This window comes from Rhinolophus sinicus, linkage group LG07 (assembly GCF_036562045.2).
Source record: "Rhinolophus sinicus isolate RSC01 linkage group LG07, ASM3656204v1, whole genome shotgun sequence".
Classification (NCBI taxonomy): Eukaryota; Metazoa; Chordata; class Mammalia; order Chiroptera; family Rhinolophidae; genus Rhinolophus; species Rhinolophus sinicus.
Window position 1 is genome coordinate 47,143,042 of NC_133757.1, and position 286,427 is coordinate 47,429,468.

Here is a 286,427-nt window from a genome sequence, read left to right on the forward strand (position 1 = left end):
GATCTCTCCCTTTGCCATCCGTCTGGAGAGATGGTCTCTCTGGCCCAGAGATTCAGGTAACGGCGCCGCCATGTTCTCCCACAACCTGGTCTCTCAGCACGTTTGGCAGGATGAGGACGTCGCCCAGCCAACTTGCCTTCCAGTTTTGGTCTCTTACAAGAGAAAGAAGCCCCCAGGTATCCAGGCAACCTTGTACATTCTGACGAATGATAGCATCATAGAAGCCTTGAACCACGACGGAACTGCAGAGAGGGCAGACATCCATCTTGCTGTCTTTGGACAGGTCAGTCCCTGAAACACCTGGGATGATGGAGAACTAATTTCTCAGTTTGCTAAGCAGGCTCAGCAACCACAAAGGTAAACATTCCCCATGAACGGGCCCCACAGACGTTTTCTCTTGGGAAGAGCATCTTCATCTACATCCAGTCCTATGGTTACTTTCTCCCTGTAACTTTCTGGCTAGAGAGAGCTAATGAGCATAGATTTTAGAACTACATTTTCCCCATTACCCTAACTCTACAGAACAAGTGACCTCCTTCCCATTTGTCTGTCTTCAGAAATCTTGTTTTCTCGTCTTCCCATCAGCTAAATGGGTGCCCTTGAGAAGAAAGACTCATTTTTGTTGCTGTTTGCAGATCCTACCACAGTGGCTGGCATTGAGTAGCTATTGGACAGTTCTATAATTGAATGATTGAATCCTCAAACCAACAAGGGAATGAATTATTGCTCTCTTTTGAATCTCTCCATTCTAGAGCCTTACCCAATGGGACTTGAGACTTACACACGGTACTCTATAAATGATGGTTCAATGAATGCTAAGTTCTGTTCTAGGCACTGAGGACCCAAAGAAATATAAGACACCATTCTTGCTTTGTAAGAACTCAGAGGCTAGCAAGGAAGGAAAGACATGTAAGTATCTGCAATACACTATGGTAAACAGAAACAAGATGAACATACAGTTTCTAACCATGTCCTGCATCCTTTAGATTGGAAGGATGCACCATAAACCCCTTTGGCAATCCTTCTCACAGAATAATGTTTTAAAATGCATAAGTAAAATGCCTAGGGTTACCAAGGAAGCCAACGGTATTGAATTACAGTTATTAGAATAATAAAAAGGTGATACAGTAATATATGTGCTCATTTGTTAATGCATTCTGTACCAAGAGTCAGCAGGAACCAAATAATAACCATCATTTTGAAGTCCTGGTGATATAAACAGTGTTTTGAGACATTCACAACAACAGCGCAGGTGTGAAAGTGTCCGTGATTCCTCCCAGAAAGTCACAGTTGCTGCTGGCACTATTGTTGCCCACATTCATAATAGAAGGAAATGCCAAATTTCAAGTAGAGGTGATTGAAAGTGAAGTAACTTTTTCACAGAAAAGTTTATAGACTCTGGAGGGCTTAACCAAGGTGGCCCAGGTTAATAATTGCTGACTGAAATGTGCGCATGGACCTGGCACTTATTCAGAGATAGCATCTTAGATGGTGGAGAGACAGTGGTTTGAAGAGTTGGGCATGCTTCCCGAGCTTTGATTTCCTCCTGAGAGAAAGGAGAATAATATAACAGCCTAACAAGTTGGTGTGAACTGCACAAGCTACATATGTAGCAAGTGGATAAGCTGGGAGCCACTTGTACATGTGTAAGGTAGTCGTGTACGGTTGTTGCTGTGGTTAGGGGCCCATCCTATTATTGGTGTGAGCAACCTGAGCATCAACATGACTTGTGGTGTTGCCCAGACATGTGGATGGCTAATGACAACTGGGGGAGACGAGTTTCTCACACCCGCTTCCCTCCACCCCCACTGTCTTGATATTCCCTTTCTTGCTGTTTCAGTTGAAATTCCTGGTGAATCGGATTTTCTTAGAGGAAGGAAGGGACTTGGGAGAAGTTGACTAAGTAGGGATTTAGTAGCTCATATTTGGGGTGAACTAGGAGGGCAGTTAGAGGAGAAGAGTTGAATTCTTTTCTGGTCCAGCCAGGAAGAGAAGAGGGGAGAAAGTGAAAATCTTCGTGGGTTTTTTGTTTTGTTTTTAATATGAGAAGGAAAGAGAGATGGGAAGAAAGGTAGGTCATTGACAGTGGTTTCAGGCATTGGCCTGAAGAGCAGGGGTGCACTAATACCACAAGGGGCGATTCCAGGGGGTGTCATTCCCATCATAGGCTATATGTGAGTCTCAGTTTCTCTTGAGTCCCCTTTGTGGTAGCTAGCATGGACGAGAGTGGCTTTTCCCAAAGTATGTTCAAAGAGTAACTGGATGTTCCCAAGTTTAATTCTCAAATAAAAAGGCTCACTGCTCCATCCCACACACGACAGCTTGGCCTATCTCCCACCATAATATTTCAACAATTCCTGAAGGGAATGCTTATATCCTCCAGTTCCTCTAATTCTTGCTCCAGCTCTCTTCTCACTCATCTCAACTGCTCTCAAAATTCCTGCAGCTGCCGCCTCTCTCTCTGTTTTGGCTGATGTATGGAACTGTTCCTTCCTCTTTGATTCCCTAAAACACCATTAACTCAAGTCCAATGTCTGGAACAGACTTAACTAAAGGTTTGAGGATTGTGGAGGGAGACTACTTCACAGAATAAGAAACAATTTAAACATGAATATCAGATAACAAATTTCCATGACTATCCCCACCCCAGAGAATTTCTCACTGGTCATCTTTCTCCATAGGCTCTGCTGGCTACCACCTTGTATGAGTTCTTCCATTTTCTCTGGAGACTTCTTTCTCATATTCGCCTCTTCTCTGAATTCTGGACAACTTCCATAAAATAAAAAGTTCCTCTTGCTTTGTGTTACAGAGCAAGTGACTCTCCTGTGGTATCAACACACCCCTAGGCCAGCCCAAGGGCCCTTGCCTTTCCCAACCAAAAAGAACCATTGAGGTATTTTGACTTAAAAAAAAAGGGATTTTTCTCTCTAAAAGGAATTATTCTGTTCTCTTAGAATCAAGAAACAGCAAACATGATTCCCTGACCTATAGTAAACTGTACATATTTAAAGTTTATAATTTGATACGTCTTGATGACATCATCATCACAATCAAGGTAAAGAACATATCTATCACCATCAAAAATTTCCTTGTGACCCTTTGCAATCTCTCTTTCCCACCTCTTACTTCCTCCTCCATACTCAGGTAACTATAGATTTGCTTTCTGTTTCTATATAATTTACTTGATACATTTTTTTTAAACTTTTTTTTTTAAAGATTTTTTTTTGTGGGGGAAGGGGAACAGGAATTTATTGGGAAACAGTGTGTACTTCCAGGACTTTTTTCCAAGTCAAGTTGTTGTCCTTTCAATCTTAGTTGTGGAGGGCACAGCTCAGCTCCAGGTCCAGTTGCCATTGCTAGTTGCAGGGGGTGCTTCCCACCATCCCTTGCGGGACTCGAAGATTCGAACTGGCAACCTTTTGGTTGAGAGCCCGCACTCCAACCAACTGAGCCATCCGGGAGGCAGCTCAGCTCAAGGTGCCGTGTTCAATCTTAGTTGCAGGGGGCACTGCCCACCATCCCTTGTGGAAGCTGAGGAATCAAACTGGCATCCTTGTGGGTGAGAGCCCACTGGCCCATGTGGGAATCGAACCTGCAGCCTTCGACATTAGGAGCACGGAGCTCCAACCGCCTGAGCCACTGGGCCGACCCCATTACTTGATACGTTTTGATGACATCGTCATCACAATCAAGATAAAGAACAGATCCATCACCATCAAAAATTTTTGATCTGGCTTCTTTCACTCAGTGTATTTATTCTGTGACACATGTCATTGCAAGTTCATTTTTTTATTGCTGAGTATTCCAATGTGTGAATATACCACAGTTTGTTTATCCATTCACCTATTCATGAGTATTTGGGCTGTTTCCTGTTTTGGGTTATGACAAATAAAGCACCTATGAATGTTCTATACAAGTCTTTCTATGGACATATGCTTTCATTTATCCTGGGTAAATGCCTAGGAGTGAAATAGCTAGGTCATTTGGTTAAATTTTTAGACAAAACTATTTTCCAAAAGAGTTAAACCATTTTATAGTCCCATTAGCAGTATATGAGAGTTCGAGTTTCTCCACATCTTTGTCAACACTTGGATTGGTCGGTCATTTTAATTTTAGACAATCTAATAGGTGGGTAGTGATTTATAATTGTGGTTTTAATTTGTATTTTTCTGAGATTCAACATCTTATCATATGTTTACTGACCAAATGTTTTCCTTCTTCTGTGAAATGCTTAATTATGGCTTTAGTCTATTTTTAAGTGTGCTCTTTGTTTCTTTTTTATTGATTTTAGGAGTTCCTTATATATTATGGATCTAGTCCTTTGTTGATTTTAGGCACATCCAATATCTTCTCATTTACTTTGTCTTTTTATTTTCTTTTAGGTTTTGATTAACACAGTTCTTAATGTAATATTATCAAGATTTTCAACCTTCTTTAAAAAGTAAGCATTTTTGTGTCTTGTTTAACCAATCTTTCCTTCCCCTCAAAGTCAGAAAGATTTTAACAGTTTTGTCTTCTAAAACATTTTAGTTTTGTTTTTGACATTTAGTTCTCAGTCTAAGTGGAGATGATATTTTTATCTGTGGTGTGATTAGAAATAAATTTCATTTTTTCCCCATACAGATAGTTTTGCAAGCTCTGTTTTTTTTAAAAATAGTCCCTGCTTTTTCTACTGATGACATACTGGCATAAATGATTAAATTCCACAAAAAACAAAAACAAAAATAAATCTCTATTGGTAATTGCACTGATGTTGCATTGCATCTATAGATCAATTTGGGGAGAATGGTCTCTTTAAGGCAGGGGTGTCCAAACTTTTTTCAATGTTTTTTACCAAGGGCCATATGCGGTAAAATACACAAACAGCCAGGCCACTCACTCGAGGTGAAGTATGTATTGCCTCACCTGGTTTATTTAAGTAAACTAAATATATTTTTGGAATTTGCTGCAGGCCAATTAAAAATGGATTGCGGGCAGCAGTTGGCCCGTGGGCCGCAGTTTGGACACCCCAGCTTTAAGGTGTTGTTTCTTCCCAGCCATTAACATGGGATGATTCTGCATTGATTTAGGTCTTCTCTAATGTTTTCCAAAAAGCTTTGTAATTTCCTACATAGGTCTTGCACTATTTTTTTTCATAGACTTATTCCTAATTTAGTTCCTAATTGTTTGGTTGCTGATGCAAAGAAATGCAATTGACTTTTATTATTGATCTTATATACAGTCACTTTATTAGACTTTTCCATTACTTTTGTTAAGCTTTTAAACTTCCCTACCCTCCCCGTCTCTGGTAACCACTAATCTGTTCTCTGTATCTAAGATTCAGTTTTGTTTTTTTTTAGAGTTCACATATAATTGAGATCATACGGTGTTTGTCTTTCTCTGTCTGACTTGTTTAGCTTAGCATAATGCCCTCAAGTTCCATCCACGTTGTTGCAAGTGGCAGGATTTCCATCTTTTTTATGAATAATATTCCGTTGTATGTAGATGACACATTTTTTAAAATTAAAGTTTATTGGGGTCACAATTGTTAGTAAAGTTACATAGATTTCAGGTATACAATTCAGTAGTACATCATCTATATCTCACATTATGTGTTCACCACCCAGAGTCAGTTCTCCTTTCATCACCATATATTTGACCCCATTTACCCTCTTCACATTTTCTTTAATGGACACATAGGTTGTTTCCATATCTTGGCTGTTGTAAATGATGTTCCAGTGAACAGGGAAGTGTAGGTATCTTTTCGAGCTAATGATTTTATTTCCCTTAGATAAATACCCAGAAGGGCTATAGGACTATTTCTATCGTCTATTTTTTCTCTTGCTTATGAGTCACATTTTTCTACTACTTTGTGTGATATATGTATCTAATATGTATCTATGTACCTGTCTAGTAATTGTGTATAGTAACTGTAGAGTCTGAAGTAGATAAGAACCCTTCCTTCTTGAGGCAGCTAAGATGATGGACTCATTTCTTCAATCCAGTCTGATATTGAGCTGTGTCAGTTTACCTTTAGTTTCAGATATTGTAAGAGTGATGCCTATCTTGTGTTTATTGCAGGCTCTCCCTTCAAGCAGACTTCTCTTTCCCAAACATAGTAATATTTCAGGAAACATTTCTCTGAATTTCTAAATTAGCTCCCAGTCTCCTCTACTGCCCAGCAAATAGCAAAACTCCTGTTGGGGACTCCTGGCAAGTGAGAAAATCCAATTATGCATTTGAGGCTTCTCCAGATTCTACTTTGTCAAGCTGTGAAAAGATGGCCGGTTTCTCATTCTCTCTCAGAGCGGGATTGCCTCTGCTCTGAAAGTCCAATCTCTACTAACCCAAGCGCAGACCTAGAAAATGCCCTCAGAGAGGAATACTATCACCAATCTCCAGTCACCTTGAAAAATTTCTTTCTGCTTTGGAAATTAGTTCTATTACACTTCCTTGTAATCATACCTTTCCAGTGCCTCTAAAAAGAAATATAATTTCTTCAGCTTATTTTTTTTCTAATTGTTACAGTGAGTACAGTGGTCTGCTTCTACCTTCTGTGTCCTAACCACCAGTTCTAAATACTTAAAATTCCCATTATGACTTCTTATTTCACTCATTAGTTATTTAAAAGAGTCTTAAGTTTGTACTTTTATAATTTCCAAAACTAGGAAGTTTTAAAATGCATCATTTTGTTATTAACTTCTAACACAATTGTGTCTTGTTCATAGAATATGGTCTGTATTAGGGGTTGGCAAACTTTTTCTGTAAAGGGCCCTTGGGAGTCACACAGTCTGTTACTCTATAACATAAATGTAGCCATAGAAAATGTGTAAATGAGTGTGGATGGTGGTGCTCTAGTAAAACACTAGTTACAAAAACAGGTGGAAGGCTGGATTTGTCTTGTAGGCAATAGTTTGCTAGCTCCTGGTCTATACTTTATTATTTAGAAACCTGTAGGCTTGTTTTGTAAATATTTTATGGGTGCTTGAAATAAATATGTGTTTTCTATTAGATAAGTCTTCTATATATGTCTATTAGATTAAACTTGCTGATTTTATTGTTTAAATCTTCCATATCTTTGTTGATTTTGTTTGACCTAACGACAGAAATATGTTCACATCTCCTCTTAAAATGTTGAATTGTCACATTTTTTCCTATAGATCTAACAATTTTTGCTTTAAATATTTAGAGGCCAATTTATTAGAATTTTAACAAACTTCTTTATGAATGGAATTTTTATCATTCTTATAGTGACCCCATGTGTAACGATGCCTTTCATTTTACAGTCTGTATTGTCTGATAATAATTCACCAGCTTTCTTTGGGTAAGTGTTCACCTGATATATCTTTTTTCATCCTTTTACATTCAACTCAGATGTTCTTAGGCATTAGACATGCCTCTTATAAATAGCATTTGGCAGTATCTTTGTTGTTCAGTACATTTTCATTTCTGTAACTGCTAATATATTTGAACTTTTTTCTATTATTTTAGTTTTATGTCTATTTAGTCTATTTTTTACCTATGAATCTTTTTATATACATTTCCTTTTTTTCCTTCCTTCCCTTTTTTGGATGGGGGTGGGAGGTTAATACATATATCTTCTCCCAAAAAAGACAAGTATTTTATTTTATTGTATTTTTATTTTATGTTAAGATTTTTATTAAAATATAGCTAGCATACAATATTATGTTAGTTTCAGGTGTACACCATAGTTATTCAACATTTACAGACCTAAAGAAGTGATCACCATGATAAGTCCAGCAACCATCTAACACTGTACCACGCCATCACAATGTTATTACTATATCCCCTATGCTGTACATTACATCCCCATGACTTATTTGTTTTATACCTGAAAATTTGGACCTCTTGTTCCCCTTCACTTTTTAAAATTTTCAATTATAGTTGACATTCAGTATTACTTTATGTCAATTTCAGGTGTACAACATAGTGGTTAGACATTTATACAATTTAAGAAGTGATCCCCCGACTAGTCTAGGACCCACCTGGCACTATACATAGTTATTACCATATTATTGACCATATTCCCTATGCTTTACTTTACATCCCCATGACTGTAACAACCAATTTGTACTTCTTAATCCCTTCACCTTTTACACTCACCCACAACCCCTCTCCTATCTGGAAACAATCAAAATGTTTTCTGACCGCCGAATAGTATTCCATTGTGTATATATACCACAACTTCGTAAGAAAAGATGATATAGGAACATTTGTGACAACATGGATGGATCTTGAGAGTGTAATGCTGAGCGAAATAAGTCAGACAGAAAAAGCAGAGAACCATGTGATTTCACTGATATGTGGTATATAAACCAAAAACAACAAAAGAACAAGACAAACAAATGAGAAACAGAAACTCATAGACACAGACAATAGTTTAGTGGTTACCAGAGGGTAAGGGGGTTGGGGGGTGGGAGATGAGGGTAAGGGGGATCAAATATATGGTGATGGAAAGAGAACTGACTCTGGGTGGTGAACACACAATGGGATTTATAGATGATGTAATACAGAATTGTACACCTGAAATCTATGTAATTTTACTAACAATTGTCACCTCAATAAATTTAAAAAAAAATGTTTTCTGTATCTATGAGTTTGTTGTTGTTGGTTTTTTTTTGGTTTATTTTGTTCTTTAGATTTCATGTATAAACAAAATCACATTACATCTGTCTTTCTCTGACATACTCCACTCAGCACAATTCCCTCCAGGTCCATCCATGCTGCCACAGATGGCAAGAACCCATTCTCTTCCACGGCTGAGCAATATTCCATTGTATATATGTACCACCTCCTCTTTATCCATTCTTCTATCGATGGACACCCAAGCTCCCTCCACATCTTGGCCATTGTAAACAATGCTGCAGTGAACATATGGACGCACAGGTCCCCTTGAAGTAGTGTTTGGGTTTCTTCAGATAAATACCCTGAAGTGGGATTACTGGGTTCTTCTTTGCCTCTTGTTATAACCTTTGTTTTAAAGTCCATTTGTCTGGTGTAAGTTGTGCTACCCCAGCTTTTTGTTTGTTTGTTTGTTTGTTTCCATTTTCATGAAATATCTTTTCCCATCTCTTTACTTTCTATCTGTGTTTGTCTTTCAATCTGAAGTGATTCTCTTGTAGGCAGCGTATGTAAGGGTTTTGTTTTCTTGTCCATTCAGCCACCCTATGTCTTTTGAGTGGAGCACTTAATCCATTTACATTGAAAGTAATTGTTAATAGACATGTAGCTATTGCCACTTTATTATTCATAATTTTGATCTCTCTCTTTTTTTCCATCTTAGGGAATTTCCTCTAACATTCTGTGTAATACTGGTTTGGTGGTGATAACTCCTTTAGCTTTTTCTTATCTGGGCAGTTCTTTATTTGTCTTTCAATTCTAAATAATAAGTTTGTTGGATAGAATAATCTTGGTTGTAGGTCCTTGCTCTTCATCACATTGAATATTTTATGCCAATCCCTTCTGGCCTGCAAAGTTTCTGTTGAGAAACCAACTGACAATCTATTGGGAGTTCCCTTGTAGGTAACTAACTGCTTTTTTCTTGCTGCTTTTAGGATTCTCTCTTTGTCTTTTAACCTTTGGCATTTTAATTATAATGTGTCTTGGTGCGGGCTTGTTTGGGATGCTTTGTGCTTCCTGGGCTTGTATGTGTTTCCTTTCCAGATCAGGGAAGTTTTCAGTCATTATTTCTTCAAATAGCTTCTCAATCCCTTGCTTTCTCTCTTCTTCTGGTACCCCTATGATGCGAATATTGTTATGCTTCATGTTTCCAGAGGTCTCTTAAACTATCCTCATTTTGGGGGGTTCTTTTTTCATTTTGCTGTTCTGATTGGGTGTTTTCTGCTACCTTTTCTTCCAAATTGCTGATTCGATCATTTGCTTCATCTAGTCTGTTGGTGATTCCTTCTAGTGCATTCTTCACTTCAATTACAGTATTCTTCACTTCTGACTGGTTCTTTTTGATGATTTATATTTATATGTCCTTTTTAATGCTTGCCATCTCTTTGTTGAAGTTCTCACTAAATTCCCTGAGCATCTTTATAACCATTGTTTTGAACTCTGTATCTAGGAGGTTGCTTGCCTCCATTTTGATTAGTTCTTTTTCAGGAGTTTTCTCCTGTTCTTTCATTTGGGACGTATTTCTTTGTTCCTCATTTTAGCTGCCTCTCTTTGTTTCTATGTATTGGGTAGATCTGTTATGTCCCCCAGTCTTGGCCGGGTGGACTAATGTAGGTGTCCTGTGGGGCCCTGGCACAGTCTTCCTTGTCACCTGCACTAGGTGCTCCATGAGCGTCCCTTGTGTGGGTTGTATGTGCCCTCTTGTTATAGTTGAGTCTTGATTGCTATTGGCACGTCAGTGAGTAGGACTGACCCCCAGGCTGATTGGCTGTGGGGTTTGGCCACATCCACAGCTTACGGGCTGCTGTGTGTGGGGCTCACTCCACTGGGGGATTTGCTCCAGCAGGCTCTGGTGCCTATTGAGACTGTCCTTTGTGTGTGCCACTTGTGGGGCTAATTGGGTGGTGCTCTGCTGTGACCTGTAGCCAACCTCCAAGTATGTTGGTTCTGGAGCCTCTTGCGAGGGGCTCCAGTGGGCGGCCCAGGTCTCCTCCTACCTGTGAATGGCCAGAGACTACCTAGCAGGAGCTATAAAGCAATTGTACTTGTTCACTATCTGTGCTAATCCTGGAGGCATGTGGGAAAGACCATGCTGTGAACTCAGGACAGGTGCCACCAATACCAGGCCTGGGGTAGCTCTGCAAAAAGCCAGCACACACCATGGCCTGCTGCCACCTGCCGACTCTGTTAAGGTTCAGCCCCTGATAAAGCTTTGTGCAGTACATGAATTAGGTGAAGTGGAGTCTCAGTGAGTCACCAGAGTGGGAAGAATTGTGGTCACAAGTTTAATGTAAACTCTGGTTTGGTACCAGTGCTGAGCCTGGAGCTACTCAGCAAAAGTCTCAGAGCACACCAAGGCCAGTTTCTCGCCCACCTGGGTTTGCATACTTCGATAGTTTTTCAAGAAAGAGCGCAATGTGGGTGGGGCTAGCTGCTCATGGAGATAGTGCCTCTGGTTTGGGGTGAGTTGGGTGGGATGGGGGCCCAGGGTGTCAGCCGGGTGGAGCAGCAGAGCTCACCAGGTGAATCAGATACAGATTTGGCCTGTGGGGGTGGGCTCAACTCAGAAATGATGGCACCTGGCTGCATGGGAGAGGATCTCACACAGGAAACATGGTGATTGTCCTCCAGCCCTTGCTTTCCAGCACTTCAGTCTGTCCCCTAATGCCTCCAATACCCTCTGAGTTACTGTCCCTCCACCAGAGCCCAAGGTGAGCATCTACGAGGAGAGGGTAAGTGCTCGGGCCTTTTAAGAAGACATCTGGGTTTCCCATTGCCTTACGTCCCACCCAGATGGTTGGAATTCCCACTGTTTTTCATAGCCAGACATGGAAGCTCCTCTCCTCGGCACCAGTACTCCAGGCTGGGGAGACTGGTTTGCAGCTGGGGTCTCTCACTCCTCCGGGGGGAACCTCCATGGCCGAGATATCCCTCCTGATTCTCAGCTGCCACATGGAGGTTTGGGGCCCAGCCCGTTTCGCATCTCCACCCCTTTTACCAGTCTTGATGGGGCTTCTTCTTTATATCCTTAGTTATAAAACTTCTGTTCAGCCAGACTTCAGATGGTTCTCTGGGTTGATTGTTCTGTAATTTAGTTGTAATTTTAATGTATTCACAGAAGGAAGCAGGCACAGTGTTTATCTACTCTACTATTTTGGATCTCTCTAAAGAAGACAAGTATTTTAACACGCTTTCATGTACTTTGGTCTCTCCAAGCCCTATAGCCCACCATGTTGACATTGTCTAGAATTTCACTTCTGTGTTATTATTTATAAACATTCATTTGTTTGACTACTTTCTCCAAAAGTCTTTTCAAGGAGAGCCTTTATGTAGTAAACCGAGTATTTATGTGCCTGGAAATATTACTGTGCCCTTATAGTTGAGTGATACTACAAAATTCTAGATTCAAGAATCCTTCCCTTTAACTCATTAAATATTTAACGCCATTGATTTCTTACTTCATTGTTGCTGTTTAGAAGCCTAATGTCAATCTGGTTCTTGTTCCTTTTTGGGTGATATACTCTGTCTTTCCAGAGGCCTTTAGAATTTTCTATGACATTTTCTATGATATTCTATAGTACAGGGTAGATTTTCCTGTGTATATTTTGTTTAGTACTCTATGGTCCTTTCCATCTGAGGTCATTTGTTTTCACTTAATTGTAGAAAATGTATCTGTTTTTTCTTCAAATATTTTCTATTTGTCTTATTATTTTCCTCTTTTTTTCTGGGACTCTTGTTATCCAGATATTAACACTTCTATCCTCCATATGGTTTAACTTTTCTTTTTCTTTCTCTATTGCTCACTGGGAGAGTTCCTCAATCTGATCTTCCAATTTAGAAATTCATTCTTCAGCTGTATCCATCTGTTACGTTTTGTATTTTATTTTCTTAACAGTGTATTTCAAAGAGTAAAAGTTTTAAATTTTAATAAAGTCTAATTTATTATTTGTTTTCTTTTATGGCATGTGTTTTTTGTGTCCTACCTAAAAGAGAGATATTTGCCTAATTTTCTTTCTTTTTGGCCTAATTTTCTGTTATGTTGTTTTTTTAACTATCTATATTATGTTTTCCATATGTAATAGTTCTAGTTTTTTAAATAATGTTTTATCTTATTTCATGTGACTCTCCTTTATCTGATTAAGGATATCTATCATACTTATTTTGTATTCTCAATCTGCCTGTTATACTATTTCTGCTTCAAATAGTATATGTTGTCTGGTTCATTGATGTTCTTTTCAGATAGTTTTGTTCCTCAAATGTCTACTTTGTTTTGCCTGGTGAAGTTATATTCACCCAGGGATTACCCACTACTTTCTCTTGGAATGTGTATTGAGTCAGAACCTAAGGCTAGACTTTAGCCTGAGTCAGTCCCAGTGAGTTCCTTGAGAGGGAGAAGAAGACCTCTAGGATGGAGAGTCCTGCGCCCCCCGCCCCACCCCCCCATTCAACAGTGAAATACTCCTGTTAGCCTCAGGTGTCTGCCTTCATCAGGGTTTTAGGGATTGGCCTTTAGCCTCTTAGGGAGAAGTAGTGTCTAGAGGAAACTCTCACTGGATTATCATCTACCAGCCCTTGGGATGGGTGAGTGATGCGGGAGGCTAGTCAAGCCTCACCTGTTTTCCCAGCTTTTCACCCAGGCAGGACTTATGGAACCCTGTACTGGGGTCTGAAATATTCCTGCCCCTAATGACGGAGCAGGAAGGATTGTCTCAGGTTATATGCTGGGAAAGGCAGGAGCAGATTTTAAATTCCTCTTTTGTTAACTACAAAAGTCATTTTTCATCTATAAAAAACAGACATTTCATATGGTGCGATTAACATATATGAATGTAGTTTGTTTGTAGCAGTGGTAAAAAAAATGGAATTCTACTCTACACATTATTCTGTATCTAGCTTTTTTGGTTTAACAATATTGTCGTAAGAAACATCCAAACCTGTAAAGAATTTTTATAAGAGATTATCTGAGCCGAACTGACAACATATGCTGGGGAGCAAGATCTCAAATGCTCCCGAGAATAAGTTTTGCAGCTTCCTCTATGTATTTAAAATTAAGGAGGGAAGTAAGGAAGATTACGTGGAGGTGGGGGAGAGCAAAACAGAGTTGGATTACAGGATAGTTAACAAGGTTATGTGCTGTCTTGAGGGCTAACACCACCTTGGAGGGGTGTTACTTCTGGTATTTCAAAGGTGTGTTAACCTAGATGCACAAGAACAATGGACAGGGCTTGATTTAAAAGCTTTCATTAAAGACTTTCCAGACATGGGGCCAAACCACCATGCCTGCCCAGTTAGGGACTTAACGATCAGATCACCCTGTGAGGTTGCTTTCCATGGAACCCTATTTTTTTTGTCCACAACAATACTTCATGGATAATGGTTATGATTTATGTCATATTTTCTTTTTTTATGGCTCTTTATAAGCCTAAGTGAAATGTGATTCATAATGTATCACAGTGCTGATAAAAAATTTGTTTTATAGTGAACTGTGGAGGGACAGAGGGCAGGGCTGGACACAAAAATAAATATGACGGTGGGATTAGGGCTGAGGGGACAGAAGACAGGAGATTGACATTTTCCAGGGAAACTGACGCGTTAGCCAGCATCCACTTTGGAAGCACCCCGCATTTCCTCTGACACCTAAAGCACCTACTAGAAAGCACGTACTGCTCACCTTACGGCTGCCTGGCTTGCTCATGGTGGGTATATACGTATGTGCTTAATCTGTGTTTTGTCTATCAGCTCTTGGAGGGATTCATAATTCTACTCTGCCCCCCAATCTCCACCCCTCACCCCTTCCCCCCACTCACCCACACCCTTTCCCTCCTGTGCCTGGTACACAGAAGGCAGCACTCACTGGAGCATCTGGAAATCCCTCTCTCCTCTCAAAGAGAACTAGAGCTGTGTGGTCGGTCTCTGAGCCTCAGATCCCAGTCCGTCTAGATTTCTGTGTCTGTCTGTGAGGTCAGGGAAAGCTTCAGGGTCAAGGACAGGCTGGACTGTCCTGGGATGGAAGCTTGGATCAGAACTGTTGCACAGTGTCTGGACTTTTGCACAAAAGAGACTTGAATTGTAGATCAGCTGAGAGGTTATTGTGATAGCTCTGGTGCCCTGTGCCACCAGGGCACTGGAACCCTGTGGGAGCACATAGCTGACATTTTTGTGCTTGAGATTAGGAAGTCTTTTGCTTCCTCTGTGAAGAGGCTGGAATTCAATGGACTGTTGTGGTAGGATGCAGTCTTTTTGTTTTGTTTTTTTGAAAAATGAAACAGAGTTGACTCCAGTTGTTACAAGGTGGTGGGCAGATGAGTGCTCTCTCTGCTGGTGAAAAGCCAGTTTAAGAGCATGTAGTCACATTTTGGTCCCACATCATCAAGAGCACAGAGAAACTGTGATTCCAGCCTTAGAAGAGTGAGCTTTTATCTTGATGTGACTCTCCAAAGACCATCTTTACAACAAGAAGTGTCACAGCCCCCTTTCATAGTAAGTTTCTTTTGACATTTTGCTTTGGTTGGTAAGTTCCCTGTTGTCACTCAAGGGCTGATGTCATTTCCAGATAGTGTTGTCTCCAGGCCTGGGGTCACTGACGGGTGGTGAGATGACTAGGTTGAGAGGCACGTCCCTGTGTTGTATTTCTTCTGGGGCTTCAGTCTGGCTGTCTCTGAAATGGGCTAATCGTCTCTGCCCTCGTCCTCATGTTACAAAGGATGCTGGGAGAGCATGACAGTACCAGTGCAAAAGAGAATTTAAGCTGCCATTTTATACTCTGCCACATTTTGTTTTCTCTGAGTTGGGTCTTTTGTTAGCATGTTTCTTTGGAGTAGAACTTGTCTAGGGTTGACTTTGGTTTCTTGATTGAAGAAGAAATTGGATAATGCCCAATTGCAGGTAGACTAAGGAGGGTGGACATTCGCTAGGCAGATTGGTTAAATGAAGGTGTGCATGAACATACAGTTGCTTGGATGTGATGAAGAACCTCAGAATGACACAGGAAACATGTTCTGAAGGCTGTTTCCTCCAGAAACTAAGTAAATCCTGGTCTGTGAGGTAGTTAATACCCGTGAAAAGCATTGACAGTTTCAATGCACAGTCCCACAAAATTTCTTCCTCATCAGCTAAATCATGATGGCAGGGCTTAGTAGAAACCACATAGGAGATGTGGTACTGAGCTAGAGAGGCTTGGGTCAGAATTAGGATCAAATTCCTGTGATCTTGACTTAACTTTCTCCAAAATGTAGACTAATCTGCCAAGATACCCTCACATCAGCAGGCCCAGCGGAAGGGCACGTGTGCTTGAAGTTTCTATTGTGTTCACCTTGCTTTAATAAAAGCATTTATAAGTCTAGGGTCTTCTCTTATACTTTGATTGGTCAGTGATTGAATCCAGAGAACTAAGGCCAATGGAAGGAAGATTTCATTTTGGACATAACCAGCTGGCAATGGAAAGGGCTGCTTTGAAGGGTGAGATACCACTTACTGGATCTTGTCTTCGATGGGGGAGGAGTGGGATATGATGTGCTAGGTTCTTTTCAGGTCTGAAAGAATAGGCTTTTAGCGCCTGGAGTCTCATCTCCTGGGCTATTAATCTCTGAATTGATAAAATCCTTGTGTAGATTCTTGGCACAAAGCCCTTGTGTTTTATCCCCTATCGAATAACTCGTCCCGGTTCTCTCTGCCTGATAGTGGCAGACCCCTGTCAGGCTTTCCCTCAGAATATCATTTATGAATTTCTCTTCCATGTGGAGAACAGGAGAGAGTGGGAGAGAACCAAAGTCTATTATACTTTTAATGAGTGAATCCACTTGACTATAGGCATCTAGAACATGGCTCTCAGTTAGCAGGTCACAGTATGTCCAGGAGAGCTTGTTAAGCACAGATTGTTGGCTCTGTCCCCAAAGTTTTCCATTTGGTAGGTCTGGGATGGGGCCCGAGAATGTACATGGATAACAAGTTCCCAGGTAATGCTGCTGTATGGACCACACTTGGAGAATGACTCCCCTCGAGGATAGAGACCCAAGCCATCCTTCGCAGGAAGGCCCAAATCTAGAGGGGGCAGGTTAATAAGTCTTAGGGCACATCCTCCTCCTTTTCCACTGCTTTCTCCTCTATTACCAAGGCTCACTTGTCCCTGCCTTAGGAACCTCCAAAGAAAACTCTGACCCGGAGCAATGGATCTGGATCCAAAGTCACTTCCTCTAGGAAGCCTTCCACGAACCTTCGGGATTAGATGTCATGGCTCCTTTGTGAAAATGACCACACATAGCTCCGTTTGTAGTTGTTAATTCATGTGATTTCTTAATTCATATCTCTCCCCTAGAGACTATAGGCTCCACGAGGGCAGGATTTAAGAACAGTAGGAAAGAGGCGAGGTGGTTGGGTTGGGGAATGGTGATGGTCACCCCCAGGATTGTGGAAGATAGTAGAAGAACAGGGGTTTTTGTCTCCAGAGAAGCACCTCAGGAAGGAGGTGGCCTGAGACATTCACGGGGACCTTTCGCTCAGCTCTACCCCAGCTATCTCTAGCATCAACCAGAGTTTTGCCTTCTCTCTTTTTTCTACCAACTTGGGCTTTTCATTTCTCCACAGATTTTAAAACCTGAGTTGTTACTAGCTCTGAGCTACTTGTTAGCTCTCAGCCCCAGCTACTGCACCTATAAAATAAAGAGCTAAAGCTGTAGGATGGGGCAGCACTGACTTCAAAACCCAGCTCTGCTACTGTTGCGTTTCCATGAGCATGTGATGTAGCCTCTCGAAGCTGAGCTTCCGGGGGCATGTGGAAATGGTTCCCACTTCCTGACATTGGAAGCTTCTGGGGTCCATGCATAGGAAATTTTTAGCACGGTGCCTGGCATACAGGAGGACTCAATTCACATGAGCTACCATTGTCATCGTTACCTTTATTATCCTCTTCACCATCGTCACCATTCCTGTCCTTCCCTCAACCCAACGGTTCTGTGAGGTCTCAGTGGGACAAAGAACTTAATAACCATAAAGCACTGTCTGAATGTCAAGGGCATCCAAGTGCCCCACCCTCACCAACAAGGCTGCAGCAACATACTCTTAACTAGGAACCTAAGGCCTGTGCCCTTCCTGCTATAGGATGTCAATGCAGGATCTCCCCCTTTAGTCCTTTTGTGGCTCTTGATATTATGACAAATGCATCTTTTGTCCCTTTCTGTTCTTATGACTCCAACTAACCAACTAAATAATTGTTATTCAGAGCATCGTTCCTGAGGAAGAAAAGACCCAAGATACCCACCCACACCTGCTTTGTGCCAAGAATCTACAGTTGGATTGCAAGGACATCATATGTTGGCCTTTTGGAAAAATGAGAGCGAGACCAAGTGACAAGGCAGCAGAGGTGTCTCAAATCATCCCAAGGCAAGTGAGTGGGTTGCTGAATCACGCTGGTGTCACCTCCCTGAGCCAGACCTTCCCTGGCCTTTTGCGTTAGGTGGCTTCTTGTCCTTCTCTGTAAAAGATGATGAATAAGGAGATTGCCAAGTCTCGTGATCTCAAACGGAAGGTCCTGGAGTTCAGACTCACTCACTTTACTGATGAGGCCCAGATCGGGACAGACATTTCCCCAGGGTCACACAGTGGTTTGTTACTGGACCCAAACTCACTCCAGTTAGTTTGGTCTTTAGAAAAGGGCAAATGCTATGCCGGTGTACATCATAGCTTGATAACCTGTAAAAGGCCTCTTTCCCCCGAGTACTCATTAGCCCTTCTCCATTAACTTCTGTGTCTGAATGGATGCTGTGCTATTGAGGGAGAGTGATACAGTGATTGAGTACAGGAGCTGCAGCCAGCCTGATTTCAAATCTCAGCTTTGCTACTTACCAGCAACAGTATGACCTTGGAAAGTTACTCGACTTCTTTGAGTGTCAGATTCCTTACCTGCAAAATGGGATGATATTACTTATAAGGGATTCTTGTGAGTTAATGCCTTGAGTTGTAGTAGTACCCGGCAAATAATAAGCACTCAATAAATGCTAGTTATAATTACTTCCAAGTAAGTGGCTTAAGAGAGAGATGGGAAGTCAGTTGGTTAGGGATTGCATGCTCCCTGAAAAAGATGCTGAACCGATAGATACAAAGAAAGCATCATTGGAAACGGATAAGGAGTCCAGCCATTAGCAGATGCAAATGAATGGCGGATATTTCTGTTATTAAAATGCTGGGATATCAGGATCCCTACATTTAGGTAAATAACACAGGAAATGAAGCATCTACTTTGAAATTGTATTATAATGGTGCCTGTGCCAGCTTTTTGGGGAAGGAGAACACTTGGTTTATACAGATGCTTTAGATTCTGAAGAGGGAGTTCTAGAGATCTGTGTGAGTCCCCCAGAGAACACCAATGGGCTTCCCGGGTAGTGGAGTAACGGGGATGCCAGCGCCCAGCGTGAAGTAGGGTGTGTACGCAGAATGGGACCATGGTGGGCCAGTGGAGATGCCGCCAATTTCTATATGAATTCTAGACCAAACAGTCTTTTTGACGGAAAGCAAAGCTGCTTTGAATGACCTTCAGAGTGCTCTGGGCCAGTCCTGAGGGCTCCATTCTCTCCTCTAGTCCTGTCTCCTCTTCGGTAGCAGCAGGTAGTGTGAGCTACGGAACAAGGGGATGATAGCATAATCTTCCCTTGTCACACAACAGATCTATGGGGACTTGAAGAAATAAAGGCCAGTGGGAAACATGTAGCCTTTATTCTCTGTAAGGTTGCTTGGGTGATCCAGAACAGCGTTTGAACTAGACTTGGGAAGCTGCCTGGGTATCAGAAAGGAAGGCAAGAATGCATGTGGGTTTTGTTGATAACCTGCTTTGAATGCTACTGGGCAGCTGGGCTTCTGCAGGCTCTCCTTGCAGAGAGCCCAGAGCTGGGGAGAGCAGAGTTTACCCCACTCCAGATGAGGCTCTAGGAGTGGAAGACATGACACAGACTCTGGAGGGGAGGCAGCATATGCAGTGGAAAGAAAACGGAGCCTGGAGTCTGTAAGATCTGAGCCCATGCTTGTCTCCTCATGTCCTGCTGTATGTATGACCTTGGGCAAGTTCCAATACCCCTCAGAATGTCAGCGTCCTCATCTATAATAGGATCGTATCATCCCCCTCATAATAGTGTTACCAGGATCAAATGAGAAAATGTGTAAGAAATTCGATGCACAGTTAGTACTCTGTGAATGTAACTCTTTCTTCTTATGGCATTTTTAATGATAATTGGGCAACAAAGTTTTTCACTGCCAGCTTCCGTTCAGGCCATGCTAATAACTCCCTTGAGGGATCCAAGTAGCTGTGTATGCCTTTCAAAATGACCCTGTGAGGTAGACAGGAGAGTGCTTGTCGCAGGTGACACTGAGGCTTGGAGAGCTAAGCATCTTCCCTGAGAACATCTGGGTAATGTGTGGTGACCCGGGCCGAGAGCCAGTTCTTTCACTCCTAGCTCACGGCTCTTCCACTCTGGCCTGGGCTCACTTATCCGCAGCCGCATTGGGCTCAGCTGGTGGTTGTAAAGGAAGAAACAGTCCACCAGGTGTCTCCTTCTCACTACTCGCTCTGACCCTTCTGATCACCAAATATGTGGCGTTTCTTTCCCACACCGAGCAATTCTATGGTAACTTATAATCTAACTCCGTTCTGACACTGTCTGCCTGGAGATAGTAGCGTCAGAATCAGGTTAAGGGCTCAGTCCTGCAAGCCCACCCCCCCTCCCACTTCACATGCCAATCACAAGTTCAGGTTGTCACCTGTGCTTTTGACCAACTGGCTATAGATTGGAGGTTCCTACGACCCCTTCCTCACATTTGATTAATTTGCAACCCAATTAAAAAATGGACAAAGGATCTAAGTAGACATTTTCCCAAGGAAGACACATGAAAAGATGTTCACTATCACTAATAATGATGGGAATGCAAATCAAAACCACAATGAGATATCCCTCATACCTGTTAGCATGGCTAGTATCAAAAATACAAGAAATAACAAGTGTTGGAGAGGATGTGGAGAAAAGGGAACCCTCATACATTATTGGTGGGAATGTATTCATAAATCGGTGCAGACACTATGCAAAACAGTTTGGATTTCCCCCCAAAATGAAGAACTACCATATAATCCAGCTATGCCACTTCTGAGTATTTATCAGAAGAATACAAAGACACTAATTCAAAAAGATATATGTATCCCTATGTTCATTGCAGCATTATTTATAATAGCCAAGATATGGAAACAGCCTAATATATATACAAGTATATACTACTCAGCCATAAAAAAGAAGGAAATCTTGCCATTTGCAACAACGTGGATGGAACTTCAGGGTATTATGATAAGTGAAATAAGTCAGATGGAGAAAGACAAATAATGTATGATTTTACTCATGTGGAATCTGAAAAACAAGGAAAATAAAACAAAACTCAGATAACATATTGGTGGTTGACCAGAAGAAAAATGGGGTGGGGAACCAAATGGGTGAAGGGGATCAATTGTGTGGTGATGGGTGGTATTTAGACTTTTGGGAGTGATCACTTTGTAGTGGGTACAGATGTCAAATTATAATGTTGTCCACCTGAAGCCCATGTAATGTTTCATATCAATTTTACCTAAGCAAAAAAAAGAAAGAAAGAAAGAAAGAAAAAGAAAAGGGCTTGTCATGAATAACAAGACACTTCTTTCACCTTTGTCACTCTGGAGTTATTTTAGGAGCTGGAGCTATTTGAGGACAAAGTAATATTATAATATAATATATAAATAATATATTATAATATAATAATATATATAATATAATACAATACAATATGTAACAATGATAATGTAATAATATTTATTATAACAAAAGATTTGCCCATTGCTCTTATCGCTTAGAAAATCACGAGGGTTTTAGGAGCTGTGTGCCGAGAACAGGAACAAAGACCATACATATCTTTCTATAAATCACAGTATCACAGTGGTTCTGTAGATCTGAGCCAGGCATGGCTGGTCTCAGTTGGGCTCACTGCTGCATCTCAGCCACAGGCCACACTTGGCCCCAGTCTGCCTACCAGGCTCTAAGGCAGGAACCACAGACTGGCAACAGGGCGATGTCAAGTGCGCCTTTTCTGAGCGAGTTGGTGCAGCAGTCCACACGCAAAGCAGCTCAGATGGGAGGAGACAGATCTCACGGGTCAGGAGCAGGATTCCTTCTGCTTAAAAGCTTCCTGCCCCACAGGAGCCAACTTTTCCTGTAACAACTCCACAGGGACCTCTTTCGGGGTCCATGTAGGAGACAAGACAACAGTCACCTCAGTCAGGGAAGCCTAAAGCTATGGCATCCCATTTAATATTTACAGTTCTTCTGACACAGAAGTAATCCATTAACCAAGGATCATTTTTATCATAAGCAATATTGCTCAGTAATATATTTGACGTGGGACCCTTTATCAGGTAACCAGGGAAACAGAGCTAGAGAGTTAACCTAAGGCCAAATTCTAATGTAAAAGGGGAAAACGTTATTAATTCTCGCCTATTATGACCTCCCATTTTATAGACAAGGAAACTTAGGCTCAGAGACATTCCGTAAATGCAGAGCAAGGATTAGAACCCAGATCCCAGGCTGCATTGCTATTTTAACTGTTAGCCTATCTGGCATAATTAGAACATCCTTTTTTTTTTCTGTTATTTTTTCCCTTCCCCCCAGCTTTATTGAACTATAATTGACAAATTAAAAATATATGTATTTAAGGTATACATTTTACCTTAAATATGTACAATTGTATACATGACGTTTTGACATAATATACACTGTGAAATGATTATCAAAATCCAGCTGATGGACATATCCATCACCTCACAGTTATCACTTTTGTAGAGCATCATTTTATAAAAACAAAGTTAAATCATAAATTACAAAGCAAAATACATATTATGTTTCTATCACATTCTGCTTTGGACGGTGCCCGCTATTGGCATTTCATTAGCACAGGTTGATGGAGCCAGTGACCCCCTGTCAATGCCTGGAGAACAAGCTAATAGAGGAACCAGGGATAAAACTAGGAAGGCTTTCCCCTCTCAGCCAAGGCTCGTTACACCGTTTTGGTCATGCGCTGTATCAGTAAAGTATTTCTGCAGACACATTTGTATATGTATAAAATACAATACATGTATTTTAATTATTTTGAGATTACATATATACATTTATGATTCCACATATGTGAAATATCCAGAACAGGCAAATCCATAGAGGAAAAGAAAGTAGATGACAGGTTGGAAGGAGGAGCCAGAGGGGAGTGACTGCTGATAAGGACAGGGCTTCTTTTGGGGGTGATGAAAACGTTCTGGAATTAGATAGTAGTGGTGGTTGTACAACCTCATGAATATACCAGAAACCACTGAATTGTATCCATACTTTAAAAGGTGACTCTTTCAGTATGTGGATTATATCTCAATTTAAAAATATATACATTTAATAATGTACTAAAATAATGTATACATGATAAAGAATAGCCTGAAAAAGTTATAGGGCAAGAATTTAAAAAGTCATAAATAAAATTTCTAACATTGTCTTCCCTCACTCCAACAAATTGTCCTGCCTGCTTTCTGTGGACCCACTGTTTTAAACCACCTCTGAATACGCTGTGCTTCCAATTATAAGCTATTTATGACACTTAGTAAGAGCCCATTTTTACTTTCACAATATTGTGAATTTCAGTAAAATTGCTAATCAATCAACAATAATAATTGTTAAGTGACATATATCGAGTACTTACTAGGTGCCAAACACTATTCTAAGTGTTCTGTTTATGTACACACACCTCACATTTCTATGTGGCTCTACTAGTACTATTATTAACCCATTTTACAGCTGAGGAAACTAAAGTTCAGTTAGTTTATGTAACTCTTCCAGAGAAAAAGCTGTTCCGTGGCTGAGTAGGGCTTCTAACAAAGCAGCTGGAGGCTGTGTTCAATACCTATGTCCCTGCCTCCTGGAAGCTCTTCCTCTAACTGGGGAGGGTGTGCAATTGGAAGTAAATAAAAGACTAGTACTGATACTTGTAAGTTCTTTGAGGAATACGAGGTCTGACAATTAAGTTCATGAACTTGTTGCAATGACGTTGCTAACCTTTTTTGGTATCAGAAGGATTATTCATTATGCGTTTGTACCAACTGACAAACAGTTAACCAAGTTTACTATTTGGAAGTACTAAAAACGCTGCAGGAAAAAGTTAGACGACTTGAACTTTTCGCCAACAATTCATGGCCCTTGCGTCATGACAATGCACCAGCTCACAGGGCACTGTCTATGAGGGAGGTTTTAGCCAGGAAACAAATAACTGTATTGGAACACCCTCCCTACTCACCTGATCTAGCCCCCAATGACTTTACCCAAAGATAAAGGAAATATTGAAAGACATTTTGATGACATTCAGGACATCAAGTATAATACAGGGACAGCTGTGATGGCCATTCCAGGGAAAGAGTTCCTAAATTGTTTTGAAGGGTGGACTAGGCGCTGGCATCGGTGCATAGCTTCCCAAGGGGAGTACTTCGAAGGTGACTGTAGTGATATTCAGCAATGAGGGATGTAGCACTTTTTCTAGGATGCGTTCACGAACTGAATTGTCCGACCTCGTATATAACAACTAAGTTCTGTGTCTCCTCTCTTCCAGAACCCCTCAGATGAAGGAATTAAGTATGAGCTTTAAATTAAACTTTGTTTATGTAAACAAATAACAAAACTCCCCACAAATTTTGTTTATGCCTTTGAGCTGGGCCAGGGGGGTGGGTGGAGTGGGAATTGGGATATTAGGGGTGACAGGTATCCTGCCAAGACCAACTCTGGCAGAATTCACCAAGCCTGAGCTGCTGGGATTCAGTGGCTGGGTGCCCAGTGTTACGCTAGTGTTAGACGGCTGGACTCTTGGCTTCCTCTCTTAGGGCTGAAAAGGCCTTAAATAGTAGGGAGGTTTTGGATTTGCTGCAACATGGTAATTGTTAGGCAAATCACATAACATCTGTAAGCTGCTCAGGATATGGCAGAGACTTAATAATGTAATGAATTTTAACTTAGGATATCTGACATTTATTGACTAGGGACTCTTGAGTTAGCCTTTCAATATATGAATTATAAAATCTCTACCCAGTGTAACCATAAAATAGTCGGGATCTATATTTATTGACATGAAAAGATTTTCATAATGTATTATTCCATGGAAAAACAATAGATTTAAAAAGAGATTTTTAAAAAGTAGATTCAAAAAGAGCACAATTCCAGTTGTTTCACGTTGTTATTGTTGTGTGGTTCTCTGGAGAAAAAGATCAGGAAGGATATATATACCAAAATGTTAATAAAACTTATTTCTCTAGGAATAAAGGTGATTTTAATTGTTAAACTACTTGCTTATATTTTCTGACTTTCTTGGGGATGAGTTAGCATTGCTATTATAAATAGAAGAGTAACTTTTACCCAGAAATCCTCCCTATCCTGTTTCAATTAAATGGGGAAAGGAGGACACTGTGATAAAGATCACACTTGCGAAATTTTGGCCTTTTGAAGCTATCTTGGCTAATTTCCAATTTTTTTAAAAAAATTTTTATGAGAGTTTACTTGACCCAAACTGGTGATACATGCCTCGGAGCAAGATCTTAAATACTCCAGAGGATAACTGTTTTGCTGATTGTTTTATGTATTTGAAATTAAGGAGGGGATATATAGAAAATTGGAGAAAACAAGGCAGGGATTGGATACAGGATAGTTTACTAGATTACTGCTGTCTTGAGGGTTAACACCCCCTTGGAGGGGTGTTACTTCTGGTATTTCAAAGGTGTGTTAACCTAGATGCACAAGAACAATGGACAGGGCTTGATTTAAAAGCTTTCACTAAAGAAGTTACAGGTGTGACTACCCACTGTGTCCCTCCCAGTTAGGAATTTATGATCAGATCACCTAATTTCCATTTCCATTTGACTTCCTCCCCAAAGCACTGCTCCTTTTTAGACCTCATCTTAACTGCATTAATTGATTTCAAGTTTGTTCTCCAAAATGTGTCAAAACTCCACAGAAAATCATTACAGTATTTATATTTTTAAGCAAATACAGTTAAGGTGTTACATTTTATTAAAATAAATTGATTAAAGTATAAAATTTTCCTATTTGTATTCATTCTTGAAAAGCACAAGAATATAGGAAAAGGTACATCTGTTTTCCTAAACTTCCTTAGAACACTGAGCTCGTGGGGTTAAGTCGAACGCTGCCGTCAGCGGCATGGAAATATCATTCAACTACAGTCGAACATCGCAGCAAAAATGTTAAGCAGAGCAGGCTGCAGATGGTGGTGAGGTGCTACCTGCAGACAGGCTCCAGGGAATTTCTTCTAGAATAACATCCTGCCAGCATCCTTATATCATTTTCCTTGGGATTATGGATCTTTCTGGAAACAGCGATCTCCTCTCTGCCCAGGGTCCTCAGTATCCGGTGTTTAGGCTCCCAATTGGTGAAGACATAAACAAGAACCCCTAATATCGCCTCCTTTGGGCTTTTGCTTTTCTCCAGGAGTCCCAGGCCCTGCTGCTGAAAGCAAAAGAGAAGAAAGGACCCAGACACAGGAGGTATCCTTCCACCATGGGGCAGAGCTGCCAGCGAGCATTGGTAAGATCTCCTCCAGCGTTTCCCTGACTTCACATGGTCACAGGCGCCATGGCGCGCTCGGCCCATTCTTTCTGTCAGTGTGTTAAGTTGGGGTCCATTTTATAGGAGGGAAACCCCAGACCAAGAGCACAGCAGGGACATGTTATGGGACAAGGCAGGAACCCCTCAGACTGGGCCTCTAACTCTCTGTGCAGGTTAATTCTCACCTGGGCCAGGTAGGTCCTGACCAAGGGGAACCCAGGGGACCACTCACGTAACCCATCTGGTTCATCACTTCTTAGCCCATTACGCTGTGAAGTCATGAACGTGTGCTGAACACAGGAGAGTGGCTTTTTCTCTCTTGGCTGGATTTTACATTGCCATGTAAAAGCAGAGCTCATTCTTGCCTTTTAGAGAGAGCTTTGCTTCTCCCCTGGATGTTGAACAAACCCTGGAGAAGATTTATAGGACAAATTATTAGGTTGGTGCAAAAGTAATTGCGGTTGAAAAGGTTAAAAATAATTGCAAAAATCGCAATGACTTTTGCACCAACCTAATATGTTCTCCTGAGTAGCTGGCTCAATTTAAATTACCTGTGTGTCCAAAGGCCTGTCTGGAGCAAGAACTATAGTTGCTCCCTTTTTACAGTTTGGGAAATTGAGGCACAGTGTGGTTTAAGCCCCACGACAAACAGGGCCAGGATTTGTGGAGTGCCCTGGGGACAGAACTGAGAGCAACATCTCCATCACTGCTGTGGCCTGGCCTGCTGGTCTGGTGAAGACTTTTCCCTGGTCAGCCCATGACAAATTAGCTCTCCATTAGCATCTGAGAGTGGGAAGGGGAAGTGCAAGCTCCAGAAGCTGCTGTGCAGCTGAGGAACCTGGGCACTCCCCAGGCAGCAGGCAATTTCGCCTCAGCCCGGCAGGACTGGTTTAAACACTCCCCTTCCTCATCTCTGAGGGCGGCTCTGCAAAGTCTTGCCCAGAGGCACGCGGCTGTGTCAGAACTGGATTTGATCCTGTTTCTAACACCCAAACCGGAGCTCAGTCTCAGTCTCTTTTGCACACTCCAAGGCAACTGTTTGGGTTCCAGTGGCAAGTGGAGGCCACTAAATATATAAACCTGAAGACTCCTTTGGCCCCTGGGCCTCCTATGTCTCTCGCCTCTTGTCCTCTTTTACTCACCAGGAAAAAAAGTTTTGCCTGCGCTGGGAAATGCAGAGCACCTTCAAACCGGGAGGTTTGTCAGAGATGGCATTGCCACGGCTCATGGTCTCCACTGCCTCTACCTGCCCCTGCCTGCCTCGCTTTGCCAGCTCCAGGCAGAATGCCACCAAGAGTTTAAAACAGGCCAGGCCAGCCTTGGGGAGGTGGCACAAAGCAGCCAGTGTCACAGGCACCACGTGGCAGCCAGCAGGCTTGGGTTGGTACTTGGGCCGAACATGGGCTCTCGGGCCTCAGACACAAGATGGAAACCCAGGAGTTGGAAATTGGTTTGACCCCCAAGTAGCCCTTGGGTTATTGCAGTTACTGTGCCTCTCTGCAACCATGATCTTTACTGTAGCTACTGCCATTTAATGAGCAATTACTCTGCGCCAGCCACTCCACTTTACAGGATCTCTTTTCATTTTCACAAAGGCAGCAAAAAGTAGGGATCATTCCCATTTTACAGACGGGGAAACTGAGGCTTAGAGAAGTTAAAGTACTTGCCCAAGTTTGCCCGGCTGGTCAGTGGCAGATCCAGGGCATTAACTCAGGTCTCCCTGGTCCTAATCCTGTACTTTTTCTACCTCCTCAATAAACTGAAGGCTGAAGGTGAGGTGTGCTACTCCACCCACAAATTCCTAAGGACAGTTATTTTTCGAGTTGTTTCAAGCTTAGAAACGTTGTGCTCTGGATATTGAATCCCCATTCTTAACCTACAGCAGAGCCCAAAATTGTACGGTCCATTCAGTTTCCTTCTCCTTGGCTCCCTGGCTATTCCAAGCCCCAGATAATGTTTTTCATGTTGCCTTACTTTCAGTTCTCACACAGGCTGGTAAGTATCTGCAAGGCTTCATTAGAACCCTTTCAGTAGGAAGTTTGCTTTCATGGAGATTAATTTTGGTGTACGGCCTACACTGTTTGGGCCTTGGTTGAAAACTTGCCTAGATTGTCCTGGTCACTCGTGCTCTCTGTGGGATGCCTTTTCTTGCTTCCCTAGAACCATGATTTCTACGGAGCTGCTTTGATTTGGGGCCTGCTTAGAAGAGGGCATGGCTTTTCAGTTCATGAACAGCAAACATTTATTGAGCAGCTCTCCTATGCGAGGAAGGACAAGAAGTGCTGAAAGGATGGTACCTGCCCTTCAGGGAGGATACATGGTTTACCTCTGATTTTTACAGGGACTGCTGGCTGTCCATCTGTGGGCCGCTATGCAACCTTTTAGAAACCTCAGTCTCTTTCTTTATAAAGTAGGATTGCCTCTTGTGCTCTGTGGCTCTGGGTTCCATCCTTTCCCACCCACTGGGGGTGGTGGTTGCAAGAATCCCAAAAGCAGTAAGAGAGGGCAAACACAGTGTCTTTCCAGCCTCTGCCAAAGCGAGTCACACGGCCAACCCCCAGATCACTGTGGTTGGAGACTACAGGGGCGCGTGGGTACAGGGAAGAGAATTGTGTGGCTGCATTTTTTTTTTCTTTTACAAAAAATTTACTGCACGCTTCTTATCCCTCCCAGCTGCCATCATGAAGAAATCCGCATGGGCCCCTCTCTTGATTAGCAGGCAGCAGCTTCCAAAATCTGTGAGACATGGGAAGTGATGAAAGGGCAGGCAGGGTGATGATTCAGCCGTTCCCAGGCCCCAGCAAGAGTTGGTCGCTGCTAGATGGCCATGTTCCGTCCACGCTCATCTGGGAAGCATTGCATTCTGCAATTGTGGGGACCTATGGGGCCAATGGTTCAGCAGGGACAGACCCCCATAGTTCCCCTACACTCCTCTAACAGCTCAGCCAGTGCTGTGCTTTCTTTATTGACATAGCCATATTCTCTAGTGGATTGTGGGCTCCCTGTGAGAAGAGTCACTGTTGTTTTTCATCTTTGAATCTCCCCCTCCTAACACGGTGCCTGGCACCTATGTGAACACCTAATAAATGTTTATGTGAATCAATTCATGAATTGGACATGTCTGAGCTCAGCTGCGTTTCATCCAGAGAATCTTTAATTGTGTTACAATTTGCTTAGTTATTTCAAGGTTACTTGTAATTATGTTTGCTTTTTGAGCATAATTGATTAGCTATAAGCATTAATATGTAGTGAATGGAACTTGCTAAGATGCGTTTGTAACACCGTATCTTGTCCTGTCTTCCTTTAAGGGTCAAACATGTCAAAGTACAATCCAACCCCCGCTTACTCAAAATAAGGTAAGAAACCTAACAGTTTTTTGCATTTCCCTCTGTAACATTTTCTGTAAAAGAGAGACATGGTACGGCAATGTCCCGTGGGAATTCTGATTACGGTTTTAGTAAGACAAGCGCCCTGCAGTGCAGTCCCAGGGTAAGGAAGAATGCTGACCTATAACGGGCTCGCTGTTGGGCCCGGCCCACCCCAGGGCAAGTGCTTTCGGAGGGGGCCTTGGTTACTAATCTCCATTCTTAGCAAAATGCTAAGTATCATAGCTAAATACAGGGCCCTCCTGCCCTGGAGCTGTATGGCATACTCCAAGAGACTCTGGGAGAGGGAATGAAATAGTCTCTGCCCTCTTTTCCAGTGTGTAGAATCAGGTATGCCAGGAAATTGGCATCCCTCCCTCTGCACCTTAAAATGGACAAGTTTCAGATGTTTCGTATTGAAATATATCCCATATGGTCCAAATTAGAGAGTCTTCTTTGCTATTTATGATGGTCTCCTATCCTCCCTCCCATCCCCAAGCTGGTACCTTACCAGGCCTTTGATTTTACAACAAAGTGGATCTGAGGGAGGTTGCTTCATGCGAAGATGGTAAGGTAGAGTCTCTAAGAGCCAACTTGCTGGGGAAAGTACAGTAACTCAATTTCTCCTGTATTTGGGTCTATTACCTGGTACCAAGCCTGGGTCTTAATTCATAGCTGCCTCTCCCCTGTTCCTCATTGCACTGACTGAGAAGCTGTATTCTTCTTCTTTCGAGAATGAATTAGACGCAGTCTCTAGCCTCCGAGGACTTATAGCTGAGAAGTGAAACACAACATACCAAGAAAAAACGAGTTACAACGTAGGGTGACATGTGCCTTAAGAGCCAGGTGAGGGAAGGATCAACCCTGTCTTGTGGAGATAAGGAAGGTTGGACGGATGGTGAGATTTGTAGAGGGTCTTGAAGTGGCAGCAGAAATTGGCAAGGCCAGGAAGGACATTCCAAGCAGAGAGAACAGCAAGTGCAAAAGCAGAGCCTTGAAGGATAAAAAGAATCTTGCAGAGGCTGAGTGGTGTGTTGCTGGTGGGGAATGGGTTGGGGGTTATGATGAAGCTGGGTGGAGCAGGCACTGGGTGTCTGGGTAAGGAACTCTCTTGGTGGGCCCAAAGCCTCTTTTAGACTGAAGCGTCACGTGATTAAGTTTTCTGTCTGGCAGTGACAGGGAGCATGAGCCGCGGGCATTCAGGAAACCAGACAGGGGGCAGCAGGGATAAATATAGAGAGATCTCCAGAGCAGGTGTGTGTGCAAGGTGATCCACCTCAGAGTGGGAGGAAAGTATTACAAGTTCCATTGTTACCAGTTTTTGAAAGACCAATCAACACTGGTGGCCTTGCTTAGTCAGCCTTTCAGATGGTTACTTGTGTTACCCTACACCCAGGGTCTCACACAAGGGGCGGGCCTAATAGTGGCTCCCTCCTTTGTTTCCTGGCCATTTTTAGCATTGTTTTAAAGGCATTACCATTTTATAACTGTCTGGTTGAAGTAGTTTTATGTGTCATGTTATCTGGCTTTAACTGAACTGACTCACAAAATAAGCAAGTGGCTTAGAAAGATTGCTGCATAGAAACTGTGTGTTGAAGCTAATGGACAATGAGCAAATAAGAGCCCTGACAATTTTCTTAGCCCTGGTACAAGCTACTCATCAGCCACATCCTGGGGTTAAGAGAAAATAAAGATATGATCAAATATACTAAGTAATCAGCCAATAAAATAAAATAAAATAAAATAAAATAAAATAAAATAAAATAAAATAAAATAAAATAAAATAGTAAGGCTGCTTAATTTCTGTCTTTGCTTTGTGTATTGCTAGTGATGAGCTAATCCCTGTGTATACAGAGGGCCTTGAGATAATTAGCTAATGATAATATTAGCCCACCACATTTTTTTTAGAGTTTTTTTAACTTTATTTTATTGGGGAACAGTGTGTTTTTCCAGGACCCATCAGCTCCAAGTCAAGTCGTTGTTTTCAATCTAGTTGTGGAGGGTGCAGCTCACAGGCCCATGTGGGGATCGAACTGACGACCTTGGTGTTATGAGCACTACACTCTAACCAACTGAGCTAACCGGCCGCCCTAGCCCCCCATATTTTAAAAGTTTATTTCATTGTTATCTCTTTATTTTTTAATTAAAGTATAATTTACTAGCAGTCAAATGCATCAATTCTAAGTGTCAGCTCAATCAGTTTGAACTCATGTACACTCAGGCACCACTTAATGACAGGATACAATCTGAAAAATGCGTCGTGAGGAGATTTTGACATATGAGCATCACAGTGAGCATTTACACACACCCGGATGGCATCGCCCACTACTGTAATCATGTGAGCTCTACTTTATACGATTGGCAGCGCAGTAGGTTTGTTTACACCAGCATCACCACAAACACGAGTAAGGGCTGTGCTATGATGTTACGATGGCTTCAACGTCACTAGGTGATAGAAAATTTTTAGGTCCATTATAATCTTATGGGACCACGGTCTTGTATGTGGTCCATCGTTAACTGAAATGTCATCACACAGTGTATGACTGTATACACGTAACCATCACCTAGTTACATAGAACATTTCCATCACTCGCAACAATCTACTTTTTTAGTCACTGCTTCCCCACCCCCTGTTGTGAGGTTAAAACTGTTCTGACTTCTATCAGCATAGTTTACTTTTCCTGTTCTTGAACCTCATGTAAATATAATCATACACATGTGCTCTTTTGACCTGGCTTCAATGTTTTTATATTGTTGCATGTATCAAGAGTTTATTCCTACATGATCTTGTACATAGAAAATCCTAAGGTATCCACACCCTCCCTCCCCCCTCCAGCAATTATTAGAACTAACAAACACATTCAGCAAAGTTGCAGGATACAAAATCAATATACAAAAATTAATCGTACTTCTATACATTTAATGAGCAACCCTAAGATAAAATTAAGAAAGCAATTTCATTTACAATAGCACCAGAAAGAACAAAAGCCTTAGGAATAAACTTTTCAGAAGTACAAGACTTACACTCTGAAAACTTGAAAGGAAATAAAGAAGATCTAAATAAATGGAAAGACATGTATGTTATGGATTAGAAGATTTACTATTATTAAGATGGCAAAACTTTCCAAGTTGATCTACAGATTCAACACAATCCCTGTCAAAATCCTAGCTGGCTTCCTCGAAGGAATTGATAAATTAATCCTAAAATTCATATGGAAATGGAAGGGACTCAGAATAGTTAAAACACCTTGAATAAGAAGAAGAAAGTTGAAGAACTCACATTTCTTGTTTTCAAAACGTGCAAAGCTATAGTAATCAAGACTCTGTGGTCCTGGCATAAGGACCCACATACAGATCAATGGACCAGAACTGAGAGTCCAGAATTATAGTCATTTGATTTTTGGTAAGGGCGTGAAAACAAGTCAATGGAGGTAAGAATACACCTTTAACACATGGTTCTGGGACAATTCGATATCCACATGCAAAAGAATGAAGTTGAACCATTTACAAAAATTAATTTAAAATGGATTAAAGACCTAAATACAATAGCTAAAATTGTAAAACTCTTAGAAGAAAACATAGGTATAAATCTTTGTGAGCCTTGGATTTGGCAATGGCTTTTTTTTTTTTTTTTAAATGGTAGGTAAATACAATGACTTCTTTTTAAAAAATTTTTATTGGGCAACAGTGTGTTTTTTCCAGGACCCATCAGCTCCAAGTCAAGTAGTTGTCCTTCAATCTATTTGATGAGAGCGCAGCTCAGCTTCAAGTCTAGTTGCTGTTTTCAATCTTAGTTGCAAGGGCGCAGTACACCATCCCATGTGGGAATCGAACCAGCAACCTTGTTAAGAGCTCACGCTCTAACCAACTGAGCCATCCACCACCCCAGCAATGGCTTTTTAATATGAAACCTGTTAGGGGCTGAATTGTGTCCCCACCTCCCAATTCATGTCTTAAAGTCTTAACCCTTATTACCTCAGAATGTAATCATATTTGGAGATTAGGTCTTTAAAAATGTAATTAAGTTAAAATGAGGTCTTTAGGGTGGACCCGAATTCAGTCTGACGGGTGTCTTTCTAAGGAGAGGAAATTTGGACCTACAAAGCGACGTCAGGGATGTGCGCACACAGAAAGCAGACCGCGTGCAGGAGGCAGGCTTCTGCAAGCCGGGGAAAGCGGCCTCGGAGGAAACCAAACCTGCTGACACCTTGGTCTTGGACTTCCAGCCTCCAGAACTGTGAAAAAATAAATTTCTGTTGTGTAAGCCACCCAGTCTGTGGTATTTTGTTATGGCAAGGGTGACCCTAGTAAATAAGTAGAACCCCAAAAGAACCCCAAAGTGGAAACAACCAAATGTCCACCAACTGATAAATGGATAAACAAACTGCGGTATATCCACACAATGGAATATTATTCAGAAATAAAAAAGAATGAATTCAGATATATACTACACCATGGATGAACCTTAAAACCATTATGCTAAATGAAAGAAGCCAGCCCTACATACTGTATGATTCCATTTATATGAAATGTCCAGAATAGGCAAATCTGTAGCAACAAAAAATAAATTACTCCTTGCCTAGGGCTGGGCAGCTGGGGGTTTAGGAAGTGACAGCTAATAAGTACGAGGTTTCTTTTGGGGGTGATGAAAATGTCCTAACATTGTAAACTTTTCATACAATCCTGGATGATCTCACAACTCCGGGATTGTATTAAAAATTATTGAATTGTACACTTTAAATTGGTGAATTATATGGTATGTGAACCATATCTCAATGAAGCTTACCCCAAAAAAGCATTCCTTTTTTTATAGCTGAAAAGTACGAATCATGTGTGAATATACTACAATTTCTTTATTAACTCATGTGCTTATGGACATCCGGTTGTTTCTAATTTGGACTATTATTAACAAAGCGTTATGAACATTTTTGAACAAATCTTTGTATGGATGGACATATGCTTTCCTTTCTCCTGAGTAAATAGCCAGGAATGGAATTGCTGGGTCATGGGATAGGTATGTATTGAACTTCATAGAAATAGCCAAACGGTTCCAAAGTAACTATCATTTTACAGTCTCATTGATCTCATCCATTTTCATGCCTATGTTTTAGGTATGCGTTACAACATGTATAGTATATTAGTACTGTAGTATGTGTTAATAGTTGTAAATAAATATACATATTATTGAGATACATGATCGAAACATTTTTCCTACAGGGGTTTCTGCACAAACAAGGTCCATAGTTTGGTGCTAGGAGACAGCTGATATTGCTAAGGAATTTGTATTAGTTTCCTAGGGCTGCAATAACAAATTACCACTAACCTGGTGGTTTGAAATGTTAGGCATTTATTGTCTCACAGTTCTGTAGACGGAAGTCCAAAATCAAACTGTCAGCAGGGTCTGCTCTCTCCACAGACTCTTCTACTTCGGGTGGCTCCAGGTGTTCCTTGGTTTGTGACTGTAAAACTCTCTAATCTCTGCCTCCCTCTTCACGTAGCATTCTCCTTTTTCTCCCTATGTCTGCTGCTCTGCCATTTCTCAGGACAGTCATTGGATTTGGGGCTCACTGGTAATCCAGGATCATTTTGAGATCCTGGACTGAGATCCTTACCTTAATTATATACACAGAGACCTTTCCAAATAAAGTCACATTCACAGGTTGTAGGGGTTAGAATATATCTCTTGGGGGTGGGGGCACCATTCAACCCACTACAGGCCTGTTCCAGCAGAGTGAATGGGGAGGAAAGGATGGATTCAAAAGAATTCTTAACTGTGATTTGTTTGTTCCTGAGACACATTTATAGGTAAATCCGATAGGGTTTGGTGACAGATTAGATGTGGGCACTTGGGAGGGGGAAAAACTCAAGAATGCTGTCCAGGTTTCCAGCTTGGGTAACAGAGAGATGGGGCTGCCTAGAACACTCTTTTCCCAGACGCTGGCATGGCATGCTCCCTCATTTTAGTCTGGTTTCTGCTCAGATGTCACGTCCTCAGAGAGGCCTTCCTGTCCATCCTAACTGGTACTCCTGCCCTCTACCTGTTCAGCCTGGGTATTAGTTAGGATTAGATTTGGCTGGTGGTTACAGAAAACTCCCAGATAGCACTTGGGTTAACACACTGGAATTTTATTTTTCTCTCAAGTTCTAGAAATTTGGAGGTAGTCAATCAGAGGCTGCTATGGGGCTCCTTGGTGACAGAAATGCAAGTTCCTTCTCTTTTATTTTGTTGCTTTGTTTTGCATGGCTGCCATTTCCAAGGTTATCTCATAATCCCAGAGGGTTTCGGTATCTCTAGCTAGTCTGTCTGTCTGTATTTCAGCCAACAGGAAGGAGGAAGGAGGGCTGACAAAGAGGGAAACCTGCACCATTGATGCATCTCAAGGAAGGGCCTGGAAGCTACCATGAGACCCTCACTCTCGTCTTGTTAGCCAGAAATTTGTCACACAGCCACATCTAATTGCAGGGGAAGCTAAACATATAGTCTTTATTTGAGGGAGAGGGTCTGAATTCAGCTGAAAATTGGACTGTTCATTAGTTAGGACAAAAGGGAAATGGAAATCGTAGGATGCAGCTGGATTGGCTACCCTCTGCTATGTTTTTCCTCCTAGTACCTGATCTATTGTATATTTAATTTGTGATTTATTTACTGTCTGTATCTGCCCACCATGACGTGGGCAGGGACTCCATCTTGCTCACCAGCACATTTCTAGTGACTAGGAAGTGCACGACACCTCAGGTACTTCACAGACATCTGTTGAGTGACTAAACGACAAGGCGGGGAATTGAGAAGAAAGAGTAAGTTTAAGATAAAGAAAATGACTGTGATGGGAGACATACTGGGTTTCGGGTATCTATGGGTTATCTAGGAGTTGATACTCACAGGCAGTTGGAAATATGGGTCTGGAGCTTGGGAAAGACGTAGGGGCTGGAGCGTTTGACAAGTGTGATTCTTTGGGTAGGGCACACTGGGGTGGACCCACAGAGGACAGTGAGAGAGGAAGGCACACTCAGCTGGGTCAGCGGAAGTGACCAAGCCTGATGCACACCCACCCCCCAGAAGCAGCTGCTTCCATAGCTGCCTTACAGCCCCCTTTGGTCATGTGGGTCTGCCTCATCACTTGGTTTGAGAATGCCCTTTACAGGAGGACTCTGCAGAGCCAGGGGCCAGTGTCACGCTTTACAAATCTAACCAAATACACCTTGGTACCCTAGGCTCCATAACACAGGTCCTTGAACCCATCTGTGACTGAGCTGTCATTGGGCCTGGGTGGAATAAGAGAAATAAGGACAATATGATAAAGTCAGTATTTCACCTTGTTGGAGGGGCAGAGTGGCCTGGAGCCTAGCTCTTCCACGCAGTAGCCATGTGGCCTTGGAGAAGTCATTTAACCTCCCTGGGACTCAGTATTCTCATCTACAAGATAGAGATATAACTAGTATCTACCTCACTGGGTTGTTCTGAGGGTCAAACCAGTTTTTAATATAAGTAAAGAGTTCAGGACCTGGTACATAGTACGTTCTACCTAAGCACTAGCTATTATTATTATAAGGCCAAACGTATTTAGTTTAAAAAGCAGCCCTTATTTTCACTTCTCTGGGTTAGAACATCTTTTCCTTTAGGCACTTATGGTGGTAAGAAATGGAAACTATAAACTTTAAAAAATATCCTTTCCTAGCAAAATAAAAGGTCAAGACCAGGTTTTTGCATGTTTGTATGTTTAATTTGCTGGCCTGAAACCCCACAGCCAAGAACCCTGCTAGGTGTTGGCATGAACATTTGCCTGTATATTTTGGTATTAACTCTAAGGGGCAGGAGTGAGCACCCTTTATTGGTTCCATGATGGCAGTTGTGTGTGGGCGCTGGGAAGAACTATCCCAGGAAACTCAGGGTAACCAGCAGGGTGATTTGAGATTACTCTGTTCCAACAAGATATGGGCTTTCTTTGGGGAGGGAGTCGGCCTGAGATAAGAAGCAGGGCTGAAGCCAGGCAGGCCTCAGCAGTCTGATTAACCCTTCTTCCTCCAGTCCATTCTTCTTTTTGCACAGGCGGCTTGTTCAGAGGCAGTTGCTCAGGTTCAGAGGCAATGGAATGAAGATGAGATGTCCAGGAAGTGACAGGGCCAGACTGGCGGAGGGACTGTCATCCCCAAAGGGGAGCAGAAACCTTCTTGGGACAGAAGCTGAGAAAGGCATCAGGACCTTTCTGAGCCAGGTAAACAGGTCAGGGTTGAGCAAGGAGCAGGCAGGCAGGGGCTTTAATGCTACCTGAGAGGGTTGAGACTTGGGTGAAGCAAGCGAAGTGCCTGGGGTGCAAGATTTGGGTGCAAGATTTAAATCTCACACACCACCCCCCTCTCTTGCCTCATACCTGTCTTGCCTCATCTTAATCCTAGGCCTAATACCTGAGGCCTTCTGCCTGAACATTCTAGTTATCAGTGGAAAACTTAAATGCCTACAGGGACCAGTCGGCAATGTGGATCAGTGAAGTGGATGGGCTGGGTGGGGCCTGGGGCAAGCTGCAGCACCCCTGCCCTGTCTGAAGGGGGCAGTGGGACCCCATTCCAGCTAATGGTTGCCTCTAACATGGGCCTTGCTTGTGCAGTTAGACCTTAGATGCCAGAAACCAGGATTTTAAAGTCAAATTTCTTAATTTTCAAGTATTTATAAAACATTAGTTGGGTCAAAGAAGATATGTTGTAGGCCAGGTTTTATTGTGGTGGTTGCCAATTTATAAATTCCGTTACGACGTTTTCAGAGGACAGAACTTTGGGCAAATGAAAGAAAGGAGACAGGCTGAGAACGCGATTTTACAAACCCAGTTATTCAAGGGGCTGGGCACCTGGGCCTTCTCACCAGCCTTCTCACGCAGGAAGCAGAACTGTCTGCAAAGTTGATGAGAAAGGCATAACAAACTCTTATCTCAGTGTGCTCTGGGTCTGCAGAGCCACTAAAACCCTGCATCAAGTGCCTTCAGCACCATACCAAAGAGACTGCGAAAAATAGTGTGGGTTGATTGCATTTCACAAATTTCCTCCAAATGTTCCCCTGGAAAGTTAGGATCTAAATCAGTCATTCTTATTCCTGGCAGCACCTGAGACTCACGTGGGGAACTGTTAAAAGGTGATGTTTGGACTGTACCCCAGGTTAATTCAGCCATCATCGCTGGGGCGGGAGCCTGGGTATCAGCATTGTAAACGCTTTCCAGATGATTCTTTTATGCAGCCAGGTTGAAAACCACGGATCTAAGGAACACAAATGCTGGGTCAGGCTCCCTTCCAGGTGCTTCTTTCCAGAATGAGTTGTGCATGACAGCGCCCCACGACCAACAACTGTGTCAGGATTCCAAGAGGCTGCTGTGGTTTGGGCACTGGTCTTCATTTTTCTTTTTTCACTTTCTCTCTCTCTTTGAGACTTTAAACAAGCTCTAGAACTTCCATAACCCTCAATGACTGATTGAGGATAATGATATTTACCCTTCTAACCTCACCAGCCTGTTATCAGGAGAAATGAGGCAATAAATGAGAAACTGCTCTGTAAACTGTCAACATTATGCAAACATTGCTCTTCCAAGTGTTTCCCAGGTGTTGGGGTACGGCTCTGATCCACTGGAAAGAATTTCTGGAGTAACGTTCCTAGTGCCATGGGTCAGATGTGAATGGCTGCCCTGTGACTTAGCTGCAGCCCGTGTTCTCTTACTGGCAGGTGTGTTTTGTGGGGTGGCAGGCTAGCACTGTCTGACCCTTACCCGCTCCACCCCGACTCATACAAGAGGAAGCACAGGAAATGAACAGAGAAACCCAGGGCAATTCAGGGAGATGGGAGGGTAAAGGAAAGAGACTTCCTGTGCCCAAGATCTTCGCTGCTGTTGCTGAGAGCCCAGAATGTCATCAGCAAGGGGCTCAGTGTGGGTCTAAGAGCTATGTGACAGCAGAAAGAGGCGGAATAATAAAGAAATGCATGAGGTGATACCTGGCATGATAGAGGGGACATGGCAGCGCATGGGCTCTGGCTTCAGGAAGCTGTCTGATTGGGGCAGATAAGGCCAGCCCCCAAGAGGACAGTCAACAGCATCAGGCAGTTTGTCATGACTCAGTGTTACTTATCTGAGCCCCAGGCTGCAGCGAGGTGGTGGGAAGGATGATGGGAAGAGCACGGGCTGGGCATCAGCACTGAGCCTGAGTCCCAGCTCCTCACAACCTGACACTGGGCAAGATGGCCCACTGGCTGTATCTCAGCTTCCTCACGTGTAACAGAGAGCCTTGGTCTAAATCTAGATGGACTCTGAGTGCAGTCTGAGTTTGCCCTGTGGAGGTGCTGAGGCCTGGGAGACTGGGGTGAGTAGTCATGTTCAGTGGAGGCTTTATGGGGAGGGAGGGTGAGCTAGACAGACACTTAGTCAGATGGAGGCAGAAGGCAGGGTAAGCAAGGAAATATGAGCAGGGGCTCAAATGGAATGGACATGGTGGTAAGTGGCCTTGCTGTGGCCAAGGGTGGAGGAAGAGATAAGTGGGGAGGAGTCAAGTCAGATTACAAAAGGTCTCAGACACCAGGCAGAGATGTTTAAATTGGCTCCATCAGGAAGGAAGGGGCCATAGAGGGATTTGGGACAGAGTTATGATGTGATTAGTTGCTTTTTAGCAGGAATAATGCGGCCTGGACTTCAGAATGACGTGGATGGCGGGAAGCCAGGAACCAGGAAGGGCTGCTAGAAGATGCTTGTAATATTTCTGGCATATGAGGACTGGGTATTGGGAGGAGGCAGTGCATCAGGCCTAGGTATTTCTCAGGTGACACTGTCAAGCTTGGGGGCCTGGCTGCATTCAACAGGTGGGGAGAAGTGAGTCACCTCAAGCAGTTTCTCTCAAAGGCCAGGGAAGAAAAAGCATTGGCAGCCTCCCTGCCTGCAAACAGAACATCGTCGGGTGGCGTGGCAATTGGGAAGGCCCCTTCATCCCGGCTCTGCTCAGAGAGCTCAGCTGTTATGGGGGAATGGTGGTGGTGCTGGCTGGAGGCTGGGTTACTGTATGTATGCTCCAGATAACCCATCAGGCTCACTCCATGTTGAGTGCCCAGCCCTGCGCTAGGTGTGGGAGCAGAACAATCAGCAAAGCAGTTCACCATCCTCCAGGAGCTCCTAGCTTTGTGAGTCTGGCAGAAGCACAGGATTCAAATGACACTTGAGAATAGCCAAATTGTTCTCATTCACCCAATTGTGCTTTATGGCCATGTAGGTAAAATGTTTGATGAATGCCAGAAAACCTGTTTCTGGCTTGTGAAGGGGGTAGATCCAGGTTTTGTGGGGCTTGAAGCTTAAATAATTTTGGGGAGCCTCTTTGGAAAATTAATTTGAAATTACAAATATAAAATGGCTAGGCCCTCACAAGGTCTAGAAAGGGGGGAATGCAAGTGAGAAGGCCTGGAAGTTTAAACCTCATCAGCTCCACAATCTTATGATAATACCTACCATTTATTAAGTGTGTATTATAAGCAGGTATTTTATTTGTGGTATTCCACACCAACTGCAGGGGTGGCATTAGCATCTCCATCGTATGGAGGAGGATGAGGCTCAGAGAAGTGACGCAGGTGGCCACAGCCATCAAGTCAGGGCTTGGGGACTGCGCTCTGGACTGCGGGATCTGCCTCAAGGCCACGTCTAAGGTCCTCTTCAGTTGGTTAAAGCAGTGTCAGGCTCCTGAGGTTCTGGAGGAAGCTGTCCTGAACCTAAGCCTCCCCCAATTCTACTGGGTCTTCCCCAGGCTGGGGTAGAGGTGCTGGGGAGAGGACGCTAGCTATCTCAAGTTTTCCTGGTCCCAGGATCATGGCCTGTTTAGGCAGAGGAGCTACATACAACTGGGAGGACAACACCCAAGGTCTAATCCTGGATCTACAACTTCCTGGTTGTACAAAGTCCCACAACATACATGGCCTCCCTGAGCCTCAAATTCCTTTCAGGATAGTAACCACTTCTTTGTATTCTTAATTCATTACATGTCATCTTGTAAAGCAGCTGAGCTCCTGGGGGTGTCAGGCACACAGAAGCAATTAATCTAAGAATCCTACAATTGCTATCAGCCCTAACAGCAGCATAAACACTTCTAATTCCGCACCTCCTCTCCCCCATTTGAAGCTGAATGGCTTTCCAGGGATCCCTCCCAACCCTGCTAACTTCCTCTGGGGAAGTAAAAAAGGCAGCACCTAGGAGACGTGCCTAAACTGTCCGCTCACCCCAGCAAGCCTGGGTGCCCAAAAGCAAGTGGAGGCCCGGAGGATGGGGACAGGCCGGGCCGACGGCCAAATCCCGCCTACCAAGCGTGAGCTCCTGGGGGACAGCCGTAAGAACCGCTGACAGAGGGCGGGGGTGTGGAGCGTCGTTCTTGGTTTAACAAATCCGCCAGCCGGAGATTAGGCCGGGCTGGCCCGAAGCGCCGCAGCACGGGTGGCAGGGGTGATGCACTGCGCAGGAGGTCCCAGTGGGGCTCCGCCCTTGGCCCCTTGGACCCACGACAGCCGGATGGCGCGGGGGCCTGGTGCGAGGATGGCGAAGCCTCCGGGCTCCCGCTTCCGCCTGAATAGGCCCCGCTCGCTTTCCACGCCCACTTCTGCCAGTCCCCTCCCGGCGTCTCCCCAATCACGGAACTCCCGGGGCTAGCCCTAATTTCGAGGAAGGGGACCGTCTCCCCGGGTTGCCCGGCTCGCAGCAAGTCGTTTGCAACCGCTCGTCCTAGCCAAGCCGGACGGTGACTCCCTCACGTTCCGCGCTTCTTCGCTGCGCCCCGCCCGGGCGCGGCGCCGCCACGCGTGACTGTGCGCGCCTGGAGATAGCCTCCCACCCTCGCACAGGCTCCCTACGTGGGAGACGTGCAGGGAGATGCCCGGCCGTGGGGGATTTCTCAGCGTCGCCCGCCCCTTTCCGGCGCGGGAGGGTGCGGCCGCCGCGCCCCCCCTCCCAGGTCCGGACGCCACCACCCGGCGCTGCAGATGCGCACGGCAGCCAATGGGCGCCGAGGAGGTGGGCCTGCTGGCGGCTGTCACCCTCCCGGGGACGGGAGCGCGGAGACTGGGAGCGCGCGAGCTGCCGCCGCGCCACAAACCGTGGGGGAGGAGCCGCGGGTGAAGGAGGAGGAGCCGCAGAACAGCAACCCGAGGACCACTGCTCCCCAAGGCTGCGGAGGACCGACGCCGGCCCCACGCCTGCCACCCCGCGTCCCCGACCGCCAGCATGATCGCCGCGCAGCTCCTAGCCTATTACTTCACTGAGCTGAAGGATGACCAAATCAAAAAGGTGAGCCTCGCCAGCTCCGCCGCCCCGCGCTCTGGCCTCGGCGTTGCATTCCGGCATCCGCTCGCCGCCGCCGCCGCCGCCGCCTCCATCCTCTATCCTCCTGCGTCTGGCCTTCCCCAGGCCAACATTGGTTGGACTGCAGAGCGGTTGGGAAAGGCTTCGCCCTTACTAGATTCTTTCTGGGATTGTTTGTGGGTGTGTATGAGTGTGTTTGGGGGGTGGGGAAGACCCCTGAGACTGGGTTGCTTGCTGCAGTGTCCTTGAAATCGGCTGCGGATGTCAGATGGGCCCCCGGCTATGCGGGAAGGTGGCTGTGTGGGGACCGGTGGGCCTGACCGTAGGGCCTATTTGGAAGGGTCTGAGTGTTTGCGGAGTGATCCCAGAGATGCTGGGGAGGTGAGCGCGCAGTAGGCGGGGGTGCTGGCGGGAGGCCAGGCATTCCATATTTGGGGTTCTCAGCGGAGGGCGTCCGGTGCCTGGGAGAAGCTGACACCCCGGCTGTCCCAGCTGTTGCAGCTGCTCCTTAATCTGAGGACTGGGTAACTGGTCCGGCTTACGGGAACCGGGAGGCGCCCAGAGGCCACCGGAAACTTCGTTCATAGGCCTCGGGACTGGAGCGGCATGTCTGAATGGAATTTTTTATTTCTCTACGTGACCGCTCTCTTAAAGCTATTTCCAGACAGCCCAGCGAGCTGAAATAAGAGACTGGTCTTGTGAGGTGAATGGAGGTTTTGCCATGTGTGCTGAAGCATGTGTGTACTTGAGTGTGAATGCATCTCCCTACCCTGAGGTGTTGCTGCCTTGGGTATTTGTTTAACATAATACTGTTTGCTGGCAGGTCTTAAAGGTGTATTTCTCCCTTATGTCAGCTTTGCCATCATGTTTTTAAGAATCAGCCTGGACTGTAGGGAAATCCTCATTTTATCACTGCCAGGCCTGGCACAGCCTCCTGACCCACCCAAGTCCCGCATTGGTGACATTATTGCTGGGAAAGCTGGGATGGACGAGTAAAGTCAATCTCACTTTGGAGTTCAAACAAGGGAGTGCTACCTACAGGTGAGAGGCAGGAGCAACAGGCCTGGAGTTTTTGCCCTACAAGCCACAGGATGTTCATTAGTTCTCTTCCTGTCCACCTCAGACAACCCCCTGGCACAATAGGAAATAGACTTGATGAGGGTGACCTCATCAAGGTCACCGGACAAGTTAGCAGCAGAGGCCAGGGTGTGACCCAGGTCTCCACCTCTCTCCACTGGGAACTTGACCAGCCTCCTCCTGGAAGTCAGCCGAGGGGGAGGTGCTGAGACAAAGGCCCTGGGGTTGCTGCTGGCATCCTGGATCCTGAACTGAGTGGGGACCAGAATGAGTGAGTTAGGAGACGGGCCTGGGAATCTGCCATGGTCCCTCATGGCTATAAGTGACAGTGACCCTGAAGTAGTCAAACTGTAGCACTCATGCTCACTCCCGTGGAGCACCCTGGAGCTTCCTGTTGGCCACTGAGCTCAGGGAGCTGTGCATGCCGGCATGTGCATTTCCCGAGTTTTCCTCAGTGGTGTTGTGCAGCACTGATGTTCTTCCCATTTCACAGTGGGAATTTAAGGCCTGGAAGAGTTCACTGCCCTCTCCCTGCGCGAGGTGGCTTTTGTAGCTCAAGACAGCAGATTCCTGGGGTGGGGACTCAGGTGACCTTGTGAGCTGACAGCATCCACACTCTCCACCACCTGTGTGCCCTCCAGGGCTGAGCTGGGTTGAGGTTTGGACTGCATTCAGGGGGACCTGTTTTATCAGGCACACAGTGTCCCATGTGGCCCCAGAACCCTCCACTCCTCGTGGTGGCCTGACTCACATTCTATCCACCAGGCTTCTGTAGGCATCTGAGGGTGTGATTTCTGAATCAGTTGATCTTCAAATCCCTCCTCCTCTGAGATTGAGATTCTTACATTCCCTCCCGCCCACCTCTGGCCTCATAACCTTGTTGGAGGAGGGTCTTGAGGCCAAAGCTTCCACCAGATAATATTATTGGTCAAGGAGGTTCTTAAAAACAAAATATACTTTCTTCCCCCCACCTCTTTTTCCGCCTCCCCGCCACTCTGGTTGAAGCCGTTGTTTCTCAGTCTAGTTGTGTAGGACACAGCTTCCTGGCCCATGCTGGTATTAGGAGCCTTGCGCTCCCCCCTGGCTGAGGCAGTCGGTCACCAGTTGTTGCCATGGGGCCGGCCCAGGATGTACTTTCTTGTACTGAGGACTTCTTATGTTGCTTTCTATGGGGAGGTGGGGGTATGGATATCTGCCAGGAGATCGATCACGTTGGCCTGCCTGATGGGCTGTGTGGTACTGCCATCCATGTGTTGCCTCCCAGGAAGTTTCCTGGGCCTCCTAAGCATGTAGCAGGCACTTGTTCTGATGGCCTAGTCAGCTTTCACCACCTCCACCTGTGCAGATGCTGGGAAGACTGCATCTGCTCACTTGGGACTCAGGACTTATTGGAGACCAGCCCTTCCTACCCACCACTTGCCATGGGAAAGTCGGTGGGGGTGCAGGACTCCAAGTCCTGATCTTCCTGGGGAGGCCGGGCTCTACCAAAGACCTGGCAGGGACCCAGTCCCTCTGCACCCCCCAAACCTGCCAGCGTGGGCAGCCATGATGATTCAGCCCTTCAGCCCTAGGCAGACTCTGGGGCTTTAGAGACAGCCCTGGCATCCCCTCATCCACTAACCCTCATCCATCCTCTTGTTCTCTGGCCTGGAGGTAGGAGGAGGAAAGATGGGGATGATGCAAGGAAAGGTTTTCCCGGATTGCTCAGGATATAAAAGTAATCATGAAAAGGGTGTCGTTTCTCTCCCTATTGCCTATGAGACATGTCAGTAATTCAACTTCATAAATATATCCTGGGTTGAAACAGGCCAAGTGTCTGGCTTCCCAGTGTAGCGCCCCATTTTCCTTTTTATGTCTGAATAATATTGATTAATGGGGTCCTGTGAAAAGGGTGTCCTGGCATTAGGCTGAACTAAGCACCAACATAGTTTCCTTTCACTCGTTCAGTGCTTTTAGGAGGAAAAGGAGGCACATGTTTGCTTGTGAAAGATTTCCATTCATCAGAATCCCAGACATCCGCTAATTCTGCTGTGAGAGACTGGCTCCTTTGACCTCCGAGTAACTTTTAACATGCCTCTCATCTCGCCAGCTTCTTCCACTCGGTTTAGCCATTAGGAGCCTGCAGGAGAGTGAAGTATTGTATGAGTCCTCTGTTTGTTTAGGTAAGGAAGATGAGTCCAGCAAGGTCAGAACTTGGCCTCTAAAGAAAGACTAGATTTCTTTCCTCCAGGGTTGTCAGAATGATGAGCAAACGCCAGTGGATTTTCTTTGGGTGGGATCCCCCTGACCCTGAGTGATCCCCGTTGGCGTGTGATTAGTCCCGTGGGCCAGAACCCAGGAGTCTTCAGTGTACTTAGCCAAAGAAGGTGGGGGAGAGTATGCGTAGCAGTCAAAGGATTACCCAAGGTCTAGTTTCTCAGAGCCCATGTGTCCCAGCTGCAAAAGCAAGCATTTAAAAAATGCACTTTCCTTGTTGGTCGGGGGGGAGAGAGATGAGCATTAGAAAATTATGAAAAATGTCTCAGGTACCTTTTGCTCTGGTGTCATACAAGTATCCATGAGTCTCACTTGTGGGTGAACCTTTATTTCAGAATCCCTGTCCCCGCTACTTGGATGTTCCTAGGAGCCCCAACACTTCATTTGGTTTGATAATTTGGGGCTGTCGTGAGGGAATAAACTGGGAAAGTGGGTGGGCATGAAGGACTTTCACATCTGGCCATGTTGCGCTGTCCTCCCACACTCCCGCTGGTTTCTGGAGAAGGCATGGGCAGCTTTCTCCTAAAAGACTGATTTGGCATAAGTAGTACCATCTCTGTGTGCATCCGCAGTCAGGGACTCCTGCCTGATAGAATTAGCCACTGGAGTCAGCTCTGAGCATGCCTGACGAGGCCCCGGGGGAGATACTGCATGAGGAGGCAGCCATCCACCTCTGCGTCCAGGAAGCAGTCGTGGCTGGACTGCTGGCACCTGCTTATTGATTTGGGGACCTTTACAATCAAATCCGATCATGGGAAGTTAATGGTTTCTTTAGAAAACATTTGAGTCCTTAATTATTTGTAGAGTACTGTGCTCAGCTGGGGGAACAGCTATAAACCCGGTAGAAATGGTCCCTATTCTTGTGGAGTGTAAATAATTACTCGCTGTCTTATAAGTGGAAAGCCACGGACTAGGGTGCCACGAGAGCAGATAGGGGCTAGTGGTCAGATCTTGGCTGGGAAATCACTACCTTCGGAACTGCTTAAAGCCAGGCTCTAGATGCACAAAGGGAGTATTGTATTAGAAATTTTGTAAGGGAGAGTCAAATGGATAGTTACCAATATGTAGTTTTGCTTCCTCTCTTTTTAATGGTTTATCTCTAAGCATCTTGAAACACTTTATGAGTGTCATATCAGATACCAATAATGTGTGTGTGTGTGTGTGTGTGTGTGTCTATATATCTATCAATTTGCCTATCTACCTAACAGTATACACAAATATACGTGTGTCTATGTCTATCTATTTGTCCGTCTATCTATCTATCTATCTATCTATCTATCTATCTATCTATCTAACAGTATACACAAATGTGTGTGTGTGTGTGTGTGTGTGTGTGTGTGTGTGTGTATGCATGCTTTCATTTAATCTTTCAAAACCCTCAGCAAGGTTGTCAGGACCAGAAGTATTATCTTTGTGTGTCCCAGGGCAGTTTTCTCGCCCTTGCAGCTCCTTCCCTGGTCGTCCTGCTGCCTGTCTTGTGTGCTGCAGACGGAAAGCAGAGATTTTATTCCCCATTTAGAAACAGGGACTGGAGTTCCAGAGGAGATAGGTGACTTTCTCAAGGTCTTAAAGAAAATCTGGAATGGGACCCAGCGAGCTATTCCTGCTCCCTCTGCTTCTTTCCTCTAGGAGAAAAAGCCATCTTTGTTGATTTTAATGATTAGAATGTGTATTTTAATTCTCTCCCCCACAAATCAATAAATATGGGTTAATTTTTTATTATGAAATAGTTGAGGTGCTTAAAAAATATTGAAGTTAACGTAACACACACCTGTGTATTCACTCTTCATTTGAAAAATAACAGACACAAGTACAATGACAGTACAGGCATGACTGAAACCCCTTCTGTGTCCGTCTTTGGTCCCATTCCTTTCTCCATCCAGAGGTGACCTCTGTCCTGAATTTGGTGTTTATCATTTCCGTGCATGTATTATACTTTCATTGCATATCATGTAAACAGTATAGAGTGTTACTTGATACGATTTTCACCTTTTGTTGAGGGTGCTATACTGGATGTATCCTTCTGCAGCTTGCTTTCGCTAGCTCAGCATTCCATATGGGGGATTTTTCCATGCTGATCCATCTAGCTCTATTTCATCAGTTTAAGCTGCTGTACGGTCTTACGTTGTGTGACTACAGCACAATTAGTTTATCTATTCTTTTGATGGGCATTTGGCTTTCTAATTTTTCACGTTATAAACAGTCTGGTGCATAGTTCCTTCAGTCCTCACGCAAGATTCCCTAGGCTGCGTCTCTAGGGCTGGAATTTCCAGGTGGAGGTGTGTGGACATCTTCCCGTTTTCAAGATTTTGCCAAACTGCCATCCTCTGTGGTCATGCCAGTTCCCGCTCCCATCAGCACGTTGTACACGTTCCTGTTGTTCCACACCAACCCTTGGTACAGGCAAACCTTTAAAACTTTTTGATAATTTTTAAAGAGTCTGCTTCTTCTCAGTTCTTTTCATTCACATTACAGCATTCAAGCTTAGTTTAAAATTAGCCATTTCTTAGTTTGCCTTATCAAGCAGAGCCCTTGTTGCAAAGTATTACTGAATGAAGTTGACAACTTTCATTGTGAGCAGTGCCAGCCCGGGCTGCTGCTAAAATGTTTGCCCAGTACCGAGGAGGGGGAGTAGATGCAGGCAAAGGCTTATGAGCACTCGCTGTGGCCCCTTGCGCTCAAGCGTGAATCCGTTAAACTTTTCTGAGAATTAAAACACACATGTGTACTTTTCCCCACACATCCTCTCTTCCTGGGTGGATCTCACCCCAGCAGGGCTGGCTTATCAGTTCCCTAAGTGTGCCCAGCTCTGTTAGAGAAAACTCAACCCAGAAGCCTCTTTCAGCTTCCTTTCTGTAAAAGGAGAGGGTGGCAGCACGGAAAACTGAAATGTGAAGTCTGCAGCTCAGCCCTTTGCAAATAGAAGCCGAGCGAGAGGTCCATTTCTGTGCGAGGCAGACAATGTTGGATCATGTTTGTCTGGTTCCAAGCTTGATTGCAGGCTCGCAGATACCGAGATCTGGAGGGTACCTCAGAGGGAAGGGCACACTGAGTGACTGTGAGAGGCCTGTCTTTTCCCCATCATAGGTCTCATTTAATCATTACTAGTCATAACACTAATAATCCAAGCCAATGGGTAATGCCTGTCACAGTTACGGCCAGGTCCTGCCGTGTTTCCCCGAAAATAAGACCGGATCTTATATTAAGTTTTGCTCCGGTAGGGCTTGTTTACAGGGGATGTCTTATTTTTTCATGTATAACGATCTACATTTATTCAAATACAGTCATGTCGTCGTCTTCTGGAACATCGTCATAATGTACTAAATGCGTCCATCTGGCTGAGATCTTAACAGGGGCTTCTTTTTGGGGAAACACGGTATGCTAAAGGCATAATAACATCCCCAAAACGCCCCTGAGAGGTAGGTACTATTATAACCACTTGTGGATGAGGACTCAAGACAGTAAATGGAAAAGCCAGACAGCATGCAGACCCGTCTGATGGCAGAGTCCCTGCTTTTGTTTTTAAATTGGTTTATCATTCACATACCATAAAATTCACTATTTTAAGGAGTACAATCCAGTGGTTTCTACTACATTCAAAGGTTGTGCAACCATCACCACTATCTAATTCCAGAACATTTTAATCACCCCCAAAAGAAACCCCATAACCATTAGCAGTCACTCCCCATTTCTTCCTCCAGCCAGCCCATGACCATCTACTAATCTACTTTTTTTTTTTTTTAATGGATTTGCCTCTTCTGGACAAATGGAATCATACAATATGTGGCCTTTGTACCTGATTCCTTTCACTTAGCATTATAGTTTCAAGGTTCATCCTTGCTGTCTCATGTATCATTACTTCATTTTTTATTGCAGAATAATATTCAGTTGTACCAATATACACCAAATTTTGCTCATGTGTTTGTCAGTTGATGAACATTTGTGTTGTTTTCACTTTGGTGCTGTTATAAATAAAGCTGCTGTGAATGTATGTATACACATATTTCCTGTGTGGACGTATGCTTTCGTGTCTCTTGAGTATATGCATGGGAGTGGAATTGCTGGGAGAGCCCCTGTTTTTATCCACCGTGAGGAAGGCATTGTCTCCATTTAGAAATGAGGAAACTGAGCCCTCCAAGTGGTGAAGTGACTTGTCGATGATCACGCAGCTCACAATGACAGGGACTGGAACATTACCAAGTTCCCTGACTCAGAACTCCGTTCTCTCATTTTGCTGTTTAGGGAAATAGATCTAAGGAGGGAAAGAGCTGGGGGAGGGGCAGAGCTGGGCTCAGGACGCTCCGGGTACCCCAACCCCCATTTTCTTCCTCCCCATCTTCACCAACACCAGCACACTGGTTTGTGAGTCTCCATCCTTACCTCCCCACCCTCCACCCCAGCTGCTCAGTGTTGACCAACTCCCTCCACGTGGGAAGGAAATTGACCCAATAAAGTCATTTACAGTGACATATTAGGAACTTTTCCTGGTTTTCATATTTTTCCCATACCCTTTCCCTTTGTCTACCTCCCCCATCCTTGTTTGTATTTCAAAGAGCAGCCCCAGAGAAGGCACTGCTAACCTGCAAGAAGAGCCCCTAATTCTCCCTGTGGTGCCCACGCGTAGAGATTGTTCTAGGGTTCTCTCCCAGGCCCTGCCTGGCCATATTGTAAGCAGCTTATTTCCTTGATTGACTGACACATGGAGTTTGTCTTCAGCTATTATTCAGTCTCGCTCATTTTTCCGATGTCTCGTGCCTTCTGGTACCCTCTCTGGATGGGTGGGGTGAGTGGAGTAGGAGACCCTGGCTGCTATTGTGATAAAGACACCACCTCATCTTTGCAAAGTTCTTTTCCATTTACAGAACACTCTCACATGCTTGATTTAGTTGAGTCCTTCCAGCAAGCTTGAATACAGGTTACTTCTATCTGCGTCTTACTGCACATGGGGCAGGTGAGCCTCAGGAAGTGGAATTGACGGGATCTCGGTGGCCAGAAAACAGTAGGGCTGGGACGGGGACACAGGTCTGTCTGACACTAGTGGGAGCTCTCACCGTGCATGCAGAGCCAGGGCCGTTGTGCAGGGCTCCCCTTCCAGAGAAGTGCATTGCAGTGATCTCCCCCGTAGCAGCCGTCACTAACGGCTTCCATGATGGTCATGTGACTGGAAGCTGCACTATCCAGAACAGTAGCCCCCAGCCACGTGTGGCTGTTGAGCACTTGAAATGTGGCAACTCTGGTTTGAAATGTGCCATTAAGTATAAAATACACACAGGATTTCGAAGACTTTGTAATGACAGAAAGATATATAAAATAGGTCAGTAATGATTTTAAAAACATTGATTACATGTGGGAATATTTTGGCTATATAGGGTTAAATAAAATGTTATTAAAATTAATTTTACCTGTTTTTTAGGAACGTGGCTATTAGAAAACTTAAAATTAAACGTGCGGTTTGCATAATATCCCTGTTAGACAGCGTTCTGCTAGACAGTGAACTTTGTGGCTCCCAGATTTGGACAGGGGCACTCTGCATTTAAAACAGTGGGTTCCTGGGGTCCTTGGGCCTCGGTTTCCTCCTAAGACCAGGGCCTGGAATCCATGATCTCTAAAGGATCCCTCTAGCTTGAGCAGTGCTGTTCGGTGGACATCAAGTTCTCTGTGCCTCAGTTTCCTTATCTGTCAGATGGGGTAAATGTGTCCTGCCTGACTATCTGCCCATTTATCAAATTAGAGCATGGGTGGGGAAACACTTGGAAAGTGTACAGAACTGTGCAAATGTTATCATGGTTATTCAGCCATGGTTGTTCACACACCTGTAGGCACCGTGACAGACATGGTTGGGGAATGCAGCTTTCTGGATGACAGGGTAGGTGGCCAGAGCCCTGAGCGGGGCACCGATGCTGGGTACCATTCTGCCTCTGCCACCATGGATTTCTGAAAAGCCAATGTCCTAAGGAGTACAGTGTCACCGAGTTCCTGTGCCGCCGTAGGTGAGGGCGAGAGGGCAGTTTTTATGATTGCTGTTTACTGATGGAAAAACACAGAGATGGAGTGACTTGCTCAAGGTTAGAGAGGGAGTCAGTGTAGCTGGAAAAGGCCTGAGGTCTTTTGATTTCTAGTTCCTACCCTGCAGTATTTGCAACTCATGGCTTTAGGGTCTGGTTGTCTCATAGTGAAAGCAAAACTGCATTTCAGATCATTCTTTCCCTCTTGTGTGGAGGCACCTGGGACATTGGGAACTGTGAGTCTGGAGCCTGGCCCCTGCCCAGCCTCGGAGGCCCAGAGTGAAGCCTGTTGTTCTTGCCCAGCCACATTCCAGGGTTGTTCTGCTCCCCTTTAGGTACCAGGTGCTTCCTTTATTTTTAGCTAGTTCAGTATGACAGCTTTGTTGTCGTCCTGGGCAACGGCTTGGTCTTTCTCACCAGCCAGGAAGTACCTCTTAGGGGGTACCAAGGTCACCAGGAGGACCTTGGGTATGACCTCAAGGCCTCCCGCAGTCTTCCTGGCAAGAGGAGTCTGGGGTCAGGGACGGAGCACCAACGTTGGAGTTCACGCTGGAGCCGCCCTGGTTGCTGGATGCTCAGGGCCTGTTGCTTAACTTTGCGACCCCAGGTTCCTCCTGTGTGAAGCGAGGTTGATAACGCCCACCCTGCAAGTGTGCAGATTGGATCAGGGTCTGGGCCCCGTCCACGCTTCCTGTTTCATCTCAGCTCCTGGAACCTTAGTTTCTGCATCAAGAAGGGGGACCCCATTTTCCTCCTGATTTGTTGGGAGTAAACAGAAGTGTCGTATGAACAATCCTGCTGCTTAATAGGTGCTCTGCCCACGCTCAGGGAGACAGAACAGTTCCGAAGCACAAATAAAACGGTAGAGACGGCACTGAGAGCGGTGTCTGAACCTCGAAACAGAGAGTGGGCAGAGGGAACCCCCCCCTTGCAGTGTTTAACATGCCGAAAGGACCCTGTGTGCTTTGCTGATGTTCGCACACACAGTTTTGACTCAGGAGCCTCTGACGTGGAATTTTTTTTCCCAAGCACGTTTCCCCCGGTGACTTCGGGTATTCAGCAGCCTCTGGGAGGCTTGAGTAGCGGAGTGAGAGCCTGATTATCTATAGGGCTCCGGGTCCGGGGCCTCAGCCTTGAGATGCAGATGTTATGAGAGGAAGGCGGGGTGGGGTTAGAGAACCCCTGGAACACTCTGTCCTCAAGGAGAGGCCCCACACAGGTCACCATGAGGCCAAAGTGAGGGGCTGGTGCTGGAGGGCTGGGCCATTCAGGGAAGAGGAGTCTCGGGCCTTATCTGAGCCAGCAAACCCTGCTGAGACTGCGAGCTAGGCGTCACCGGAGGCCTTCCCGCCCAGCAGAACAACACCCAGCCCAGCTAAGAAGCCACGCTGAGGGCTTTAGGGGGACACAAAGGGCCGGGAAAGTATGGCCTCTGCACCCCTGGCCCTCATGCTCTAGCTGGAGGCACAGACCATGCACGTGTTGCTGCAGCGCCTGGGAAAGACTCTCACACTGCGACGTGTTCATCGGGGCAAATTAATTCCTACATGGTGACACCGACGGCCGAGGGGATGCCGAGGAGGGGAGCAGCCGATGTTGGGTGGGGCAGATCATGGCATGTCCTTCAGAGGAGGTGAGTGTGGAGATAGGCTTTGGGAGACAGACGGCGTGGGGCACGGAGAGGCCATGTGCAGGCCAAGAGGCAGAACAGAGGTGGAGCTGTGAGGAAGGACCTTTGGGGGCGAAGAACCACTATCAGGGCCCCAGGCTGCCTGAGGGAAGGCAGGAGTGTGCTGGAAGTCGATGGTTCCTGTAGGGCACCCCCAAGGTCAAAATGTCTCCCGTTATGGCCAACTTCCTCTCTGTGACCAGCTGCTCAGAGTGGGACAGAAATGTGGGTTCCTCGGCCGGCCACCGCCTGCAGCTGTGAGGGGTTGCTGGGCAGCCCCACGAGCCACCGGCAGGCAGAAGGAGGGGTTGGGCCGGCACACACCACAGCAGACGGTCTGTTGGGCTTGGACCTTTGGGCTTCCTATGGCTTTTGAACTCCCTTCCCAAGATTGTGTGAGACTGGAATTGAGCAGAGCAGGCAACTTGGAGCTGGTGGGAGGTGAACAAGGCCTCCTACAAATCATACTCGAGTGGTGTGCCTTCTGCCAGGCAGGGAGCTGTGTGGCATTGATGCCACCTGTATTCCCACATCTCCCTGCTCCAGGGAGAATCCGGCCTGGGTTCTCCTTGAGTGGAGCAAGAAAAGTACAGAGGATGGAGCACAGGGTCAGGAATCAGGGAACTGGTATCTATCCCGGTTCTCTTGCTGAGCAGTTAGAGAGCCTCTCTGGCCGCTTATATTTCCTTGGGCTGTTGCAAGTGAGGACATCATTGCAAGTGGTGCCTTATGTCTTCGGACGGGATAGTTTAAAGAGCAGGCGAAAGTGCTGTGCAAAGCAGAGAGGCTTTTATCCATCAAAGTCGTTGAACACACCCATGTATGGATGGAAGACGGAGGTGCCTACAGGATGGCCAAGCCAGAGTCTACATTGCCTTGTCCATGCCACGTCCTGGGTCCTGAGGACCCAGTATGGCTGTCAGTACGAGTCTTAGAAGCAGTTCCCAGAGGAAATAGGAAGGTAGAGTTAAGGGTTCAAAAGAGAAAGTGTTTGTGATGTGATTCCATTCTTGTAAAATGAAATGAAAAAACCCAAGTTTTGTATGTATGAATCAATATGAGTCTTAGAGGCAGTTCCCAGAGGAAATAGGAAGGTAGAGTTAAGTAGGACACCTGCTGAGTTTGTTTAAGTAGGAAAACCGTCCTCCGACATAAAGCTTTATTAGCAAGGGTATCTCTGGGGAGATTGGGGGGAGAGTCATACTTCTCACTTTTATGCATTTGTGTGTTGTTCACATGTCTTTTAATAATAAGTATTACTATTGTTACCATAACTTAATATTAGTTGTTTTTATAAACTAATAAAAGAGGGCAAATGTTTCAGAGGAATTTGGCCAGAATCTTTCCTTTGCCATGGTTTCAGGTGTAGTGCCACCGACCTTTAGTTTTCTACAGATGGGTCAATAACATTTGGTAATCAATGCATTTTTCTAGGTATTTGGGTAAAAAGAGTTGGGGAGATGTAATTATGTCAGTTAGACAGGGGAAGGAGGGAGCTGGTCTCCCTTTTGATCATTTAGATGAGAGGATGGGAAATGACATTTGGTGCTTACTTTGTTCTTGGCACATTACTAAAATTTTCCCGAAAGCTGTCTGAGGTGAAAGTATTATTATCCTCATCTTAAAAGTGAAGAAAGCAAGACTCAGAGAGTCTTGTCCAAGGTCACGCAGCTAATAAACGGCAGATCTTGGATTTGAACCTATCTCTTTCTGTCTGTGGCTCTGTGTTCTTCCTGCCACGTGAGAAAGAATGGACGTGTGTAAGGAGAAGCCCAAAACGAAAGGTTAGAAAGCTGCCACTTACAGGCCATGCGACTTTGCATGAGTCATGGGTCTCAGTTTCCTCTGCTATAAGATGGAGGTTATGATATCTTTCCTGCCCACTTCCCTGGGCCTCTGTGCCTGGAGAAAAGGAACTAACATATTAGCACCCGCTCCATGCCCGGCGCCTGGCATCCATGAGCTCATCTCTCCTCTTTCTCTGACATCCAAATGGGCTCATTTATGTGAGAGCCCTGTGTGTAAAGGGGAAAGCCCTTTGCAAATGGGAGTTGTTACTAAAATAATATTAATCGCTCAGGACTCGTCCTCTTCTGAGTCAGTCTAGAAAAGAGAAGCGAATCTGATGTTGAAATCTGCCTGCTCTTACGCAAGAGACCTTCTTAACCTTTCACGGTCAGCTCCCCAATTTCCTTTGCAAGTAAAGTGTCTCACTTGCAAAGTTCATTTTAAAGGCCTGTACCCAACACCTTCAGTCACACCTATTGCTCTGCCCTGTTCTTGATCCTCATGGGAGAGGACAAGAAAGGGAGTGAAAATTTTCCATGGCCATGTCCCCTTGGATGGGGTCAAAATGCCTGGGTCACCAGTGGTTACGCCTCCTGCCACGACTGGCCTGTTCACTTGGGCATGTCCAGTCTTGAATTGTTTTTTTGTGTATGTTCTCTTGGGAGCAGGCGGGGGGCTGGGGTCGGGCACAGAAATGTTTGAGTTTAGCCCAGTGCGGGGGGCCCATGGGTTTGTCCATTAGCTGGATGGCTCTGGGCCAGGAGACTTGGCGAGGCTGTGTTCTCTCTTCTGATGTTTCCGGAGCTGTCTCTGCTGCATTCCAGCCTCTGGAGATGCTGAGATCCTTCAGGTCCTCATGGTCCGAAAGTACCATCTAGACAAGTATTTGCACAGTATTTGGACACGAGTGCCCGCCCTGTGCAGCCAGCCTGACTCCAGCCCTCAAGAGAAGGGTGTCCCATCTCCCTTCCAGAGAATGAGGTCCTGGAGGCTGGACCAGGGTCCTTGTCAGTCTTGGCAAACCATCTGCAGGACCCCACATGACTTGTTGTGTTGGGGTCCCAGCACCTCCCTGTTTCCTTCCCAGCCTGACCAGAGTCCTACATGCTTACATCAGACAACCCTGTGTGAGAGGGAGACCTCGGGGCTCTGGGGGTTCCTATCATGACTCCTGGGAGCCTCCGTTTTATGATAGACAGCTTACGATAGACATTCCAAAGGCGGGGGCTCGCAGCTTGAAGCTGCCAGAAGAGGTGCTGCGTTGTGCCCTCCTGTCATCAAAATGTAGAGCTGGGGGTTTGAGGCACAAGAGGGATTCTTTGGGTACCAGCGTTTGGCCAGAGCAGTAAAGCAGCTACAGGTTGGAGGGAGCATCCTACGAGGAAGGATTGTGGCCGTGTGAGTGTGAGAGAGGAGGAGGAGAGGAAAAGATCTGGAGACGCAGGGGACAGAAATAGAAAAGTTGAAAAGGCCACAAACTCTGTCAGACTTCCAAAGACCGGAAGTTGGCCTTTTCCAGGTAGCATCCTTGCTGTCTCACCCCTCCCGGGCTTCAGGCCCCATGTTAGGTAAGAAATAGTAGCTGTCTCACTGGGTTTCTTGTAGAGGTCAGCCACACCAAGATCTGGAACAAACGGGCAGGAGTGGTTTTCCTGACACCCTTCTTTCCTACCTTCTTCTGCCACCACCCATTCTCAGCCTCTTTCCCCGGTGGACTGTGGCAGCCCAGCCAGCTGCCAGGCAGGGAGGCCTTTGTTCAGTGAGGTGCTGGGTAGGGTGGGGGAGTCCTGGGTCAGCCCCAACCTCAGGACCTCTGATAGTTCAGAGGCCCCTCCTGGCTCCCAAGGAAAGTGCTCCCCTCAGCTTATCCTCCTTGACATGAGCTCCAGGAGTCCTCAAGTTCAGGGCCAGCTTTGCTCCAAGTGGGACCCTCTTTTTGGCTCCAGTTTCCACATCTCTTTGGAGAGGGGTTGTACTGCATGATGATTCGTGAACCTGACCCAGAGGAGGAAGGCCCTCCTTGTATAGACACTTGGGGGCCAGGTTCTCCCCTGTCCCCAGCCCGCTTGCTTACTTGGGCTTCTGGACTCTATTTGGCTTTGGCTTGGCTGTCCTAAAAGGTTGGGATTCTCGGATCAGTGTCCTGTGCTGGGCTGCACCGTGAGTTAGGAGGCAGGATGGCTACAGAGACACGGAGAGGGCCCTGCCTTTTCTAGAAGCTGCTTCTTGTCCAGCTGGAAAACCTCAGCAACTTTGCTTGGGCCTGCCCTCCACAGTATAGGGGGACCAGCCTTCCCCCAGGGATGAGAACGATTGTAGGGAGAGTGTTAGTCTTGCAGGTAGGAGACCTGACTCCTGGCTGTGTGTTTTGAACTAATCACTTAGCTTCTTGGAACCTCAGTCTCCTTATCCGTAAAATGGGGATTAAGAATGTCTCTTTGAACAGGGTCGCTTTGAAGGTTAAATGACATACTAGATGTGAAAGCACTTGAAAACCACAATATAACAATAAAGTATTCCAGCATTCAATGTTCATTGAATTCCTCTTTTGTGCCAAGCGACTGGGTGAGTTCCAAAGGTCTGTTCAACATGTTGCCTTTCTTTGGGGAACTCCCCCGTTATCAGAGGAGATGGAAATGTCAACAAACAGATCACGATGATGTAAGGTGAGGCGTGTGGCAGTCGGAGCATGTCCAAAACGCGAGAGTAGCAGGGTGACTATTACTGTACGGCCTCGCTCCTGCTCACCCGCTTCTACCCAGCGCACAGCCTGATCTTTCGGAAACACACGTCTCATTGCTGAATACTCATCAGCGTCATCCCAAGGCTCTCTGTGCTTTGGGGTCAAGTCGAAATATGTTTAATGGCTGATACCGCCCTGCACGATTTAGCTCTTGACGGTCTTTCCAGTGGCCTCCCTTATACTGTGTGCTTGATCCACCTGGAGTTTATATTTCTGTTCATTGCACAAACCACCCTCTTTTGTCTTGGGCCTTCACACATGTTCTTGCTTGTGCCCAGGTGGACTCTGACATCACCCCTCCATGAAGCCTTTTCTGGCTCCAGCTCAGTAGACCCCCAGTGCTCCTGTGGCCTCTAATGCACACTCGTGTCGTGACTGCCTTCCCCTCAGCAGACTGTGGGTGCCATGGCAGCAAGGACTGCTGAGCCGGTGCTGCTGGCCTTGGCAGTAGAGCAGAGCATGTCTGCTTCGAGGGCTGTGATTCTGGCAATTTCTAGTTCAGCTCTCAGTGGTTTTTTTTTTAAAGATTTTATTGGGGAAGGGGAATAGGACTTTATTGGGGAACAATGTGTACTTACAGGACCTATTTTCAAGTCAAGTTGTTGTCCTTTCAATCTTAGTTGTGGAGGGTGCCGTTTAGCTTCAAATTGTTGTCCTTTCAGTCTTAGTTGTGGAGGGCGCAGCTCAGCTCCAGGTCCAGTTGCCGTTGCTAGTTGCAGGGGGCGCAGCCCACCATCCATTGCGGGAGTCGAACCGGCAACCTTGTGGTTGAGAAGACGCACTCCAACCAACTGAGCCATCTGGGAGCTCAGCGGCAGCTCAGCTCAAGGTGCCGTGTTCAATCTTAGTTGCAGGGGGCGCTGCCCACCATCCCTTACGGGACTCGAGGAATCAAACTGGCAACCTTGTGGTTGAGAGCCCGCACTCCAACCAACAACTGAGCCATCCGGGAGGCAGCTCAGCTCAAGATGTCATGCTCAATCTTAGTTGCAGGGGGTGGAGCCCACCATCCCTTGTGGGACTCGAGGAATTGAACCAGCAACCTTGTGGTTGAGAGCCCACTGGCCCATGTTAAGAGCCCACTGGCCCATGTGAGAATCGAACCGGCAGCCTTTGGAGTTAGGAGCATGGAGCTCTAACCACCTGAGCCACTGGGCTGGTCCTCTCAGGGTTTTTGATTGCTCTTCTTTGCATTGTTTTGTCACGAAGGGGAAAGGAAAAGGTGGTTGCAATAGAGGAGATTGGCGGTGGGGGCAGGATTGTCTCTGGCCACAGAAGATGCTGGGGGACTTTGGCCAGTGCCTTGATTGTCCGTGAGGCAGGAGCAGGCAGGGCCTGGGGGAGCTGAGCCATGGAGACCAAAGTGAGAAGGCTGCCCAGGACCAAAATACGCAGACGTGACCTAGGACTGGAGACTCTGTGTCCTTGAGTCAGGACATTTCCAGCCACCCTGAAATGTGAGCATGAGATGCCATTCTCAGAAGCAAATCAGCGTCAAGGTCTTTTCAGCTCCATTGGGTCATAAATCTGTCTCTTTATCCACGAGGAGCCTTCTGTGTGCAAGGCCGCTTGCAAGGCACTGGGAGGTCGAGGTGACAGGTGCAGAGAGCTGTGGTCCCGGTAGACTGTGTGGAAACATCAGTGCTGAGGGGTCACCTCCCGCCCATCTGTAGGAGGAAGTGACATTTGATCTGAACTGGAGGGGTAGGTGAGATTTGGATAGCTGGGAAGAGAAGGAGGTGCATTTCAGTAGGAAAGCCCAGCACCTACCAGGAATGGTAGAGGTGGGTTGGCCAGAGTTCAGGGAGCCTGGAGTGATACCTGCAGAGCACAGGTGCCTTGGACATGGGGAAGCATTGCAAGGCTTTGAGCAGAGGAGTGAATTGACCAGGGTTGCAGTTTAAGAAGGCAAATGTGGCAGTGGTGGAGAGGATGAGTTGGAAGGCAGGGGGTTGCAGGTGGAAAAGCATTACAGTGAATGACCGAGGAGTCAGGAATCCACGCATGTGGTTCTCAGGGCTTCCTAAGCCAATGAGTGGCAGAAAGAATGAATGGTGAGACAGAGTGACTTCTGGCGAACTCCACAAGGACAGGCGCCATGAGGACAGGTGCCCAGAGCCAGGCGCACAGTATGTGCCCAATAAATTATTTTTAAGAGAATAAATGAGAAGATACTCTGACGGAATAACAACCTGGGGGGCCTGAGGTTAGGAGCCTGGGAACCTTGAGGAGAAGGGGGAACCCAGGAAGAGGAGCAGCTTGGGTCAATATGTTGTGTGACTTGGAAGCATGGTCATATCAGCTGCGGCACTCGGGCATAGGAGCCTGTAGGGCTGGCTGTCTCCATACCTTCTGGGGATGGTGGGGTTGAGGTCTCTCTGCTCTGGGCCTGCCACCCCATGTTCTGAAGGCTTCCAACCCTCTGGCCACCATTTCTACCTACCTAGAAATCATGCCCAAGGAAACCCTCCACCAGCACTGTCTCCTGTTAGTAATAATAGCCAATGTTTATTGAACACTCTCTGTGTTCTTAGTACTTTGCCATCTCATTTGATCTTACAACAGTCTGTGAGTTTATCATCTCAGGTTTTTAGTTAAGGAAATTGAAATTCATACACCTGGTAAGTGACAGCGCTGGGATTGGAACCCCAGGTGGCTGGCCCTGGAACTCTCATTCTTAACCTCTGTGGCTCTGCCATCCATGCGAGGATGAGCCAGCTACTTTTCACAGAGGGAAGGAGTTGTGTGGAGGCTTAAGGTGCTTCTGGCATATACTTGGGGGTCGAAGGGCAACTGGCATGTAACGTCTGAGGATTGAAAGGGACCTCGGAGATATCTGGTTCATTTTACAGGGGAGGAATTGGGGCTCAGAGCATTTATAAGTGTGCTCTGAGTGGCATGGTTGATGGCATTTTAATGACTTCCCATTGTGTGGTGTGCCAGCATGGGGGGTCAAGTGCCCAGGGGAGCTGGACTATCTTAGGCAGGTGGCACCTCACCGTCCCTGTCGTCCCCCAGCCAAACTGAGCTGAAATGACCTTCCTCAGACTTGGCTTCACTCTCCGTCCTTCTCATCCTTCCCCCAGATTGACAAGTATCTCTATGCCATGCGGCTCTCCGATGAAACTCTGATCGATATCATGATCCGTTTCAAGAAGGAGATGAAGAATGGTCTTTCCCGGGATTTTAATCCGACAGCCACAGTCAAGATGTTGCCAACGTTTGTAAGGTCCATTCCTGATGGTTCAGGTGAGTCTCTCATCCAGAGATTGTCTCCAAGGGCTGAATACTCGGTGAAAACATCCTTCTAACTTTCCTTCATTTGTTCATCCATTCACTCACTCATCTGCTCACGCATTCATTCATTTACCATTTCATCCATCTGTTCTCTCATCCATCCTCCATTCATCATCCACCCATCCTCCATTCATCATCCATCCATCCATCCAACATAGGTCTACTGAGCATCTACCCTAGTGTGTCAGGCACTAGGGATACCGAGGTTGGACAACACTGACTGTCTAGTGGCTTGTGATAAGAAAGGGTAATATTTATGGACCTTCCAGATGCTGTGTAAGATCTTAACCGATGCTTATGTCTCTGGAACATGAAAGGCTGCAGAACAAACTGAAGAGTTCATTTTAGGAGAAGCTCTTCATCAGGGTATCAAGGCCTCCCTTCAGATAAGTAGCAATCCTCGTGACCCTGTGGGTCGCAGACACGGAGGGCAGGTTCAAGGCCCCATCTGAACAAATGTCACAGATGCTAAATCAAGGTAGCCCCCAACACAGAGAAATCGCCAGGGGAAGTAGAATTAAAGAAAAACATTATCCTGTGTATCTCATGCCCCATGGTGGGGAGTTGGGGGGCTCCGCCCCCGCACTTGGCAGAGTGGATGCTGAGAAGGGCACAGCCCAGGCTGCTCCATGGACCCACAGTTAGTAGTTTGCAGGGGTGGGTGTGCCTGTTTGGGCAGGAATTCTACTCTGTGTTGTGTTCTGAGCTCTACGCGGGGGTTCACCTGCTACATGCGAGAGAGGGAGAGAAGAAGGTCAAGTTTCTCTGGGGGTTGTGAGTACATGCCCTGAGAGTCTGGTCCTCACATACTCCAGCTATTTCCTCCCTGCTCTGGAGGCTTGTTTCAAGCCGTGACTTGGGGATCTGGGAGGCCGCCTGCAGAATGGATGTCAGGAAAACTGCAGCTGTTGCAGCTGATGTGCATGAAAGATGGGCGAGTGCATGCCGTGTGGGAGCAGACTGACCTCAGTGGGGTGGCCCTGCTGTGCCTGCAACTGATTTTTTGTTTGTTTGTTAAAGATTTTATTGTGGAAGGGGAATAGGACTTTATTGGAGAACACTGTGTACTTCCAGGACTTTTTTCCAAGTCAAGTTGTTGTCCTTTCAATCTTAGTTGTGGAGGGCACAGCTCAGCTCCAGGTCTAGTTGCCGTTGCTAGTTGTGGGGGGCGCAGCCCACCATCCCTTGCCAGAGTCAAACCGCCAACCTTGTGGTAGAGAGCCCGTGCTCCAACCAACTGAGCCATCCGGGAGCTCAGCGGCAGCTCAGCTCAAGGTGCCGTGTTCAATCTTAGTTGCAGGGGGCAGAGCCCACCATCCCTTGTGGGAGTCGAGGAATCAAACCGGCATCCTTGTGGTTGAGAGCCCACTGGCCCATGTGGGAATCGAACCGGCAGCCTTCGACATTAGGAGCACGGAGCTCCAACTGCCTGAGCCACCAGGCTGGCCCTGCAGCTGGTCTTTACAAGTCCTGAATGAGATCCAGACACGTGTGCTGTTTGCTCCGTGGCCACTGATGGGCTTTGCTTCATGCATACAAACTGGCATTTGTATCTCTGATGGTTCTTGACTATTTAAAATCTACTCCACCTCCATCCTTTTGTTTTCCTTGAGGTCTTGGTTACCAGCAGTTTCATTTTTTATGAACTACCAAAGAGATTCTGGCCCTCAGAGTGTGGTGTGCCCCGAGTTTTTGTTGTGATGTTCCTGGTTTTATAGTTTACTCCTGCTTTGTTCCAGCCCTGGATGACTCCCACATCAAGGAGCACTTGAGCCTTTCCAGAATTAGTGGGGTTCTGTAGGGGAGGTGTGGCTGTGCCTGGTGCCAGCTGAGAGAAGAGGAAGGGGAGGGGAGGTGGGTGTGGGCCGCTCCCAGGGCCCCTGCTCTGGCTTTGCTTGGGAGAGCTCACAAGGATACCTGATGTCTGCAGGGCACCTGATCCTGTGTGACTGGCCCAGGGCTAACACTTCCAAAAAGATGTTTCTAGCCTGACCCTGCCCTCCAGCTAGCATCCCTGCCCAGGACCGGATGTCAGCAGGGGGTGCTCTCCTCACGCTTTCCCTAACCATTTCCAGGTTGAGGGTCTCAAAGTGTGATCCAACTATACTAGTAATCTAGGAATTTGCCCCCATCAGCTACTCTTCAAAACAAGGCTCAGGACTTAAGACTTATCTGGGAAAAACAACATTTTAGAGCCCTCTTGTAGAAATTCGTAGCAGACACCAAGTACTGTAGGCCTGACAGAACTGCAGGAGAGAAACCTGCTTAACCCAGCTCACCTGCCTTTTCCCCAGACCTGTTTGATCTTTCCCCCCACATTTCATCTATTCTGAGATACTTTTTTATTTGACTGTCTCTGAGATCAGCAGGGCATTGTACAATAATCACATCTTTATTATTGGCAGCATTTTCTCTTTCTTCACATTCCATAAAATAATGATGTGTCTCACATTCAGTGATGCCTTAGTGGGGTGACAGATGTGGGAATAGGCCACGCTGGGGATCCCTGTCCTAGGGTTTGTGGAATGGGGGCCCGTAGCCTGGGCCTCATGCCTCCTTTTGAGCCTCTCTCTTCTCCAGTGTGGATGGGACCAGATGTTTAGGGCCTCTCAGGAACACAGCGTGGTGTTGAGAACAGGACGAGGAGGAGGAGGTGAAATGAAGCCTGCAGTACAGGGACCACCTTCCTGTGCAGAGGGCCCGGGTCTGCCCGCCTGCACTCAGCGCCCTTCCTTGCCCCCGCCACCCTCTTCAGCCCTCTCCCAAACCCCCTCACTGTTTCTTCCACCCTGTGTTAGTTTCCAAGGCTGCTGTAACAAGTACCACAAACTGGCTGCCTTGAAAGAACAAGAATGTACTGTGTCACAATTTTGGGAGCTACAAGGCCAAAATCAAGGTGTCAGTAGCTCCCTCGAGACTCTGGGTAGAGCCCTTCCTTGCCTCTTCCAGCTTCTGCTGGTGGCTGTCAGTCCTTGGCGTTTCTTGATTTGCAGCTGCGTTACTCCAATCTCAAGGCTTTGTTGTCACGTGGTGGTGGTCTCCTTGTGTGTGTCTGTTTCCACATGACATTTTCCTCTTATAAGGGTACCGATCAGATTAGGACCCAGAGTAATGACCTCATCTCAACCTGATTACATCTACAAAGACCTGTTTCCAAATAAGGTCACATTTACAGATACCAAGGGGTTAGGACTTCAACATATCTCTTTTGGGGACACAATGCAACCGTACACACCCTATAGCCTTTCTTCCGATGGCTGTTCCTGGTATTCATGTGTGGGTTCAGCTCAGGTGCCCTGGGGCCCACACCTCCTCTTGGAATGGCTTCTGCTGCCCCATCCTGACACATTGATGCCAAGGCCTCGGACTCTTGACCCCAGTCCAGTCCCTGCCACTTGGTGACAGAAGTGCCTCCGCCTTCACCTCCTCTTCATTACTTACCAACCCAAACCAGGTCCGCTGGAGTAGTCAGAATGCTGGTGTCCTTCATGGTACACCATGGTGCTGTCCCCTTTTTGAAATGTTAATTACAGCTTCAACTGTATAATTAGTCAGCGACAGAATTAGCGCTAATCCCAAACCACTGAGGGATAATTGGACTCACCTCGGTGGAGAGATGCCCCTTAACTGGTGATGGGACTTCCAAGTCAAAGGGAGAAATAAACCTTTCCTTTCCTGCTGACCTTGGCCCTGATGGACTGGACTCAAGAATTTTCAAACTCTGCCGATTTTTCATCAATGTATTTGCCCATTTTTATTAATTTTTTCCCCTTTGGACATTTTTCTTATGCGCAGTGGTTTTTCTTTAATTGTTCCTCGGTAATCTATATATTATTATTTTTTAAACCCTAAAGTGGCTTTTAGCTGCTTCATATCTTTTTTGGAGTAGGAAAGGTATGAATAATAAATAAAAGAAGGAAGATATTGAAGCCTTTTTACTCTGGTGACGTGGCTGAACAGAAGTCTCTCTTCAAAGCCGACCCGTCTCTGGAAGAGCTTCTGTGCTGGGTCCAGCTCCCTCAGAAGACCCAGATTGCTCTGTGTCTCATTTGTAAAAACTCCCCTTTTTTATCCTCTTCTCATTTATCACTAAGAAAATTGTAAATACCAATTAGATTATAAGCTTTTGAGGACAAATTGAGTTGAATATTTCCTTGTTTCTGCTTCATGGTTGCTAGCACGCTCTTTACCCAGAGGGTAAGTTAAAGAATATTCGATTTGTGGTGTGGTCACAGTTAATTTTTGGGGACTCAAATATACACAGTACTACTTTCCAGCCAAACGCAGGAAAACATTTTATTTCTTTTCCCACAACATTTGGGCTGGTCATTCTCTGTCTCGGTTTCCTTATGTGGGGAGATGGTGGAATTATCTCAAAATTCTATCTTTGAAATCTCCTGAATGTCTAGCGTTCTAGTTGGGTTTTGATGAAGGTGTAGAACTCTCATCAAGTAGCTGGATTGCAGACAGGAGGGAAAGCCTTTGGATCTCATGTGCAGAATTAATCATTGAGAAGGGCAAACGTAGGCATTTCATGAAAGTGGTTTTTGTTTGTCCTGTATTCCAGCGCAGGCCTGGACTCAAGAGAGACATCTGTCCCCGTGTTTGTTTTTCATTATTTGCTGGTAATAATGGCTGTCATTAGAAAGTGGAGAATTGCCAGGGCCCCTTCAGATGCTTTGTTTAATGAGCCTTCTCCAGCAGAGTGGTTCTCCTGGCTTCAGTGGAAATGGGAAACGTGGGAAGAAGTCACAAGTAGGAGGCACCAGCAGCAAAAAGGAAGGTTAAGGCCAAAGATTTAAAGAGGAAGATGGAGGGAAGCCCTCCGCTGCAAACAGAGGCTGAACTTGAAATTAAAAGGAAAAAAGAAAATAAAAGCCCAGGACACTGGATTCATCTCTGGCTCTGCTGCTCGTTATCTGTGTGACCTTGGAAAAGTCACATAACTTCTCTAATCCTCCATTTCCTCATCTAGGTACAAGAGTAATTGCAGTTTAAAAGGTTTGAAAATTGCAAAAACCGTAATTACTTTTGCACCCACCTAATATAAATGGGCATGATAATCCTTGCCCTCCCTGCCTCAGGCGGTCAAGAGGATCAAATGAAAGTGTTCTGGAAACAGAAGCGTTTCTGTAGGTCATTATGCTCTTCCTCACTGCTGTAGTTTAATAACTGATTTTGTAAGACATTTTTGGGAAGGCCCTTCCCAACTGATGGGCCAGTCAGAAGACACCCCTCCCATCCGGCTTCAGTGTGTAGGTCTAACCCTGGAGGAAAGATGTAGTTTTCTAGAATTCACTGTCACCCTTGTGATGTTACAGGGGGAGGAGGAAGAAGAAAAGGCAAGCTGTCTCACCCCACCCCAGGCCCCCCCAAAATGCGGATGATGTGCAGACAGCAGCCCTGGCGCCTCTGCAGTGGGCTGACTGGACACCACAGCCCCGCGTCAGGGAACAAGCCTTAGGTAGAAGGGTCGATAGACCCTCCTTGTTATGAGGGCAAGTAGGTATTTGGGAAACTCATTCCCTAATAAAGGATATTGAACTTGGGAACCTTCTGCTTGTCGCTGAAAGAACTCTTAACTCCAATTTGTATATGTAAAAGAGGGAAAATTCTAGGTTCATATAACTAGGAAATCTAGTTGTAAGTTGGCTTCTATATCCAGGGACTCACCTGTCTGTTATTCTTTCAGTCTTTGTGTTGGTGTCTTCCGTAGGCCTCCTCTCCCTTACAGTGGCAGAGACAGCCCTGGTAGCCCTAGCAGACACCTCACCTCAGCACTGGTGATGCTAGTGATGGTCTTGGAGAGGGCGATGATTGGCTGACTTGGGTCATGTGCCCATCCTGAACCAATCACAGTGGCCAAGTGGGTGACTGGATACTCCAGGAGTACACATTGGTCCCCTGGAGCTAGAGCAGGGGGTTAGCTCCACCCCCAACCTCAGCTATAAAGCCAACAAAGTTTACCAGATATCTTGTTGCCCTTAGCAGAAGTCATTCCTTGGTGTCCTTTGCGTGGCGGAGAGTAGGACCAAACCAACCGTGTATCTGGCCCAGGTAGTTCTTATTGAATCAGCAGCAGACACTTAATGGTTACCTGCTGTGTGCACCTCAATACTAGAGGGGGGAGGGAAGCATGTTAGATTGCCTTTACTTTCAAGTTGCCTGTCATCCAACTGAGGAAAATGAGACATAGACCCATAAAAAATAATGAGCATCACAGTAGTTGCAAGAAAAGGTAGGGTCACAAGTGTGGCCATGAGCAAGTCACTCAGCTGGTTTCGTTGGAGCTTCCTAATCCATCAACCGAGAAAGTGAGTTAATGTTTCTCCCATGTTTCTTGAGCTGCAAATGTGACTTATAGAAGAGGTGCCAACTGCCATTTCTTTGAGTGATTACAAGCACACCCTGCAACCAGGGTCACTGCTCAGGGACGGGTCAGGAGCTGCACAGGGCTTGACAAGGGCCCCTTGTAACTGCCTTCAGGGAAGAAGAGCCCCTCTTACGCCATCAATTCCCACTCGTAGGTGTATGACGTGTCCGGGATTTAGCGTTGTCCTGACAGCTCAAAGCCATGTTTCCTAGTCACCTTCTCTGACCCTAACTTTCTGGGACTCCGTTGACCTGTGCTTATTTTTTAAAAAAAGGAGCAGTGGAGAGCTGGGCTGGACAGATCCGAGCAGGAGGCTGGGCTGGGACAGGGTCTTCGCGGAGCTGTAGCCGTGTCGGCCAGCCCCACGTGTCGGCCAGTCCCACGTGTCGGCCAGCCCCACGTGTCGGCCAGCCCCACGTGTCGGCCAGCCCCACGCACCCGAAGGCCAGACCGCTCCCACATCATAAGCAGCTGAGGTCATTTTCACTGATGCTGCTTGAAACACTCCCGGCCTGGGTCCTGCAAAGGTGCTGCCTGAAACCTGAACCCTTCCAGCAAGAGGGGCTGAAAGCTCTTACCTGCTCTGTGTAGACATTTGACACCAATAAGCAGAAATTCCCCCTGCCCCCCCCCCCCTCCCCCAGCCGCCATCACCTGGAACTTGAGCACAAGAACCAGCTTTCACTTAGATCTTGGATTCAACTGAAAATGAGACTTTTCAGCAGGTTGGCAACTGAAAAGTTTCCTGTGCTACTTTTTAAAAAGTTATGAGGAAAGCCAGTGTAAAACATGAAATGAATAAATGTATATTTAAACATTGAAACAGCAAATCAAAATGTTGAAACAAAAAGGACTCATCGTTTTATCCTAGCATAGTGTTCACTTTTGTGCCTCTTACTTCCCCATGCATAAGCGGTTTCTAGTTGTTTAACAGACTGAGCTTTCATTATCTTCACTGAAGAACACAGCAAAACCAAAAGCTGCAGGGAGTCATGGATATTGAAGATGCCCCCAAAAGGACTGTAGCCAGGCCAGGTGTGCTGAAGTCTCACTCTGAGGCCATCCTGGAGACTGTCCTCAAGGTCTGTCCAGGAGACAGCTTTAGCCAATGGTTGTGAATTTAGGGTTTGGATTCGAATTCTGCCTCTGCTGCTTACTGGTTGTATGCTTGGCTAAGTTACCTAACCTTCCCGGCCTTTATTTGTATGTCTGTAGAATGGGGATCATAATAGTACCTATTTCATAGGGATGAGTGGGTTAAGAGGAAAGTGAAGCATATGAAGCACTTAGCGACTGGAATATAGAAAGGTTCCGCGAGCGTTAGCTGGTGGTAAAACAATGTGCTTTTGATAGTCTAGTAATTCACCCTCCTGCGAGAAGCCACCTCATGTGGAATTCAGTGTTTTAACCTGGGTTAGTGTTTCCCACAAATCTGTAACACCCGCTTCCTAGCTTTCTCCCTTGGTCTCTTTCCTTTAGACCACAGAAGCGATTTAAAACCAGTGGCTTCATGTGGTGTAGCCATACAATGGAATACAATTCAGTCGTAACTGAATTGTAGGAGCCTATTGACATGAAATGCCCCGAATAGGGAAATCTATAGAGACAGACAGTAGATTAGTGGTTGTTGTTGGATAACAAGGGTTGGGAGGAAATGGGGGAGTAGCTGCAGATAGGTACGTACAGGGTTTCTTTTAGGGGTGACAGAAATTTGCTGAAATTAGTGGTGATGGTTGCACAACTCTGTAAATATACTAAAATGTACTAAACTGTGGGTGAATTGTATGGTAAGCGAATTGTTTCTCAGTAAAGCTGTTATTTAAAAATCAAACCAACCAACCAACCAACCAACCAGTGGCATAACTGCTTCAGGATTAATGAACAGCAAGCAGAGGTGCCATAATTGAATGAATGAATGAATGAATGGGCCCCCAACACCTGTGACCAAGCAGCTACCAGGCATTTATTGAGCTGTTCTGGGAGTCAAAGGCAGATGCAAAGAACCCTAAGTTGTGGTCCTTCCCTCAAGGAACTTGAGAGAGGAGAAGAACAGTGATAGCCAGTGTAAGAATTCTTTGCTTTGTGTATTCATTCCTTTACACCCTTGTTAGTTCAAGTATTTGCTGAGCTCTTACTGTATGCCAAACACCATTTAAAGTTCCAGAAACAGCAGTGTCAGAGCTTACAGCTTAGTGGAATCAAATACAAAGATGCATTAGCTTTATAAAAGAGAATGCTTTAAAAAACAAAAACAAAAACAAAAAAACAGCCATTACTTTAAAAAGTAAAAAAAGCTCAAGAGACCCCGAAGTTCCAAAACAATTTTGTAAAAGAAGAACAAACTTGTAGGACTTTCATTTCCCAGTTTCAAACTGTACTACAAAGCAACCGTAGTCAGGGCAGTGTGGTGCTGGCGTAAGGAGAAACATAGATCAGTGGGTCAGAACTGAGAGTGCAGCATGTCAGTTATATTTCAGTAAAACTGAGGGAAGAGAAGAGGTCAGAGTTCAGAAGTAAATCCACACATTTATGGTCACTGGGTCTTTGAAAAGGGTGCCAAACTATTCATTGACGGAAAAAATAGCCTTTTCAACAAATGATGCTGGCATAAATAGATATCCACATGCAAAAGAATGAAGTTGGACCTTTACCTCAGATGATAAAAATTAAAATGAATCAGATACCTAAATGTAAGAGCTGAAACTGTAAAACTCTTAGAAGGAAACATAGGAGTGAATCTTTGTGGACTTGGCAATGGAGCTTGTAATAGATAATGACACCAAAAACGCAAACAACAAAAGAGATAAATTGTACTTCAGCAAAATAAAAACTCTTATGCTTTAAAAGTCATCATCAAGAAAGTGAAAAGACAACCTACAGACTGAGAGAGAATATTGGCAAGTCATCTCTCTGATAGAGAGTTGTATTTAGAACATAAAAAACTCTTACAACTCAACACTAAAGAGACTACTCAATTTTTAAAATGAGCGGGGGGGTCTGAATAGTAGATACTTCTCCAAAGAATGTAAACAGATGGCCAAGAAGCACATGACTAATGCTCATTGTCATTAGTCATCAGAGAAATACAAATCAAAATTTAAAAATGGGTACTAACGGGCTGGCCCGGTGGCTCAGGTGGTTGGAGCGCTGTGCTCCTAACACTGAGGTCGCTGGTTTGATTCCCACATGGGCCAGTGAGCTGTGCCCTCTACAGCTAAGATTGTGAACAACAGCTCTCCCTGGGGCTGGGCTGCCTTGAGCAGCTGGAGGTCAGCCTGAGCTGCTGTGGAAAATGGTGGCAGTTCCTCAGAAAGTTGAACATGGGTTACCATTTCACATGCAATTCTACTTCTAGTTGTATACCCAAGGGAAACAAAAACAGATGTCCACACAAAAACTTGGGCACAAATATTCAAGAGCATTGATCGTAATAGCCAAAAGTTGGAAACAACTCAAATGTCATCCACAGACGAGGCATCAACAGACGAGCAGGTAAATGAAATGCGGTATATCCGTACAGTGGAACACTATTGGCCACGCAAAAGAATAAAGTGCTGATCCATGCTGCGACGTGATGAACCTTAAAAATACTTTGCTAAGTATGAGAAGCTGGTCATAAAAGGCCATGTACTGTATGATTCCGTTTATATGAAATGTTCAGAAATAGGCAAATCAATGGAGACAGAGTCGATTAATGGTTGCTTAGCGGTGTGGGGGATGAGGGACTTGAGAGGTGATAGTTAAAGAGTACAGGATTTCTGTCTGAGGGGATGAGAATGTTCTAAAACTGGTTTGTGGTGATGGTGGCATAACTGAATATACTAAAACCCATTGCATTGTACACGTTAAGCAGTTTGTGGATTATATCTCAATGATGCTGTTACCAACAAATATATAATAAAGAAGATACTTTCCTAGGAAAAGGAGCTGTCCCAAGCAGACTTGTATTTATTATTACAGGATTGGGGCCTTAGTGGACCACTGGTGCTCAGGATGGGAGGGGTGGCTGTCACCCCTGGTGTGATACGCATTGGGACAGTGGGAATGTCACCCTAGCATCAGAAATAAAATGAACGGATTTTAACTGATTTTCTGGGAGCGCGTGTGAGGGTAACTAATGAGAAATAGGGTACTGTTTGACGGTCGCTTACTGGTTTGGTGCCCATGTCCTCCACCGTTGGTGCTCTGTGTTGGTCTTGGCATACAGTGCCATCATCTGGCCTGCTGGGGCCCACCTCAGGTACTGCACACATTGGTCCTGAGGGATGTTATCACATCAGGCCTGTTTACTCTTATGTGACCAAGAGAGACTTCTGTTGAAAATGTCCTCTGGGCAGAAACAACCCAAGTGTCCGTCAGTGGATGAACGGATAAACAAAAGGTGACATGTACATACAACGGAATATTATTCAGCCTCAACAGGGGGTGGAATACTGACAACTGCTACAACATGGATGACCTTTGAGACTTTATACACAGTGAAATAAGCTAGACGCCAAAGGACAGATATTGTATAATTCCCCTTGTAGGACATATCTGGAATAGGCAAGTTCCTAGAGACGGACTGGAGGGAGGGGAAATGGGGAGTTATTGCTTCATGATTATAGAGTTTCTGTGGGGGGTGATGGAAAGTTTTAGAAATAGACAGTGGTGATAATTGGAGAATAGTGGGAGTGTGCTTAGTGCCACTGAATTGTACACTTAAAAATGGTTACAGTAGTAAATTTTATGTATATTTTACCACGATTAAAAGAAATATATCCCCTGGAGAATAATTGCCGCTCTGGCCTAGCCATAATTGGTGTCTGAGATGACATGGAAGGAACTCAAGTTATGGGATAACCTCAAAGGCAAGGTTTCTCTGAGTTGAAAAGCTGTTTGTATTTGTAACGTATTGAAAGCAGTGCTGTTTTCGACAAAAGGTAAGGCAGTAGAGAAAGATGGGGCGGGATGTGGTGCTTAAGTCAGTACTTCATCTCCCTGTTGTCAGGAGTGAGAGAGCAGGACCACTTTAGGTGTTTGCCTCAGGGTGCTGGGCTGGGAGCATGTGTGGGTGTTCCAGACCGGGAGGGCAGTAGTCAGATAAGGTTGGCAAGACTCCTGCTTTCTGGCCGGAAGTGCCATGTGTGTGGTAGGGGGAGGCCGATGGCAGGACCCTGCCGAGAAGTGGCAAAGTGTGGAGCCTTCTTGTAACACTTGAATCTGATGCCGTACCTGTTGTCTCCCCAAACAGAAAAGGGAGATTTCATTGCCCTGGATCTTGGTGGGTCTTCCTTTCGAATTTTGCGGGTCCAAGTGAATCAAGAGAAAAACCAGAATGTTCACATGGAATCTGAGATGTATGACACCCCGGAGAACATCATGCACGGCAGTGGAAGCCAGGTGGGTCCCTGCTCCCTCCAGGAACCAGACCCCAAAACCCCTGTCCATCATAGATGCACGTGGAAGGACTCCTAGGAGGAAGGGTGTGACCGCCTGAGGACACCCCGCTGCCTGGGTAAACTGGTGGCTGGGAGGGGGCTGCGGGGACTTTCACAGGGGGTAGGTTGTGAAGAGGGAAGCCCAGTAGCTCTGTTGGGTAAATGCATTTATTTCTCAAGGACCCTGGGATTCATTCCTCAGCGTAGTTTAGCAGAGCCCTTGGCTGCAAACGTTCCTTCCGAGGCATTGGCCTCCTGACTCACTTCACCAAAGGTACAGGCCGGCAGGGTGTGGCTGTCACCTGTGGGGCAGCAGCAATTTGAGTGTGTAGCCCCAAGGCTATTTAAGGGCTCCTGGCCACCTGATTTAATTAGCCTCCTATGAGTCCTTGCCACAGAAAGCAAAGAGAGCAAGGCCTTGACTGGGAAACCACCGTCCCCTCCTCTCTCACTAGGTATTCAAGCTCCACCCACTTCATGGCGCCCCCCGCCCCCCAAGGGCTGCCTGCCATTGCTGGCTGACTGGCTATTGGTCCTGCTCAGAAGGGCCTGTCCACCCCTCTCCTGCCTTCTGGTTGTGGTACGCGGTGGGTCCCTAGTTCCCTGAGGACCCTGTGGGCAGGGTTCAGGCAGCCCCCAGACAGGTGTCCAGTCATTTCTGTGTCCTGTAAGTTCCAACCCCTCAGCCGCTCCTGTGGATGTTCTGGCTCCTCCAGTTTGTAGCTCGCCTCCTGAGTCACGGCTGCTGTGCCTACTGTCCGGATACATATTCAGGGATCACCAAATATTTGCTTTAGGGAGGGTGTGTTCACGCCAAGGCTCATGACTAAGTTCTCCAGGAAACCCATTCGTCCTGGGCTAGACCTTGAGATGAGGCCCCACAGCCTTCTCCTCTTGACTCCGCTTTGTTCCTGTATAAATTTGGGTGGGACCTGGAGGAAGTGCTCTGCCTTTTCAAGAAAAGGGCTAATCCTGGCCTTTAACCTGCTGCTGAGGGTTTGATTCAGAGCTTTTCAAACCATGCCACAGTGAGCATTGAAGGTGGCACTGTCATTAGAACAGTTGAACCACTGTTCAGGCAGCCACAAAAATGGGTTGTGTCTCTCATTGGATGTCGCTGCGTGGAGGTTCCCCTGCTTATCCCTCCATTACTGGGCTGCAGAAAGTGGCCCGTTCATCCAGTGCGTGCATGGAGGCTGCCAGCTGGTTAGGCTCCTAGTCCTGCCCAGCGTTTGCTGCGTTGTTCTTCCATACAGGTGGCCAGCAGCCTGGGGCTGGCATCCTGCTCTTCCCATTGGCAGCAAGTACTGACCTGTCACACTCTATTCTCCATGGTCCTTGGATTGAGCCACCTCTGCCTGCTGCCTTCACCACTGGGACGTCCCCCTGTGCTGCAGACATGCCTGTGTGCTTTGGCAGGGTTTGTAAATTAAGGGTGTGCCTCTCCCTCCCATAGCCAGGTGCATACTGGCTACAGTCACTTCCACAGTGACGTCCTCCTTACTGCTGCCTCTGGGTCCTCGTCTCTCTTAGCATGTGTCCCCATGTTCTCAGCCCCAGGATCACTATTTCCTGCTGTCTGTTTTTCACCTCTGCCCTTTTCAACCAGTCTGCAGAGAAAAGATGATGATGATGTAGTAGTATAGCAAATATATAGTGCTTGTTGTATGGAAGTCACTGGTCTAAGCACTTTATATGGGTTAACTCATTTAATCATCACACAACCCACTTGGGTAGGTGTTGTTATTCCCATTTCACAGATGAGAAAATTGAGGCTTAGACATTAGGTAACCAGCCCCTTGGGTCTCACAACTCATAAGTGATAGAGCTGAGATTTGAGCTCAGGCAGTCTGGCTTCAGATGTTGCAGCTTTAGCAACATGGAAAGAACACTCTTAGCCTGAGTTTTGTCTTTGTCTTTATTGTTTTTATTTATTTAAAAATTTTTTGGTCGTGAGGAAATGTGTGGGCTGTGAACAAGGAGGAAGTTCCAAGGAATGAGGGAGAGGGCTGGCAGTTGAAAAATAGGGATAAAACAGGAATTTCTGTTCCAGAAGTTTGGTGTGAAGTTAGAAATATGTATTGGGTGGTCCATTTTTCTGAGGTGTCTTATCGACCTGAGGAGTATTCTGCTAAACCAATGGCCCCATTTTGCCCATGAAGCAACTGAGACTCACAGACCATGAACAGCGCTGAATTCTTGGAGTTGTGATCTCATCTTCTGTAATGTGTGGGAATTCTTAATAAATTTTTAAACTTTTGTTTGACATAATATTAAACTTACAGAAAAGTTTTAAGATAAGCACACAGAACTCCCATATAAACCCTTCATCCAGACTTGCCAATTGTTAACCATTTGCTGTGTCCTTCCCTCTCTCTCTCTCTACACACACACACACACACACACACACACACCTCAAATTTCAATGCAATTTTAAGCTTTAATAACTTTAGAAGCATAAATGCAGTCTTTTTACAAACATCACATATTTAATTTTCAGAATTTTGAATAAGAAGTGTTTAGGTTTTTGTTTTAGTCAATGTTTGCCATCTTCAATCAGAGGAATTGGATCTGTGTGTGTGTATTTTTAAAATAATTATTATGTTGTCAGGAAAGAAAAAAACTAATGTTTTTCAGACCTTAAAATTTTGAGTCCGGAGAGGCTGGGTAACGTCCCTCCCTGGTTGGTCACAGGCATAGGTTTGCCCCTGGGGTAGCGTCCTGTCTCCTTGAGCCCCTGGATTGTGGGCGTTCTAAAAACATGGCATTTCCATGTTAACAGAGCACTTCGGGGTGGTTGTGTCTGGCTCAGATCCGGGAGCTGGTTACAGCGCCCCATCCGTGTGAATCTACTTCTGCAGCCTGTGTCTCCCTGCCACTTCCTGCTGGCTCCTTCCTTCCGCCTGGACTGCTCTTCCGGGGGCCTCAGGGGAGTCTGGAGCTTCCGAGTGCTGATGATGTGGGGTGTGTTGATGGACTCAGTAGTGGGTTATATCGCTCAGAAATATAGGTCACAGGAAGCTTAGCTGGACGCCTCCAGGGAAGGTGGTCATGTGTTTCCTGAGTCAGGGTTGCCAGCTCCAGCCATAGCCTGAGTGACAGTGACTCAGGCACAAAGGTTCCTACTGCACAATGAACAGGTTTTCCTTTACCCTGGCAGGAAAGTCAGACTTTAGAGCTGGGTCAGGGACATCGGTGGGAAGATAGACATGGGAATAATGATTTCTGGTCCTGTCTTTAGGATACCCCCTGTGAGATGGCCTTGTCTGAGAGCACGGGCTGGGGCTGCTTCCTGTGACTCTGGGGCTTGGCCTTGCCAGCACTGCCTTCTTCTGGGCTTCAGGAAGCTCCGTCGTTGTGTCAACCCCACACATAAGGGCAATCTAATGCAGTGACGGTCATGTGAAAAAGACGGGGGTTTACCACGATGATGGCCTGGTGGCCATAAAAGGATATATATGCTTTGGTTACATTAATAGAGGTATAGAGCTGAGGAAAAGGGAAGTTTTTAGTTCAACTTAGCTCTCCTCTGATCGGAACACATACAAAATGTTATATTCAGTTCTGGGTACATTTTAGAGGTGAGAGGAGGTATTAGATCCAAAAAGATTGCCTTAGAGGTGGTGAGCCTCCCATCATTGACAGTATTTGTGCAGAGGCGAGGGAAACAGTGTTCCGTGCTCTTTCTAGTGGATCTCAAGACGTATAGGTATATCTTAGGCAATGTGTTGCACAGCAGGCAAGTTTAAATTACAGTCAACTAAATAAACGGTGGTGTATTCACACCATAGGATACTATACAGCAATGAGAATGAACAGCCTACAAAGACACAGCAATGTGGATGACTCACACACATGCCGAGTGAAAGAAGACGTGCATCAAAGAGTGCACAACACCATTCCGTTTATCGACAGTAATGGAGAGTGTTAGAAGTCAGGGTGGCGGGCAATTCCCCTCGTGGGGTTGGGTGGCAGTAGTTGTGACTGTAGGGGACAAGAAAGGGATGTCTGGGAGCTGATAACGTGTTTCTTGATCTGGGTGCTGGTGACTCAGCTGGGTGTTTCTTGTGAGAATCCAGTGGACTTTGCACTTAGGATGTGTGTACTTTTTTTGGTATTCATATTATATCCAATAAAAAGTAAAAACACGATAGTCTGAAGTAAATCACTCAAGTGGGTCAGAAGCTACAGAATTGCACATGGAGCTTCTGGAATTTACAGAGACAGGTGCATAGACATAGAGACATCTGGGGGAAAATGGTGATAGGAATAGTGACTTCTGGGAAGGGGCCAGACAGCCCCTCCCCCTGGGTCGCTGATGACACTGTGATATTGGGCGGATGAGCTGGTTTTCTGTTATACCTAAAATATTAAATTTAATATTTTTAAATGTTCTCAGTACCCAGATAATACATAGTGGGACCACTGAGAAGCCAGTTCTGTATGAAGGTTTGAAATGCTTCGTCAGCTGTGCTGGCCCACAGGGTAGGCTCTCATAATGGACTTCTCTACCATTCATACTCCCTGTACCATTCACACAAGGCTGCAGGGTGCCGTGCTAGTTACATTTTTCCTGAAATGCTTTTCTCCCTCTCACTGTTGTCTCGTGCTTCCTCCAGCTTTTTGATCATGTTGCTGAGTGCCTGGGAGACTTCATGGAGAAAAAGAAAATCAAAGACAAGAAATTACCTGTGGGACTTACATTTTCTTTCCCTTGTCGACAATCCAAAATCGATGAGGTAAGGACCTTGGGTATATTGGGTTCCAGAGAAGCCCCAGAGTAAAAAAGCTAATGAACCCTTTTCCCCTTTTGCTTACAGGATGGACCGTGTGTCTTAAATTTTTCAGAAACATTTGTATAAATTAATGTGAGGTGAGCCATCAGGTAGAGAGAACTGTTTATTAAACTCAAGCAAGTGAAGGAAGAAAAAATAGGCTTAGGGACGATGGAGAGAGGATGGAAAGCCCTTTGTCAGAGTTGTGTGGCGTGGTGTTTGTTTACTTGGAAGCCGTGCCGTTAGAGTGGATTTGGTCAGGGCCCCCCTCAGGTGCCAGGACCCCACCTCTCCGATGCCAGGACTGCCTCTCCATAACGTCTGCTGGTCAGTGGCTCTAGCCCCAGAGAGGCCCTAGGTTCTCTTTTTGACCTCCAGGTGATTTGTTGCACCCATCTTCTTGTTTGTCATTTGGTCATTCACCCGTTCAGCAAGGAGGGACTCAGGCATACCATGTGATAGCATCGTACCGAAGAGCACTGCAGGAATACAAAATAAGTAGATGCCACCTCTTCCTTTTATACATAGAGAGACAGAGGAACCCCCCCCCCAATGGCAATCTATGAATAGACTCCTCATAACAGGAACTCTGATGGTTAACCTTATTGAGGGTCCATCAGGTGCCAGGCTCTGTTCTAATACACCCTTCACAGTTAAAACACAATCTCTAAACACCCCCAAGAGTGAAGGCTTATGATCCCCACTTTATAGGTGAGGAAACCGAGGCTCCGAGGGAATAGGAACCTGTCCAAGGGCACCCAGCCAGGAAGCAGCAGAGCCCATGCTGGTAACCAGTCTGCTGTCCTGCAGGGAACATGGCACCCGCCACACTGCTGGGCAGTATCCCTGTACCTCTTTTTCAGGAGAGTAAGCATTTTCTCCTGGGCATGGCTTCATGCTGCTGGGGTCCTTACATCTGTACAATTTGTGTAATCACTTAGTGTCAGAGCAAGAAGGAGCTTGAGAACTCAGCAGGCCCAGCCCTTCATTTTACAGATGGAAAAATGAGGTCTCCCAAGGTCATAGGACTTATTAATGGCAGATCTAGGACCAGAATCCCAGGCCCCACGTCCCACCCAGCGGGCGCCCACAACACACACACACACCCATACACACACACACACCCGTAAAGGCCTCTGAGATGTTGCCATCTCCACTTTTCTTCACTCAGGACTGCTGTGACCAATCCAAATTCTCTCTCTGGTATCTGCCATTACTAAACTTCCAAGGTATTCAGCTGGCCTCCAGGGAGTCTTCCCAAACCTTTCGCAAAGCCTGTTGGTACTACATTCCCTTGGCTTTTGAGAACTGAGACATGATAGTCGCACTCCCTGGGCAGAGACAGTGAAGGACACCCCCTTCCCACTCGGACAGGTGGGAATGAAGTGAGGACGCTCACCGTTGCTGCTTCATCGGCAGCTGTTGATCAAGTGCTGTCCCTGTGCGGGCCAGGCTAGGCCGTAGGATAGCATGGCGAGCAGGCATGGCCTGCCCCCCAGAAGGCACAGTCTTCCAGGGACGAAAGCATTGCAGGGGTGGGAAGGGAACATCCTCCGGGGCATGAGATCCCCACTGGGTGGAGCAAATGGGCCTGGTAGAGGGGCATTGTGGGCAGAGAAGGAGCCAAAGGTGGGGTTGCCACCTGTAGGCCTTGACCCCCATCCAGGAGGGCTTCCTAGGCTGGGCTGGGCTCCCTGCCAGGACATGAGTGGATCACAGGCTCTAATGACCTACCTAGGTGGCTTGTGCCCATTCCTCAAGGCTGCCTGGAACCTTCAAACTTGTCCAAATCTAGACCAGCTGCCTTATTCCACAGATGTGCAAAGTGACCCTCACAGGAGTTAGGAGAACTGCCTACAAGGAAATGAGCAGAGGTGTGGGAATAGGACCAGGTCTTCTGATTTCCAGCCCCATGTTCTTTCTACAACACCATGTATTTGGAGTCCGTTTTTGGGGGGGTAGGGGGTTGAGGGGAAGAAAAGTGTCCTGGGGCTTTTGGAATGCCTGGTTTAGCTGTGGACTGCTGCTGAGCAAAGAACCACACATTCTCCCAAGCCCTCGCCTTTCCCAGTGTATCCTACAGGCTTTACCCGTGTGGGCAAGCTCCCCATATCTGTGTTACCCGCAGAGGCCAACAGGGCTGAGCAGTAGCTCTTCCCAACCCTGCCTCATTTATAACGACTTTCTCCATTCAGAGAAAAACAGTCACATCTAACAGTTATTTTTCTTTTCTAGTGTCTTTGATTTTTTAAAAAATATATAAAAGCTATATGTAAAACTATTGAAATAATATAAAGATGTAAAGCAAAAAGTAAAATTCCTACCCTTCCTCATTCCCAAGTGAATCACCATTGGGTGTCTATCCTTTTTGATGTTTCTCCATTAATATATACACAGAAATGGGTCATATTGTAGAAATAGTGGAGTTGCTGCTTACAAGTGGGGGATATGTTCCAAAGCTGGGGAAGAGGCATAAATCATATGGAGTTGATATTTTCCTTAAATCTCCAGGACCTGGCTCTTAGAAGCTCCGTAGCCAAGAGTTGTCTTAGCATTTTGTTTCTCTTCCCAATTTGGCCCTGATTTTCTTTCCTTGGGGCTGTGGAAGCCGAGGTCTGTTGTCAAAGTAGGGAAGGGTGATCAGGTAATTCTGGGGTTTCTCTGGTTTTTAAATGAAGTCTGGCTTTGCAGTTGGCGTGCAGTTAGATTTGCATGCCGTGTAACACCTACTATACTGGCCAGCCACTTGCTGGATTCAGGGTGATCCCCATGGCAGCCCCCAGAGAAATCCATCCTGTAGATGGGTGAACAGGAGACAGGGCAGAGTCTGGCTGTGTTACAGGTGGAGCAAGCCACCTGGCCCCTCTGGGCCTCTGCTTTGTCACTGTCCTTGAGTAGCCTCTCCAAGGACCTGGGGGTTCTGGAGGCTCTCCAGCCTTCATCAAAGCCCATCTGCTGTCTTTCGCAGGGTATCCTCATTACCTGGACAAAGCGATTTAAAGTGAGCGGAGTGGAGGGATCGGATGTGGTGAAGCTGCTCAACAAAGCCATCAAAAAGCGCGGGGTAACGTCTCTCTAGGCCATCTGCCTTGGTCACATGGGAGGTGTGGGGAGAAGGCTTTGTTCTAAATGGGGGGCGGCAGTAGTACATGGGAGGCATCACATGGGAGGTCGTGAAGGCCCAGGCAGGTGTGTGAGCGGTGAGGGTACTCAGTCCAGAAGGTAGACGGTGCTTGGAAACAGAGCTCTTTGAGCTGCTGTCCATAGGAGCCAGGCCTTCGGGCAGGAGGGCTGGGCTGTGCAGGGAGCGTGGTCAGGTGCAGCCGCTGTGGTTGGAGCCAGGGCACTCAGCACATAGGTGTAGAGGGGTGGTTTGCAGAGCGCTGTGGCTCTCAGTAAAATCCAGACTGAGAAGAATGTTAAGCCGGATGAGTAGGGGGACTGTGCAGTTCCTTAATTGAATCGCTGCACTCTGACCCGAGTAATGTGAGTACCAGCTGTGATGAAAGCAGCACCACCACCAGGAGAAGCGGGGGGGGGGGGGGGGGTTATGGAAACCACGTCTCTTTAAGGCATGTGCTCTGCTCCCACATGTGAGTGGACAGTGACACCCTGTAATCTGTCCCCAGGATTACGACGCCAACATTGTGGCTGTGGTGAATGACACGGTGGGGACCATGATGACCTGTGGCTATGACGACCAGCAGTGTGAAGTCGGCCTCATCATTGGTACGTTCTACGCCTTTCCTCGCCCCTTCCTTCCGCCCGTGTCTCCTCTCCGGGGCTGTGTGCTCACAGCGTCCGGTCTCGTCTCCCTCCCCCAGGCACCGGCACCAACGCGTGTTACATGGAGGAGCTGAGGCACATTGACCTGGTGGAAGGCGACGAGGGCAGGATGTGCATCAACACCGAGTGGGGGGCGTTTGGGGACGATGGCGCCCTGGAGGACATCCGCACCGAGTTTGACCGGGAGATAGACCGGGGATCTCTCAACCCTGGAAAGCAGCTGTGAGTCCCACCTTTCCATACTAGCCATAGACATGACTAAGGGGACCCCTTCACACAAGATTTGGGGTGGGAGATGAAAGGGGCAGAAAGCCAGGTGATTACAAAGGGAAGAGCCCATCAGACTCGCATTATCCATCACGGCCTTGGAGCCACACACAGCTGTGGAATTTGTAGTCTGGCTCCTGCCTACTCTGAGGTTCCGGCTTGGGGTTGCACAGAGGCTGTTCCAGTAGGTACTTAGGGTAGCTTCTGGGCAGGTAGGACAGAGAAAAGCTCTTTCCTGCCAGGGATCCATGACCCAGCAGTGGCTGGACCGGTCCAGCCTGGCCCTTCAGGAGCAGGAACAATGAGAACTGTGTTTCTCTGTGCCCGTGTTGACAGGTGAGGGAGGGCGGGTGCTCAGGTCCCAGCAGCATCCTTGGCTCCCGGGCCTGGCTCTGAATGGAACAGATTGTTTTGCTGTGTCACAGCCAGCTCTGGGTGTGCCAGCTGGGCTCCCTCAGAGGACAGGCTGGCTACCGGATATGGACCTGCCTCTTTGATCTGTTCTGTTCAGGGCTTTCTCCTGGCCCCTGGTCAACCAGAACTCAGGCCTGAATCTGGCTCAGATATGGCATCGAGTCCCAGGTTGTGGCAGCCTCTCCCCTGTAGCAGTGGGCTCAAAATGGCTGCTTCAGTCACAGAGTCCACTGCTCACACACTGCCCCGCCCAGGGGAGACGAGAGGGTGGGTCCCCTCTGTCATTGGCCAGAGCAGTGGATGAACTGATTGGTTTTAAGCTACCCAGAGCCCTCCCCTGGAGATTAGGGTGAGGTCAGTGGGGGAGGAGTGGGTTCCCCAAAGCAAATACTTCTTGGTCCTTTCGGCCGGAGGAGAACATGGATGCCAGAGATGTGATCAGTGACGAGGTCCCATGGAGAATGGCGGCATTTCAGTCCCATCATCTACTCCCTGTCATTTACCCTTCTGACCTGGGAAATGGAGAGAATGCTTCTTGGCTACTTCCTTCCCACAGGACTTAGAGATCTCCCTGAGAGAGTGATAGGGACGAAAGCCCTTTAAAAACTACAGCGTAGAGTTTTATAGGAGATTATTATATTCTTCTCATTTTAAAATCCTAACTTTTCCCCTGACTGCAGGCAGCCTTCCCTGACTGCTCCTGGGGTGTTCTCCTCCTGTTGCCCACCCTGGGGAGAGGCGTGGGGTCTGGTTGACCCTCCCTTGTTGTACAATCACACATGTGTGCATTCTTGCCTGCAGTGAGGCTGTGAGCTTGTGAGCGATGAGGCCTCCTCTCCTTCTGTGTCTGTCCCACTCCTCACGAGTTGCCCCTGTGGTGGGTACGTAGGACAGACCTGACAAGTGCCTGGGTGCTTTTCTCCTGCAGGTTTGAGAAGATGGTCAGCGGCATGTACCTGGGGGAGCTGGTTCGACTGATCCTAGTCAAGATGGCCAAGGAGGGCCTTTTATTTGAAGGGCGGATCACCCCAGAGCTGCTCACCAGAGGGAAGTTTAACACTAATGACGTCTCGGCCATCGAAAAGTAGGTGCCACCTCTTGAGGCTTTCGGGGAGGTGGGGTGGGGGGTGGAGGGGAGGTGGGGAATTGGGGCAGAAGAGCGACAGGTCCCTTCTTACCACTTGAGTTGTGGTCTGTTGGGCTTCTCCCTCAAGAGTGTCAGGGCTTTCTGGGTCCATCTCCCTCTCTTAGCTGACCCATCCTGGGCTGGTCTCCCTGCAGGCACCTAGTGTCCGCTCGTTAAAGAATGTTAGTTAGCAGCATATGCTTCGCGGATGACTTAGTTACAAAAGCAGCCTCTCATCCTTCCCTCCGCCCCCTGTACTTCTGCCCTCCCTCCCCAACAGGGTGAGATTAGAGATGATTCTAGTGGTGAACGAGGAGCTGACTGAGCCTGGGGCCTGGGCTTGGAATTCCTCCTTGGGATAGCAGGACTTGCTCCAGACTATGTTCCAGGGAACCCTAGTGACGCAATTAGGTGTTCCCCGAAGAGTGTTCTGTGGCCAATAGGGTTGGGAAATACTGCATATTTATCCTCCGTTTAGAGATTTACAGTATCATTAGCACATTAAAGAAAACCCAGTGCACTTTGGTTAATAGCCAGAAGAAGTGTTCCCTGGCACAAGTTTGAGAAACATTGGTTAACAGATGAGACAGAGCAGATAGACACAAAAGGACAGAGTGCAGCCAGCATCCTGACTGCTCCGTTTTGGCCTCAACACAAGAAAACCAGGCTTCTCTGCTGCAACTGTAATTTGCAGGCTGCCAGACCCCATGGCAGTCTGATACGGTCAGGCGCCTCCACGTCTAAAGGACTCCTGTCTTGTGGCCAGCTTCTGTGAGCCACCAGGTTCTGTTCCTGAGTCAGAAGACTCCCGGTAGCGATGGAGGGCTACCTGCTTAAAGTAAGGGCTAGCTGGGTGCTAGAAATGCCCTTGTGTGCCTGCACAAACCGGTCATTCCCTCTTCCCCTGCCGTGGTCCTGGAAATTCAGAGAGAGCCAGTAGCTTCATAGCGCTGGCTCCTGGGAGAAGACGCGCATCTTTGGGGTGAGAGGAGGAAGCCGATGGAAGTGGAAAGTTTCTCGGGACCTGCCCTTCTGCCACATCATGTATTGGTGTCTGTCCTAGGATCACTCTCCTCTGGGAGCGATTGGTACAGAGCTACAATAAAGCAGGGAGCATGTGACTGAGTTTCCAACCATCTTTCTTCTCACGTCTCCTGGGGAGGGGAGCAGGAGGAGGCTCATGGCTTGTCTTCAGTCACTGACAAAGTCAGGAAATGCCTGCCTGCCATTTGGCTGCATCTGGTGTTGGCTCTTTGGTGACCAAGAAACAAAACCCCACTTGAATTAGCTCAAAAACACCACATATATTGTAATAAAGGCTATCTCAGAAAAACTTATTAAACACATCCTGCCACGGCAGGTGTCATAAGCATTGTCTTTAAAATCAGGAGCACGACTGTATCACCTGTTTCTGTTCAGCATTGTCCTGGAGTCCTGGCTAATGTTGAATAGAATAAGGAAAAAAGAAAAAGAAATTGCAGCCATCAGAGTAAAAAAAGAGGAGGTAAAACTGTCCTTATTTGCAGATGGTAATTGTCTGTATGAAACACCAAAACACATCTAGACAAGTAAATGGGATGATAACAGGAGAGGTTAGGAAGATGTCTGGAAACACGATACAAAAGTCAATTACATTTCTATATATTGGCAATAATTAAGTACGTATATATGTTTAAAATAAACCTTTTAGACTATTTTTAGATTTACAGAAAAGTTGCCAGGAGAGTGCAGAGTGGTCTCACAATCCCTCACTTAGTTTTCCCCATGGTTAACATCTTTCATTATTATGGTACTTTAAAGAAAAAAACGGAGAATGTAATATATTTTGAAAAGACACCATCTATAATAATAACAAAACTATAAAGTACCTTGGAATGAATCCAACAATAGATATACAAAGTATGGATGCAAAAATTAAATTTTGACTGGAAAACATCAAGGAAGAATGCGTAAGCATCCAGGGGCAACTCACAGACTCAAAGAGCAGTGATTCCCGCGGGCCCCCTGACACCGAGCCCTGGGGTGGACGCAGCTGGCTTTCTCCCTGTTCAGAGGCCATGTGGTCTCACCTCTACTTCTCTTCCAGGTGCATGTCATAACCTGGCATAGTACAATTTTTTTCTTGTACTACCTGGTATTTCTTATGGAGGAAAACCCTTCTCACGTTTTTTTTCAGGCATTTGACTGTCTTAATACCATCATGCACACAGTGAAAGGAGTTCGCCTTTCCAGGACCTTTGAACCTCAGTGCTTTGCACTGTCTCGTGAGGTCCTTAACTCACACGTATTGGCCTCTCACCTCACAGGAATAAAGAAGGCCTCCACAATGCCAAAGAGATCCTGACCCGCCTGGGCGTGGAGCCGTCTGACGACGACTGTGTTGCCGTCCAGCACGTGTGCACCATTGTGTCGTTTCGCTCTGCCAACCTGGTGGCAGCCACGCTGGGCACCATCCTGAATCGCCTTCGAAATAACAAGGGCACCCCCAGGCTGCGGACCACGGTTGGTGTCGACGGGTCTCTTTACAAGACACACCCACAGTGAGTCTGCCCTTTGCTCTAATCGGCACTCGGTCCCGTCAGGGTTAAGGACCTTCTCCAGAGGTCAGACGTTTGCACCCAGTGAAAGGCTTTTTTTTTTTTTCTTTTCTTTTTTTTTGGCCGACAAGACGATGCCTAGTTCTGGGCAGAAAGGTCAGATTTGCCCACTCGGGAGGTATCCGGCCCTCAGCCATTTCTCGCTGGTATTGTTTCTATGCTTCACTGTCATCTCTCCTCATTTCAAAGGTCTTGTTAGAGATTTCTCTAGCTGTCAGGAGCGCTGGGTGGAATGTGTCTGTAGCTTTAGTTCTCTCACTTGTCTGCATTTCTTCAAGGGCCTTCATTCTCACTGTAGTTTGAGTCACAGGGGCAGTGCCCACATTCCCGATTTAGACGCTCCTGTGCAAGTCCCCCAAACCTTCCGACATTACCTTTTTAAACGGGCAACTTGTCGACACTTTGCCCTTGAGAGCCACACCGAGCTATACGTTGTAAGTCGTCCCCATTGATGATGAGGCCTTCATCGTCACGCTGCCTTCCTGTCTACTGGGTGCTTGTTGGGCGCCTTAGCTTCAAAAGCCTTCTGTGGCCACTGTGAACATGCTTGTGCCCTGTGAAAAGGCTAGAGATGAATGCTCAGACTTCATATGCTACGTTTGAACAATAACTGCCTGTGACATGACTTTTGTACAGGACTCTGATACTTTCTCCACTGGATATATGATGTGCATACACACACTGTACCTCCACACCCAGTTCTAGTGACAGTTAAACGAACATTGACTTAAATTGAGATAGTTCTGTGTTGCTGAGGGGATAGGCTTTGAGCTAGTTAGATGTTATTATCTGCCAGGGCCATATTTTATTTTCTTATATACTGAAAGTGAAAGTAGCAATTCTTGAAGTGAAAGTAGCAATCTTTTGGTGGGGGTGGGGGCGGGGATTTCTTGGCAATTTTTTTTTTTTGACAAGAAAACTTAGAGATTCGCAATATCACATTAAAATTTTTTTTAAATTGTGGTAAAATACAGATACATACAATTTATTATCTTAACCATTTTTGAGCGTACAGTTCAGTAGTGTTCAGTACATTCACGCTGTTGAGCGGCCGTCACCATCAGCCATCTCCAGAACTCCTCATCTCCAACATCACCTTTAAAAAATTACTTTGGTTAAATGTTTCTTATTTCAGAAGTAGCATCTATTTGGTATAGCAACTTAAATAATTCAAAAAGTTACGAAGAGAATGGAAGCCATTTTTAATCCCACCCCCTGGAGTTGACCCCTGATAATGGGCTCTGGTTTCTTCGTTTCCTTTGGTCGTTTCCTTTGGCAGGCAGCCTTCCATACTTACAACAAACCACAAACTTGGAAGAAGTTCTGTGTCTCCCTGAGTCCTGTCCTAAAGTCCTCTTCTAGCCACTGAAAAAATGGCCAGACTCTTGAGGGAGGGCGAAGGGCCAAATGGAAAAAAAAAAAGAGTGATTATTTATTGAGCCCTCTTTCCTCAGTACCAGTTACTAATCTCAGCATTTAATGAATTCACTTAGTTTCTATCACATCACTGTCAGCCAAATACTGGCATCCTCATTGACTCCAAGGTTAAGTAACGGGCCCAAGGTCACCTGATGTGGAAGTGGTGGATTCACTCACCATTGTCACCTGATCTGACTTTCAAGCACTGGGCCATTGACCACTATCTCCTTGTCATGGTGGAGGTCAAAATCCTTTTTGGACCCTGAATTTCTGTATTCCATACTCATATATTAACAAGGATCCTTTCTATGTGTGACTGTGGACGATCTTATTTTTGCTTTTCACTTGTCTGCATTTGTTAACTCTTCTCAGTGGATGTGTATGACTTGTATAATGAGAAAAGCAATTGTAGAAAATGGAATTAAAATGTGAGCAAAGAAAGAAAGCGGTACCAGAGTTTCCTGAGAGATGGCTCAGTGCAGCTGTTGTGCTCCCCCCTTCTCCCCGCCCCCCAGGTATGCCCGGCGTTTCCACAAGACTCTGAGGCGCTTGGTGCCTGACTCTGATGTACGTTTCCTCCTCTCGGAGAGTGGCAGCGGCAAGGGGGCTGCCATGGTGACGGCCGTGGCCTACCGCCTGGCTGAGCAGCACCGGCAAATAGAAGAGACCCTGGCCCACTTCCGCCTCACCAAGGAAATGCTGCTGGAGGTGAAGAGGAGGATGAGGACTGAGATGGACCTGGGGCTGCAGAAGCAGACAAACGATAAGGCTGTAGTCAAGATGCTGCCCTCCTTCGTCCGGAGTACTCCAGACGGGACTGGTGAGGGCCTCTCCTCTGTTGGGGGCCAACATGCCTTTCCCGTTTCTCATACCAATGACCCAGTCACAGTGGGGCAGCAGGGAGGCTGGCTTCTCCAGTGGATGCATTTACACTTGGGTTGCATGATTTGGGGAAGAGCTAGCAACTCACCAAACTCTCTTTTCCATGTTTACCACTGACTTGCCTCGTGTGTGACTCAGAGCAGTTGCCTTCCCCTGGGCGGGCCTCTCGGGCAAGCGCCATCTCTCAAACCACAGAATTAGAGAGTGATCTTAAAAGAAGGAAGCTGGGCAAATCCCGCAGCACTGAGATGATAGAGGTTCTCTCACAAACTTTAACCAGCAGAAGGATAAACACCCATGCACCCTTCCTAGGCCTAACAGGGTGGCGTTAGGTGGTCAGGGGCCTGGGGATTTTGACCCCCAGGCAGATTGGAGAACAAAGTTCAGTCCTTAATGCTGACCTTGCTGGTCCTCACTGGAGCTGACCACTATGGGGACTCGGAAGGGCTTCTCAGGTGGGTGTAATGAATGTTTGTGATACGATACGAGTATGTCCTATGTGTTAAGTTACCTTAGATTATTGCATTATAAGCCACCCTGAAACTTAGTGGCTTAAAGCAGCAGCCATTCATTACTGCTCATGGGTCTGTGGGTTAGCAATTTGTTACTGCTCACCTGGCTAGGCTCGCCCGACCTCTGCTGGGCTCATTCATGTGTCTGCAGGCACATGGGTCAGCTGGGGGGCTGCCTTGACATGTCCAGCAGTTGGCTAGCTCTCAGCTGGGGTGCAGGAAGGCCTAGTCATGTGTCTCATCCTCCAGCCACTGGACTTGTTCATGTGGTAGCAACAGGGTCCATGAGGGAGAGGGAAGAACTTCAAAGCCTCTTGGAAGCCGAGGCTGGGCATGGCTCAGCTTTGCTCTTGTTACACTCTGCTGGCCAAAGCAAGTCTCATAGACTGGGCCAAATTCAGGGGGAGGCGAAATAGACTCCATCTTTCGATGGGAAGAACTGCAAAGTCACTTTGCAAAGATGCATGGGGAGTAATTGTGGCCATTTTTGCAAACACTCTACACACTGACATATAGTATTAATTTTTATATGAGGTTCCCTAAAATCAGGTCATTGTTGCCAAGCTTTTTAGTAACCCTGGTGAAGTTTGTTTGTTTACTGTGACAAGTGGTTCATCCTTGGGGCCTTTTGTTCTTCTAGTGTGGCGCAAAGGTTGTGGTGGTCAGTGAGTTAGTATCTGCCCCTCTCAGCCTGAGCTACGTGCTGGAGGAAAAACTTATAGCTTCTCCCCGTTATTTAATATGGGGGTTTCGCCCTTGAAAGTCTGGAGTCTTGGGGTCCCTGGCTGCCAAGAGTCACTTAGGTGTTTTTGATATTCTTTATGTTCTTGACTACAACAGAGCATGGTGACTTCTTGGCCTTGGATCTTGGAGGAACAAATTTCCGTGTCCTGCTGGTGAAAATCCGTAGTGGGAAAAAGAGGACGGTGGAAATGCACAATAAGATCTATGCCATTCCTGTTGAAATCATGCAGGGCACTGGGGAAGAGGTGAGACAGCTTTGCTTTTCCACCACTGTGGCATGTATGTGTCACACACACAGCCAGTGGCATTGGTCTTCCCCAAAACCTGCCATGTGATGTCCGCAGCCGAGCAGTTGTGTCCTTATGGCCTGAAAGCATGGTACTTTTAGCCATGCTGAGCTTATGATGCTTGGGGCTGTGAAGATCCTGGAGAGGGGCACTCGATCTGCGTGTGTCAGGGTGTGTGTCTGTGTGGGTGTGCACGTGTGTATTTGTACGTGTGCACTGAACATGTGAAACCAGAGAACTCACGGGAAATCCCTTCTGTTTTCCTAAAGCTATTTGACCACATCGTCTCCTGCATCTCTGATTTCCTGGACTACATGGGGATCAAAGGCCCCAGAATGCCTCTGGGCTTCACGTTCTCCTTCCCCTGCAAGCAGACAAGTTTGGATGCGGTGAGTGTCTTTCCTCCAGGAGTCAGACACTGGGCAGCGCCGACTGTCCCATGGCCAGCATGGGCTGGCTCTGAGGCCTCCTCCAGCCTCATGTCAGCCCTTGGCATCAGGGACGGCTCAGATGTCACAGTGGGTTGACCCAAGCTTCATGCCACACCCTCCAATACAGCTTAAGACTCTTATCATATAAAGCATTTACCTCTTCTGGGAAGCCTTCCTGTTCTCTAGACAAAAAGAATCCCACCCTTCTCTGTGTTCCCTGTTCTTTCTAATGTTGCCCTATGATAGCCCTTTTTAGTTATTAGTGATTGTGTCGCATGCACCTGAGCAAAGACCTGTGTTTCCTACATGCTGTAGTACAGAGTTCTATCAGAGGACATACGTCATAAATGTTTGTTCAATAAATGGGATGAAACGGTCCCAGGTCAGGGCTTGAGCATCTGCTGAGTACTAAGAGCTGGGTCCAGAGCTAAAGGTTCCAGTTCCTGTCCTCAGGGAGCCCCCAGTCTGGAGGACCGCAGCCCCACACCAGCAGCGCCAGCACAGCACTGAGGGCTGTCGGTGGGGGCCAGGGCATATTCTTTGCAGAGGGAACGTATTCTGCAGAGTCATGGAGGCAAGACCAAGCCTGTCCTGCTGGAAGAGCCACAGGTGCCTCTGTATGTCACAGGGAGGAGGCCCCGCAGGTGACATCACACAGGACCTGAGGCCAGCGTTTGAGGCATATGACTGGCAGAACTAGGGAATCTAGGTAGGGCCACCCGCCTCTGCAAGCCAGTCACAGTGCTGACTGGGGGCTTTTTTCCTTTTAAGGCCTTTTAGCTCTCAGCAGGGGGTTCCATATAAACTTGTTTGCACTTCACTTAATACTGTCATCATAGTGAGTACACACCCAACTCGCGTGTAAAGCTGTAGTCCAGTCAAACCTAAAGTTTACTTTAGGTAGTAACAGTGTTATTAAAAATTGGCTTTTCTCCACTTATATAATTGGCAGATTGTTCTTCAGGGGAACTCGTTGGTTACACCAGGGGCAGCACCTTTAACCTTCTATGCCTCAGTTTCTCCACCCATGATGTGGGGATTATAAACCAGACTGCTGTGAGGGCAGTGAGGAGGCGCCAGGCCTGTGGAGGACTATTTGTTTTATGGGTTTGTGCCTCAGTTATTCCAGGATAGTCTCGCTGTAAATTCTCAGCCGAGCTTTACTCAGGAAGGAGGGAATGTTGTGTTCTTCTCAACATGGCTAATTACACAGGACTTCCTGGCACCTTTCCTGTTTCAGGGAATCTTGATCACCTGGACGAAGGGATTTAAGGCCACGGATTGCGTGGGACACGATGTAGCCACCTTACTAAGGGATGCGATCAAAAGGAGAGAGGTAACGGTTCAAAGGATGTTTTTAACAGGCTTTACTGGGCTTTTGGGTTATAAAAATCCTACTCGCTGGTCATAAACAATTCAAACACTACAGAAGCCTGTGCCCTGGATAAAACGTTTCCCCAACGATCAGCAAGAAAACACAGGTGAACAATTTCGTTAAATAATAGTTTGTTTAAAAAGGTAAAATCATGACTCTTCCCGACAGATTGAAAAAGAGAAAAGCAAACCCTCCCTCAGTCAGGCTTTGGTGTTCTCCTGTTGGACACAAACAGTGTCACAAACATCACAGCTGCTCCGTGACTGTGACGGAACTGGCCAAGGCTGAGCGTGCTTCATAATCACTGCAGAGCTCAGCACACAGAGCATTGCCCCGCTTCCTAGCAGACCCAACCCATAGCAAAGCCCCGTTTCTCTGAACCCGGCCTGAAACCATCAGCCCAGGCTCAACTCCTCTAACCAGGGCTCTCTCACACTTTCTGAGACGCCCCACGGGATGTGTTCTCCCCGGTCGCAACCCGTCTGTAGCCCGGCTTTGTTCCACTACAGGTGTCTTTCCATTTGTGTTTGGCTGGAGAGCACTGACCAAATATAAAATGCACAATTCTGAGATTTTATTTAACTCACGCACTATTAGGGAATCAGGAAGAAGTTAAAAAAAAAATTTTTCAAACATCTCCAATTCAAAAGAGCAGACAAATGCAGAGGCAATCTGGAAGGCTGAAATGAATGCGTTTAAAAGGGGTTGAAAACACCTGGAAGAGTATGCTGGACGGCAGCTAATGTTTCATTGAAAAGAAACCTGATGATCTGTTTTGGCCCATTCACAACTCTTTTTTTTATTTCATTTTTTTATTATTTTTAAAATTCCTTCTCAGAACACTTAACGCTAGGGTTCTTCCAACTTCCCATGAACATACCAACAGACATACACACAATTTTTTTTTTAATGGGAATCATACCGTGTATGCTGTAGGACACCTTGCTTTTCTTTCCCATTTACTTTGAAAAAGGCATCTTTTCATGTCACTACGTACAGACCAACCCCATTCTTTTTCTCAGCCATATAGGATTCCCATGTTTGCTCGACCTGTGCTTCACACAGCCCCTTTGGATCTACATGTGGGTTGTTTCTGGCTCATGCAAGTCATGCAGTAAATATCTTTATACATGGATGTCTGTACCTGCGAGGCTATTTCTGAAGGACAGATTCTGAGAACTGGCTTTGGTATTTTCATTTTGCCCTCTGAAAGGCTGTAACACCTGAAGCGCACAAGAGACAGAGCTATTGCCAATGTCCCTTGTCTTTTCTCCAGGCTGTGTCTAATATTCAATACCATCTATGCAATGGAATACTTCTTTTCTTTAGATCTCAACCTTCACATACATTAATAGATGTTTAGTGAGTGAAGGAGCATTTAATTGCCTTTTATACGCTGGTAAGAAAACGATTTCACTGCTGTGAGCGGCCAACCAACGACTGGTGACCGACAGCCTCAGCCTGGGACGGGGCGAAGGGTGGTGCAAGGCTCACAATACCAGCCTGGGCCAGGGAGCTGTGTCCTACACAACTAGACTGAGAAACCGCGGCTTGAACTGGGGGTGGGGGTGGGGGGGTTGGGAAGAAAGGGAGTAAAAAAAAAAACGATTTCAGATGATGCCCAGTGGCTTTCTGCCTGTAGTACAGCCAGGCAAACCTGCAGAGTTCAAGCCAGGCAGCGCTGTCCCTGCCCTGAAGCTAAAGCTGTGACCCTTTCTTTCTGAAGGAGTTTGACCTGGACGTGGTGGCTGTCGTCAATGACACGGTGGGCACCATGATGACCTGCGCCTATGAGGAGCCCACCTGTGAGGTCGGACTCATCGTAGGTGGGTGTTCTGGAAGGTGTCTCCCCTCGGGGCAAGGAAGGCTGGGTTTTCCTGGTTTGTGGGGCCTTCAAGCCTCAGCCCTCTGTGTGTGACACTATATCTGTCAGTACTGTCCCCTTACCACCTCCCTCCAGAGTTGCATCCTGGACTAAGGCTACAGAGCCCTCCTGGGCTCTCCCCTCCCCAACACCCACCACGTTGACTGTGACCAGACTGTCAAGAATGGAGCTTTCCAGTGTCCATGAAAAACCATCCAGCCTAAGAGAACGCATATAAGAGTTTATTTGAGCCAAACTGACAGTTGCCAGGAAGCAAAATCTCAATGGATTGAGAAAATGCTTCGCAAAATGGCGGTTTGCAGCTTATTATATATGTAGAATCAAAGGAGGAGGGTTACATGAAATCCATTGGTGGTAGATTAGGAGGGTGGGAGAAAGCAAAGCTGGGGTGGGGGAGGAATCTCTGGGATTGGATACAAGTAAATTGGAGAGACAGGTACTTCTTCTACATAGGCGGGTACAGGATAGTTAATAGTTCACTTTTTACAGCACGTAGAGATGTAATCAGGAGACAAGAATAAGAATGTGGGATTCTGTAGTTTCCTGCTCTGGTCTGGAAAAAGGGATTACTGACATTCCAGGGATGTTATCTGAGGCGCAGACAGATAATAGGCAGGCTCACTTAAGGTAGAGATCGACCTTATCAAGGAAGCTTCGGGCTAAAGATATGACTTGCCGCCATGGCCCACCTTAGTTAGGCATTTTTATGTACACACCATCCTCTGTGGTTATTTTCAGTCTCCTGAGCGTGTCAGGTTGAATATGGGGCCCCTTTTTTGTCCACACCAGGAATGAGGACCCAAGTGGCTCCCAGGGCTTGGGTGGATGGGGTGGGAGTACCTGGAACCGGCCTGACCTACAGGGCAACTCTATTGGGCTTGTGTGGAGAAGCTGCAGGCAGGTATTGCAAGCCTGCAGCTGGGAAGGAAGAGGAGCCCTGCTCCCCTCCTGACTGGGGCAAAGGGCCAGAGAGGAGTCAGGAGGGCCATTTTGCCTTTCGCAGCCACTGTTCAGGTCCCAGGCACGGAAGGGCTTGCAGAAGGGTTATGTGTTGGCTGTGCAGGTTGTTCCCTCACAGTCCAAGCATATTAGGTGCTTGGGCCTTGAGAGCACGTCATTCCAGAAGCATATTGATTTGGACTACTATGAATAAAACCATTTGCATAATTGAGCCTCGTGTCGGGATGCTGGGAAAAGGCCCCCTTTCTTAGCCAACGTCTGCAGACCCTACCTGGATGGGAAGGAGTGGCTCCCTGCTGCATGGACCTTTTACTGAGAGTCCGGGAGATGGGATCAGGCCTCAGTAGGCTGCCTTCCTGGTGCCAGGAAGACCTTTTCATTTGTTACACCACTTTTGGCTCCTGTAGGAATTCAAAAAAATAGGGAGCAGCTCCAGGTGAAAGGTTTTGGGGTGCCTGGCTTTGGGGCTTCTTTGTTGTTTCTTCCTTTTTTTTTTTTGCAAAGCTTTGTTTCTCTATCCAACCCCTCCCTTTCTTCTTATGAATGGGCTTAGGTGTGAAATGCAAAGCAAGAATGACACAGCACATTCTCTACTTCCAGACCAGGCCTCGCCATCCTGCCTGGGAGGTCAGGCCCCGGCAGTTCAGGGCAGCCCAATGAGCTGTTCCTGGCACTGGGTGGCTGTGGGAGGGCGGGGTCCTGCACAGCTCTAGCTGCGTGCGAAGCCACTTGTTCCTTCCCTATCCATTGATCTCTTTGCTCAGAACGCCCATGGGCAAGAGGAGGGTTTTACATATTTTGGCTTTCTTTGTACCCCCTTCAATTTCTGGGTCTCTTCTTTTCTCAGTTTTACACTTTAGGAGAAAGGGAGTCGAGACAACAAATAACAAAAAGAATCCAGTTGCACAGCCAGAAGCATCTGCACATTCTGCTGAAGTTTCTTTAAAGGCTATGAAAATGACCAAAGCCCTTTTGGTCCAGCAGCTAAGGATGTCCTGGTGTCTCCTTAATGATGTTGAAAGACATTGACATCTCACCTAGGATGGATTGATGGTGCTCTAGGGCCTTGCTAGTAAAAGTGTGGTCCATGGGCCAGCAGCCTCAGCACCACCTGTGTCTTGGTTTAGAAGTAACCTCAGGTCTTTTGCAGAATGGGAAGGATTTCATGGGACTCTATAAAGTAGGAGAGCAAGAAAAGGTTTATTGAAAGATAGGCAGAGAGAGAGAGAGTTCTGTTTGGAACAGAAATACTGGCAAAAGGAGTTTTGCCAGGGCAGAGTCTAATGGAGACAGCGACAGAAGGTTTCTGTTTAGCTGCAGTTTTATATTTTTCCATGCAGTATGTAGTGTGCTTCTCAGCTTGCAGGGGGGCTGCTATTACAATGGTCTTCTGGGAACTGTCCCCACCTATGCTGGATGTCAGTTTGCAGGTGCAGTGCTAGCCAGGGGATTCAGAGCCAATGGTTAATTTTTAAGTTCATTCCTGCTAGCTCACAAGCTTGCTCCTGTTAATTCTTTGCTTGTCTCATCGACCCATGTGCTTGTTAGAAATGCAGAATCTCAGGCCCCACCCCAGACCGCCTGAGTCAATATCTGCATCTTACCTTAATAGGCTCCCAGGTGATTCAGGAGCATATTTAAAATATCCGTGTGAAGGACTCCTTGGTTAGTGGGTTGGCTTTTAAATTTCCAATCCGTTCACTGAGACAAGGCCAGTAACCACAAGCGTGGATGTCGTGGCAATTAAAACTGCTGTGAAAGTTTTAGACCACTTTCTCTCCATTTCTATACTTAACTCCTCGTAGATGTGAACAGCAAACAGTTTGTGGTCCCATCTGGTCCTTGGGGGGCCACAGTCTGAGTAGCTGTGCTCTGGGGAGTTCACGGATGGAAATCAACTTCTGAGCCCCTGGAATTCATTTGTCAGATTGTGTGGGTGTACCCAGGGAAATGGTCCTTTTCTCAGAATCATCACATTTTCAAAAAGGTCTGTGATACCAAAATAGTGAGGAATCATCCCTTTAGAAAGGTTCCCTTGAAATGCTCAGGACACTGTCCTAAAGTGTCTAACTGTGGGCTTCATTCTGGAACACTTAGGAGAGTTGATTGAGCAGGCAGAGCCCGTGACCATCTTTTATAAGAAAAGCGGACATTTGTGGTATGGTAGTAGACAACCTCCCAATATAATATTATACATATACATGTATACACACACACGTATTAGTATGTATATGTATATATGTGTAGCTAGAAAGAGGAAGAGGGAGAGAGAGAGAGATGATGTCTTCATATAAAGTAAGTAATCACGCTCTCTGGATGGTTTAACTCTGACTTCCCTTTTGTATTTTGAGGTTTTCCTGGAAAACATTGGGAAAAGGAAAGCTATTACTTTGTTCATCTCAAAAATGTACCCCTATCTGTGGAATCGCAGGCCACAGACCTAGTTGCATTCATTTTCCCCCTGCTGTATTCCAGGGACTGGCAGCAATGCCTGCTACATGGAAGAAATGAAGAACGTGGAGATGCTGGAGGGGAACCAGGGGCGAATGTGTATCAATATGGAGTGGGGTGCCTTTGGGGACAACGGGTGTCTGGATGATATCAGAACCAACTATGACCGACTGGTGGATGAATATTCTTTAAACGCTGGGAAACAAAGGTAATTCTGCCTATTGGAGGAGACACGTAAGGCGGTCAGTTTGGGCAGGGCATGTGGCTGCATTCTGCCTGTTACAATTAAAGAAGTTTCTAGTAGGAAGAGTCTGGACATAGGCTTAGAGACTGGTCCCTCCTTCGGTTCCCTCCTGACCTTGGCTTTTGGCCCAAGGAGAGCAGAGAATGGGGGATGGGACCCTGCCATCTAGTAAGTGGGTACTAGAGGGCCCAGGTTGATGTCCTGTCCAGGTGCCTACTCTGGGGACAGAGTGGGTATGGCCACACTACTTACCTCAGTGACCCAGTTCATTCTGGAGCCTTTTGGCCTTCCTCTTGGTCTTTTTCTTCCCCATCAGTCTAATACAAACCGCTTGGTCAGTAGGTTTTTGTCGTGTTTAGTGAGAATAGAACACACTTGACCTGCAGTTGTCAAAGGGCAAGGGAAGTTCGGACATGGTCAGTTGGGGTAGGGATGGGGTGAGGCAGAGGCTCGGCTCAATTCATCTTCCCACAGTGGGCCTCCCACTCCACCTAGTGGCTGTTTGGAGCTTTGCAGCTTGGATCTCAGGGACCCTCCCTGAGACAGCAGTGTCCCCTCCTTCCCAGCATAAAGACAGATGACCTCTTGTCTCAAGCTCCCAGGATTCAGGCCACCCTCTGACATCACGAGGACGAGTAGGTCTCAGCCATGTTCCCAGGAGCAGAAAGAGGGGCTAAGTAGTACCTCCCAAATATAAGTTGTTCTCCAACCACCCGCAAGATTTTTGCCTTTTCCAAATACTACCTGTGCTGCTATTTAATGTTTTTCTCTAAATCAGCTTATGTTCTTTACTTACACTTAAGGAGGGAGAAAAAAAACCTGGGAAAATCAGTATTACCATAAATAGATGACCTGCAGTTATCAAAGGGCAAAGGGAACGGCCAGTTGGGGTGGAGGTGGAGTGGGGGCTTCCAGCCCGGGGGTGAGGCAGAGGCTCAGCCCCAGTCATCTTCCCACGGTGGACCTCCCGCACCCCCTAGCTATTTGGAGCTTTGACCAGCGAAAAACAGCGTTATTCAATTCTACCAAAGGCTCTAAACGAAGACCACTTTGTTAAAAAGGGAGATCAGCAAATGTTGGAAGGGGTTAAAGCCATATCAGCACCAAACTGAGATGGTCTCCTTGATGGAATGAGAAGGACTGGATGGGAATTGATAAGAATAGCACTATTTCATGTTTTATATTTTTTCCCTGTGGACCACCTGAAATCTGGAGTATCCAAATTCCAGTGGACTCTTCCCAGCTTGGGGACTGGGATTGGGTGTGTGTCATGGAAACATTTAAGTCCTTTGTCATTTCTGGAGGCCCTTGAGCAGGAATTAAAAACCCCAAGAACAGGTTACCCTCAGGAGTGCTGTGGTCGCTTGAATCCTCACCCTGCCTGGCTTTATCAGCTCTGCCAGGTTTTTGCACAACCTTCCAAAACTCCAGCGGGAACTTTTCCCTGTTGTCTTCTTGTCCCTTTAAGACTCAGCCCGGTCATTTGCTTCTTCTGCAGACATTTATCGAGCACTTGACAGAGAGCCTAGAGCAGTGCTGTGCTAGGCTCTGGCACTCAAAGCTGAACAAGGCACACGTGTGTGTCCTCTCGAGACTTTCACGAAAGGCAGGAGTGATGACAGGCAGTGGGCCTCCATCTGCAGTGTTGGGAAGGAGAAAGGAGGGTATATGGGGACCTGAGCCGGGCAGATAAAACCTGGTCTGGGGAGAGAACAGGCCTCTTTGAGACCTGACGTTGGAGCTGAGAGCTGGAGTGGGATCTCCCAGACAAAGGCAGGAAGTTAGTTAAGGAGGGAGATAATCCGGCCGTGAGACAGGAATGCTGCTGGTTTCGGTTCTGATGCTGGGGAGGGGAGAGGATTCCTCAGTCCTTCCTGGCCTCACTTTCTGCCTCTGCTGGGAGCACAGGGCCTGGGACGTGGATGGGTGATGCCCTCGAGGGGCAGTAAGATGCCCAGGGTTACTGTGCATCCAGAGGCTTCATGTGGCCCTGAGCCCCTGCCTCCTGTTCCAGGTATGAGAAGATGATCAGCGGCATGTACCTGGGCGAGATTGTTCGCAATATCCTCATCGACTTCACCAAGAAGGGGTTCCTCTTCCGAGGGCAGATCTCTGAGCCACTGAAGACACGGGGCATCTTTCAGACCAAGTATCTCTCTCAGATCGAGAGGTGAGTGGGGAGGGGCTTCCCTGCAGAGGCCTGGTAGAGGTCAGCCCGGCCAGGGCATTGTGATGGGAGTGGTAGGTACCCGAGGGGACATTTTGGCAATTTGTAAGGGTTTTGGGTTTTTCTTTTCTTCCTCTGGGGCAGTAGGCCCTGAACAGTTGCATACTGAAATCACAGAATTGTATTATAAAGTATGTTCCTTTTATTTGTCCTTTACGTTGCGGCATGATATTGGTTTATTTGAGATTATGTAGCTACATAGATTGTATGGATTCCATTTGAGGATACTGAAGATGCATTACAAATATTTGTGTGGAAGGGGCATAGAGTACCGCAGAGCCAAGAAGCACTGGTCAAGCCCTCCCTCCTTTCATCGGAAGGGCAGGTGGGATGGCATAGCGTGGCCACACAGTGTGTATGCCCCACAGCGAGCTGCCTCTGCAAAAGCAAAAGCAGTTGCGCCAAAGCCCCCTTGTTTTCACAGACATCATAATAGCAACACTAACATTGTTTCTGCTGGAGCCTGCTCATTGCTGGGGGAGAAAGAAACGTGACCCTGCTGGCTTCTTTCAGCGGGCCTAATTAAATCTACATGAGACAGATTAACAAGAGAAAATAACCAAATTTCACTGCATATATGTACATGTCGGAACCCCACATACATGAAAGGGGCAGAGACAGAAAGTTAAAATGAGATATATAAGAAATCATAGGGAAAAAATTGTCAAATTTTGCTAATAGTTTCTGTAAGTTTTTTAAAAAATTAAGTAATCCCACTTATGAGGCAAACAGGAAACTAAGGAAAACATCTGCATTGTATATGACAAAACACAGACCATGGCCCGACTGGCAAGATCTTGGTCAGGTTTGGTCTTGAGACCTGCTGTGCCCCACTGGCTGTGTGCTTTGAGGGAGTTACTCAATTTCTCCCAGCCTCAGTTTCCTCATCTTTAAAATGGGAATAATCATACATGTTGGTTAGTTGTTATGAGGAGGAAGTGTGGTAATGTGCGTAAAGCAACTGTCACATAGTCAGTCCTCAAACAAGGCTGGCTGCTTTTATCACCGTCATTGTCATCTACAACTCTTTCAATTGATAAGAATGAGACAAATATTCCAGGAGAATGAAAGTCTTGACATAATAGGTAGTTCATATGGCCAATAAACAAATGGAAAAAAAAGTTCATCCTTATTAATAGAGAAGAATACAGATTAAACCACAGTGTGATGCCATTTTTACCAAATTGTCACATGTTTTAAAAAGTGATCCAATCAACTAGGGACAAGTACGGCCAAATACTGTGCTGGAGAGAAAATTGATACAACTTTCTGAAAGGCAGTTGGCAAAATGTAGCAAAAACCCTTTGACCCTGAAATGTGTCCTAAGGGAAAAATTAGAGTTGTGCACAAAGATTTACAAACAGGAGACTTGACATCATGAGAATGTTACTTTATAATAGCAGAAAATGACAAACACCTTAAATTGCTTTAAACTGGCTAAATAAATGATGGTGCATCCCCTGAATCTGATACCATGACAGCCATTTTCAAGCCTGTTCTCAGATAAGGAGATGGGAAATTGCTCAGATGTGTCAAGTAGGACAAAAGCAGGAAAGAACACCACCTATAAAGGACAAACTCATTTTGCATATCATGAGAACAAAGACATTGTTTAATGATATCCAGGAAAAATAGAGAGGAAATATGTTAAAATGTTAACAGCGTTATCCCCAGTATTGGGATTGTGAAAAGTTTTAATTTTCCCATATTTATTTTTCTAGATTTCCTAAAATTTCTATAATTTAATGTGTATATAATACTTTTGGAATCATTAAAAAAATTAACAAATAAATGTTATTTTGAAGGGGGGGGAAACAAACAATGACCCCCTTCATGGGTAAGTACAGTGATTTGGGGCCAGTCCTTTGGAGTTAGCTCCCAGGCTGCTCTCGTGGGTCCTGCTTCATCCCGTCTCCTGGCTTTTTCCCCCGCAGTGACCGATTAGCGCTGCTCCAGGTCCGGGCCATCCTCCAGCAGCTGGGCCTGAATAGCACCTGTGATGACAGTATCCTCGTCAAGACCGTGTGCGGGGTGGTGTCCAAGAGGGCCGCGCAGCTGTGTGGCGCAGGCATGGCTGCCGTGGTGGATAAGATCCGAGAGAACAGAGGGCTGGACCATCTCAACGTGACAGTGGGAGTGGATGGAACGCTCTACAAGCTTCATCCACAGTGAGTGGGGCTTCCAGTTGGGAAGGGCAGAGCTTCTGGGGCTGGCGAGTTCCCTTGAAGGATATGGGACACCAGGATGTGACTCCCATCAGGAAAATTCCTCACCAGGACACAGCCAACCTGAAGGCTGTGTGGTCAGGAACGGGGGCTGGTCTGGGATGAGGTAATGAGCCGCTCTGAACTTTAAGTAGGATCCTCGGGGAGGCAGAAAAGTGGCTTCACTTGGCCAGCTCACACCAATGGCATGCCGTATCCTCTCCCCGCTCCTCTCGGGCCCCACTTAGGTCAGGCAGAGTCCAGGTGGGGAGCAGGAAACGAGGTACAAATGGGCGTGGGCTTACCCACCAGCCTGGTTAGCTGCAGCCTGGCTAGAAGGCTGTGCTTGGTAAGTGGGGAGAGGGAGTGAAAGGAGGAGAGGAGGGTCCATTGTCTTGTTCGCCTGCTAAATCATAGCTTGTCAAGAGACATGGGAAGCAGGAGCAGTTTTGGCCCCGGGTTTGTAGCAGGGAGTGCGGTGGGGCGTGATCTCCCTTTGGTTATGGTGGGGATGTGTGGCCCCATCTGCTCTTTGATCCACCGCATGCCCCAAAAGCTTGGCTCTTAGGAATAGAATGACCATATTATATATTGTCTAAACTCGGGGGTACTTTTGCCAGTGAAGAGAATGCTATTGATAATTACACGGGGACCATGCCAGTAAACTAGGCCGTAATGTCATCCTACTGAAAAGCAACCTCACGCAACTCAGTGTAGGCATTACCTGCTGACCTCATGGCCAGAGCCTGGGATGGACCCATCTGTCTTGCTCCATCCCCACCTCTGTCTCTCCACATTAATAGCTGTCCCCTTCCTCACCTAAGGCAGCTCACAGGCGTGGTTTAGAGCTAGGCTTTGGAACCATACACACTTGGCTTTCATCCTGGGATGACCATTGAGAAGCTGTCCTCCATGGCTTAACCTTTGCCGCATCTCCTCGTCCTCCTGGGATAGTAGCCACTGACAGGACTGGAAGTTACGTCTATAAAGTGTGGGGCACCTGGGGCGTGTCCCACAAAAGGCAGTCGTATGACCTCTAAGAGCCTCATTGCCCCGTGAACCCTCAGCCCAGCCCTGTCTCATTTTTAGTACAAAATGCAAGAACCTAGAGTCACCTCTCATATAAAGATTATCCTTCACTGGGGGGGGGGGGGCTCCCATTCTTGGCGTCAGGTGGAGTAGATGGTGATGGGCTGGGGGGGTCTCAGAGGACTGCAGCTGTGGCTAGATGACATTCGTGCCCATGCAGTCTGGTGAACTGACCCAGTGCTGGACCAGCTCGGGCCTGCCTCAGTGGTCCACGCTCAGGCCCTTGTAACCCCCGTGGTTTGCGGTCCCCTAGGGGCCTCAGGCTTTGAGGATGGGTGTGTCTGAGTGTGTTAGTCATGTCTTGGCCCTTATAAGCTGCACAGAGTAGTTTCTGGATTCTCAGCTGAAAATGGTGATAATAAGATTGGCTCAAAATCTACCTTCCTGCCCACCATTCTAAGCAGCCCCCTCACATCTTGTTTACCCGCTCATTGTTAGGGTCCTTTCGTGTTTTCAGGTATGTCCAGTGTCTCTTCTCATCTCCCCCTACCTACCCTTCTCTTCTTTTGTCTTTTTTAGCTTCTCCAGAATCATGCACCAAACCGTGAAGGAACTGTCACCAAAGTGTAATGTGTCCTTTCTGCTGTCGGAAGACGGTAGTGGCAAGGGGGCTGCCCTCATCACGGCAGTGGGCGTACGGCTCCGAGAAGAATCGAGCAGCTAAGAGCCCTGGCCCCCCAGCCTGCTGCCCTTCTAGTACTTACTTCTTTCTTTAAGCGGTGACCCCACCCCATTCTTCCAGCGAGAGCTGTGCTGGGAGAGGCCAGCACCAGCCCGCCACTGCCACAGCGGGGGAGGAAAACAAAAGCCAACTCATGGCACATAACTTAGGGTACAAAATAGTGTGTGCTGTTGATAATATCTCTCACCTCCACATCCCTCTGCACCTGCCCTGCCACTCTGCATGATTTGATTTCAACCTGGCCGTACCTTCCCCACACGTGAAGTTTAGTGGCATCCATTTCTGACTTACGCATTCGTCCAACAGTTATTTATTGGCCTGAGATGAAAAGTCACACCATCTGACAGGCCTCAGGGGCCTCCGCAGCCCATCGTTGGGGACGCACTCCCTGTGTGAAATGTATTATCACCAGCAGACACTGCCGGGTCTCCTCCCAGGGGTGCGTCCGCCACTTCCCCCCATCCCAGCAGTCACTGCTGTCTGGTGTCCTAAGGTTCCCATCTCGGCGTGTCATTGCCACTGGATTGTGTGTCTGTGGACCTGGTCATAGCCACATTGTGACTGTCCTGAATTCTGTCTCTCTCGGCGGGGAGGGGGCAGTCCTGTGGCAGTCCTGTCTCCATTCGCGTAAAAGGAACCCACCCACAAACAGTGCCCTCATTGGAAATCCCCATCGCTTCTGTGAGCCATGTTGTATGACCTAGTAAACTTTGTACCAATTCAAAGACCTGAGTGATGCTTACTGGCTGGGGAGGATGTGTCCTCAAATGAAGATTGTGTCCTTCAACCCCAGCCTTTGGCATGGGGACTTCTGATCTCTCCCTGCAGAGTGTCACCGAAGTAGCTTCGCCCCTTGTCTTCCAGCACCTGCCCTGCAGGTTCCCTGCTCTAGCCACAGGGTCCTACCTCGGGGAGAGGCTCCTGCAGCCCCCACCCCAGCACCTTTAAGGCAAAGGGGTGTCCTCTGCCCTCCAACAGCCTGAGCTCCTCACTTGGAGTTGGAACAAAGAAAAGGTCAGCTTGGCTGCCAGGGGCTGTTTGGGTGTAACAAGAGGACACAGCGACATTGGCCTCCCCTGCCATCCCCAGGTAGACCCTGTCCTTCATCCTCATCCTGTCAACTCCAAGACAATGGATGAAATAGACCCCCTGCCCTAACACAAATGAAGTCTTGCAGCAGCCCCAGGTAGCAGGGTTGTTGCATCCCCCCCACACACTCCCCCATCTTAAATTGACCCCCTTCTATAGGAAACAGGCCCTTATCGGAGCCTTGCGTCCCTACCCCACCTAAACGTTGCTGTTCCACCATTTTGGATTCACCCTCAGTCCATTGGTGGATCCCACATCAGTCCATATTCCAGTCCTTTGTGATTGAGGTGCCATGTAAGTCTCCCAAGCCGTGACTACAGCTCTAGGTGGCTTCCCCCAGGACTGACTGCATGCTCACTTGGTTTGGCGAGACCAGAGTCCCTTTATTTGGCACTGCTGGTGCCCATGGCACAGTGATCTTTGTGGAGAATACAGGTAACATTAAACTCTATGGATGTGCAATTATCGTGTAACATGGTTCTGGAGGGACCCTGGGGCATGGAGGGTGAGTGGGCAAATGGAATGATTAGACTGGAGCTTTCTGGGAGTCACGACAGTTGGTATTGTCTGCCTGCCCCCTTCTTGCTGTGGAAATGAGGGTGAGAGTTGTGTTGCTGCCTTGCGGAGGCTTTCGTGTAAAACAGCTGGCATGGTAGTAAAAATCATGGCTGCTGACTATTGAGCACTTAATCCGTGTTTGGCCTGGTAGTTCATAGGCATCACTTCTGTCATTCTCACAGCATCTCTGTGAGGTAGAGGCAGAGGGTCAGGATGACTTGTCTGAGGCAACACACAGCTGAGGTTCCTTTTGACTCCTTTTTTTTCAATTCTTCAATCCCTTTGACCCTTAACCAGCATCTACACTGGGCTGGAGCTTGAGTTCTTAGGTGCTGAGGCAGAGAAGCCCTGGATTGACTCACAGGCTTTGCCAAATAAGAAGCTTCTTCCCTTGTGTCCTTTAACCGGATAATGAATCAGTGTCATCACTGGGTGCTGCCCACAGGTGTGTTTGGTTTGGTTTGCCCAACACCGATATAAATGTGAACAAAATTTTTTAAGTCTAGAAATCTCACAAATTTGGACTTCTGGCTTCTCTTGATTTAGAAGATGCGGCAACAATGGGCTCCCATTACCACATGGCAACATTTGTACAGAGCTGATCAGCGACTGTCCCTTTGGAAGCCTATACCCTTGAGTTTGCCACAGTCTCCACCATTCCGTATTACCCCAACATTGGAAGCCAGTTGCCTTTTATCATCATAGTTGCAGTTTTTCTTTTATACTGGATCCTATTTACTGATTACATTGTTGCCCCAATAAGGCGTCTGAACTTGCCCCTCCTGGATTAGATAAGTGTTAGCGCACAGTGTCTTCTTTGAGTCTCATTTCTTGTAAAGCACTATCTGAGAGGGAAGGCTGGGTCCTTTTAGAGTCAGCATCCACGGTAGCATTCCTGGCCCCATCTTGTTTTTCCTTCGATGTATCGAAGGGTGACACATGGGCCAAACTTTCAGATCTGGTCCTCCTGAGCGGCTACCGCTCAAAGGGTGCTAAGCCTCACCCTGCAGCCAAGCATGAGGCTTCAAAGTTCAGTAGATGCTCCATCTGGGGGACCCCCAGTCTGCCCGCTGGTAGCCTCCGAGGGGGCCACATCCCCATTCATGAATAAAGTCTCTTTAGTGTGACACCTGTTGACTCTCCTGGAGAGGGACGGAGTGTGAGTCAGCTCAATCTTATCCTCCTCGGTCGGTGTGACCCAAGGGCAGCAGCGGAAAGCTACCCGGAATCCAGAGCGAAACCTGGGGGCGGGAGGACCACGGAGCAGGCAGTGAGGGGGACAGTTACAGGAGCTGTCCTGTGGCTGCCCCCACCTCCACGAGCCCATCTCCCCTTCAGAGGAACGTCAGTGCCTCACTCCTAAGAGCCTACAATTGCTCAGAGTCCCTGGAGAGACACGTTCTTAAGTGGATTTGATTTTTGGAAAGAGCCAGAAGTAATCTGGAGCTAAGTCTAGTGACTGAAGTGCGTGATGAAGCGGAATTAGACCATTTGTTATTACAGACAGACAAACAGAAAGAAACCAAGTACAATTATACAGAAACAACAGCTTTTCTTGTTTCACTTGTTAATTGGCTTCTAAAGGAATATTCAGAGAGGAGACTTAAAAAATTGGGGCTGTGGCCATGTTGGGTGGAATAGGGGCGCTCTCCCTAGGGGACTTTGAAAGAAAATATACCCGTGGAACCACTAAGTTTTGGTACATGTGCTTAAAAAGTAAATAACTCTCCCCATAGCAGCACTGTGATATAATTAGAGATACAAATGCAAATTAGAGATGAGAGGAAGCAGACAGGGAGTGGAGGAAATGGGCTGGCAGAAAGCAAACACTGGCCTGTCAGAGAGAAGCGGAAAGAAATGAGTTCCTGTGACAGCTGAAGGGAAGGACTGTATTGTCTGTCCCCAGGAGCTGCCTGATTTTGTTCCCTGCCTTGTTGCTCTGTAAGATTCCACCGTGTGGTCCAGCAAATGCCCTTATTCCAGGAGCTTAATGGCCTCTGCCCCTTACCCTCCCCACTCTCCTCCCCTCCCCTCCCCTCCCATGCCCCTCCCTCACATCCCCGTCTCAGTTCCTGACAGCTGACAAGTTTGTCCTTCCAGTTGTTCAGACCAAGGACCTGGGAGTCCTCCTTGACTTCCTTTCTCATGTCACCTCCTCCTCCATCCAATTCTGTTGGCTTTCCCTGAGCACTATCCAGACTCGGACCGCTTCTTCCCCCAGCCTAAAACACCGTCTCGCTCCTGGATTACTGCAATCGCCTGCCCGTCTGCCTGCTTCTCCCCTTGCCTCACCGGTCCAGTTCCAACACAGCTGCCTGACTGATTCTTTCAAAAGGGACATCAGAGCAAGTGTCTCCGTGGTTCAGAGCTCCACAAGGTTTCCCTCCCATGTCAGAGTCCCTGCCCGAGTCCTTTCCTTGACTCCAAAGCCCTTGCCTTGGGTGATCCCCCCACCAGGAGCTCTTCCCCAGATAGGGCCCACTCAATCCTCACGTCTCTGCTCAAAAGACTCCTCAATCAGGCCCACCCTGACCATCGTGTAAAACTGCACCCCTATGTCCACTACTCCCATCCTTCCTGTCCTCTCTCACCCTGGGCTCATTTTTTCTTGTTTCCATAGGACGTAACCCTGACACACTATGTGACTCACGTACTCACTATGCGTATTGTCTGTCCCCCTCACTAGAATGTCAGCTCCTCGAGATAAGGAGCCTTGTCCCTGGTCCCTGGTATCTCCCAAATGCCTGGACCAGTGCCAGGCACACATAGCCCGTAGATGAACGTTTTCCCAATGAAGATTCCTGCCAGAAGTATCTGTCCCCCTTTCGAGCTAGTGTCATCCAATACTGAATGATTCAGAAGTTATTTCAGGAACTTGTATGTCTCCCAGGGACTGTCCTTGGGTTGTACGGGAGTGACCAACACACAGACACCGAGGGCTGGGGGCCCCTCCATCACATGTCAGTCCCTGTTTCCCAAGTGCTCACTTTCATTATCTTGGTGCAAAAGTAATGGCAGTTTTTGCAATTGTTTAACCCTTAAAACTGCAGTTACTTTTGCACCAACCTAATACAAGCTGCATGCAAGAGAAATGGGTGACGTGGGGCGAAGATAACAAGCCTTGGAGACACTGAATGCTGGCTCCATTGCTTGCTGAATGAGTTTGGGAGAGACCTCCTTTCTGAGGGTCAGTTTCCTCCTTTGTAAAATGGAGTTAACACCTTCCTCCCTCTATTACCTAATTACCTCACAGGAGACGGGGGAGGGTTCTGGCACCCATTAAACACTCAAAAAAAAAAAAAAAAATCACGTTTTTCATTTCCTTCTGGCCTGCCCCAGATAGGTGGGATGTCTGAACAACAAAGCCCCTACTGGCGTCATGAGTGGCCTGGACAGGTGGGCAGAGAGGTGACAAAAGGCATGGACAAAGAGGCCCAGGGCCAACCTCACCCCTCTCACGCTCTCATTGAGGCCAGGACTTAGTGTCCACCTCCCACCTCTGACTGGCCCCACCTTCAGGGTTTTCTGAGGCTGCATGGCCTGTTCAAGCAGGATTCCTGGGTGCCGGGGTTCCTGCCTGGCCCAGCACCTCTCACCTTTCCGAGTGCCCCAGAACCAATACCAGCCCCTCTCTGGGACTCCGCTTACCCAGAAGTACAAAAGTGGGGAGAACAGATGGTGTCTGAGGGAAGAGTGAGGTCTTCACTCCTTCCTCCCTGGCTGTCTCTGCCAAGATCACTTCCCAGCTGTCCTGAAAGCCCCTTGAGGGCAGGAAATGTACTGTGATTGTCCCGGAGGCAGCCTGCGCCCCCTCCAGGCTTGGCCCTGGGGCTCTGATTGAGTGCTTCATATTGCTGGGCTTGGCGCTGTTCACCTCACCCAAGGAAAGTCCTTGGCTTTTCCTCGTTCATTGCAGAAAACTCTGAAAAATTCAGGACAGAGGAAGTCCTTCCCTCCTTAATCTGGCTCCTTCCTTCCTTCCTCTCTTTCTGTCTTCTTTCTGCCTCTCTCTGATTCTGCCCCTTCCTCCCCCTTTCTGTCTCTCCCTTCTTTCTTCTCCTTGTCCCAGATGTAGCCCCCAGAAGAGAGAGCAGGAGCGGACAGATGGTGAGAGCCATGGCCTGGGCAGCTGGACAAGGCTTTGGGGAGGAGGTGGGGCTCAAGCTAGACCAGGACCAGGGGGAGCATTGTGCTGTGGGCTTACTGTGAGGATGGCAATCCCATGTAGGGATGGGTGGGCACGAGGGCCAGGCTCCAGCTGCACAGGGCAGCCCAGGTGGGATCAGGCCTTGGGGCCCTGCGGGCTGAGGAGGGGCCAGGATGAGGGCTCACCTGCGGTTGAGGCAGCAGTAGATGATGGGATTGTACATGGTGGAGCTCATGGCCAGCCAGAAGATCGCCAGGTAGACATGCTGGATGAACCTGTGGCAGTAGATGTCCTCCTGAAAGTTGCCCAGGATGAAGTAGAGGTGGTAGGGCAGCCAGCAGATGGCAAATGTCACCACAACCAGCACCATGGTCTTCACAAACTGGTCCGGGAGAAGCTCAGGTCACTGCTTAGCCTGGAAGCCCCAAGCCCCAATCCTCCCAAGGATGGGGGTGGGGTGCCCCTCTTGCCAGCCTGGGAAGCCCTACGGTCTCAGTCCCCTGGAGCTTCTGTTGCCCAGACACTCCTGGGCCCTCCACCTCGGGGCTCTTGCTCAGCCTGGTCCCTCTGCCCACACGGCTGTCCTTCCTTTGAAGTCCTCACTCTTCAAAGCCCAAGTCAGTGGCCACCTCCTCTAAAAGGTATCCTGGATCCCTTCACTCACTCAGAGCGGCTCCTTTCCCTGGAGAGTGGATGAGCTCTTGTTCCTAATCCATCCTTTAGGGAGACCCTATGCCAATTACGGCTTCCCAGGCCCTCCTCTTCCTGGGATCTGTGTCTGCCACCACCCTTCTATCCATAGGTAGTGAGGCTCCAACCTGGGACCCCAACCTCTGCTCAGGGCCCAGCAACCTGACCTTTCCCACCTCATGGTTGGTTTCTGCAGGTGCCCTTGAGCATGGCCCAGTACCCCATGAGGGATGGCAAATGGAAACCAGCTCTCCATGAGGAGGGACACCCAGATTGTGTCTTATATCCAACTACCTCCCGGAACTGCCCTGTGAAAAATGTCAAATAATAGAGCCCAGACTTTGAGCTGATACATCGTGATGTGATTACCCCATCACCTCCCCTGCTCGCTTACAGGAAGCAGGCACAGCAAAGATAAGCTTTGGCTGGGAGAGAGTGGAGGAGGTCTGGAGCATTGCTGTATGAGGACCCTTGGGGGCCCTGAATGGCAGGGAGGAGGGGGGACACCGGCACTTCCTGTTGGCAATTGAAGACAGACGATGTAGCTGGACTGCAATCCATTCTCCATGATTTCTAAGTTCTGCAGTCCCAGCATTTGAGAATTCTGCTGTTACTCTACCAAGGAGCCTCCTGTACTTCCATGGGACTTCTTAAATTCAACATTCTGATTACTCAAAAAGCCTAACATTTTCAGATTCTATCATGCTAAGGTTCTTGGAAGTATCTGAAATTCTGTAGGGATTTAGGATTCCCCGGTTTTCCTAACATTCTGGGAGGTTCCTTTAACTTCGTATTCGGCCAAAGACCAAAAGGCAAATTGGCCTGCTGGGGAAGAACGAATTCAGGCTGTGGCCAAGAACCAGACCTGTCAAGCTACCGGTGCACTCTGTGCACTGCGGCGCCCCCTTGAGGGCGGGCCTTGAGCCCGGAAAAGCGGCTCCGGAGGCGGGGCCAGGCCTCGGGCCCCGCCCCGCCCGGCCCGGCCCCATCGGGTCCCCGGTGCCCACCTTTTTCTTGGCTTGCAGGTAATGCGTGTTGGCACCGTGCGCATGGTACCCGGGGATCGTGCGTCTCCAGAGCGTGTGGCCGATGACGCTGTAGGCGACGAACAGCACCGCGAGAGGTAGGAAATAGATGAGGGCGATCAATGTAAGGTGGTACCTGGAAGGAGAGCCAGGGGCCTGGATTCGGGCGGTCCGGGGGCGACTCCGGCATTCACCAGCGCTCAGTCCCCGGGATCCCGCGGGTGTCCCTGAGTTGCCCCCGGCGGCCACCCTGGGCCGCCTCCCGAGGCCTTGGTTTGATTTAAAGAAAATAAAGGCAACATTAGTTAGCACATATGCCCAAAAAGAGCTATCCCCGCAGCATTTGCCCTGCGTCTTTCCAGGTGATAGACAAGTACCAAACAAGGAAATAAATAGGAACGAAAAGTTAACCAAGAAACACATTTGTTTAAAATTTAAAATGTCATAAAGCACAAAGGAAGAAGTAAAATTCCTTATCCACCCCCACCACTACGAACAATTAGGAATATTTTATTCCAGAATCATATGTGTGCATATGTGTTGCCGGAATCAGAGTTGGAACTCACCATCCCCAGAGAGAGGGTGCTCGATACCCTAAATTCATTTTTTTTTTTTTTCCAGAATGTATTCCAGTTTATTGAAAATCAATTAAGTCCCGGTACCCTAAGTTCTTACTGGTTCCTCTCGCTGAGAGAAGAGGCCTGTGTTAAAGTGGAGAAACACCGCCCCCCAGTGGCCAGTCACGAAATAGTCGGCTCTCTGCCCCTCCCTGAGCCGGAAACGCGAGCGCTTACCTATACGATATCTCCCTGGAGCAGTGAGCCCTTCTGAGAAGATGGGGTGCGGGGTAGAGTTATAGACCCCGGACAGGGCCTGCCCTCGAAACTCAATCCCCAAGAACAAACTTCTCAGAGGGAATGGCGCTTTCCCCAGCACTGCCCTCTTCTGGCCAATGCTCAAGACCGATGGAGACCAGGTAGGGGCAGGCTTTGGGGGAGGGGTGTTAGAGGAGGCGGGGTGGGAGTTGTGTTGCCATGGTGAGCTGGCAGACCTCAGCTCAGAGCAGGCACATCCTCATGCTTGGGGCAGCTGGGTCTTTGTTGGATTAAATCTGCCAGTTTTGGTTTTGCTTGTTTAAAACAAATTTAAACTTCCGCCTATTTAAACTACCACATACAGGGTTGCCGGTTATGTGACAGGCCTGGTCCTGGGGGCTTAGGTACTTTTTCTCATGTATGTGCACAACAACCCTTGAGCAAGATTCTTTTACCAATAATCCCTATTTGAGAGAGAAGTAGGCAATGGGTCAGACCGGTTAAGTGACTACGAAGGGTCTTCCAGCCAGCAGTGGCCAGAGCAGGGTTCCACTCCTGCTACTGACTCTAAAACCTCAACCAATTCTTTATCCTCTACTAACCAACCATGCCATGCTTGGGAATCAGAAAGCCACGCCTTGAGAACTAGGCAAACTGAGGCCCAGAAAGGGAAAGGACGTACCCAGGGTCACAGTGGCTGGACCATGTCTGAGCTCTTCTACCTGCTCCCCCATCACCCAGCTGGTGAGGGGCACCTCAGCGCCAGGCTGGCACCAGGTAGCTTCCTAAAACATCCAGGCTTCGTCACCTGCGCTTTCCTTCTGTCTCACTACCCTGAATTGTCAGTGCCCTCTCCAAAACACACCTATACAACGTTCCCAAACACGTACCTGTGTGCACACACATCCACAAACATACCCACATACTTGCGTGCCCACGCACGTGCACAGACATAATGGGTGCAGCATGCTTGTCCAGGTAGCCGCACATGCACACACGCTGCTTTAAGGATACACACATCCTGACTTTAGGAGCGGAGTAGGGAGGAGGTTGGGCTCTAAAGCAGCGCTGTCTGCATTTAACTCCTCACTTCACATTTAACTCCTTGCTCACCACCTACGAGCTGTGTGGGTTTGGGCGCATTACTTAGTTTTTAAGTGCCTCAGTTTCCTCATCCGAAAAATGGGAAGAATATTAATATATACCCCAAATTCTTAGGAGAATTAAATGGGTTCATATATGTAATGTGCTTAGAACAAGCCTGACACCTAGTAAATGCTGTTACTTTTAGTATATACGTGTACTCACATAATCCCAAGTACACTCACAGACACATGTGCACACCCATGTGCAACCACTACATGTGTACATGTATGTATGTGTAAGTATGCACACACAGACACTCTCAGTTGTATGTGTGTACACCTGCACACACACACACACACACACACACACACACACACACCATGCTCCCCTCCAGGCCTTACAAAAGGAGTATCTTGCCACCATTGTCTTCGGGCCAGGCCACCACACACTTGGTGGCTCCCTGGTCCATGATGATGGTAGAGTAGAAGCACTGGGGGAAGGCGAGGGCCAGGGCCACCAGCCAGATGCCAGCAATGACTGCCCTGGTGCCGGGGGCTGAGAGCCGTGGCTGGAAGGGGTGTACGATGGCCATGTACCTGCAAACAGAGGGCAGTGTGAGAAGTGAGTGCCCTCCCCATCAGATCAGCCCCAATCCCCTTCTCCTCCACTACAAGACCACTCCCTCTAGCTCCATTTTCCACAATGCTGCTGTGACCTCCAGAGAGCCAGCTGGACCGGTGACTCTCCCACAGCTACACGGCACACGAGTGCCCTAAACCCCAGCCCAGGCCCCACCTCATGGCTTCCCGCTGAGCATGGCTGTGCTCTCAGACGGCCACAAGAGGGCGCTGTGGCTACACTGGGAGTCCATCTCTGGACATTTGTCTGCAGCTCAGCGCGGCTGAACCCTTCATCCTATGGCCAGTCCCTCTTCTGTTCAGAAACCTTAGCAGAGCCCCACAGTCTCCTGGATGATGCCCAAAGCAGCGCTGCCCACCCGCTTTCTGCCACAGGGTGGAAATGCTCTAAATATGCACTGTCCTGTTCAGTAGCCACTAACCACTTGTGGCCAATATGACTGAGGAACTGAAATTTAAATTTAAATTAATTAGAATTTAAATAGGCACATATGGCTATGGCTACATTATTGGACCATAGTGCAGGCCCAAACCTTTAAGCGCGGCATTCAGTGCCCTGTGGACATGCACAGTGCACTTTCCAATGTCCTGTGTCACTGCTTCCCGCACCTTCCCTGGCTCACTCTGGTCATGGAACAGCCCTATGTGTGAGACCCTCTGTGGGCACAATACACAGGATCACAAAGACAATCAGTTATACTGAAATACTGTTATTAAAATATAAAATAAATTTGGGACGTAATAATGTATTCACTTCTTTATCAACCCACTGAACCACAAGATCTAGCAGCAGATCTGGAAACTATGGTAATTTTGTCGCGCTGTGTTTAGGTGATACTCTGAGATTTCTGCACAACAGAGGTATCTGTGATTTCTATTGATGACAGTCCCAGGCACTGCTGGAGTCCCAGCAAACTGGTGTGCTGCCCCCTGCATTTGTAATTGTGATTTCCTTCCCCTCCAAGTTCATGACCCCTCATGTTTCTGCCACAGTCTGTGGTCACAGGTTGTGCACGTCTGGGCTAGATGATTGTTGACCCTCTCTCTCCCCACCCTGTGACACTGACCTTCTCCCATGGTGATGGCTGGGCCCTGGGCCAGCTCTACCCGTCAGCAACCTGGACAAGAGGAATGGGCCATTTTCCTCAAGGTTCTTGAGCACCCCACACCCCCATAGATGATGCAGGCGATCAGAGGGCTGACTTGGGGGCTTAGGTACCCTTGCTGTTTCAGGAGCTGGGGTGGGAAAGGAGAGCTTTGCTTCTCATGCTGTTGGTAGAGGGGCAGGCTGGGACTTTGGCTTCAGACTCTGGATTTGAATCTTGACTCTACCATTTTCCAGCCGTAGAGTCTTGAGCAAACCACCTAAGCTCTCTAGGTTCCGTTTCCTCCTCAGGGAAGTAGGGTGATAGTAATTTGTGTCATCGGGGTTGTGTGAAGGAAATGAGATGCTTTAGAAGTGCCTGCAGGCAGCAGGGGCTTGGGACTTGAGAGCCTCACTACTCCTATTGATTTATTTCCTTGAAATTGACCAGAAATGGCTTTGGTCCTAAATGACCCCTGGGTCTTCCTCCCTGGGACAAGGCCAGGACAGTAGGACGTGTTCTCCCATTTTTATTTAGCACTTGCCCTGAGCAGAGACGTTCATATCTTGAGGTCTTGGGCATTATGTGAGGGGCACCTGTGGGAGCATTTCCACCCTGTCTCGGTGACTCGAGCTCACCAGGCATTCTCCTGCCATAGGTCTTTGCTGCCGCTGCGCCTTCTGCCTGGAACCTTCTTTCCCCAGAGCCCAAGGAACTCACTCTCTCACCTCCTTCCTATCTTTGCTCAAACCCCACCCTCACAATAAGGCCCATCCTGACACCCTATCTAACGCTACAACCTACCCCCACCCCAACACATGCACCTAGCACCCCATATCTCCTTTCCCCTTCCTAGTGTTTTCCCATAGCACTCATAACCTCAAAATACAATATATAATTTATTTCTGCACATGTTTGTTATTCACCAGGGCAGGCGTCTTTATCTGTTTTTCCCTCAATGTCCAGAACAGTATCTGTACAGAGTAGGCACTGCACATATGAATGAAGGAAGAAATGACCATATCTCCACTATTCCCACCCTGACCTGAGCCACTATCCTCCCTAACCTGGATTACCATTCAGCAGCCTCCTGCCTGGTCCCCTGGCTCCCACCCGGCCCTCTACAGTCCATTCCCCCATCTCCCACCCCTTTTAAAAAGGAAGTTTTTATGAGGCTCTGATTTCAGGACTATTCTATTCATGCGTATTCCTCAGTGTCTGAAACAGAGGAAGCCATCAAATATTTGCTGAATGAAGGAAAGGAAATCTGGACTTTCAGAAATATCCAGGGGGTATGAAGGTGCTTTTGGTTGTGGGGTGTATGTGTGTGTCTGGGTTCTGGGCACCTGGCCCTGCCTCTCACTTGCTCAAGGCAATCTTACCCATCTCTCAAGCCTCAGTTTCCCTAGGTACAAAATTAGAACATTAACCTAGATGAATGTTTTTCAAGCTTTCTTTTCATTTTTAATCAGTAGAAATAAATTTTTCAAATAAAATCTTTGGGGGGAAACTCCAGAGTAAAATAGCCAAGAGCAGAGAAGTGAGCTGCTGTGGATGAGAGGTTGCTGGGGCAATTGGGTTGGGATGGAGACTGTGGCGGGACCTCTCCTGACACGGAGTCTGTGTCTCCGTGGGTTCCAGGCCCCTGCCCCACCTCCCACACACGCCTGGTGTCTTCAGTGTCCCTTTTTGTCCCGCGGGGACACACAGTTGCCTTCCACACCCACACCAGGCCCTGCCTGCCTTAACTAGTTTTAAAAGGACTCCATATCTGCTCACCAATCATTCCCCGCCCCAGGCCTCCTCAGCAGAGGTCACAGCCTGCAGCCCCTGAGAGCAGCATTGGGAAAATAACTGGCCCTTTCATAATTATATGATAACTGTGTGTAATATTAAATGTTCCCCTCAGATAGTCTGTCTAGGAATAGGAATATCATATAAGCAATTTCCTTGTAGTAAAAGCAAAACACCACCACAGAGTTCAACTGCAGAAAAGAGCATTCCAGAAGGGCTCTAAAACACTGTCACTCTTTCCCTACCGCCTTGAACAACCTTCTGGAGCAAAGTTCTCCCCGTGTATACCCTTAACCATACCTGCTTCGGTTGCCTTCCAAATGCATAGTTTTGGATTGTGATCAAGTTGGGAGGAAATGCCCTGGGTTCTCCCCTCAACTTCCTGTGTGACTGTGAGTCAGTCACCGGCCCTGTCTGAGCCCCAGCAAAGCGAGCCAGCTCCCCCCAGCTTCTCCCTGTCCCCTCTTGCCTGTCGGCGGCGATGGCAGTCATGGAGTAGATGCTGACGAACATGGCTGTGACAGGGAAGAGGTTCTGGAAGTAGCAGAAGGCACGGCCGAAGTACCAGATGTTGTGGCTGGCGTAGATGAAGTTGAAGACGGCGTTGAAGGCAGCCATGCAGAGGTCGGCCAGGGCCAGGTTGACGATGAAGTAGTTGGTGACCGTGCGCATCCTTGGATGAGCCAGGATGATCCAGATGACGGTGGCGTTGCCTGTCACAGCTACCAGCACGAGGGCCAGGTATGCGGCAGCCCATAGTGCCAGCTGCCAGCCAGCCATGGAGAAGGTCGTGAGGCCCGTGGTATTGCTCTCAAGGCCAGAGGAGATGTTGGCATCAGTCACAATGGCACAGGCCCCCATGGCTGCCTCTGGGTCTGGGACGGGGGGTCTGGCTCCTTTGCTCCTGCTGGGCCCTGGTGCCCTGCCCGGGTAGGCGATGGAAGAGACGTCCTCTGGAGCGTGAGTATGTGGGGGAGAGAGGAGTAGGTGCAAAGCCAGGTGCGTAGGGGAGCTGGGGGTCATTCCCAAGTCTCAAGCAGAGATGAGTCAGGCTGAGCAGAGAGCGGGGCCCAGGGCCTTTGGCCTTTCAGATTCCCATGCCCTGGCCAGACTTCTCCAATGTCACGTGAAAGTCTAGAATCCAAGACACCATTTCAGAACAGGAGACATCCTTGTACACCATCAGGCAACCCCTTCACTGCTGAAATGGAGAAACAAATTCCAAGAGGGGATGTGATGAGCCCAGGTCACTCAGTCAGGTGGTGACAAGTCAGGACGCAAACCCAGGTCCCTCCTAATTCTATTCAGGAAACATCCTGGATCAGATGAGCGCACAGCAGTAGTTTTTGGATTTAATGGGTCAGCTGCACGGCCGGCTGTCTCTCCAGGCTTTGGGGTGCCCGCCGGGCTACCAGCCTTCAGAGCACTGCCTTCCCCGCTGCTCTCTCTTGTGGGGAGGGCGAGGGCCTTGGCAGAGGTGCTGCCTGCTCACTAGATGGGACTTTGGCTCCCGCCCCTCGTCCCACCCCTGCTTGGATGGCCCAGCCTTGTCTCTTGAGGAAAGATTTAGGACTGGCTGCCAGGCTGGGAGAGACCCAGGGGAAGTAGGGATGGCAGGGGTGGGGGCTGGGGTGGAGAGCACAGTCCTTGGTGGGGTGTTTACATTCAACCCGGGCCAGAAGTTACATCTAGAGAGTGATTCGGAACACACACTTGGGAGCCAGACTAGGTGTGCGTCAGTCTCAGTGACTCCAGGCAAGTCCTTACCCTTTCTGACCTTCGGCTTCCCTGTCTGAAAAACATAGGAAAACTGAGGTGTACATCTCAGTGGTATTTTGGGCAGGTTCTTGAATAATGTCGTTTCATTCAACGTTGTTTTGTTACAATGATGATGAGGTCCCGTAGGAACTTAACGCTTGTTTATATCAGTTACCTTACGGTAAGGTTGGTCTTGTTACACATCATTTTGCTTCAAGTTGCAGAACCTATTGATGATGTTGAGTGAAAAGTTACTGTATTTGTGAGTTAATGAGATAATGAGATAAGGTACATACCGTCTATTTAGCACAGGGGTTGTTGGCCCGCAGAAGTCCCCAGACTGCTCAGGGCTCTGCAGGAGGGAGAAAACAGAACTCGCAGTATTTCCAACTAGTTCTCAGGTGATGCTTTGAGGACCCCTCTCACAGGACCAGGACAGGGCTCACTGCCTCTTCCGTGAGCCCCAGAAAGGCTGCAGGGGTGCTCCGGGTTTGCCCACAGGAATCTGCTCTTGGTCATTGATGGTGTGCATGTGTGCCAGGCACTGAGTGACGCTGCAGTGCTTTTTCTGAGTGACTGTATGTGTGTGGCTGACGTTTGTAAGCTGGCACAGTCATGTACCTGTGCACACCTGTGGGTGTGTGGAACCTGACGGCCCGGCAGAGTGTGTCCCTCGTTAAAGCAGCGGAGAGCTCTCATTCGTCAGCATTGGTGGTCTTTCTGTGCTAAGTGTCTCGTTGGTCTCCTGGGAATCCAGCCCTGCGCCTTGGGGAGCGTCTGCTTCCTGGGCCCCTACTCCTCCCGTGAGTGTGTGTACTGTGGGGCTCTTGGGCCTCCTGCCCCCCCAGAGTCAGCTCCGGACACAACTGGCTCCAGTCCTGGCCAGGCCGTGCGGCAGAGGCCTGTTCTTTCTCTGGAGCAAGCCACCAGCCTCTGTTTGGACGTCTGTCCCTTGCTGAAGAGCCTCTGCCTTTGATCTCTTTTGGCGGTGGCGGCAGCAGCAGCCACTCAGCTTGTTTCTGTCTCCTACTCCACTGGCTCAAGTTCAGAGGTAGATTGTGTAGAAATAAGGATGTAAGCAAGGCACAACCTTCTCTCTGCTGTTCTGCCTCCTGCTCCCAGGCAGCCGGAATTCACTGAGCTTCAGGTGCGAGCACAGTGCAAGGCTGGGACATCTGAGAGGGTGTCACCAGTCATACAAGCCCAGAATAGTACAAATTCCCCATCTCCCCCATCATCCCGCCACCTCCGCTGTATATGTTATGGGGATTCTATTTTGGAACTATGAAACCTAAGAGTTTTTATTTCTCCCTTAAATCATGTGTCCTTGTAGCTTTCCAACTACGCACTTGTAGCTTCATGGAAGGAGAAGGCAGGGGGCCCCCTGCACAAAGGGGTTACTGATCAGCCTTGCTGCTCAGGGTGGACCTGCTGAGTTCATCACCAGGCAGTGGTCTTGAAGGCTAGTCTTTGTTAAAAGAGAAAAAATATCTAAATTCCTTTACCTCCTATGGACGTGCAAAGACTCAGGTGCGCTCATCGAGGTTGTGTATGGGAAGCCCCCCACCAGGAAGTGGAGGGGAAAGGCTGGCCGTCGGTTCTGGCTGGGATTGGCTGAGCTGATGGCCCGCAGGTTGGGTAACTCTAGGAAACGACTCTGACATAGAGTTGAGTGCAGGATGTTTGTTAGGGATCGATACCTGGGGAAGGGAGGAGGAAGCAAGCGTGGGTGGAGGAGGAAGCTGAGCTGCGGTAGACAGCAGCCTTGGACAAACCCCGTGGGTCACTGGACCAGAATGGCCCTTTGGCGTTGCCCTTGTTGGGTAAAGACGGCCCGGCCTTTACACTTCCACGTCCATCACTGGGTGTAGGCTGCCTTACGAAGGCGTGTAAGCTTGTCTGCAGCTGAGACAATGGCTGAAGGGGTGACAGCTGAACACTGTCTGCCGAGAGCACCCCCAGCATCTTGTAGGGGGACTGCGTCACTGGACAGCACCCACCGTGGCTGAACAGCAGCCTCCGCGTGAGATGGGGCGTGAGCGCGGAGTGCTCCTCGTGATTTGTGCTTTCATGGGCCCGAGGCTGGAGGCCTGAAGACTAGAGTTGGGAGAGGAATTGTTTTTTCAGGGCATTTGGAGGGGGAGAAGGTGAGAGCAGCTGCAGGGATGAGGGAAGTGGATGGAGAGATAAGGAGGGCTCCAGGAAGCGTTGTGGGCTGGGTGCCCCTTCAACAGTGTGTGAGAGATGCTTTTAGAAGTTGCCTTCATGTGACTCTGGCCTGGAGAGGGTGCTGCGGGGCTTGGGCCACTTGGTCGTGGCTTCAGCGGATCACACATAGCATGGTGGGACATTAGTGCTGGAAAGTGCTGCTGGCCATCCAGTCCCCACCCAGTTCGCCTGGACTGGGCCCGATGAGGATGAGGGCAACACAGTGAGCTTTTTATTCAACTACATGAATCTGGTGGGAAGGGTCCGTCTTCATTTGGAGACTATGCCCTTTCTGCTTTTGGGGTTAAAATGTCCTTTCTTTCATGAAATTGTGGTGATGGCAGATGGTAGTTAGCTCATTTTCCTTTCTAAAATTGCTTACTCGATGGAATAAAAAGTTGGTGACCCATATGGTTCCCTCAGTTAGGTTTTTGATATTTTATTGGTCCATGAAATTCAAGGATTCAGGAGCCCCCGTCTGTTCCTCCTTTGGAGAAGAGGAGGGAGAGCCCCAGAGGGGGGAAACCTTGCCACAGGTCCCGTTGCCCATGAGCTGGTGGCACATCCCCTGATCGCGTCCCCTGTCCTGCCACAGCCTTCACTGGTTTGTCTGCCTCCTCTCTCGTGAGGCCCATCAAAGCCGCCTCCCTGTAAATGGATGGGGAGCGCCTCAGGGCCTGGATTGTGTCTTGTTTCTGTCCAGGGTCTAGGAAAGCAGCCAGCACATCATAGAGGCCCCATAAATGTCGGTTGAATGAAAAAGATGAATAGTTAAATTGTGACTCAGGTGAGGAATGGGGAATCTTATAAATATAATATATGGTATGTATCCATCTACATCTAACACACATGGACATGAAAGTCTTAAACCAATGGGGCTAGCCCTAATGATGGGATTTTAGGCAACTTTGAGTGGACAGGGCAGTGTCATGCCTGGCACACTGGCACATCGTAGATGCTCAATAAATGTCAGTGAGTGAGTGAATAACAAATGATGAATAAAGTTTAAAATATCACTGTCACGGGTGAAGGGAGGAGCAGTCTTATTTTCACAGGATCTAAAGCTTAAACTGAAAGAATATGTGTGCATAGGTTGGGCAGGGCTATTGGAGGCCATCGGGGTCTCTGTAACATTCCAGAATTTATTCCTCATGCTCTGCCCCCCAGGCTGGCCCCCTTTCGGATATGAGCTCTGTGTGCTGCCTGCCCCTGGCCTGAGCATCAGTGGCCCAGAATCTGGGACTTCAGCTGGGGGAGAAAGAGCTGACCTGTGCCAAGAGCCAGGGCTGCAGCTGACACTTTTTTAAACACTGTGAGTGTGCTGGGGCAGTGCCTTGCCCTGAAAGCACGCAGTTTATCCAATTGGAGAAGAGAGGCATTGACTGTTTATATCTGCTGTGGTCCTGGAGTACACAGAGCTCAGAAGCTCTTCACACAAAATAAGTTCATTTCTCAACATTGAGCTGCAGCAAAATCTGCCCATCTATGGCAGGCGGAGGAGGAAGCAGGCAAGGCTTGTCCTAGGAGGGGCCACCCCAACACGCGCTTGCTGGTTGGATAACTGGGGGTCATCCCAGAGGCAGCCTAGCCTGGGTGTTGCAGACAGAGAGGACTAGGAGTCTGCCCAGGGTGTTGGCAGATGTGGCAGCAAGCGCTGTGGTGTGGATGAGATGAGGAAAGCGGATGACAGGGTCAGCCGAGCCCTGGGCCCCGCAGTGCATCTTTCGAGTGGGCAGGTGCTCTAATGATGGGCCCAGAGTTAGGAGAAAAGGTCACATCTCTCTCTTCATGAAGTTCCTGGCCAAGTCGGGGAGCCAAGTCCCAGCATAGCAGAGAGAATTCACCATACGCATCTGTCAAATAGGTGATACCATGAACTTTAAGCTTCAGAGGAGGGAGAGAGAGGCTTTTAGGGGTGTGGTGAGGGAGGGGGGGCTGCCACTGGAGTGGCTCCTGGAAGTAATGGAAGTGGGGACATGGGAATAAGCCTGATCCTGACAGAAAGATCAGACGCCCCTGGCTGGTGCCTGGGTTCCTGCAGGAAGGGAACAGGAGATGCAGCAAATATAACTCTCAGTTCACAAACCCAGAGGTGCAAGGAAGGTCTCGTTTCATTATTCTCTAAACATCAACTTCGTCTTGACTCCAAGTCCCCATCTTGTTGAGCGGGCAGGGAAATCCAATCTTACTGCTCCTGGGGTCCCACCGCCCACCCCCTGGCAGGCATCTGAGGCAGGGCCCTCATTGGTCATTAATCCACCCAAGTCACTGTGGCAGTGCCTCTTCTTCCTGCTTTTGCAGGGTCCTGGAGTCAGGGGACTGTTGTTTCTGAGACGTGCCTGGGACCTGGGCATTGTGAGCCTAGCTGGGGGTTGGGTCCCAGAGCTCCATCTTTCCTCTCGTATCACGGTCACTGCTCCCAGGGCCCTGCTACCGATATGCACTTACTTCTCCTGGCCCCACAGCCCTCTCTCCTCCCCACCCTCTCCAGGAAGTCCTGCTCCTATAAAACCTCAACCTCCCCCTCCAAACCCCACCGTCCTTCATGGTTTTTCACAGTACCTTTGATAAGGCCCAGAACGCAAGCAACCAAAGACACCACTCTGTTTTCCTCAGGGGCACAGAGACATTGATCGGCAGATCTTCCTCGGAAGTGAAAAAAAAAATTGGCGTCCCATCCTTCAAGTGTGGCAAAGCAAGGCAGGAAAGACTAAATCTAAGTTTCCATTTAAAATGATCGGAATATCCATCTCCTGCTCCAGAGATAAGGCTGGAAAGGGAGAGTGGAGGGTGATGGGAGAGCCTGGAATGTCCCCTCCAATGCCAGTTCCTTGAGGACACACTGAAATGTGCTCTTTGGGCCACATGGCTTTCTTGAACGTGGACCTTGACCCTGGGGTGGTCCACCTGAAATCATTTGCAAAGTGTGTTTCCCCCACCCACTTCATAGTAGGGGAGCACAGCCTCACCTGTTGCAGGTTTGGTTCTACTGGAAATTACAAGGAACTGGCCCTCACGATATGAACTCAGTTTACTCAAGTTTAGTTCCATTAAAATGACATCATGAAGCTGGGAGATTCTGAAGACCCCCTGACCGATGGAAAATGGGGATGAATAAAGGTGTTATATGCCTTCAAATCATGTTGGAATCCTACCTAGTCCTCATCATACCTTGTTATAAAAAATGTTTCACTCAGCCAAAAATGTGCCTGGATCCATAATCCCTTTTGTCTATTTCCACCGAGTTCAGGTCACGATTATTGTTAGATTTCCTGTAACAGCTTCCATACAAGCCCCTGTATAATATGGGTCTCCTCTGCCCCAACCTCCGCCTCTGCCACAGTGACCTTTTCAAAGCACAAATCTGACCATGCACTTCCTGCTTCAAACCCTTTAATGACTCCCCACTGCTCTCAGGGTTAAGAGGGAAGTAGCCTACTCCTTTACCAGGTGTGACTGCTATCTGACTCTCAGGACCACTTTACCCTTTTTCCTTTTAGCAATAGAACCTCCAGTGTTTAGCTGTCACCTGGCTGCCCCACTAACGACTGTATTTCCAAGCCTGCCTTCCAAGCTAGATGTGGTCACACGATTAAGATCTGGCCAAAGGGATGTGGGCAGGAATATATCTATAATATACAGAGGGTGCCAAAAAATGTATATGCATTTTAAGAAAGGAAAAAACTGTATTAAAGTTACACTTTGAGCATCTCTTGTAATTGCAGAAGTCAAACGTGATTTGTATTCAGCTTTTGTTATTGGTATATATTGCGTATTACAATTTTAATACAGTTTTCCTTTCTTAAAATGTGTATATATATTTTGGCACCCTCTGTATATAATATCTATATCTATCTATCATATCTATCTATCTATCTATCTATCTATCTATCTATCTATCTATCTTCAAAGTCTGTCTTTAAAGAGGAAGCTGATTGCACCTCACTTCTACTCCCTTCTTCCTACTGGCTGGGAAGGGAGAGTTCCCATCCTGAATCCAGAGAGGGAAGCTACGTGTTATGGATGGCAGAGCCCAGGGCTGTTCCATGAAAAGGAAAAACAACAACAAAAAGCCAAACTGCTCTCTTGTCTTTTGAGGTCTCTCTAGTAATGCTAAATGATATACTAGCCCTCAAGAATTCCTCGATGCTTACCCAGGTTAATTATCTTGGTTCCATACTCCAGTAGCATTCATGCACTTTCCTTCTTGTTAACACCCAGATCTGTTCAAAGTGTGTTTTCCCTACCAAGCTAAGAAATCCACAAGGCCAGGAATTATGTATGTCTTGGTTATGGCCATATTCTCCCTTCCCTCCACCATGATTGACACATAGTATATGCTCAGTGATATTTGCTGATTAATAAATGAATGATTGGGTAAGTGAATGAACACACTGAAACAACTTGGGGTATAATATTAGGAATACTTTTTGCTGTAAGTCACAGTGACTTAAATAGGTGCTTATTTTTCTCACGTGACCAGAAGTCTGGAAGTAGGTGATTCCATGCTAAACAGCTCAACGATACTGAAATTTCTGTGAGAATTTTTATTTTTTCATGGCCTTCCCCCTCATGGCTCTCACAGCTCCAAATATCATATACTTACATGATAACATTCCCATCCCAGGAAGGGAGCAGGAAGGAAAAGAACTCTCCTTCCAGGCCTGTCTCTTTCGTCAGGGAGGAAAGTCTTTCCCAGGACCCCCCAGCAGATGTCCCTTACATCTTATTGGCCAGATGATGACACAAGATCACCGTTAGCTGCATGGGAAGTTGAGAGAGGAAATGTCTTCCTTCTTCAAAACTGAGCTGCGTTTTGTTACTGTGGCACTCACTGAGGCTGGTGGGAACAGCCAGTTCTAAGAGTCCTTGCCCCTCCTTGCACACATGGTCCCATTTGGGAAGCCAGTGACCATAGGACATCATGATGTGGTCACCAACCAACGATCATGGAGTGTGCTCGATGCTGGCTGGAAAATGTCACTTTCCTGAAATTCTCTCTTTGACTCTGGCCCTCCCAGGAGACTGAGCTCTGCCAGTGAGCTCACCTGTTTCAGTACAACCCAGGGACTGTCATTTCTGTGGTCACAACAGTAGTTACTATTTACTGAGCGCCGGCCGTGTGCCTGCTGATTGAACAAGTTACATAACCTCTTTGTGCCTCATTTTCCTTGTCTGTAAAGTGGGGTGAGTTGTATTACCTCACAGGATTGTTGTGAGGATGAAATTAGTTATACATGCAAACTGTTTAGAACAGTATCTGGCACAGAGCACTAATTGTTTGCTGTTGTTAATTTATTATCGCCCCGTTTCTCAGATGGGAATATAAGCTCAGAAAGGTTAAATAACTTGTCCAAGGTCACACAGTTGGGGAAGCCAACAGTTGAAGCTTAGTCTGACTCCACACCCCCACACCCTTTCCCTCTTACCACAGGGCTTCTCTGTGATGACAAGTTTCCCCTGAATGACCCAAAGGTGAGGTGTCTTGCCACAGCCACTATTTATTAATCCTTCTAGGGCCAGATAGAATGCCATCTCTGCCCAGAAGCCTCCCAGGGCACTCGGCAGGCCCTTCTGGAAACATGAGAGCTGCCCCTTGTCTCTTTTCTGGAGGGCAGAGAATGTCAGTCTTGCCCGCTCTTGCGGCCATTATCACAGACACAGTCTTAGCCCTCCAGAGATACCTCGTCTTGACACTGATGCCCAGGTGAGGCACTCACTACAAGTCAGCCAGCCAGGACTCATAGAGCTGTGCCTGGAGTTTGGGCCTCCAGACTCCCCATCCAGCGCCCTTTCCTCTGCTCAGGCTTCCTCCGTGATGTAAGCACTTTTCAGAGACAGCAGCTCATCCAAAGGAGACCCTTACAGTTGGGCTGAGAATGGGGTTCAACTGGGAGATCCTGGCCCGAGCATTAGTAGGAGACCATGTCTTACTCATCTCTCATCTCCCACCTCCATCTCCTGTTCTTACCTGGGCCCCTCCCCATCGGCCTCTGGTGTCACACTGCCCTCTGAGTGCATGTAATGCACACATAATAACAGTAGAGGGCGATCTCACTGCTTTAATCCTGTGACCACAAGAGCTTAAGTAGCCTCTCAATTAGATGATGCTGATGACACAGCCAGGGCTACTACTTATTGAGCCAACCTTCCTTGTAATCAGCATGCATCGTCTCTAATCAACAGGTCTTGCCATGCACACTCCTTTCTCCTGCTGTGCTCAGCATCTCAGAAAATAGACCACATCCACCCAGTTTCCCAAGCTTGAAACCTGGGTATCCATCAGCATTTTCCTCACTCCCTCCCCACTGTCACCTACGTCTATCCATTCTACATTCTAAATATTAACTTCTATTTCTCTCCATTCCCACTGTTTGTCCTCCTCCAATCCTCAATTCAATTTATGGAGCCACAGGCTCTTGCCTGCAGCGCTGGTGGAGGCTGGTGTTTCCTGCACTGGGCTACCCATCCTCATCCCCTGGGGAGCTTTGAAAACTCCTGATGCCACGTCACACCCCAGACCAATTAGTCAGAATGTGTAGGGGTGGGAACCAGGCCTTTTTAAAGATCCCAGGTGGTTCCAGCTTGCTGCCAAGTTTAGGAACTACTCTCCCCTTGTTCTGGGACCCGCGTCCACACCCTTTCACCTGGGCAACTTCCACTTCACCTGGCAGGCCTCTGACCTTGCTGCCTGCTTCCTGGAACAGGCAGAGCCAAGCAACGGCTCCTCCCCCTCTCCACACTTACCCCCTCTATAGTTCTTGCTTTTTTAAACGTCTGCCTTCCCCCCTTACGCCACCCCTTTCCCACTGAGAGAAAAGACTGTGCTCTATGTTGTGTGGAAACATGAATGGAACTTACCTTTTACAACAAGATGAGAGGTAAATTTTATTCTTCTTACGGTTTTGAATTTTGCCCCGGGTTTTTATTTTTGCAATTTGTCTGTTTACAGTGATCAAAGCCTAAGAAATACATTTTCTCTTCAAATGTGACTGTAGATGTAAGACATCTGTTCTAAAAGATGTCATTTTATTTTACCTGTTTGTGCTTGAAATTCCCGAGCTGGGGCTAACATCTGCCCAAGGACCTTGAGACTATGGAAAATACCCCAAATGCTTATGGTTTATGGAAAAATGAAACTCAGACCATTTTAACTAGGAAGTGACACCAGGGAGTAGGTGGGCCGAGTTAATCTGCAAGTGTCTGTGGCTGGGGTCCTGCCTGTGCCAGGGAAGGGGGTGGGAGTGGAGACTGGTCTGTGTCAGGAGGCTGGAGCCCAGCCTTGTCCCTCCTTTACTGGTCGTACAAGTCAATGCCCCATTTTACAAAGGAAGAAACACAGACCTAAAGGGTAAATGCATCACCCAAAATCCTATTACAAATAAGCAGTAGAGGCAAAATTCAAACTCAGCCCTAACTGACTATACATATTCTTTTCACTTTATCAGGATGGGTCAAAGTGCCCAGATCCACTTTCCTTTTACTCTTAAAAATTTTTTAAACTTAATTTCATCAAAGTAATACATTTATATAGTTTAAGAAGCCAACTAATACCATAAAACTTAAAACAATAAAAAGTGGTCCCCTGTAATACTTCCCTCACCAAATTCCTGTCTCCCAGAGGCAACTGATTTCAATGCTTTTAGCTGTTTGTCTGGAATTTATGTTCATATGTCTTAACATGATAACATTACTATTTCTTGATTTGTAAGTTCAAGTTATTATCCTCTCACTTTTTTTGAATGAGGTGATATATTTGGCTGATTTTTTTCCTAATTTCTTCAATTGAAGGGAGTCATACATTTTCAGTCTCCCATTTTAAATAAAAAACAAATTTAAAACTATAAAGTTTTCTTTGAGTACAGCTTCACTATAACTCATAGGTTTAGATGTATTCTTTACTTCATTACTTTCTAGAAAATCTGTTATTTTAATTGCAGTTCTCTCATTGATCTTGCAGTTATCTTAGAAGAGTGTTTCATAATTTTCAAAGAGTTGAAGGAATTTTTGGGGGTGGTCAGTTTTTTTCTTGTTGATTTCTGGTTTATTCAGCTGTGATCAGCATATGTTGCTTATGAAATCTCTGCTTTTTATTAGTTTCCACTGGGGCCAAGTATCTGACTAATTTTGCCAAACTTTCCAGGGACATATGAAAAGAATGTATATTCTGTATTTATGATACCAAAAATTCTAAGCATATCTATTAAATTGAAGTTATTGATTATATTACTAAATTATTATATGTCATATTATTAGCTCACTTGATCTACCAAGTTTTGAAAAAGTATTTTGAAACGTCCAACTATATCATTTTACTAAATTTGTAGGTTTAAGAATTTTTATTTTATGTACTCTGCTGCTATGGTGTTTGGTGCATAAAGGTTTGTCACTTTTCCACAGATGTTAAAGTTCCATAATATACTACTTCATGCTGTTTCATGCTTGGGGGCCTGTATGTCACATTGCTTTCAATGCTCTGACTCTTGATTTCTTTTTGTTTGTTTTTGCCTGGTATCTCCTAACCCATTTCTTTATTTTCAGTTTTTCCTTTTCTTTTTTTTTTTTGGTATGTTTCACATTAACAATATATACAGTAGCTAGATGTTTTTAAAATGCAAGTGACAAACTGTTTTTTGGATGGGAGTGTGAACCCACTCACCTCTGACATTGTAACTGAAATACTTTTATTCCTTCCATCACATTTTATACTTACACTTTGTTTTGTGTAGTATAGTTCTTTTCTCTTTCTTTTTTTTCTTTCTTTTTGCTTCTTGGTCAAATTCTAGCATACTTGTTATGGTATGTCTAATAGCCATAATTAAACCTTTAGTTCTGTATCAATACATAAAGATTAAATATCTACATCCCCTCTAATAAGACGTTTTACTTATCCTCTCTTTTATAGGATAAGTAAAACTTCTAGCAAGCTTTGTCTTCTCCATTCTCTTCTTCTAGCTACCCAAGCTCTTGGGTTTTGCTGAGATCATTTAACTTTTTGAGTCCTGAGCTATTTTTAAGTGTGGATCTTCTATTCCAAAAGTTCTCACTTAAAAATTTATTTAAAAAAAATCACCCAGTCATGTTACCATCGTCTGTTTACATTTAACTATATCTGTCGCTCACCACTATGTTCTTTCTCCCTCATCTTAAGATTTCTGTTTTGATTTAAATTGCCATTTGGTTAGAGTACTTGCTGGAATATTCTACTCAAGTATGATAGGTTCCTGGATAAGTACATGTATTCTCTTTGAGAACTTGCAAGTCCAAAAATATTTTTCTTTTGTCTTTCAAGTGAATGATATCTTGGCTTGATACAGATTCTTAGATTATGGTTATTTTCTCTCAATAATCTATTGATGTTATTACCCTGTCTTCCATATGCAAGAGCTAAAAGTGAAAAATCTAATCTTTGTCTAAAATTCTTTTAAGTAACCTGCTCTTTCTGCTGGAAGACCATAGCTTTTTCTCTTTGAAATTCAGGATTTTACCAATTTCCACCATGTGTAGAAAAGAGCATGAGTTTTAAATATGGTACTCGGTGAGTCCTTCCAATTTGAAAACACAAGTTTTTCTTCACAGGGAACTTTTTGTCCATCATTTCTTTAATCATTCTTTTTCATATTACTTAGAAATGTCTTCAGGTGTTAAGAAGCAGAAAATTTGAGTCAAGAATGACTTAAATTAATAGGGGCTTGGTTTTCTCACTTAACAACATGGCCATGGGTAGGCAAGTTGTTGGCTTTGGTTCAGTTGTTCAACAACGCCGGGAGCTGTGTTGGCAGCTCTTGGATTGTCTTGGCCTCTCCCTTGTGGTCGCAGGACGCTGCTGCAGCTCCAGGCACCGTAGTTGCATCCAGGGCAGGAAGAATGGAGAGAAAAGCACTGTATCAATTGCATATGTATACTCTATATCAGAAAAAAGTAATCTTTCTGGATGCTTATGTCATGGTGCAGAACCATGTCATATAGCAAGGGAAGCTGGTAATACGTATATTTTATGTGTCTAGTCTCCATAGTGGAGTCAGAGAAGGAAGAAGGAGGTTGGGAATGGGGGTGAGATAGTCAGCCAGCGGACTTGGCCACATTTCCCCATTTTGGATCTGACTCCCACATCTCTTACCTTTTGCTTTTGCTTTGCATCTCTTTGTGTTTTGTTCTGTATTGTGAGCTATGTCTCTCACTTTATTTTCCAGACTACTGATTGAATCCTCAGCATTGATCTCTATTGCACGGTTATTATTTGGAAGTCGTACTCTTTAGTCTGCAGGAATCTTTTTTTGCATGTGCTCCAACTACATCTTCTTTGGGGTTCCCATAACCATTTTTTCTTTATTTGACATCCTCGCCTGTCTTTCCTGCTAGTTACTTTGTGTGTTCAACTAGGACTTCCTCCCTTGTGATGCAGAGTCCTTTGAATCAGGTCTGATTATTCTTGTGCACGGTTTTTTCCCTTTGGTCCTCAGGCTGTCTGTATTTCTAGAGCAAGGCCATACCCCTAAATGGCAGAAGACACAGCAACCTCTGCTCTCCTGAGCCTTTGGCAAGGAAAGGATCTGGCAAATAGTCACTCCTTCACCTCTCTCTATCCTAGGTGTCCCCAGATGCTCACTGGCCAGCTGTATCCATCAGTCTACCAGTGCAGGTCCACAATTGTCAGCTGGGTGGGGCAGGCTCCTCAAAGACCACCCACAGCCTGTAGGAAGAAGCAGCCCATCCTTGAGAAGAGTTAGGGTTCCACGGGTAGGGTCACTTCTGGGAACCAGCAATTCCCTTCTACCTGATCTCAAAAGGAGGATGTGTCTTCTCTCCCATCACTGGTCCTTCAGCTGTAGCTCATGAGAGAGGAGCCCCAAAACTGCCTTTTCCCTTGGAGTTGGAGAGGCTCTCTGCAGCCTCAGGTACTCCCTCCAAGCTCCCTGGTTATGTTACCCAGAAGGTGAGTCAACTGGCAGGGGAGGGAGTAAGGAATGTGCAATGCTCAATCAAGGAAATTTCAGGATTCACTTGAGCCAAATTTATAAAGCTTTTGCTTTTGCTTAAAACCTGGGTATTGTACAAACAAGTGTCAGAAATCCAGGTGTGACTTACCTGTTGGGTAAAACAGGTCTAGTAGAGCTTCTCTGAGGTATTTTATCAGTAGTTTGAATTAGATTAGTGATTTCAGACAATGGGTTATGACTAGTGTTAAATCAAAAGGGATAGTATAGAAAATGTAAGAATGCACCATGTGGTAAGGGTGAGTTTATTTCATGGAACTTTTGCTCAGTTGTGTGTTTTGTATGTACATTGGGCTATAATGTAGAACACATTTCTGGGTAATATTAAAAAGTGTATGAGCGGGGCAGCCAGTTAGCTCAGTAGGTTAGAACACGGTGCTCTTAACAACAAGGTTGCGGGTTCTATCCCCACATGGACCACTGTGAGCTGTGCCCTCCACAACTAGATTGAAACAACTACTTGACTTGGAGCTGATGGGTCCTGGAAAAACACACTTAAAATAAATAAAAAGTTTAAAAAAAAGTGTATGAGCAATGCTGAATTAGAGGATGTACTGGGGGTAACTGCTTTGGCTTCAGAAGAGAGTAAAATTAGAGACTTAGATTCTTTACTAAAAGAATACCTACTGGGGCTGGCCCGGTGGCTCAGGCGGTTGGAACTCCATGCTCCTAACTCCGAAGGCGGCCGGTTCGATTCCCACATGGGCCAGTGGGCTCTCAACCACAAGGTTGCCAGTTCAACTCCTCGAGTCCCACAAGGGATGGTGGGCAGTGCCCCCTGCAACTAAGATTGAACACAGCACCTTGAGCTGAGCTGCTGCTGAGCTCCCGGATGGCTCAGTTGGTTGGAGCGTGTCTTCTCAACCACAGGGTTGCCGGTTTGACTCCCGCAAGGGATGGTGGGCTGCGCCCCCTGCAACTAGAAAACGGCAACTGGACCTGGAGCTGAGCTGCGCCCTCCACAACTAAGACTGAAAGGACAACAACTTGAAGCTGAATGGCACCCTCCACAACTAAGATTGAAAGGACAACAACTTGACTTGGAAAAAAGGCCTGGAAGTACACACTGTTCCCCAATAAAGTCCTGTTCCCGTTCCCCAATAAAATCTTAAAAAAAAAAAAAGAAAGAATACCTTCTATGATGTCCTCCATCCCCAGTTGACTTTAATTATCAGATAGCCCTAGATTAACTACTTAATAGTAGCCTAAACTCACAGTGCTCTTTCCCCAGCCCCCTACTTGACCCTCAGAAGTTCAGACTAGCCTGATTTCTCTGCAGTCATTGTAAAATTAATACTCACGGCTATTTCCTGGGATGCTAAGAAAGCATTGCTCTAGTGTTTGGAGGGAAGCTTAATGAGGCAGAGTGGGAAGTGGAAACTAGCCTCAGGTTCCAGTACCTACATGGATCCTGAAGGGCTGTATGACTCTGGGCACGCACTCTGAGCCTAAGTTTCCTCATAAGTAAACCAGAAGAAGCCTTCCTGTGTTGTTTCCCACACAAAGCTGTTCTGATGACTCATGGGAGAGAAAAAAACACACTTCACTCAACACGTTTGTAACAAAATGGAAGTATTTTGTATTTTGCTAATGGAAGGCCTGTTGTTGGCTTTGCAAGACAGAAAGTAGGTGCTGCTGCAGAGCTGAATTGCTCAGTAAACAGGAAAGAGGAAGTTGAAATGCCTGAGGGAGAATATAGGAAGTAGGAGAAAGGAGTCCGAAAGTCGAGAGAAAAGAACTGACCCACCTTCTGACCCCACAAGTTTTTCTTCACGTGCCCCAGGGGACTGGACTTCTGGTGGGAGCCTGAGGAAGGCCAGAACTCTGCAGTCTGAAACAGGCTGCGTCAGTCCACATGGCCAAGGGGACAGCTGACTTGTGGCGTCCATGTTTCATGGGCAGATACATGTACCCGGCACCCCACCAGGCATGTACCCGGCACCCCACCAGGCACCGAGATATCATGTGGTAAGGTGGTCTGTGCCTCATGGTGCCCACAAGCCAGTGGGGACCATATCCAAGTAAATCTAGGACTGGTGAGTGCTCCAATATGTGGGTGAATGTGGTTTGTAAACTGTGAAGTCCACCTTTAAGGGCTGCTGGGTTGTCCCTTAGCAGTTAGCACATGGCAGGACTCTGTGGCTGGTAAACTTTCCTGGCATAAACTATGGGTGTTTTCTGAGTGTTAAAAACCTTCCATCCCTTCCTCAATAGCGATAGGATCAAGTCCAGCGCCGACTTGTGTTCCTCAGCCCCCATTCTTGGCACCCTCAGACTGCCCTGAGGCTCCCCTCCCCCAGCGGCACCCACCCTGCTGGAAGCAGCTGCCCTACCCTCCGGAGTGACAGGTGGAGCTACTGCTAGCAGGTGATACCTGGGCACCCGGCCACTCCCAGGGAGTCACACACAGGTCCGGCCCAACACCCCATCAGTCAGTATTCCCAGGCTGCTTTCCCAGGATGCCCGGCTGAACCCCAATAAAGCCAACCCCTGCTGGCGGCTGGTCCATGACCCTTCTTCTGTCAAAGCTCTGTGGAAACAGCCTGGCATCTCCCCGGCTAGAAGGGCCTCTTCCCTATGGGAGAAGAGGTGGGGATGGCATTTTCTCAGCCTGTCAGCTTTTGGCGTTGCCCACTTAAGCTGTAACTTACTGGAAAATGTGCAAAGGGTAAAAACAGGACATGTATAGAATGGCAAATGGATAATCAGCCTATAAAAATATACTTGATCTCACTAATCATCAGAAAAATGCAAATTAAAATAAGAGAACGTTTTTCTTTAAAAAAACCAAACACCTTTTTGTTGTGCAATATAGTACCCATGTCGACGAAGGCACGAAATGTAAATATACAACTGTAGGAAGAGGTCCGTTCATGAGGGTGGACATAATGATGTCCAAGGGTCCTCCCAGTCCTGGTACTCCTTAAGTCACACTGTCAGTCCTGGCTCACTGCTAATGCTCTGGGTAGCCGGGGGCAAAGACCCTAACCTCTCTCTCTTCTTGTTCATAACTGGGCATACAAACCCCTCCCAACCTGCCCCACAGCACGGATAGGTGGCTGCAAAAAGTTTTGAAGGAGAAAGTCAGCTGGAGGACAAATGTCTTAGGAGGGTGGATGCCAGGCGCAGGGCCAGAGCTGGGCTGTGAGCAGAGGGAAGTGGTCCTGGTAGTTTCCAGGCTGTTGCCTTACTCCCTGCATCCCCCGCTGGGCTGGACAGAGGTGTGTCCGCTCTTGGCAGATTTAACTCACAGTGTTTTAGTACCTGCTTTGTTCTAGATACAGTGCTTGATAATTTCATTTGGTTCCCTTGAAGGGTCCCGTTTCACAGGTGGCACTGGTGTCCTGGGAGGGTAAGTAGTGTTCCCAGTGTCCTCATTCGGAGTTGGCTTGCATGTGGTAGGGCTGGCATGTGACCCTCCCTCCCGTATCATGACAAAATCAAGTGTTTTTCACAACCCAGTGCTGCCTCAGGGAGCTCACCTCGCCCTCAACATGTCCCCTTGGCCCCACTTGTATCGCAAGGGAACCTGTTGGCATGTTTCTTCCTCTCCCCCTTGACAGTCTTCAGAGAGCTGAAGACACCGGTTCTATCCCCTGAGTCCTCCCTTCCCACTTCTCTCACTTCTCCTCGGACAGCACAGGCCTGAGGCCCTCTCACTACTGGCTGCTCCCCTCTAAATATCAGTGAGATGGTAAAAAGGCTGGAGAGAAGTAGGGTGACCAAGGTGTCCTGGTTTTGTATGGGACTTTTCTGGTTTCAGCACCAAATGTCCTGCATCCCAGGAAACCTCAAACTTATAGTTTCTAGGGACTGTCCCAGTTTTAAAACTGAACGTACCATATGACACCAACCACCCTCACTTGTGGGCAAACCAGGATGGTGGATCATCCTAGAAAGAATGGACAAGAGAAAGGAAACACTTCTTGCAGTGGCATCTGTTTTTTCCCCCTAAGAGATGCGGAGGTGAGAGATTGGGAAGGGAGAAGGCCCACGCACCGTCAGTGTCCTAGGGGAGGATAATGGTGAGGATTCTCTCCCAGTTAGTGTGAGGCAAGGGCCTGGCTGGAGCCAAGGCTCACCTTTGCGGTCAGTGTTTCTGGGAATGCTGCAGGTGATGTGCTGAATGGGCCAAGCCGCATACCATCTTCAGGAGCTTGTAGCCACAGGAGCCTGTCACTTGCTGAGGAATGAAAGTGTCCCAAAGGCTGTGAAGACACACCTCAGTCTCAGGCTGGGAAACCAAGTTGTCAGGAAAGGACTGCACATCTGCTGGTTTCCCATTTCAGGAGAACCGCCTCCTACCTTCTTCTCAAACAGAGCCCCTGTTTCATAGAGGTGAGACCTCACACCCTACACATAGATTTTGGGGAAAATCTATGATCATGTTGAACTTACCATTGGGTGTCCTGCTCCATTCATCCCAACCATGTCATGAAATAGGCCTTCTGGTTCACATAGCCCCTCCTCACTTGGATCCCAGTACCCCAATACCGAATGACCCCCCTGGGCTGCCCCTAACTCATGCGTCCATTCATCACCCAGAGGCAGTGTGCATTCATAGCCTGCCCCTCCCCCAAAGGCTCATGAGCACAGTAGATAGAACCCTAGTGGGCTCTGCCAGCTCCTCACCTCACTCCCAGCCCTGAGACCCCAGGCTGGACTGACCATTCCCTGTAGGACGCACCCCCTTGCCAGGTCTGGGACCTTCCAGCCTGGTCCTCTGGGCTCTGGTGGGGGCCAGTCTCCCCAGGACTCCACAGATGCCCCCTTCTGAAGAACAACAACAGTTCCTTCATAGGTTTTACGCTCCTATGACACCATTCCTCTGTTCCCCCACCCATCACTGGGGATGAAGGCCCAGAAAGCCTTATTGAAGTCTCAGAACTAGAAGAACATGATATAGGCCCCGCCCCCATCCCCAAATAGACAGAACCTCAGTATATAAAGATTAGTCTCCACGATACTTAATGCCTTTCCACGTCACTTTCAATGGCTGCACAGGGTACCATGGCATGGCTGTGCCATCATTTAGTAATAGTTTCCTATGACTGGTCAGTTAGGTTATTAACATATCTCTTCCCCAACTCCCTACCCTGTACATACCCACAGCGCCTCCTAAGGACGTCTGCTCCATCAGCTGGTCAGGAGCAACCTTGCAGCAGGGGACAGTAGGAAGGAAGGCCTAGGATGACCTCGGTGGGAGGAAATATTTGCCCAGCTGGTCCAGGATCATGTCTCAAGAAGGAGGGGGTGGGGAGGGCAGAGCACTGTGGGCCTCTAGGACAGGTGATTTGGTCCCGTTTGTCTGGAAGGAGTCAGGAAGTCCCCTGAGGCTTTGAAGGCCCCGGAAACAGTCCGGGTGGGTGGTGGTGTAAGGAGGAGTGTCCAGCTGACAAGGGTAGGAGAGAGACCATGGGATGCAAGGAGAGGGGTCTGGGGCAGTTCGCCTTTCTGGAGGCAGTGATGGGGGGTGGGGAGAGGGGTCAGAAGGCTTGAGCCTTTTAATGGAGGCTCTTCAGGGGATTTGCAAAATGAAAAACCGCTGCAGTGACCCAGGCTGCTCTGAGCAATGAGCATTTGGCTTTCTTTGGGGGCTGTTGTTCAGAATCCTTTTGGACCCCAAAGTCACCAGTGTGTATCCCTCACCCCCTGCAGGGGGCCCTAAGACGTGTGATCACAGACAGAGCTGGTTATCTGACAATCATAGCAGAGAAAATTCTGTAATGTTGCAAAGTCAAGCACAAAGCAGAAATAATCTCTGTTGTTTTTTATTTTCCTTTTAAGTACACAGCACATAACTTTGAGGAGGTCACTTTTAACTCCACAAGAATTAGGAACCAGTCCCATGGGTTTCCCAAAGAACATTCTGACAGATACTAGTTCTTTGATTTGTTAATAGCTAGTGTCTGGGGAGAATAGAGTTGTGTGGTCAAATATAGCTGAGAAGGGCTGAGTATCCTTCCCCCTACCCCCCAGAGATACACAGTCTCCATTCTCACATTAAAGGCTATGAAGAAGTCCTGTAGCTTTTCCAGGCTTGATAGATCCTGTTCTACAAAACACTTAAAATCTGATGGAACTATTATCTTGCCGTAACCTACAACAACTCCATGTAAAATTTCAACTCTAACCAGTATTGAAATCAATATCTGAGCTGCACGTATTGTTCCTAGTTGCTTTTTAAATCACATAGTGAAGTCATTTCATTCTGGGTGTGGCTGGAATCCCAAGTGCACGAGAGTAGAAGGCACATTGTTTGCTGGGTCCCAGAGCACTTGAACTTCCTGATGGAGAAAAGTCAGGTACCATTCGGAACTCCAATTTCCTCATTTGCAAAGTGGGATTCATCACATCAAATTGCACGGGTTGTGAGGAATTAAGAGGTAATGATGTGAAAGTCCACAGCTCAGTGCCTGATGCTGTATGAATAACTGGCAGAGAATAAATGGAGATCATTGAGACTTAAAACGAGAAGGGACCAAGGAGAAGTGGTCTAAAATCTGAGCCAGGAGATGGCACCGGAAAGGAGTCACGGAAAACCTGAAGGACAACTTAAGTCTCTTCTTAAGGATAAATACAGAGGGTGCCAAAAACATGTATACACATTTTAAGAAAGGAAAACTGTATTGAAAATTGTGATATTCAATATATACCGATAAAAGATGAATACAAGTCATGTTTGACTTCCGCAATTACAAGAGGTGCTCAAAGTGGTTACCATCAGCGTCCAGACACTTCTGATTACGGCGAACTACTGCTGGAGCAACGCTGACCAAAGTGTCCACCTGTGTACATTTTTTTGGCACCCCTGGTGTATAGACTCTAAAGTGCAGCACTTTGGGAGAAGAACTGGAGGAAGGTGAGAAAAGAAGGGGATAGATATTTGAGTTCATTCCGCCCCCTAAGAATGCACCACCCCAGAATTTAGTGCCTTAAAACAATGATCCTGTATTAGTTCATGATTCTTTAGGTTGGCACGTTTGGGCTGGGCTCAGCTAGTCGTGCCTGGACTCATTCATGTAGATACAGTCAGCTGTGGGGGTGATGCGTTGGATGTTCTAAGATGGTTTCACTCATGTCTGGTAGTCAGTGGCTGTCAGCCAGGAACCTTAGTTCTACATGGTGTGGTCTGTCCAGCAGACTAGCTCAGATTTGTTCTCATGGCTGCAGCGTTCTAAGAGGGCACAAAGCAGGAGCTGCAAGGCCGCTTGATTCCTGGACTTAGGACTCAAACAACCTCACTTCTGTCACATTCTATTGGTGAAAGCAAGTCAGAGGGCCCGCCTAGATTCAAGAGGTGCGGAAATACATTCTACCTCTTGGGGTGGAATTTTAAACCAATCAATCTGAAATTCCCCGAGCCAGACTAGTGAGATAATCTAATTAATTGATTAAGACCCCTTGCTTTCCCTTCAGGGAAGTTGTCCTTGCCAGAAGTAATCCGCTCTTTTACCTTCTCAGTCCCACCCTCTTTTCATGCAACTTCATTTTCTGCAACTCCTTAAAGCTCCCTTCTAGTCGGTAGATTGGATGCTACCCCATTCGTGAATTGCTTAATAAAGCCAATTTGATCTTCAAATTTACTTGGTTGAATTTTGTTCTTTAACAATGGAGAAGCTGCAAAGAATTCCTGGCCATTTAAATTCTCCCACATAGAGGCTAACTCTTGCATATTTGGCCTGAGAGGCTGTTTGGTGGGTTGGGAAGAATTCCACACATGCACTCCCTGCTGTGTGAATGGTTTTCTATACCTGCCTGGGAGTGTATACTTCCTGTGTTATCTGTGCCTTCCTCCTCCATTTCTTCCCCGTCCTTTCTCGCCTCCATCCATTCCAATTGGCTTTGTCTCCGTTGCATCATTGAAAGAACTCTTATCAAAGTTACCAATGACCCACATCTTGCAAAGCTGATAGTTCTCTGTTCTGCTCCCACTTGACTTCTCAGGACATAGTTGAAACCTTGGAGTATTAAGGGGAGTTCCCAGGGCACTAAATCCTGTTGCACGTGTCTTTTAACTTCTTGAAGCCCTTTCTTTTCCTTGCATTCCCGACACCTCACTGACCTCATTTTCCTTCCACCTCACTAGCTGTACCTTCTCTGTTTTCTTTGCCAGTCCCTCTTCCTCTCAATGTTGGAGGGCCCCAGGGTCTGTCTTTGTCTCTCTTCTCTTCCTACATTTTCTCCCTATATGATCTCACATAGGCTCATGGTTTAAATTGATCTGATGCCTCTCAAACGTATATCATTCAACCTAAACCTCCCCTCTGAGTTCCCTGGTCGACTCCACTTGGAATTTGAAAAGATCTCTCCAAAACTCAAATGGCCAAACAAAGTAACTGATTTTAGACCCAGCCTCCTCTCACCCCCCCTCTTCCTGACCTTCCTCACCTTTGTAAATGACGGCAACATCTACCCAGTTGCTCAAGGTGAAAACATGTGGGGTCATCCTTGATTTCTCTTTTCCTCACATTCCACACCCAATTTATCAGTAAGCCCTGTTGGCTCTATCTCCAAAATACATCCCCAGTGCAACCTCTTGTCACCATTCACAGTGCTGTGTCCCTAGTCCAAGCCATAGCCTCCTTGCTCTGGGACTGCCGCAATGGCTTCCTAACCACTGTCCATCTTCCATGCAGCAGTACTCTGAAGCGTAAGTTAGATTCTGTATCTGCTTAAAAACTACCAGTGATCTTTACTGACACTGGAAGTACATAAATCTACACTGTTTGCCAAAGCTACGAGGCTTCTTCCATTTATGTCACTGACCTCACCCCCTTCTACTCTCCCCCAATCCCTTGCATGAGTCCCACGGACCTCTCCAAGCGTTTTCCTCTCTAATGGCCTTTGCACTTCCTGTTTCTTCCACTTGGAAGCCCTTCTCCCAGATCTTTAGCACGTGTCAGTACCCGAAAGTACCCTTGTCATGTATTTGTGTTCATACATGTTGCATGTTCCCACATTCCTCCACTCCTGAACAGAAGAGAATACGAGCTCATGTCTATCTTGTTTATAGCTGTGTGCAGTCTGGGGCAGGGCCTGACTCACAGGAGAAGCTCAGTGTACGTACATTTGCTGACCTGACTGTGAGGACTATAGCTAAGATTGTTAGAGCTGGAAGAGAAATAGTCCAACCTTATGGTTTCACAGATGGGGAAACAGAAGCACAGACAGAGTCACTTGTCCAGCGGCACGAACGCAAACTTATGCAAGTCCAGTTGGTCATGCACAATCCTGAGGTTTTTTCCCGTAAACAGTAGTAGCCACTAAAAGTGAGAGTTATTTCCCCCTACAAGCTCCATGCCAGGTTATCATGACAACAAATCTCAGAACAAATTCTGTCACGCATACAAATATCTCATAAACATTTAATAGCAAGTAGCCCCAAAACCAGTTCATACCATCTGTTCTGTAGGCAGTGAAGGCCCAGCTCTCTGTCCTTGTAGATGTTCTACCAGCTTGCCTGAAGGGTCCACACAGGGAAGATATGACATTCTAGAGGCAGGATTCATGTAGACTGGTGGACATATCAGGCAACCAGAATAGCTCGGGACAGGGCCCCCTCAAGGATCCAGCCTGAGACATCATCCCTAAGTGGGATAAACCGTTTTAGCCAATGTACATACCTTGAATACTACTAATTTCACCACAGGAAAGCTCATTTCTAATACCTGTTATGTTAATTAATAAGCCATGAATTTTACTGATGCATTCACTATGGCATTCTGTATGCCAATCAGTAAAACTTCCAGGGTAGATTGAGACTTGGAGCGCTGCAGAGGCTGCTGAGTTGATTGTGTGTGATTGTATAGTTTCTGCTTAACTTCCAGGTTCTTCGACTTCGAATTGGTAACTTGAAATCTGATATAGTGGACTATTACACTATGGAAATTGGTAACAGGGTCCCCCTCCATTTATCGACATACCCCCAGGGATCCCTGCAGTGTGGCCATTCTGATAAAATGCCAGATGACCACCTCACGCTCATGACTACCTCTAGACCAGTGATGCTCCGTCTTGGCTACACGGTAGAAAGTACCTGGGACCTTTAAGACAATGCTGATTGCTAGGTCCCTGTAGGTGGAGATTCTGACTTGACTGGGTTGGGGCTTGGCTGTCAGGACACATTTAAAGCTCACCAGGTGGTTCTAATCTGCAGCGAGGGTCGCACTCACACTTGGATGTCACACTGTCTATGCCATATATTCTAAGTCTCACAAAAAGGTAACAGCAAAACCAGGCTTAGCACCAGACCTGCTGCCCCCCAGCCCAGAGCTCCTGGCAAAAGGATGGAAGAGTTGAAAAGTTCTGAGTGTTTGCAAATGTGGCTGAGGGTCAGCCCTCAGCACTTGGGGGTCAGTGTGGGGGTGGGGAGGGACAATGAAGGAGCCCAGGAGCCCAGGGAAGGCTGTGCCAACCCCAAAGAGCTCCAGGCTCCCTCTTCAGGGTTATCTCAGCCTCATCCCCCAGAGCATCTTACAGGGGGTGTGTGTGTGTGTGTGTGTGTGTGTGTGTGTGTGTATGTGTGTTTGGGTGCAAGCTAGAAGGCTAACCCCCAGGGACAGGGAGACAGACTAACCCTTCAGAGGGCAAGGTGCTGGACTAGCCCTCTGAGGGGGTGAAGACCAGCACCTCAGAAAGTGGGTGTACGACTAGATCTGCAGAGCTGGGTGAGAGAAGCTAGTCCCCCCAAAAAGGGGTAAGGAGTTAGTTTCCTCCTCCTCGAAGGGCAGGAGAGACAACTTTTACCACTGTGATAGGATGTCTTCTACGACCTTAGTTACTTATATAAAGGTAACCTGCAGCAGTCCCTGGCTCCATGTCCCTACCCAACGTGACAGCCTTTGCAGGACCTGCTCCTTTTGTACCAGGAAACAGACTTCCTTGTAACTCCTCTGGCTAGGACATTGCTCCCTCCCCAGTCCCAACCTTACTCGTTTCCTTCTAGGGCAGAGCCCTGGGGGCTGGGCCGGCAGTGTGCCTGTCCCTCTCCAGGCGTCTGTGTGTACAGGAGGCTTGTCCTGCGTCCACAACAGGGGACTTGGACAAGGGTGCCATCCCTGCAGTCACCACCAGGGACCCCACCCAGCACTGCCTTGAGCTCATGACCTCTGGGCCACACATTTAATTACTGAAAGCCGCAAACAGATTGGTTCCCAAAACCCAGCTGAGCTAGGCCTGGGAGGCAAGGAAACCGCATGAGTCAAGCTGGGGCCATGTAGCTATGGGAGACGACTCACAGCCATGTCTGGCACCAAGCAGAGGAAAGCCTGGTGGGAAGAGGCCAGGTCAGGTCAGACCTGGGCTCAGTGTGTGCAAGGAAGGGGGCTGCCAACCTGGCCTGACGATGGGCAGGGAGAAGGGCTTCCCAGACGAGGATGCTGCTGGGGCCGCGCTGGGATCTCACCTGGCCGCTGAGAAGGGGATTTCCAGAGACTGACTGGGGAAAGGGGATTTGTTACAAATGGAAACTCGGTCCATGGGGCCCCTTCACCCCACCCTGGTCTGCTGCACCTTCTCAAATGTGGCACTCCGCCTCTTTCAGGCTGAGCAACTCCACTTCCTTATTTCATTCACGTCTTGCACACTTTAAACACCTTAGCTGTTAGTTTCTGCCCTTCTCCTATAGTTTTACTTCTTGACAACAGTGGAAAGTATGCATTTCTATGTACCCCGGATTAGCACGCTCGCTCTCTCCCTAACGCTCCTCTCTACACACTCTATCAGGCCCCGTTAGTACAGGCATTTCCAGAGTTGCACGCGACGTCCTAGGCGAATCCCTTGCCCCCTCTCCTCGCTAATCCTCCTTTGGGTCCTGGGTCATAGCCCCGCCCTCATCCCGCCCCCTCCCAGAGGCTGGGCCGCTGCCTGGCGCCCATTGGCCACTGGGGCTGGCTGGTCCGGGCCTTGGCTGTGATTGCGGCTCACCAGTGTCAGTCCCCGAGCGAGCGCTGGTGGCGGGGCGGGCAGCCCGGCAGGCAGCCGCAGGTGGGGCTACTCGCAGTCAGGGACCTAGCCCGGGAGCCCGGGAGCCCTGCACCGGGTGTGCACAGGATGCCCCGCGGGGACTCGGAGCAGGTGCGCTACTGCGCGCGCTTTTCCTACCTCTGGCTCAAGTTCTCGCTCGTCATTTACTCCACAGTGTTCTGGGTAAGTGACCAGTAGGGCCCAGGGATGGGGGCAGGGGACACTCCCTCGACCACCCCCACGTCGATCACGGGGTTGGGTCCAGACTTGGCTGCTCCTGGGAGGGCGTGCGGAGTGGGGGGCACGCCTGGCTCCTCGTCCCATTGTCCCTGGGAGCCGGGAAATTCTGGCGGCCGAGCTCAGCTTGAATTTCAGCCGCGGGGTCGGGATTGTTAGCATTGGTTCGCTACCACCGAGGAGCACCACCTCGCTCACCTGCGTGCACTAGCGGTCCGATCCTCCGCCGCCGCAGCGCGTCGGCTGGTTCTGTAGACGGTGGTTCCCGCATCCGCCGTGCCCACTCCGCCTGTCAAGTATCACTGAGTTTGCTTCCCTGTCAACCTGTGGAGCAGACGTGATCTGGCTTTGGGGCCCTGGACTCCCAGTCCGGTCCCCACTATTTACTTGCTGATGCCCCTGAGCAAGATGCCCCCCCGCTGCTCTCGGTTTTCTCTTGGTGGGAAGGAGGATGTACCAGGAGGATGCACGTGCCTTGTTGGGGGGTGGGTGGGAGGATTCTGCCAGACGACATCTAGAGAGGTCTCCGGCTGCTCCTAGGTGCTCAGGAACTATTTCCGTGCGCACGAGGCTTTACCGCCTCTTCTGTCTTGTCACCGGACAGGATGGTAGTAGTTAGACGCGAACCAGCCTTCGAATCCTGCCGCTGCCACTTTCTAGCTGAGTGATCTCGGGGAAGTTACTTCCGTTCTCTCAGGCATCATTTTCCCGTATGCAAATAGAGACAGGAATTATAGTCAGCTTTCAGGATGGTTGTGGAGAGTAAATGAAATAGGCCAAGTACAGTGCTTAGCACAGGGACCAGTGAAGAAGAGCTCACGTGTGAGCCGTGTTTATTACTATGGGCAGGGAAGTTGGGCCTTCTTTATACACTCTCCCAAGAGACTGAATTTCCTTTTTTTTTTAAAATATTTTTTCAGTTACAGTTGACATTCAATATTATTTTATATTAGTTTCAGGTGCACAGCATAGTGGTTAGACATTTGGATAATTTATGCAGTGATTCCCCCGATTAGTGTAGTACCCACCTGACACTATACATAGTTGTTACAACATTATTGACAATGTTCTCTGTGCTATACTTCACAGCCCCGTGAGAGACTGGATTTCTTTATGGAGATTTCGGACTAGGCTAGCCCCCACCTAGAAATGAAGACATCATTCTACAGTCTAACTCCAGCCCTGGCACTGTGGAATAGCCCCCTGCCCCCCGTGTGCCACAGGGCAGACTTGCCCAGGGATAGGAGAAGGAGCAATTGACATCCATCCCCCAAAACACATACCCTCCAGCTCTCCTCCTTGGGTCTGTTCTGCTTGCAGGAACTGCTAAATCTGCCAACAGGCCTGACTTTCCTGTGACCCTTCTGTAGATGTGATCTTGACTAGTGGTCAAGCGATCCAGATTCCAGTTTTGTTCTGTTACTTACCGGGAGGTCTTAGGCAAGTCACTTCCCTGTTTGGGGTCTCAGAACTGTTAAATGACTTGCCCTTCTAGGAAACTAGGTGAGCCCCATTCCCGATCTGGTTCTCTGACTCTAGGTAAGGTGGAAGAGAGATGAGCAGTATGTTTGGGGGCCAGAGGATGGAGCATGGACCCATTGGTGGAAGCTTGAGGGAGACAGAATGTTGTATGTGGGATTGGGTGGGGGTGACTTGGGCTCTCATTCCACATTGGGTTCTCTCCCACTGTTGCATCAGAATCCACTAGAAAGTTTTCAAAACACTACAGATGCCTGGGCATAGGTATTTATTTAAACTCATTGAAGCTCTCCAGGTAATTCTAGTGTGTAGTCAGGGTTGAAAACTGCTGGATCAGATGGCCTCATAGGTTCCTCGATTCTGATTCTGGGATTTTTTTGCCTGCCCCTTGCTTGTCTTGTCTCAGGAGCTCTTCTGTCTGTCAGGCAGAGTTGAAACAGGCAAGGCGAAGTTTGATGGGTGGGGAGGTAGGAAAATAAGGGAAGACCAGGAGTCAGAAGGTGGGGGTTATGTTTCTGGCTTCACCCCTTCTCTCCATATGTAATCACTTCTCTCCATATGTATCCTCTTTACCTCCTTGCACCTCCATTTCCCAATCTGTAAAATGGATAACCAATATTGTTTTCCATTCCTCATTGGACTCTTTTTAGGATTAGTGATGTGGGGAGATAGTGACCTGTGGGCAAGCCAAGCGCCTATAAAAGAAAGTGATACCGTTAAAACTACACTTGAATAGTCAAGACTTTGTTCTGTCATTGTCCCCTGTTTCCCAGAGAGAAAACCACTTTATGGCCCTTGGTTTGCTTCTTCTTTTGGGGACAGAGTGGGACTCAGAACTTGGAATCCTTTCTCTCCAGCCAACTGAGATTGCCTTACCAAATCCTTGACTTTTTATCGCTGGAAGTTTTTCTGCTTAAAAATGTTCCCACCCATGCCAAGAACTCAGCCACCTGGCAGCTCTGCCAGGGCACTTCCAGGTGCCAGAGTTTCACTGCAGGGTGGAGGCCCAGCGTAAGTAATTTTTCCGAGACTAGGTTTGCTGTTAATTGGAAATCATTACAGGAAAGCCCATTATCTCTGGTACCATCACTCAGGAGGAGGAGTGGTGCCAAGGGTTACTTGCTTTATAAGCCCAAAGTGTTAACACTTTCATCTCAGTTTTTAGGTCTGGAAGGGGCCATTAGTTTTACCACAGCCATGCACCTGCTGTAAGACTTTTTGCTTTAAAACTTAGTATGAAATAATGACATTGTACAAAATTTAAAAGTACAAAAGAGTAGTCATCAGTGATGAGCTTCCCTCCTACCCCTCCGCTGGCCTGTCCTGTCCACATCTATTACCAGTTTCTTGTGATTCTTCTCTGAGCTAATATCCTGGCCATAGGAGGCCCTGGGCACACACATGTGCATGTATTACATACGCTTTTTTCCCCTACACAAGGTAGCACACTATACACAGTTCTGCCCTCACATTTTCACTTAAAGATAAATCCGTGTAAGTTTTGGAGCTCTGCTGGCAGATGCCTCATTCTGTTTGATAGCTGCATAGAATTCACTCTAGGCTATGCCAACATTTATTTAATCAGTCCCCAGCTGGGGAACGCAGGTTATTTTCAATTTCTAGTTACTATAAACAGTGCTGCAGTGAGTATCTTTGAATGAGTTGCTTTGCACATATGTGTGTATGTCTACAGGGTAATTTTTAGAAGTAGAATTGCTGGGTTAAAGGGTATGTAAATGTATAATATACATACAGACGTGCACCGATCATAATTGTAGACAGCTTGATGAATTTTTACAAAGTGAACACACGTGTATAATGAGCCCCCAGGATCAACCAACAGAATGGACAGCAGAAGTTAGAGGCCCCTTGTGCCTGTTTCCAGTCCCTACCGCTTCCCTCCAGTGGTAATAACTATCGAAGTGTCTAACAGCCTAGGACCTGGTTTCATATGTGCGTTTACAATGTTCATAGATGGTTTTTTAAATTTGTATTTATTGGGGAACAGTGTGTTTCTCCAGGGCCCATCAGCTCCAAGTCGTTGTCCTTCAATCTAGTTGTGGAGGGAGCAGCTAAACTCCAAGTCCAGTCGCCGTTTAGTTGCAGGGGCGCAGCCCATCAACCCATGTGGCAATTGAACCGGCAACTTCATTGTCAAGAGCTTGAACTCTAACCAACTGAGCCATCGGCTGCCCCTCCCGAAGCTCAGTGGCAGCTCGTTTTCATCAAACTAGTTGTGGAGGGTGCAGCTGACTGGCCCATGTGGGAACAGAACCGGCAACCCTGTTGTTCAGGCTTGCGCTCTAACTAATTGAGCCATCAGCCGCCCCTTGATAGATGTTTTGAAATTGCCCTACATGGAGGTTTTATCAATTGTACCATTATTATATTTGTTTAAACTGACTCTTTAAACTTAAGTTTGTTTTTAGAAGGAGAGCTTATGTCATGACTGCCAATGAGGAACCAATATGCCCTCATTAAAAATACCAGGTAACAGTTACAATAGATATAGTTCAGGGAAAACAAAATGTTATTAAATCGTAGCTAGATATTGTGGGTGCTGTAGGCTGTGAACCCGTGGCTGCCTTCTTTGTTCAAAAAGCAGATTGGCAAGTATTTGAGAGGCTTAAAGACAAACTGGCACCCAAACTGGTTTGCTCCTTGATGTAATTGGGAGGATTGGAAGGGAATTGAGCAATGAAAACTTTTCTCCGTCTATGAGTCAATATGAGTATGAGCGTGAACAACTTACAGTGAGCTCCTGTTGCCCTCTGTTTTCAGAGGGGAGCCTCAAGGCCCAGAGAGGATGTGTTTCAGGCCACTCAGCAGGGTTGGCATGAACCCCCAGGTATCCTGTCCCCAGGTCATTGCTTCTTTCCCGCAGTAGGTTACTGAGGATGTCTCCATGAGCAGTGAGCTCACCCACAGGCCCTGGGAGCCTCCTCTTCCCACCACGCCGGATGAATCATTCTGACACATGTGCCCTCAGCCCACTGGGGACATACCTCTAATTTTAGCACTGACCACAGGGTATTCTAGAGATCCGTTTACACAACTGTTTTTCCTTGTTGGACTGTGGGTTCCTGGAGGTCAGGAGTGTCGCTCATTCATATCTTCTTCCAAATGCTGGTCGTGGGGCCTGGCACACAGTAGGTACTCAGGGGAGGCTTGCTCTCTTGGGATGCTCGAGTCCCAAACTACATATTGTAAGCAAGGATCTGAGATGGCGGTGTCTGGATTAGAGGCTGAGCTGGGTGTGTGGTTTGATTTTGCCAGCAGTGGTTAGATTTTGCTGAGGCCTTCAATTTGCAAAGTGGACTGGGCTCCTCATGGAGACACTGGCTCTTTAGAAAGCACCAAGCCTGTTGCCTTGACAAGCGAGGTGTTGACTAATCATTATTATTAGCATTATTAGTAGTAGTACGTATATATGGGGAATATTAGTAGTAATATTAGGGATAAAAGAACTTAGGGGGTAAGTGGGAAGGGAGTGGATGTGGGTAAATAGTGGAGGTAATAAGTGTCAAAGGCAACATTAATTCTTCTTTGCCTTCTCCAAGGATGGACCCTGTTATCATAGCTTGGCCTGTGACTCTTTATATTATGGTTAAGAGTGTGGACTCTGGACCAGGCTGCCTGGGTTCAAATCCCAACTCAGGCGCAGTCTGAGTGATTTAACCACTAACTTCCATGTGCCTCACTTGCCCACCCGCCTGTAAAATGAGTGATATTAGAACCTTCCTGAGAGTTGCTGAGACCATTAAATGCTTAGCAATGCTTGGTACACGATAAACACCGCATCAGCTAAGTACCGGTTAGCCAGTCTTCTCCTACCTTCCTCTCTATTCTAGGTGCCCAAGATCCATAGCTGAGAATGCAAAGGGTCCTTATGGACCCCTCTAGTGTGACCTTTTTCATTTTACTGAGGAGAAAACAGGCCTGGAGAGAGGAAGCGCATCTCTTGAGACCCCACAGCAAGTTAGTGACAGACCAAGATCAGGACCCAGGTTGCCTGACTCCAGTTTCTTCACTGGGTCACTATGACCTTTACCAGCCACCCCCCTTCTCCTGAAAGAAGTGGACCCTCTCTGGTATCAAGGCTCAGGATGTGGGTGGAAGACGGCATTTCTGGAAGAAGCCAGGTCTGTGGCCTCCCAGTGAAGCACTAGAACTAGAGAAAGCCAGATGAAAAAGAAAATAGATTTAGTTTCCAGTAGGAATGTCTAACTTCTGAAAAGAGCTTTATTGTTTTGGTGAAAATAATATGTGTGCATAGTTTTAAAAATTTCAAGCCATTCAGGTAAGTGCAGCAAAGGCAGTAATAGTCACGTTCGATTCTACCCCTGGGGAAGAACCGCTGTTACATGTCGGCAAACCCCCATCAGGATATCTCCTTGTGTGAACATGTATATATTTTATTTCCTTAATTTTCTAAAAACTGTGCTCGACTCTTCAGGCAGGTCCATTTTCCTCTTGTTGTAGGTAAGCATTTCAAAGAGAAAACAGTGACGCTCAAGCAGAAAGTGAGGCAGCCTTCATACTGGAGTCATCGCCACTGTCCCCGTGACTAATAGGCTGTCAGAGAAGGTCTGGCAGCCAAAGGCCTGGGCTCCGGCCTTGGGCAGAGAAGTCCTTCCCTCCCCAGCCCAGCCATGGGGTCTCTAGAGTCCAGAGAATCAGGAAGGCAGCCCTGGAAGGGGATTGGAGAATCTTCCAATGCACACATTTTCCAGATGAGCAAACTGAAGCCCCAAGAAAGTTTCTTTGTTCTGAGTCTAGGCTTCCGTGCCTGATCCTTCTCTACCTATAAGGCACGGATTGTTTTAAGTTGTAGGACTGGATTGGGACCTCACTGCCTTTCGTTGTTTGTTGCTGAGAAGCAGGAGTAGTGACCTGCCTCCTTCCTCCCCCTGCCCAGTGCCACTTCTCTCCGGGTGACTCACAATGCCAATCTGGGGTGGGGCTCAGTAAACAGATAAGGGACTGATAATGAAATTTCTGTACCAGCTGGCTCCACACACAGGGAAAGATGTCTTCTGGGTAAGCCCAGAACACGGGATTGAAAAGAGAAGCCTTTTCCAGAAAGAACCTTTGGATCTGAGTGGGTTTAAATCAATATGTTAGTGAAAGACAAGGGAGTCCAGTCTTGACCTGCCATTATTTCCAAGGTGGGGACTGTTCGTTTGCTTATTCAGTCAACAAGTAGTTATTTGATGCCTACTGTACATGCCAGGCATTGTGATAGTTACTGGGAAGCAACAATGAACAAGAAAGGCTTAGTCCAGGCCTTGGAAGATAGACAGACCAGTAAATAAACATAGCGTGTGATACCGTGTTTCCCCGAAAATAAGACCTAGCTGGACCATCAGCTCTAATGTGTCTTTTGGAGCAAAAATTAATATAAGATATATAATATAATATGGTATTATATTATATTATATTATATTATATTATATTATATTATATTATATTATATTATATTATACCAGGTCTTATAGTAAAATAAGACCAGGTCTTATATTAATTTTTGCTCCAAAAGACGCATTAGAGTTGATGGTCTGGTTAGGTCTTATTTTCAGAGAAACACCGTAGGTACTAAACAGAAAATTAGGGAACAAGTGGGGCGAGATGGGAGTTCCTACATTAGATGTGTGGTCCTGGAAGGCCTTTAGGAGGAGCTGACATTTCAGCTGAAGCTCATAGAGTAAGAAAGAGCCAGCCATAAAAAGGCATCTCAGACAGATGGAATAGGAGGGTGAGGAGCCGGTTTGATTGGCTGCGTGACTATGGACAAGTTACGGATAGCTCCCTGTGCCTCAGTTTCCTTGTCTGTGGGAGGGGGAACCGTTGTACCTCCCACAGGGGCCAGGCTTGCATGGGGTGTTGCCTCCAGGGCTGTTAGTATAAGAGCCTTGTGCTTGATACACATTAGCACAGATGCCAGGAGGACTGGCATCACTGGGCAGGAGCCCAAGCTCACTGGGTGTGGTGAGGGGCGGGCGGGGCACGGGAGGAGCCACCATCTTGTGCTTGCCCCACTGTACTTTGCTTCATCTCTTTGGATCCTCAGAACAGCCCTGTGGGCTGGGTAGACAGGGGCACATGTTATAGCTGAGGAGACTGAGGCCTTGAGAGGGAATGTGACTGGCATAACCAACCATTTGCATCCAATCCACGAGACAAGAGCTGTTTCACTGTGGAAACTGTACCTGCTGTGTTTTGTTTAATTTTTCCAAAGGAGACTTTCCCACCAATGGAGATGTTTGCATCTTGGCCTACGTGGAAGTAAATATTTGCCCAGAAGGTAGAGGGAAAACAACCTTGGCCTGGTCAGGGCTCAGAGCCCTCCAGCTTCCTGCAGGAGAGCTCCTCCCAGGATGCAGCATGTGGCCTTGGACCAGTCACACAGCCTCCCCAAGCTGTTTCCCGTCGTCTGGTAGGGGATGGGCGGTGCTGGGTGCAGTGTGGGGGGGCTGCGGGGGTGCTTGGGGCCAGGCGGTCAGTTTCTGAGCACCCATTGCGTGCCAGGCAGTGCACCCAGAGATGGGAGCAGCGTGCTTGGCGGTGGGGTGAGGCCAACCCCCAGCCCATCCTATCACAGGTTGGGGTGAAGTCTCCTGGCTGGAGTAGAATGGGGTGCCAACTTCCAAAGCTGGCACCGAATTCTGAGACTAGGTTACTTTTTCGTGGGCCTTGACTGTGGCCTGAGGCCCCCCCACTGAGAGAATTAGACAAGTATACATGTCCAGGCCCCATGCTCAGAGCTGATTCCGTGTGTCTGGGGTGGGGCCCCAGCACCTATAATTTTTAAACTTCCCCCTGTGATTCTAATGTGCAGCTGGAGTGGAAACTGCAGCTCATGACGTGTCTGTGAGGGAATTCTGACAGGGCTGGCCCGGTTTCCAAGATGACTTCCTTTGCATTTGAATCCTGAGTGATGTGCTGAATCTTTTCCCAACCCTGCCAACAATCTGGACAGCCTCTGTGGGCTGGGGAAGTTAGTGTGTATGTTCGAGAGAGGCACACTGCCAAGGGAGTGGGCCCAGAAAGGGAAAGAGCATGCTAGCCGGGGGAGGAGGAGAGGTGTGGGGGTGGGGCGGACGCTGGTGGGCCCGTCTGCAGAGGTGTGTGGAGACCCCCCCAGCCTGGGGCTATGGGAGGCTGTGTGGGAGGCTGGGCTTCTGTCTCTGAGGGTGGGCGTCCACGATTCTAGAAGTTTGTTTTCCTTTTGATTATCTTTACAACGGATTTTACCTGCCCTAAAGGCAACACTTCTCTGTAGTTAACTTTATAACTTGAAGAAGTCTCTATAGACTTGAGTTTCTTGAGTCCGGGAATCATATACTTGGGGAATGAGCTGTGACAATTCCTTCCCCTCCCCCCTTCATTATGTCTCCAGTTTGAGAACTGCTGAGGTGTAGACATCAGATTGGGAAGCTGGTTGTGAACTCTCGAGTCTCAGTTCTGGCCCCCGTAGGAGAGGTGCAATAGGTGGTAGGGAAACAGACCCCACATAGGTGTGATTAGTTTACTTGGGGTTGTGGTGATGAGCTAACGGCCAGGTAGTGGAAGGTAGTGGAAGGACGGGGACTTGACTTCTGACTCTGACCAGTGAGAACTCTGTAGTGAGTTGAATGGTGTTCCTCCCTCAACTCACCCCCAAACATGATATGTTCATGTCCCAGCACCTGTGAATGTGACCTTATTTGGAAAAAGGGTCTTTTGCAGATGTACTTAGGTTCAGAATCTTGAAATGAAACCATGTTGGATCACCTAAGAGTACCTTCAACCTGTCCTTCTAAGAGAAAGACCAGGGAAGCTTTGAGACAGACAGAAAAAGACAAACAGAGGTGAGGGCTATGTGAACACATTGACTCACAAGGCAAGGAATGCTAGAGCCACCAGAAGCTGGAAGAGTCAAGGGAGGATCTTCCCCTAGAGCCGCTGGAGGGAGCATGGCCCTGTGACATCTTGATTTCTGACTTCTGGCCTCCAGAATTGTGAGAGAATACATTTCTGTTGTTTTAAGGCACGTCGTTTCTAGTAGTTTGTTATGGCAGCCCCAGGAAACTAATGCAAGCCCTTTGCTTCATCAGGTTGCCTCCCTAGGGAGGGGCCCAATTGAGCAGGGCCCTGAAAGTACCTTTCCTACCGTGGGTTGTGCTGAAGACTGAGGAAGAGATGGAGGTGGGACTCGGGGAGGAGCAAGGCTGGCAGGGGGTGAGGCCTCTAGTCCCACCCCTCCCATGACCCACCCCTCCAGTGGCCCCACCCACTCCTAGCTCCGTGTCTATCCATACAAGTCAAAGGCTGTTTCTTCTGGACTTCTCCTCTGGAAGGGAAGCTTGATGAAAAGGGGTTAAAACAGGGGAAGGACTTCCTGCTTCTGCGAGTAGTTAAATTGAAACTGCTTGCCACGTGGGGCTGTAAAGCATCTGAAATTCATTTACAACCTTTATCAGAACAGGAGTGTCACCTTTCATTTGGGGCAGTTAAGATGTGACTTGTAATTCCAGTTGGGCCGCACTTCAAACTTTGCAGGGACCTGGAGGTCATCTGGTCCAGCCAGCCCTGTCCTTTCCGAGGGGAGGACGCTGAGACCAGATAGCACAGCAAGTGCCACTGGTTCTAAAAGTCTGCGGCCAGTGGGACAAACTCCATCATTCAGAGGGGACAACGGACACTGCTCAGTGATTTCACCCCAGTATCATTCTCTCCAGATGGGATGTGAGTGTCTCCACTGTAAATGGACCTGTTGCTGTGCCTGGGGACAGAGGCCTGATGTGTGACTTATCACAGACTGACCTCTGCAGCGCCTGAAAGAACTCAGGCAGCAGGAACCCTGTGCCACTGGCTTGGTTCTATTCAGCCTCTGACCCATGACTGCTGTTTGCCTGGCTCTATGCTGGGCCGAGGATACAAATATGCCAACCCTGCCCTTATCCCTTGAGAAGCTGGCACTCACTGAGTTCTGGCAGCGTGGTCAGGACAGCTGCAGACATTCTGTGATCGGGGTGGGGCTCGCCGGTGGGTCCCAGGAGGCTCTTGCAGAGACACTGAGTCAGCACTGGACAGTTGGGCTGTAGGCACCCATAGAGCAGCAGCCACTCGACCCTTCCCATGCTCAAGCCGAGTAAGACTCATGATCAGAGCAGAAATGAGAGGAGGACGAGTAGTTCAGGGACCACAGTCCCTGAGACAGAAGTGGGGCCCGTTTGTTTCTGTCTTCCTTCTCCACTGCGGCCTCCTCTGCTGGGGCCTCACTTAGCATTAAACGCTTCCCTTTGCAGTGAGAAAGCCCTCCTGTCTGCCCTCTGGTACTTTCTGCTTCCTCCTCCTTTGTCATTTTAAAGCTAACAGTTAACCCGCACTCCTTATGTGCTGGCTGCTGGGCTGAGTTGTTTTCTAGACATTCTCTCATTAATTCTCCAGCAACCCTGAGAGGCAGCACTTTTTTTTTTTTAATTTTTTTTGGGGAGGAATATTGGGGAACAGTGTGTTTCTCCAGGGCCCATCAGCTCCAAGTCAAGTCATTGTCCTTCAATCTAGTTGTGGAGGGTGCAGCTCAGCCCCAAGTCCAGTTGCCATTTTCAATCTTAGTTGCAGGGGGCGCAGCCCACCATCCCATGCGGGAATTGAACCGGCAACCTCGTTGTTGAGAGCTCCCGCTCTAACCAGCTAAGCCATCTGGCTGCCCCAAGGCAGCACTTTTATGGGCCCATTCTATGCTGAAGTAAAGAGTGGCACAGAGAGGCTAGGGAACTTGAAAGTAGATGCAAAGCATCACTCTTTCTCTTCTGCCAGACTTCTGGGTAACTTCCTATCCCAGGGGTTTATCCTTGGTAGGATGTCTTTAAGAGAGGTCGGCCATTTGGGGGTGGGTTATTTGCTCACTTAGTCACTCATCTAACATTTCCTACGCACATGGGGGTCCTTTGATTCTTCCCAAGGGTCTGCTAGAGGAGTAAGTGCCCTGGAGTGGGGACCAGCTTCCAGGGCAGGGGCCCTGGGCTCCCCCAGTGAGGTGGGCTGACTGCTACCCTCGTGGGAAAGGAGGGAACAGACCTCAAATGGCACAAGTCACCTGGGCCAGGGCCTCGTCAGGCTCTCCTGAACTGTAGGAAGGCAGAAATGGAGTCAGCGTGACTGTCCTTCAGAAACGGGCTTTTAGTTTTTCCTTTAGGAGAGGATATGCCAGGGCGTGAGAACTCTTGTTCCTGATGAGGGAGGGCAGCTTGCAGTAGAGAGAGCATTGGCCTGGGAGCCTGGAGACCTGGCTCACAGCTGCTGACCCATGGCTGATATGCTCTGTGACCTGTGGGAGTGACAGCCTGTCTCTCAGCCTCAGATTCCCATCTGCAGAATAAGGGGGTTGGGCCAGAACAGCATCCATCTGCTTTGTGTTGACGGTCCACACGATGATTTTAGCTGTAATGTATATTAACGAAAATAATCAGTGCCTGAAGTCTATGATTTCATAGATAGATGTTGATTAGGTTAGGTCATGACCATATGTATTTTAGTAAGAAAAGTCAGTCGATTTAAAGAAAGAGTGGCGCCTCCTGGTCAGGTATAGCCTTTAACACGTTCTTTGTATCTACAGACAGTAAAGAAAGAATGGGGATTCTTGTGTGTTATAGCACCTTTCAGTTTACAAAGGAGTTTCCCAATCTTTTGGGGCCCCCTGAATGACCATGAATGACCACTGGGCTGCTGTTGTCATTCCTGTTTAACAGTAGAGGCAACGGATGCTCAGAGAGGGAAGCGTCCGGTCCAAAGTCACACAGCTCCCAAGTGGCAGAGTGCTTCACCCAGCCTGTGGTCTTTATCGGTCACCCCAGTGCAGCCTCAGGGAGGGGTGGGTCACAGCACCTCCTCTCACAGCTGGTGATGTCGGTGTGTTGTGCACATCTCCTGTCCTGAGTGTCTTAAAGCAGAGGAGGGGTTTGAAGGTGGCAAGTGAACCTTTCTCTCCTTTCCTCCAAGCCTCTCCCCCAAGCACAGGGAGGAATTCATCCTAAAGCCCTCAGGCCCTGTTTTCTAGGCTCTCTTGGATGTATAATAGAAAGGTTTCTGTCACAGCCTATATTTAGCCCCAGTCAGCAGTGAAACATCTGGTTAGGGCATTAATTCCCGGCCAGAGGAGGCTGCCTGCCCCAGGCCTCTGGTGAGCCGGCTCTGGCGGTGGCCACAGACTTCCCAGGCCAAAGGGAGACTCAGACCTGGAAATGGACCTCCTCTTGGAAGAGATGGAACTTGTATCTTGCTTGCTTTCTCAATTTTTTTATTGTAAAAAAAATTTTAAACATAGAAAAGGTGAAAGAATAATAGAGTGAACTCCCATATGCCCAGCAACTAGAATCAATAATTTTAACATTTGGGCATGTCAGTGTAAGTTGCAGACATCATGACAATTCACCTCAAATATCCCAGGGTGCATCTCCAAAAAAAAACACCACCAAAAAAAAAGAACATTCTTGGATATGACCACACCACCATTATCATGCCTAAGAAAATACCAAATCCATATTAAAACTTCTTCAGTTGTCCCTAAGATTCTTCTCATAGTGCATTAAAAAAAGAAAAATCAGGATCCAGCATCACAGCTCATGCATTGCATTGGATCTCATTTTAACAATAACATGAGGGGTTACCTCTGAGGCTCTGAATGTTCTGGAGTCCTAGGGAAGATGGCCATGTGTTTCTTGCTTGATCTACCAAGATCTCCTGGGGGACCCTTGCCCTCTTCTTGCCAGGGAAATTCAGAAAGTGGGAGGGAAAGGCCTTGCTGGGCCTGGAAAGCGGTGTTGACCTGCGGGGTTCCCTGCTCAAGCCCTCTTCCCATTGGAAGGAGAGCTACTTCGTGGCTGGGTGCCAGACCCGGAACTCTCTGAGTGCCCACCCTTAATCACCAGCTGCACATGCTGGGCCCTGTGCCAGGCACTGGGGGGAGGTGCTCTAAAGAGCTAGGAGACCCAGGGCCGGCTGCCCGCAGCCTGCCTGGGCACACCCAACATGCCCTGATCATAGATACTGTGTTTGCAAACAACCAGTGTGCAGGAGGCTTTGGGGAAGTCACTGTTTCCAGCCATATGTGGGGCAGAGCTTCTTTGTCCCTTGGTTCCCACGTTTGGGGGCAGGGGGAGGGGACGGGAGAGACCCCTTCTTTCATGCAAGATGGAGAGCACGAAAACAGTAGTTTCTAGTCAAGCTGCATTAGTGGAAATGAACTATTTTGTTTGTTTGTTTCAAACTCATAGAAAAGTTGAAAGAATTCAAAGAACCCCTGCAGGCCTTTGACTTACCAATTGTCAACATCTTGTCTTAATCTCTCTCTCTCTCTTTTCTCCCCACCCCCCCTCAATAAATACATTTCTTTTTGGCCAACCCAGCTGAAAGGAAGCTGCAGCCATTGTGAGCTTACCTGTAAATACCCCAGCATTCAGCTTTCCAAAAAGGGCATTCTCCCACATACTGCCATTGTCCTGAAAAAATCACCACCGTTAAATAAAGCGTCATCTATGCAGTCCATATCCAAATTTCCCCAGTTGTTTTCCAAATGTTGTTTGTGGAATATTTTACCCAATCCAGGATGCTCTCAAGGTTCACACATTGTTCTGGCCATGACGTGTCTCCTTAATCTCTCTCAGTATATGCGTAGACTATCCTCACTGCTTTTGATTGGCTTGAAGCCTCCAGGCCCGTTAATCAGCCAAACATCAGCGTTCTGAATTTGCTTCTGGGTCTCCTTGCAATTACATTCAGGTCACACATTTTCTGCACAGGGGAGTGCTGCACAGGGGACGCTGCGGGAGGTACAAGGTACCACGTTAGGAGACACATGATGTCCGGCCACCCCACTGCCAGCCAAGTCAAGCTCGACCGCCAGCCTTCTCCATTATAAATGTGCATTTCCCCATGATAACAAATGTGTACGCTGTGGGGTAACACTGGGGCTGTGGGAAGACTCTGGTGAAAGAACGTTGGAAAGCAAATCTGAATGTGTGGCTCCTCTGCTTACGTTATTTCAGTGATTTCCCTATTCCAGCTTCAAAATATATTGAGTCTGCCCACATCTCCCTACCTTCCCATGCCCGTCCTGGCCCAGGCCATTGTCACCTCGCATCTGGGCCACTGCAGTAGATTCCTGACTGCTCTCCCTCTGGCCTCCATGCCTTAGTCTGTTCCTTCTCAGCATAGCAGTCCGAGTAACTCGTTTAAAAATCAAAGTGAGATTAGATCACTGCTCTGTAAACTTGTGCCTCCTACCCACTCAGAGCAAAAGTCAGATTCCTTGTAAAGGCTTAAAAGACTCCAGTACATCTGCCCTGCCCTGCCCCTGCCCTCTCACCTCACTCACTCCTCCATCGTGCTGAAGCTTTCCTTGAACTCATGGGCATGTTGCAAGGTCATGTGACTGCTTGGACATTTGTCCACATGTCCACACAGATGGTAGAGAGCCCTCCCCTGCCTCACGTCTGTGATTAAAAATGACTGCTTCATCCCCCAGCCTCCCTGGCTTCCTTTCCTGTTTTGTTTTGTTTTTCTCCGTAACACTTATACCCGTGACTTACGGTATGTTTTTCTTGTTTGTCTCTGCCTAACTAGAATGTGAACTCCACCAAAGCTGGAACTCTTGTGTTTGGTTTGAGGCTCTGGCTATGTTCCCCACCCCCTTTCTCAGAGTGTGCTTCAGGGATCCTTTGCTGGGGGCATCCATGAGGTCAAAACCATTTTCATAATAGTACTAAGATGTTACCTGCCTTTCCCACTCTCGTTCTCTCAGGGGTGTACAGTGGAGGATTTTAGGGGCACATGATGCTCCTGTGGCAGCAGACTGAGAAGCAGCTATGGGAATCCAGCAGTCCTCTCATCAGCCAGACATTAGCTTTTGCAAAAATAGAAAGCCCATGCCACTCTTCTCACTCAAGTTGTTGTTTTTCTTTGTTTTTGGAATTTTTCAAGTAAAAAAATATGCTATTTATGTTAATGTGTAAATTTATTGTTATTTCTAAATGAGTTAAATATTTAAAATGTCTGTTTTAATTTCTTGTATAGTAAATAATGGATAGCAATAATCCATAACAACAAAAGTTCTATTGTCCTCAAAATTTTTTAAGAGTGAAAAGGAGTCCTGAGACTAAAAACTTTGAGCACAACTGCCTTAAATAACCTCTCAGCAAAGGGATGTTAAATGAATGCATGAAGTTTTTGGTTTAACCTGAGAGACCTGGCGTTGGTGGTCTGGTTTCTGTAAGCTTCCCTGGCCGTCTCCCCTCCCCCATTCACCATCCTTGGCTCCAGGTATGTTGACCTGCTATCACTGAGCCTCCTTCATGGGCACCTGAAACTCTTGTCCACTTTAGAAATTTTTGCTTGTCCATTACATGCATTAAATGGACTCAGTTCAAACATCACCTCCTCCAGGAAGCCTCCTTGGTCTTACTGGCCTTGCCCATGATTTAGCATCTCCTCTTCTCTGGCCCCTGTGTACACGCAGTTACCTCCACCCCAGTGTTCTCCCATCTCTGCTCCATCCGTTGGTGTGCAGGTATGTCTCACCAGACGGAGTTCCTTGAGGGGAGGAACTAGGTCTTATCTTTTTATTCCCAGTGCCTGGTACATAATAGACACTTAATAAGTGTATGTGGGATCAGTGAGTGCGCCCCTGGAATTCAGAATAGGGACTCCCCTTTCCCTGAATTATCCTTGGACCAAAGTGCCTCTAAAGGGGAAATGGTTTGTGGCATCTGATCTAAGTCAGTGTGACATGAGTACTACATCTTTACTGGGGAAAAAGAATTAACATTTATTGGGCACCTGCGGGGTTGCCAGGAACTTTTTCATGGCGTCTCGCTTCGGGGGCACTGTGGTTCATTAGGCTACTGTGAACTGGCATGGGCCCTAACCGCTTTCCATGTGGCTTCTGTTGGGAGAGTGTCTGGGAGCTGAGCCACCAAACTTCCTGTGAACTTCTGGGATTAATGCATTTGGCATGTGCAGACTGAAGTTGTTGAGGTCAAAGATGGTTTGTGTGTTGCTGGGTCCTGCCACCATGCCCTGCAGGCAGTAAGTAATAAATACCTGGAATTATTTGTTCAATGGGTGTAGTTAGTGCTATAAATATCAGTATCAGCGAGGGCTTCCCATTGTTGATTTCATGCGTGATCAGACATGGAGCGAGATCCTTATAGCTGAGGTGATCCAGGAAGGCTTCCTGGGGGAGGACAGCTTTGAGCTAAGCTTTGGAGGATGGTTATTAGTCCCTTTTGGCTTTAGTATTTAAAAAAAAAAAACTGTTGGTTTCCTTTCCACGGCTGCTATGGGAGGCAGTGCTGGAGGTGTGTGCTGGGAAGGACATCTCTTCTCCTGTGGGGTCTTTCTCATGTAGAAGTGCGATATCCCTAGACCAGGTGGGAGAGCAGGGTGGACCCATGGAGAATGGAGGAGAGGAGGAGACATTGGAACACCCACAGTCTGCTGATGGCTGGGGTTCTAGGAAGGGCTGTCTAGAGGGGCATGATTTTCTGTGAAGCAGTGAAGGGACTCTAGGCATTGTCACGGCCACCTGCCTCCCTTTTGGAGTAGGGAAACTGAGGTCCAGAGAGGGGAAGGGACTTGCCCAAGGTCACATGGGACCTAGTGACAGAGCTGGGATTAAAATCCAGGGCTCCCACGCCCCTATTCAGTGCTCCTTCCAATATATGATGCAGCCTACTTTTTCCCTTTTCCCTTTGACCTCTGTGGAGTCGTGAGCCCTCGGAGTGGGCCAGTTTATATTCTTTAAGGCCCTGCACATGCCAGCCACTGTCACTTGTAATCCGATTGCCTCCTCTGCCTTCCAACCCTGGTTTAGGGGCAAAGAGCTCAGATGTGGGATTCTGTGCAAAGGGGGCAGAATGAACCAAGGGTCATATGCCAGTATATATATATATATAGATAAAGAGATATGCATCTATCTATCTGTCTGTCTGTCTGTCTGTCTATCTAAAGTAATTTGATTCATTTTTTTCTTAGACATAAAACTACATCTAGCATTAAAAACAAGCAGCATGAGACAGTAAGCCCTATCATTGCCAACATTGTATAGAGACAGCCCTTAATTGATCTATGCCCGACTCAGCCAGGTGTCCCCTGAGCAATGGCAGTCCTGGCTGGGAGGCCTCACTGCCTTCGGTAACTGCTGCTGGAATTGCCTTCATCTCTTCCTTTCCTCCCCCTGTGCCCACTCCCCCACTGCCCGCTCCCTTTCTGGTGGCTCCTTCCTTTATTGTGGCTTTCCCTCTCAAAGCCCCAAGGGCCAGGGAGAGGTTAGATCACTGGGACCCCACCTGCCTCCCCCCTTCCCTGAAATTCCTCTTCTCCTCACTTTGGGTCTTGTGGAGTAGCTCCCACGCTATCCCTGGGAAAGACCCCAGGTCAGGCGGGGACTGGGGGTACCTGGTCTCATTCCTGGTGTGGGCTTGGAAAGGCTGATGGGACCTGAAACGGAAGCCGTTGTCTAGGACAAAGCCCCTTTGTCACCTCTGTGAGCCTGTGTCTCCTTTTAAAAGGTCTGAGTAGGGGAAACCTGGGCCATCTTACCCACTCCTGCCAGTGGCCTGCACCCATGAGTGGTGGAGCCTTAGCCAGCTGGGCCAGAGGAAGAAGGGAGAGGGGTGACCAGCAGTGGTTTGGCACAGGGTGTTCTCCTGAGTGTACCGCAGCAGGTAGTACCCGCACCCCCTCCCTGAACAGCTCTTCATCCCTAGGGTCCCCATGCCCGTATCCCAGAATCCTCATCTGCAATTCCCTCTTCCCAGCCTCTCAGCTAGAGCTCCAACCCTGACCCTAGAGCACTGCCTGCAGTGGCCTGAGCAGGAGGTCCCCACAGCCAAAGACACATCCTGGGTACATTCTGGGGAGCACTGTTCTGATTGGCCTCTAGCTAATAAGTCAGCCTGGTCTGAGGGGTGGCTTGGGTCCCACCTAGGGCTGAGATCTGGGAAAATAATCATCCTGACACCATGGGAACACAGTCCTGAGAGGCAGATTCTGACTCTTGGTTTGGATATATGGAAGGTGGATAGAGAGAGGGAGAGAGGGAAAGAGAGAGAGAGAGAGAGAGAGAGAGAGAGAGAGAGATCCAGAAAGGGAGACAGAGGTGATTTGCTTTTGATTCTCCCTTTTCCCTTGGCTATTTTCGTGGGTTTTAGATTAACCATGAGTCACTCTTATCCTTCAACCTTGGAAGGCTCTGTTGTGGGATGGGAGCACCAGAGTTTCTTCTTTGGGCTTATAGGCACCTGAAGCAGTATCATGTCTCAGATTCGTTTCTCCAGCAGATGTACTGGGCCGTCCCTCTGCGGATGGGGGGTCCAGTGGTTGAAGACTAACTGTGCCTCCGGCAAGGCTCAGCTCCAATGGGCTGTCTCTGAGTTTCCAGGAGGAAGTGACTGCTCTGCCTCTTGTCTCAGAATATCCTTATCAGTTATTTATTACACCACTTCCCATCTGCCTGCCCCCAAACTTCCCAAGGAGAGTCCAGGCTTGGTCAGCTTTTTCCCCCACGGCTTTGTATGTTTGTCGTAGTTCTCGATTAGAAAGTCCACCATGCCCTGGCTGAGTTGAATAGCTGGGGCTTGCAGAGCTCCCAGCTTAGCTCTTTCACAGCCTGGAATGTGCTGTGTGTGGGGGCGTCTTTATTTTTTATTTTGCCATAGGAATGTGGAAGAGCGTTTAGGATGACAGAGAAAGTGACAAGATAGACCTCTAAGAAACTTCACAGTGTAGAGAACAGACAACATGTGGGAGTCTTGTACGTCAAGTTTCTTCACCATTGGTGAGAAGGGTAACAAAATAGACTGGTGTGCCCACTTTGCTTCTTAGATTTGTTTTCCGAGGCCGTGTTTTCCACCCCTGGAGGACCTGCTCAGGCCGGCCTGGGAAATTCTTTCAGCCCCAGCTCTGCCTAGACAGCCATGGAAAAGCTTGTGGGAAGTGGAGAGAGCACTGTTATCAGAGAAGTTGTAATAATGAAGACATGAATAAAGAAGGAATAAACCCTACTCATGGGCAGGAAAACCTGATGTAGACGTTAGTTCTGCCCCAGGGGATCTGTGGATTCCTTGTGGTTCCTGTCCGGCACCAGCAGGTTTTTTTCATGGACCTTGAGGAGATGGTTCTAAAATGAATATGGAAGAGCCAAGGTCCAAGGTTATCCAGGACACTTCCGAAGAAGACAGGAAGGAGGGACTTGGCCTACCAGCTGCCAGATGTGTTCTAAAGCTATTGACGCTATGGAAGGGAGGTTTGTTTAGGGGTAGATTGATCCATGGAAGAGAAAAGGAGCCAGAAACAGACCTGGAACCTTATGTGGAACCTTAGTGTATGACAGTGGCGTCACAGCAGATCAGTGGGGACAGGAGGACTGGTTAGCAAATGGTGTCTATTACCTTACAAACTGAAGCAGGCTGGCTCAGAGAACGTCATGGGCCACGGATTGCAATGCACCAAGTTCTCTGCACTGGATCTTCAGTTTTTAAAAAAGAAGTCCAGGGTCAAGGCAGAGTTGAAAGCCAAGTACCAGTGACAAAGACCAGGGACCAGTTCCTTTGCTGTCAGTAGGAGGCAGCCTCTGCTGCTTTCCCAAGGGCTGGCTTTGATTCAGGGTTGGAAGGAGCCCCGTTCCTCAAGCACAGGCTGCCTGGAGTTAGGAAGGGGGCCAGGTTGACAGCACCGGGCTCTAGGGCCCCACGGCTTAGAACACTGCCCTGTAGGTGGGTCTGGAGTTGTCAAGGGGAGACAGATGGGCCCTGTATCAGTTTGGGGTGGGAGCAGTGCCAGGGACTTCTGGAGCTGGGCTTTTGTTAGGGGCAAGAGGGGTGGGACAACAGGAACTGAGTTTTCGTGGGGGAAGTAGGAGAAGAGACTACTTTCTCCTGAATGAAGTCAGTTAATATTAATTATACCTTCTCTACCTAGTGGCAAATGATGAGGGCACATGATTTGTTAACAAGGGTGGTGTCTACTTTCAGAAAGGAACCATGAGAGCGTGGTAAGGGACAGCATCAGTGCGAGGGATCCTAGAGCTGTGCTGTCCAGTGTGGTGGGCACTAGCTACATGTGGTCACATTTAAATTAATTAAAAGAAGATAAAAAATTCAGTTCCTTGGGGACACGAGGCGCATTTTAGGGGCTTGCTCATCACACGTGGCTAGTTGTTACCATATTGGACGTTACTGAACAGTCATAGAGTGTTGTGTTGGCGATGCTGCTCTGCTGTTGGCACCTTGCATTTTGCAGACATTCCAGACCAGTCCTCTCCCAGGTCTTCGTGAAAAGCCTGTCTGGAAGCCTCAGTGGCAGGCCAGACAGACAGGTTTTGGTCATGCATCCTGATGCTGCCTCTCCTGTGTTCTGTGTCACTTAGCCTCGTTGAGCCTGGTCTGTGACATGAGACTGATGTGTGAGGGAGTGAAGGTTCAGGGAGATGACGCAGGTCTAGCTCTTTGCAGGATGCTAGTGCCACATTATCACTCTATAAATGGCAGCAGCCTTTACTGTATAACAGGTGAAAATGAGGTTCAGAGAGGGAAAGTGGCATGGCCAAGGGCACTGAGCTAATAAAGGGAGGCCGAGAATGCCAACTCCTAACTCTTCTCTCACCTCTACTGCTCCTTCCAGCCGTGATCTGGACAGAAGAGAAGCTGGTACAGAGCAGGCTGAATAGGACTCAAGTCTGCAGGGTAGGCTCAGCGCAGAGCCAGGCAGGAGTGTCCTGGGGCAGAAGGGCTGATGGATGTGAAGTCCAGGGGTTTTCAGCCAGGGTCCTGCTAGCTCCCATCTTTTTCAAAATTTCTCAGGCCTTGCAGTTTAGCTACTTCCCACATCCCTTCAAACTAGAAACTCAGAAAAGTGCTTTGTTTGGCCCAACACAGAGCCCAGGAGCCTCATGAGATAGTTCCAGAACGAAACAGTTCTTGGGGCCTACCAGGAAACACGGGCTCCTCCAGGAAGCCCATCCTGATTTTCTGACAGCTCCTTTCTCCCCCTCACTTTCCCTCAAATTCCCAGAGCCCTCTGTACCTCTCCATGGTAGGAATTGCAGCTTGCTTCCCATAGACCATATGCTCTTCACCTTTTTGCGCCAGGAACACTTCAGTTGGAGGTTAACCAAAGTAAAGATGACTTTTTTCTCCATTCCCCCTGGAAAGACCCCCTGAATTCCATCCATAGGACTGTAGAGGTCATTTCCAGCCTCTTTCAATTTCCCCTCCCCCAGTCTTACCCCATATCTACTTTTGTGACTTCAGGGCCTGGAACACAGTAGTTGCCTGGTTTGTACCTTTTGGAGTGAAAATGAGCCTTGCATTTCCCCTCTAAGTGCAGACTTGCCCCAACCAGGGGTGAGCCAGTCTGGGGAGGGGACCAGTGACCAGATGCTTCCTGAAGGAGGAGACACAGGTACTAGAATGTCTCACGGGGCCTCTTGCTTCCCAGCTGCTACATGTAACTGGGCCTCTCCCTGCAGAGGAGGAAGCTGAGTCCCAGGCTGCAGGGCTCAGAGGGGACTTTCAGGCCCCTTTCACACTGGGTGACAGGACTCTTGTTGAAGATGCCACGTGGCTTGCAAAGCCTGGGACATTGGGCCTGGCCTGTGGACTGCCAGCAGCATGTTCTTTCGCAATTTGGCCCCAGATGGGCATGGCTGTGTCCCCTGTGCCCCCAGCCTTGTTTAGCTGAAGCTGTCCTGCTTGACAAATAGGCCATTTGCTTCCTGCACTGGAGCTGGAATGAAAGGCTATAATTAGCAAAGAAGAGTGGGTGGGATTGCATGCTGGCATTGACAATTAATTTTATATTCAAATGGAAACATAAACTGATGTCATTGGAGATGTAAATATCATTTGGAAATCTTGAAGTTCCGGGAAAGGGTTATGCTGGCCTCTCCCCTTGCCCACCGCCCCTGAAACAGTTGAATAAGGAGCCCAGATCAGCCTGCGCTGTGTGGGGAGTGACCTCGGGGACTCTGCCAGGCTACTCAAAGGGTGAGGGGTGGGGGGCAGCACTTCTGGCTGGACCAGGAGAAATGGGCCTGTGACAGCTGGGTACACGGAGTTGGGGGGGGGGGCAGGAGGCTTGGGTTTGCATTTGGGTTTGCATTTGCTATGGTAGCTTTTCCTATGGCTTTAGTGGTCTGGAAATGTCACAAGCCTGGCTAGCAAGGAAAATGTGATGCTTTGCAACAGGAGGGAGATCAGACCAAAGGAAGTTTTGTTTCCTGCTGGCAAGGCTGTTCTGGAGTGGGCCCTGGGGCTCTGGGAAGCTTGTAAAAATAGAAGAAGCTCCTGACGACCTTTATGGAGAGGGCTGGGGTCAATTCTGCTCAGCATTGGGGCTAGTGACAGCTCTGGTGTTTTGGAGATGATCTCCAAAGCAGGGTACCTTTACCCGGAAGAACAACCTCATAGGGAATGAGGGAAGGGGACAGGCTAGGGCCCATGTCCATCTTACTCGAGAGAACTTTTTTACAACAGGAAACATAGAACTCGCAAAAGTACATGAATCCATTCTGCAACTATTAAGATGTTCTCTTGTTAGTTCAGTGACAGCATGAGAATTACACTTTTCATCAGGATGGAAGATGAACCCCCACCTCTGTAGCTCTCAGGTACACTGTGTCCTTGCATATTGAATTCATGCTCTTCCTGGGCTCTGAAGATGTCACTTCTCTGTGGGGTTCCTCTTTAACCATTATCCTCAGCTTTGGGGTGGAGGAATCTCTGGGCTCTGGGTCTGGCTCAGGGTTAGGGATGAGTGAGTGATTCCTTACAAGTGCAGTCATTCAGAAGGGGTGGATTTTGCTTTTCAAATCTGCTTGCCCTTTTTCCCATGGGGCTTTGGCCAGCCTTGAACAATGATTTCACCGTGTTCTGGGTTTTGGAGCGTGAACTGACCAGACAGCCTCTGGTTTATCTATCAAAGGTAGATTTTATTTACTGTGATCACCATTTTCCTGTAGAGGGATCCGTGTGTGTGTGTGTGTGTGTGTGTGTGTGTGTATGTGTGTGTGTGTCCTGCCTTATAAATTTTAAAATTTACCCATGTGGGTAATTTTAATGACATCATTTCACTCATGGGTTTGCTGATATGGCCAACTTATTAACAAGTAGCTCACGGTTGCATTTCTCAATACCTTTAGGACCTCCTGGCCCAGTGTGTTGGAAAGGCATCCATTTGAGACTGGGAGAAGTGGTTCTCAGTAAACCTTTATTATCTTTGCAAACCAAGGGACTGGCACTTAGCTGGGAAATACAGAGGACTGCTGGACCTGAGGATGAGAGCGATGGCTTCCCAGTAATCCTCTGTTATCCGGTGTTTCTAAGTAAGCTCGGTCGGTTTGTCTTTGGGCATTTTCGCCATTTGTCAAAGCTCGGACAGCAAGCCCTTCCCTTTACCTGGGACAGTCTTGATGCCCTTGAGAAGGAAGTCAAGGGGCTCTGACTGGGGGACACCATCAGCCCATTTAAGGTAGGCCTGTGAGTAACTGCAGGAGCAGCCTCCTCACTGTTCCGGATGTTAATTCAAAGGGAGCTGTTCTCATGCTCATGACATACCTTGCCAGCATGTTCTCTGCATTGCCCCTCACTTCCTTTAGTCGGGCCTTAGCTGACAGCAGCATGGCTTTGGTTCCTCTCCCACATTGTCCTACGCTCAATGGGGAAGGCCAGCACAGCTAATGATTTGTCCCTGCCCTTGGGAATGTGTGCCCCAGAAAGTCAGAATCCTTGCACAGGCAGGAGACTGGGTGGACAGCATTGAACCCAAACCCACGTGGGTCTGTTAGGAAGCCCGGCTCGCATCCATTTAACAGACATTGATTGTAAAGGCCGATTGTACTCCCTAAACGTCAGGACTGGTCTGGGTCGTGGGGATGCCTGAAACAGTGGAAAAATCCCTCCTGGCGTGGAGCTTAGATTCTTGGGGAGAAGACAAAAAAATTTAAAAAATTAAAGGAAAAAAAGTCGTGTGTTAAATGCTGTTAAGTGCAAAGAAGGAAAATAAAACGGGGAAATGGGATCAGGAGTGTTCCGGGGGAGGGACTTTCTACTTTTAAGTAAGATGGTCCTGAAAGGCCACACTGTGCAAGTGACAATGAAGGAAAGGCAGGAAGGTGAGGGAGTGAGCAGTGAGGTTGTCAGGGGAATAGCATCGCAGGCAGCGGGAACAGCCTGTGCAAAGGCTCGGGTGCTCTGACCCTCTCGCCAGTCACATGTCCCCTGGCTCACCAGTATTTGTCTCTAAAACAGCATTTCCAAATAGGGTCTGTATCCGTTTGCTAGGGCTGCCATAACAATGTGTCACAGACTGGGTGGCTTAAACAACAGAAGTTTATTGTCACAGTTGTGGAGGCTGGAAGCCGAAGATGAAGATATTAGCAGAGTTGGTTTGTTCTGAGGCCTCTCCCTCTTTGGTTTCTAGATGGCCATCTTCTCCCTGTGTCTTCACATGGTCTTCCCTTTGCGTGTGCCTGTGTCCTAACCTCCTCTTCTTATAAGGACAGCAGTCGTATTGGATTACGGCCCACCCATAAGACTTCATTGTCACTTAGTGACCTCTTTAAAGGCTCTATCTCCAAATGTAGTCACATTCTGAAGTACTAGGGGTTAGGACTTGAGCATGTGAATTTTAGGGACTACAGTTCATCCCCTAACAGGTTCCCTCATGTACAGTCCTCTGGGGTGAGCGCCCGCAATGGGAGGTACCACAGCCCCATAGGAAACTCAAGTGCCTGCCAGTCCTTCTCCTCTCTCACTCGCTGCTTTCTTGCTGCAGCTGATCGGAGCCCTGGTCCTGTCGGTGGGGATCTATGCAGAAGTGGAGCGGCAGAAATACAAAACTCTGGAAAGTGCCTTTCTGGCCCCAGCCATCATCCTTATCCTCCTGGGGGTCATCATGTTCATTGTCTCCTTCGTCGGCGTGCTGGCTTCCCTCCGGGACAACCTGTGCCTTCTGCAAGTGGTGAGTCGGCCCCATGCTCCCTTCAGCTGCTGGCTGGGTCCTGGGCGTTCCCAAGAGAGCTGAGGAGACCACCCCATGGCCCTTGGGCAGCCCAGGTTTTTCAGTCCTTGCCTCAAACCAGCTCTTCTAGAGGGTTTCCTGGATCAGCCTTTCTGTCCACAGTGGCCCAAGACTGCCCAGGCCACCTCCACTTCTGCTATAAAGGCGTATTTGAATATTCTTCTTACTTACTTAAACCCTGTATTGGCCCAGACTCACTGGAAGTGGGAGAAACCACACTCAAAGGAGAGCAGGTCAAACCCAAAACAACTTGTTGATGGCGAGTCCTTAGCTCATGTAAGCAGCAAACCCATGTGGGGTCCAGGGTTGGAACCGTGCCCTTGGGCTCTGTCTCCTGCCACCAACCAGCTGGACGACCAGTGATGTCCTCAGTCTCTCTTTGCTGTGGCCGCCAGCAGCCTTAGGCTAACAGAGTCCTTGTAGCTCTTGGTCCCTGCGAATCTTTCCTAGTAACTCTAGTCAAAGTCCCAGGACTCTGAAGGGCCTGCTTGGGCCAAATGCCAGCCCTGACATCGGGGGTGGGGTCAGCCCCACTGGCCTCCCTTACTCGGGGGTTAGGAATGGCTCTCCAAAGCGGAGAGTACTGGGTAGGCAGATCCATTTGCTCTGTAGCCACATGTGTGTTTGACCTCGTTGTCTCCCTAACATGGGAAGCCCCTAAAAGCCCCTGTAAGCAGGGCCTTGGTGTTGCCTGAGGCCGGAAGTGGCTGGCATCAGTTTGGACAATTCCTGTTCTGTGCTAAAGGGCAGCAGTAGGTTGTGATCCTGTAAGATATCCCCTCACCCACTTGGGGGTCTGGGAAACCACTTCTGAGGGGCTCTGCCCACACAGCTGGAAATGCTGCCCCACCCTGCCCATTAAGCCACCTCTGTCCCCCTGTGTCAGCGGGAGCAAGGCCCAGCTCTCCTTGTGGGGGTTCGGAGAGGGGTGTGTGTTTCTCCGCCTAGACTCCGCTGAGGAGCCCTGGGACAAACCTTGATAATAATCTGATTTAGACAATTGAATCATTCTTCCTGACCACTGGCTCCAGAGACGGGCTTTCCCATGGAATGTCTGTCCACATCCTGTGTCCTCACAGGAGGAAGGGGTGAGAGGCCCAGGAGTAGTAAGAGCTCCAGCAGAGATGATTTTCCTGATTGCACTTGACCTTGGAGCAGACCATGCTTACTCTGCCCCTTTAGGTGAATATCTGAATTTTGTTTTTCAGTTTATGTACATCCTTGGAATTTGTCTCATAATCGAGCTCATTGGTGGCGTGGTGGCCTTGATCTTCCGGAACCAGGTGGGCCTGGGGTGCATTTATCAGCCACAAGTACACTGAGCACCCACTGTGTGTGGGCCCTGGGCTGTAAACTGGGAGAGCACAGAGAGCAGGCTAGGCAATTCCATTCTGCTGGAGAGACAGGCACTGAAAAAGGAAGCCAGAGAACAAGAAACAAGACAGGGTGATGGGAGAGAGGCTGGAGTGGAGGTGGGGAGGACAGTAATGGAATAAGGAAAAGGAGAATACCAGCTGAGACGCAGAGGGAGCAGAGGTCCAGGCAGAGGGAACCACAGGTGTGTGAACCAGCGGAGGCTGCTTGGCTGAAGGGGTGGGTGATGGGGAGTTTGGGAGGTGGAGGAGGAGGGCCATCAGCACAGGTCACGTGGGTTCTCAGTTCCTGGTTTTGGAGCTCGGATTCTTTTCTAAAGGCAGAGTAAGTTTTGCAGAGTTTTATGGGAAAGTGATGTTATCTGATTTCTATTTTACTTGCTGCTGAGTGGAGAATGGAGAGTAAGGGGGAACGCTGGGAGACCACCTGGGAGGCTGTGGCTGTCCAGGAAGGAAGGGGATGATGGCTTGGAATGAGGTAGAGGCAGCAGGACTGGGTGGAAATGGCAGAATTTGGTGTATGTTCTGGAGGCAGTGCCAAGAGGACTTTGTTGTACTGGATACAGGGCGAGGGCAAGAGAAAGGCTGAGAGGGCAATGCCTGGCATCTTGGCCCTGGGAGGGTTTGCAGAATCAGGGCTCCTTTGATCTGGAAAGGTTCTCAGCGCCCCTGGTCTCCCACTCCTCCCATTGCAGGCCCTGTGTGCCTCATATTAGCTGTGTGACCTTGGGCAAGTACTTAACTTCTCTGACTCTCAGGCTCCTTAGAGGATCACAGTTCCTTACCTCCTGGAGTTTGGGGTGAGGACTTGATGGAAGAATGCATGTGAAGAGCTTGCACTGGTTCTGGCCCCTAGTGGACCCTCATTACACACCGTGTTTCCCCCAAAATTAGACCTAGCCAGACAATCAGCTCTAATGCATCTTTTGGAGCAAAAATTAAGACCTGGTGTTATATTATATTATACTATACTATATTGTATTATATTATAAAGATCCAGTCTTATATTACAGTAAAACAAGACAGGGTCTTATATTAATTTTTTATCCAAAAGACGCATTAGAGCTGATTGTCTGGCTAGGTCTTATTTTCGGGGAAACACGGTATTAATTCCTCTGCCCTGAAGACTAGAGAAGGGACTTGCCCATGTTCCCACAAGAAGCTAGTGGCTGAGCAGGGCTGACCGCCAACCCAGAGCTTCATCGTTTCTCCATAATCCTGTGCCTTTGCTTTCCTCCCAGCTTCAGTGTTGGAGCTGGGGCTTGAGGAGCAGGGCTTGTTCGCAGCAGCTCAGTTCTCTCTGTCATTCCCCTGCCTGCACCCTCCCCACCCCGATAGCGTGGTTCCTGGTGCTCCCAAGCCTCCCGGTCAGACAGGTGCATCAGGGCTACGGCCAAATTCTCTCCTGTCAGATGCTGAGCCCAAGGTTGCACGACGCCAGACACCGGCTTGTACAGAGCCCTCAAATGATCCGGTGTCTGACTCCTGCCAAACCCGTCATGGGTGCAGCTGGTATCCCGGCCCAGGTGGGAGCAGGGAACAACCTGTGGGTGGGCCTTAACCACAGGCCTGTTTATAGCCCTGGAATCCAGGGGTTTTCTCCCTGTTTGATGAGCCTGAGAAGAGAGGAGGGAAGATTCCCATCATATTGATGGCATCCTCGAGATAAGAGAGGTTAAGAAGGCCGCCCGTGGGCACACAGTAAAACAGGGACAGCTCAGTCTTTTCCCCTCGCTTTATTGAAATATAATAGACAAATAACATTGAAGTATATTTAAGTTGTAAAGTGTGATGCTTTGATAGATGTACACATTGTGAAATGATGACCACATCCATCACCTCACATACCTTTTTTTAAATGTGAGAATGCTTAAGATCGATTCTCTTAGCAAATTTCAAGTATACAATTCAGTGTTATGAACTGTAGCTACCACGCTGTATAAAGATCCTCAGGACTTGTTCATCTTATGACTGGAAGTTTGTACTCTGACAATCTCCCTATTTCCCACACACCCAGACCCTGGCAGCCATTTTTCTACTCTCTGGTTCAATGGGTTTGACTTTCTTTTTTTTTTTTTTTTAAGATTCCACATAGAAATTATACCATACAATATTTATCTTTCTCCCTCTGGCTTATTTCACTCAGCATAATACCCTCCAGGACTACCCATGTTGTCACAAATGGCAGGATTTTCTTCTTTGTTTTAATGGCTGAATAATAGTCCATTGTATATATAAAATATATACACTAATATATGTATAATTATTATATTATATTCATATTATAGTATACTATAAAATAGTATTCTATTGTGCATATATATGCAATGGCTATATATACAAACTACAATATAAATATATATATGTATATGTTTATTCACATTTTCTTTGTTCATCTGTCGATGGATACTTAGAATGTTTCCATATCTTTTGTTTTTCTTTTGAAAAAGCCAGCCTAAAGCACTTTTATTGCAATACTAAAACTTGAAACTCATATGTAGTGTGTGTGTGTTGGGTGGGGGTAGGCAGTAATAATTTCTCTTACCCAATCACCACACAGGACAGCAAAGCAGTGAGAGGGGCGAAGGAAAAGCCAGGAAACTTTGAGATGAGCAGGGGGAGCTGAGCGTAAAAAACCAGGCGACACTGAAGCTGTGATGACCACATCATTTTCTTAAGACAGCGCTCAAGGCTTTGTCGTGAGGCCTGGGCTTTCGTTGGGCGTTAACAAACAGCAGCTTCAATTTAAACTTTTCATTAAAGTTCTTAAAATTCAGAAAGCGGAGCCTGGATAGCTATGAGATTATCAAATCCTGAATATCCTTTAGAAAAACCACAGGATGGGGGTTGGGGAAAAAAGCCAGGCCACAAAGGAGGCTTCCGAGGTCCTGCTGGCCTGAGGACAGATACCTGTACTATCCAGCACTGCAGTGAAAATGATTTGCTTTTAAAAGGCAGAGGGTTTAGGGGAGAGTGGGATGGGGCAGTGGAGACAAGGGCTGTCCCCCATCCCACTTCAGTTTTGGGTAGGGCTCTTAATTCAACCCCAGGACGTCTCTCATCTCTCAACTGGAGAATAATTCGGCCCTCAACAAGCACCTTAAATCTGCTATGGCTTTGCAGCACTGCAGCAAGAATGTTTAATATATAATAATCGAAATTTCACCCAAAGTAAAATATTCTTGCATCCCCCTGCACCAATTCCTGGTCTAAAGTTAACCCAGTACTTGTGCTATTAATACTTGACTAATACCTAGTTGGAAACCTGGATCCAGAAGACTGGGTGAAACTAAATTTTCACCCTGAAACAAAACCAAAATGAGTTCCTTGAGGTTTATGGCATATAGTGGAGGTCAACACACATGCATGGAGAAAGGGGAAGTCAAAGCTGGGTGACAGAACACATTCAGTCAGGGTAGATATTTATACAAAGAGTGTGGGGGGATCATCAGGAAAATCTATGTACGGATTCGTGTGTGTGCGTCTGGGAGCACAGATTCGTCCATAGCACATACAAGAAAAGGGTCCAGGGAAGAGGCCGTTCCTGTCATTCCAGCTTTAGAAGCTCCACGTCAAAGATGAGAGTGGCATTTGGTGGGATGATACCTGAGTGCCCCGTGGCAACATACGCATAGTTGGGGAGATGGTCAGTTTGGCTCCTGACCTACACTTATCTGGGCGACCCCTTCTTCCCAGCCTCAGATCACCTCCTGCTTGCCTAGCATAAACTTGAAGGGCTTGTTTCTGTCCCGGGAGAAATCAAATTTCTTTCCATCTTCAAGCATCCTTTGGATAGATACCCAGAAGTGGGATTACTGGATCATATGGTAGTTCTAGTTTTAATTTTTTTAAGGAACCTTTATACTGTTTTCCATAATGGTTGTACCAATTTACATTCCCACCAACAGTGCACCAAGGTTCCCTTTTTTCCTCACCAATGTTGCTATCTCTTGTCTTTTTGATAATAGCCATTCTAACAGGTGTGAGGTGATAGTTCATTATGGTTTTGATTTGCATTTTCCTGATGATTAGTGATGTTGAGCATTTCTTCATATACCTGTTGGCCTTCTGCATGTCTTCTTGGGAAAAATATCTATTCAGGTCCTCAGATAATTACTGTTATTATTATTTTGCTACTGAGTTGCAAGGGTTTCTTATATAGTTTGAATATTAACCTCTTATTGGATATATGGTTTACAAATATTTTCTCCTATTCCACAGGTTGCCTTCTCAGTGCTTTAATTGTTCCCTTGCTGTGTAGAAACTTCCTAGTTTGATGTAGTCCCACTTGTTTATTTTTGCTTTTGTTGCCTGTGCATTTGGTGTCAGACCCAAAAAATCATTGCCAAGATCAATGTCGAGGAGTTTTTTCCCCTATGTTTTCAGGTCTTAGGTTTAAGTCTTTTATCTATTTTGAGTTGATTTTTTTGTGTATGGTTGTAAGATAAGGATCTAATTTTATTCTTTTACATGTGGATATCCAGTTTTCCCAGAACCATTTATTGATGAGACTATCCTTTCCCTATTGTGTATTCTTGGAGACTTTGTTGAAAATTGGTTGACCATATATGCTTGGGTTTATTTCTAGGCTCTTTGTCCTGTTTCATTGACCTGTGTTTATTTTTATGCCAATACCATACTATTTTGATAACTATAGCTTTGTAATATAGTTTGAAGTCAGGAAGTGTGAGGCCTCCAGCTTTGCTCTTCTTCCTCAAGATTACTTTAGCTATTTTGGTTCTGCTATGGTTCCGTACAAATTTTAGGATTTTTTGTTTTCTATTTCTTGAAAAATGCCATTGGAATTTTGATAGGGATTGCATTGAATCTCTAGATTGCTTTGCATAGTATGGACATTTTAACAGTATTAATTCTTTCAATCCATGAACGAGGGACACCATTTCATTTATTTGTGTCATCTTTAATTTTTTTCATCAATGTTTTATAGTTTTAAGTGTACAGACCTTTCACTTCCTTGGTTAAATTTATTCTTAAGTATTTTATTCTTTTTAATGCTATTGTAAATAGGATTTTTTTATTAATTTCGTTTTTGGATAGTTCATTGCTAGTGTATAGAAATGCAACTGGTTTTTGCAAGTTTTATATCTTGCAACTTTACTGAATTTGTTTATTCTAACAGTTTTTTGCTGGAGTCTTTAGGATTTTCTATATATATAAAATCATATCATCTGCAAATAGACAATTTTGCTTCTTTCTTTCTGATTTGAATGCCTTTTATTTCTTTTTCTTGCCTAATTTTCTTGCTCTGGCTAGGATTTCTAGTACTATGTTAAATAGAAATGGTGTGAGACTTTTCTATTTAACATAGAGGAGGAGCTTTTAGCTTTTCACCATTGAGTATGATGTTAGCTGTGGGCTGGTCATGTATGGCCTTTATTATGTTGAGGTATACTCTTTCCATACCTAATTTGTTAGGTGTTTTTATCAGGAGAGGATGTTGAATTTTGTCAAATGCTTTTTCTACATCTATTGAGTGATCATATTTTGATTCTTCATTTTGTTTATGTATCACATGTATTGATTGCATATGTTGAACCATCCTTCCATCCCAGGGATAAAGCCTACTTGATCGTGGTGTATCATTCTTTTAATGTGCTGTTGGATTCAATGTGCTAATATTTTGTTGAGGATTTTTGCATCTAGGTTCATCAAGGATATTAGCCTGTCGTTTTCTTTTCTTGTCACGTCCTTCTTTGGCTTTGGTATTAGAGTAATGCTGGCCTCATAAAGTGAGTTTGGAAGCATTCCCTCCTCTTCAATTTCTTGGAAGAATTTTAGAAGAATTAGTATTAATTTAAATGTTTGATAGAATTCACCAGTGAAGACGTCTGGCCCTGGACTTTTCTTTATTGGGAGAGTTTTGATTACTGATTCAAGCTCCTTTTTATTGGTCTGTTCAGCTTTTCTATTTCTTCATGATTCAATCTTGGTAAATTGTTTGTTTCTACAAATTTATCCATTTCTTCTAGGTTAACCAGTTTGTTGGTATATAATTGTTCATAATAGACTCTCTTTTTTTTAAAATTAAAGTTTATTTGGGTGACAATTATTAATAAACAATTGTCAGGTGTACAATTCTGTATTACATCGTCTATAAATCACACTGTGTGTTCAGCACTCAGTCAGTTCTCCTTCTATCACCATATATTTCGTAATAGTCTCTTATGAACCTTTGCATTTTTGTGATATCAGTTGTAATATCTCCTTTTTCATTTCTGATTTTATTTTAATCTTCCCTGTTTTTTCTTAGTCTAGCTACGCGTTTGTCAATTTTGTTTATCTTTTTCAAAAACTCAGCTCTTGGTTTTGTTGACCTTTTCTGTTGTCTTTCTAGTCTCTATTTCATTTGTTTCTGCCCTGATCTTTGTTATTTCCTTCCTTTTACTTACTTTGGGCTTATTTTGTTCTTCTTTTTCCAGTTCTTTGAGGTGTAAAGCTAGATTGATTATTTGAGATTTTTTTCCTTAATGTAGATGTTTATTACTATAAACTTCCCTCTTAGAACTGCTTTTGCTGCATAAGTTCTGGTATGTTGTGTTTCCATTTTCACTTGTCTCAAGATATTTTTTGATTTCCCTTTTGATTTCTACTTTGCCCCATTGGTTGTCTTGGTACCTGCTTCTTCTTTATCCTTTTTTCTACTTTTCAGACCATCTGCTCTGAGCTGGCAGATCCAGGGTAATGGTTAATTTTTCAGCAGCCCTGAGGGGAGAGAGACGTTTATTCTATTTGTCTAGGGAGATGCTTTTCTGTGCAGCCAGCAGGGCTTCTGGCTGGCCCATGGCTTTTCAGAGATTATGGGTTGGTTAGTGCTTTCCTGGCTGGTGCCCAGGTCGAGGTCATGGTCAGCAGAATCAGTGGTTTTAATAAACAATCCCCTAAGTGAACAGCAGTCTGGTTTCCAGTGTGTTTTCACAAAGGTGGGCTGATTTGTCATTTTCCAGTGCCCTGTAGATCAACAGGGGCTGTGACCCCACTCCTTTTTTCCAGACAAGGAGCTGAGCCAAGTTAAAACCTCCAGAGACCCTTTAGTCCTCACGCTAAGGATGCTTCAGGGCTGGTGTCAGGGGTGAGAGTTTCCAGTTACCCTCCACCCCTGAAGGCACCACGGGGTGAAGTGTGTCCCTTCTACTTGGATAGGGTGTTCCCTCATTGGGCCCTGTCAGGGGAGGGTCTTGGCCTGTAGCCTCGGAAGGACCTTCACCAGTGGTCAGGGATCTCAGCTGTTTGGGGGCTCCCAGTAGGCCATGCTATTATATGCCTGGGACACATAATTCACAATATTTAAAAATGAGATATAAAACTATAAGTTCAGTAAGATTTCCACAAGAAAAAAAATAAGCCTGGAAAACTCTAGAAGGAAATAGAAATATTAGCATATTAACTCTCATTTCCTCTAAGGGATAGGACTAGGATGATTTTTATTTTCTCCTTTATATTTTTCCCTAGCTTCAAAATTTTCTTTTTTTTATAATCAAGGGGAAAATACGATATAAAGAAAAATAGCGTCCTTTCCAACTCTGATGCAATCCAATTTTATAAAACAGGAGACTGGCCAATGAGGATAGGGAAGGAGCAGCCTGGCCATTGATGGTGGCAGGAAGGGGCAGTGTAAGGGAGAGAAAAAGGTGAGGAGCAATCAAGGTCGGCTTCTGGGAGGAGGTGAGTTCCCAGTTTCATTTTTTCCTCACCAAGAGAAGACAGATTACCTTGAGCCACATGGTAACAAGTCCAGCCCCGTAGGCTACCTCTTAACTCTAAGAATCCATTTGTGGTGAGGAATGAAGCCAAATGATCAGGCTAATGACTTCACACTGGGTTCTCAGGAAGGTGCATAGGTCATGGCCACAGCCAGGCTGCAAAAGATAAACAGACTCCTGGGTGTAAGGAAGAAACTCCCCCTCAACCCCTGACCCTGGATAAGGTTTTTCCTGTCAGCAGTGACCTGACGGTCAGACTACAGTGGCTTCTCTGCTTGTTGAGGGTCTAGTGGCTGTGCATGGAGGAGCTGGGCACAGAGCAGATTGCCCCGAGGACCTGAGCATGAGGAGCAGAAGTACAGCGTCCTGACCCCAGGCAGTAAGAGGAGAACGTGAATGACCTCCATGATTTGTCTGGGTCTTCCCCTTCTTGACCTCCCGTTTACCCCAGCTTGTTCTGGGTCCTCTCTTGAGGGTGTCAGGAGAGTTGGAGGAGGGCAGCTCCTACCCATAGAGTCCCAGTCAGGCAGAGCTGAGCAGGGACACCCAGAGGTCGCTGGGCTGTAATTGGTGTATCTGTGCCCCCATGCCAGGCCTACTTCTCTCTACCTTCCCTCTACCACCAGGGTGGTGGCGGAGTGGCCTCTTTCCTGGCCTTGATCAGAAGGTGCTGTGGTCACACCCAACACCAGGCCAGGGCAACAGTGGGCAGCAACCAGCCTTTTTATTTTATCATGGCACTCGTCCTAGCTTTCTCTGGGCATGACCTTGAGGTCAGGGGTTGGGAGAAAGGAGACAGCACCAAGGCCCGCTTGGGCAAGCACCTGAACAGGTATATCTCCCAGAGTAAAGGAGAGAAAGTCCTGCACTGATCTAGCCAGACTACCACAGCTGGTGTGCCCCGCTGTGGACAACCAATTGGGATTGAGAGCTGGAGCCACAGATACCTGGGAAGCTGAAGCATAACTTTCCCTATCGTAGGGACCTGTGAACTCAGCCAGGTATGAGGAAGGGTCTGGCAACTATTCCAGAGAAACTGGCAGCTTTGTCTCCTCTTTTTTTTCCGGCTCCCTGGGTTCTCTTTGGCCCTTTGTTATCAGATTGGGCTCATCTCAGGGATGGAGCAGAGGCTGGTGTCTGGGGACAAGAGAATGAGTCCCCACCTTCTAGGGGGACTGAGGGAAGCCCAGAGCTGCTATCTCAGTGTTATAAGATGCTGGCTTCATGTTATGAGAACCAGGCTGGCATTGGTTCCATCTGGGTTGCCAGTAGCGGGCCTCCCCAGCCTTGGGCCTCAGCAGCTGATATGGAAGCAATGGAAGCTGGCACCTGCAGGAAACCAGGACATCTCCATCCTAGAGGCCTAATGGGAGGTTCCAGCTGCTGCCCCTTCCCCCCTCCCTCCTCTTCCTGCTCCTCCGGGCTCCCTTCCTGTGGAAGCTGCTGCTACATGCCCACCCCCCTTTGACTCCCGCATTCATTTATAAGCTCTCTAAATGCCTCTGCTGAGAGGGGTGATATGGAGGCTTCCCGTATCTTTAAAACTAGATTTAAAAGAAAGAACTAGATAGGACTGTTCTTTGTAGCTTGAATCTGGTGGCTTAAACAACATGCTTTGAAAATCCTGTGGCCTTTGATGTTTGCTTACTCTTTGCTTAATTTAGCTCGGGCCACGTGGCCTCTGAGGCCTTGCCAGGCATTTGTGAAAGGTGGTTTTCTAGTCCTTGTTGGAGCTGCCCCTGGCTGGCATGACCTGGTTTAGAGCAGGGCGGGGGTGGCCCTGGGAGCAGCGGAGGAAGCCAGAATTCTCTCTTCCCAGCCGCGCTCCACAAGGCTCATGCCCTGAGTGGCTCCCGGTCCTTCAGATGTAAGAACACAGCAGAGCGTGTCACAGTCATTCATGAGCCACACAACCTGCCTGCCTACGGAGTTTCTCTCACAGACACACGCACACCCCACCCCCTGCAGCACAGCTTAGGGACCACTCAACTGTCCTACACGACTCTCTAGTACACACACACGCACAATGCAAGAGGCAGTGCACACACATACACAGTGCCAGGGGCAGTGCACACACACACACACACACACACACAATGCCAGAGGCAGTGCACACACACACACACACACACAATGCCAGAGGCAGTGCACACACACACACACACACACACACACACACACAGTGCCAGGGGCAGTGCACACACACACACACACACACACACAATGCCAGAGGCAGTGCACACACACACACACACACACACACACAGAATGCCAGGGGCAGTGCGCACACACACACACAATGCCAGAGGCAGTGCACACACAGACACACACACAGTGCCAGAGGCCGTGCACACACACACACACACACACACAATGCCAGGGCAGTGCACACACACACACAATGCCAGGGGCAGTGCACACACACACACACACAATGTCAGAGGCAGTGCGCACACACACACACACACATAATGCCAGAGGCAGTGCACACACACACACACAATGTCAGAGGCAGTGCACACACACACACAATGCCAGGGGCAGTGTGCACACACACGCACACACACAATGCCAGGGGCAGTGCACACACACAGACACACACACAGTGCCAGAGGCCGTACACACACACACACACACACACACACACACACAATGCCAGGGCAGTGCACACACACACACAATGCCAGGGGCAGTGCACACACACACACACACACACAATGTCAGAGGCAGTGCGCGCACACACACACACACACACACACATAATGCCAGAGGCAGTGCACACACACACACACACAATGTCAGAGGCAGTGCACACACACACACAATGCCAGGGGCAGTGTGCACACACACACACACACAATGCCAGAGGCCGTGCACACATACACACAATGCAAGGGGCAGTGCACACACACACACACACACACACACACAATGCCAGAGGCAGTGCACACACAGACAGTGCCAGAGGCCGTGCACACACACACACAATGTCAGAGGCAGTGCACCCCCCACACACACACACACAATGTCAGAGGCAGTGCACACACACATGCACACACAATGCCAGAGGCAGTACACACACACACACACACACATAGACACAATGCCGGGGCAGTGCACACACACACACAATGCTGGGGCAGTGCACACACACACACAATGCCAGAGGCTGTGCACACACATAAGAGCCAGCATGACCCAAAGAGGTCCCTGATGGGAACGGGGGCAGCTGCCACGCACGGAGCCTGGGATCATCTGTTCTTCCTGCCCATTTCAAGAGGCCTCCAGCGAGGCCTCCCGTCCCCACAGGGGCCCAGCTCAGCTTACAGATGGACGGTCTGATGTTCACAGAGGCCTCTTGGAGTTAGTGGCTTTGGAAAGTACTGAGACTGAGATGGTTTGGGGAGAGAGGTCAGGGCTGCTCGCCAAAGAGGGAGGGAGACTTTCCTCACTGGACCACTCGGCGTGCCCTCTGCTGACCCTGCCCGGGGCCTCCTGCCCTCATCCTTCCCATCCCACCATCTCCAAATAGCACATGACCCAGCGGAGGGCTGGGGGGGGGGCGTCAGTGGGCTGATGTAGGTGCAAAGGGCCTTGGTAGCTCAGAACTGTGTCTGCAGTGCCCCGAGAGTGGAAGGAAACCAGCCGGCACACAGCCTTAGACATGTCCCTGCACCTGGCATCACCTGCCTGCACCACAGCTCAGCCAAGGGCCCCCTGCAGCAGGCCATCCAATGCCATGAGCTCATTCCCTGCCCTACCTTGGGTGGCAGACTGGCCCCACTCCAGTGTCCTGTTTCTTAGACACCCCAACCATGTCCCAGCTGGATGGCCTGTGCCTTCATCACCCAGAGGAGCAGGCACCCGAGGTTGGAAAGGTTTCGTGACCTGGGGGCCTCTGGGAAAGGTGGGCCTGAGCTCAGGCAGTCCCTGCTCTGCCCAGGCTGCATGGCCAGCGAACAGCTATTCTACCAGCCCCTGGCCCGGAATCCAGCGCCAGACCTGGGCAGGGCTAAGGGCAGGTGAGTACTGAGGCTTTCGCGTGGGAGAGGGCCTGGCCCAGGCCTCCTGAGGTGGCCGTGCCGCCTTCCTCAGCTCCCAGCTCTGCTCCAGAGCGGCTGTTTATCATGAGCAGAGGTTTTCCTTCTGGCCAGAGCCAGTCCCCTCATTACCTTGGCCTTGAGCAGTGTGTCCGGAAGGACTTGGCCAGTGTGTCCTTTGTACCTGTCTTTCTGGTCCTGGAGATGGATTGGGAGATGGCCTCAAACAACCTTGGCTTCTTATCTCGGCTTCTTAAAGTATATCAGGCTGAGAGCTTGACACCTGGATTCTAGTATCTCTCTGCCAGTGACCAGCAGGGTGACCTTGGACAAGTCATATAGCCTCTCGGGCTGCAGGGTGTTTGTGAGGGGTCCCAGCCCAGGGGCCGGCTCTTGCTCCGGATGCTGCCCCCACTGCAGTATGTCTTTTGGGCAAGACGTGGGGCTTTGGCTTCCCCTGGGATTAGCCATTTTCAGCTCATGACATGATGGGTATGAAGTGATACCATAGGGTTTGTGTCTCCCAGAAAAAGAGAAAAAGATCTGCACTACTAAGACAAGACCTACTCTGTCATCCTGCTAGGCATCTTTGTAGCTTTATTTAAATCTCAAAGCCCTATGAGGCAGCGAGTTGCCCTCCCCACTTTGCAGGTAAGGAAATGGAGGCTTGGATCTTAAATGAAGTGCCTGAGGCCTGGTTGGTATGTGGGCTGTTCTTGACCATGAGGTTTGACAACCCCACTCCGCCCAGTCTTTGATCCCTGGAAGGTGTCTTAAAGATAGGCCTTCAGGGTCAATTCACAAGTGGGAAACTGAGGCCCAGAATGGAGAAGTAGCTGTACCAGGGCCTGCAGTGGCAGGACTGGGCCTGGAACCCAGGGCCGGGTTGTCCCAGTGTAGCCGCGGGCGCCTCCCCCAGGGATTGTCTGGCTCCAGAGCCGAGAATGCCCGCTTTGTGCCAGCACAATCTCTGATGATACGCGGCCTCCTGCTCTGAAAGCCCCGATTGTCACCGTGAGCGTGGAGCTGGGCTGCCCACATTCTCGCCCCCGTCCTTCCCGTTGTGGAGGCTTTTGTGCTCCTGGAGCTCAGCACAACAGCCAGGCTGTTGATCCAGAAGGCCCAGCATGACTGGGAGAGGGCAGCATGCCAGAGCTCTCCGCGGTGGGGGTTGTCCCAGCCCGAGCTGGGTTGGGGGCCTGTTCGTCTGGCCCATGCGGGAAGTCAGAACATCTGATTGCCAGTCCTGGCTGGGCCCCTAAGCAGTCTGCTCTGTGACCTGGGGACAGTCAGGCCCCCTCTCTGGCCTCAGTTTCCAAGGGAAGAGGGGAGAAGAGGCCTAGAGGGCAAGGGCCTGTCTTTGGGTGGCAGAAGGAACACCAGGCCGGGAACAGGACAGCTTAGTGCCATCCTGGCATGGCTGCTTTGGAGCTTTGCTGCTCCCCCACAAGACAGGGCCTCACTATCTTGGGGCCTGAGTTCTCTGATCTGTAAAGGAAATGGGGGTGAATCACTCCTGCTTGGACATGGCAGAGGGCCTCAGGCATTAGATGGACATTGGGGCAGGGAGGTCGTGGATATTCAGGCTGGGAAAGGAGGGGGTGCTCCGTGCAGGCAGGGGTGGGGGCTACCTGGGCACTGGGCACTCTGTCCCAATCGGGACTTCTAGCAAATCTCGGGGTGGACTCTGGGGGGGCGGGGAGAAGGTCGTGGTCCTCTTCTATTGTAATTTTTCTCTGTCGAAACAGACCATCGACTTTCTGAATGATAACATCCGCCGAGGCATCGAGAACTACTACGATGATCTGGATTTCAAGAACATCATGGACTTTGTCCAGAAGAAGGTGAGTCGGGCTCTGGGCTCGGAGACATGCTTCCCATACCCTTTGTCCGCCACTCGGAGCTCTGCTCAAGAGGGTGAGGGTGAGGGCTCACATGGCTCCTCCATTCCCAGAGCAGGTGGCTGGCCAAGTGGGGAGGCAAGGGTGGGCCATGCACGTCCGCCAAGGAGGTGCCTGACCTTCTCAAGCAGCCCTCTGCCCACACACCTGGCCCAGAATGTCCTTGCCCTTTGTCCCTCTCCAGTTACATGGACCCTCCCCTCCTCAAACAAAAGAACAAGGTCACCTAACAGGGCCCCAGGGTGCCCTGGCCAATGGGCAAGGATCCTCCTCCCTTGAGATGGGAGTGACCTCTAAGCTTCCCCGTTCACGACGCCCCTTCTGCCAAGTCCCTTCAGTGGTGGAGAGCTCACTCCCTGCCCGTCACGGGCAGCCCTGCTGAGGACAGTCTTCTCCCCGATTCCATTTCCCTGCATGGGGCGGGGGGGAACAGAACACGATTGCTCCTTGTCTTCCATGACCCATGTGATGATGGCACTATGTGGTGCCGACCTTCTTCCCCAAGGGCGACCCTCGTCTGTTAGTGCAATGGTAGCAGTTGCAGGGCCAGCCACTGCCCTCGGTGGCTTCTACACATCAGTCTCATTTAGTCCTGAGCCTCAGGTTCCTCATCTGCGTTGGGGGGATGTCAATGGTGCCTCCTTGGCGTCATGGTGAGGTTGCCTTGACCTAATTCGGAATGCTTGGAGCAGTGCCAGATGTGCGGTACGACCCCAGCTGTAAGTGTCAGCTACGGTGATGATTGTCCTCGTGTCCTCCTAGGTGAGGGCAAGCAGAGCTTGAGGGCTGCGGCCCCACTTAGCCCTGGCAGCCCTTCCGGGGACATGACCTTGGGGGGCATCAGCTGGCCTGGTCCCCCATGCTAACCCTCAGTGGGGACCAATATCTCACCGCACCCAGGGCCACCCAGGGCCACCCGCAGTGGCCACTCCCTTGGCTCAGGCCTTTGCTTTAGTCACAACAGGTGCAGCCTCTGGGAGGCTCTTCTCTGCCAGGGAGGTGCCTGCCAGCTCTGGCTGTTGGGTGGAGCACCATGTTTTTACTGGAACCAGCCCTCAGCTGGCTTGGAGATGTCATTTCTCCCAGGGTGGGATGGGGTTGTGGTGATTCAAGCTTGTTGCCAGGCCCTGTGCTGGGTGCATGATGCACGGTCTCTCTGTCATCCTCAGCTCAGCTGTGCAAAGCTGGCATTCTCCTTCCTGCTTTCCAGATGAGGATCTGAGGCTCAGAGAGGCTGATCGACTTGCCCAGTCACACAGCTAGGGGTGGTAGTGTGAAGATTTAAACTCGGGTCTGTCTGATTGCTAGGCAAATGACCTTTGCACTGTACCACAGAGAACCACTCCCAGGTCCTCAAACCTAATAGCCTAAAGGGCGCTGTAGGGACAGTGGAAGGGTGTCTGATTTGTGTTTCTACCAGGACTCCCAACCGTATCACTCCCCTGCACCCCCTTAACTCACCCCCTCTACTCTCCTCATTCTGCTCTAGACACGCTGGCCTCCGCACCTGCTGCTGAGGTACAACCTGCTCGTTTCTGCACGGCACCTGTGCACATGTTGCCCTTCCTGTTGTTTGTGTTTCAGATTCAATGCCGTCTCCTCAGCAGCCTTTCCTGACCTCCTCTCCTAAAGCTGCCCCTCCCCTCTCCCTTCCCCTGTGTCTCTGTATTCCTGGCACACAGCACTACCTCACCGACCTTTTCATGTCGTGCTTACACCTGTTTCCCGCCACTGGAACGTGCCCCATGTGGGCAGGGCCCGTGTTGCTCTGCTCACCCTCTCTCTCTAGTACCCAGAACAGTACCTGGCACACACCGCACCCTACTAGACTACTACTGTCCCCAGGCGTTGGCACCACTACAAGGGGAGCTGCAGGGAGCTGCTACGCTAAGGGGAAAATGACTCCAGCCTTACCATTGCTCAGTCCTGAGCCCAGGGCAGGAAAGGAGGGGGTGTGTGCCCCTTTGCTGAGGGCAGCACTGTGGCCGGGGAGGAGCAGGTCAGTGTGGTGCAGGGGCCACTGGGTTGTGGGGCTTCCATAGAAGCCTCGTCTCCGGGACCTTAAAGACCAGCTTCTCTGGTCCAACACCTGCACTGGGGACGTGAAGGTGGAATCCACTTGTCCAGGAGGGACTTTGCCTTACAGTGTTTAGTCACCACCCCAATGGTCCACCAAGAGGCTTCCCAGCCTAGGCTTGTATGCCTTTCCAGGGGCGGGTTGCTCACTACTTCATGCTTCTTGTGGAGAGCTCCGACCAGACCTGTGTGGCCTCGTGTGCTCCCTGTGGCTCCCCCCACCAGGGTGAGCCACGTCATACATTACATGAGCATATCTCCTGCCAGGGCCCCCTCCCGCTGTCCCGGGGCCTCGGCAGTGACAGAAGCTCCCTTTCCTGCTTGCTTCCTCTCTCAGTTTAAGTGCTGTGGCGGAGAAGACTACAAAGACTGGAGCAAAAACCAGTATCACGACTGCAACGCCCCCGGACCTCTGGCTTGCGGGGTGCCCTACACCTGCTGCATCAGAAACACGGTACCCACTGCTCCTGGGGCCACCCCAGCTGGTCATGAGCCTTTCTCGTCTTTCAGGACACGGGTGGGGTGGGTGGGTGGAGTAGGTAGCAGGTGATGGTCGTTGCCAAGGCTTCCTGGGCCTCAAGGGCTACCGGAAGGGGTAAACTTGGGGGTGGGGGTAGGGAGCCTTCTCTTTATTAGGAGTAGTAGTTAACACCTATTGAGCACTCACCATGAGCAGGCCTGTTCTAGGTTCCTTAGGTGTGGTAACTCATTTAGTCCTTTCAACAAGCCTGTGAGGTAGGTATTATTATTTTACCCACTGTACAGATGAAGAAACTGAGGCATCAAAAGGTTAGATGCCTTGCTCCAGGATGATAGGGCTGGGAGGAAATGCAGGCAGCCATCATCAGAGCTGTGCTCTGAACTACCGGACAGAACAGGCGAGGAGCAGGAGAGGGTTCCAGGCCGGGGGCTTAGCAGGGCAGCTGGCTCTGCAGGCTTTGCTGGGGGGTCAGAGCAGGGCCTACGCTCGGGGCCTTGCCAGTACACACTGGAGCTGAGGGCCTGGTGGTCATCAGTAACAAGGCATGTGGAAGGGGTCTGATGATACAAATGCCAGCCTCCCCCTCTCCCTAGCAGGGCCCTGTCAGCTCTGTCACCCACTTCGCCACTTGGGAGGCTGTCCTGTGCAGTCACTACTTACGAATAAGAAGCTCCGTCCATCCTCTGTGTTTGACTAATGCATCCCAAACCTGCCTAGTTTCTGGACTGGAATGAGGCAGAGAGCTTTGCAATTACTCATACTCTGAATAGTCATGGAAAATTTCTCTTCTGACGTCTCCACCATTCTGTGCCCACGGCAGGATTCTGTAAACTGAGTAGCTGCTGGGGGTGGGGAGAGGGGAGTCTTGCCCATGAGTCAGAGGCCAGTGCCAAGTGTACTAGCCCTAAAAAGGCTGGGCCAGGAGGAGAGATTTGTTTGGAAATTTCAGCTGCCATTTTAGGTAGCTCTCTGGGCAGGGGGAGTGCTGGGGAAGAGCCCAGGGCTTTCAGAGAGGCCTGTGAGGGACAATCCTGAACCTTGTCACCCAAGGCAGTGGTACCTGAATGCCCAAGCTGAGATGCGGAAGCCTGGCTTGTATTCATTCATTCAACAAATATTTATTGAAGACCTACCATGTGCCAGACATGTTTCTAGATTCTGGGGGTACAGCAAACACACAAGAGAACTCTCTGCCTGCATGGAGCTTATGTTTTAGTGAGGGAAAACTGAGAAAATAAATAAGTGAAAGAGAGAGTATGTTAGAAGGTGATAAATGCTAAGGATAAAAATAAAGCAGGAGCATGGAGGATTGCAATTTTAGATATTGAGAAGGTGGGTTCTTAGTAAAACCCTGAAGGAAATGAGGGAGTAAGCCATGCATGTATCTGGGGGAGGGGCATTCCTGGCAGAAAGAATAGCAAGTGCAAAGTCCCTGAAGTGGGAATTGCCCTGATGTGTTTGAGAAGCAGCACAGAGAACAGTGTGGCTGGAGCAGCGTGACTGGAGTGGAGGGTAGAATAGCAGCAGATAAAGTCAGAGAAGTCATGGGTGCCCCGAAGGTCATAATCCAGACTTTGCTGTTCCCTTGAGTGACAGGGAGTTACAGGGCTTCGGTGGCAGTGGCAGATATGACTTAGGTTTTACTAGGATCACCTTGGCTGCTGTGGGAGCAGAGGTGGCCCCAGGAAGTCGGTTAGGGGCTAGTGCAGCAGTGTAGGTGTCACAGGTCAGGCTGGGGAGCGGGCTCTGAGATGCGGATCAGTGAGCAGGAGGTTTAGTGGGAGGTAAGGGAGGGGATGGAAGCAGGGGTGGGCAGAGGGAGAAGCTGAGCTATGATGCAGGCTCAGCTGAACCTATGGGAGGATCTGTCAGAGTTGTCCCATAATGGGGCGAGGAGGCCAAGCCGTCATACCTCACACTGACAGGCATTGCGTGAGTCCAGTGTCCCCCAGGAAGGGACCAGCTGGCTCTGTTCAGCATAGAAACAGAACCAGTAGGATGCATGCATGTGTGTGTGTGTGTGTGTGTGTGTGTGTGTGTGTGTGTGAGAAAAGATTTATTATAAGGAATCGGCTCACAGAATTATGCAGGCAGCCAAGTCTGAAGAACTGCAGGGTGAGTCAGCAGGCTGGAGACCCAGGCAGAGCTGATGTTTCAGTCCAGATCTGAAGACGGTCTGACAGGAAGAGTTCTCCATTACTCAGGGGAAGGCAAGCTTTTTGTTCTATTCAGGCCTTTCACTGACTGGATGAGGCCCCCGCATCTTAGGGCGTGCAGTCTGCTTTACTCAGACTGCTGATTTAACCGTCAATACTGAAAACCACCCTCACAGAAACCCCGACGATAACGTTTGGCTAAATATCTGGGGAGCCCAAAGCGTGGTCAAGTTGACACATAACATTAAGTACGCGTGACAATCACTCAGGGGGCTGACCCCTAAGGGCTCCTGCGGCAGCAGCTGCAGGGGTTCTGGGCAGCTCCTCACCACCTCAGGCAGGAGAAGACAGAGGCTTAGAGCCAGCGGGTAGTCATGGGCGGGGCAAAACGTGGTCCGATTCTGGCTGCGTTTGGCACGTGAGCCAGCAGGATTGGCTGACATATCAGGTGTGGGAGGTAGTAGGTGAAAGTGTAAATTGAGGAGGATTCCCAGAGTTTGCCCTGCGCCGCAAGAAAGGCGGGGCTACCCTTGCTTGAGAGGGGGGACTGCAGGGACAAAGGTTGGGGGTGTCAGCAGCTCAGCGTGGACACACAGAGTTTGAGAGACCGTGATGTTCCAGTTAGATATGGGGGTCTGGTGTATGGGGGAGAGGTCCAGATTGGGAGGATAAACATGGATGCCACCAGTAGAGAAATGGGATTTAAAGCCGGCATCTGGATGGGAACACTGAGGTGGGGATGCAACTGTCACCTGGCTGGGTCATCTCTGGTTCTGTAAGACAAAGCTGTTTTGTTCGCCCTGTGTCTCCCACACCTGGATCATTTTCTCTAAAGCTAAAACAGGTATTTCCTTCCTCAGTAGAATCTGTTCCATTTGTATATGAACCTATTTATTTTACACTATCTCATCCACCCAAGGATCTGAATGAGCATACAGGAAACACATAGAATAAAAAACTAAAATTAACAATAAAATTAGGATCATGGAAAAACAAAAAACAAAAAACAAAAACAAAACAAAACAAAACAAAACAACAACAACAAAAAATATATATATATATTTATATATACACACATATATTTATTTTTTTAAATTTTTATTGGGGAACTGTGTTTTTCCAAGACCCATCAGCTCCATGTCAAGTCATTCTTTTCAGTCTAGTTGTGGAGGGCGCAGCTCACTGGCCCATTTGAGAATCGAACTGGCCACCTTGGTGTTATGAGCACCTCGCTCTAACCACTGAGCCAACTGGCCACCCGGAAAATATATTTTAAAATAGGAGCACCAGATGATGGAGAAAAATATAAACTACTGATATGTAGGCCTAAAAGGCTCACTGGAAATGAGCCTCGTGGTTGGTGGCTTAGGGCTTCCTGGCAGCCAAAGGAAAAAGGGAGATATAGTCTGTTACTGTTCAACAGAAGAAAACACACCAGTTCTTTAGGGAAAGTTATTTTTTTCCTCTTGCTCTTGGTTTTAAAAGAAATATCTTATACCAGGCTTTCTATAGAGGATTTGGGTGGGATTTGTCCCTCCCCTTAGTAAAGGAGAATTTTTCCTACCCGACCTACTGCCTTCAGACTTGAACTGAAACATTAGCTCTTTCTGGGTCTCAAGCCTGCTAACCTTAAGACAGGAACTTTACCATCAGCTCTCTTGGTTCTCTATAGAGGATTTGGAGCAGCAGAGCTGCACCTCAGCTTGTAAAATTTGGGTGTACTAAGGGTGTCCCTAAGATCTGGTGGTGTAAAGGGCGGTTTGCTTCTACATTAAATGGCTGTAGACTGCTGGGCCTGTTGAGATCTTGTGTCTAATTCTAGTCGATATCCACTTGTTATTGGCTACCCCTTGGGGGCCTATCCTTGAAGTCCCCTCTCCCCCTTCCCATTAACTGCTCAGATCCCAGATAACCCAGCTCATCAGTCCTGGGTCAGGGTGAAAGGAAGCACACATGAGTAACCCTTGTGAATTTTGCTGTATTGACCTTTTGGCTGCTCAAGAGTTTTTCTGATGTGCTGCCTTGCGGCCCTGTGCCAGATGGAAGAGGCCGCTGCACAGCTAGTCTTGGGGCCCGTGAACCCTCAGCGGAGCCTCTATAGAATATCGATTCTGTGGTCTGACCCAGGCAGGCTTTACCTTTGGAACGACCATGGATGCATCTTAAACCACTTCCCCACCCTTGGAGGGTAGCTCTCCCAGAAGGAGAAGGCAAGTCCCTCTGTGACCTAGGGAAGGGATCTGGGTTCTATGTGTAAGGGAGGCCCCTGCCAGTTGCATGTGTGTTTCCTGAGGGTGGGAGCCAGGTCCCACTTCCAGGGCTGGAACCACAGTGAAGAGTGAAGTTACTCTTGTCACCTCCTTACATACCATATCGTTTACTTATTTATCATCTTCATTGCCTGTCTCCCTTTCTAGAATATAAATTCCATGAAGGCTAGGACTTTGTTTTGTTCCTCTATATTTCAAATATCTAGAATAGTGATTGGCACATAATAGATGTTTCATTAATATTTGTTCAGTGGATGACCGAGTGAGTGAACAAACGAGGCAGACAGCACCCGCTCCCATCATGCCTTCTCCCAGCCTGACCCTCTCCATGGGGTCCATGTTCATGGCTTGGAGGGACCAGAAACGCTGACTGACGCTAGAAGATGCTGGGTGATGCTGGGTGTCAGGGCACCTGGGCGCAGTTGAGACTGAGGGAGGTTATTTTGCCCACACACCAGGCCCTGCTATTTAGACTGATCTGGATGACGTCTGAGGTCCAGCTCTTTTGGAAGGAGAGTAGACGCCCTTCCTTGCCTTTCCAGAAGCCGGGATTGTGAACAAAGTCCCTTCAGCCAGCGTTCCTGTGCTCTTCTGTGTGCTCGGCCCTGGGATAAGCACTTCATGTGTCTATCTCACTCTATGTTCAAAACGGCCCTGTGAGGTGGGTTCACTGATCACCGTTGCTTATGGAAGTGTCTAAGGAACCTATGCAGGCATGCATGCATTCATTCACTCAACAGATACTCACTGAGTACCGCCATGTGCCAGTCCCTCAGCAGCACGCCTAAGGCTGGGCACAGAGCTTATAGGTGACAGAGCAGGATCTGGATCAGATAACGTGATGCCAGAAGCCAAACTGCCACTCGGCTGCCCTTCTGCATCACTGCTGGCACCGCGGCACCCTCATCCCACAGCAGCTTTCCCTGAGTCATGGAGGGATGGGCCTGGGGCATCTAGCTTTCTCTCACCTCATAGGAGAAGAAGGTTACACAGGATCACAAGCCTAGTGGGAAGTACTTCTGCAGTCCTGTGACTTATGCTTGCTGGAAGGGGTTTGTTGGGGGCCAGGACCAACCACAGGTTTTCCCTGTACCTAGATTTATCAGCAGCTGGGCATTGCTGAGAGCAACTCTCTTCCCAGGAAGGAATTTGGGTGGCATTTCCACTGGTGGGGTCTGCCAGGGCAGGGAGTGTGGATAGAGGTCCTGGCCTTGCCCTCAGGTAAACCACTGTTGGCCAGGGTCCTGGCTGTGGTCTGAGGTTTTCCTTCAGAAGAGCCGGTGGTGCAGGAAGAGCCTAGCCCCACCTCTGAGACAGTGCATCATCGCGTGAGCAGAGCCGTGCCTCTGGGGAGGCCGCAGAGGGGGAGCCTGGGTGGCACACTTTTCTCTGGGTTCCGAGGCTGCGGCTGGTGGAGGAGTGTGGTCCCCTCCCAAGGGCCACGGAACTAGCATTCCCACCTTTCCTCCCTGGGCATGTCTTGGGTGGGGGGAGGCAGACTCAAGCCAGACAGCCTGGGTGGGAATCTCAGCCCCATCCTTACTGGAAAGTTCTGTGCCTCAGTTCTTTCATTCATAAAATGGAGAGAATTAATAGTATCTTTGACAATAAGCACCATATGTTAGCTAATACACCTTTCTGTTTTAGGCAGACGTTGTCAACACCATGTGTGGCTACAGAACTATTGACAAGGAGGTAATGTCTTTGAAATCTCTTTCTTCCAGAAAGGTTGCTTTTCCTGTCCCATCCCCAGGGTGATTGTGGGGGGGAGGGTCCTAGGGGTGGGACTCCTGGCTGCTGAGATTTCCCAACATTCCTGTCTATGAACAGGAGCCAGGACTGCCAGGATTTCCCACGCCTACTAGACTCAGAAGGGCTCAAGGAGCCAAGACCCCCCAGGCTGGGAGCGGTTGCCTGCCAGGGTTTGCTGGGCACCTGCTGTGGGCTTGTCTGTGAGGAATATGCCCCTGTGCCCAGCATGCCCAGCACCAACCTGCCTCTGCTCACACTGGCTGCCTGAGCCTGGGACCCAGGAGTCCCTGGAGGACAGAGAGCCCTCTGGGGGCTCCTCCCTGGGTCAGCTTCCTGGGCAACTCCCCTGAACTAGGAGAGAAACTGTGGTGGTGCTGAGAAGCGCTAAAAATTAGGATGACTTGAGATGCCTCTGAGTAGTGAGTCCCAGCCCAGCAGTAGCAGTACCCCTTCAGGAACTTGTCCGAAATGCACGTTCTTGGGGGGAGGCCCAGCGGGTGAATCTGACACATTTAAGTTGGAGGGCCATAGACCCACAGCGGTTCTCAAGCCAGCAGACGCCATGGCCAGTTTTGTAGTAAACACTTGGTAATCCCCTACTTATTATCCCAAAATGAAATTCACAGATAATTTAACCTACCTACATACACAATTTCAAAACAAATAACATAATGATCTAACTGAGATGAAAAGAGAAACAAAACAATTTATAACCATATAACGTATTTCAACACGTAAATGCCCAGGACACTAGATAGATACAGCCGAAGACACTGCATTCAGTCAGGTGCTGGCAGCTGCTACCAGGAGGGGTGTTATGTTGACAACTTATATACCATGGGCGTGATTTTTGCAGTTGACATGGTTTGTTAAAAATGGTGACCAATTCTTGATAAAGTTCTGAACAAAATAAAGTAGAATGATTTCTTAATTTACATGGTAGTTTTTCTGCAAAATTCAGTGTGTAGTAAAACCACACAGAACACACTCTGGTTTTTTATATGTGCCTGGAGTTAGGTTTTTAGACAACTATGGATAGGTTTTCACCCACACAAATGCCTGGACGACGTCTGAGAGGCAGGCAGGCAGAGAAACTGTCGGTGAAGTAGGATTACCCTTAGCTCTGAAGTCTCTCAGTCCCCAACCCCAATCACTGTGACAACTAGAAGTGTCACTACAGCGTTCCCAGTCCTCTCTAGGGAACAGTACTGCCCATTGAGACCCAGTGGCCTAGAATCACCTTCTCACGTTGCCTGTGAGAAACTGAGGTCCAGAGAGGTTAAGGGAGCGCGAATGTGTGGCAGAGCGGGGACGGGGGCCCTGCCAGGCAGGTGCTCAGCCGCCTCCTCGTGTGCAGCGCCTCAGCGTCCAGAACGTGATTTACGTGCGGGGCTGCACCAACGCCGTGCTCATCTGGTTCATGGACAACTATACCATCATGGCGGGCCTCCTGCTGGGCATCTTGCTCCCCCAGGTGGGCTGGCCCCCTCCTCTCAGGGAGGGGTGGTGGGTAGGCTGTGGTTCCAGTAGTGTGGCTAGTGATTACAGGGGGTGCACAGGAGGTCCAAAGGGGCGGGTGGAGAAGGCTCTTGTGCCAGCAACCTGGGCTCACCCTGGGAGGGCTGGAAGGAGAGGGTGAGTGGCCGTATCATTGCTTGGAAAGCTCTTCTGAGTGCTTCACAAGCACTGCCTCCTTCCGTTCTGTGAGGGAGGTGCTATTATCATGCCCATTTCACAGAAGAGGGAACTGAGAGGCTCGGCAAGGTTAAGTGACTTGCCCAAGACCCCATAGATGGTGAGTGGCATAGCTGGGGTGGAGACAGGAATCCCAGAATGGAGGCACCTCTGCTGATGGGGCACAGGGAGGGTCTCAGGGATTTCCTGGGAGGGCTGAGGAGGGCCCAGGCTAGGGCTGCTTGGGCAGTGAGGGTGCTGGGGAGAAGCCTGTGCTCGGGATTTTCCAGGTCACCGGTGCCATGAGCACTCCTGACTGTCTGGCTGAGTCTCTGGAAACTGGGGACGGCCAGAGAGGGCTGCCCGTATCCCCAGCAGGCTCACCCACCCTGCCCCTTCTCCTCAGTTCCTTGGAGTGCTGCTGACGTTCCTGTATATCACCCGGGTGGAGGATATCATCTCGGAGTTCTCTGTCCCCGACGGGCCCCTGATGTCTGGAGCCAAGGCCAGCGTGGAAGCAGCAGGCACGGGATGCTGCATGTGCTACCCCAGTTAGGGCCGGCCTGGGGCGGCAGCTCCAGCAGGACTGTGCCAGGATCGCACCACGTCATGTGGGTTGGACACGACCGTGGCTCCGCTCCCCACACTCAGCGCTGACCAAAGTCCAGGCTGTGTTTGCTCTGGTGGCTGGCTCAGGCCTCCCATGGCCACTGCCTCCCTGGAGGGCAGAGCCTGAGGCCCTCCCCAGCTCTGGGGCTGTGTGTGCCCACACTGCTGGGCGTGGGGAACAAGGGCGGCCCTTCCCCAGGCCTGGGCTGCCACCGGGGACGGCCAACTCAGCACTCAGCTCAGGGCGCTTCGTTTCTGGCAGTGCCTTGGCTTCTGGTGTTCATGCCCCGCTGCGGGCAGTTTTATCGTGATTTGTAAGCGGGGAGAGATGAGAGCATGTGTGCCTCATGGTGAAGGAAGGGAGGGGTGCATCCCCTGGGGCCCCAGTCCCTCCGCCATGCCCCAGGTGTGAGGGGGGCCCATTTCCCAGCCTCCAGGTGCCTTGAGCCCTCCCCAAGGGCTGCTGTTTTGCTGACTCTGGGGGTTTTTTTTGGTTTTTTTTTTACGTGATTTTGTAACATTCTTTTTGTACAGAGTTAACAGGAATTTCTGACTAATCAAAGCTGGGTGTTTCCCCATGGTCTCCACTCTTGCCCCTCCAAACCAGTTTATGAATCAAACAATAAAGACTTGAGTTTTTGTTTTTTGTCTTTTCTTTGTGCTCTTTGGGTGGGGAGGGGGTGCAGAAGCCCTGAACATGGGTTTGTCAGCCCCTTGTTGGTGCAGAATTCAAGGCGTCCACCCTGGGGCAAAGATTTGGAACAGTTTGGGACTCTGAGACCGAGAAGGACCTGCAGCTGGCCCAAGGCTGCCTGCTCCCGGTTTGGAATAGCCTCTCCTGTTCTTTGGTGTTGCTACTTAAGGAAGTGGATTTTCCCAGCTGTGCTTGGGGGTTGGGCCTGGAGCCTGCCCTTCCTGCTAGGAATTCGCTTGTGGGAAACCTCAGGGGAGGAGGCAGAGATGACAACACCTATTTTACAGACTAGGAAACTACGACCAAGCCACCATGGCATGAAGCTTCTCCTCCAGAAAGTGAGACAAAGGGGAACTAGGAAAGTCAGAGGTCCGAGAAGGAGCAGTGCCCAAAAATTACCCCAGGTTTTAGAACCAGAGCCACCCGCCCTCCTTCACTAAGCAGCTCATTGTTCCGAGGTGGACAGTACTTAATGCCAAGCAAAACTTGGTGCTGATTGCCCCCTGCTGGAGACAGCAAGACCTGCATGGATCAGTCCACCCAAGGCTTCCTGCCCAAAGACTTGAGTTCTAGATTTTCTATGAGGTTCTTAGTAGCCAGGGCATTAGAAATCAAACAGCAAGAGTCCCAGACCTGAAGAACTTACTCTAAGGGTGTTAAGGGAAATACCCATCACACTCAGGAGTTATGTGGTCAGATGCTTGGTCTGCCGTGTATGCAAGCCGGAGTTGTCTGATGTGTAAGAAAGAGCAGGATTTTCAAAAGGATAGAATAATGCAACAACAGCAAACACATCAGCGAGCATACTTTGTGTCTAAAGTTGTACTTGTCTAAACATTTTACAGGTATTAATTCCTTTAACCCTTCTAACTGTATGTGGTGATTCATATCTTCATTTTATTGATGGAGAAACTGAGGCACAGAGCAGTTAAGTGACTTGCCCAAGACACATGGCTGGTAACTGACAAAGCCATGATGTGAACTCAGGTAGACTCTCCTGGGGCACTCAGCCCCTCTGCTCTATTGCCTCTGTTGCCTCATGTGGACACATGGTATTAGGTGTGCAAAACCAGGGACAGCTGCAGCCCCTCTTGCAGCTGTCTTTGTGGGGTGGCCACTGGAGCCTCTGCCTGGTCCCCATTTTGACCTCTGGATACAAGGCCAGGTCAAACTCTGTGTCTGGCTAATGGCCTCCTGGCTCTCTGGCTCTGGCTCTGGTCTAACGATGCGCTCTGTGTTCAGATGGGAGCAGGATACAGAGGCAGCAAGGGGGCTTGGGACTGCACTGAGTCTATTTATCCAAAGTCATGTTACCCTGGAACCTGGAAACCTCTGGTCACCTTGTCCCCTTCTACCTCTCACACTGCTGTTTAGGTGGACCAGGGATCAGAGGTTGGTGCCCTCATATGGCTGAGTGCCAGCGTTCACTTTTCTTTTTGTCCAAACCTCATTCACTAACCTCTCCAGAAAGGAAACGGAGCACATAGAGAGGACTGTTTTAGTCCTGTGGTTGGGGTACCGCTCCTATTGCATCCATTTGTGCTTAAAAGCCAATGACATCATCTTGACCCACAAGGATGGAAGAAGGACTCCAAACTAGTCCTCGTCCCACACCATGGCACACATAGGAAATGACGGTATCAGTGCTTCCCACAGGATTTGTGAAACTAGAGGAGATTTGTGGGCTTTGATTTTGTACCTGTTTGTTGTTACGTCATTGTCATGCAGGGTGGCCTGCGGGGTCTCTGCTCCCGCTCCCCACATAAGAACGCAGGACATGGTGAGACCAAAAAGGAACACCCACGGAGCCATAGGTAGGGGAGTCATACCACTATATTCTGGCTGGCGGCATCCACCTCTCTGCAATCCGCGCTTGCTAGCTCAGCCGCCATCTTCTTGCTAGTCCCCATTCACTGTTAGCATAGCCACAGCAGTTATATTAGTGGCCAATGGCTCACTGGTTACAGCTGACGGCCAACTAGCCACAGCCGATGGCCATCCAATCACAGTTGATGGCCATTTACTACCTGAGCCAGCACCTTTCTATATGAGGCCGAGAGCCTGGAAACTGCCCTCTGGCGCTCTGTCCCCACAGTCATTATAAGAAAAAAAACAGTAAAATGCATTAAGGCAGACTGGCTTCATATAAAAATTCCAAATACAATATCCCCCAAACTTATTTTTTAACATAAACTAGTATACTCAACGTAAACTGCACACATTTAGAGTGACAAATATATCATTAATGAAACCATCACCGCAATCATGATAATGAGCATACCCATCACAGTAAATATGTTCCTCTTGTCCTCAGTGATTCCTGCTTTGAGGCCTCCCCATTCTGCGGCAACCATGGGTCTGCTTTCTGTCTTTTTAAACTACTTTGTATTATCTAAAACTTTATATGAGTGGACTCGTACAGTAGATGCTCTGCTTTTTGTCTGGCTCTTTCACTTAAGTATTTTGATTCATTTTGCAGCATGCATGTATCAGTAGTCCATTTCTTTTTATTTCTGAGTAGTATTTCAGTGTATGGATGTACTATAGCTTATTTATCCATTCACCTATTGATGGACATTTGTATTGTTTTTGTTTGTTATTGTTATTACCAATAAAGCTGCTGTGAACATTTGTGTGCATGTCTTTAATAGACATAACTATTTCCACTGACTCTATGGTCCTCCATAATCTGAATGTTCATGCTTAATCAATGAGATTATTATTATTATTTCACAGTCATTTCTGATTTAAAAAAAAAACATGAAAAAAATAGACATATACTGTTGACCCTTGAGCAACACAGGGGTTAGGGGTGCCAATCCCTCCACTGCAGTCGAAAATCCCAGACTACAACAACTATGTATAGTGCCAGGGGTGTACTAGACTAATTGGTGGGAGTCGCTGCATAAATTATGCAAATATCTAACCACTATGCTGTACACCTGAAACTACTATAAAATAATATTGAATGTCAACTGAAAAAAAATAAAAGAAAATCCCAGAAAAATATTTTTTTAATTGGGGAATATTGGGGAACAGTGTGTTCTTCCAGGACCCATCAGCTCCATGTCACCATGTCAAGTCGTTTTTCTTTAAATCCAGTTGTGGGGGGCGCAGCTTCAGCTCCAAGTCAAGTTGTTGTTTTCAATCTAGTGGAGGGCGCATCTCATTGGCCCATGTGGGACTCGAACCAGCGACCTTGAGTGTTATGAGCACTGCACTCTAACCACTGAGCAAACCAGCCACTCCCCAGCGGCTCAGCTCCAAGCTCAAGCGGTTGCTTCTTACTGGTCCATGTGACCAGTGACCTTGGTGTTAAGAGCTCGCGCTCTAACCAACTGAGCCATCCGGCTGCCCACCCAGAATAATTTTTGACTCCCCCAAAACTTAAGGACAGGTGGCCCTTAGCATCTTGAGATTCAATCAACCGAGACTCCAAAGCAGTGTTTTTGATCGGTGGCTGGGAATCTGCGGTTGGGAATCTGCAGTAGGGAATGCAAAAATACTGTTTTCACCCCGCGATTGGTTGAATCTGCGGAATCGAAACCCTTGGATACCAAGGACTGACTATATTTACTGAGAAAAAAAATGGCTTGTAAGTGGACCCACGCAGTTCAAACCCATGTTGTTCAAGGGTCAACTGTACTTTCACTTCTCCTGGGTGAATACCTTGGAGTGGAAGAGCCGGATATGGTAAGTGCATGTCTAACTTTTTAAGAAGCTGCCAAAGCCTTTTCCAAAATGGTCGCATGATTTTCTCTCCCCATGGGCAGGGTGGAGTCTCAGGCCTCTACATCCTTGTGAGTATTCGATATGGTTGGTCTTTTAAATTTTAGTCATTCTAATGGGTGTATGGTGATATCTCATTGTGGTTTTACTTTGCATTTCCTTAATTATGTTAAGCATCTTCTCATGGGCCTATTTGCTATCCCCGTAATTTCTTTGGTGAAGCATTTGTTTAAATCTTTCAAAAATTTGTATTATTTGTTTTCATATTATTGAGTTTTGAAAATTCTGTATATATTCGTTATACAAATATTTTATCAGATATACAATTTGCAAATATTTTCTCCCAGTCTCTGGCTTGTTTTCATATCTAAGAAATCTTTGCCTAACCCAAGGTCACAAAGGTGACCTATATTTTCCTTTAGAAGATTTTGTAGTTATGTAAAATGATTACATTTGGGTCAATGGATCATTTTGAGTTAGTTTCTATATATGATGCAATATATTAATTGAAATTCATTTATTTTGTATATGGATAGCCAGTTGCGCTAGCACCATTTGTTGGAAGATTATCTCTCGCCACTGAATTTTCTTTGCACCTTTGTTGAAAATCAATTGTCCATGTATGTGTGGGTTTATTTCTGGATTCTCTATTCTCTTTCATTCAATGCTGAATGGAAAGTGTAAGAGTGAATATTCTTGTCTTATTCCTGACCTCAGAGGGAAAGCATTCAGGTTTTCATTATTAAGTATGTTAGATGTAGGTTTTTCATTGGTTGAGGAAGTTCTCTTATATTTCTAGTTTACTAGGAATTTTCATCAAGAATGGATGTTGGATTTTGTCAAATGTTTTTTCTGCATCTTTTAAAATGTGTTAATATGGTGAATTACATTGACTGATTTTCAAATGTTAAATCAACTTTGTATTCCTGGATTAATATTATTCTTGGGTTGGATTTGCTAAAATTTTATTTAGAATGTTTGCACCTATGTTCAGGAGGGATATTGGACTGTAGTTTTGTAATGTCTTTGTCCAGTTTAGGTATCAGAGGAATAGTGGCTTCATATAATTAGATGGGAATTATTCCTTCTTTCTCAATTTTCTGGAAGTTTGTATAGAGTCGGTATTATCACTTTAAAAGTTTGACAAGATTCACCTGTGAAGCTACCTGGGCCTGGAGCTTTCTTTGTAGGAAGATTTTAAACTATAAACCCAATTTCTTTAATAGATGTAAGGCTATTTAGGTTGTTTATTTCTTCTTGAGAGCTTTGGTAGTTTAATCCTCCAAGGAATTTGTTCATTTCACCTAAGATGTCAAATTTAGTGACATAAAGTTGTTCATATCATTCCCTTAGTACCTTTTTAATATCTATACAATCTGTGGTAGTTACATCTTTTTATTCTTTTTTTTTAAAAGATTTTATTGGGGAAGGGGAACAGGACTTTATTGGGGAACAGTGTGTATTTCCAGGGCTTTTTCCAAGTCAAGTTGTTGTTCTTTAAATCTTAGCTGTGGAGGGTGCAGCTCAGCTCCAGGTCCAGTTGCCGTTGTTAGTTGCAGGGGGCACAGCCCACCATCCCTTGTGGGAGTCGAACCGGCAACCTTGTGGTTGAGAGCCCACTGGCCCATGTGGGAATTGAACCGGCAGCCTTCAAGCGTTAGGAGCACAGAGCTCCAACCACCTGAGCCACCGGGCCAGCCCACATCTTTTAATTCTTGATATTGGTAATTTGAATTTTCTCTTTTCCATAGTTTGGCCAGGGGGTTATCAATTTTACTGATCTTCTCAAAGAACCACCTGGATCATTCTGATGCATATATAAATGAGCTATTCCTATTCCTTTCTGAAAACAAACAAGCAAACCTCTCTTGCTCTTACTACCCCTCTAGCCACTACCCTGTTTTTCTCCTTCCCTTCACAGCAAGCACTTTGAGTGTACGTATTGTCTCTGATTTCTCTCCTCTCGTTCACTCTCAAACCTCCCTAATTAGACTCTTGTCCCCACTCTGCCACCTGAATCACCCTTATAAATATCACCAATGACCTCCTCATGGCTAAGTCCAATGTTCCGTCCTATCTCCTTGACTTGTCACAGCTCTTGGCCAGCTGATCACCCTCTCCTCCTTGAAATGCTTTCTTGTTTGTCTTCTGAGACAGCGACCTTGCCTGGTTTTTCTGTTCTGTGGCCTTCCCTTCTCAGTCTGACCCCTTATGCGTTCTTTCCCCCCATTTCCTTAGTACCTGAGGGCCTCATCTATCTTTTTTCTCACTCCCATGGTGACCTCCCAGTCTCATGATTTTAAAAACTCGCAAAATGACCTTTCTCCCTTGGACTCATATATCCACTGCCTACTTAACATCTCCTCTTGAATGTCTAATAGTAATAGACCCACACCTAAAATATCCAATCCTGACTCCTGCTATTCCCCCCCCCCCCCCCGGCTGCCCCTGCAGCTGCCTTCCACATCTCAGAGAACGACCAGCCCAGCCTTCCTTGCTTAGGCCGAAGAGTCAGACTTCTTGTTCCTTGAAAGCACTAGGCCTTTGTGTGTTGTTTCCTCTGCCTGAAGTGCTCAGCCCTCAGAGCTCAGCATGGCTGGCTCTCACTTTCACCTGGTCAAATGTCCCCTCCTTGGTGAGACCATCCTTGGCCGCCACCCTTGATAAAACTGCAGACTCCTTCCTTAATGAATTCATTGTCTCCTTTCCCAGCTTCGTTTTTCCTCTTAGCACTTATCACTATGTAACTGTTATATAGTTTACTTATTTATCTTGTTTATTTTCTGTGTCTACTATTGGAGTGAAAGCTCCATGAAGGTGGGAATTTTTGTGTGTTTTGTTCATCACTTGTCTTAGCTTAGGGTTCTCCTGAAAGCTGATCTAGAGACACATGCTTCATACAGATGATTTATCTGGGAAGTGATCCCAGGGAGCAGGAGTGAGGAACAAGGGGAAAAGAAACAAGGAAGGAGAGAAAGCTACTCTAAGAAGGCATTATTGCATCAGCCATCACAGTGGGGTTGCTAACTCCCCGGGACCCCAATGATGAGGCTTGTGAATGAGCTCCCCACCCAGGGCATAAAAGAGGGAAACATTTTTCCATCAACTCCCATGAGTCAAGAGAGGCCCCACAGGCGTGAGCTCCCCTGTCCTTTAGGTTGCACCTGCATGAGTACCAAGCAGGCCTTTCAGCCCCTGGCCTCAGAGGAGCCCCGGGCCAGCCTGGAGATAGGGCATTGCCCCTGCACACCTGCTGCAGCCGTGGATGGAATACAGTACGAGGCCACGAGGATTTGGAATGGAGCATAGCGGTGTCTAGTCCCCACTGTATCCCCAGCTCCTAGCCAGTGCCTGACACAGTAACAGGTCAGAGTTGTTGAATGAGGGAAAAGAAGAAATGAGAATGAGCTGGGGCGATACTATCCATGGGGAAATAACCCCCAACAGCCCTGACAGCCAGGCCAGTACCTAGCCTTTGTCCCAGACAACCCAGGGGACCGGATGGGCCAACGCTCATGGCCTGAATACTAGAAGGTGTGTGGCCATGCTGGGACCTTGGGATGCCCATGAACTCCGGCCTCCTGATCTCTGAGAAGACAACCCCTTCTTTGGGCGACCTCTCTCCACCAGCCCACAGAGTCAATCAAGTAACAACTGCGCCTTTCTCATGCTTATTGTAGATCAGCTCTGTGTTCATCTCTTTTCATCAATAATGGTCCATAATAACTATGTAATGCAAAAGGAAATGGGGATCAAAAGGGTTAAGGACGTGCCTAGGGACCCCTCCTAGGAAGTGGGACAGCCAGGATTTGAACATATCTGAGTCTAAGGCCCTTTTTCTCCAAATTGCGCTAGCCTGGCACTTGAGGTCCTATCTGCCACTCTGGCCTCATCCCTGAACCCTCACTCTAGTCAGCAGGTCCCTGAACTTACCCAGTTCATTCTTAGCTCACACGGTTGTACCTATCATCTCACCAGAAAGATCCAGCTCTCAACTCTTCCACATTTCCCCCATCCCCATCTTCTCAGAGTCTCACTTCAATTCTCTATGTGGAAGGTCTTATTTTATGATCATCCATCCATTTTGCAGATGAGGGAAACTGAGGCCAGACTAGTTTAGTAAGTTGTATGCCAAGGGGCTCTGCCAGGAACCCCAGAGCCTGGCTCCAGCCCCGGCCCTGCCTACTGGGGCATAGGAAGCGCCCAGAAACATTCTGGGACTTTTAGCTCTAGCAAGGGGTCCTGGCTCTCCATAGTCTGTGAGTCCTCCGAGCAAGCCTGAGTTTTCAGTGCTGAGAGCCCAGGAAGCCACAAGGCACAAGTCTTCTGCCATGGCTGTATGTCGCCACTAGATGGCGCTGCCGGCCCACTGCTTGGAGCCCTGCACTCAAACTCCTTCCTCTCCGTGCCTCCCATCCGCTACCCCAAAGGAGCCGGCCACAAGGTCAGGGAGTCTAAAATAGTATACGTACTTGCGTATAGTAGTTGCTCAATAAATAATTGTTAAATGAATGACCATTCTAAGAAGTTGGCGTAGATGAGATTTTCCCTCCCTGTTTTATAGACTAGGAAACCGGGTATTAACAATAGTAATAGATTACTATTATTGACTATCATTAGGTCCCTATGTGTGTCTGTGTGTGTATGTGGGGGGGCTCCCTGCTTAGCACATTTGTATTCTTCATCATACCGTGTTTCCCCAAAAATAAGACCTAACTGGAAAATAAGCCCTAGCAGATTTTTCAGGATGACATCCCCGTAACATAATCTCTCATGCGTCTTTTGGAGCAAAAAATAAGAGCTGGTCTTATTTTGGGGGAAACATGGTATTTGTCACAGCAATGAGGTGGGTGTTCTAATACTCCCACTTTGCAGGCAAGAACACTGGGGCTTAAGAGAGGCCAGTGAAGTGGGAGAAAGGGAAGGACCAGGATTTGAAGCCCTCCACCTACATCTGATCAGAATCACCTGTTGGTCCTGGGCCGCCGCCTTTCCCCATCCCAAACAGGACCCCAGGTGAAACCCCCTACCCGGCTCAGCCAGCACAGCCTCAGCCCTGGGCGTGATCCAACCACCAGAGGGAGTCCGGCTGTTAGAGAGCCACAGAAGGCGCTAGAAGAGTCTGGGGAGGGTGGCAGGATTTCAATGCCAGAACAAGCAGTGCGGGCACCTGGGTTCTGGAGGACAGTCTCTTCCTTTGTGAAAGGTGGATAACCGCCCCCACCTGGCCTGGTGGGTCACTGTGGATGACATGAGACCACATATGTCAAGTGTTCTGTGAGGACTCAGCACCCAAGCCCTGGCCCCTCACACTGGGGAGTCCACACTAACAAGCAACAGTCGTAATACAGTGGTCGTGGAATATCTATCTACTGATTGGTTTTGCTGCTATGAGTCTCCCCCACAGACAGGTTCTGCTTCCTGCATTGCCCTCTCCCCAAGTGCTCAAATCGCCATGTCTGGTACATGGTGGGTGCTCACTAAACAGGTGCTGACTGACGGAATGGAAGTGGCCTGATATGTGGCCCCTGGGACTCGCTGGGCTCCTTGTACCCCCCCCCCAAACATTGGAAGGCAAGTCTCAAGGTGATGCACTACCTTACAGGCTGTCAGCCTGGTCAAAATTTTGTCCCTTTCTGGGCCTCTCTTTCTTCCTCTCCAGAGGTAGCATCTGAGGGTTTCCAGGTATGATGGCTCAAGGGGTGGCCATGCCAGATGTAAGGATGCCCTATAATGCCATCTGTCACCCTGTCCCTGGCTGTACTGCCTCCTCTCTCCCTGTGCTCCTGTTTCCTTTCCTCCTGTCGCCAAAGTAAACCTGTCATAGCTGCCCCTCCTCCTTCCAATATCCAAGGAAAACCTAGTGAAATCGCTGCAAATAGAAAAATATCCGCATCCACTTAAGAAACTAAGCCTGTGCTGGAGGGAGATCTTGCAGCAATTTCTAGTCAGGACCCAGTCATTTATGGCGAGGGGCTGGTGGGGCTCAGCCTCCTGGATGGGGTTTTCATGACTGGCCTTAGCTGTCCTCCTGATGCTGATTTGGGCGACGCTGGGGAGCCTTTGGAGCAAGGCAGCTGAGGTCCCCTCAGAACCATTTGGGCCCTATGGGCAGCACGAGTGGGTCTCAGAAACCAACTCCAGTGAGAAGAGCCACTCAGACGCTCCCGGCCCATGTTGCCAGGACTAGAACAGGTGTCCCACCCAGAAGGGGAAGCAGCATGTGGAGACGATTGGCCAGGGCCTAGCCGAGCCCCTCATACCCCAATATCTCCCACCTTAGGAAGAGTCCACCAGGATCTGAAGGGAGCCGGGGTGATCCCCGCATCCAACAAAGACCCATTGAAAGAACTCTTCATTAGAGGAGCAGTCACTAGGAGGAAAAATATGGGCCTATGGAAACAGATGCAGCAAAGGGAAAGGAAGGATGAGAGGGCAAAGGCTGCCTCCTACGTCCCTGTAGTTCTAGCACCTCACAAGACACATGGTAGGTGCTCAGTAAATGTTTGTTGAATGAATATGTGACAGAGTATAACCTTCCTCAGCAGTAGATTTTACTTACAAAATCAGAATATTTATACTTCAGGCTCTATTTAGGTTCAAGAGAATGCTTCTTCTATTAAATGAGAGCAGTTCACAGTAAGAGACAGTGGTAATCAAAAAATGCAGTAGTGAGTTACAATTTGCATTTGATGCAATAAATAGTAGATCTGAACGTATAAAATCCAAGTGAAAGGTACAAAGGAGCCGATGGAGAAACATTCCCAGGATGGAAAGGAAAAGGATAAGGACAGAGCATTACTGGGAACATACAAAGACAAGAGCCACAGACGCCTCAGGCGGATCAGTGACTGCGTGGGGTTAGGTGGGGGTACAGGAGTTTGGGGGGTGATCGCTAAATGGTATGCGTTTCTTTTTGAACTGATAAAAATGTTTTATATTGACTGTGATGATGGTGGTGCATTTCCATAAGTATAATAAAAACCTTTGAGTTGTGTAATTTAAATGGGTGACTTGTGTGATACGTGAATTATATCTCAACAAAGCTGTTAAAAATCTATGACTTGGCAATGAGACATCTAGATAGTTTTACGGCTGATTACAGTATTAATAAGTCAGTACCAGCTACTCTAACTTTCCTCCTGAAATCTCCGGAGCTTAACACAATAGAAGTTTATCTTTTAAGCGCTTAGAGACCAAAATAGGTGTTCGTCATTGGTGGGTGGTTGTCTCTTAATGTTGATGCAAGAATCCATGTTCCTACCATCCTGTGTCTCCACCATCTTCAACAGATAGCTTCCAAGGTCGTTGCAAAAAAAAAAAAAAAAGAACGAAAGCAAAGAAAAGAAAGAGCAGGGAAGATGGAAAATTGGAGGTTTTATAGCCCAGGACTAGAAGGGGACTGTTTTGCCCCATTTCATTAGCCAGAACTCAGTCACATATTTAATAGGTGGGGCTGAGAAATGTAGTATAGTGTGGGCCCAGGAGGGAGAAGAAATGTTGAATTGTAACCAAATGTTAAAGAACCTAAACTTCCTGTTATTCAAACTGTTCCAGATTATTGAGAAAGATCGAAAGCCCCTCCAATCCACGTTATAACAAAACTTGATGAGTATGGTACCAAAAAAACTATAGACCAATTTCACTTAAGAATATACGTACAAAAATTCTGAGTATACAAGATTAAAAATCAGGACATCTATCAACGTACGTGAAGAGTAATAGAAAAGACAAAGATCACACAATTCTATCAATAACTGCAAAAAATAATACTGATGAATTCCACAGTGGTCTCTATCAACAGTTCTAACACAGGAATGCTAAGAATATTACTAGACATGATAAATTTAGGCTTGGAGTGGCATAAAAATTGTTCTGGACAGGAACAATAGAGATGAAGTAAAGAGCTGATCCAGACAGAAGTGGGATTTTTAACACTATATAAAAACAACAGAAGAGAACGTTATATAATAAAATATATGTTGAATGATGCCTCCTTCTAAAAGTTTGGGAAAACCAATTCCACATAAAACTAAACAACCAAGAAATAAATACTGAAGCCAAATCTTACTCAAATTTATTATAAGAGAAAAAGAGAATAAGGAACAGTATAAAATCACTACAGACAATAAAAGCATTCCAGAGAAACAAACCTACAATGAAAAGTATAAAACTGTATTCTATTATTTCAGAGTGATAAAAAATACATTAAGAAATTGAAATAAAACGTGAAAGAGTAACTTAAATTAGAATTAGAAAAATCTGAAATGTGGTGACCAAACTCCCGAAAAGAATTAGAAATAAAAGAAAAAGTGTCACTTCATAAATTGAGACTAAAACAGAAGGACCATCACAGTGAAAAAACACAACAGCTAATGCATTAAGAGAAAAAGAAGGTGACAAATATTGAAGATGGGCAAAGAAGATCCAACATATCCCTGAAGAAGAAAACCAAAATACAGCTACAGTACAAATACTTAAAACTATTATTCAAGAAAACATTCTTGAAATTAAAAAAAAAAAAAGATTAGAAGGTATGTTTTGGAAAAAACACACACCACATATCTGAGAATATCAACCCAGAATGAACAACACCAAAAACATACTATAGGAAAATTACTGGACTTTGAAGAAAAAGAAAAATTCTCTGGTTATCTACTTTAAAGTACAAAAGCAGAGATAAACTATTCTCAACATGCAAGAACTCAGAGAATATTGTTCCCATGACCCCCTCCTAAGAAATTTAGTAGAGAATGAGCTTCAGACAAGCAGAATGACCAGAGACATCAGCATAAAGACTGATGGTGAATGTTAAATATATAGTTACTTATAAAATGCAATAGCTATATTATGTAATTATAATACACAAATAATGGGGACAGGAGGAGGAAGGGAGAGCATATGAAAAAATATTTTAAACCATTTTCAATAATCATATTGGTGGTGGTAGTGTTAGTATTGCTATGTGTGCAGAGTGGGGTTAAAGCACAGGAGCATTTATGGGCTATTCATTGCCTGTGTATTGGTGACCAGGAATCTTGATATGAAAGAAAGGAGATACAGATGTAATATAGTAGAGGTTAAATAAAAACTCTAATATTGGATTTGAATTGGAAGATCCAGTATTTCATCTTAAAATACTTATATATTTTTTGTTTATATTTTCTAACTGTCCACTGAAAAGACCTAAGGACAGTGATCCAGTCCACAGCAGTGAGTATTCCTAGGACCTGGATTATAATGTTGAAATACCATTTCCCATGGAAAGAAGCCAGGGGTTAGGAAAAATAGAAGATTCCTAGTTTTGGACAGGAAACAGAGTCTGGAACATCATGTCATCATGTCATACTAGATAGAGAGTAACCTCAGGTTACTAAGGTTGTGTCAAAAGGAGCCAACTTGAAGAGGCCCCACTGGTCAAAATGGGACAATCTGAGCTTTAATGAGTTTAATAATTATAATGGATTGAAGTCTATCAAAGGCTTTTTTTTTTTTTTTTAATTTTTATTGGGGAATAGTGTGTTTTTCCTGGACTCATCAGCTCCAGGTCAAGCCGTTGTCTTTGATTTACCTGTAAAGGGTACAGCTCACTGGCCCATGTGGGAATCGAACCGGTGACCTTGGTGTTATGAGCACTGTAGATAGGCTTGGAACAGAACCTATCTAACCACTGAGCAAACCATCCCACCCTGAACTGAAGTCTATCAAAGTTTAACCCATGAGGTCATAATGATGCTAAAACAAACAAAAAAAACACACACAAAAACCCACAAAACTAATTTGTCTCTTTTGGAAGATGACAGTGAAAGAATTAGTTGTCTTAAAACCTGATAGATAAAGTAAAATAATTAAGCATTTACACTGCTTTTCTTATCTGAATATTACCTGGAGTAACCAAATAATAAATAAGTAAAACTATTGCTTTATAAAATTATCTCAGCTGATAAATGGAATATCTGGTGTAATTTGAGAGCTTCCATCCACTTCCTCAACCACAAAACATTTTTCTTATTAGCCTGCTTGGTGTCTAAAATGCCTCCATCAGAGACCAGCCCTGGGTCTAAGGCACCAGAGCATTTAAAGGAGGCTGGCTCATGCCCCACAGGATCCAAGGCCTGGAGATAACCAGAACATGGTCCCCGGAAGAGAAAGTGTAGAGCCTGTTGAGTGGGTTGGGGTCAGTAAGGGAACCATGAAGGCTCAAGCTATCATGGTGGCCAATGAGGATGGGCGAGAGCTTGAAACCAACCTTCACCCCACTTCAGAAGAGGGTAAACTCCAGCTCATGGCATGTAGTACCAAGCCATCATACCACCATTCAAATTCATTTCAAGAACTGCCTCCACCAGGGAACATTTCCTGATTCCACCTTTCTCCTCTTCTGGCCTCCTGCCCCTGTACCATTGAGCTGGGGGTATATGACAGCCAGAAGGATTCTGGGACAAGGGACAGTGAACCAGCACAGTGTTTACTGTAAGCCAGATACAGTTCTAAGCATATTACTTGTTTAACTCTGCTTTAGTTATTCTTTGCTGTGTAACAAACCATCTCAAAATTCAGTGGCTGAATTATCCCTCACAGTTCCATAGGATGACAGGGCTCAGCTGGTCGGTTCTTCTGCTGGTCTTCCTTGGAGTGTCTCTTGCAGTTGCAGTCAAATGCAGGTGGACCTGGGGTCATTTGGAGGCTCAGCTAGGATACTCAGCTATTGGGATGGCTGGTCCTTGCTCCTTCTTCATGTAGTCTCGGGGCGTCTCCTCAAATGATCTATCCAGGTAGCTTCTCCAGCACAGCAGTTAGACTCTTCTGTGGCAGCTCAGGGCCATGCCTTCCAAAAGGGTGAAGCAGAAGCTGCTCGTCCTCTTAAAGACTAGGCTTGGAACAGCAACATTCTTTCCACATTCTATTAGTCCCAGGCCAGCCCAGGTTCAGTGTTGGAGAGGCCGATCCAGAACTGTGGATTGTTGGCAGCTGTATACGGAGACCAGACCACCAACCTGTTGATTCCTCCAACAGTCCCCTCAAGGTAATTGCAATGATCATCCCCACTTTACAGATGAGGAAACTGAGACACAGAGAAAGGTAAAATCCATTGAGGAAAGGCACAGATGTCCTGTAGTGGGGCCCAGAAAGGGAAGTCTCAGGAAGGTTCATAAGGAGGGGCATTAGACCAAAAAGCAGGCGTCTTTCAGGAGAACAGATGAGGTGATGGCAGGGGAAGAGCTCTCAGCCCTGCAGGCATGACTTGTGAAAGTCACCATAGCACATGCAGGACTTTGCTAGTGGCTGGGACACAGGATGTAAGAAGGGGCCAACAGTGGATGGGCTGGAGCAGTACGCAGGCTGGCTCTTGCTTTGGAAGGGGGACTTGACGGTCATGGGAACCACCAATGAGTTTGTAAACAGGAGGGAGATGGTCAGGACTTTGTTAATGCCCATTCCTCTGGCAGCTGTGAGAAGATTGGTTGAAGGGAGCAAGGCAGGAGGCAGGGGAACCCATTAGGAAATATATTTGTCTGGGCTATTTTAACTAAGTACCAATTACGGGTGTCTTAGAACAGCACAAGTTTACTGTGTCAATGTCCTGGAGGCTACAAGTCTGGCATCCAGGTGTTGGCAGGGCCACGTTCCCTCTGAAGTGTTAGGGGAGGATCTGTGCCGGTCTTCTCTTCTAGCTTCTGTAGTTCCTGGCTGTGGCAGCATGACTCATCTTCACATGGTGCTCTCCCTGTGTGCTTGCCCTTTTTATAAGGACACCACTCTAATGGATTAGGGGCCCACCCTGCTCCAGTGTCACCTCATCCTAGCTAATGACATCAGCAAAGACCCTATTTCCAAAGAAGATCACATTCTGAGGTACTGAAGGGTCGGGACTTCGACATACAAATTCTTGGGGGGGAAGGGGGGGCGTGTCACAATTCAACCCATAGCATAACACGCCAGAGGGCATTGCTGGCTCGAGGTAGCGGCTCTCACAGTTGGGTTTAAGGTCTAGAGATCTGGGCAAGTGGGTAGAGATGTTTGGGTGATGGACCATGGGGTCTGGGCTTTGCAGGGGATGCAGTGTGACCAGGAGGGGCGGGGTGGGTCTTGGAGAAGGTGAAATCAACTGGGCTGTGTCCTGAGTCCAAGGAGAGCATTAGATGGCCAGGAGTCTATACCAGCGAGGAAGACGTGGGAGTTGACAGCTTCAGAGTGAGGTGGATCGGGTGGTGCCGGCCTCCAGGGTGTGGGCAGCCAAAGTGAATCGAAGGTGGTCGTCCTGGGACTGAGGAACGTGGGTACCACGTGAATCTTTCCAGGGGTGCTGAAGTTCTCCTGAATAATGGCTGACTTTGGGGCAGGGGGAGGCTGTGTGATCCAGATGCTGACGTCCTTGTAAATATGGAGTCATCAGAATGCTCCATGGCTTATGACTGCGCACCTCAAAGGAAGATAAGATTTCATACAAAGACGGAAGAGTGATGATGGCTGGGAAGTTCCTGAGGTGTCAGAGGAGCCAATGCCCACCCCTCCCCCCAGCAGACTCCTCCTCACTGGGGCAGTTTATGATGGGAACGCTATCCAAGAAAGCTTCGGCAGGTGGGAGGGTAAATGATGTGGGAGAATCAAGGGAGACTCCAAGTGGATGGAGAAGCTTGCAGTTGTCGCCTGGTGATGAGGGGACCAGGAGGTGAGGTGAGAGGCTCCAGAGGTCCACGTGTCCACGTGGCACCTTGGAGTAAAGTGGTTTTGAATCCCAGCCAGTAGTAGTCCAGCCTCCACTCAGAGCCCCTGCTCCCCAATAAAACAACCCACTCCATCTTTTCTCAGAAGGGTCTTCCTTGTGCTGAGTCCTCACCCATCTCCTGATAACTTCCTCTTCTATTCCTTGAGGCCCTGGAGGACGATTCCAGCTGCCCAGTGTGGCCCCTCACGGTCCCCAGATGGAGAAGAGTTTCCCTAGAGCCCTCCGTTCTGCAGACAAATGGATTTGAGTTCTTGCCCTTCAGCAGGGGTGTGAGCAGAGCACCAGGTGTGGGACTGTCCAGGCCCTCGTTTGAATGGTAATGCCATCTAAAATTGCCTTTGCTTTTTAAGCCGCAATCATAGCAATTAAGATACACGGCTTTGGGATGAGTCAGACAAGGGTTTGAAACCCATCTTGACCTCTTGTCAGCTGTGCCATTTTGAGCAAGAACTCACACAATCTGGACTTGAGTTTCCACATTTGAATAGTGAGGGTAGGGATGGGGGATTTATCTCTCTCCCTTTGGGGGAAGCCTTACAAGGTTACAGATTCATATGACTGCCTTTCCATCTCATTTTCCATTTTTCCCACAAAGTCCTGGGGAAGGACTGGCAGATGTCTGAATACCGTGTGAGCCATTTTGCCCCCTGTCTTTCCAAATGGAACCCCGAGGACAAGCGGCTGGTTTAGGCTGAGGTTGGGTGGCTCCAAGATGGCTTCTGGTTTGGTCAGCCCCACCGCATACAGCAGTCCCCTAAGGGAGGTAGGTCAAGGTATCCACACTTCTTTCCTAGCATCTGTCCTCGGTAGTCTCTCTCAGTCTGCTTCACAAGTGCCCTAAAGGCTTCGAATGTATGGAACTTCCCCCATAGGGAAAGCCTACCCACTCCCACGTGCCCATACTTGAGGGGCAGGGAATGCTCTTAAAATCACATTCTTTTAGCGTCTACTTTCTAGGGGTGGGTGGTGGTGACCTTAAAGCCGCAGAATCCAGCTCCCCCAGCCCCGAGCCCGACATGGCCACTCTCTGGCTGGGCAAGCTTGTAGGGGCAGAAGCAAAGGGGGGCGGGGGGCATTGTCAGGAAGCCTAGGCAGCTGCCCGGCTGGAGGCTGGGAGGCCTGAATAGCTTCACAGCTCAGGGCCGGCTCACTGAATGGGCGTTTGGCCCCTCCCTGGCGGTAGCCCGGAATAGATGACATTTTCATTGCAAACTAACAAGGGGAGAAATCCAATTACCTTACAAAGGGGCTGGATGGGGCCTCACAGCCTAGGGAGAGAAAGGAAGGGGAAGAAGGGGAGAGGAAAAGGAGAGACAGACAGAGAAACAGAGAGAGAGAGAGTGTGTACAAAGACCTTAGCACTAGGGGGTGTGGAGGATAGGCCAGGAGGCAGGAGGGGTGGAATTGAGGGCTTTGAGTTCATTCCACTTTGCCAGAGGGCCTTCCTGGGAAGCCCCAGGTCCCTGGGTTGGTACAGGAGAGGCCCGGATCCTCTGGACAGCCCTCGCTTCAGACCAGGGTTCCCAGACTTGGGGCATCAGACACCCACTGCATGCTCTTAGCCTTCACCGTATTCACCTCAACTACTCACCCTTCTTAAGTACATTTTGTAAACTTAGTATTTAAAAAGAGGATTACCGTATTTCCCCGAAAATAAGACCGGGTCTTATATTAATTTTTGCTCCAAAAGACGCATTAGGTCTTACGTTCAGGGGATGTCATCCTGAAAAACCATGCTAGGGCTTATTTTCCAGTTAGGTCTTATTTTCAGTAAAACACAGTATATCCTAACTACAAATAGAAAAAGTAAAATTCTAAAATGAAATGTAATTCAAATAACCCAATGTTGTTAAACCTCAGCAGGTGTTGGGCAGCCAAGGGCTTTGGAACTGGGGACCCAAGGCCATCAGGGGATGGGAGTGGTAGGGGCGGGGGTGTCAGCAAGTGTCTGCAACAAACCCAGATTTCTCCTGGGCCTAATCCAGGGGGATCGAGAGGATTTAAGAGGAACACCCATCTCCTCCAGTGACTTAAATAGTTGTACCACAAAAGGCTGTGCCTGGAGGCCGTGGGTCTGGCGGCTTCAGCCTGGCTGCCCTTAATCTTGGTTGCCCAACTGCTTGGAGGGAAATAGAGGCAAAGTGGGGAATTACTGCATTATTGGATGGACCTGCTTTTTGTGCTTTGTGGGATGGTCACTGTGGAGCCAGAAGGTGTGAGGAGCCTCGGGGAGGTGGAGATGATGTCGGTCCTGGGGCAACAAGAAAATGCAGTCTCCCACTCTTCCGACCCTCAGACAAGGGAAAAAGGGAATGGGACTCCCTTCTGGAGGAAATTAGCATTTGCTTCCTGCAGCTCAGCCAGAGCAAATCAGCCTTCAAAAGCCGGCTTGCCTGGAGGCCACACAGTACATGCTTTGTGGCTTCCTCCCCGCCCCCCGCCCCCCATCTCCAGCTAATTGAACTCTCTTGCCCAGAACACATGAATGGGAGTCTTTGGAGGGACAGGGACCTGGTAGCATTGGGGGGATTCAGGATTGTACAGACACCCCTGACAATGTCCTCTCCAAACTGGGGACATTGCCTGCATCTCCCTATCCCATGGAGAGTTTTTGGGGTACTTTGGCCCCAAGAGAGTTTAGGCTTAGGAATGAGACGACAATGGTCCCCACCCACACCCCTGGGGAAATTCAGGCAAACTGGGAAAGCTGAGGGAGGGGCAGTGCTTGATAGGGGGTGTGGCTCAGGTTAAACCCCACTCACACTCCACTGGACAATCAGGGACCACTTTGGGCTTTGGGGACTTCTTGCTCCCCCTGCTCCTCCAGAATGGTCTCAGAATGGTGAGGGAGAGGAGACGAAGACGACGAAGAAGAAGCAAGTCTGATCCAGAGGCCCAGGGACACCCCCAGGTCTTCAGAGGGCTCCCCAGTCAGATGCTTAGGGAATAAGGCAGAGGGGGCGGTGTGCACAGGCTGAAGCAGTCCGGGAAGCTTAGAGAAGGTGAAAAGAGAATAATCATCACCAATAACGCAAAATGCAGCGTTTTCTGAACAATTTTCTCTGCACGGTGCCAGGCACTTCGGAGGGATCTGCTCCTTTAACCCTTTCTGCTGCGCGCAGGCCGGCTGACTGGCCTAAAAACCCCAGCGGGCCAGGGGCAGAGCGCACCTCGTGTTGCCTTGTCATCTACCCATTTCCAATCCCCGTTCTTCACCTCCTGGTGGCGTTTGACGCTGTTGAAAGCCCTATTTTTTTATACCCAGTCTTTCTTGGCTTCCAGGACACCAGTCTCTCCATGGCCGCTTCCTACTTCTCTGAGCATTCTGTGTGTTTTCCTCTGGGTCCCAGCCAGGCCTCTTTTGTCAGGGTTGTGTGCATGTTTGGTATATACAGTCTCTAGACTACAGATGCCTTCTGGAATAGTATGATTTGTCGGTGTTGGTCCTATCCATCGAATGGGCCTAGGGTTCATTCCTTAGCCTTCTCATCTGTAACCCGTCTCCGTGTTTTAATATTATCTCTTCCCTGATGGCTCTCAAATTTATTTCCATCCCTGACAAATCCCATGGCCCTGACACATCCACCTGCTGTCTCAACTCAAAAACATAAGAGACCATCAACTGAGCTCATATTTCCCCCAAAGTTTCTTCCCATTATGAGATTTTCTGTCACAGGCTCTCAGAGTGGAAACTCCTGGGTCTCATTGATCCACCTCTGTCTTGACACCTCTCATGTCCTTTTTGACGCAAACCTCCTTACACCTCATCGTCATGCTACCCCAATATCCAGTCACCACGCTCTGCCCCTTAAATCCCTCTTGCCTCAGCACCTCTTTCGTTACCTTTCATACTTGACTATTGAGGTAAACTCTTAACCAAGTGTCGCTTCCCAATCTTGCTCCTGCAATCAGAGAGCCCTTTAAACCCAAATCATGGCATAGTACTCTCCCTGCTTAGATTTCTGTGCCCCTCCCTCACCAAAACTCATATTCCTTGCTCTTTATCTTCCACATCTATTTGCCTATGTACCGTACACCGCACGAATGCACTCATCTAAACACTCCTTGTCTTTTCATATTTATTCGTTTATCCAACAAATATTTATTTATTTTAGAAACAGTTTACTTTCCATCCACCTTATTTCCGTTTGCTGTTTAAGAGGCGCTCGGAAGAACAGCTTAAGACGACTCAGGGGTTGTTCCTACTTGTTCAGTGTCCTAAGCTTCATGGCAGGGCTCCCGTCTTCAGCTGGGAACTGCTAATAGGCACGTGGGTACCTGTCCACCTGCAGAGCAGCCTGCGACCTCAGGGGGAGTAGCAGTAAATTCAGGAGCTCGAGCAGTCCATTCACTCTGAAAGTCCTCCCAGGTTGCATACAGCCATTCAGCAGCGGCCTGCTCTTCGATTTGATCTCCTCAGGATCTCTGTAGAAGTAGAGATCAGGCATGACCGCCTGTGGACGGTCACGGGAGATGGTACCACACGTGCGCAGAACTTCCCAGGCCAGCATCCACCCAGCAGACCTGCTGAGTGAGCTCCCTGGATGTTGCATAGGTGTCAGTGTCCACATGGCACAGAGGAGAGACTGGTTCACACAGAGCGATGGTCGGCAGGTTAACATAGGACGTGTCTGTGAGAGGCTGATCGTCAGCCCTGGGACAAGTCGCCTTCCAGAAGGATTAGACTGACCTTCTGGACGTCACTGCTCTCGGAAGGCTGGTGAGTGTCCGGAATCTGACTAGTGAAGCTTCCAGGAGTGAAGGGACCAGTGAGAGGAGTGTCTCCAGTGGCAGCAGCCAAATGCAGCACAGGACACTGGATGACATGACACTGATGTCAGCAGGGTTTTCAATGGCAACAATGACATGAGCTTCCAGCAGAAGGCTCTCCCAGGTCCTCTTCAGATTTATGATGGAGATGGCATCACTTTTCCTTTTGTAGATGTACCGTTCCATTTGGAAGTCAAGGTTGGTGCCACCTAAGAGAGTTTCTGCAACAAAGAATTTGAGGACAGCCTCCTCCTTCATTTGGAGGACAGCAAGGGCTCCAGGCATCGTGAGAGGTTTCTTTAAGTTATGATAGGCACACAGAACAATGCGATACGGACCCCTCCCTAGGAATCATGGAAAGGGACATCACATTTATGTGATGTGAGGCCATGTGCTCAGTGCTGGGGGTAATAAAGATGAGAAAGATCCTGGTCCTGCCTTCATGGAGGATGGGGTCTAGCCGTCATGCTGGCTGTCACACGTGCTCTTCTGCCAAGCAGGTAAACCCTTTCCAGCTGGGAAACACCTATGCATAAATAGATCTTACATTTTCTTCCCACACACCAATGGATCTACACAAAAATAAAGAGAGCAAGAAATGATAGATATATAGGTAAAGAGAAAATAGTTTTAAAAACATAACTGACTGTATAAAGCAAAACAAAAATAGTGATACATTTGGAGGTTTATAATATATGCAGAAAATGTATGAGAACACTGCCACAAAGGACAGAGGGGAGAACGGAAGGACACTTGTTGTAAGGTTCTTGCATTATACCTGGAATGGTGTAATATGTGATGGCAGACTGTGATATGTGATAGGAAACAAACATACTCGTACTGTATTTCCTAGAGCAATCACTAAGAGAACAAGTATAGCTACTAAGCCAACAGCAGAGATAAAATGGAATTTGGATGTTTCCCTGTGTGTGTTGGGGGCCCCACTAGCATATTGCACCTGGGCTCTCTGCTCTCTCCCCCTCAGTCTGCTTCATGGAGTATTGAGTGGCTTACCTGATAGGTGAGTCAGGCGCAGGTGGCCCAGCCCTTTGCTCTGGGTACAAGCTACCTGTCGGGAGCACACGTTTCTGCTGTGCCTTTGTGAAATGGTGAAGGACTGCCTGTGGCTCTGTGAGGAAGCCCACTTACCCACAGCCATGCGCCATGTGCTTCGAAAGTTGCTTCATCCAGAGTAAATGTGATATTTGGTTTCGGTCTGCGTTGCTTCCTTGTCTAATTTCTTACTTGGTTTAGACGTCCGTATTTATTAAGACACTGCCCCCGGTCATACACCACAGTCAGTGGCTAACAGAGCAGGGGTGCTAGACCCCTCCTCCACCTGCCTCGTGCCCTGGAATGGGGAGGGAGCAGTGATGGAAAAGGTGAAGAGGGATACGTGGGTGCTAGACCTCTGTGCTCACGGAGGACTGAGGGTGCCTCCGCTGCACCCGGCGGGGAGGGAGGCCCTCAGCGTTTCTCCTCTCACCCATTGCTCAGAACCTCCAACGTCTCCCCATGGCTCCCTCAACCAGGCAGCTTATGGCGAAGGCACAGACTGGGGGCAGAAGACCTGGGTTCTTGTCCAGCTGGGCCACGAACTCACTGTGTGACCGTAACCAAGTTAGGCCTCTCTTCCCAACCTGGCCTCAGTTTCCCCAACTAAAACAAAAGGGTTAGGCGAGACAATATCTAATCGTGGCTCCTCTGTGTCTAGACCACAGACTCCAGTCTAAGGCTACGTTTAGACTTATTTTGTTTGGCCTACACTGTGTTCGAATTTTTTCCCCCAGTTAGTTGCTAACACTGGGAAGATTTCACGTGCAAATCTGAATTTCCAGCTTCTCTTGAAAAACTCTGAGTCTTCATTGCTGCCTAGAAATAATAAGCTGGAGTTAAGCAGCAGCTGACCCCTTTAGGGGTGTGTGGCCTCTCCAGGGAACACAGTCCCCACCTGACCAGCACCATTCACGCATGCGGCCTGCCTGCCCCTGCAGCACTTGCTCTGAGCCTCTGCACAGACAGTGGAGAAGCTGGGATAGGAACCCAGGCCTCTGGATTCCCAGGCCCGTGTGATTTCTGCTATATTCTGTAGCCAGTTGGGCTCTGCCCAGATGGGATGGGGGAGAGGAGGAACAATATTTCAGAGTTGCCCGAGGTTACACTAAAGGAAGCTGGACTTAGGTGGGGGAAGACATACACAAGTTCGTGGGCTCAGTGGGTCTCTGGTGTTGCCCCTGCAGAAAATGCAAGCGGAACCAGAAGGCCCCTGGCCTCTCCCTGGGTTCTGTTCCTCCTGTCCCCCACTAGTGGCTGAGCCAAGAGATTGGAGTTAAAACCTCTCCCCCACTGGCAGTTTTACAGACCTCCCCCGCACCCCCATGAAGGTAGTTAAATCATTGTCAGAGGCACAAGGTCGTGGCCAGCTGGCTGCCCCACACAGAGGAGGCCCGTGGTGGTGTTGGGGGCGGGCAGCCTATGGAAGCCTGTCCCTGCCTTCCAGCTCCACAGCCCCGGGACCCCAGCTGTACTCCAAAGGGCTCCTATCCCAAGTGATGCTGAAATGATCTCAGCTCTCCTGGCCACCTGGCCCAGCGAAGGCTCAAGGGCTGTTGGGTCAGACAGGCCTGAGGTGGAATCCCGTCTGCCCACCAGCTGTGTCCACCAAGCTAAATGACTGAACGCTCTGAGCCTCAGTTTCTTCAGCTGTCCAGTGGGCAAATAATAACTCCTGCCTCTCAGGAATGAAGTAAGGATGCAACGACAGACGGGGCATGCAGTGGCAGCACTTGGTAGGCTCTCAATCATTGTTCATTTTCTTTCCCTCCCCTTGGGAGCTGGTCCTAGGAGTTCTCCACTAAGCTGCTGGGTCTCAGCGTCCTAGAGGCAGACAAGATAGTGTAGAAACGAGAGCATGGAAACATGATGTATTTCAGTTTTTAGGACAGAAAATTAGAAAGTAGCTTCTATTTTGTAATGATTAATCCCTTAGACTAGTCACAATGTACAAAGGCCCACCCATATATGTTCTTCAGTCCCCACAGACATTGTGATATAACTATTGTCCCCATTTGTAGATGGGACAACTGAGGGGCAGAGTGGTTGCTCAAGGTGAGTTGCTCAAGGTCACAAGCTATGTATGGGGGGCAGTCTGTATTGGCAGGTGAGGTCTGGTCATGGGACAAGGATTTACCCTCTTGAAGACTCAACTAGCTCGGTAGAGGAGAGCTGCCATGGCTAAGGGCAGACTCTGGCTGCCTCTGCCCCCCAAAATGTGAGGCACTTCTTCCCTGACCCCTTGCCCCACGTGAAACACTCATGTTGAATAGCCCCATCCTGCTCACCTTTCAAGGCTAACAGGAATGTCACCCCTTAGTGAAATCTTCTCGACTTCACCTTCCTTTCTCCCACATACTCCTCTCCCAAGCCCATGGGGCTCCTTACCTGCCTGTCCAGCAACTTCTCTTCCTGGGGGGAAGGCTGGATGACAAACCCCTGGATGGTGGGATTCATGCTAGATTGGCCTCAATTCCAACCTCTGTCCACAAGCTGCCCTCCTCCTTCTTCTGTCCCTCACCCTGTGCAGGAGGGACAGTCCACAGGCTCCAACAAACACGGCTATAACCCTGTAGCAATACAAATCAGAGCCTTAAAAATCACATACCCTCTGATCTAACAGTTCTACTTCTAGGACATTTTCCTAAAAAGAAATCATAATTAAAAAAGTATGTACGAGTATAAAAATGTTCATCTTAGTGTTATTTAAAAAGGGCAAAAATTGGACATAACAAATATCCAACAGGGAATTTTTGGTTAAATATATATTATGATACTATACCTGAATACTCAGAATATATGTAGCAATTAGACCAGGGGTGTCCAAACTGTGGCCCGCGGGCCAACTGCAGTCCGCAATCCATTGTTAATTGGCCCGCAGCAAATTCCAAAAATATATTTAGTTTACTTAAATAAACCAGGTGAGGCAATACGTACTTCACCTCGAGTGAGTGGCCCAGCTGTTTGTGTATTTTACCGCATATGGCCCTTGGTAAAAAACATTGAACACATTGAACATTGAAGTTTGGACACCCCTGAATTAGACTATATTTCACTGGCACCAAAAAATGTTCTAATATATTAAGTGTAAAGGAAGGATTATAAGACAAAAAGTATAGCGTGATTTCTCTCTCTCTCTCTCTCTCTCTCTCTCTCTCTCTCCATATATGTGTGTATGGGTGTGGGGTGTGGATGTGTGTAGATAGATACAGATAGGGAGAGATATACTATCTACCAAATGTTAACAATGTTATCTCTGGGTGGTGAGATTAATGGGTGATTTATAATATTTAGCTAATCTGCACTTTTCTGCAGTGGGTTACTTGGGAGATTGAAGAAGTGAGGAAAACATTTATTTTAAAGTTGACTATCACAGATTGGTCTCCAGGGGCCTCTCTACACACCCCTCCACGTTTGGGGACGGAATGAGGCCAGGTGAGACCAGGGAAAAGGTGGGCAGCAGGAGCGACACAGCTGGCTCCAGCTCACCTCCAGTTATGTCTAAAGCAGGATGAATGACATCAGGTCTGGTTCTTGGCCTGGGCTGGGCACTCAATCTCCAGGAGAGACCTTGTCAGGCCAGGTGATTGTCACACCCAGCCTGCACCTGTTCCATTAATCTTCGCAGTCCCGACCTGGTCGACAGAGCCCACTGTGTCTGTTGACCTAAGAGGAGGGTGCCCAGGGCCCAGGGAGGGGCTCCTGCTCCATACCTGCCGTTGCTCAGCAGCTGGGGCCAGAGCCCTTGCAGGGGGCCAGGTTTGTCAGGACTGATGGATGAGGAGCTGCAGGAAGGCCGCTCTGTTCTGCCACCATCACCCCACCTCCCCTGGCCCACACTGTTCCTTGGAGCATTAGTTCCCCAGGCAAGACAGCTATTAAAGTCCAATCTGCAAATGTCCATGAAGCACACGCAGGCACCACCCCCAGTGCACATGTGCAGTACCACAGCTTTCTCACTTCAGCCCAAGAACATAACAAGTCAGATGCTACCTTTTTTATGGATGAGAAAATGGAAGCAATTAACATAGCAGTTCACATGGCAAGGTAGAGCTATATTTCATTGAGAGTGAAAGAAATTTGTAATATATTAAGTAAAATAAACATAGTATGACAAAAGTAGAGTATAGATATGGAAGGATATCCACCAGTTGTTAACAGTGGCTGAGCTGATATTCGAACCAGATCTTTGGGCTCAAATCCCACGCTCATTTCACTGTCATTGCTTCTAGGTCCTGAAATTATTTTTTCCTTCAAAGATTCACCTCCTCCAGGTGGCTTCCTGGGACTCCTTCCCCAATCTGACTTGGACCACCTCAGTCGTTCTAGAAAGCCTGTCCTCTGACAAGCCCTGAGGCAGGGTACTGCAGCAAGTTTGCATTCACCCTGATGTTGGTGCTTCTAAGAGCCCCCAGCTGGTACCCTGGGGTCTCCCCCCACTCCAGATGATGCCTCCCCCTTCCCATCTTCTGGCATCATTCTTATGGCACCAACTCCAAGACCCAAAGCTTGCACATGCCATTCCAAGGAAAGACCCAGCGTCCTCACTTAGATTCCATTTATTCGTTTGCACACAGTCCCACTGAGCTTGGATAACTGGCTCCCCAGGCCATAGGTGACAGGGGCAGCAAACCAGAAAATGGGTGACAGCTGCGAGATCCAGGCAACCTAGAATAGCTGAGGCCAGGACAGCAGAGAGAAGAGCTCGGTCCCCACAGCTGTCTGGGGCCATGTGACGGAGGGATGGGCATATCTCAGGAGCTTCAGGAGTCCATGGAACTGGACCACAGTGGACCATTGTGTTGGCTCCCTAATCGTGAAGACAGGCAGGAGCACATGCTAACCTCTGCTGAGCTTTTACTATTGGCTGCACACTGAACGTTTGGTGTGTGATCTGTGCAAGGAGGTACAGAAGGATGTATATTAGTTTGCCGAGGCTGCCATAACAAATTGTCACAAAGTGGATGGCTTAAACAAGAGGAATTTGTTCTCTCACAGTTCTGGAAGCCAGAGGTCTGAAATCAAGGTGTCAGTAGGGCCACAGTCCATCTGAAGGCTCTAAGGGACAATCTTTCCTTGCCTTTTCAGGCTTCTGGTAGCTCCTGGCATTTCTTGGCTTGGGCTTGCATAGTAACTCCAGTCTGTCCTCTGTCTCCACGTGGCCTTCTTCTCTGTGTCTCAGTATCTGTTTCTTCTTCTCTTATAAGGACTTGTCATTGGACTTAGAGCCCATCTACCCCAGGATGATCTCAGCTTCAGCTCCATAACTTACATCTGCAAAGACCCTTCTTCCCAATAAGGTCACATTTACAGGTTCCTGGTGGATGTACCTTTTTTTGGAGGGAGAGAACTATTCAACCCACTACAGAGAGATTCTTATCTAAAATGGTTACAAATTTTAAAAAAACATCACCTTAATATTTAGTCAAATAAACCTCAGTTTCTGGTAAATGTTTTTACGAGAAAAGCTTATTTCCTGGGCAATCCAGGTGCTTGAACCCTGGATGTACTTTGAATTCCCAGAGTGCCTACCATAGCTCAGGGCACGAGGGAAGAACCTATCTAATCCCGGGGCCATGAACTGGTACAATTTCCTTTATATTCCTTCTTCAAACCCCTTGTGGTACAGAGGGAAACTGGAGAGGAAAGCGGAAAGGTCGTTGGCCTTTAGTTGAGAGGGAGGAGTTCAAACCCCTTTCTACTGTTTCTCACTAACACCCTAGTTCCTGAGCACCGGGACCCCTCCCTCTGACCCAGGCTTGCCTTGCCAAGCTGCTGGCACAAACACTCGCTTCAATGAAGCCATTCCTGCCATCCCACCAAAAGCAATTAAAAGAATTGAAGCCTCACTGTATTCATTTATCAGAGCTTTTAAATGATAACATTTTCTTCCAATTAAAAAACCATACAAGCTCAGTGGAAAAAACTAACAAAATTTAGAAATGAGGCCAGTCTCACTCAGTAGTCATGGGGATGTAATATACAGCACAGGGAATGTAGTCAATTTTATCGTGGTAGTATAGTACGCTGTCAGTGGTTGCTGGACTTACCATGGTGATCACTTCTTTAGGTTTATAAAAGCTGAATAACTATGGTGTACACCTGAAACTAATATAATATTGTATGTTAACTATATTTTTAATAAAAATCTTTCAAAAATAAAATAAAAGCAAATGTGGAAAGGACTTTACCAAAAATTTGGATACAGGCTTTTTTGTGCTTGATTAGCTTTCATAGTCTCTGCCTTTAAATTATTTGTTGGTGAAATAATCATATGGAAGAGTGTCTTTACCTAAATAAATTGCTGTTACAGATTCCTTATCTAGAAATCCTTTCTGAGAAAACAATTAGAAGTATAGACCAACATGTATATGGAATGTTGTTTACTGAAGTGTTTGATGTTATATTTAAAGATAAAATGTTAAATGAAACCAAAATGGTTAAAAAATTATGACACATTTATATGATGAAATATTTTGTAGCTAAAAGATATTAAATAACTGTTATACCCAAAAATAAGACCTAGCCGGACAATCAGCTCTAATCGTCTTTTGGAGAAAAAATTAATATAAGACACGGTCTTATTTTATTGTAATATAAAACCAGGTATAATATAATATAATATAATATAATATAATATAATATAATATAATATAATATAATATAATACCGGGTCTTATATTAATCTTTGCTCCAAAAGACGTATTAGAGCTGATTGTCCTGCTACGTCTTATTTTCAGGGAAACACAATATAATGAGGAAATATTAATAATAAGTTAATATTAGTGAACAATATAGAATATAGAATTGTATACATGAAATGATTTCATCCATGCAAGTAACATGTGAATGGAGAACTATGGACAAATATATACCAAATTGCTAATAAAAAAAAAAGGTAGTGTAATGAATACCTTTGTTGACACATTGTTATGCAATTTCTGATTTTCTCTAGGAGGAATATCTGGGTCTAGAAGTTTGACTATTTTAAGTCATTTGATAATACTGCTGACAAGAAAATATGGGTCAATTTTTAAAAATTAAATTTATTAGTATAACATTAGTTAATAATATTGTATAATTTTCAGGTGTACAAGATTATAATTCAACATCTATGTACTTTATTGTGTGTTTACCACCCGTAGTCTAATCACCTCTGTCACCATATATTTGATCCTCTTTTACCTACTTTGCTCTCCCTCCACCCTCTTCCCCTTTGGTAATCACCATTCTGTTGTCTGTACCTATGAGTTTTTTTGTTTTTGTTTTGTTGTTTGTTATTTTTGTTTTAAATTCCAATTATGAGTGAAATTATATGTTGTTTTTTTCGTCCCTTCCATCTGATTTGTTTCACTTACCATGATATTCTCAAGGTCCATTCATGTTGTCACAAATGGCAATATTTCATCTATTTTATGACTGAGCAGTATTCCATTTTATACACACACACACACACACACACAGAGGGTGACAAAAAATGTGTACCTATTTTAAGGAAAAACTACTAAAATTGTAACACTCAATATACATAATATATGTATACCAATAACAAAAAACAAATACAAGTCACGTTTGACTTCTGCAATTACAAGAGGTGCTCAGAGTGGTTACCATTAGCATAATTTTAATACAGTTTTTTCCTTTCTTAAAATGTGTATATATTTCTTTTTGGCACTGTGTGTGTGTGTGTGTGTGTGTGTGTGTGTGTGTGTGTTTATCACATCTTTTTTATTTTTATTTTATTTTTTAAATTTATTGGGGTGACAATTGTTAGTAAAATTACATAGATTTCAGGTGTACAATTCTGTATTACATCATCTATAAATCCCATTGTGTGTTCACCACCCAGAGTCAGTTCTCCTTCCATCACCATATATTTGATCCCCCTTACCCTCATCTCCCACCCCCCATCCCCCTTACCCTCTGGTAACCAATAAACTATTGTCTGTGTCTATGAGTTTCTGTTTCTCATTTGTTTATCTTGTTCTTTTGTTGTTTTTGATCTATATACCACATATCAGTGAGATCACACGGTTCTCTGCTTTTTCTGTCTGACTTATTTCGCTCAGCATTACACTCTCAAGATCCATCCATGTTGTCACAAATGTTCCTATATCATCTTTTCTTACCGCCGAATAGTATTCCATTGTGTATATATACCACAACTTCTTTATCCATTCATCTATCGAAGGACATTTTGGTTGTTTCCATGTCTTGGACACTGTAAACAAAGCTGCAATGAACATTGGAGCACACGTGTCTTTATCTATAAATGTATTCAGATTTTTTGGGTAGATACCCAGGAGAGGGATTGCTGGGTCATATGGCAATTCTATTCGTAATTTTTTGAGGAACCTCCACACTGCCTTCCATAACGGCTGCACCAGTCTGCATTCCCACCAACAGTGTATGAGGGTTCCTTTTTCTCCACAGCCTCTCCAACACTTGTTACTATTTGTCTTGTTGATGATAGCCATTCTGACTGGGGTGAGGTGATATCTCATTGTGGTTTTGATTTGCATTTCTCTGATGATTAGTGATGTTGAGCATTTTTTCATATGTCTGTTTGCCATTTGTATGTCCTCTTTGGAGAAATGTCTCTTCAAGTCCTCTGCCCATTTTTCAATTGGGTTGTTTGATTTTTTGTTGTTGAGTTGCATGAGTTCCTTGTATATTCTGGATATTAGCCCCTTATTGGAGGCACTGTTTGCAAAAATCTTCTCCCATTCAGTTGGTGGCCTCTTTATTTTGTCGATGGTTTCTTTTGCTGTGCAGAAGCTTTTAAGTTTCATATAGTCCCATTCGTTTATTTTAGCTTTTACTTCCATTGCCTTTGGAGTCAAATTCATAAAATGCTCTTTGAACCCAAGGTCCATAAGTTTAGTACCTATGTTTTCTTTTATGCAGTTTATTGTGTCAGGTCTTATGCTTAAGTTTTTGATCCATTTTTAATTAACTTTGGTACATGGTGACAAATAGCAGTCCAGTTTCATTCTTTTGCACGTGGCTATCCAATTCTTCCAGCACCATTTATTGAAGAGGCTGTCTTTCCTCCATTGTATGTTTTTTGCTTCTTTGTCAAAAATCATCTGTCCATATTTATGTGGTTTTATTTCTGGGTTCTCAATTCTATTCCATTGGTCTATGTGTCTGTTTTTCTGCCAATACCATGCTGTTTTGATTATTGTAGCCCTGTAGTACAAGCCAAAGTCAGGAAGTGTGATACCTCCATTATTGTTCTTTTTTCTTAAGATTGCTTTGGCTATTCGGGGTCTTTTGTGGTTCCAAACAAATCTGATGATTTTTTGTTCTATTTCTTTAAAAAATGCCATTGGGATTTTGATGGGGATTGCATTGAATCTGTTTATTGCTTTGGGTAATATGGCCATTTTAACTATGTTGATTCTTCCAATCCATGAGCACGGAATGTCTTTCCATTTCTTTGTATCACATCTTCTTGATCCATTCACCCATTAATGGACAATTAGTTTGTTTCCATGCCTTGACTATTGCAAATAATGCTGCAATGAACTTAGGGGTACATATGTGTTTATGAATAAGTGTTTTCACATTTTTTGGTAAATACCTAGAAGAGGAATTGATGGATCATATAGTAGTTCTATTCTTTTAAAAAGATTTTTATTAAAATATAGCTAATAGGGCTTGGGGCTCCCAGCCCTCCTTTCATGCCCAACCTGAGGGATGTGGGCCTGTGGGCTGTCTGGGGGCGCCCTCTAGCAGCCAGGAGGGTAGAGGGGGCTGAGCTGTGAATCCCCTAGTAGGGGCAACGCTGTATAGCATTAATCCCTGGGGGGGGGGTTCGCTGCTGGTCTAATTTGGAACCTCCCCACTCATGCCCATACCCCAGGGGTCTTTAGCCCCCACAGCAGACAGACACCCTCCCCCATTGGGGCCATTTTAATGGGGGTGGAGTTTTTCATTCACATTTTTTAATTTTATTTTACTGATAATTGGAGATGTTTGGGCCTTCCCCACACACCTGGCTCGTCCTGGCCCCACCTGTCTGTCCTGCGCGACACCCCACTCCCTGCCTGTCCCCCTCTGTCCTACTTGTAGGTGAACCCCAGGTCCTCACCTCTCTCCCCATTATGTGTTTAAAATTAATGGTTTCAGATGTGTACATCATTGTTAACTGTAGCTCTGTAAATTTTTTTGTGGGGGGTGGGCAGGGAGGGGTCAGGATTAGGGGTTCCAGGATTTGTTTTCATTTTCAAAAAAAAAAAAAAAGAAGGGGCGGGTTTGTTTTTGAAGAACTGTCTTGGATACCTATTTTTAAAAAATTAAAATAATAAAATAAAACATAGCTTATATGCAATATTATATTAGTTTAGGTATACACCACAGTCATTCAACATTTATAGACCTAAAGAAGTGATCACCATGATAAGTCCAGCAACCATCTGACACCGTACCACGTTATTACAATATTATTGACTATATTCCCTATGCTGTACATTACATGCCCATGACTTATTTGTTTCATACCTGGAAATTTGGACCTCTTATTCCCCTTTACCTTTTACCCCTTTTTAAAATTTCTAATTACAGTTGACATTCAGTATTATTTTATATTAATTTCAGGTGTACAGCATAGTGGTTAGGCATTTGTACAATTTAAGAAGTGATCCCCCTGACTAGTTTAGAACCCACCTGGCACCATACGTAGTTGTTACCATATTATTGGTTATAATCCCTAGGCTTTACTTTATATCCCCATGACTATTTTATAACTACCAGTTTGTACTTCTTAATCCCTTCCCCTTTTTCACTCACCCCAACCCTCCCCATCTGGCAACCATCAATATGTTCTTTGTATCCATGAGTTTGTTTCTGTTTTTTGTTTGTTTGTTTGTTTGTTTGTTCTTTAGATTCCACATATAAGTGAAATCATATTGTATCTCTCTTTCTTTGTCTTACACTCCACTCAGCACAGTTCCCTCCAGGTCCATCTATATTGCCACAGATGGCAAGAACCCATTCCCTTCCATGGGCAGGCAATATTCCAGTGTATGAGGTCAGACAATTAAGTTCATGAACTCATCCTAGAAAAAGTGCTGCATACCTCATTGCTGAATATCACTATGGTCATCTCTGAAATACTCTCTTTGGGAAGCTATGCATCGACACCAGTGCCTAGTCCACCCTTTAGAGCAATTTTGGAACTCTTTTTCTGACATGGCCATCAGAGCTGTCGTTGTATTACCCTTTATGTCCTAAATGTCATCAAAATGTCTCCTTTCAATATTTCCTTTATTTGTGAGCAAAGAAAGAAGTCACTGGGGGCCAGATCAGGTGAGTAGGGAGGGTGTTCAGCCAGCAGGGTGAAGCAGCAGAGCTCACAGGGCCAATCAGATTCAGATTTGGCCTGTGGGGGCGGGCTCAACACAGGAAAGATGGCACCTGCCTGCTGACTACACTGTGTGGGGGCACAAGAAGAGGCCCCCACACAGGGAAAATGGTGACTGTCTTTTGGCCCTTACTACAAAGCCACACACCTCAGTCTCCCCACTGTATGTCTCTGAGACCCCCTGAGTAACTGTCCCCCGCTGGAACCCAAGGTGAGTGCCTGTGAGTGAGAGAGTCTGTACACCGGCCTTTTAAGAGGACATCTGGGTTTCCTGTTGCCTTACGTCCCACCCAGATGGTTGGAATTCCCACTGTTTTTCATAGCCAGACATGGGGGCTCCTCTCCTCGGCACCAGTACTCCAGGCTGGGGAGACTGGTTTGCAGCTGGGGTCTCTCACTCCTCCAGGGGGAACCTCCATGGCCGAGATATCCCTCCTGATTCTCAGCTGCCACATGGAGGTTTGGGGCCCAGCCCGTTTCGCATCTCCACCCCTTTTACCAGTCTCGATGGGGTTTCTTCTTTATATCCTTAGTTATAAAACTTCTGTTCAGCCAGACTTCAGATGGTTCTCTGGGTTGATTGTTCTGGAATTTAGCTGTAATTTTAATGTGTTCATGGAAGGAAGCAGGCACAGTGTTTATCTACTCCACCACCTTGGATCTCAGATGATAGTTCTGTTCTTAATTTTTTGAGAAACCTCCATACTATTTTCCAGAGTGACTGCACTAATTTACATTGCCACCAGCACTGCATGAGGGTTCCCTTTTCTCCACATCCTCTCCAACACTTGTTATTTCTTGTCTTTCTGATAATAGCCATTCTAACAGGTGTGACATGATATCTCATTGTGGTTTTGATTTGTTTGCATTTCCTTAATAACTAGTGATTTTGAACATTTTTTCATTTGTCTGTATACCTCCCTTGGGTAAGTACCATGTTTCCCCGAAAATAAGACCTAGCTGGAGAATCAGCTCTAATGCGTCTTTTGGAGCAAAAATTAATATAAGACCTGGTCTTATTTTACTATAATAACTATATTAAGTTATTATTACTTAAGTAAGTATAGTAACAACTTACTATAGTAAGTTATTATTACTATAATTTATATGACATAAGACCTGGTCTCATATTATTTTTGCTCCAAAAGATGCATTACAGCTGATTGTCTGGCTAGGTCTTATTTTTGGGGAAACATGGTATCTATTCAACTACTCCGCCCATTTCTTAATTGAAGTTTTTGTTGTTGTTGAATTGTGGGAGTTCCTTATGTGTTTTGGATATCAGCCTCTTATAGGAAGCACCATGTACAAATATCTTCTCCCATTTGGTTAGTTGCTTTTTTGTTTTGTTGATGGTTTGTAAGATGGATCATTTTTTTAAATAATTAAGGTAATATATGAACACGGTAAAAATTTTAAAAGTGCAGGAGGACAGTAACCATGACAATGGCAACAGCGACCGTTCACAGACGGTCTCATGAAGTCCCCTACTTTTATATATTATTATATTGTATGTAGTGTGTGCTTATTGTGTATTGTAGATCCTGTATTTAACTGTTATAACTATCTTGTGAGAAAGGTACTATAATTATTTCTATTTCACAAATGACATTGAGGATTAAAGAGGTTGTCTCAAGTCACCAAGCTGGTAGGTGGCAGATCTATACTCTAACCCAGGGAGCCCGAGTCCTTAGCTCTGCTCTTGACCACGACAACGTACTAAAGACGTTAGCAGCTCTCTCACGTGCGTGGAAACATCTGTGCAGAGGAGAGACGTGAAGTGCAGTGAGAAGAGTAGGCTATGGTGTGTGGGCTGGACTGGAGGGAGAGGTGACAGGAAGGCTCAGTCAGGGACTTCTGTGTGTCTGGGGCAACAGTGCAGTCAAGAGCCAATGGAGAGAGCAGGGAGGGAGAGGCAACGGCGGGTTCCACGGATATTGCAGATGCAGAATCCACAAGCTGAGGTGAGGATGGCACCCAGGTTTCCAGCTTGGGTAGGTGGGGGGCCAGTGGTGCCGTTCGCAGAAATGGAGCCTCCATGAGGTGGTATGGGCCAGGTTACAGGGGAGAAGCCACACTGCACTGGGGAATCTGACCTCTCTCTCCTAGTGAGGTACATGTGGCTCCACAACCAGCAGCTGCCTCTCTTTTCCCATCACTCACACAGGGCCTGGCACACGGGCTACACTCACTGAAGACGAGTGGAACCAGATCTCCTCGTAAACCCTCCTGCTTCTCTTACCCCCTCCTGTTTCACGTTCCCCCAGACGAGATGCCCACTGCCCCCTTGGGGGATCTGAGGATTATGCTCTATTTGCCCTGTCCCTGGAGAAGGGTAGGAAGAGCTCTCCTCTCCCCCAGTGTTGATTGTTCTTAGAAAGGGAAGTGACTGGTAAGGGGTCTGACTGCTAAACACACACTCCTTTCTTACCTACTCAACCCTCTCCTCTGGGCTCCAGGGAACAAAGCTACGGCCCAAAAGATGGCTGATAAGAGGTCCAAAGAGTAGGGGAGAGAGAAGCCTGGCCCCTACATCCCTTTAGTTCAGTTGCACTAAAAACATGTTTTTCCCGGAAATCACCCACACCCCCAGGATCAAAGCTCTGAAGGGTCCTCCTGGGCTAAAAGGGCATATTCTCCCTCCAATTCTCCTTTGTTTTTAACAAGTAATTTTTATCGAATGTTTATTATGTCTATGAACAGTCCTAGTGCTTCCTGTTAATTAGCCTATGAGATCAGAATTATTATTCCAGTTTTACAAATGATGAAATTGAGGGTGAGAACAATTAAGGAACATATTACAGGTTACCCACGAAGAGGTAGAGTTGTGTTGACCTCAGGCACTCTTAATCTAAAGCCGGGACTCCTAAGTACTGCTGCATTGCGCCTCGGATATGCTCTCCTTTTCCTTTTTTTAAGTTTTGGCTTGGGACATTTTCAAACATGTACAACATAGAATCGGATAATGTGTCCTCATGCACCTGTCACTCAGCTGCCACAAATCTGGCCAACCTTGTTTCATCTATTCTCCCCAACCCCATCCACCCCAATCCTGCACACACACTTTTATTTTCTGTGTGTGGAATATTTTAAAAGACATCCCAGATGCCTACCATCCCACTTGTAAATACTTCAGTGTCCATTTCTAAATAATAGGACATTTTGAAAAACAACCACCAGGCCATTTTTATACCTAATGAAATTAATAATCTGTACTATGATCTAATATCCAGTCATAGCCAAATACTTCCAGTCATCTTTTATAAAAATGTACAAAGAAACAAAACACCTCCCATCTGGGATGCTACTCTCTCCCAGCCTGAGCAGCAGGTGAGCCGGGCAGCCAGCTGGAGGCCAGGACCAAGGCCAAGACCAAGACCAAGGCTGCCCTGACTCCATGGCTGGGTAGGACCGGCCTTGGGCAAGTCAGTTCCCTCCTCTCACTCCTCCCCCCACCAGCTCTATCCTAAAGTTTGGTGACCAGCCATTCTGGTTTGCCCCGTTTCAGCACTGCAAGTCCCCTGTCCCGGGCAAAGGCAGATGGTTGGTCACCCTACAAAGAGCCGGAATTTTGGTGGTGCCTACCCCAGCCCTCCCTCCATCTTCTAGCTCCAGCGTGGTGTCACCCATTGAGAGCAGGGGGAGCCCACCACTGAATTTCAAGAGCCTTAGAAATAACACATAATTTCCCCCAAAGCATGGAGGGGCCCAGGCGTGCCTGGCTCCAGCAAGGAGAGTGCCCGAAGCCCCCCGGCCACCGGCAGAGAATCGGCATCTTTTCACATCCAGGGGGCCAAAGTCAGCAGTCTCCTCCCTCCGTCTTTTTCCCCCTCTCCAGATCTAATGACAATCCAAAGAGTTCCTGATAGGGTTTTAAAAGATGCTCTTCATTCACCGTCCACCAAGCATGAAAATCCAGCTCGTTTGTCTCCATTCTTCTCCCTAAAGGCCTGGCCAGCCTTGGGCCTGCAGCCTCAAACTTGTCACTCACTTTTCACTTCCTTTTGTTGGATTTGCCTTTATTTCATTCTTCTGTCTCCTGTGGGCACCCTCCTCTCCCCCTCCTCGCTCCATCCCTGTCCTTCCCCTCCGCCCACCCCCAGCAGTCTCCAGTTCCCTGTCCACACACAAAAAGCAACAGACCAGTCTGGGAATTTCTTTACAGTCCCCATAAACCCCGCCCCCACCCCGGCTTCTTCTCACTCACTGCTTTTTAAAAATGGGAGCAAAAGCCAGCAGCAGCTAAAAAGGACTTGGGATCCAGGAACAGAATTGCTCATGCCCTGGCTGGAAGTGGCCGCAGGGATCCCTGAATCCTGACCTTTGGCTTCAGCTGTGGAAACTGAAGCCCAGAGAGGGGAAGAGACTGGCTGAAGGACACACAGAGTTAGTGGCAGAGCAGGGTCCCCAGGCGAGTGTCCCAGCTTCTTAGCCTAGACATCCACTCCCCCCCACACACACACACAGAATTGATGGCTGCCCCTCCACGCCCATGGCATTGAATTTCTTCCCCTTCTATGACTTAGCTGTCTGGGCCTAGGTCAGAGCTTGAAGGCAGGGGCCATGTCCAGTTAACTGCTGTGTCCCTTGACGCATGGTAGGTGTTCAGTGGTAGTGGTGGTGCATTTCCTGGAGAGTTCGGCTACTGAAACTCAGGTCTCCCCTGTACTATGAACCCAGATGGGCTGCTTCCCTTTCTAGGACCTCAGCCTGTGTGGAGCCCCCTACCGGCCTGCCTCTTCTGTTTTCACTCTTCTGTGTTTGGCAGAACTTAGTTTTCTCCCCACCTCCTCCAAGTCTCAGTACTTCTCAGTATTATGCTTGTGCCTTCACACCTTCATTTGACCAGTTTTCCTCGGTCTCTGTCAGTCAACCACGAGTTAACTGCAAGAGGGCAAGTCTCAATCTCCTTCTGGGGTCTCCCTCACAGGCTGAGCACACAGAGACACAAGAATATGCTAGGTCTCCCGTAGGGACAGCACACACACCCAGACACACATGCACACACTCACACGCACACTGCAGGCAGGTATATGGGTGCCTGTTCATGCATGAGGCAAGGAGCAAAGAGGTCATGAAGCCTAAAGATGCAAGAAGAGGAGAAGGGAGGCAGAGCTGAGCAGGGCTGTGAGCAGCAGAGGCTGAGGGTCGTCAGCACCTGGAGCCAGGCTCACGGTGGAGGTCTGTATTCTCAGACTCCAGTGCCAGGTAGAGAGTAGTGACAAGGCACTTCCCTTTATGCCGGGAGACCTGGAGGCTGGAGGCCAAGAGCTGACCTCTGCCAGACTGCAGTCACTGCTGGTGGTGCACTGGTGACAACATGGAAACAATAAAAGCCTCTATTTATTCTGTGCCTGGCACAGGGCTGGATCACTTGCCTTGTGCTATTGCTTTTAATCCTAACAGTTACCCTACGAGAGAGGTGTTGTTGTATCCTTCTATAGTTGAGGAAACTGAGGCTCAGAGATGTTAGGTCACTGGCTGGAGGTCACACAGCTGGGAAAGAGCAGAGCTTGGATTTGAACCCAGAGTGTGCCCATTAATGCTTTCAGCTGCTATGTTCCATTATGCAGTTTATGTTGAGCAAAAAGGGGTACTGGGGAAGGACTTATGGTTGAAATTGTATGATGTCTAGGATTTTCTTCAAAAGAATCCACGGAGGTGGTTCAGGGGAAAGTGGGTGGGTATATGCGGAAGTAGAACCAGCTCTGAGTTGATACTTGTTGAATCTGGGTGATGGATACATGAGAATTCGTGATGCCTTTCTCTCTATTTTTGAAATTTTCCTTAAAATTTTTACTGATTCTGGGTTCTACTTTGGTTATACCATCACTGGGTGACCTTGAACATATTGTTGCACCTCTGTATGCCTCAGTTTCCCTACTGGGTCTTGCCCCATCTGTTTCTACCTCATTACAGGATTGCAATGCTGCTTAAGCTATGACCAGGGAATAAAGGGTGGGACAGCACTTGGATCTTCCAACACACAAGTCTCCCTACTTCTAAGGACAGCCATGGACCCCTTCTTACTAAAGATTATGTCTGGCCTCCCATTCTCCAGAAAGAAAAGTTTGGCAGAGCTGCCTGTGTGTTTGGTCTGTGTCTGAACTCCTGGAGTAGAAAATGTAAGTGTTTGTGTAGGTGGGGCGGCAGGGGGTGGGGGGTTATGCAGTGCACTGTTCGCTACACCTGTGTGGGGCTCCTCTTCTCTTCCTAGTTGCCACCTGTTCATTCCTTGTTCAAAAGGAGCCAGAGGGCCCCAGGCAGAAGGGTGGTGCCCAGACCCTGGGGGAGGCAAATGAGGCTCTCGGCCTCCCAAACACTGAGGATGATAAATGGGGTCCGAGTCTTTCAGGCTTCATTATAGAGTCGCCATGGGTATGCCCACACCATGGCAACCGATTCAAGCAATGATTAACCTAATAAAGCAGAGGCAAAGGGGAAAAAGATGCATTCAAGACCCCAAGTCAGACCCTGGTTCTCTAGAGGCAGTAAATTTCCCCTCGGTGGGTACCGGTGTCCAGGCCCCAGACAATCCTAAATCTCTGCCTCTGGGAGTGGGGGCGGGGAGGCCTGTGAAAACAGCAAATGGATGTCAGAGATCAAATGCTCACTTAGTTCTCCCCCCTCCTGGCCCTTCTCAGAAGCTAACACAGCACTGGGAGATAGGGATACATCTGTTTTAGCTCCGGGAGTCAAATCAAGGGCTTTCTCCTTTTGAACCCTGGTATAGTTGACCCTGGGGAGGTGTGTGCGTGCACACATGTGCACACGTGTGTGTGTCTGTCTGTGGGGTGTGGAAAGCATGCAGCGAAGGTTCTGCTGCTGATGACATGATGAGCAGCCTCTCAGATACCAGCCCCCAATGATCCCTGCCTCCTGGTATTTGTGCCCTTGTGTAGTCCCCTCCCCTTGGCTGTAGGTTGGATTCAGTAACTTCTTTCTAGTGAATACAATGCAGCAGAGGTGATGGGATGTCACTGTTGGAATTAGATTCCAAAAAGACTGTGGCTCCTGTCCTGGGTGTCCTCCCACCTCTTGTTTGCTTGCACTGGAGAAAGCCAGTTGCCATGTTGTGAGCTGTCTTTTGGAGAGGGCAGGGCACTGAGGAAGGCTTCTGGCCCAAAACCACTGAGGAAGTGAGACATGAAGTCCAACGGCCCTCGAAGACCTGAGTCCTAGCAACAGTCACCTGAGTGAGCTTAGAGGTGAATCCACCCTCAGGCAAGCCGTCAGATGAGACCATGATCCTGGCTGACACACTGACTGTAGCCCTGGGACACTTAGAGCCAGAGGTACCCAGCTAAGCTACACCTGGATTCCTGACCCACAGGAGACCCATGTAATGAATGTTTCTTGTTTCAATAGTTAAGTTGTTTTATGATTTGTTATGCACCGAGAGATAACTAGTACAACAGAGGTAGTATAGCTGGTGATGACATTAGGATAGCAGGAGCCGTAGTTTGTCTCCATAATTAATAGGCTGCAGGCTTGGGCAAGTCCTACCACCCTTCCTGGGTTAATGTGGGAAAGTCAGTCCTGGCCCAGGCCTTCTTTGCTCATCATCTGTAGGAATAAGATGGAGATGGGGTGGGTCCTATAATGAGTTCTGCTTCGAATTGCTGGCAGGAACATGAAGGGTACAGACATATCTGTCATCTCATTTGAATTCTCTTAAAACCCTATGAGGTAATAGTGGTTTTCTCCATTTTTACAGGTGGGAAAACTGAGGCTTGGAGAGGCTAAGTAACTTGCTTAAGGTGATGAAATTAGAAAGTGCTGGAGTTGAGTAGGTATAGTTGATACACCTCCCCAGGGTCAACTATACCTACAATCTAATGGGCTATCTCAGGAGGGATCACCCACACCTGACTATTGGCACTGTTACTAGTCCTCTCAGAGACACTGACACTGCTGTGATGGCCCGTGTCACCTAGGCAGATGGGGCGTCTTCTAACGTAGACCCATAGGCCGCCAGGGCCAAGTTATTTTGGTGCTGAGGAGGGTATGAGGCAGGAAGGATAATGAGTCTCTATATAAGTTATTCATTCATTCATTCATTCATTCATTCAACAAATATTCATTGGCCTTTATGTGGTAGCCAGTCTGGGGAAGGATAGAAATTTCTAAACAAATAATTGCAATTACTTTCATTCATTTAGTCAATTTGCTCACTCATCAATTCATTCTAATAACATGTGGCCTATGGTTGAGAAGGGACACTCATTGAAGACATGAAGATGGACACAATTCCTGCCCTTAAGAAGATTTCACAGATCCGTGGATGGTGCAGAGAAACAAAAGGTCATTACCATACTACCTGGAAAGGGCAAGGATATCATTCACAGGATATCATGGGAACAGGAGCAAGGAGGGAGGAAGAGTTCAGAGAAAGCGTCTCAGAAGAGGGCATGTCCGTATTGGAGATATGAAGAGGGGAAGAGGGAAAAAAAGGGTTTTGACAGAGAGAACAGTGTGGGGGGAAACATGAAAGGGGTATCTAAGTGTGTGTAAGAGGAAGGCTTCAAGCAGATCAGTACTTCTGGAGGGTAAATGTGAAAGGCAGGCAAGGCATTGTGAAAATGATGCTGGTGCAGCAAGACTGATCATGATAGTAAGTGATTCATGATGATAAAAACAAATGATAGCATGATATTGCTGTGATTTAATCCTGACATCAATTTAATCCTGACATCTGTCTTGTGGTGGAGACTGCTCATTACCCACCAGAATCCATTCTTCACTTCTTCGTAGGCATAACCCTTCTTCCAGTTAGGATAAGCCATGTGATGACGTCCTTCCTGTGGAAGGTGAAGAGAAGTGAAATGTGCTATTTCAGAGTCTAAGCTTTAAGACTGTGGGTGAGGCTCCTGCATTTCCCCTTCCCACTGGCTGGGACCGGTGGCAATGCAGCCTCAACCATGTGGATGGCAAGTATCCTGAATCATGTCATGGAGCAGAGCTACCCACTCACCTGGGATGCTCGCCTCCGATTGAGTTATTGGTGAGGCTGGTATAACAGCCTGGCTTTACTCCAACCTAGACCTGAAGTGGTAATATTGTTATGCCCACTTTACAGATGAAGACATTGAGAGAAAGCGTAAGGAACTTGTTCATGGTCATACTGATAGGGAACCAGCTGGGAAGCAAACCCTGATTCATATCACTTCGCAGCTCAGATTGAACCATCCTTCCCTATTGGGCTTCATCCCAGCAGTGATTGGAAAACACTTGACGATTTTAAATAGGAGCAGGACAATGTCATATTTAGATGTTATGGGAACTCTGGCCGCAGCATGGAGGGTACAGTAGAGTGTTGAGGTTAGAGGTATAGAGATGAGTCAGGTGGTCTCCACATGAGGAATAAGAGTCTGAACTAGGGCAGTGGTCATAAGGAAGTAAAGGGGAAGTGAGCTGTAAGAAGTAGGGAGAAGGACGAGTCAGCAGGACTTAAAGGTTAATTGGATTGAGATAGTGAGCGAGAAGAATCAAGATGAACCCCAGATTTCTAGTGTGGATGACGGGGTGATGATACTTAGTGAGATCAGGAGCAGGAGGCAGCACTGGGGTTAGGGGAGAGGAATTCCATTCCGGACATGTCTTATTTTGGGTGCCCAAGGTCAGGAAAGGTAGACATACCCCTGGTCAGGAAGGATAGATCTAAATTGGGAAGGGTTGCCAGAAAGGGGTGGGTGGCCCTTGGCCTTTGTGTCAGTTTGCACTGCACAGGGGTGCATAAGAAATTCAAATAAATACAAAAGTACTCCCTCCTACCCCCCCACAAAAAAAAAACCGCTGAGAAAACGGAAGAATTTGAGACAAATGAAGGTGCCAACAATAATAAATACCCTCTATGCCGGCTTCACAGGCACTAAAAACAAGCACATTTAATCAGCCCAATTAAGTGACTGATTGTCCCAACTTCACAGGTGAGGGAAATGGGCCTTAGAGAGGTAAAGAGTCTAATTGAAAACCAGACAGAAAAGAGCCTTGTGGTGTCACACAGTCAGTCAGTAGCAGCAGAGTCCATGCTTTCTCCACCACCCAAGGAAATCTGACCGTCTGGGTCTACATGTCCACACGGGGCTCCCTAGGGACTCCGGCCTGAAAACGTGGTTAGAGGGGGTTAACAGGTGGGTTTACATATTGAGAACGTCACGTTTCCCAGGCCGGCCTGTCCATCGCTCTGAAGCAACGCGGTCATTTCAGCACCATGGTCAGGGGCGCGCCGCCGTCTTCCAGGACCTCGGTGCGGGAGCGGGTTAGCCAGGCAGGCCCCTCTCCGGCTTCCGCGGCCCTAGCGTCACAGAAGCAGAGAGGGCAGACAGGGACCTGGAACCTCTCCAGAGGTCGGGTTGTGGGGAGCGGCCAAAGAGCAAGGGAGCCTCTTGGCTTTGCAAGAACCCTAAGACCTGGCTTGAGCCAAAGCACAAACAACTCAGCACAGAAGAAAGAGCTCTAAACTGGTAGCTGAGAGCCAGGCTCACAATCCTAGCTTGTGTCAATAACCCATAGAGTGACTGAGGGACTTGGACAAGTCACCTACTTCCAAGACTTTGGGTCTGTGTTTCCACAGGTGTAACCGTCCTGCCCTGTGAGAGGGTACTTAAGAAGTGTCCAGCCGCAAGTCCCCCACTATCTGCTCTTGGCCCTTGGAAGGCATAGCAGACAGGTAAGGTTAGGGAGTGCCCACCCCTGCTTTTCTTGAGCACCGTCTGAAGGTATTTTTAAAAGGGGAAGGGGGAAAGGAGCACAGTAAAGAATATTAATTACATGAATGTAAAAATGTAATTATACCCAGCACTGATTCTGTGCTATGTTCTCAGCCGAATTTCCCGGCAGTCTCCCCACACTGCCCCCAGTGCTGGGTCCTCTTCCACTGCTTCGGTGGTTGGTGGTGGTGGGGGGGGTGCTGTCACTCCTTACACCGCAAGTAGGGCCTTCTCTTAGGTACCCAGAAATCAGGTGAAAGAGTATTAGGGACTCCCTCCAACCTCTCCTGTGAATTAGATGAGGCTCAGAGACTTGACTAAGGTCACACAGCCAGGCAGAGTGGCCCGTAGGGGTGAGGAGGGGCAGAGTGGCCTGTGGGGTCGCGTGCGCCCGGGACCCGCCTGCTTTTGTGCCAGCCTGGAAGCCAGGCTCCCAGACATTAGCATTCCAATGGCCTCGGGAGGCTTTGTCCTCCAGCCGGGCCGGCTGGGGGGGTTGGGGGGTTGGGGTGGGATGGGGGCAGGGCACCATAAATCTACCTGCTAGTGTGTGTGGATGGGGGTGTGTGGGTAGGATGGGGGCGGGGGTAGCTGTTTTTCTGGAAGCCAGGCTGGGGCTCAGACAAAGGCAGAAGAGGGGGAGGAATCGTTCCTCGCCAGCATCCTTCCTGCCCACATTTGGGAATCACCAGGTTTCAGGGAGCTGGGCACAGGCGACCACCTCAGACTGCAGGAGGCTCCGCAGCGTTACAAGTGGGGGTTCAGCGCAGACCTCGAGCTGCCTGACGGATTTTAAAAGTGGGTAAACACAAAATGCCGGTGGGGTGGGGGCTGTAGTGGTGACTCTGGGCTAGTTATTTGAGCCACTCACAGGAAGGTGGCTGAGCCCGTCTTCAGGAAGGCTCTTTGGAAAGAGGCCTGGAGGAAGTTTCTCATCCCAACGCGCTGCTACGCCCATTGATGGAGCGCTCCCTGGGCATAGGAGCCCTAAGCGTTGCAGTGATACAACCAAACCCTAAACCTTCCTCCGCCTCCTGATTTGGAGAGAAGAACTGATAGTTCCGGGGTCATATCCGCCCCCGTCCCAAGGTGGCAGCCCAGCAATGAAGTTGGTTAACCGGTACTTTTTTGTTTTTTTAATTCGTGGGGCGGAGGCCAATCTGTGTGTGTTGGGTGACTAATGACTCCTTAATGAGCACCCTCAAAAGCAGGAGAGGGGCTGGGTAGTGGGTGAGTTCACCTGGACATAGTGCCAACAGACACTCTTCCGCTTCAGGGTGTAGTTTGCGTCAAGGGAGTCTCCCACCTATTGAACTTCCCACAGCCTTTCACAGGAAAAGTGACCTTCCTACTTCAGGAATTCCTCTTCAAACCCTCTGTCCTGGCCCAAATGCCACCTTCCATGGCCAACCTCCCAATCCAGCCCTAGGTACGTCTTAGCGTGGCTGGTACCTCCATCCAGCACCAGTATTTTTTGGCCTTGAATGCTTTTATCTATATACTTGCTACTGTCCCTGAAGGGCAGAGATGGATCTTCCCGCTGTTTAGTTCTGTCCACACCCCTCCCCACAACACCCAGCAAGTAGCACGACGCGCTGGCTTGGTCAGTGCAACTCGGAGCTGCTGACACCTGCTCTCGGCGTGCCCCAGGTGGAACGCTGGCTGCTGCAGAGGTCACCAATAACCCATTAATCTCCTCCTAGATTAAAGCCATGAAACGAAACACCGTCGTTCATTAGTTTGTTTTCCGCGTCCCCTTTCCGCCCCCAAATCCGGTCCCTGATAACTGAGACATATCTTCCCTAGAGCTGTCTTTAGGGATATGGTTGTAGAGGAGAGAGTTCAATTTGAAATAGGAAGGGCATAAGAGAGACAGACGCAAGCGGCGTTAACCCCTGCAAAGCCACCACCTTTGCGCTCTAACGCGCTGGAAAGCGACCTACTCACCCGCTCCCAGCGCCCCATGGCGCCGCCCCCACAGAGGCTGGCGGGGGCGGGGGGCGGGAGTGAGGGGGTGTTTCTTCCCCAAGCACCCAGGGCCAAGCCGAGGAGGCTTCTGGGGTTCAACTCTCAGGGTAGGGTGCCGGCCCTCCATTTTCCTGTTCCTGAGTGCCAGGCGGACTCTGGGGATTCTTACAGCTCAGATCTGCTTCCAGGAGGTCCTGGGGGTCCCGGAAGCCATGTAGCGGCGTTTCAGCAGCGCCCCCGGGGACAAATTTCAGTCACCATCGCGCACCAATCCTATTCTACGTTGGGAGTAATCAAGAACGAGTGCCTGGATACCTTGAACAATTTCTTGATAGGTTTGCAGTAAAGGCTGCTGGGTGTTCTGGGGTGGGGGTGGCAGAGATTCCAGCTGGACCCTCCACTTTGTCTACTCCCCGCCGCCCAGATCCATGAATCACTGCGCGGCCACCCCAGCGCCGGGTGAGTAAAATGCTCTCAGAAGATGCACCAGGCCTTTAAAAGCAGTTTGGGAACATTCCCGGGATGCCCAACCCGCTGGCAGCGTTTCCGAGGGCTCTGATTCTGTGGCGGGTTGATTACTCCCTCCTTTCCCCAAATGAAACTAAATTCAGACTAGTTGCAGAGGGGAAAGGGCCAGCAGCGCCAGTGAGTAGCTATAGTGGAGACTTGTCTTTTTTCTAGAACACTGTTGGGAATAAGTTGCTGCCCCATAAATAAAACAAGGAGTCTGGATCAATGATTTCTTAAAAGCCTTCCATCTCTTACTTTCCAAGAGTGTATAGCTGACTGGCTCTCCCAACACAGCCGGCCTGGCCTCCAGCCTGGTGCCACAGCCTCTTAGCCTAGCCCCCCGAAAGTCTCCTCCCTCTCTTTGAACTGAGGCCTCCCCCCTCAGCCGCAGAGACTGCAACCCTCCCCTCCGCACAATCCAGTCACCTTGCTCAGGCTTCTGTGGGTTCCTTTTTTAATTATTATTGTTCATTTAAAAATCTCATTCACCAATCCCTAAATAATCTTATGTACAAAATACAAACTTTTCCTGCTGTGAAATCTCATCAATAAATACAACGTGTGAAACAGGTAAGGGGTCATATGATTTACCTACCAAAAATTCATTTCAAAAGATATCATATAATTTACAAAATGATTTTTTAAAAAAGACACGGGCTCTCCGGGGGGGGGGGGGGGGCAAGGGGAGGAGGAGGGAGGCGCTCCCCAGGGCGACTGGAGCTTTTCCAATTCACAGCCTGGTGTCCCGCCCCCCGGGATATCCAGGAGGGCAATGGCTCCGAAAAGTGCACGAGGGGAAGGCAGAGGATCGTCTTTGTAGATTAAGGCAGAGTGTAGTGGCCAGATACCCAGGACTTGATAGGGACTAGAGGAGAAATTCAGTGGCGTCTTTGGAGAAGAGACGCTGTGCGAGATGAGCAAACACTGAGAGACCAAATATTGGATTAAATCACTCGGGGACGGGTAGAGTGGTAAGAGATAGACCGTTGGGCCGAGGGACAGACTTGAGTGCGATAGGGTGGCAGGCGACGGTTGGCGTCTCCGACTGTGTAGTGCTACGATTCTGGTCTTTGTTTGTTTTTGTTGTTGTTTTGCCCGAGATTGGGGGTGGCTGCCGGAGGGGACCTAAAACGCGCGCAGCCTGCAATGTCCGCTTGCGCCGAGTTGCAGAGGGTTGCAGTTGGCGCGGTGCAGAGGACGAGCGACTGAACCCGGCCAGCTAACCCCGCTGGCGCCTGAGCCCTCTAGGGGTCAGCGAACCCGATGTGGGAGGAGCAAGTTCGCATGAGGACCTCTGCCGCCGCAACCCCGGGAGCCTGCGCCCCTTCCCTGTCTCCCAGCACCCAGCGCCAGCGCCCGACAAGCCCCATCATAGAAAGTCTGAAAAAGCCAGGGCGCCGGGGCGCAGGCAGGCAGGGGAGGCAGGCGCCTGCATCCCGGGGCGCTCTTCCAGCGAGGCGTCTGGGCTCAGGCTGCCTGCCTGAGAGACCGGGGAGTAGAGGGAGCCCCAGTCTCCCCGGGAGCCGCTGTCCGGGCTGCCCAGCTCCTCGCAGTGCAGCGCGGGTGGCTCCAGCCCGTACAGGCTGTGGTCCGCTATGCGCAGCGTTTGCGTCAGCGCCCAGATATAGTTGTGCGCAAAGCGCAGCGTCTCGATCTTGGTGAGCTTTGCATCGTCGGGGAAGGTGGGCAGGACGCCGCGCAGGGCGTCCAGTGCCGAGTTGAGGTTGTGCATCCGATTGCGCTCGCGGTCGTTGGCTTTCTTGCGTCGGCTCCGTCGCTGCTTGCTGAGAGCCAACTCACTCTTGGGGCGGCTGCGTCCCCCGCGCCGCGCGCGGAGCTTCCTGGCGGCCCCTCGGCAGCCTCTCCCTTCCGCCTCGGCGCTGTCCTCCCGCACGCGAGTGGGGCTGGGCGGAGTGGACGCGATGTAGATCACTTTCTCGTTCGAGGCGCCCGGGCAGGGCTTCTGCGTCTCGTGTGTCACTTGGACAGCTGGCGTACCCGAGGGATGAGGCGCCATCCTGCGGCAGGGTAAGTGGTACGGGTAAGCGTGGGTCGGTCACGGGGGCCAAGTTCTCTATCCCGGGGCCAGGTGCGAAAAAAACGAGAAAGAACCACCCCCCCACCCCACCCCCAGGCCAGATTAGAGGACCTCTTTTTCCCTCCGCACGCCCCTCTTCGGCTTCCAGGTTTTACCTTGTTCTTGGGCGCGAAAAGGGAGATAGCGGTGGACAGCGACAGCAGGGGTGAGTTGAGCTGGCCTTTGCGTCTGCGAGTTCAGCTGAGATGTCGGCGTGCCGCCTGGGAGTTCCACCAATCCCTAAAGAAGAGAAGCACGATGGGGGTCCCGGGCCTCTGTTGCTGTCTTGGCGCGGCTGCGAGACCAGGCGGATTTCCTGTCCACAAGTCGTGTGCCCCTTGGCACGCTTTATCTGCTGGGGCCGGGGCCAGGAGCGTGCCTGCCCCGCTGCTGCCCGCGCCGCCGGCCAATCAGCGCCGGGACCTGGGGGCCGCGCCACGCGAGCCCGCTCCTCCCCCGCGGAGCACAGCTGGATTCCGGACAAAGGGCCAAGGGGGTGGGGTGGGACGCCGCTCTGTTTGCTTTCTCCCCGCGGGCTCTGTCCCAGCAACTCTCGGTTTCTCAAAGAGCCTCGCCCAGGGCGTCTGGCCGTCCCAGACTACTTTGCTAGTATTCTATCTTTCCTTGGCACCAGTCCAGAGTCTCTCTCCGTACCCTGAAGGAGACTTTGGGAGCCGTTAGGGTAGGTGGGTCAATCTCATGTGTTATACACGGAAATTTAGGCTCAGAGAGGGAGGCGGCTTTCCCCAAATCGCTCATCAAGAGATGGAACAAGGAGCCAGTTGTCCTGACAAACCACCTTGGAAAAGCGTCCACTAATTCCCGATGCCACCCTGCCCTCCTGCACTATGGGTCAGGTTAGGAAACATGCATAGGGCGACGTTTTACTGATCCTCTTCATTCTGGGTGGGGGGATGGGGAGACTACAGAGACAGACGTCCCAGACACTTAGAGACCTTCGCCTGGGGGTGAGGAGCAGCCTTCCCCTGGCTGTGCACTGAGATGACGCCTTATACTCCTGAGACGGGGGCGTGTAGAACCTCTCCCCCCTGCACCCATGCCAGAGGCAGAGGGTGCCTATGGTGGGACCCCCCCAGGACATGCCACAACTCCAGTCATGGACAGTACCCTAGCGTTTGGGCCAGGGCCTGCGGAGCAGGAGCTCAGGTGAGAAGGGGTCAGGAGAGGGCCAGGAGTTCACAGCGAGTCCTGTGCCTTCTAAGCGCCTGTGGTGTGCTGGCGCTGCAGAGAAGCAGAGCAACTCTTTCTCCCCTTAGTCTTCCTGTCCAGTCGCAGGCGGGCAGAGGTTGCCAGCGCTACCTGGTCCAGCCTCCTGCCGCGGCATTAGGCGGGGGTCAGGCAGTGAGCACCGGGCAGGGGCTGTCCAAGGCCCCTGTTAGTGCCGTCTGGAAATCTTTCCGAAGTGAATCTGAACACATGATCCCTCCTTTCTTCCCCCGCCCCTCCCTTTTGTCCCGCCTCGGACACCCCGTGGTCTTCTGCTTCCGGTCACTCAGGGTGAGGGGTCGCGGCTTCCGCTCCTCTGTCTTGACCGCGACTTGCCCGGGGGAGGAAGCCGAGACTGGGAAGACTGGGCGCCAGGTTTGGCCTCTGCAGGCGGACAAGCCTTCGCTTTTTGGCAGGGCCGCATAGCCTGAGCTTCTCCGGAAGTTGGCGGAGGGGAGCAGGACCCGGTTAGGAAACTGAGGGGATGGGTGAGGGGAACATGTAAGTTTGCGCATCTGCCCTAGTGACCCGCCCAGGCTACTTGGAGGGCGAAATCACCTCTAAGGCAGAGAGAGGGTGGATATGCTTGGGACCCAGGGAGAGGGGCTCTAGAATTATGTGAGGATGGAGGCGCTGTCCTCTCGATTGCATCTGGTGCGCTTTAAGTACAGGCACCTTCCCTTGCTGCCTCGGAACTGAAGCTAGGGATCAGGCTCAGGACCAACAAGGGGACCCCACCGAGACTCTTGGGTTAGACAGACTTTTTGCTGCAGTTTCCTCTTAGGTCAAGACTTGCTCCAAATTTGTCTTCTAGCTATAAGAATGAGAACCTGAGGCCCATTTTACAGATGGAAAAATAAAGGCCCAGAAAAGAAATGACTCAATCAAGGTCACACAGCAAGTTCTAATAGAACTCAGGTCCTCAGGCTCCTAGTCATAGGTTCTCCTTTGCACCTGCTACCTCTCCTTGATTGGGGGAAAATACTATTTCAAGGCAAAACCAGACACCCCCAAAATGTAGAAGACAGAAGTCCTGGTCTGGGAGCAATGACAGGATCAGAGCAGAAAAGTGTTAGTGGCCCCATCTCTCAGTGCCAAGGGGAGCCAGTGTTCCCTCATGCTCTAGCTCTTTATTTTCTTGCCTCATACCCCAGCCTTGCTTGATTTCTATCCTGCAAATTAGAAACGGAGAAAGGAAACCCTAAGGATACTTCCCCAGGTCTCTGGGACCCAGCCCCGCTCTGTGGATGGAGCCCTGGCCATCAGGGATCAAAATACCCCTATGGGTTCCTGGAGGCCTGAAGAACAGCCCACAACCAGGAGTCTCATCCACCAGTGGCCCTCAGATGAAAAGTGGAGGCCGGACTCGCCTTGGCTCCAGCTTGTCTCAAGCAGCTAATGGGTACTGGAGAGAGCCGCGGGGCAAGCTTCCTGTATCAGGGAAGATTCTGGGGTTTCATGGAAACCTTCTTGATTGGAGAGAATTCTAGGACCCGCTTGGGATTCTTATCTAGCTTCCCCAGAGCCCCTTCAGCTCAGAGGTCTCTAGGGCTTACAGTCTGCCAACGGCCTGGCTTTGCGCAAAAATCTGGCGGAGGAGCGCGCGGCGGCGGAGGGCAGCGGTCTACTTTCAGCAAGCAAGAACTCCCGGCAGCCCTCCTTCTGGCCAGGGGGGCGGGGCCGGAGGTCGGGTAGTCCTAGGGGCTTAGAGATAGAGGATCCACGTCCCCCCTCTCTGTGGTAGGGTACGCACAGACCCCTCTCCAAAATTAGTTCCTGTGCTTTGGGCGGCGGAGGCGCAGGCTATGACCACTCAGTGCGCGTCGGCGGTATTTGTGAATCAGCTCTACTAGTGGGGGAGCAGAGCCTGTTCCTGAAGTCCCCGGCCAGCCACCACCTCTAGTGCCTCCAGGGCCCCCGTGCCTCTCGGCTTTCTGAGACCTAGGCTTGCCAGGAGGCTGAGGGGGCCCAGAAGAGAGGCAGCAGCCTGACTCCTGGAGACCGCGGGCAGACTGGAAAAGAAGGAAGGCAGCGGCCTGCCCTTCCGCCTTCCTGTTGGCGGGGGGGAATCTTAGCAATGCCTGGGGGCTCTTTGAGAAAGGAGCGGGAACGAGGGGGGCCACAGGAGGCTGAATAGCTAATGGCTTGCCAGAGGAGGGGGCGTCTTTCTCTCGCCTTCGCTTCGGCACTGAAAGAGGGGAAGACAAAAATCTGGCGAGCGAGCTGCCCGGGCCGAGACTGGCCACTTCAAACAGCCCTTCAAACAAAAGGAGACGACGAAAAGAAAGCCCCACCTGTCTCCAGTGTTTGCTAAAATAATAATAAATAGATTTCGTTTAATAAATAATTACAAGAGATTGTAAAGTGGAGTGCTTTGGAAAACATCTACCGCGGGAGTCCCGCAGCCAGCCGTCACCTGCTCCCAAGGCGGGCAACTTTATTGTTAAGCCACCCCCCAACTAGTTCGCCTCTGATAAACTCTCCCTCGTTTTTTTACAATGACTGTTTACTCATAGTTAGCACAATATTACCTTGGCCAGTGATAAACCCAGAGGGGGGAGACCTGGCCCCTGGCCCCTGGGCACACCTGTCCCAGAAGCTGACACATGGATTTGGCACCGAGCAGGCCTCCCCCCGGGGGCCGTGTACATTGGCCCAATTGCCACCCATTTATAACAGGTTGGCTGCAAGGCCTATCTCGGTCCTATTTGTCTTCTTTTATTGAAAGCATATGGTCTCCAGGGGCTCACCAGCCCCATATTTCATCTGCCGGGAGCTGGGGCGCTTCCGCAGACTGGTGCCGCTCAGCGCGCTGCTCCCCACCCAACGGCTGCTGCCCCAGCTGAGGGGACGGCGGAGGTGGGGTGGGGATAGATAAGGCGAGCTCCTCATTCGCTTTGGGAAAGACGCCTTTCCCTCAGAGACTCCCCCTCCCCGGGCTCAGGGACCTCGTGCGCTCTTGAATGGGTGGCTAGATCTTTTTCTTGGGTAGGTGAGAGGGCGCCATATGCCACCCCCCAGGGCGCACAAGGGAGCTCCGGCCCAGGGAGTCCTCGAACAAAGGGAGGAGAGGGTGCAGGACCTTAGGAGCTCCCGAGGGCTTTATTTCCAGACCCCCCTCCCTGCCCAGGGCCGCCTCCCCCTGGGCGTCCGAAGCTGGCGCATAGCGCCGAGAAACAAAGTGTCCACATTGTCCCCGCCGCCAACCGAGACAGTGAATGCGTGAAAAGGTGCATTGCGCACCAAGACACCTGTTGAAGCGGCGCCTCTTCTCAGCGCCTCTCTCTGCTCTGCCCTCGGTCAGGAGAGAGTGGGGGGTGGGAGCGGGGAGAGATACAGTGATTTGTGGCGACATATGTTGAGCAGATCGGTGTGTACTCTTCACAGGAACACAGGCACCCCCGCTCCCATACACACCCCGCGAGAAGGAGCAGCTGCTCTCCTCACCTTCTCCCGACATAATACCTGGGCCGGGCACTTTGGCGTCGCCTTTTGAGACTTCAGCTCTCCCCAACCCCGTCTGCTTTCCGCCCCCACCTGCCGCCCCAATCTTGGCAGCTTCGCTGTAAGACTTTATTGTCAAATTTAACAGATGCACATTTGTTCCCAGCGCCCGGCCTCAAATACAAACGCAGGCATCCCCTGAAAATGCGACTGATGACACAGACGCGAGCGCGAAATGTCCATATGCCCGGCTCCGCGCCTGCTCCGGCTGGAGAAACAAACAGGGACCAGGAGGCCACTTCCAGGCGCCTCCAAACCTCACGCTGGCGGCGCAGCGCGGCGCCACGCGGTGAAGTGCTGGGAGCCAGGAGAGCGCGTGGCTGTGGACGCAGAGCGCCGACCCAAAGGCAGCGGGAAAGGGGCCCCAGGGGGAGCAGAGAGGGCAGAAAGCTCTGGACCGGCTGATGGGGCACTACCTGATGTCTGGCTCTCGCTTGACCTCTGGTCTTCTAAATTCCTGAGTTGAAGACTCCTCGGTCTTCCTGGGATTCCCAGAAGTGGGCGTCCACCTAAGGCGCATTAGGTGCAGGCGGGTACCTGGAGGAGTCCCTTTGGCACAGAACTGCCCGCTTATCTCCTTGGCCGGTCCATGCAAGTTCTCAGATCCGAGCTTTGCTAACAGCTGGTGATAGGAAGAGCAGTGGATGGGGACAGTAGGCCTGGCTCTGCCACTATCACTGTGCCACTCTGAGCAAATTATTTCACCAGGGCATCTGTTTCCCATCTATTAGAGAAACAGCCGTGGAGGAGACACTTTGTAATTTGCTTTTCAAGTTTTGCGAAATTTGGAAGTTTTGGGTACTAATCGGCCTTAGGCTATGAGTGGAGGAAACCCTGAAAGAGAGCAATGCCCCCATTCCCCAATCTGTTTCTCAGATCTGAGTTTCTGACCAGTGGATCTTTCACCAACAGTTGAGGGCCTGGGGCCAGTGGTAGTGGGGAAAGACAGGTACTAAGGGGTTTAAGAAGCCATCCTCTGTCCCCTCCATCTTTCAACTCTTGGTGCACAGGCAACTTTTGGGCCACAGTGACAGGTCAGGCATGCCTGCTGATACCAGGCTTTGAGACCTTCGTTTCTTCCAGTGCTGGGATGGAGCTGGAAAGCTGGTTGGTGGGTGCATTTGCTCTTGGGCCCCTTGCTCTCTGCAGGCCTGTTTCTGGAGAAAACTGTGCCCCCCCCCACCCTCATCGTGAGCATGGATGAGCTCTCCTGCCTCCCTTAATCTTACACAAATTGTCCTTATTTTCTGTGTTTTTGGCTGAATGTGGTCATGGCCTTTCTGAGATCACTGGCCAAGGGGGGAGCATTCTCCTTTCGGAGACGTCTCCTCTGTAGAAGCCACGGCTTGTGCTGGCAAGGGAGCCCTCTGCCTGGTGGCCGTTTCCCAGCTCTGATGCCCTCTTTCCACCTACCCCTGTGGGGATTCTGTCTAAGCAATAGCAGTAAGAAACAAAGGAACTGTTATGAGTTGGCGGTGAGGGCAGCGGAATCTCTCCACCTCACTTCTTTAGATCACCATGGATGAGACGCTCATCCCTCTCTAGTTATCAGATTGGGAAGGCAGGAAGGGGACAGGGGCAGAAGGTGGGGAGAGTCAAGAATTAATTCTAGATTAACTCTGTGGAGAAGCAATAGATACAGTGCAGTGTGGTTTCCCAAGTGTTATTAGTACTTAATAACATTAAGATCCATATAGAACTAAAGGAGGCAAATCACCCTCTCACACAACCTGTGAGGGAGCCAGGAAAAGATTTTCCTTATCCCCATTTTATACATGAGCAGTGCCGTCTGAGGTTCAAGGTCACAGAGCAAAGACTGGAATCCCACCTGCCTTGTGTCCACTTCAGCTAGCTGGCAGGGAATCTCAATTTTGTCATCCTCCTAGCCCTCTACCCACGGCCCAAACTCCAGGATCTTCATTCTACTTCCCTCTGGCACCCTTTGGAGGTGGACAGGTCTCAGCTGGGGATGTGGGGGCACAGGAATTGAAGGGTTTGGGAGCAATAAATAACAGAGACTTTCCCCTTGTCCCTTGTCTTTCTGTTGTTATGGCGTCCCTAGCTCCCCCTCAGTGCTGTGGAGGCAAGGACAGGCTTGCATAACCGTGAGTGTGAGGGCTGCACTTGTCTCACCCCAGCCCCAGACCTGCTATGGGGGCAATAAGCTTTATTTTCCCTTGCTTAGACCTTAAAGCAGGTGGTCCCCAATTTTTTGGTTATGTGGCACTATCAGAAAAATATTTTAGGCACATCTGCAAAATATGTTAGCTATTGATTATTCTTCATATAGTGTGTACAATATAAAACATATGCAAAATACGATTTGTTAAAATTTGTAGGTGTCTTCCTGTGCCAGGCAGCACAAGTAGAGGAAAAGAGAATGGCATTTTGAGCCAGACAGACCTGGGCTCCAATTCGAACTTCCATACCCAGTAGCTGTGTAACCTTGGCTTATTGACTCATTCCCTCTGAGGCACCTCCATTTTCTCACCAATAAAATGGGTATAATAATAGAGCACCTACCTCATGGGGCTTAGAGGATCTAACTCTTGTAAAGCGATCAGCATGGAGTGAGTGCTCAATCTTTATGAAAGCTATTTGATACATATATTATAAAGCCTATCTCCAAAGAAATTTGCACCCAGGAAATAATAATAACTATAACTAGAAGTTCTAATATGTGGTTTCCCCTCCAGGCAACCCACTTTGAAGCCTGCTGTTTTCAGCAACTGCCATAACAGTGCCATCAATAATTATGACACAGGTTTATATTTGACCAGTACTTTCTCACCCATTATTATTTCTTATCAAACTGGCGAGACAGCATGGTCAGAGGTCAGCATCCCATTTTACATACGAAGAATCTAATGCTTTAGAGACGTGATGTAACTCATCCATGGCACCCAGTTTGTATCGTTGTTGAGTGGGAATAAAAATCTCAGTCATCTGGCCTCAAATCTATGCCTCATCCACCCTGGCTCCCTGTTAGGCTGTGGGTTGCACCTGTAAAACCTTCCCAGTTAGTCTCTTACTGAACAACTACCAAAGAAGGGGGTGTGGGCTAATCAACGAGGACAGATGGTGGTGTGTGCCTATGGCTCATTCACTCTTGTCCACCAGAAACCATAGCGAGCTTGGAAGCTCCCTGGCATGGGACCTTATTTGGAGGGCGGGGTGCATTTTGCAGATGTAAGTGTAGAAGGGAGCACTTCCACGCAGGGCTCCAAGTCTGTACAGGAAGCTACAAATCAAATTCCTGTCAATGCAATTGCCCAGACACCAAGATGGCCCAGGTCAATTGGGCACACCTTACCTCTGTTCCATAAATGTTTATGAAGGGTCATTAGGAGAGGGTGGTGGCCAGCTGTTCCCCACAGTCACAGAGATTAGGCCCAGGGAAGTGGCTTGAATTGGAAAAGCAGGGATTTAGGCTGTTGGTGACCCTGTCTTTCCTAACAGATACACATGGTGAGAGTCCTCTTCAGATGAGACAGAATCCCTTCTGCTTTCTGTAGAGACTCCCCATTCTCTGGCCTGAAATGGTTGTGCAATCTGATTAGAGGTGGGGGGTGATGGACTTGTTGACCCCAGGAGACCCCTCTCTATATGACTTCATCACCATGAATAAGTAGGATGACGATTGACTTGTAAAGAACACACTTGGGAGTTATCTGTCACAGAAGCCCGTCAAGATCATGGGTGGAATTTATTAGTACAATTCTTAACCTGAGTGAGTTGGTAATAACAGCGATCTCCTTCTGAAGAATTACAGCCCAACAGCACACACCCTTGATGTACTGGATGTGACACAGACCGAGAACCAGAGGTATGGCCTGAAGAGGACCTTCACTAGCCCGTGCTGCCCGACACGGAATTGACCGATGTTTGGGAACGGAGGCTCAGGAAGGACATGTGTCTTGTCCAAGGTCATACAGCGAGTCCGGCCAAGTCAGAACCCCAGTCTTTCCCCACTATCCCATGATTAAGTCCCAGGCCCCTTGTTCTGTGCTGCTCCCCTTGGGTAGCCATCCTTCTGTCTGGTATGATGTGGAGGTCCCTCGTTCTGTGTCTCCCTCAATAGAGGATAAGCTCCTTGATAACAGAGGATGTGTCGTGTGGAGAGTTTAGCAAGGACATTGTAAATGGTGGGTCACCAATAGAGATTGGCCGAACGGGCCCAGGCAGGTAAAGGTTATGTGAGACCTGGGCATCTGGACAGCAAGCAGGAGGTTGGGAGGATGTGGCATGAGTGGAAGAGGCTGATAAGACCCATGTGGCTGCTGTAAACTCTGATGCAGGTGACAGAGCCGTCTGTGGGGGTGATGGAAATGGAGAAGGGGAGGAACATGCTTCCCTTTAAGGGTATGACCTGGATGCTGTATACATTATTTTTGCTCATGTTTCCATTGGCTAGTGCTTGACCACATGGCTTCATTTAGCTGCAAGGGAGGTTGGGAAATGTAGTCTGAAGTTCATTTAGGTGACCATGTGCCTAGCTATACGTTGGAAACCTATTACCAACAGTCTTTGCCACACTTAGTCATTGGAAAACAAGAACGGATCCTCCTTGGGCTACAGTACAGCTCCTCAGTGGATTGTCCATTTCCCCACCCTCACCGCAGCCTAGGGCTCCTGAAGACTGAAACCCTGAAGATGGTAGGCAGCATTCTGTATATGGATGCATCTTTCGGAGGAGAAGATTCTGAGTTTCATTAGGTCATTTAAGGGGTCCATGACCCCCTTCCCCAAATATTAAGAATTAGTTGTCTGAAGACTACTGAGCAATTTTGGGCAAGTCATGTAATCTCTCTGGTTTTTTAAATTTTTTTGAGAAATTTTTTTTTATCTTCTATAGAGAAGTGCCAAGGCTTTGAGTGAATGAAGAGCTTTGAATAAAAGTTGTGACAAAACAGAATGAAGTCCTTTCAATCATATAGCACATACTTACTGAGGTCTGAAGTGAGCTAAGCAATGGGGATAAATCCAGTCCCTTGCCTCAAGAGCTCAGAGTCTAGTGGAGAGACAGGTACCTAAACCAAGAATTACAGAACCCTTCTGTGCCTTCTACCCCAGAATAGGTCATCTGGTAGCTCCGGAGTCTGTAAATTTAGCAACTGTCCCAGGTGCTTTTGTTATGAAGCCAGAGTTGGGTCCAGGCCATAGATGACAAGCTTACGAGCTTTTGGTGAGGTCACTGCAGGCAGAGATACAGGAACCAAAGCTGGCAGGAAGAGTCCTGGACTCTGGGTTCTAACTCCAGCTCTGCGGAAATATAGACTGCTCCTTTGTTAGGGGGGAACGATTGCCTGTTCATCTATGAAGAGGCAGTATAGGGAGTGATTGAGATCTGACTCTGGAGTCAGCCAGGTAGGCTTGAATCTGAGCGGTGTATGGATCTTATTCTCTTTACGATGTTGGAAAAATTACTTAATTTCATTGGCCTTGATTCTTTTGTCTACAAAATTGAGGCAATAGTAGTACTCACTTCTAGGGTTGTTCTCAGATTAAATGAGTTAATAGATGACTAGCGCTAGGATAGTGCCCATCTCAGAGCAGGGCAGTGCTTTATTGAGGGTTACTCTGTGTTGGCCAGCGGATTAGTGACAGGGATGTACAAGGAAGCAAAACAACACAGTCCCTGAAGGAGCTGACAGTCAGTCTACTTGGGGAGGCATTCATTAACAGAGCAATCATATGACTAGATGATGACAAACCCTGGTGAGAGCTATGGGTGACACACTTTAGGGAGCAATGCCAGCTGTGCCTCAGGGAAGGTGTTCTAGAGAAAGGACTAACATAGGTCAAGGCCTGGAGCAGGAAGGAGCAAGGCTTATTTGATACAAAGAGCCTTGGGGAGGGAGCCCTAGAACAAGGGCGAGAGGTTTGAGATGAAGCTGGATGGCTGGCTGGGCTCTGGGTGGTAGGGCTGGGCCCTGTAGAGCTTTGTGGGTATTTACCCCGAGAGCAATAGGAAGCCACGAAATGGTTTTGCACTGGCGACTCCTGTGTTCATAATGTACATTTATGGAAAGATCAGTGTGTATGTGAAGAACAGGGTGGCATTAACAGAGGGGAAACCAAGAGGCCTGTACAGGTGAGAGAGAGTGGGGTTTGACCAGGGTCAGAGCATGGAGAGAAATGGGTGGATTTAGCTGAGAGTGAGAGTGGGCAGAGTCTGGCGATAGACTAGAACGGAGCGTTAGGGAAAGATTGATAGACACGATGGGGGTATCTTTAAAAGAGATGGTGGTCACTGGATGACAGGTGTGTTTGGTGCCTTTGAGATGTCCTAGTGGAGATATTGAGTGGACTATTGGCTGCACAGGTCTTGGGGGAGGTCTGGGCAGGAGATGTACCCTTGTGAGCCAGTGTTTGGGTGTAGATGAGATAGTTTAGGGAAAGAACATGGAATGAGAAGAGAAGGACCTAGGAGTGAATCTGAGGAACGCCAACCTTTAAAGGCAGAAGAGAGGAGGAGGAGCTAAGGAGATTGAGGGGGCGTGGCCAGAGAGGGAAGAGGCACAGGAGGGTGTGCTGTCCTGAAGGCCAACGGAAGGATCTCTTAATTCATCCTGGAGCGAGACACCATGTATGAACCAGCTTGGGGGAGAGTTGCATGTTTCATGTAGGTGCAAAAAACATTGTCCTTACAAATGTAGTGTTGTGTGTGAATGTATTCTATAAACAGCAGAGGGCTCTGAGAATGTATGAAACTTAGATTACTACCAACCTGAGTGCAAGGCAGGAAGATACTGTGGAGTTTATCCCTGACCTTGCTTTTGTAGCCAGTTCTTGCTGGTCCATATTTTATACCAAGGCCATGCCACAAGGGCATTAGAGAAAGTCTGGAGAAAGATGATCAGGGGATCAGGGGAAAAGACTAGGAGAAAGTGGGAAGCAATGGTCCTGAAATATTAAAAATATGCCGTTTTCTTTCAAAGCTGTGTCTTAGGGGAAGAAGCTGTTTCCACTTCTCCAGAAGCCTCTCTGGCATTCCAGCTCCAATATGAATCTCCTGTCTTAGGACGCCCACGTTGCATTGTGTATAATCAAGGTTCTCATGTCATAGCATGGAAAGTGAGGGAGTGGACTGAGTGAGGATCATGGGATCCATTGGTCATGTCATATGTGGCACCTTTGAGAGGCTGCTGGCCTAACAGAGCCTTGAAATGGCCTGCTGATGGCACGGCTGAGTTAGAAAGAATGGGACACTGCCTTCCAGAACGTAGTATGCATTTTAAATCAACACTGCACGGTGTTGTGGACTCAATGTTAGAACACATGTTCCAAAAATCAAGAGAGTAGAAGCCAGAGTAACCCCACCTTCTATCGGTCTCAATGACCCGCTTAAGGGATTTAGCTTTCTTTCCCCCACTTTGGGCACAGAGACCCTATGAACCCAAAGGGAGAATGTTCTTCCAGGAGATGGAGCAAGAGAGCAATTGAACGACAAGTGAGGCTGCACAGCAAGCTCTTTGGAGCAGGAGGATGAGTCGCTGTCTTGGTAGAAGTAATGATCTCAATCCCTAGAAGGGTGCAGGACTGTCGTTACACAGTGGAGGCAGGGAGCAATGGGTTTGTTACCCAGATGACCCACTTGGGTGCATCTTGGAACTTCCTTGCCCACTTTTGTTGGTAAATAGACCAGCGGAGCAGCCACAGCCTGAGTAGGGCATGGTGATGGGGACTTAGACCTCTCAGGGATGAGAACCAGGTCGTGCCATCAGTGAAACCACTGAGACCCGCAGCGATGCTATCTATGGGGGAAGGACTCGTGTGTCAGTTGTAGCCCAAGAGCAGCCGCAGCAGTGGGTATTGTTGTCTTCTAGCTGATGCCGTCATGTTCTGAGTTTTCCCCCAGAAAATGAAAATCTGTCAGAATTCTGGAGAAGTTGCGCTCAGAACTTATACAAAGAAGTGAATCTGAGCTAGAGCAGCACGAGGGGTGGACTATAGTGGTTGCTGTGATTCTTCACCCGGATTGCTTTTCAGCAATGAAGGATTTTGTCTCCTAGATGCTAGGAGTGCCTACAGCTGTCAGCCACTTTCAGAAGTATGGCTTAATATAGCTACCCCACCCGCGGTCATGCCCCCTTCTTGGAGCAGCCTGCGTGTGATGACTGGTCAAAGGGGACTATAGAAGTCCCTCCCCATCACCCCAACTTGGGATAACCTCAAAGGCCATCCCAGCTTCAAACTTCCCCTAGACTGAGGCCTTTGTTGAGACCACATCTCAGCCCAACTTCTCCCTCTTCCCAGTCCTACTTTCTTCCTTTCCTTTCCATCCACAGGTGTTGGTCCTAAGAGAACGCTCTCATGAACTTCCTGCTTGGTAATCGACAGCTCAACATCAGCTTTCTGGGGCAGCTGACTTGAGGCATGGATTTGCAGATTTAGTGTTTTGGAGAGAATGACAGAAGCACTGAATTTTTAGAGCTGGAAGAGATCGTAAGGATTATCTACTAGTAAGAGCTCCACCATCTCATCTTATAAATGAAGGCCCCAAAGTTCAGAGAAGACTGTGATGTGCCCATAGTTAGAGGCGGATCTAATCACGCTCAGCCTTCTGCTCGGCCCTGGTTATCTGGAGGTTGGCTTCCTGCTTTGACCTATTATGACTCCTTTGAAGTCTTGATTTAACACAAGAGCCAGCAAACTATGACCTGCCACCTGTTTTTTCAAACCCAACCATACTCATTCATTCAGGTGCTACAACAGGCAGTCAGCTTAGTACTCACAACAGACTTTATGGCCCACAGTGCCTAAAATATTTACTAACTGAACTGTTACAAAAAATGTTTACTGATCACTCTTTTAACAGATGAATCAGTCCAAGTCCAGTCAGCTGCCTAAGGTCATGTGTGTCATGTGTCATGTGTCTAAGGTCATGTATGTCAAAATAAAAATTAAAAAAGAAAAGGTCTGGTCAGAAAACAGAAAGGACTGTAGGTACTTCAACTGAAGGAATTTAATATAAGGAATTGGTCAAGCAGGTGTTGGAAGCAAAAAATTCCTGAAGGTGCAAAAGCAAAAAGGTTACACCAGGGGAACACAGACTAATAACTACAGGAGGCAGCTACTACCTCTATGATTGTGGGAACAAAGGAACGTTTGGATTATTAGAATCTATAAGTTTGAAGCGAAGTTTCCGTGAAGCCAAGCTCGGTGCCCTGGTGCTGATATCGCTAAGCGGGTGTGATGAGCTTGCTGCTGAGATTGCCAAAGGAGCTGGACACTTCTCACCTAGAGTCAGTCCCTGCTGTTGGGGCATTGCTGGGGCGCTGCTCATAGGAAACACTGTCAAACAGGGAGGAGCAACTCCCTTCGCACCACTTCCTGCCTCCCAGTCTCCCTATAGCATCTCCTGTGGTCAAAAGCTAACAGGAAATCAGCAGGCAAAACAGGTAAGTGTTCTGTATAGTTACTCTCAGCACAGCTGAGTATAGAAGGAGCTGAGAAATGGAAATGCAGTTACTTGTGCTGTAGGCAAGGATGACGTTTGAGTCACCAGTTAGCTGTGGTCGCAAGCTCTCCCCAGACTTGGCGTCACTGGAGAAGCAGGAGTAAGGTACCAGGGGAAATAAGCCTATAGACTTGCCCCTGGAGGTCCTCTCCTGTGTGGGGGGCAAGTCCTAGGGAAGTGGTTAGACTAATGGCTCTAACTGAGTGAAAGATGTGCTTTGAGGTGTGTTGGGAAAGCTGACGTCCCAATAAAGAAACAGTCTCTTCTGTCCCAGGATAAGTCTTGCCAGATATATCTGCTTCCTTCACAGCTCAAATTCGTTTCATAAGTGAGTCTTGTTAGCTCTGACTGGGGTTGTGTGTACATCTCTGAATCGTCACTAGGACAAGAGGAATGAGATGCTCTGATTGGCTTAGCCTGGGCCATGTGCTCCATCCCTGGAATACTGTGTATGAAGCAGGGAGGGGAAACGAGGAGTTCATGTCACCTGAACCACATGGATGCAGAATGGGGAAGGAGTTCCCCCAATGTGAAGTGAGGGTAGTGTCAGCACCCCAAAAGTCCTTTCACAGAGGGAATGGCCAGTGCCCTAACAGTGGTGTGAACACCCCCATGGGCTGTGAACAGAGGTGTGAACAGAGGTGTGTTCAGAGGTGTGAACAGAGCATGGAGAGAACACAGAGGGGGCAGAGATGGTTTGCTTCCAGGCTGGGAAGACAGGTCAAATCATAAGTTCTACTGGCAACCTGTGGGTTGTTCAAGGACTTGGCCGGGAAGTCCAGATGGTCCTGATGTGACCCTGAGTCCAGACAGACTCACGTGGTGGAGTGGCTGATGGGGTGATCTCAGTGTCAGGCAAGACGATGGGGGTAGGGTGGGGTGGGGCTAGTTTATCAAGTGTGTGTGGGAGGGTGGGGGTGCATGGGGGGCTGTCAGAGACTGGAGCTGGGAATGAACCCTGCGGTGGAGGGGTTAGGACGGGATCCGAGTCTTCAGAATGACTGGAAGGGCAGGACCCCAGCATGGTACAGGAGAAGGGATACTCAGATATCAGACTTGGGTACACTTCGTGACTCAATAGGTGGCTGTGCGAGGAGGGATTATAGGATGAGGAAGAGGATCTGGACTAGTGGCAGGAGGCCCTCCAGAGTTGAGACAGAAAGAAGATATGCTGGATTTCCATGAACTGTCCTGGCTGTGCTGGACCAAGGCCCTCTCTTCTCTGCCAAGAGATATGGCCATTTCCCAGCAGGCTGCCATATCCCTGGAATAGTTCGTGTTTCCCCTGAGATCTTCTCCTTACCTTTCCCTGGCTCTGCTCTGAGTTGCAGGGAGCTGACCCTTATGGGCTGTGTTTCCCAGGCTCTCAGGGGAATTAGCTTCTTCCTGGGATCAGCTAATGGGAGACACTGACAGGAGATTAAAGGGTGGGAAGAAGAGAAACTGGGCTATTTTTGTTTTTAACCTTTTCTATCTACCTAAGGTGGCAACTGTAGTTTACTAATCTTGCATGGCTCTAGTTTTTCACCAGTATGCATGATGTCACTGGTAGCTTTTTTACTGATGGCCTTTATAAGGTTGAGGAAGTTCCCTTCTATTTCTAGTTCCCTTAGAGTTTTAATCATGAGTGGGTGTTGAATTTTGTCAAATACTTTTTGTTGTACCTACTGAGATGATTGCATAATTTTCCTCCTTTATTCTTTAATGTAGTGAATATATTGATTGATTTTTAAAAATGTTAAACCTACCTTGCATTGCTGGGATAAACTCCACTTGGTCACGATGTACAGTCATGTGCCATGTAAGACATTTTGGTCAGCGCCAGACCACATATATGATGGTGGTCCCATAAGATTATAACGGCGCTGAAAAGTTCCTATCGCCTAGTGACATTGTAACCATCATAAAGTCATAGTGCATCACGTGTGTGTGTGTGTGTGTGTGTGTGTGGTGATGCTGGTGTAAGAAAGCTACTTTGCTGCAGTCATATAAAAGTACAGCAGTATAATTATGCACAGTACATAACACTTGATAATGATAATAAATGGCTATATTACTGGCTTATGTATTTACTATACTATACTTTTTGTCATTATTTTAGAGTGTATTCTTTCTACTCGTAAAAAATAAAATGTTCGCCGTGTTAGGGGGACAGCAACCTCACACATCTCGTGTTTACCACGTCTCTTGATGGCATTGTTTTCTCTTGTGCTTGATTTAATCTAAGGTTGTTTTGTATAGTAACGCACTATACAGGCTTGTGGCCTCGGAGCAATAGCATGGGTGTGTAGTGGGCTGGACCGTCCCGTTTTGTATAAGTGCTGACTATGGTGTTTGCATGACGAAATTGCCCAAATGCTCATTTCTCAGAACGTATCCGTCATTCCTCAGTGCATGCCTGTAGTTGTCCATTTTATACGTGGCTATAATTGATTTGCTAACGTTTTGTTAAGGCCTTTAACTCTAGGTTCAGGAAGGATATTGGTCTGTAATTTTCTTGTGTAGTCTTTGCCAGGTTTGATTATCAGAATTTTTTCTGCCACATAAAAATGAGTTGGGAGCCTGTGCCAGTGATCAATTTATTGCTTCTCAACCCCCAATCCGTCCTTCTGTGGCTGCTCTGTGATGGTCCTGGAATAGTCTCCTTTGCCAGCTGGCACCATGTCAATAAGCCTTGTCGGCAGAGGGGGCTGGAGGGACACTGCAGGCGTGAAGGATTTTCTCTTCCTACCGTGGGAGCCTTCCCCAGTGCTTAGCGAGCTCAACTTGGTGGCTCCTCCCGCACCCTGTTCCTGCAGCACTTGGCAGTCAGCTGGGTGTGGCAGCCAGCAGCTTTCCTGGGTAGCTCCTCGGTGGCTTTGCAGTGGAATGCTGCTGCTGGGGCCCCTTCCATGAATGGCCCAGAGAGGGGTCATTGTGGTTCCTCCACTCAGTCCCTAGGGATGGTGCCTATTTCTCATATTTCCTACTCTTATATTCTTTAGGCCTCTCTTTAACTCTAACTAGACAATTCCCCTTTTTCCCAATCTCCTGTTAATACTTCTTTATGTTAAACTTCAAATTACTGATTTTTTTGACCCATGGGTTATATAGAAGTATGTTATTAATTTCCAAATATTTGTGGTTTTTTGCCCCCTAGATATCTTGTTGGGTATTGGTTTCTAATTTAATTCCTTTGTGACTGGAGAAATACTCTAAATTTTCAACATTTTGAAATCTATTAAAACGTATGGTCTAAAATATGGTCTTTCTTGAATGTCCTATATGTACTTGAAATTAATTTACATTTTGTTATTGTTGGGTATAGCGTTCTGTAAATGTCAATTAGGTCAAATTTGTTGATAATGTCCCGATTTTCTACACCCTCACCTTTTTTTGTCTCCTTCTTCTATCAGTTACGGAGAGGAGCACGTTAAAATCTCCAGCTATGATTATGGATTTATCTATTTTTTAATTTTGTCCTGTCAATTTGGCTTCATAAATGTTAAAATTACATTATTAAGTTCATATGTTTTAGTAATTGTTATATATTGTTAATTGTCATTTTTAACTTTATTAAATGACCCTTTATATCTCTTGTAATAGCTCTGTCTAGAAGTTTACATCATCTGACATTGAGATAGCCACACCAGGTTTCCTGTGTTTAGTGTTTGCATTGTGTATCCTTTTCCATCCATTTATTAGGTTGGTGCACAAGTAATTGTGGTTTAAAAGGTTAAAAATAATTGCAAAAACCGCAACTACTTGTGTACTAACCTAATACTTTCCACTTATTCGTGTTTTTATATTTAAATTGTCTGTTCTACAGACAGCATATGGTTGGGTTTTATTTTTTTAATCTAGTCTCTTCTGATAATCTCTGCCTTTTAATTGGAGTATGTAATATGTTGACCTCTAATGTAATTATTGATGTGGTTGAATGGAGGTTTATCATCTTGCTACTTGGTTTTATTTGTTCCTTCAATTTTTTTGTTCCTCCATTGTTTCTTTTCTGCCTTCTTTTGAATTAATGAAATATTTTTCAGTATTTCATCTCATTTTTTTTTTTCTATTGGCTTCTTAATTCTATAACTTTTTCTTATTCTGGTTATTTCCTTCCAATAGTATAAGGCTATTTACCTGTCCCTTGAATCTTTTGTGCTATGTTTGTGATATATTTTGCTTCCACATGTGTTATAAACCTGTCTTACATTATTATTTTTTTTGCTTTCTTTACATTATTATTTTTGTTTTAAACAGTCTATTCTCTTTTAAGGAAATTACAGAAATAACATAGCTTTTTATATTCACATACTTATTTCCCATCTTTGGTGCTCTCTGTTTCTTCCTATAGACATGAGTTCTCATTAAGTATCATTTTTCTTCAGCTTGAAGGACCTCCTTTAGCATTTCTTATAACCCAGGTCCATTATTATTATTATTATCTCAGATTTCATTTATCTGATAACGTCTTTACTTTGTACTAAACTTGAAGAATGTTTGTGGTATACATATAATTTTTAGTTGACATTTAATTTTCTCTTTCAGCACCTTAAGGATGTCATTCTGTTGTCTGTTTGTATCCATTTTATTGTGATGCAAAGTCACATGGCATTCACATAATTGATTCTCTATATGCAATGTGTCTTCTCTGGTTGCTTTTAAGATTTTCACTTTATTTTTGGTTTTCAGCAGTTTGACGATGATGTGCCTAGCTATGGTTTTCTTTGTATTTATCCTAGTTGGAGTTTGCTGAGATTCTTGGATCTGAAAGTCAATGTTCTTAGTGAAATTTGGGGAAAATTTTGGTTGTTATTGCTTCAAATATTTTTTTCTGCCTCAATTATACTGTTCTTCTGGGGCTCTAATTATGTGCATGTTGGACAACTATTGTCTTGCAAGTTTTGTTTTACTTTCTTCAATATATTTTTCTCTCTCTGTTCTTCAGATTGACTAGTTTCCCGGAATTTTTCTGCTGCCATGTCCAACCTGCTGTTGAGCCCATCTAGTAAAACTTTCATTCCAGCTATTGTATTTTTCAGTCTTTGGATTTCCATTTGATTTTTGAAAATAAAACTTTTTATTTAAACATAGTTTTAGATTTAGAGAAAAATTGCAAAGACAGTACAAAGCATTCCCATAGACCCTGTACTCAGCTTCCCTTGTTATTAACATTGTGTATTATTATGGTACATTTGTCACAATTAGTATTAATACCTTTTTATTAACTAAACTCCATAGTTTATTCATATTTTATTAGTTTTTCCCTAATGTCTATTTTCTGTCCCAGGATGCCATCCAGGATATCACATTATATTTAATCACTGTGTCTCCTTATGCTCCTCTGGTCTGTGACAGTTTTTCAAACTTCCCTTGTTTTTGATAACTTTGATAGTTTTGAAGAGTACTGGTCAAATATTTTGTAGAATGTCCCTCCATGTGAATTTGTCTGAAAATTAGATTGTCATTAGAAACAGAACCCACAAAAGTAAACCAAGACCTACATGGTAAATGTAAACAGAGTGACTGCAAGTTAAAATCAAAATTTAAATAGGACCCAAAGTCTCCTAAAATAATAGTCAAAATGTCCAGGACACAATTGAAGATCACAAACCATACCTCGTCCTCTACAAGAACAAGGAGAATAACAACTTGGATGAGAAAAGATAATCAACTGATGATAACATCAAGATGAATCAGGTGTTGGAATTATCAACAAGGATTTTTAAAGTAACCATCATAAAAAATACTCAACAAGAAGCTATAAATTCTTTGGAAACAAATTAGAGCAATCTCAGCAAAGAATCTGAAGAAACAAATAGAAATTATAGAACATAAAAAAAATGCAATAACAAAAATTTTAAAAATAACACTGGATAGGTTTCTTAGTAGACAAGGAGGATAATGGATAGAATCAGTGAACTTGTGACAGCTCAGCAGCATTTACCCAGCCTGAAATGTGGGACAAAAACAAAAGATCCAATGTTTGTATTACTGGAGGAGAAGAGAAAGAGAATGGGGCTGAAAGAGTGTTCAAAGATTGGCTGAATAACCCCAAATTTGGTTAAAGACATTAACTCACGGGTCCAAAAAGTTGGGCTAACCCCAAAATAAGGTAAACCCAAAGAAATCTATGCCAAGACATATCATAATTAAACTTCTGAAAACTAATGACAAAGAAAAAAAATCTTGAAAGCAGCCAGAGAGAAATAACACATTAACCAATAGAAGAACATCATTGGCCGTGAAAGCAGATTTCTTATCTGGAACATGAAAGTCAAAAACAAACAAACAAACGAAAACCCAAAAAAGTGGCACACAAAAAAGTGCTGAAAAGAAAAACCTAAATACAATTTTTATGTCTAGAAAAAGTATCCTTTGGGAATGAAAGACAAAGAAAAACTAAAATAATTTGTCACTAGCAGGTCTACCCTTAAAAATGGATAAAGGAAATTCTCCAAACAGAAAGGAAATGATAAAAGATGCTCTCTTGGAACATTAGGAAAGAAGAAAAAAACAAGAGATAGAGCAGAAATATGGGTACAAACAGTAAGGTTATCCTTCTCGTGAGTTTTATAAATTTTATATGATGAGCGAAACAAAAATTATGACATCATCTGATATTCAAGACAATAGTATTTAAAAGTGGGAAGGTAAAGACATCTAAATGGAAGTAAGATTTCCACACTTCACTTCAAGTTAATACCAGGATACTGTGGTAAGTGACACATATATATTGTAATTCCAGAAAAACCACTAAGAAAAATATACAAAGTGATACACTAAAAAAAAACACTCTAAATAATCAAAGTTGGAATCCTAAAAAATGTTCAGGTAACCTACAGGAAGGCAAGAAAAGAGAAACAGAACTGCCTTTGTAAAGTTCTTTGTAAAGTTTTGCCTGCCTGCTTAATAGAAGCTTTCTTCCCTGAGTTCATCAAATATATTGTATCATATATTTTTAAAACCTGAATTACTTAGCACAGAGTTGAGGCTCAAAAAATCTGTTGAATGAATAAACACAATTTTTAGAAATAGAGAAACAAGAGACAGAAGGAACAAATAGAAAAAAGAATTAAATGGCAGAGTAACCTAACATATCAACAATTACCTTAAATCTAAATGGTCTAAATATACTAATAAAAGGCAGATGTTGGGAGAGTGGATGATAAAGACACTACCCAACTACATGCTGTTTACAAAAAACTCACTATTCAACAATATAGGTAGGTTAAAAGCAACCTGATGGAAAGAGATATGCCATGCAAACATTAGTTTTTAAAAAGTATGAGTGGCTATATTAAGATCAGATAAAGTAGACTTTAGAGCAACAAAAATTACTCCACACAAAGAGAGGTATCACTTAATGATAAAAACATCATTATCAGGAAGACATAATGATCCTAAATGTGTGTACACCAAACTACAGAACCTTAAAAAACATGAAGTAAGAATGGATAATGCTGAAAGGAGAAAACAGACAAATCCATGTTTACGGTTGACAAATCCATGTCAATATCCCACTCTCAGGAGTCGCTAGAACTACTGAACGGAAAATCACTAAGGATCTGAATCCATAGGAAAATCTCTAAACACTTAGAAATTAACAACACACTTTTAAATAACCCATTGGTTAAAGAGGAAGTAGCAAAGGAAATAAAAATACATAGAACTGGATGAAAATGACAATGTAACATATCAAAATATATGGGATGCAGCGAAAGCAGTGTTGAAAGTTCCAACCTCCTAATCGTATGATTGGTTCCCCTGGCAACTTGCCCTAATACTTAGGGGCTGTCTATAAATCACCACTTAACATGAACTCATGTTTTGAAAGAGGCTTGTTATGGATAACAAAAGACACCTTTAGCTCTCTTATCACTTAGGAAATTCCAAGGGTTTTAGGAGCGCTGTGTCAGAAAAAGTGTATGAAGACCAAATACATATTTCTTATTACAAATCACAGTGTCACAAGTAGCTTTATTCCTCATAGCCAAAAACTGGAAACAACTCAACAATCCTTCAGGAGTGATGGTTATACCAACTGTGGAATAACACCATGAAATACTATTCAGCAAAGAAAAGGAATGGACTAGATACAACAATCTGGATGTATCTCCAGATAAATCTCTGAAGTGAAAAAGCCAAGTCCCAAAGATTACATATCATATGATTCAATTTAAATACTGTTCTTGAAATGATAAAATTATGGAAATGGAAAACAGAGTAGTGGTTCCCAAGGAACGAGGCGGTGGTGTGGCTATAAAAGGGCAACGTGATGGTGATGCAAATATTTGTATCTTGACTGTCTCAATGTCAGATCGTGGTATCACACTATCGTGTACTCGAGTTCGGCAAAATGTTACCACTGGAAGAAACTGAATAAACAACATGAGGTCTCTTCGTATTATTTCTTACAAAAGCATATGAATCTACAATTATCTTAAAATATAAAGTTGAATTAAAACCAACCACAACACCTGCTTGAATTTCCTGGGGGCTATAGTAAGGTAGTTATGGTAGATGGTAAAATGACTAGGTTCCTCCCATGCACCCGCTTCTACATGCGGACAGTGCTGCTCCTGCCATTGGGAGATGGGGACCTATTTTTTCCTCCCCTGAAAGTGGGATGAAGAGTCTGTTTCTGATATGTGTTGACCAATAAGACACTAGCGAACATGATGCACGCAAAAGTTTGAGAATCGTTCGTTCATTAAGACAAGACTTGCTCTTTTTGCTGAACTTCAAACTCTGAGACCATGATGTGAATAGGCCTGAGCTAGCCTGCTGGAGAGTTCATGTCCAAGAGAACCAAAGCTCCCTGGCCAACTGCCTACAAACTGCTAGAGACGTGAATGAGTTAGCTTCAGAATGAAAAAATTCCCTCATCAACTGGTGGATGACCCTGAAATAAAATTTGCATGGGAAAGGAAGGCTAAATGCTTAACTCATTCCTGTATGGACTGGTTCTCAGAATAATGAATTAGTATCCTAGTGTGGTGGGTTTGTATTGGGTTAAGGTAGCTAAGCTGGAATTGTTTCCCAGAATCCCCTTCCCTGCAGAGTGCCAGGTTAGTGTGCACTGCAGTCGACATTTTGTGCAAGACTTGGAAGGCCAAGTAAAGCGGCAGCCATCTATAATTTTTTACGCACAGAAGGCCAAGGCAGGGTACCATACAGTTTATCTACATTTCTGCTTACTGGCTGGTTAATTTAGTCAGCGTGGGACTTGGAGCCAGACTGCAGCTTCGAGCTCCTACCAGATGCTCCTTAGAGTCGCTAACTCTTGGGCTAAGGGTGAGTTTAATTCCATGATAAAGGCTGAATGTCACCAACGGCATCAAAGTTTGAGGCTTGGAGTTGGTGAGACATTGATGAGGGTTCCCGCTTATCCTCATAGGTTCCAGTTTATCTTTACTCTCTCTCTTCTCATGCCCATTTTCCCTTCTCACCTGCCTGCCTATGGACATCAAGCCACAGCCTCCCGTTGGTGGTGTAACCAGCTCCCACAACGGAGCAAGTTCAAATCCCTGGAGAAATCCTTTATGATAAATGCCTCCTGGTCATTCTGCCTCTCTGATTGAACTCTGACAGATATACCTGCAACCTGCAAAGTGATCAATGACGTAAAAAAACAACACAACATGACTTTATGGAGAGGACTTCTGATCGCAGCTTCAACATGTAAAGGGGCTTGAAAGTCATCACTCCATACTTGACAGCGAGCAAAAAGGTGAACAAACTTAAAATCAATGACTTATCTTAGACCCATCAGAGAACTGAGGTCACAGGGCAAACGGCCCCCCTGAAATCTGGAGAGACAGGTGAATAGGGAGAATCACAGTCAGAATCAGTTTACCTGGAGCAGACACCTGGTAGGCACACTTAAAGGTAATTTAAACCAATTTTATAGGCACAGTGTGAATTAGCTGGAGAGTGAGACACTCCTAACTGAAATATGGTTATTTAGTAATATTTATTACTAAAATACAGTTACTAAGTACAATTTAAAATATTTTTGAAGTTCTTTTTGTCCTTGTGACATATTATTGTGTTTTAAAATCACTTGGAGTAATTATCTGTGGTGAAGCTATAACATTGCCATGTAGCTATGCCTCATTTTGTTTTTTTATTTTTCCATCTTTTTAAATTTAATTTTATTTTGTGATTATTTAAGACATTTAGCTGGCTCCAAAGCCAAAAACATAAAACACGATACTTTCAGAGAAGTCTAGTTTCCAATCCCGTCTCTTCCTTCTACTTATTGGAAACCATTTTTATTAGTTTTTGGTTTATCCTTCCATTGTTAAAAATATCAGCAAATTAATTTATTGACTTGTTTGTATTGATATTCTCCCTTTCTTAGATGAAAGACACCATACTATACGTTGTCCAGTACCTTGCTTTTTTTCACTTGGCAATCATGGTTCCGTAGTTGGGTATCTACAGCCCGGTTTTGGATGAGCTGGATTTGCTAGGACGCAAACGGAAAGCGGCCACATCATTTCTCCCCGCGGCCCCTTCAAACTGGCTCTCCCATGTTCTCATTGCCCCCTAGGTGAAAGCTCTGGCCGTTCTCAGTGCTTTCCCAATCACTAACAGGTAACAAATGAATGGCATCTTTTTACAAATAGTAGAACGTCCAGTCTAGTGTAATATAAAAACTCCAATTTTATTTAGGGCTTCTCCCATCCCTCATCTCAGACCTGCAGCGACTGGGACCCCTGCCATGGGACAGGTGTGTTCGTGGGAGGTAGAACCAACTTGTCTCTTCTTTCCCTTCTCCTGCTCACCTCGCTAGCTGCTGGGTTGGGCACCAGAATGGGGAGAATCAGGACGTTCTCGTTTGACTGCTGTCCTCGTCACCTGGTACTGGAGCTCTCTGGGTGTGGTTGTATCCAAATGCCGATCATCTCACTCTAAAAGTAGCTTCTGGGTTCTTTGGTTACTCCTATCCCTCAGGCTCTCTCAACTGTGGTTCCCTTGGCACAGGCGGGACTCCTGCTGTCCCCAGCGTGCCTGCAGGCTTCAAAACCTTCCGTGGCTCCCAGTGGCCTACAAGGAAGCCTGGTCTTGGAAGTCCTTGAGTCCAGGGCTCTCTTTGGAGAGCTAAGGAAAGAGCTACTCAGACTCCTGGCTTGTCTGTGTTTATGGTTCACATTCTGACCCAAATAACACTTCGAGTATCCTGTCCCCCTACATCCCAACAGGATTGCCATCCAGCCAGGTCAACCTGCTCTGTCCTTAAACGCCTGCTTAGACCTGCACCCTCTCACCTCTGTCTGCAATGCCCTTCCCCTGCCCAGAGGCCACCCCACCTTTGTCTTACTTGAGTTTTGCAAGACATTCAACCCTCCCATCTAGAGAGCCTCCTCTTCGTCTTGTGTTTCTGTTGCCTGGATGGGCTGTGCTATTGTACTTTTCTGCATTCTATTCTGTGCTCACGGGCTGTGTCTGTGTCCCTTTTCTTTTATCACCAGGGCTCCAGGAGGGGAAGATTCATGAGTAGTGACCATGGCTGCTGATGACAGTAAACACCCACAGGGGACTATGTGCAGAGGGCTTCACATGAATCATGCTGGTCAATTCCCATTGCAAACATAAAGGATGGGAATTATCACCCCCACTTTATAGGTTCGGAGAGACTGAGCCATTTGCACAAGGTGACACAGTTGGTGAGCTGCAGAATGAGCACTTGAGTGGAAGTTTGACTAACCTCGAGTTCAAGTCCTTCACTGTTGGGCTGCCAGCCACTGGGGTGGCCCCTGCTCATGGTGGTAGCAGGTACCGGTGATTATCTATTATCCTAGCCAGCTCTGTCTGAATGGTGCACATTGGGAAACTGAGGCGTACTGGAGGTCACACAGCCTGCTAAAGTGAAGGTAGCTCTGTCCCATCCCACGGGCATTTCCCCACACTGGGTCAGAGCGGGGTGCTTTGCTACCCTTTCTGGTGGTTTTATTTCCTGTTCCGGTGATGGTTCCTCTGGGAGATGCTATAGATTCTTATAGGGCTTGGGGACGGTCTCCTTCTGCCTCCCCCGCCCTCCCTCCTCTGTCAGGCCATAGGGCCCAGCGCCATTGAAATTTCAGTCCCAAACCTCAGCCAGGCCCTGAACATATGTTCCACCCTGAAAGGAACAATGGGGCCTCCAGGCTTAATTAAGACCCCACAAAAAGCGCTCGGCTGGGCTGGTCTCATTCTCTGCTTTTGGCTCCTTTTTTGCTCACTCCACCCCCACACTTCTGTTTCTACTCCCTCTGTGGATGGGATAAAAGGCATCTAAGACCCTCTGGCTCCCTCCATTCTCCCTGCTCTTCTTTTCTCACAGTCTGACCTCCCTCCACTCTTTGGAGCCCTGGAGTAGAAGAAGCTGCCTGGGTTCTGGTGCCCGACTGCCCGAAGCCCCCTGCCCAGCTGTGGAAACAGGCAGCTAGCGATGGCCTGCCTGGCTTCCTCTCCCTGCAGGGCTGCCCCAAGCTGGGACACCCAAGCTGGGACCCCCTGGCAGCCCGTGGGCTCAGCGTGCCCCAAGCTTGTAATCTGACCTGGATTTTTGGGTGGCAGCCACATTGACTCTAATGGGGAGCCCCACTTCTGAGAGCTCTGTAGCTGCACCCTTGTTCCCAAGTCCCCTGGCCTGCAAAGGCTTATTGAAGGGCCCAACCCAGCACAAGTTCTCAAGGAATTTTATGTTGAATGAATGTATGAATTTTTGCTTATCTAACAAAGCTCCTGTACTGGTTACTGCATGTCTAAGTGTTAACTTCACGTTAGGAAGTATTATCATCCCTATTTTTACAGAGGCGACAACAAGGCACAGAAGGGTTAAGCAAATTGTACAAGGTCACACAGCAAGTAGGTAGCAGACCCAGAGAATTCAAATCCAAGTCGATCGGCCCCAGAGGCCATACACTTAATCCCTACCTAGGCTGCCTCTAATGAAAGAATAGACCTATTTGACCACCACTTGGATAAACTGACTTAGTCCTCAGTTCTGCTCCTCCCTCTTCCCCCTACAGTCTAACAAATTATTATAAAGGAACATCCAGGAAACCACCAACAGGGTCCAAGAAATCGAATATTGCCAGCACCTCATAGCCTCCCCTGCCTACTGTCTGCATGCCCTTTGCCAGGCACAATTCCTCCCTCTCCCCTACAACTAACCACTACATTTTTGGTAGTAATTTCTTTGCCTCTTATTATACTTTACCACCCACGTATGCATCCCTAAACAATATAATTTAATTTTACTTTCTTTTGACCTTTATATATATATATATATATATAAAACATGCAGTAAGATTTATTTTGCTTCTGGTTTCTTTGGTTCAATATAGTATGTTTAAGATTTAACTTAAACATACTTGCTTGTTGTTAGAGTTCATAGTCTTGTTTTACTATGTAGCATTCCATCGTACGGCTCTACTACAATTTATCCATTTTAGTTTGATGGACATTTGAATTGTTTTTCAGTTTCTATTATGAAAAATGCTCGTACACATGATCTTGTACATATGAACGTTCACATTTGTGTCCTGGGTCATAAAGAATGCAAATACTCACCTTTCCTAGGCAATCCTAAATGGTTTTCCAAAATGGTTATACCAATTTACACATGTACCAGCTGTGTGTGGGAATTCCCATTGCTGCACATCATGCCAACACTTGCTGTTGTCAGACTGTGAAATTATATCTATCTGATGGGCGTGTGGTAGTCTCACAATGATCTTAATTTATATTTCCCTGGTTGCTAACTATACTGAGCACTTTTTCAAGAGTTTATTGGCCTCTTGGGTTTCTTCGTTTGTAATTTGCTCAATGAGATCCTTTGCCTACATTTTAATTGATTGCCTATCTTTTTATTATTTGTAGAGGCTCTTGATATATTCTTTCTGTTCTCCTCACCCAGGGGCTAGTGGGCATCTGGGCATAGTATACCGTGTTTCCCCCAAAATAAGACTGGGTCTTATATTAATTTTTGCTCCAAAGGACGCATTAGGGCTTATGTTCAGGGTATGTCATCCTGAAAAACCATGCTAGGGCTTATTTTCTGGTTAGGTCTTATTTTCGAGGAAACACGGTATGCTCACTAAATATCTGCCTACCCTCAGGAACATGCACTGATTGATAATTATAACTAATGTTTAGCAACACTTGCTGTGTGCCAGGGACCCTCATACAGTCCTGTGAGGTAAATGTTATGTATATGTGCATTTTGCAGATGAGGGCACGGAGCAACTGAGTAATTTGCCAGAGTCCAGAGCCTGAAGCCAGATCGTGGGACAGCATTCTCTCCCACTGGTGAATAGGTCCACAGGGAACAACATATGAAAATCGGGGTGGGGATTCAAAAGCATGAGGAAAGAGGCAGATGTTGATTGTTTACTCCTTTGCTAGGTGATTCCTTTTGCCAGGAGTGCCTCTCCCTCTCGGCCTGACAGGCAAACTCCTACCTACCCTGAAAGGCTGCCTCCTCCAGGAACCTGCCTTCCTTATCCCATGCTGCAGTTAGTTAGTTGCACCTGCCCTGTGCTTCATGCGTTATTTTTCTCCCTGGAGTTGGAGCTCCTTGAGGGCAGGGTTAGGGCCTACTCAAGGGGCCCCACGGAGCTGGCTCAGCAAAGTTACACCTGTGGGCTGAGCCTGTGCTCACCTTTCCTCTCAGGCCAGGGGCACCCCCACGTCCTGGGTTTTCTCTGTGGGCTCCGCTTCCCTTTCCTTCTCCTTTTCTTCTCCCTCCTCCTTCCTCTCCTTCTTCCGCTGAACTTCTCTTTCTCCTCCTCATCCTTTTTTCTCCCTCCTTCTTCCCTCCCCTCTGGTCCTCTCCTGCTGCCTTTCTTCCTCCTGCCGAGCCCTGTGCAGCAGCCACAGGCCGGGCAGCTGCAGTTCCCCCGGCGGCCTGCAGGGGGCGGCGCCGTGTCCGCTGGGCCGCAGCACTGCGCGCGCGCTTCCTGTGAGGTCAGGTGGGAGGAAGCGGACTGGGAGCCGCGGCGAGTGGACGCCGCCGAGCCGGGGAGCCGCGCCTGCAGGTGGGTGTCTTGGCCTGGGGAGTGGGGCGGGGGCGCGCATCCTTCCTTACTGCTCGGGCCTGGTTTCGGAGCGGGGCTCGGCGGCGCTGGCAGCGCCCCCTAAACGGAGCCCGCGTCTCCTCAGGCCCCGGGAGCATCCCCCCCAATCCGTAGGGTCAGGTGTACGGAGGACTGGCCGCGCCCACAGCCCACCCAGCGGGGGCGGGATGACAAAGCACAAAGGGACTCAGGACGACCAGGACTCACTTGGCCTTCTGCAGGGCCCAGCAGGCTTCAAAAAGGGGACCAGTCTGTGTCAGCTCTAAGCCGCAGAGAACGGGGGCTCTTAACCCCTTTTGGCGTGTGTGTCGCAAGTGCTTTCGAGAATTTACATGAAAACTGGCTTGTCTCCTGAGAAAAAATGGCTTGTACACAGAATCAGGAGAGGCCTGGAAGGGCCCCCACCCCCACCTCTGGCCGGTGAACGCCCTTGGGGTCTGCGCAGTGGGGCTCCCCACAGCCACAGAAGCAGCCCCCCATCCCGTGTTTTGGGAAGGCAGGCCCTGCCCACCTGTTAGCAAAGGAAGGACTGGTGGTACCCGAGGGGAGGGACAGGTGAGGGGTGTGCCCTCTGCAGCAAGGCCTGTTGCTCCCCACGCCGGGGCTCCTGGCGACCAGTGTAGTCTGCTGCCAGGCAGTGGATCTGCAGTGGGCATGGCTCTCCTGGGGGCAGAAGGCCCAGCGTGCCCGCATTTACCCCTGAAGGAACAACACCCTGAACCATGAGAAGGAAACAGGCCTTGGGGCTCCTGGGGCCCTGCACTGGCTATGTGGCATCCAGAGCATGGCTGAGGGCAAGACTTAGGGCTTCACCACCTTTCTCCGCCGCCTGGAGAGGAGTGGTCTCCGTCCAGCTGCCACGTCTCTGGGTCTCTAGCTGGACCTGCCTCAGAAGTGTCGGGAGACTGGGCTGAGGAAGCCTCAGGAGACTTTCCTCAGTGCCTGGGCCCAGCAAGGGGTCTCTTCCCCTTGTGTCTGACGGTGGTTAATAATAAAACCTCTTTCTCCGAGGAGCCTTTGGATAGCTTCCCCCCTGGACTCAGGATATGAAAGATTTTTGTCTGGCAAACAAACAACTTGCATTTATTTTGCTTCTTTCTCTTAATCAGACACAACGCCTGCTAAGCGTGGCTCACCAATGGGAGCTCCCAGAATGCAGTTTTTCCCATTGAAAGCAAGCATTTCTTTATCTCTCGTAAATTGTATTTTGTTTTTTGTTTTTTTCTTTTTCCAGCCTTTGTGAGGTCTGAGGAAAGGTCAGCCCAGCAGGGCCCCCGAGCTCCTGAGAGCATGGTACGGATCTTGGCCAATGGGGAAATCGTGCAGGACGATGACCCCCGTGTCAGGACTGCTACCCCGCCACACAGTAGCACCCCGCGACAGGTAGGCACCCAGCCCCCATGGAAGGCGAGTCCCCCCATGGAAGGGGGGAGCTGGCTTCCGTCCTCTGTGCCACTTACTCCTTAGCTCCCAGAAGCTCTCCTGCTGGTCATTCACCTTCTCTAACCTGACGTTCTCTTTGCAGAGAGCTGGGTTGGGGTGGAGTAGGGTGTCAGTACTTGGGGAAAACTGCAGTGGATTTATTGTCCAGTGCCCTGTCTCTCCAGATCTCTCTCTGGGCAACCTTCCCAGACTTCAAACCCAAGCGCTCTCTCCCTTAACCTGGTTAGCAAACTCCACTGGACCCAGTGTCTCTCTTAAGAGTCTGTTAGATGAGAGAGAAGCTGGAGAGTAAGCAGAGAAGATGAGCCTGTGGCCGCGATGTTGATTTTAAAGGAAGGAGTGAGGAGTGTTAAAAATGCCTGCCTGAGTGCCCGGCCCGATAATCAAACTGCTTTGACCCCCTCCTCTCTCCTCTGTCCTGGGCACCTTCTCCCTGGCACCACCCGGGAATGCCGACTCTGAGAGCTTGTGACTCAGTTGCTGGCTTTCCTGTGGGTGGCACCTGGGAATTGCTGAGAAAGGAGGACGTGGTCCTGGGTGGCTGTGGGGGTGGGCAGGGCCCAGCCCAGAGGGCTCCCCTCTGCCTGGCACCTCACCTCCACGGAAGCTCTCTCTAGATTCATTTGTTTCTCTCTGTCTTCACCTTCCAGAGCTTTCTCAATAGGGGTCATGGCGCACCCCTGGGGGGTCCTGGCCCCCGGCAGCAACAGGGGGGGGCCAGGCTGGGTGCTGCTCAGTCCCCCTTCAATGACCTCAACCGGCAGCTGGTGAACATGGGCTTCCCCCAGTGGCATCTCGGCAACCACGCTGTGGAGCCTGTGACCTCCATCCTGCTCCTTTTCCTGCTCATGATGCTCGGCGTGCGTGGACTCCTGCTGGTGGGCCTCGTCTACCTGGTGTCCCACCTGAGTCAGCGGTGACCGCTGCGGAGGGGCAGGCGTGGGGTACAGGGAGTCGCTGGGCCTTGGTGGGAGAGCAGGCACACAGGGAGGGGATCTGGTGGTGCCTTGAGGTGTTTCTAGGTAGTACTGGGGCTGCGCTCAGCACAACGTCAGAGCCAGGAAGCGATTCCCTTCTCTGCCAATCCTTCGATGCCAAGAAGGCAGTGTCCGCTCGGAGCCTGTGTGTTCTCGTGCCCCAGGAGCACATGCTGACTGCCTGGTACTCGGGAGCGGGCCCTGGGCTTCGGGCAGCTGGGAGAAGTTTCCAGACTTTTATAGCTCTGTTCCGTTCTAATGGTATATTTTTATTAGCTACCTTTTGTTCATGACCAGTGGTATTGGCATTCTATTTATTGTGGTGGTGTTTTCAATAAATAAATTTAAGTGAAGATGAGTCCATGTAAAGACATTCATAATTCACGGTACAGCTACACATAGCCTGGAACACATGGCGAAGTCGGTTGGGGTTCGGGAACAGGGTAGACGTGGGCATTTGACCTGAGAGGGTGGTTTCTAAGCTTTTCTCCAGAGGCTCTGGGATGTGGGAGGGGGTCCAGGTAAAGCCTGGACTTGGGCCCTTTGTCTGATGCTTGGGTAACTTCTGGGCCCGCTCTGAGATGCTGGACTCGAGCCTGGCCTTGCAGGAGGTGCCCTCTGGCTAGAATGGCTAATAAGCTGTGGGTGCAGGGGCAGCCGGGGTGCAGGTCTCCTTTGCCGAGGGGCTCTGACAAAGGCTGCTCAGTCTTTCTCAGCCGCCTGTAGCCTCTGTTCTCATAGCACATGCACCATAGAAAGCACGGTCTAGGTGCTGCCTTACTCAGTGCATGTGGGGTGAGGGTGCCCTGCTTTTAGTGAGTGGAGGTTTTGAATTATGGCTGGGGTGCCCTGGGTCTGCATGGAGGCCCTGCCCAGGGGTGGGAGTGGCATTGGGTGACCGAGGGCTTTGGGCTCACAGTGGGCTGAGGGTTAAAGGTCAGAGAGGCTGGGTGAACTTATGGACTTTCCCCTCACCCAGGGACCAGATCTCTCACTCTCTTAGGATCCTTTGGGGTTTGCAGGTTTGGGGGAGCAAGGCAAGATTTGGAGGTGCTTCTCGAAGGCCATTGTTGGGGAAGCAATCATGGGATGATACGTGTGGAGGGACTGCGATTAATTCTATCCCTCCTGACAGCTTACTGTGCTTCCCACAATGCACCCTCTCCCCCAGGCCAGGTGCCCACTGCTCCCCTTGTGGGGGCTGGTGGCCTTCATCACAGCCCTTGGGGAGCGTTGTGGTGTTGGTGTTAGAACAGGACTCCTTTCTCAGTGTTTTTCTGTCTGTATGTCCCAGCGGCTGTTGGAACGTGTGTTCCCTTTGTGATGGGCATGGAGGGGCAGGTGCTGGGCCCTTGGTGTGGGGCTCACAGACAGGGAAGGGAGCCTGTGCCTCCCGGACGCTCTTCTAGGGCCTGGGCAAGGGGGGTGGTGCCCAGCCCTGGCCAGGATCCCGGCCGCTCCCTGTGTGTCTCCTCTTGCCCAGCTACCTCAGCAGCCGCCCAGCGTCCCCCTCCCCTGAAATGCCCCCACCCCACCACCGTGTGTCTTTGGCTGGTTTTTTTTTTTTTTTTCCCCCTTGCAAAGCTGTGAGACTGTCTGAAGAAATAAATCTTAAGTGGACCCCCAACATATGAATGAATCTGAGTCCAGAAATTCAGGGCTGAGGACTGTCTTTTCTAGAATGCAGTTTCTAGCCCCCAATTCCAAGCCCTTTGAGGAGACCTGAGGGTCCTTTCCTCCCTGGATTTTTGACTAGGACACATGGGCGTGGGGAGAAGGGCCTGTGCCTCACGTCCCAGCAGGCACTAGGAGGCAGGATGAGCCCCAGGCAGCAGTGGCCACACTGGGGCAGAGGCGGCCTCCCCAGAGACCTGGCCGCCAGCGGAAGCGATTGGGGCTCAGCAGAAGTTGAGAAAGAAGCGCCGTGTTGTGCCCTCTTTGTTGGGTGAGCTCCATCATAAATGACACAATCCCCAGGGACCCACCTCTTGACTGTTCTTTCCTCAACCTACCTTCCTTGTGCCCCTCGGGCTCTGGCAGAGTTTGCTACCCTCTGCTCTGCTCCACTTCTCGAAGTCCAGGGTCTGAAAGTTGTGGGACGGCCTGGCCTGCAGGCCGAGGCAGCGTGTGGAGGGAAGGCCCCCGGGGTTGTGCAGCCTGTGAGCGCTGTAAGCTCCCTGCCTCCTGTGCGAACGCCCTCAGAGGGCTCCCCTGCACACTGTGGGATCCCGGTGCCAGTGGGGCGTGATCAGGTGGCAGCTCTTCACTCCAGCGGCCTGATGCAGACCCTGTGGGCCTCTGAGTGAGGCTGAGGGCCACCTCGCCCAGTGGGTGTCCTAGCTGGAGGCTACTGAGGAGGGTGGGACCTCCTCTGCCTGGGTCCCTACCCCCCACCCCCCGGCCAGCTATGTGACAGGACCCCCCAGACTGGGCTGCCTTGAGGGCAGATTTCTGGGGAGGTTTCTGTTAATCTCCAGGGCTAATCCTCAAAGCCCTGTGTCTCCCTGTCAGGTTGGATTTGCAGCCTGGCTGCCTCAGGGAGAGCTGCCCCTACCCACACCACCCAACGTGAGCCACAGCTGGATCCCACCAGGCCTCGATGCCTCTGGGGGGCTGGAAAGGAGAGCCCCTCCCTTCCATGGAGTTATTTTGACTCCCTGGTTGGGGCTTCCGGGTAAGTAGAGCTGCCGGGTTTGACTGTTCCTACTCCATCTCCTGGACTGCCAAGCCCCTGGGCCCTTCCTCCTATAAGTTCCAAGCTCTTTGCTCTTTGAGCTTGCAGGTGGGGGTAACATTTCCATCTCCACAGAAGAGACACCAAGCCTGAGATCGGGCGAAACAGAGGCTCCAGTGCTGCCAGCTCCCCAAGGAGCCCTCTCTCGGCTGCCCCTCTCCCTGCGACTGGGGCCACACTTGGTCTTTTGGCGGAAGCAGGGTGTTGGGCTCCCTAACTGGGGACTTGAGCTCAGTGAGTTGAGGAAGAAGCCTTGGTGTCGTGGCACAGCCTCTGCCCTCAGACACCTGATCTGGCGTTACCCCACCCTGGCCGGCTGGGCCCTCAAGGAGGCTGTTTGCAGGCCGTGCCCTGCTTTGTGGGTCCACGATCTCTGACGGTTTGCTTGGCTTTTCAAGCCCTGTTCCTCATCTCTAAGAAGGGGAGATGATCTGCACCCCTCCTGCCTCCCGGAGCCTTGGGGACCACTCTTGGCATGGTGGGTGACAGAGATGGGCAGAGGACATGGGAAGGAGGGGCCACCCTAGCCCTGGCACCTCCTGCACAGACGCTCGCATGCTGTGGACTTCAGCCTGAGTGGCCACAATATCCTGGGCACGTCGGACCCCTGGTGGGTAGTACTAGGCATTTAAGACCAGTGTCACCCCCTCCCCAGCTGTTAGAGAAGAAACGCAGCTGCTTCTGTGTGGTCCTGGACGTGGAGAGGCTTGTTGCTGGTCTCAGGAGTCAGGACAGGGTGGCTTTGCGGTGTGACTGACACTGTTAAGACTGCACGGCCACTCCTCTGGCTGCTGGTCAGAGTCACCCACAGGCTTGTACAGGTGCAGCTCCCAGGCCTCCCTGTAGCCTTTCTCAGACGTGCTGAGGGGTGTACCTGGCGCCTGCCTTTTGGAAAGCCCTCCAGGTGTTTTTGATGGCAGGGGGGATGGGGGTCGTTTGGACCTTGACTGTGCAGAGGGTGCTGGTGGCCCAGAGAGGAGGGGAGTCACCCAGGCTCATTCAGAGAAGAGAGAGGCAGGGAGGGGACAGGCCTTCCTGCCTGCTGGGACCCACTGTGACCACCAGATCAGCTCTGTGAGGGCCGAGGGCACAGGGACGCTGTGAGGGTGCTGGCTGCAGCCTCGGGGCTAGGTGGCCTCTATAGCGTCCCAGTTCTAGGCTGCAGGCACTGAGTGGGGGCAAAGCCCTCCTCCTTGCATTCTTGAACACATGACATTTTCATTGCAAACTGACAAGGGGAGAAATCCAGTTATCTTGCACGGGGGCCCCGAGGGGCTGTGCAGCAATGGTGGGGGGTGGGGGGGGCAGCAGAGGGCTTTGCTGCCAACACTAGATGGAGAGGGAAGCCTGCAGCCTGTGCAGCAGGCGTGGCAGTGGGAGAAGCAAAGCTCAGGCCTCCTGGTGCCACTGCCCAGGGCCCAAAAGTGCAGGGAGAGAAAGTTCCCAGAGACTGAGTGCTTGGGTGGAATTGCAGAGGGTGTTGTGTGTGTGTGTGTGTGTGTGTGTGTGTGACTCTGGTTTGAGGGTGGAGAGAGAGGTGACACCATTTGTCTTTAGGGAGCCAGAGATTGGGAGGAAGAAGAGAACACTGCCCGGAATGAAGCCTGAGCCTTGCCAGCAGGGGGAGGCGGGTCTGCATTCACCAGGCCACCGGCTTGGGTCCCTTGGGGGTGCGTGTGGAGGGGGTGCGTGCTGTGGGAGGCCAAACGCCTGGGTTCAAATTCCCAGCTCCACCTCCAGTTACCCAGTGACCTTGGGGCACAGCCCACGCTCTCCCTGCGCCTCCACGTCCTCATCTGCACCTCACGGGGGCGGGAACGGGGAGTAGCCTAACTCCTGGGAAGCTCTTAGCAGTTTCTGGCACAAGGGCAGCACTTGCTAATACCATGGTCACAAGCAATGGCGTTAGGGTTTACATAATGTATTTCTTTAGAGAAACTCACATTTTACTTAAACCTATCTGGAGAAGTTAGCTTCGTATGACTCTTGTACATGGAAAGCCAGCCTCACTTGCCATTCATAGTAGATAATTAGTATGAGTAAATTCAGAGAAAAGAACAGGATTCCATTTTAGCCAGCCACTGCTGTTGGCCAAGGCTCTAAGCTTGATGCCTGCTTTCTTTGTTAGAAAGGCAGTATACCAGGAGTTAGAGAGGTGTTAGCATCCCACTAGCATCTCGCAGAGACATGCTCCTTGATGAGTTCAGAAGACTGAAGAGAAACGAAAGAGGAAGAAGTGTCTTGCTCACCGTATGATTCAGTGCTGTGTTTGTGCATTGGTACATTCACTTTGCACACCACCCCAAGCCTTTTACACCCCACCAGCTGAAAGCATCTCACCAATGTGGGAAATATTTTGTATGATCTTGGGTAAGCTGTTTTAAAATTCAGAGCTGGGCAGGTAATACATTTGCATGGTTCAAAGATCAAGTAGTATGCACATGTCCACGGAAGAAAGTCTTGCTCCCTCCCCTGTCCCTAGGGATTCTAAATTTCCAACATTTTGGAACCTTTGGGACTCAAGAACGGGAAATCGTATTTCCCGAGAATTCTTAAGAATTCCCAAAATAATCTTTTTTATTTAATTTTTGTTGATCATCTGTAATAATGGCTGTAGCAGTAAATGTTAATAAACAGAAAAACTGTAGAGAAGGTAGGACAACCGGGGTTCATGGCCCCGGCTCAGTCTTTCAGAGGTATCGAGACACTCCTATATGTAAAAGGTCAATGCAAAACTCAAGTAAATAAAATTTCCTAAATGGAGGTTGAGGGGAATTTCACATTTCATGACTAGTGCATCTCTTGCCCTGAGCGGTACACAGGGATCACTAGGGTATCATTTTGGCTAGGTTTCTGTTACATTTCAGATTTTCTCAAAATATAAACAACGTAATTAACACAAACTTTATTTAACCAAACCTTATAGTGTACAGTGAGTTTTTACATACATCATACAATGTGTTAACATTCCCAATCTCATTTAAATATTTTATTTATTAAATTAAACATTAACAGAAAACAAATTCAAATATTATTCGTTTGAAAATTTAAAAAAATACTTCAAACAGTTTTTATTTGTCATTTTTAAAATGAAACTTTAAGAAACATAGAGCATTAATTGCCCGATCAGACAATCGTGATCTTCACTTTGTAACAAATATACTTGATGTGGAAACATTTCTTTCACTTTCTGTAGACGTTGGTCGAATTGTTATGAGTGCATCTAAAAGCATCTTCAAGCTGGGAGTGAGAGAATGCGTTGCTTCATATAAGCTCATTTCCTTCCTTAGAGAAGCAAATATTTTGTCTGCATGCATAGGGCTAGGCTTTGATGTTGAAATTGATATTGCTTTAGTCAATTCACACTTCAGATCAGATTCTGATTTAATGTCAGAACTCTCTGTAAGGACATCCTTTATTTCTTGTCTTGGAACTTCTTCTGCTGTAAATGTTCCTTTAAAAAGTCTTTCCATTAATGTCTTTGCCAATCGTGCAATTTCATTCTTACTTGACAAGGCCAAAAATTCATCCTCTTCCATCTCACATAGACAACTAATCTTGCTCAAGTACTTTGTGAGAGACACAAGATCTTTTTCTACGTTTAACGAATTCCAATTTTATTTCCTTTAAAAACATTAAGAAAAAAATTAAGACCTATTGTGCAGTGGATATTTATAGCTAAAATGTGCCACAAAACATTATGATATGAGATTGGAAATTTTTGTAATATTGGAATAAAATACTAGCAGTGCAAGTTGTTTTTAAATAGACTGACTGACCCACAGCAGCTGAGAGAGCCAAGAACACGCACATATATCACAATTGTCAGCTGCAAACAAACTGATCGAATGTGGTTGGTAGTATTGGCCGTCACTTTGTGGAAATGATTCATCGTGGAGAACAGAAAACAGTTTGTATTTACACAGAGAAATATTTATTTTCACAACCCAGGATTTGACTACAATGTCATTTTAAGGTAAACTACCTTAGATTTCCTTAGTTCACCTGAAGATGACTTTGTAGTCAAATCCTGGGTTGTGAAAACAAATATGTCTCTGTATAAATACAAACTTTTCTGTTCTCTGTGATCAAATGTGCTCGATTTACAAGAGCTAAAATAAGCTGGTCATGTGATATCTGATTCTGGTGTTGCACGCATGTCTGGTGGCGTGTAACATTGTAACACAATGTAACTTTAGATAGGGATAAGTAGGGAAAATGTCTAAGGGATACATTGTAAGTAGTACGTTTATTTCCCATTGTGGGTATTACTGGGTTCAAGGAGCTGATATTCCCAATTTCCCAACCAGCTTTTCTCGGGATTCGGGAATGGGAAAGCGAAAAAAAATTGCCAAGAATGGGCGGGAAGGAATTCCTGCCAGGAAACCCTACCTGTCCCCATCCATCCGTCCATCCATCCATCCCCCAATCCATCCCCCCCACCCTATAACTACTATTCTTAGTGTCTTTTAAATCCTTCCAGAATTTATGTAAATATGAGCAAACGCGAATAATATACTAATTTTGCCTTCTTTTTTATACAAATGATGGAAAATTAGACAATTTTATGCTCTGGCTTTTTTATTTAACCGTCTATCCTGGACACATTTCTTATCAGTACAGAGAGCGTCTTCCTTCTGTACTGTTTTGATATTGGGATGAGTTGTTGACTGTTCTGCCCTCAGCGGGGTCACCATACCACAGGAATTGACCCCCAAGTCCTTTGAGCACTGACCAGGAACTACTCCGTGAGGCTTTTCCTCTGGAATAACCGGATCCTGACAAACATGCCTCCCCTCTCCATGCCTGAGGGGGAAGCTCCTTGGCTGGTTTACACTTTCTCCTAGGTCCTAAGTCAGTTCAGCAAACATTCAGAGAGTGTCTCCTGTGTGCCAGGAGAAGTTGAGCAGAAATAGCCTCGGAAGTCACACGTGACTGATTTTCTGGGTTCCCTGTACAGGCACTAGGGTCCCGTCTTCACCTGGCTCAGCGAGGAGGTGTGGTGGCCTCTCCTGAAACCGGTCTCCCTGAGTCGTGCTGCACCCCATGGCAAACAGCCCTTTCTTTCTGGAAAACAAAGGAGCAAGGCTGGATTTTCTTGAAGGCCCCAATGAGCTCTAAATCTAGACGATACCCGCCACAGAGCCTTGCCCATAGTAGGTGCTTAACGGACTTTGCTGTGGACTTGCCTCGGCATTGCCAGGGTCGCTGTCCCTCCACCCGCCATCCCACTATGTTTTTGATGAAGATCTACATTAAGGCGATTGAGGAAAACTATGAAGAGTGACAGCACCTCGGCTTTCCTTAGCTCTGACGTGGCTGATGAATTCCCATTCTCTTTGTGCAGGAAGACCCTGGAGACCCCAGCAATCTGTGCTGGCCTGAAGGGCTTTGAATGCTGTACCATGGCGCCACCTGGTGGACGATCTGTGCAGGAGCATGACCTCCGTACACAAACCTGGACCCTTCATCAAATCATCCTCCCTCCTGCCTCAGGTGAGTGCTCACTTCAACCAGCCCAGACTTACAATGACCTTCTATTTCGGTGATAGCAAAACTCAGGTTTCTGGTGGAGTAAGCATGCGATTCCATTGGAATGAATGTACTGTGGTCTTGTGCAGGGCTAAGCTCAATGCTAAGAGCCTTGTCTCATTTCATCCTCCCCCACAGAAAAATAGGCATCTTTCCCTTTTCAGAGCTGGTCAGCCTGAGGCTTGGAGAATTTAAAAGCCACTCGCTGTGGTTGCACAGCTGGTAGGTAGCAGATCCGGTCTGGAAGCCCTAGGGCTGGGGGACTGCCTAGAAGAGGCTCAGTCACCTAGGGCGTTGGGGCCTGTGTTGAAGCTTGAGCTTGCAGCGTAGGAGACAGAATGAGCAGTCTCACACCTGGGTAGTTTCTAGTCCAGGCTTACTGTACTCCCGTGAAACGGCCCCAGTGGGAGGGGCTCGCTCTCATTCTAAGGCTGGGCGTTCTAGGTTGGGTGGTATGTCTAGCGCAGCCCTGCCCAGTGAAGTGCCTGCCAGCATTATACGTTCATGTGGCTGAGTTTTCTTTGATAAATGTGGTATTGTGACCTGGTGTCATTAGACACGGTGTCCTTTGTCTTTTTCATGAGGCAAGGAGCAGGGGAGTCAGACAGACCTCCCACTTGCTAGTTGTATGCCTTTGGGCAAGTTACTTACCCTGCCTCAGTTTCCTCATCTGTGAAATGGGGATAAGGTGCTGTGGAGGGCGGTTGTGCAGTCCAAATGGAAGACATGTATAAGTGCTTAGCATTGTGTCATGGATGATGGTTTGTATTAGACCGCTTCTTGCAGTGCTTCTTGGTGAAAATTGGCTGTCCCAAGCCAAAAACATTCAAAATGTAATTTGCTTTTGAAATTCCAAGGGAAAAAAAACAATACTGAAAAAAATTCCAATGTGGCCACTCACCAGGATACTACAGTAGAGAAATTTCCCTCACAGGCGCTGGCCTGTGCTAGCGCTCTCAGCGGTGTAGGGGAGGGTGTTTCTTTTGCAACTTTGAGCTCAGATAATCCTGAGAAACTTCCTTCTTCTGATGAAGTGACTAAAATCCAGATGCTATCAGCAAGGGAAGGGACAAGACAACCACAGGTGGTTTGGATAAAGTGTTTCTTTTCCTATGACAAGGGTTCTCCACCCCTGCTGCAGGACAGATTGACCTGGGTGGGCAGCTTTAAAACCTGCTGGGCAGGTACCAGCCTGGAGACTGGGCCAGCCTTCCTGCAGGGCGGGAATCTACTTGACTCTGATTTGCACGTCCAACCCCCTGACAAAGGCCTGGGCCTCAGTCAGAGCTTAGGG

At 47.8% G+C, this 286,427-nt stretch overlaps 5 protein-coding genes and 1 pseudogene across 7 annotated transcripts; 3 read left to right on the forward strand and 3 right to left on the reverse strand.

The window, feature by feature from the left end:
• The first annotated feature begins 42,693 nt into the window (after positions 1 to 42,693).
• Positions 42,694 to 104,628, forward strand: HK1 (hexokinase 1). Of its 2 annotated transcripts, none has more exons than XM_019731719.2 (18): positions 42,694 to 42,903; positions 61,543 to 61,705; positions 73,360 to 73,508; positions 78,166 to 78,285; positions 81,290 to 81,385; positions 81,951 to 82,050; positions 82,146 to 82,329; positions 83,717 to 83,872; positions 86,221 to 86,454; positions 88,446 to 88,750; positions 90,165 to 90,313; positions 90,625 to 90,744; positions 92,027 to 92,122; positions 93,888 to 93,987; positions 97,482 to 97,665; positions 99,716 to 99,871; positions 101,863 to 102,096; positions 103,741 to 104,628. In XM_019731719.2, the coding sequence occupies exons 1-18, from the start codon at positions 42,841 to 42,843 to the stop codon at positions 103,883 to 103,885; spliced, it is 2,754 nt and encodes a 917-aa protein (XP_019587278.1). In that variant the 5' UTR covers positions 42,694 to 42,840; the 3' UTR covers positions 103,886 to 104,628. The 2 variants fall into 2 exon arrangements, with proteins under 2 accessions (XP_019587278.1, XP_019587279.1); XM_019731720.2 differs by lacking the exon at positions 42,694 to 42,903 and adding an exon at positions 53,643 to 53,889.
• Positions 104,629 to 105,405: 777 nt separating this feature from the next.
• On the reverse strand, positions 105,406 to 117,766 carry TACR2 (tachykinin receptor 2). The gene is made up of 5 exons (XM_019731721.2): positions 117,300 to 117,766; positions 113,715 to 113,909; positions 111,395 to 111,548; positions 109,883 to 110,079; positions 105,406 to 106,791 (listed from the first exon to the last, which is right to left on the reverse strand). The coding sequence occupies exons 1-5, from the start codon at positions 117,689 to 117,691 to the stop codon at positions 106,575 to 106,577; spliced, it is 1,155 nt and encodes a 384-aa protein (XP_019587280.1). The 5' UTR covers positions 117,692 to 117,766; the 3' UTR covers positions 105,406 to 106,574.
• TSPAN15 (tetraspanin 15) lies at positions 112,064 to 196,231 on the forward strand. Of its 2 annotated transcripts, none has more exons than XM_019731724.2 (8): positions 112,064 to 112,388; positions 169,294 to 169,479; positions 170,748 to 170,822; positions 184,422 to 184,517; positions 186,988 to 187,104; positions 193,205 to 193,252; positions 194,667 to 194,783; positions 195,390 to 196,231. In XM_019731724.2, exons 1-8 carry the CDS (start codon positions 112,365 to 112,367, stop codon positions 195,537 to 195,539), a joined length of 813 nt encoding a protein of 270 aa, XP_019587283.2. In that variant the 5' UTR covers positions 112,064 to 112,364; the 3' UTR covers positions 195,540 to 196,231. The 2 variants fall into 2 exon arrangements, with proteins under 2 accessions (XP_019587283.2, XP_019587281.2); XM_019731722.2 differs by lacking the exon at positions 112,064 to 112,388 and adding an exon at positions 143,717 to 143,943.
• On the reverse strand, positions 174,460 to 174,697 carry LOC109447406 (peptidyl-prolyl cis-trans isomerase FKBP1A; annotated as a pseudogene).
• Positions 196,232 to 244,495: 48,264 nt separating the features above from the next.
• On the reverse strand, positions 244,496 to 245,143 carry NEUROG3 (neurogenin 3). Its single transcript, XM_019712423.1, has one exon. It carries the CDS (start codon positions 245,141 to 245,143, stop codon positions 244,496 to 244,498), a length of 648 nt encoding a protein of 215 aa, XP_019567982.1.
• A 29,153-nt stretch (positions 245,144 to 274,296) lies between these two features.
• FAM241B (family with sequence similarity 241 member B) lies at positions 274,297 to 277,225 on the forward strand. The gene is made up of 3 exons (XM_019712415.2): positions 274,297 to 274,408; positions 275,682 to 275,830; positions 276,541 to 277,225. The coding sequence occupies exons 2-3, from the start codon at positions 275,738 to 275,740 to the stop codon at positions 276,808 to 276,810; spliced, it is 363 nt and encodes a 120-aa protein (XP_019567974.1). The 5' UTR covers positions 274,297 to 274,408; positions 275,682 to 275,737; the 3' UTR covers positions 276,811 to 277,225.
• Positions 277,226 to 286,427: the final 9,202 nt, after the last annotated feature.

Excerpts from the sequence above, each read along its gene's own strand:
- HK1 (XM_019731719.2), top strand. The coding sequence starts at position 42,841 with ATGATCGCCGCGCAGCTCCTAGCCTATTACTTCACTGAGCTGAAGGAT. Across the intron at positions 61,706-73,359 it reads GTCCATTCCTGATGGTTCAG|AAAAGGGAGATTTCATTGCC; the intron begins GTGAGTCTCTCA and ends CTCCCCAAACAG. Across the intron at positions 78,286-81,289 it reads GACAATCCAAAATCGATGAG|GGTATCCTCATTACCTGGAC; the intron begins GTAAGGACCTTG and ends TGTCTTTCGCAG.
- TACR2 (XM_019731721.2), bottom strand. The coding sequence starts at position 117,691 with ATGGGGGCCTGTGCCATTGTGACTGATGCCAACATCTCCTCTGGCCTT. Across the intron at positions 113,910-117,299 it reads ACTGCCATCGCCGCCGACAG|GTACATGGCCATCGTACACC; the intron begins GCAAGAGGGGAC and ends CTCTGTTTGCAG. Across the intron at positions 110,080-111,394 it reads ACCTGCAAGCCAAGAAAAAG|TTTGTGAAGACCATGGTGCT; the intron begins GTGGGCACCGGG and ends CTCCCGGACCAG.
- TSPAN15 (XM_019731722.2), top strand. The coding sequence starts at position 143,848 with ATGCCCCGCGGGGACTCGGAGCAGGTGCGCTACTGCGCGCGCTTTTCC. Across the intron at positions 143,944-169,293 it reads TTTACTCCACAGTGTTCTGG|CTGATCGGAGCCCTGGTCCT; the intron begins GTAAGTGACCAG and ends TTCTTGCTGCAG. Across the intron at positions 184,518-186,987 it reads TGGACTTTGTCCAGAAGAAG|TTTAAGTGCTGTGGCGGAGA; the intron begins GTGAGTCGGGCT and ends TTCCTCTCTCAG.
- NEUROG3 (XM_019712423.1), bottom strand. The coding sequence starts at position 245,143 with ATGGCGCCTCATCCCTCGGGTACGCCAGCTGTCCAAGTGACACACGAG.
- FAM241B (XM_019712415.2), top strand. The coding sequence starts at position 275,738 with ATGGTACGGATCTTGGCCAATGGGGAAATCGTGCAGGACGATGACCCC. Across the intron at positions 275,831-276,540 it reads ACAGTAGCACCCCGCGACAG|AGCTTTCTCAATAGGGGTCA; the intron begins GTAGGCACCCAG and ends TTCACCTTCCAG.